Genomic DNA, 288,358 nt, shown 5'->3' on the forward strand with positions numbered 1-288,358 from the left:
ATCCTTTTGGTAAGGATATGTCCATTTATCTAAGATATTTTCCTTCCTTTAGGAGATTCTTTGTACTATATTTGATGATAGAAAAATGTTTTTGTAGAGTTTTTCTTGTGGTGTCACTTTTGGCTCCTTCATTGTGTTTGTGTACTTTTGACAATGTTTGGAGAGATGGTTCTTTTAGGACCAACTTTTATATTAGTATTTATTTCTCTTGGATGACCTACACTATGATTGTGGCAACCTAGGGTTTTGGAGATTTGGGTGGTTCATTACATTCTATCTGCCCTTGATCTCATGCCCTTTTTTCCCATTATATGTGGGGCTTGGATTTGGTCTTTAGGGTTTAATCATTTTGGTGATTATATGAATCCTTTTCTAATACCTACATCTTTAACCCTTGTTATGCTTTAGGGGGTAGTGGCTTACTTCTATTCTTCTTTTCTAATTTTATTGCAATGTTGAAATTTTAGTTTTTTCCTTGAAGGTCTAGTGTACTCCTTGTTCTTTAGTCCTATCTACCTTTACAAGTTGTATTTAGTTGTGAGACTTTCTCTTTCCCTCTATTCTACTTATTTCCCTTTTGTGATCCTCTCTAGATGGGTTTTTCACCTCAAGGATCTTATTAAGTGAAATTCATTCTCTATGGAGGAGAGATTTCCCTTGGTTTCTATGTGTTGAATGGTGTACTCTTTCTATTTTTGTCTTTTTTCTCATTGATTGTTGAGATGGGAGGTCATATAAATGTGGAGGCGTACCCTTTGGAGGTGGATTACTATTGGAAAGAGGATTTCAATGGGTAGAGGTTCTCTTTTTCTTCATATTATTTTGGGGTGGCGGGTCCAATTGTAGTTGGATTCTTTTCATGAAATTTTTGTTCCCTCTCACTCATTTTTGGATGGACATTTTGGAGTTTATTGGTTTTAAAAATTTCCTTCTTGTTGATCATTATCTTTTGTGTTAATATTTTTAATGTTTTTATGTTTTTGTTAGTGGCTACTAGAATTATTGTTCTTTTTGGTTGTTTCCTTTTTTATTCATCTTCCTTGTCATCCTTTATAGGGAGCAAGGGGTTTTCTCCAAATTTTAGTTCAGGGTTCAACCTTATTTAAAAAAATTTAATGTAATTGGTATTGGACCATGTCTCCCTCTGCTTGTGGATCCTTTCAAATTACATTTGAATTCACCTCTAGAGAATTCTTTTCTACCTCTAAGCTCAACTTAATATTAATTTAATGATCTTTTTGTTTCTTTCATTGAATGGGTTTGAGCCCTATCTCTCTTTGTCTAATAAAAAATATAGTTTGATACTAAACAAAATAAAACAATAAGAAAACCTAAGTGAGAAATATTGTTCTCATAGTTTCTACCGTATATCATGTGCTAGAGCTAATGACTATACTTCCCAAAATACTTTCCCTCCCAAACCACCTATATATTATTTGGTTTCCTAAGACTATCCTATACATAACTCAATGGAGGCAGTTATATTCAAAAATATGAAAATATGATATTTTAATTAACATCTCAAATTCGATTATAATTATGTTTTTTAGAAGATGGTTTTGATGATCATGATTCAATTTTTCTAATGCAAATGATGATGTTAATTCTAATGATTCTAATGTTATCTATAAATGAATTTGAAGTCTTAAATATATGTTTTAAGTGATTTTATAGAAAATGTATAAAAATAATATATAGGTGGAAAAATATAAATAGTTATTAATCTAGTCATAATATGATTATTTTTTTTTCATGCTCTGCAAGGTCAAATGTGAAGTAATCATAAAAGGGTGAAACTACTGCACATGTGAATTATACCTCAAATGGAAGTTAAAGAAAATGAACCTCTTTTAATTTCAAGTCTAATGTAATTGGATCAAATATAAGTAGTGCCAACCAAATGATTAAGGAGAAATAATCCAAATAAATCTCTAATAGTTATAGAGTTAGAGAAAGAATGCAAGATAAGTTTTAAAACCTATGTAGAAAAATATATGAAGTAAATTGATAGTAAGCATATAGAGAATAGATGTGATGAAATAAAGAAATAAATTAAAATAATTTGCTAGAAAATGAAGGAAATATTAGGTCTCATTTTCTAATGTTTATGTAACTCCAATTGGCAAGCATATTTGGTTCCACACCTGAAAAATGAGATCTTTGAAACTTAAAAATATTTCATTTATCTGGTATAGGTGACATAAGGTAACAAGGTCAAGTTTAGGTAGCATAGACAACTTTAGGCAACATGGATGATTCTAGACAAGGAGGATGACTTGGTAGTGATGAATTGCATCCCTTCTTCACACTATTAAAAGGAAAAATAACTTATAGATCTCTAATTTTTTGTGAAAATGGTATTTGAATCTGGAGTCTATTTTTCCTTTTGAGATCTACAGCCTATGAAAAAAATAGTTGTTATTTTTTGATGGGGGGTTTTCCTTGGTCAAACCCCAATTGGGAATGTAAAGTGAATGCAAAAGTTCATCATGCAATAGTAGGATTTCTCAAATTAAATGCAATCAGATCACTTTATAAATTTTTCATCAAGTAGAAGAAGGATGAATGTTGAAGAATAGATGAGCCCTCCAAAACAACTTCTTAAAGCTTCTTGAAATCTCATTAAGTGTAAGAGATCTCCTATCTAATGTCTGGCAAAGAAATTTTAAATGCTTAAATACTTAAATTCTTGAATTGTTGTGGACTTGAGAACTTGTGTATGTTAGATGGGTGCTTGGTCATGTATGGTTCAGATGCAAAATTAGGTAAACAGTGAGGATTATATAGAAATTAGAATTTTTTTTTTCCCTAGTGACCAATTGGACATTAATATTAACACAACTTGAGAAGATGATCCAAATTGGAACCCCCAAGTAGTGAAGGAGTTCATCCCTAATTGATAAGGGTTGTATTTTTTCCCTACTAACAAAGCCTAGAAATCCTTGGAAATCCCTCAAGGTCCCAAAATAGATCCTAACTTCTAGAAAATAGGTATTAAATTTGAGAAAACCTAGTTTCAACATGAAAAAAAGATTCTAAGTAATAAGGAAGAGGAAAGGGGTGGCCCAAATGGATAGATCATAGCTCAAGCTCTGTGTTGTGAAATAGGAATACCAAGGAGAATATATTAGGCTCTACCCCAAATTCATCTAAGAAGTATAAATAGAGATATGAAGAAAGAAGGAAACACAAGTTAAATACAAGCCTTGTAATAAATCTCACTAAATAGGTGCTAAATCATCATTAAATTGAAGGGAACTCAATTTATGTTGGTGCATTTAGCTTCCACTTTATTGAGAGTATGGACTTGATTGAAAATCTAGGTATGGTAGAGAAGATGGCATGAGATAAACTTGTGAGGATCAAGGAGACAAAGAATCCATCAAGATTGCAAGGGATTAAATCCTTGCTAACTACAAGATCTTGATAAGGGAGAAATCACTAACTTGGAGAAGAAAAGAAATAAGAGGTATGATTAATTTATCAATGAAAAATATACATCTCCTAATGAATCATCCAAGAATAAAAAGGAAAATGTATTACCCATGTATGGGACTTAACATATTGAATGGAATGTGTTACTCGTGTATGGAATTCAACATATATTAATATGTTACCCATTTATAAGATTTAGAAAATTTGTATGCATTACCTATAGATGAGATTTAATATATATTGAAAATGCAAAAGAAAGAGAGATATGTTCTCTTTCTAATTAAATGTGTGCATGGAGAATCCATTCAATAGGATTTTTCATAATCCAACATGAAGAAACAACACATATATTTGAGGATAACCGTCAAAGAATACCATCTCCCCCAAGGATAACGTACTCCAATTGACACTCATAATCTTTATTTTCTACTCCATGATCATAGGTAAAAAGGAAGTAGAGTGTATGTACCTATGGTATACATATATCCATTGAGAGAATTTCTACTATGCAATACCCCAAGAGAAAAAAAAAACATACCATATATAGAGAGAACAAAAGAGATCTACTAACTTAAGGTTTATTATGATCATGAGATATATTTAAATATTATTGCAAATAAGATTTCATCATTTTCCAAAGGAAGTAGAACTACAACACAATGGAAGAAAGACATGTAAGAGTTACAAAGATAAGAGTCAATTTGGACTACCACCATGGAGACCAAAAATAATTGGTGCTACCATGTTGCAAATCGAAGCGAACAAACACAAGGATGCATTTACATATATTGGCACGTACACAATACAATATGTAACAACATATATATAAAGTGAGAAACAAATAGAAGAATAATACAATAGTTTGATTCCTTTATTAGCGTGCACCAACATAACAATATGGATCATCTAAAGAAATCTAAACAAACATATAGCAAGCATAACATGGGGGAAGCATATCACATAGGAAAAATACACAAAAGTTACTATAATAGAGAAATCACTCAAGTGCATTGTCTACCTCGGCAATCTTGGTCTATATCATTTAGGGAAGGTGGATAGCTTGCTAGAGGAGCAACATCCAACGCAATAGGAACAATAGAAAAAATCTAAATAGGGACCGAATTGAGAATTTCTATTCTCAACTAGATGTAAGTGAAAGTTGTTTAGAAAGCGTGTTAGAAAAATTAGTATCAAGATTAATAGTATCATATTCATCATCATTACTATCAATAGGATCATCTAATGTATCTTATTCATCAAGATTAATACCAATAGAATCCAAAATACAAATATCATGCATGTTTATCTCATCATCCTTCATGATCTAGAACCTTGGAAAAAGCAACAATATAACAACCACTTAACCAACAAGCTGTACAATAAACCCTTCCAAAAATATAATTAAATAATATATGAACAATAAATTATTGACCCCTTCTACTAAATAAATATTGTTCACCTATAAAGCGCTTGCAAATTCTCATTAAGACAAATAGTTGGTTGTGATCAACTCTATCATGCGAATAAAAAGGCCAAAAAATATTGAAATGATATATTTTTAGTTTCAAACAAGTAATCATTTTATTGTTTTGATTCTTTAATTTCAAGTATTAATTTATTATTGTACTTGCCGTAGGCTAGTACTATTGCATTCACTGTGTCTAATTAGTGAATTAGTTTTGAATGTATAACCAATTATATACAAGTATTTTTACCTCGTTTCAATTTTTATAAAGTTTTCATATTTTTAATCAATATAATATATTATGAAAAAATATTTATCTCCATTCTAATTGGTTGAATTCATTTTGTCTTATAAGACCCCTTTTCTCGGAGCTCCCACCATATTGCTTTTTTAATGGCATGCATTTCTCAAATAAATATAGATATATACACAATTATTACAGTCACAAACTACTATTAAGAAACTAATAGATGAAAATATATCTTCTATTATTTTCTCTATAAACATCAAGATCATGAAGTAAGTTATTGTTCTAATGTATATAAATTTTCTTTAAAACACAATGTAAATTTTTTAAAAGTTTATTTCATAGTTTTTTTTAATTTTTAATTTTATATTCATATTTAAAAAATATAATAGTAAAATTGAAATACAAGCACCCCTAATTTAAAATTTAAAATATTACCATTAAATTTATTTATTTTATTAATTGTTGATGAAAAATAATAATTAGCAAGTTATATATTACATTTTCTTTAATATTTTACTATACATAATGCATGGTAAAAATAATGTTCAACATACAAAGTTAATTTCTATTATGTTATTTTATAATACATATTACAATACTAAAATATTATATAGTACATAATTAAAAATTAATAATTGTATTATATATTTATCTTTTTAAACTTCAATTTCCTATACATATTCATTATTATAATATTGAATATTGTTTCTATTACAATACATTCTAACGGCAAGTACATTGCACTACGTGACACTTGTTATATTAAAGTCATGTGCAGCACCACTTAAAATATTACGGTCATAACCCACAAATGGACGAATAATCTAATTGACCTATTGGCCCTTCAGATAAGATAACGCTGGTTGACTCTCATTAGAATTTCTTTTGTAGTGTCAACATAAAAAATAAAAAAGATTATAATTCTATGCATTTGCCCCGTTTTTGTCATTGCCAAGAATATAATTTATCTTTAAAATAATGTTTAGTCATACATTTCTAACTTTGTTCCCACATCTTTTTCCTGTTCACAAGCCATCATGTCTGCCAGTAGTAAGACCAAAAATCTACAAGTGAAGAAAATATGTTGATTGTCTTTACAAACAGATGTAAATGCATCCTTATCTCCTGCTCCAGCACATCTATAAATTGGCTTGGATGATCGAACCATTCTTAACCAAGGCATAAGCTAATCTATTCAAGCTATCAAAGAGTGCCAATTTGTATTGCATTCTTAATCTTTGAGAAAATGATTTTCACCTATTGTTTTTATATCTGATATATTATGATAGACTCAGAAGGTAAATCTCTGCAACGGACAGTTGCTATTTACTCCCTCAAAGGCTTCCATAATGTAAGATTAGGAGTATAAACATTTTCTATTTCTTACTATTTCGGATGCCTTTGGGGAAGGGTCAAAAGCAGCTCTCTCTATAACGTTTTCTCTTCACTAACGGTATGCTGGCTGCTGCTCATCTTTTTCTATATTTAGCTATGATTTTTGTTTCTCTACAATGGGTATTTCATACTATAAATACCCCATGACTACCGTATTAAATTAGGGCACCTGTCAAGCTGGTGCTAGTATTTGGTGGTCAATACTCTGATTAATTTAGAAATAGCTAATTTCAAACTTATATTCAAATAGCGTAAATTGGTCACAATAAAAAGTTGCAATATGTGGTCAATACAATGATTGCGTGCATAAATAATTAGTATTGAACACAATATACCAAGAGTACTATTTTATTCTATTTTGCCAATTTACAAACTAAATCTTCATATTAGATTTTTCCATTAGAAGTGATAAATGTTGTTTTTTCAAATTCATTTGTATTATTGTTGTTGAACAAAATTGTCGTTATTCCTTTGAAAAAATAAAAAAATTCCATGATCAAAAAGAAAAATTGTTTTGTTTTTTTACAGATATTTTTTATTATTCTTTAATATTAAACTATTTGACTCACATACTTATTATTAAACTCGCCATTAAAAAAAATAATGACTAAACAAAATAATTGAAAAATAATATTTATCTTTTATAGTGGAGAACTCTTTTATTTTCTATTAGAAATCATCTATATATAATTAAAACACTATAGAAAATTTATACAATGCTCCCCTCAGGATATGTGACAAGGACAAGGGCTTAACTACCTCTTGTGGGCATTGAAAGATGGGATTTTTGGTGCAATGACAACCCCACTCTAATTCTTCCAATAAATTAATATTATTAAATATTTTTAAAAGGCAATTTAACATATTATTAAATGTTTGTCTTCTAAAATTAAAAATTTACTACACAAATTTTTCAAATGTAAGAAAAATAAAATCTATGATTCATTTCTTAATTTAATTAATAATATATTTATAAAATGATATTAAAAAAGACACTTGTTATTTGAACTTAAACAAAATTAATTTTGAAATTTTTATCATACTAATAATAAAATTAATGATTCCACCAACCTTACAACATAGTTATATAGTAGATGGATAAATAGATGTACACACACACACACACACACATGTATACATATATGTGTTTATATTTACACACACATATGTATGTACATATACATACATGTATATGTATGTGCGTATACATGTATGTATGTATGTACATACATAGATGTGTGTGTGTGTGTTATCCAACATATGCTATCACAACTAACTAATTATCTTGCAATTACATTTCTTTCCAAATCACCAAAGAAATATCAACTAGTATCTTAAAATTTTAATACTAAAATTTTTATTCATGTATACTTATAGCTCACATAAAATACACTTGTGGTCTCCTCTCTATAACATTTTTCAAAGATTTATTTTTTCACAAATGCAATATATTGTAATTTAAAGAAAAAGATGAATGCTTTCATTGTTCATTTAGATAAAAAAGAACAAACATTATAGAAATTTAAAAATAAGAACATACGAAAAAATATTGAAATCAAATTTAATATAATAATTATTATATATACAAAAAACAACATAATATCTTAACCTGTTTTGAATAAATAAGAAACCATAATTAGGGTTATTCCAAATAACAAGGAACTACACGAGAGCTACAATTCAAAATAAAAAACACATGAACAATAAAAGGACAACTAAAAACCCACTAGTAGTTTCCATGAAGACACCATCATAGTCATCATGTAATTACAAAAAAAAAAATCACGAGCCACATAGGGAAAAGATTATAAATCCTCTACTCTTGTCTAGAAAATTTATAATCCATCTAATGTAATTAAAATTAATAAATACAATTATTAAACTAAAATGAATCAAAGAAGTCCACCCATTAAACTTTATCATAGTATGCAATATGATAATTAAAGCTATAGAAATAAAGATATTGGCATGTTTCTACCACCATAAAGGGCTCATCCATTTAAAAATATATGGAGTTTGAGAAATATTATTAATAAACTTGTAAGTGTATCCCTCCCTACTAAGAAGTAATTCACACCGAATATTATAATAATATAAATAAGGATCCCACCTGTGCAATTTTTCTTCTCCTTAGGTGCATAAAACAACATGGTTGTCTATTCCTGTACAAGGAACTCAAATATTTTATTTGTACCCTCACCTATCTATCCTAGGTTAGTGTCTTCTTCCTACTAAAAGGTAGAGAGTAATCAATCTTAGGTTAGTGTCTTCTTCGTACTAAAAGGTAGAGAGTAATTAGAAAACAATGCATCAAATAAGTTGTGAAATAGGTCAACCTTTTCAAAATTTACTCTCATTACCTATACTTCATGCCTTAGCGCATTTAGTTTCTTCTTAGTATACAAGAAACATTGACAACAACTAGTTTCCTTATCTTTGACCTCTATCATGTCCTTTATACTTGTAATTCAATTTCCACCTTTACCATGTATGGACGGGGAAAGGTGAGGGGCCTTACTAGGGAAGATAATTTCCTTAATCTTCGCATCTTGAATATCTAGAATTTTGATTATTTCTTCCATTTAAAATTTTTTAGAGACATGAGTAATACTATTTATTTTATTTATTCTCATCTTAGACCCCACAATTACTATTAGATTTAGTCAGTTCATTCACCTCGTCATAATTTTTCATCCAAGTTTTTGTTCATCCTAGTTTTTTTAGATACTGTAGAGGACTTGTAAGGTGGATCCTCTTGAAACTTTGAGTTAGCTAGATGAACCTTTGGTTTACAATTAGGTTTTTTACAAAATATGGACTATTCATTGTTTCCATCTTCAAATTCTTACCCATCTCTCATTGTAGACCAAAGACAGGACAATCTATATGGGGTATTTTTTAGTCTCTTTTTGCCTTTATTGACTCTAGAGGGGTTAACGATGAGGATTTTTGGAGAGGGGGGAGAAGTATGGATAGTGATAATCTAAGGAGAGAAAATTAATAAATAGAAATGATAAATCATTAAAATTAGACCCTAATTTAAGATGAACTCCTTTTTTTGTCTCTCCCATTCTCAAACATCTTTAAGCATAGCTTTTAATGAATGTAGTACATGAAATGGAATTGAAGTCAAGTTATTTTGATGAATGTGATTCTAGAAATGTAATTGACAAGAATACTATACTCCTACCCTCAAGTGTAAAATATTTGATGATGAAGGAACATACCAAGTCTCATGGTTTAGGTATCTTGTCTTTGTTAAAAGCAACCAAATGCTCCATTGGTTCCTTATATTTGTGGAGGAACCTTCTTTTAGAAAAAAATCAGTGCTCCCCTTGGGATTTGTGACAAGGGTGTAACCACTCCTATGTACTATAAGTTGAGTGGCTATATTGGGCATTGACAAATTGATATTTTCGTCCAATGGAAACCCCACTATAACAAGTGGTAATAGAGCTTGGTCACAGGTTTGAATCCTCAGACCAAGGGTGATATTTTTAGAAAAAAGAAAGGGCTTCTATCATTCTCAGTCATAACCATGCCTATGATAATATTCATGGAACCCATATAGGGCACCATTCCTCCTTTTTATTGTAAAAACCATAGACCAAGGTTGTTTTGGGTAGTGTCTTTAGTTTTATTAGGTTTAACTCTCACAATTTTTCGATCCATCTTCTCACTTCTATAATTTTTCTAGGTCTTTTCTTTCTAATATTATACAAATTTTGTAAAGAATAACTCTTCTCACACAACTCTTTTTTATTTCCCTATGAGTGCCATTTAAGTTTAAATAAATATTAGAATTAATAGAAAGTAAATCCTTTCCTAAGGAACCAAAGAGACAACCGACTCTTTAATGATTACCGTCCTTTTTCATCCAAGTATCCTCAAAATTATTCCTTCATAGGATGTAAAGGTAACAATTTTTATAATTAGTAGATCTATGTACAATATCTTGAGATCTTAGATTTCTCAAGTTTGAATATGATGGAACTGATTCATTCAAGATCATAATTATAATTGATACATGATGCTTCCCAAAAACTAAATTGTGGATGCTATGGACATGGACCTTGTATGTCTTGTAATAATCTATGTTAGCATTTCATTTAGAACTTCCTTTCTTTCTCACATCTTCCCAACCTTTTTCCATCTTTCCTAAAATCTATGATCATTTCCTTCATTATTAACCACTTATCTTTGTTCCTTAGTAATGAGGGAAAATATAATTTTAGGAAGAATTGATATATTTATCCAAAAATGAAGGCCTCACACCCAAGCCCTATTTTTTCCATAGAATCTCACACCACATTAGTTTCCTAGTAGTTTTGGTGTATGTTGTAATCATCAAGATCACCTTAGCATCATTGATAACATTGGAAAAGCTCTAACCTCCCTTTATCTTTTGCTTCATAACTTCCACTATCAACTTCAAATCCCCTTCTTTATGTACCAAGTTTCTACCCTATTGATGTTAAAAATGTAAGACAACATTATAGGGCCATAGCTTTTTCTTGATTGCTAGTGGGTATATCTATTTTTTTTGTAGAAGCAAGTAGCAAAAACTCTTTATGGTCACTAATAACTACACCTTCTATAGCATTTTCTCTCTTAGCATTTCTATCAACATTGATTTTAACCCAAGTGAAGTTGATATATTTCCATAGATTTTTTCTTCTAGCTTCACTTATGGTATTATAAAAATTGTGGAATGTGTAAAGTAGTGTCAAGCCTAAGAAATGTAATAGTCCCTCATAGATGGGAGATCCTTGTGGGTTTTCCATTTGTAGCATCTCAAATTTCATATCGTAACCTTGAAAATACAATAATAATTGAATCCATAGAAGTTTTTTAGGGACTCCCTAAAAATCTATTTTTTCTATTTCCACAAACTCTAATCGAGGGTTGGGCATGATAAAATTCCACAACTAGTTTATTATTAGGTGGTGAGGGGTGTAGTACTAGCTAATAATAAATTATTTTAGGTTATGCTTGAATGTCCAATTAGTGTTCAACTTTCCCATAACTTATACAAAACCTCTATCACAAAATAGAAGTGAATTAAGACATGGCTAATGCATTCGACCTCTTTTATACACATAATACACAAAAGTTAACCATCTGAAACACTCCTTTAGTCATGTTATCTTAAGTCAAGATTTTTTCATCTAGGGTTGTTTACAAGAAAAGTAATTGTTTTGAAAAAGTTGGGGCTTCCACACCTTTTTCTATCTGGAAGTATCCCTATTAGTCCTTATAATCTGCAAATATGTAGACTTAACCATGAAGATGCCAAATTTTTCAGCTAGTATATGTTGTCCTCTACCATGCATAGATGTATTATGTATCTATTCACAATTGATTTCAAGCCCTTATCTCAACAAGCTAAATCTTAATACTACATAATATAATCCTTCAAATTTATCTCATTCCTTCAAGAGGACCATTAATTTATCACCTTTACTCCAACCCTTCTCTTCAACACTTCTATTAATGTGTTGAATCATCTTGAACTAAGTAGCTTATCCTTGAGCCATAGATCCTCCTACAATCTTACTTTCTTCCCATTACCCAATTTTCCATTTGATACCTTCATATAATACCATTCTACAATTTAAGATACTGCCCTATATTTTAGAACCCATAGGAAGGTTGTGGGTAGTAAGAAGGCTACATAAAATACAAATTCTAGAAGCACTTCACTCTCATAATCCTGTAGCAGTCCAAGGATCCATGTAAAATTATCCAACTAATCTTCGTTAACAATGCTTTAGTGATATCAAACACTTTTCTCAATATAAGATTCTTCGTAGCCTTATATTTGCACATAATGTCCTAGTTTACAATGCTTAATCTATTTTTTTATTACATCCATTTCCATATCAAGATGAAATGGATTTTCTATAGTTTCTCTTCCATCCTCCTAAAATATTAGAATTAGATAGGACGTAAATTAGGATTCCCTAGAGGGAAACATTAAGTAGTTGGAGCTTCCCTATATTACTTAACAATTTACTTTTCAATCTAGCTTCTCTTTGATGTCTCATTGTTAGGATAAAACCACAAATAGAAATAACAATTACATTAAAATATAAACAATAACAGAAAATAATAAATCACATAAAAGAGAACAAGATTTAACGTGGTTCACCCAATCTCTAGGCTACATACACCAAACAACAAGTCCAATATTATTATGATCCAATGATTACAAGCTAATTACAATCCATAATCCCTTATTGTTCAATATGGCCACAAGAAGCAATTTTTGCATCACACCTTATGAAATACACCTAACCCTAAGCCCTTTTACACAAATATTTTTGTCGCTTTAGGGTTATAGTTAATAATTATATGTCAGCCCAAAATTGCGGTAAATAGGGTCCAAAATAATTATGAAGTATGTACAGTACTTCCCTAATCAATCACCACAAACTAACAATCTCCCACTTGGGGATTGATCAGGATCCACACTAGACAACAATCTCCCACTTGGAGACAAATTAGGCTTCACACTAGACAACAATCTTCCACTTTAGAGTTATAATTAATAATTACATGTTAGCCCAAAATCACAATAAAATAGAGCCAAAAAATATTTCCCAAAGAATTATGAAGTATGTACACTACTTCCCTAATCAATCACCACAAACTAACACTCATTTCTTTTGGAAGATATTCCAAAAAAAAATATTTCTCCCATCTCTTACTTCTCTTATATATTTTTGTCCAAATTCTTAGCAACCATAAACATTATTAAACCCCTTATATGAATATTCCATCATCTTGTTATACCATAGCTGGACTCTAGTTGACTTTTTCATATTCTATCATAATGGAAAGGAAATGGACCATTTTTAAGTTTTACAAACTAATTGAAGAGAATGGGGGTATGATACAAGATAATTTTAGGTAGAGCCTTGAGTGAGGTGTTCACTCCCATATCCCATTTCATAGAAACCAAGCATCTATCTAATTTTCCCTATATGAGTGATTTCCCCTTTCTATTTTTAGACCATGTGAAAAATTTATCACTAAGTTCCATATCCACTCCCATATCCCATTTCGTAGAAACTGGGAAACTATCTAATTTTCCTTATATGAGTGATTTTCCCTTTCTATTTTTAGACCATGTGAAAAAGTTATCACTAAGCTCCATATCCAAAATTTTATCCTTCTTGATGAACTTAGAAATGTCATTAATAATTTCTTTAAGTTAAACCATACTACCCAACCTAAATGAGGGATATAATGTGATATTGAAATGACCCATTATCATTTGGAAATAATCCCTTTTATTTTCTATAATCTTTGAGATGTCACTCCATGTCTCTTGAGAACTTCCCCGTCAATTAGGAGCATAGGTTTTTATTATATACCAAGAAATAATATTTATATTTAAGAAAACCACAAGGAAGTTGTTAGAAGACAATACAACCACCACAAAATATTTGTTTTGGTTTCATAAAGTGGAAATTCCCTCCAAATCACCATTTGTACCCCTATAGAAAAAAGCTACAACTACCCACAATTTTTCCAGCAGAATTTCAATTGTTTTAAGTTTGATTCTAACTTCATGGATTTAGCATAATGTCAACTTGCTGATTAAAAATTGTGTATCTTTATAAAAATTTATGCTTGAGGGTTGTTCAGTACTCAAATATTTCATGATAGAACTATTATTCCTTACTTGTTTGAGTATCTTCTAGTGTTAACTATCTTCCATTTGCAAATTCCCTATCCATTTAATTCATCCTAAAATATTTTGTGGAGGTTTTCCAACTCTCACTTGAGACCCAAAATTTGCCTTTTTTTAATTTTCTCTTGTTTTCATTTTGGGATGTTCCCTCCCACCCCATCTAGAACTATAAGGTCAATGGATCAAAGCTCCCCACTCGATCTATGTTCCATGGCCTATTAGCTTGTAGACCCAATTTCTCATCTATTTTATCATCCATTATCACCATGTCTCTCATGTGTATCAGAATCCTATCTCCCCATGTTATATCTATTTCATCATTCCTAGTAAGCAACCTTGGGATTTCCTTTTTCTAAGGGGTTACCACAGCGTACAAGAGTAATTTTGACATAGAAGAGGTATCAATTAAGATTCTCAAGGAATCTACCAATGGAGGAATTTCCCCTTCATCAAGAGTACTCAAAATGTTTTCTTTTGGACTTTAAACACTACCACCTATAGTAGTTATCTCTCTCTTATATTTCCCCTCCTTATTTTCCCTCCTCCTTTAATCTACTGAACCTTTTATCCTTATCTCATGGGGCCTACCTTTGGATTTTCATTTCTCTGAAATGATAAGTTACTTTGTGAGGGAATGAAGGGAGAGAGCGCAATGTGGGTAGGGTGGCGGGGGGAAATTTTAACTTTTTGCTTTGAGTTTTTCAGTTTTGTGGCCTTATAGTATAAAAGAATATGAACATGTTTAGCAAACCTTTGATAGATAAACCAAAGCATTTACATGTGTCCATTTCCCTTAGACTTCAAAGATATAATGTTAAGGAGTTCTTTGTTGATAAGTACATTAACTTAAAACCTAACATAAAGACGCCTCATATTTTTGAGAGAAATAATATTTGTTCAGACAAAGTATCGAAAAAACTCCTAACATTTCTGAACACTTTCTCACCCCAGAACTAAAGTGAGTGATCAAATACACATACAAGGTCTAGATGATTATGTTATACCAAATGATCAAAAAATGATAGGGCAAGGTTCTGCTTACCATAATACAGTGTCCCTAAAAGCACATTGATCAAGTTTGACTCCATTATAAATTGGAAGAGGAAAAACCTGCCCAACATGGTAGACACCCTTATGCTTCCATTTAGCTTTGACCTTGCATGAACTTACATATTTACCATGGTAATGGTGGTTCTAAAAGCCAATAATCTCCAAAAAAAACTCACAAGTTCAATGTCGAAGAAATATTCTCCATAATGCCATCAGGACATCAATATCATGGCCACCTGCACCTATTGAAAATAGGGATTGAAGGGATTCATTTCCGTCAATTGGTTGACCCAAATGAGTGTCCTTCTAGCTCACCTTCCTTAAGCTACCCTTGAGCTCATAGCTAGACTCCACAATATTAGCTTTCACGAGAACCATCCCAATCCCATCTTCCACATGAGAGGCCATCAAACAAACAACATCCAATCCAAGACTATTAAAATCCTCCAAGAAGCCATCTATTTGGGAGCCTTGGACCAAAAGAAAGTCTAGGAAAATCATCTCAATGATCCTAGAACCTGTCATAGCTTGCATGTACAAGTAGAAAAGACCAAGCTTCTGTAGATTTGTATAGAAATTCAAAAATATAATGGTAAGACTAGAAACAATTATTATTTTTTCGAATGTGTAATTTCTCCTCAAATGAAATATAAAGTTGCAATAAAAGATTCTAGAAATTGCTAGATAGGGTTAGGTAAAGTTCTCGAAGTAGTAGATAATTCTAGAAAAATCTATTTGTGTTTTGTTGAATAATTTAGATGTTTCCAAAAATGATCTAATACCTCTATAAATAGAGGCATCATGTAATGTGATTGATATGGACGAAATGGTGAATGAAATATAATATATTTTATTGTGAGGCAACACATTTTGTGGTTCTATGTTACATCTATCAAATTGGTATTAGAGTTGTGTGTTTCTACAAGTGGTATCAGAGCTTGGTTGGATAGAAGGTTGCATAGAATTTCAAAACATGATAAAAGAGTAAGTGGTGTGTTGTGTTGCTAAATGGTGGAGGATTGTTTGTGAGAAGGATAATTTTTTTGAAGAAGATCACATAGGAAGTGTTGAGTAGGAGAGAGCACAAGTTGGAAAAATAGGTACGGTGTGAATTTTTATAATTATTTAATGGAATTTGAGAAATTATCCTATTGTCTTTAAAAGAAATGAAGATTATATTTAGAAAAAGGGGTTAACTAAGAAGTGAGAAGTCTGGCTGTCTAAAGGGATTGTTTCAAGTTGTTTGAAGATTTAATTCTAAAAGTAAAAAGGTATTTAGAATTTTCTTAAAGACATAGCAAAGTGTGTTGAATTCTTGTGTTTCAATGGGGAAAGATGGAAAAAGAGTAAAGAAGGAAAAATATAGTTTGGAAGAAGAACTGATGAATGTTAAAGAGTCAAATTCAAATTTGATAAAAGGGTTCAAAGAAGTTGGAAAACAAAATTATGAGTATTTGTGTCAAATTCAAGATTTAGAAAATGAATTGATCAAAGCTAAACAGAAAAATGATAAATAAGAAGAAAAATGAAAGATGTTTGATGATATTAAGAAAAGAAATGAAGAGCTGGAGAAAGAAATGAAGAAATTAGAAGAAGAGAATTACTTGTTAAAGAATGAATTAGAGGAGAAAATGAAGAAAGTAAAAGAAGAAAATGACTTGTTAAAGGATGAACTAAATCAATCCATCATTGAAAGAAATGCACATGTTAAAGAGAAATCAATATGTGATGTTTCATGTAGTAGAGATGATTTGAATTCACCACTAGAAAAGTGGACTATGTTGGGGTTGTTTGTGATAAAAAAATATAAAAATGTAGCATCGAATACTATTAGTTGTGATAATAGGAATGTTGGATGGAATATAATTAAGAAAATGGGTTACAAAGGTAAAGGAAACGGAAAACATCAACAAGGAATCATAGAGCCTATTGAACCAATCATGAGACCAAAGTATGAAAGACTAGGACATATGACAAATGAAAGAAATGATTATATGGATTCAAAAAAAAAATTCAAAGTAAAAAATATATGCAATGTTCACATTGTAACAAGAAAGGACACACAAAAGACAAGTGTTGGGATCTACATCCATGTAGTATTTGTGGCTTAAAGAGTCATAGTGAAAAGATGTGTTGGAATAGGAGGTGTAAAAATATTTGTATGGAGCTACGAATCGAGTTGCCTGAAGATTATAGGTATGATCAAAAGTTTGTTTAAGTATAAATGTTCAAGTCTATATCATGATAGAGATCTTTCAAAGATTGAATGTTAAAGAGTAAGAAGAAATATAGTAGCATTGTATTCTATATAATACAAAATATAGTTCATTTAAGGATTGTTATTGCATATAGTTATGAAATGGTAGTTACACCAAATAGAAATGTAAGATGATTGTTAATCCCCCCTCTTATTACATTGATCCTAAAAACCATAAAAAGACATCTTAACTAATGGGGCCCCCTTTAGGATTACATAACAAATAATGTTGATTACATAATTTGAATAAATTTTTTGAGAAAAAATTCTTCTAAAGTCAATGACTATGAACCATGCAAGGTCATCAAGCTATATTGTGACTCTCAAAAAGATGTAGCATTTAGCTATTTTATTAAGCCACAAAATCTTGAATTATTTAACATTGATACCTAAGGGACAATGATCCCTATGAGATGCAATAGATTTCTATCATTTTCTAGTGACCATAGAAGGGTATAATTATTAAGAATATACTCTAAATATCCCTCAAAAACCATCCATATTGAGGGAAATAACAAGTCCCAATTTGTGTCTAAAATGAAGATTCAAAATTAAATATTCTCCAGATTTGTCAACATCAAAAAAATATAAAAATTGAAAAAAAAAATTAAAAAAATTAAAAATGTTTCTCACACAAAGAATGACCCTAAAGTAAAAGGTTGACTTCAAATTTTGGAAGTAAATTTATGCTCTAAAGCCACCAACCACTAGAGATGAATGTTCAAAGAAAACAATTGGTATTGATAAGATAAATATTAGTTCAATTTCGTCACTATCTAATGTAGATCCATATCTTCAATGAAAAGAATAGTTCCCTCTTCATTACATTATTCTTTTAGTTTTTCTTTAAGAACATCACTGGCTCTAGTTCCACCAATCAATTTACTATAGTTTCCTACAACTAAAAAATTATTTATCACTTTTATTTTTGTTTTAACATCTTTTAGTACTTCATGAGTATAATGCCTTGTCTATTAGATGATATTCTTCTATAACTTTTGTTTCCCTCTTTCCTCATCCCAGAAGGGTCAAAATTGTATCCTCTAAACTTTTCAAAGTGATTTATCTTAATTTAAAGATAACATTACTATATGTTGAAGAAGAACTATTTAGAACGATAGACTTAGCATCATCATTATCAACTAGAGTCTTAACGTATGTAAGTTTTTTAATGAGAAACCTCAAATTACTTATATGGTTTGAATCTAAAAAATTAAAGTTTGAGTGAAAAAATCTCATTTACATATTTCACTCCAAAGAAATTATTTAAATAATCCCCATTGTTTGGACACAATTGATCTAAATCTTCATGATAAAGCTCAAAATCTGTAAGAGCAAGACCAATATTAGTCTTTTTATTTATCAACCCTACTATTTCACTCCAATAATTTATTCGCATCTATAGGTGTTTTTTATTTTCCACTTAATATTTGCCATAAATTCTTATTCGTCTATTGAATTTGTATTTTATTTTTCATGTATGAAATATAAAACTAGAATATTTTTCTAATTGAGTTTCCATGTCTTTATAATTATTAAATTTGAATTGAATATAAAATTCATCCTATCCTCACTAATTAACACATATAACATAGATTTGTCTATTTTATCATTTTCTTATCACATGTACTTTAGGCTTGACCAAAATCTCCACTCAATGGGATCAAATAAATTCCCAAATCAGAGTTATAAAAGAGGAAAAGTTAAAGAAATACTAACCATGGTTACTTAGAGACAACTTTTTCACCAAATGGACCTATCATTATTAAAGATCAGCATTTAAATTTCAAGCATCTATGATTAAAAAGTATGATCTTGATGGCACATTTTCTATTGATTCTTGCACTCTTTATGAAACTACAGAAATGGGAATCAACTTTTGTATAGCGATTGGAGAGCTTCTATGGAAAACAAGGAGTACAAGGTTGGCAATAGAATTTTGAATTTAGAGGTGGGTGGGAATCTTTGTATGTTGGGAGGAGGAGCCTCTATTGGCTCTATGCCCAATTATTGTTGTGAATTAGAGAAAGCAGAGGAAGGGTTAAGGGGTGGGGACCCAATGTCAACCCAAAAGGACTATGGTAAAGAGAATGATTCAAATGTGTAGTTTAGGAATAAAAATCATCTTATGTAGGGATTTATTGTGGTAGAAGAATAGGTTGGGTGGTCTTTTTCATAATCCTCATCTATCACAAGGTGATGATTGTTTGACAATACTATGGACTTCTCTTTTTGAGGTCAAATCTATGGGGAAGTCTTAATTCCTTGAAGTTAAAGATATATTTGATATGAAGAAGGAAAAATTTGAAATTATTGTCCATGGTCCACTCATCAATCACAATATCAAACTCATGGTACTAACCCTTGTTGGTAAATTCATAGGTCCTAAACCTAACATTGACATTGCAAGAAGCTTTGTGAAGAAAAAATGGGATTTAAAGAGACAAGTGTAGGTCACATATTGAACAATGCAATGCTAAAAAGAATATATATGTGATAGAAGATATATTGTAAATCCAAGTTTGTACAAGAACTAGGGGTTTTCAATATAAAAAAATATCTTGTAAACTGAAAGGATAGACTAGTAGAAGAATCAATATAGATTTATCGGGATGAGGTTGATCATCTTGGTTTTACTCTAGTATAAAAATGAGAGGATCACCTTTTAATAATGCTAGGTGTCTAAAATGTTCCTTCATGCATGAACTATTGAATATTCTTGATAAGTCCCAATTATACTTTTTGTTTCCTAGCTAGTTTGTGTATTTAATTTTCATAAGAAAATTTCTTGATTTGTAAATAATGATGGAGCATATCTCGATGTTCTTGGAACATTTGTAGAATTATGTAGTTGTATATATTTCTAGGTATTTATTCGTAGTCTAGGGATAATTCCAAAAATTATCTCTCAAATGCTTGAGGCTAAGAAATTTAAATCTATAAAAAAACATGTGCATACCTCATATAGAAGATTACATGTTGCATGCCTATTGGAAACAGATTTATGGTAATCATAAGAAGGTCAATTTGGCTAATATCATACTTGGTTCTTGTTTTTTTTAATGTACTACTCTTACCAAATCGTCTAGGAACAACTCTTCGAGGTCCCTCCTATTATGACTACCCTAGGAACATTAAAAAATTATAAACTAAAGTTCCATAAAAAAATCCATAAATTTCTTATATCATGAAATAGAGAGTATTCTTTCCATAAGAAATTTAAAAACTATTTCCTAAATTTTCTAGATTCTCATACTTCAACAATCTAGATATATCACATAGTGAATTTTCGTTTACTCAAAACATCAAATCAAATTAGTTTTTTCCTAACAAACATTTGATACCCTACACTTCTCATGTCTCATTGAAACCAAGTTTACATCAATGCACAAAACATATTGACATCAATAGTTATATCCCTAGAGGGGGAAGTGTAGAAATCTCAAGGTTTTGATGATAGGTATAGTTATAAGGGTGGGTATTATGTTGTTGCATATGTTAGAAGATACGGTAGTGTTACTATTACTTTAACTTATTAGCCTCCCACTGCTACTAGTTTTAATGTTTGATACAAGCAATATAATAATGATTTGTATGGTAGTCAATTCCAAACATGGATTAATATAATGATTCCCTTTCTAGTGGGATTCCTAGTAGTGATTATGACATGGGTAGTCTATATTCAAGATAGTTTTGGTATCATTAATTCCTAGATTTGTTATAGGAGATGAGTAAACACAAAGAGATATTTTCCCTCATGTCAAGAAGGCTTACTTTGATTTGATGTTTTTGTAAGAAATGTGGTTGCTTCATCCTGAATATAGAATTTGATAAATGAAATGGGTGTTTATATTCATGGCATGTCAGTTCATGTTTTACGTTGGATAATTTTGAGAAAGTGAAGCTCAATTTTTATAGTATCATTCAATTCCTCAAATTGATTGTTTCTTTTTCAATCTCTTCATAATATAAGAGTTAAAATAAATTGTATTAGTATAGAATGGAAGTATTGTGTAACCAATTAGTTAATAAAGATATTTTTCCTATTTAAATAGTGTGTAGCCATTTTGATGAATAATTATAAATTTTATTGTTTTGTACCATGTTTTCTAATAATACAAATTTTGAATTTTATTTATCTATTTTTTATTAAAATTAGATGCTCTATAGTGAACCTAAATAATAGCATGTGAATACTAAATAATCTCCTTATTTATTAATATTATTTTCCTAAAACCTTTTTTTCACACCCCTCTAACACCCACTTAGTACCCTCACTCTATTTCCTATAGAAATTCCCATCCCCATGAGAAAAAGTCCACTCCCACTATTTAGGCAATATATTACCTCTTTTCTTGGGCTCCTTTTAAACCCATGATTAATTAAATACACATGGTTATATATTTTCACTTTAGTGAAAGCCTTGTGCATCTACCTATATGTAGAATTACGATATGATTTAGTCATCTACTCAACAAATGCAAACACAAGAATCCTATTTTAAAAAATTGAACATAAGACACATAATTTTCTTCACAAATGCATCAAACACATATGCAATTTAATGATATCAATATTTGTATATAACTAATTTGTGGAAAGGACTTAATGTAAGTCTGAATTTGGAATTAATTATCAACAAAATACAACCTAGGGATTTCAAGTTAGAGAAAAATTATTAAGAATCATAATGTAGAAAAGTACTAAATGTTTAATTATTTATAGTGGAAGTAAAAGTTGAGAGCATATTATTTAGGATTTCTTAAAATTAAAAGACTTGATTAGGTTTGTTTACATCATGTTTTCTAACTTATTGATCACTTATTGAAATAATGAGATAAAAAATACTCATTGTTTTGACTTGAACCAATAATATTAATTTTTATGAGTTACACAAAACATTGAAATAGTGATTAGTTAATCATTTATATAAAAAAAGAGGTTGATCTCATAGCATCTTAAAATGGATGTACTTCATTTTCAGACATTTTATCCCTTCTTAGTGTGGTCTTGTTCTCCTTTTTCTCTCTCCCCTTCCATTTCATGCTTTTTCATCATCTCTTCTTTGTGACATGGTCTTCTAGGTGTTTCTTTGCTACCCTTTTGACCATATCTTCTAATCAGTTTACTATCTTTTATTTTTACTTGGACATCTCTCTAGGCTTTCTTGAGATCTTATTTTCCTATCCTTTAGGACAAGGTCAACCTAATTCAGACTAAGTCAACCCACAATTGACCAAGTCCATGACTAGGTTGATCTATAAGTGTAGTTCAGGGCCTGAATGTCCTCTAATTTGCCAGTTATTTTATTTAACTCCCCAATAGGTTTGAGTTATTTTCCTTCCCAAAAACTAGTATATAATGATGCTTGTAATCAACAAGCAATCAATTAATCAAGGCATTCTTCAAGAAAGCATTTTCAAGCATTAAAGTCTAAGCATTTCCTTTTTACATCAAGCTTATGCCTTCAAGGTGGTGGTGGAGTTTGGCTCTAAGAAGAAGATCCATCATTCTATTGAAGTTCTATTATTATTCCATGGCTAGTCACATAAATTTCCATACATGAGGTTTGGCTTCTATTATTCTTTTATGTTTCTTTGTGTGAAAGCTATTGCATTTACATACTTAATCACATGTCAAAGTCAAGTACATCTTGGAAGCTAATTATATATTTTATTTGATATTATTGAGCTCTAATATATAAAATAATTTTTCTTATTAATTATATTTCAATTTATAGTTAATTCCTTAGCCAAGGGTTTGACTGAGGTAGGCTCTCATCCAACCCAACCACAAAAATCCTTATTTTTTGTGTTTATTTGTAGGGAATTAGTTGGAGCTTACAAATCAAAAACCTATTCTTGGGGATCTTTCTTGAGAAAGTTAACAATGTTATTATGTGCCCTTCCAAGTCAAATTAGTCGTGCAATGCATTCTTCCCAAGAGATTTATGGGTTTCACTCCTTTTGTCATTTCATTCCAAGATTCACAATCAAAATTTTAGAAAATAGTTTAGATTTGTGACTTTTGGAGTTAAAATGTACATGTTTCTCTATGTATTTCAAGGCGAGTCTTTTACATTCAATTTTATTTTATATCTTTACCCTAGATCAATATCTTAATTGGGATAATTGTAGATCCATATTATCTAAATTTATATTATTCAAGTAATTGGTTCAATTTTGTATACACGTCATCTTATTAAGGGCACAAGAGTACATTTCCTTGTATTGCATTTCCCTGTATAATTTGAATTTACTATTTGAGTCATTCCTCATTTTGGTTCTACCTAATCTAATTTGGATTATAAGTGGAATCATGTTAAATAATTTTCCTCTTTCTCTCTTTCCCTCTTTCTCTCACACACATATTTGAATGGCTTAGTGGCCTAGATAAGTGGAGAGCACCAACCCTATTAAAGTGTCTCCCTTTTCTTTCTAAATATTTTGGTCAACTTGATGAGTCCCTCCTTGTTTTGATGTTAAATTATTTTAGGTGTTTAGATTCTTTTTATAAACCCAACATTCTTACCTTCTTTCCTTTAGTTATTTTTTCCTATTTTGGCTATCTATATTCTTCGGCATTGACTTCACCTAAACATTTTGGTGAGCGATACCTTATCAACATTTTCTCATGTGGTGTTAGATTTATTATTTTCATTTTATCATGTGTTTACCTTCTTTTTTGAACCCATCCTTTTATGCTCTTTTATTTATTGGAGTTAGATTGTTTACATTCAGCTTCTTTTGGTAACACCAATATCTTTTCTTTGTTCTTTTGGATTTTAGAGTTGGATATTTTTGAGCTGTCTTATTACCTTATTTGCATTAGGTGTTTTATGAGTGTATCTAGATCTTCATTATATGTTACTTCTTAGATTAGTGGTATTTAGATCTCATTTTGTGTTATTTTCATATAAATTTCAATATCATATATTTTGCATTTTGAAAATATAAAAAATTGCATCTAGTTCAATCTTAGATTGCATTTCCTTTTAATAAGGTTTTTTTTCTTTATTTTCAAAGTATCATCATGGTATTCAAAACATTCCATTTTATGCATATGATGATTCTTTGATATGTTCTTTCATTGAGTCCCATCTTCCTAAAGATGATGTTGATAGATATTTGGACAATAATGCTACTATTTGGGGTAAACCATTAGCTAAGGACATGGATTATTCACATCCTTACGAAGTGAATTTTATAAAAAATTATGATAATATTATTACTCCTATTATCATAATGTATTTCTTTGCATCATCTTAACATTCTATCTATAGATGAGGATTTGATAAGTTATGTTTGTCTTTCTCCTAAGAGTACCTTAGAAAGAGAAGACCACACATTTGATCCTTCTTCTCATCACATATTTTACTTCAATTTAAGTCTTGTTGAAAAATATGATTCTTATAACCTTAGTTTCACAAATTTAAATGTAGCTCATAAGGATCCTACTCACATTGACTCTATAATTGGCTTCTCAATTGTCCAAGATTGGAAAACCTTTTATTTAGAACTAACATTCTCTATTCCTAATTTTTTTTATAATTTACATTTATTTTGTGAGTATATTCATCTTGGATTCTTCTCTTTACACTTCCTTAAATCTAAGACGCATTCATTATCTATGCTTTATCCTTATTTTCAATTCAATTCTTGTATTATGTCTCATGTGACTTGAAATATTGAATGATATCTTTTCCATGATTATTTACTTAGTATATCCACCTCCCTATAATGTTTCTCTAGCTATGAGATATTGTTAGCCTATATTTTTGGGGCACTTTTTCCTACTTTATTAGTAACATAATAGCAATTTTCCTTATCTCCTCACTTGGGAGGCAAGGCTGTATTTCCTCTTTCTCTCTATATCATAGGATATAGTTAATTTCCTCTTTATTGAATTTGTTTCCTTTAATATAATGACATTCTTTCTTCCATTCATTTATTTTAATTACTTGTGGACTTATATCCCAAGTGAAATCTTATGTTTTCTTAAAATTGTGTGTCTTTTATAAATAGAAATTTCTTAGCGAGGTATAATGTAATTATTCTTTTCTTCTCTTTTCCAATATCTTTTATTAACTTGGCTTTTTGTTATAATTTGATATTTCCTCTTGAATGTAGTTATTGCTTTACATATTTATTACCATCCCAAGTGCAATCTTACACTTGCAAGTGCATCTTTATTATAATAGAATATCTCATTTGGGGCATATCTTATAGAGTTTCCTTTTATTAATTTTCTCTCAAGGATCTATTATCCCTTTATTGTCTCTTTCAAAATAAATAATTGGTAATGATATGGTATCCTTTCATATTCCTCCTTTATTTCTCTATAGATTGCATTATTTTATGGTACATTCTTATCTTTGGCTATGAAAATATTTGTAACATGCAACATAATTTGTTTATTGAATAGAAAATATCCTTCTATAAATTGAGTTTAGTTTTTCTTATTTGATAATCATATATATAGTTTACTTAATAAGTGATAGTTTTTCTAGCCTTTTATGTTCTATAGAGTTTCATATCCTATGATATTTCTTTATTCAATCATTTGTGGTGTTTGCTATTATATAATACTTCTTGTTGGATATGGTGTGTTTCTATTTTGTACATAACTATTATGTATTTTTTATCATAACATTTTGTTATATAACCCTGACTATAGATTTTTTTTGTCTCACACAAAGGGGAAAGTTTCTTTTGTACTCTCTCTCTCTCTCTCTCTCTCTCTCTCTCTCTCTCTCTCTCTCTCTCTCTCTCTCTCTCTCTCTCTAAGGATCTACTTTCCTTAGTATATGGGGCATCTATTTGTTTTGTGACATTCTTTTCCTATAAGGAATTCTATCTTGATCATGATTTTCTCTTATACAATAGGTTCATGTCCTGGATCATCACCTATTCTTCATTATTTTTTCACTGATGTCAAACCTATTATTTCTTGGCAAGACAATTTCTTACAAGATTTAAGTACTGTCACTTATTTGATTGATGAAGAGGATTTGATCAAAAGATATAGCAATAGCACCTAGAGGAAAGTTTAAGTTATGTTATGTGCAAAGAAGTATAAGAATCAACTAACACAGTGATAACATGAAGGCTGGTTACACTAATCAAGTTTAGAAGAATAAATTAAACAAAATTTGTTTGCAAAGCTTTATTGAGTGGATAGTAGGTGCTAAGAAAAGTCAGTACAAGTTGAGTAGAAAATTAGTTGGACCTGAGTAAAAGTCTATTCTAGTGTATTTTGAGTAAAACATTGGATGCCAAGTAAAGTTAAGTTGATGTCGAGTGCTAGTAAACTTTAGTACATTCTGACTATTTCTACAAAGGATGTTAAGAATCATAGTGTGTGTCGAGCATCAAAATCAATTTAATGCCAAGTGGCTAAATTACTTGAAAAAATATAAATTTGATGGATCTGAGTAGACAAGTTAGTTTTCTTAGATTATGTGAACTAGGTGGAAGATAATATTGATGAGCTAGTGACATAGAATTCAAGATAAACCATTTTCAAGTGAATTGAAAGAGGATTCAAGTAGAAGTTTCTAGAAGAGATATGAAATGAGGGATAGATTCACTAAATCCTACCTAATCTATTCTAACCCTAACTAGATGATGGAGAATGAATGACAAAATATCTTAATTTCTTATTTATAGGGATGGTTGGTTATAAGAAAGGGTTTTCATATGTAAGAACCTAAGTAAGACAAGAATTCAAGGGCATTGCTTCATCAAGTGACCTAAGTGAAGAGTCTGGATTAGCATGTTAAGCAAGAAAGCTTAAGGGTATGAATGCATGAAGAGTGAGCAAGCTATCAGAGTTAAAATATGTGAAGGCCAAGTAGAATGGGGGATTGAAACAAAGATCTATAATGTACAAATGAAGTTGTAATTTATTATCATATCAAGCCTTACTATTACTCTGTAAAAATTGTATCAGTCTAGGGTAAATCCTTTGGATTAAGGGTGACCTAATAGTGATTTATAAATCATGTAACTAGGTGACATTTCAAGTGAATGGTCTAAAGTCCTCTAATAAGGCTCACTATTAATAGAGTGATTGAAATCATTTAACAAGGTCACATTTAACAGTGCATTTTTAAACCATTAATGGGGTCGCCCTTTCCTAGGGCATCACTTTAGAAGAGTGAAAAGGAGTAGCATGTTACTGGTGGTTTTTCCTAAATTGGATATCCACATAAATCGTTGTGTCAAATGTGTTTCTCAATATATTATGTTTCATGTTTAGATTTCTACAAATCGATTTGATAGTAACCTACAAGTTTTAAGTGATTGCATAATATTATGGATGCATGCATGATGATAAATGTTTTATGGGTTCACTAAGTTGTGAAAAGTTTTATTTATACATTTGGACCTTGGACAACTGATTCACCCCCCCTTAATTATTCTAAAAGTATTCGAACAAGTAGGTCTCTTTGAAAGCTTCTTATATGCTTAACATAATATTATTGGAAAAGTTGGCACATAATTATTCATTTGATAGAATATGCATATAAAGACTCACTTAACAACACAACAAGGAAAATGCCTTTTCAAATAAATTATGGTTTTGATAATAAGGAGTTATGGAATTGAGTGATATGCCTTTCGATTCTAGAGTAAATTCTCATGGAGAAGAGCTAACATAACTCATCAAATAGATCCAATACTAGGTCAAGATATCTCTATAAAGAATGCTAATAAATATGAATAGAGAGTACATTAGAAGAAAAGAGAGGTACACTTCAAAATTGATGAGAAAGTATGGGAATAACTTAGGAAAGGAAGGATTTGAAAGATAAAATATTCCAAACTTTAGATGAGGAAGATGAGGTCTTGCAGTATACGTTATAAATATGTGGACAATGTATATGAGATATCTTCTACAACCTCTATTGTCATTTAACCTAAATTTAATGATTCTAGTCTTGTACCCCTATAACTTTGATGGATGTATTAACTAATCATGACATGTAGGGTGATAAGCAAGATGCATAAAGGATTAATACTTTTCAAATTAGCTAGCTATTGGAATTAGATAAAATTTTAGACTAAGAGGTTGTTAGAGAACCTAAGAGAAAGATGTGCAAGGAGTAATTGATAAATTAGAAAGAAATTGTTGAAATAGAAGCAACTTTAATTCATGGAAAATCCATCAAAAGAGATGAAAAAATAATGAAATACCACAAATCAAGTGGGAATTAAGTTCTTTTTACATAGCGAGTATGGTCTAGGAGAACCTACAAAGAAATATAATGCAAAATAATTGCATATTTTATCCTAAGGTCCTAGGGTAAAAGTACAAAGTTGTGTCACCTTTTAGGTTGACTTATCAGAATGACTAAATTTGAGTATTTCTATCTAAAAATCATTTTTTTCAACATATGATCTAGATAAATTCATTATAGCTAAGTTAAATTTTGTATCTCACTTTTCCAATTGGAAATGTCTATTTAATGCATGTTTTATACTAGTTTGTATCCAATTACTAAAGAAATTAAATTATTTTAGAAAAGTGGCATTTCAATAACTCTTGCTATTTTTTATGATAATATTTTAATAAAATATGAACACCATTTTATAGAGCTCAGATTCAAGAATATTCTCATATAGATTTTATAGTGTTTTATTTAGATATAGTATATTGTAATTAAAATATTCTACAAGCACATATTTTAACACTTGAAAAGATGTCCGTTTTGAGAAAGAAATTTTTTTAAATCATATCATAAAACTATATAAATTATATGAAGTTTTGGAGGAGAGAGCCCTCTTCTAGAATGTATAAGTTTTCTCCTAGTTAGAATAGATTTGTTTCAATAAATGTGGTGTTAAATAATAACTATCGATCTCAGGTGAGTCAAAATTTCAATCATTCTAAAAGAGAAAATATAGGTCTAAAGTAAATTTTTATTTTTGATTATTCTAGATATATATGTTATCTATAATATAGTTTGAGATCAAAGGGAAATAAGTTTATTTCCATATAGTTTTGTGGTGGGAACTAGACCACTAATTTTTAGCATTTTTCAATGGCTAAAAAATCATCTATAAAAATTAGGAAAGTATATAAATTCTTATTCCAAATAATTATTAAAAATTAGAATCCTAAACTTCATCCATTTTTACACATTTTATTAGTTTACTCCATTTTCAAATTCAAATTAATAATACCAATTTTATGTCACTGAAGTTGAACAATATACTTTTGTTAGCCTTTTCCTTTACAAAAGGGAAACACAAGTTTGTGCTTTTACCCCCTATGGAAAAATTGATATAATGTAAGAATAACCATATAATCTAAAAATTTATAACCATTGACTTTAAAATAACATTAAAATCTCAAAGGGTCAACTTAGATAATGAATCCAAATTAGAGTAAGATTACATTTTTTATGGTTTTTGTTTCTTTTGAGTCATTTATAACCAAGTGGTTGTTAGTTTGAATGTTGATGGTATTCTTGTAGGGGAGTATGATAACATTTTTGATTTAATGCTTATGTTTTGTATTCATGACCCCAATTTTCATTGATGTAAACATGTACCTTATTTTATGAATATTTACGAAGTTGCATAGGTATGTACATTTGGTGTAGTAAACAGTCAATTAATTGGGATGTCTACTCCTAGACACACATTTAGAGATACTTTGAGATGCTATAGTTAAGTACACAAAAAGAGATATGAAATTATGAAAGAGTTATACAAAAAAATTGGATGTAGATTTTAGAGGGAGTTTTTGGAAAAAGGGTACTAATAAATAAGCTATATCTTTTACCAAAGATAGAAGTTGGTTAAGAATGTTTAGAGGATGGTTGGATACACATTGAAGATGCTATGTTCCAGATGAAAAAATTAGATTTTTATTTTGAGCTAACTTGTGAGGATTGTTTAGCGTGTCATTTCCTATGAGCTAAATATTGTAGAAAATCATTGTGGAAAGAGATTAATTGTAGTGTAATGAGCATTGTAATATCTTAGTGATGTCCTATATAATCATTTTAAATTGATAAATCCTCAAGGTCAACTCAATATCTCTGTTTAGGACTTTCTATAAAGGAATCTTCATTTCCTTGTTGATTAGTAAGATCTAGTGTGGATGGTTATATATATGTGAGCTTGAATGAGAAATTAAATTTCATTAGAGAAGAGCTATATCTTCATGATGTATTTTGAGCCTCAAAGGAATAATATTGGAAAATAAATTTTTATTTAGTCAATTCAAGAAACTTGATAGATTATCCTAAAGATTGTTTAGGGAAGACTATCTAAGGCTATTTGGATAGTGAGGTCAGTTGTCCTCCTTTCAATTTCTAATATGGTTGGCACAACTTTTAATAGAGATGAAATCTTCTAACAAGTATTTATAGTATCGTAAAAGGGTCTCATATGTACTAATTTTATTTCATTGGCTCATAATAGATTACATTCTTTCAAATGAAACTTTCATATTAGTACATCATATTGTGGGAATCATTCCCACTAGGTTTTTGCCTCTATTCAAGGGTTTCCCTAGTTAACATATATGGTGTTATTGTGTAGGGTTATCTAGATATAGTTTTCTCATCTATTGTTTACACATTTTAGTATCACTAAAGATGTTGAGAGTTGTTATAAGTATATAACTAATTCTAAAAATTGGTATAGGAGATTTAAATCCTTGAAGGAGAAGTTTAATAGTTTGAGGAGATCCATGCTTAATTTACAAAACAAATTTTGAACTTGGATTGAGTTAACTATGTCAACTAGAAGGAGAAGGTGAAGCCAAGCCTTCTATACATGGGTCCATAATTTTGGTTGTTTGTAATGAATAATAAAGTTGTGATTAGAGAAGACAAGATTGAATCTTGTATTCATGTAGAATATGTTTGCTAGAGACTATTTATAGCTCTTCTTGAAACTAAATATGGAGAGGTAAAATTTTTGAGTCTTACACATGAATTTTGGATTACTATACAAACAATACTTTAAATTGGTAAATATTATAATAAGGCTAGATTGAGAAGATGGATATATTTGTTTCAAGATGATTATATATTGAAGGTATAAGAACTTATCTTGGTAGAATATCATAATTTTTTATTGGAATTAAAAGTTGTGGAGGTGATAGGATAAAAGATGATATTGTGTGGAAATATTGAAGACCTTGACACCCTTTTTTTATTAGAAAATATTGATGATTGAACAAGTTATTCCCTATACACCTTAATTTATAAGAGTTATTCTTCTTCCAAGGTTATAGACATATAAAATTTGGGTGAAATTGGATAAATAATTTCCTTGAGTGGAAACTTCTTTTAGCATACAAATAGATAGACCTATATTCACAAGAAGCGTGAGTATAAGTGGAGATTATGCGAGTGGTAGCAAAGAAACAAAAGGTGAAGAAGATAAGAAGATTGATGCAAGACTTGCCATGCTTATGAAGAGAAAACCTGAAGTTCACAAAATTCTTGTTTGTTAGACATATAAATGACTCATTCATTATTCTTATAAATGCCCTAAGAAAGTGAAGATGTTTATGTCTATTTAAAGTCATACAAATCATAACTACCTAAGGATTGCTTCCATGTTGATGAGGATGATGAATTTAATTTTAGGATAGTAAATTTTATAAAAGATAGTCATAATGAGCATGATGTGATTTGATTTTTTTGATTAAAGATAAAAGAATTGAAAGAGAAATAAAATAAGAAGTAAGAAAAAAGAGAGCAATAGTATCATACATTGAGAAGAAAAGGTTTGATCAGATTATAGATAGTGGTTATTCCCATCATATGACTAGAAATGTGAATAAATTTGTTGAATTCATTAGTTGTGGAAGAGTTGAAATTAGAGTAGGAAATCATGCAACATGTAACATAAAATTAAAAGGACATATATTTCTTAATGAAATTACTGACAATAAATATTTTTAAATTTTGGATGGCTTCAAACATAATCTTTTGAGCATTAAGTAACTTATTAACAAGAGATATCAAATGCAGCTTATAGAAAAGATTTGCATTATCAAGGATAAAGATTGTAAATTCATTGGCATTGCTACAAGAATAAGAGGTACTATATTTTAGTTGAACCTTGCTGAAATGACATATTTAGTTTCTAAAGAGGATAATAGTTAGTAATTTCATAACATTGTGAAGGTTGGTACTACATTTTTACTTAGAGATTCTCCTAGGATTGTGAAACCTAATAAGATGATGTTAAAAAATGTGTGTTGGGAAAATAGAAGAAAAGTTCATTCTTAAGAATGATATTTACCACTTTAAAAAGGTTGGAAATTGTACATATAGATCTAAGTGGCCCTAAAAAAGAGGTTTTTATGGGGATAGGTATTTCATGCTTCTTATGAATGATTTCACTAAAATGTTCTTGTTTGTATTTCTTAGAGATAAATCTAATTTTTTCTAGAAATTCAATATGCTTAAGAGTAGAGTTGAGAATGAATCTAGTTTTAAGATTAAATTATTTATATCCAATAGAGAAAGATAAATTATTTCAAACTAATTTAACATTTTTTTCCATCTTAATGATATTAAGAGATAACTTACGACCCCTAAGACTTTGGAGGAAAACATAATAGTTGAAGGAAGGAATGGATCAATGACATAATTATCTAGATAAATGATGTTTTTGATTAGAAAAAAAGGTTTTATAGGGACCCTAAAACCCAAAAGTTGTTACTTATCAAAGGGTTGTACATAAAACAACAAAAGCCCAGATACAGAACTACAGCCAACAAAAAGTCTAGATCGAAAGACAGGCAAAAAGGGAAAAAAAACCTACAAAAATTAAAAAACCAAAAGAAAAAATTGATAATCCTTTACTTACTCCTCTGCCTTCCTTTCAAGGTTGTCCATAGTTTTCGTCACTTCATAGGCTTTCTGACACTCCTCAGCCATTTGCTCCTTATTCTTCAAGCAGGTCTTATCCAGCTAGCTATGGGTTATGTCCATAATGGTTTCCTCTTTCATCTTGTCTTGAGCTTTTTCATTTCCCTCATTATCCTCCAAAAAATGCTTCGCTTTCAACTTTCTACCAAGAGTAACAATGTTTTTATTTGGAAGAGTTCAGAACATAGATCATCTGGTTAGCCATGTTATGGTTGTAAGTCAAATTTTTTCATCCTTTTCTCGACCAACATGATAGCATCCCCCTAATCTATCAAATTCCCTTTCTCAAATTTATTCCCCTTGCTTTCCAACTATCCCATTATATCTTTAACTTCCTAAAATTCATGAAACATACATTTAATTGATCTAAAATTATCTATTATGCTATTTCTTGCATTATTAAGTAGATTCATTCCCACTTCCCTCAAATTGTCAGTGATAGCCACCAGCACCTGATCAATAGGTTTCACCATCATGATCTTTCCCTCTTTTTCTTCAAGGATTTGGTAATTCATGACTTCTCTCACAATCCCCATCTTTGAAGATCTAAAATTGAAATTTTTCCAAACCATATGCCTATCTTTTATAACCACCTCACCAATTCCTTCCTTTGTTTTCTCCTTTTCATGCTCCTATGTGGGACTTGCAAAGGGAGGAAGCACTGAAATCTCTAGACTAAAATCAATTTTCCCCTCTAGGGGTATGTCCTCCTCATTCATCCTCCTCTACTTCTTTCTAGGGTTATGAACTAACTCCTCTCTATCTTAATCTTCCTCACCCTTATTCTTCTTATTTGTATCCATGTCTTTACCTTCTCTGTTATACTCTTCTTCCCCTTGATCAACAGTTTTGGCCCCAAGGCCCTTGGGTCTTTTCCTACATAGAAAATTAGTTGAAGTAGGTGTTTCCTTATCTTTTCCCCTTTCATTCTTTCTAGACAATAGATAATATTTCTCCTCCTCTGAGCTTATATTCTGAACCTCTTCTATATCTGAGGAGAAGTTAGAACTCCTTGTCTCCTCAAAAGTAGCCCCTACATAAGCCAGGGAATTACTCTTAGATTGAGCCTTGAAATTCTCATATATCAAGAGAAGTAACCCCTCATGCAAGGTTAGATTAGAAGTAGGTCTTTCCTTGTTCCTAGAAATGCTCTCGTGCATGGAAGAATATAAATAAAATGGAAAGGAAACCTTAACCCCATAACAAAAATGATTAAGAAAAAAAAATGACCGGTTCTAACCCTATCAAATCTTCTATCTAGAGATATATATTCAATAATGGCTCTTAGCACATACGTCTAGAGCTTCTTAATCGATTACATGTCATAGTAGGTCTCACATTTCACCAATTCCTTTTTCTCTTTCATATTCTTGGTAAAATCCTTAATAACATTTGGAGACACCTTTTTATCTCTATAGAACTTTAACCCCTCGTTTGGAATTTCAATGACATGGGCAATGACCTCTATAGTAATTTGATATGACACCCCATCCACTTTGACCCTACCATCCTTCCATGAATTTACCATAAGATTGGTAATGATTGGGCCATATCCATGAAGCTTGGTGATATAATTTGAAATTCCACCCTTTTCAAGCTTCTCCCAAACTTTGATTTTTTGCTCTCATTTGTCTTCCTTAGCTACTAGCTCTTTCCCACTCTTTTTGCCCACCATTTTTGTATCCTAAATATTTTCAATTCTTATAAATATTTTCCTCTATTTCCCTTTCTCAATCTATTGTATACTCTATTTGAAACCACTTTTTCTTTCACCACTTTATCTTTTGATTCCATATTAAAGGTCAAGGAAATAGATGACCCATAAATTGTGTAGATTTGACACATAAAACATCAGCTACCTCTTCCTTCTATATTTACCATAATTGCATTGCCTTTCACACATACTTGCATTAATTTCCATAGTTAACTTAGGATTTCACCCATACCTCTTTGGATCCTCTCTTGATCGATTAGGCTTTTTGCATCTACTAGAATATTATTGTCAATGTTCCATATATCATCACCATTTCTTTCTTTACTACTTCATTGGCAAACTTATTAGCCACCAAATTAGCTTCCTTGTACTCATGGCTTACATAAGTGCATTCAAAATTTCCAAGTGTTTTACAAATTTCTTCAATTATATTTGCAATTGTCTAGGTAGAGAGAAGAACCCTTTTGATACATTTGATAATATTATTTGAGTCCCCCTCTAGCCATAATTTTTTGACTCCCACATCCGGGGCTAATTTATTAGTGTGGAGAGTAGCACTAGCTTCATCATAATGGTTTATCTAGATTCCCAAGGTGTAGGAGAGAGCAAAAATTCCTCAACGATGATAGTTTTTGATTATTCCTCTGCATCCCAAAAGACTAGGGTTCCCTTTAGCCACTCCTTCAAAGTTGGCTTTATGCCAACCCTCAGGTGGGAGTTTCCATTTCACCTCCTATCTTTTAGGTCTTCTATCCTTTTCCTTTTCCTTATTCTTACCTCCATCTTTAGTATCTCCCCCCTTTCTTATATGTAATTTTTTCTTCATATTACTATTGATTTTTTCTATAAGTACATAAGTAGGTTCCTCCTTGTCTCTAAAAATTTGATTCTTTATCTTCTTCCAAACTCCCCAGCAGAAGTGAGGCAAAGTCTAGGATCTTATAGCATGCAAATTAATTCCTTTATACATACTCTCCCATTGACAAAAGAAATCTAAAAAATTACCTATCTTGCACCAACTAACCCCATATTTCTTTGTGAGAAAATCCCAAACCTCCATTGAGTGTTGAAAATGGATAAAAATATGATTAAATGACTCCAATTGATGCTTGCAAAGAATACATCTATTTGGGATATACTAATTTTTTTTGCCAAATTATCCAAAGTGAGAATTTTATGTTGTAACATCAACTAGAAGAACATAGTAATCTTAGGGGTAAGGCCAGGCATCTAGGCCTTAGCCCATAGAGGGTTCTCTTTTAGGCTCCAAAGGGAATTATATGCCAACATCACCAAGTAGCAACCATTAGTACTATCCTCCCATATTAATTCATCCCTCTTATTGTTCAAGATCATTGAATTCATCATCACCATTATAATCTTGAGATCATTCAAGATGCGAGATAGGTCTCTCCATCCCTGGGTGAACCCACAATAGTGGGTTACACTATTTTGGAGGAAGAAATTCCTCCAAAATCATGAAAGACAATTTTTGAGCCCAAAAAATTTCAATAGAAAGCCCTCATATAGTTTCTATCAAAACTAATTTGTAACCTAGTTTTGATCGAAACTAGGCAAACTAAAAAAAAGGGTCCTAAATAGTTTAGATAGAAACTAAATAGTTTCGATCGAAACTATTTAGGAAAAAAAAACCAGCCTAAATAGATCAAAACTAAATATTAATAGTTTCTATTGAAACTATCTAAAAGCTTTCGATAGAAAGTGAGTTTCTATCGAAACTAGAAAACTAGATGTCTTTTGCAAATTCTATAATAGTTTCAATTGTTTTCAAGGATTCTAGGCTCAATTACCAGGTCCAGATGGAGCACTAAAATCATGTCATTTTTCATGATAGAAGTACTCTGAATGAGCTTTCTAATGGCTATGAATTTGCTACATTTTGAATTTTTTAGGTATACATTTTTGCACATGAGTTGAACAAAGGTTCATTATAAAAAATAAATCTCTATATTGAATGCTCATGAAAAAATAGTAACAAAGAGAAAAAAAAAATTGAAAAATAACTACAGTCTTTGTATTCAAGTCCTCTATCAATCAAAAAAAGGAAACTTGAATTCAAGTAAATATATAATAAGTTACATGTGTCAAAAGCCATGTATGTCCAGATTCAAGTTAGGTCAACTTTGAACACTAATAAAATATGAAATACTAAGGATAAAAACATTAAATCACCTCTATGGTTTTGGTATGGATGTTAAAAAACTAAATTTGAAAGAATCACATTGATTTCTATTGTAGAAAAAAAGTTATGTGTGTCAAAAACAATGTCACTTTTTAAAAATCAGGTTTTTGATAACATACCAATTTTCATGGGAGAAAAAACAATTCAATCAAATCAAGTCAATTTTTTTTTAAATATATATATTTAGATTCTACACAGAAAATCCTAAAAGACTCTAGTTTACTTCATCTTCAAATTCCTAACTGTTAAATGGCAATTTGCATCCAAAAGTGAAGGTTTTCTTGAAAATTCATAGTTCAGTGTCAGTTTAGGCAAAAAAGTGTAACCCACTATTGTGGGTTCACCCTGGGCTGGTTTGTTGTGTAGTCTCTAACTTTCAATCCAAATTGCCTAATACCCAATTGTCATAAACTAGATTGTCAATGAGAGGACCCTAAAACAACCAATTATCATGCCAGAAGACAATGTCTTCACCATTTCCCACTTTCCACTTGGTCTTTGAATTAGCCAAGTCTCTTTCCTTAAGCATACCATTCCGAATGACCAAACCATTTAGGATATCAAGATCATTCAGTAGAAACCTTATAGAAGGCCTTCTAATATACTTCTACACTAAACCATCTCTCCATTCCCCCAAACTACTAAAAATGTCCAAATCTGCTTAACTAGAAGAGCCTTATTAAGATGTCTTACTTTCCTAATTCCAACACCTTCAAAACTCTTGTGGAGGCAAACATTTTACCAAGCCATACTAGGGCATCTTTTGTGTTCCTCAAGACTAGACCAAACAAAATCTCTCTAGATCTTCTCCATTTTATCAGCGTATTTAATCAGTATCCCAAAGAGACTTAGGGCATACATTGAAAGATTCTAAAGAGAGGATTTCACCAAAAGACTTTTTCTAGCTTGGCTTAAAGTGGTACCTTTCCATCCTGTAAACTTCTTACTGAACCTATCAAGAATCCCATTCCAAAAATGATCTAGCGACTTAGTTCCCAACGGAAGACCAAGATAGCTAGTTGGAAGGTTGCAAACCCCACATCCGAGAATCCCAAAAATATTCCTTTCCCTTTCAATAGGAGTGTTAATGAAGAAAACTGAGTTGTTTTCCCAATTAATGAGCTGGCCTGATCCCTTGATATACACATTCAGTAATTTATTTATCTTTTTATTCTCCTAAATTGACACTTCCCCTCCCATGATGGTATCATCCACAAACTATTGATGGGTAAAAGAAACACATCTTGAAGAAGGCTTGATACCTCTTAATATCCCATCCTGTCTTTTTCTATGAATCAACCTACTGATACACTCAACCATGATAATGAATAGGATAGGAGATAGGCGATCCCCCTACCATAACCCTCTCAAAGGTTTGAAGAAATTAGAAGGAGCTCCATTGATCATTATGGCAAGCAAAGAAGTAGAAATAAGTTGAGAAATGAGTTTACACACCTCTTGATCAAAACCAAAAGCCTAGAGAACAAAACCAGGGAAAGTCTAGTCCACCTAGTCATAGGCTTTGGAGGGATCCAACTTGAGTACAAGTCCTTCTCTTTTACCCACTTCCAGTGAATAAATGACTTCATGAACCATCACGATAGAATCCAAGATCTATCTTCTAGGGACAAAACCTGTACATGCTGCTGAGATATGATCAAAGGAAGAAAATTAAGAATTTTGGACATCAACACTTTTGAAATGATCTTGTAGAATGAATTACAAGGACTAATGGGCCAAAATTGATACATTGAATCTGCCCCTAGACTTTAGGAGTGAAAACCAAAAAAGTAGAGTTGAGTTATTTAAGAAGATTCCTGGCCCCAAAAAATTCTTGCACTACCTTCAGAACATCCTCCATAACTACCTCCCAATATACTTAAAAGAAGAACATAGGAAAACCATTTGGCCCTGGGGCTTTATCTGTTGGAAGAAAGAACAAAGCTTTTTTAACTTCCCTACAACATTTTAGCGTGGTGTGGTTGAATTAACTTGGGAACTGATGAAACAATTTTAGATTGATTCACCATAGATAATATGGGATCCCAAGAAAGAAGAGAAGAGAAAAAAGAAACAACTTTAGTAGTAATATCGTTATCTCAAGTCAAAAGAGCCTAGCCCTTCTTAATTCCTGCATGATCTTGTTATTAGTTCTATGCTAAAGGGTGGAAAGGTGGAAAAATATGGTGTTTTGATTGCCCTCTTTAAGGTAATTAATACAGGATCTTTGTTTCCAAAAAAAATTCTTCTCTACTTATAATTTATGCAAATTAGTGAGAATTGACATCTCTGTATTCTTGTTCTGATCATTATATCAATCCTTCTAGATAATATACTAAATACTACTTAGCTTATCTAATATCTCCTCTTTTTCTTGAAAAATATGACCAAAATCTGTCTTGTTCCAGACTTTAATATTACGTTTTACATTACTCAATTTCCTAACAACCCTAAACATGCAAGTCCCTTCCACCTCAATATTCCACCAAGAGGATATCTTATCCAAAAGGTGTGGATAAGATATCTACATCTTTTCAAACTAAAAAGGATAATTTCTCCTGGCCTCAGAAAAAATAATCGAGAGGGAAATGGGGGAATGATCAGACCCAACTCTAAGGAGAAGGGAGAGCTTACAGGAAAAAGATTTCAACCAATCCATAGAGAGAAGTAGAATGACCCTTCATAGGAGATGAGGGAACCACCATGGTTCCCTAATGTCCTTGTGTTTCCCTCACAACCTACAATTCATCATTCAATCTTTGCTCCTCCATCCTCTCCACTAGAGAGGAAATCGCATTGATTTCCTTTAGGGGTATCATAAACTGAACCCTTTCCTCTTGAAATAATGATTTAATTATCTCCTTATTTATCCCTTTTTCTCCCCTTGTTGACTCACTTAGCACCTCATTAAATTGGGGAATAGCCAACTCTAAGACCATCAATTCCTTTGCTAGGATAGCCACCTCTGTGGTTTGAGAATCAAAAATTACAAAAATCATTGCTTCATCCTCCTTAACCAACTTGGATCCATTCGGTTTGGTTCGTTCAAATCTTTAATAGGGATTTCCATAATCACCTCCTAATTCGCAGGACAATCCTTGATTTGCTTCTTTTTCCAAATCTTTTTATCCTTTCCAGATTTAGAAGTTGTTTTTTTCCTACTCTTTTCCACTTTAGCCATAGGGCATTGATTAGCCTCATGACTCAATTTCAAACAATGAAATCATGAAAAAGGTACAATTTCATAATCCAATTTTTCGATATGCATTCCAAGTTTAGAATGAAACCACACAACCTCTGACATATCATCCCCCTCCTAAACTCTAATACAGATACAAACATACATGAGTCTTCTTCTATTTGTAGTTATTAGATCTATGGAAAGAAGCTCACCAAAGGATTTTTCAACTTCCACAAACACATCCTCATTTCAAAACTCCAAAGGAAACTCTAGAAGTCTAACCCATACTAGAGGTTACACAAAAAATGAATCATTGAAATCCAGCTTTGAAGACCACTTCTAGAGGACCAGAGTTGAGTGACCTATAACCCAAGTTCCTTCACACAAAATGTTTGACAAATCCTCACTACAAGAAAATTCAAAAGATAGGAAACCTTTGGTCATTGCAAATATAGTGACCTATCCCTTAAGGTTCCATTTCTTCTACATGAAATCTCTAACAATATCTATATTTGGCCTTGTCCTAGTAAACTTACCCACTAGGTTAGAGGCCATAGAAGCAATGTTGTGATCTATAAGTTCATCGGGAACTACAATCACACATGAACCCTTTTCTGACCCAATGACTATTTTAATTGGTGGAAAAGAAGACATACTAGTTGGTTTAACTCCAAATAAAGAAGACCATTTTACAGAGTGTGCCCTAGGTAGACTCACCATGGAAGATGGAAAAGACTTGTCTAGATCCTTACCATGGTCACATGGGTCCCTGTTTCCATTCTCTATCACATCTCTAATCTCTGAGTTCCCCTGACAATCTACAGCCCCTTCCTGTGATCCATGCCCCGGGCCATGTTTTTCATCCCGCCCAACTAGAGGAATCATGCCCAAGATAGGATTTGAATTTTGAAAACCCACACTTCCCCATCTGCTACCCCTACCACTCCCACTTGCCATTTTAGTTAACTATTCTTGTTTTCCTAGATAAATGATGTTTGATTATAGTGTAGAATGTATATTTTGAAGAGAATAAGTAGACTCAAAATTATACACTATGAAAAGACTACATATTAGAAAAGGTACGTATAAGATACCCTATGAACTATGGTTTGAAAGCAGACCTAATATGAAATACTTTAGAATATTTGGATGTAAATTTTATATTAAGAGTGATGATTATATTGGAAATTTTGATATAACAAGTGATGAAGGAATGTTTTTAGATTATGCATTGAAAAGAGAAGCATATAGAAGTTTTAATTGGAGATTGAAGACTATAATTGAAAGTTCTAATATGAGAGTTAAAGAAAGGTTTATAATACAGTAAAGCATACTTGATTATAATTTTGATGAAGTCGCTAATAAGTTTCTACATCATGCATTGAAAAGAGGAGCATATAGAAGTTTTAATTGGAGATTGAAGACTATAATTCAAAGTTCTAATGTGAGAGTTAAAGAAAGGTTTATAATACAGTAAAGCATACTTGATTATAATTTGGATGAAGTGACTAATAAGAATGCTAACAATTAGAATGTTGAGTATGAGTTATTTTATGAAAGTAACACTAATTTGCATACAAATTCACAAGGAGTAATGTAGAGAGAACTTAGATCTAAACTTAGAACAAAAATTTGAATTGAAAAAGTAACAACTAACATAATGTGACAAAAAATCTCCATGTTTAGTAGATCATTTGAAGTGTCAAAAAATGATTTATGATAAGAAAAAAGGTTAGTGAATAATTATGTTTAAGTTTTCAATTTGAGCCTAAGAATATTGATGAAACTTATAAAGATGGTATTGGATAAAAGCTATGAAGGAGGAATTAGAGAAGAATGAAATGAAGATGACTTGGCAATTGATTCCTATATCTAAAGATAAGAATATTATTGGAAGTAATTAGGTATTTAGAAACAAGATGAATAAATGAGGTGAAATTGTGAGAAAAAACGAAAGACTATTTTATAAAGGATATTCACAACAAGAAAAAATTGACTTTGAAATTATTTTTGCACTTGTTTCTAGATTAGAAGAATTAATATATTTTTTGCATAAGTAAATAACAAGAACTTTAAAGTTTATGAAATGAATGTTAAGTTAGCTTTTAAGAATCAAGAAATTGAAGAAGAGGTATACATTGAACAACCTCATGGCTCCACTTCAAAACATGGAAAATATATGGTTTCCAAATTAAAGAAGGCATTGTGTGGATTGAAAAGAAGATGCTAGAGCCTAGTATGATAGATTGGATAAAAACATGAAATATTTTGAATTTGAATGTTAATGCCTACTAGTAATTTGTACCTGAGAAAGAATGAAGTTGGTATAATGTTTCTTGTCATATTTGTTGAGAGATTGTTGGAAGCATGCATGTTGATGATATTCCTATGGGGGAGTATTCTAGATATATTATTATGATGATATGTTACATTCATGATTGAGTTTGTCATTGATGTTAGCATAGCAGTCTTCTGTGGTATCTGACAAATGAATAGCAAAAAGATCAAGTTGATATGGACAACTAGTTGAGTATTCTAACTATCTAAGGTTATGGGAGATAATTATTAGTATCTAGTACATGCAACTAACATTAGATAAAAAAATGATAAGTCTAGAAGAAGTTATGTAATTTTTGGTGATGTTTGTTCTAAGATAAATTTTATAGAGGCATGTTCTAGTAAACTTGTTATATCTCTTAGCAGAGTTCTTATCTTGAGAATTGAGGTTGAGGATGTGAAGAAGACACATTGATGATGGTGTGGCTAAGTTTTCTCATCATAATATTATGTGTACAAAAGATATTCAAGTTGCAAGGTAGAAGATTAATGTTATTGCTAAGTGTAATGTGTTCTTAATGTGGTCCTATAATGATTAATTGAGAAGGTCTAAAGGTTGACTTAGGGAATTGTTTAAAGTACTCAGTATAAAGGAAGGACATTTTCCTTTATCAACTATGTAATGATGAAGTGATTATAAGTAGCAGAGGGAGTAGAATGCAAAGTTGACAAAATTAGAGCAAAAGTGAAGGAAACTTCATTTTTGAGGTTTTATTGAGTGATCTAAAGTTCATGAATTGGTCCACGTGGTTTGACAGTGATTGGTTCAGCTGAAAGAACAAGGGAAAGAAGAAAATAATAGTAAATTACATGTTTGAGTAGTGAGTTCTTCTTGTAGTTAAAATTGCATGTTTGGAAAGTGGGATCTTCTTGCATACATTCTACTACAACTCGTAACAAGGTTGGAACAACTCCTAATAGGGTTGGAATCTCCTAACAGGGATTCAAAATGTCCTGACAAGGACTCATATGTATTGAATGTTGTAATAGACTTCTAAGAGGGTTCATCCTCTAAAAATGAACTTATATATTATTATATCATCTTGTGGGCATCATTCCCACCTGGGTTTTCCCTCTAGTCAAGGGTTTCCCTAGTTAACATATTTGGTGTAATTGTCCATGTGCATCTTATTATGATTGATATTTAGTTTGGTTAAATGGTTAAGTTTTATTCAAGAAGATAAATGTTTTAATTGTTAGATAAATAATTCATTCTCCTCCCCCCCCCCCCCCCCCCTACTTTTAGTTATCTTGGTGGACTATTGTTTCTAACAATTGGTATTAGAGCATCAGGTCCTCGAAGATAAAGTTTAACAACTTTGGAAGGTTAGGCTAAGAGAAGATAGTCCTAAGTTAGATAGAGGAAATTTTGAGACATAGGTTATCAAATTTTTGTAGAAATCAGAGCATTGAGTTTTTGGATAGAGGAATAGGTAAATATAGAATAAGACTCAAATAAATGGAGATCAAGGAAGGCATGGATCCACTTATGAAAAGAGAGCAGGAAGGTATGGAAATTTTTGCTTGTTGGACATGTAATAAGTTCAGTAATTTTTCATCTACATGCCCTAAGAGAGTAAGGAATATTAGAAAGAGTTCACTTTCTAATGAAGATGGATAATTCAAAGACAATATGGAAACATTCTTGAATGATTATGAAGATAAGCTTGAATTAGTTAAGGAAAAGTAAGTAGTTGAAGAGATAGCTTTGGTAACTATTGTTGATCCAAAGGCTAACCATGAAAATATGGAAGTTATCATTAGCAATGATTTGTAGAGTGAAGGATAGCCCAGGTAGGAACAAAGCTTGGAACCTATAGTAAAGTAAAGAGTTGAGATAGCAACTCCTAATTTGGGAAAAAATATGATAAAGAATCACCCATTCAAGTAGATTATCATAATCAAAGATAAAGGTGTGATGACAAGAAGAAAAGTCAATGAAGAGCTATGCTTGATATCTCAAGTTGAACTTAAGGTTGGAGATGAAGCATGTAAAGATGACTTTTAGAAACAGGCTATGAAAGAGTAATTGGATCAGATAGTAAAGAATGAGAAATGGGAACTGGTCCCTACACTAGTAGAAAAAAAATTTGATAGGAACTAAAAAGGTATTCAAGAACAAGATGAATGAGCAAGGCAAAGTTGTGAGGAACAATGCAGGGTTGGTATGTAAAGGTTACTCACAAAAAAAATGAATAGACTATGATGAGACCTATGCTCCAATGGCTAGAATAGAGGTAGTAAGATTATTCTTAGCCTATGCAGCACAAAAGAAATTCAAAGTGTATCAGATTGATATCAAGTCAACATTTCTAAATGGAGGACTTGCAGAAGTGTACAATGAGCAGCCTAAAGGTTGTCCTTTGATATATGATAAGGATATAGTATGTAGATTCAAGAAAGCATTGTATGGCTTGAAGAAAGAACTAAGAACCTTGTATGCAAGATTGGGTCTAGAAAAGGTATGGCAGATAGTAATATCTATTAGAAAGAAATTGATGATGGTTTGATGATTTTGGTAATATTTGTTGATGATATCATATTTGGAGGAAATGATGAGGAAAGTGAGAAATTTTTTGAAGAGATGAGAGAATTTGAAATGATTATGATAGGAGAAATGAAATATTTCTAGGATTACAGATTGTACAAAATAAAGAAGGAATCTTTATTTCTCATACTAAGTATCTGAAGGATTTACTGAAAAAGTTTGGTTTAAAAATATGTAGACCCATTGGAACACCTATTGTAACTAGATATAAGTTATCTCCAAATGATGAAACACTTGCGATTGAACATAAGAAGTATAGATCTATGATAGGAGGTTTGCAATACCTAATTCACACAAGGCCAGATATAGAAAATATGATTGGAATTATTGAAAGGTTTCAAGCTGATCCTAGAGAAGCACATTATGTAGGACTCAAAAGGATATTTAGATATATGAAAGGAACGTCAAAGTTTGGATTATGGTATGATAGATCTAATGATTTCACTTTATGTGATTATACTAATGTTGATTGGGCAAGAAATTTGGATGATAGAAAGAGCACTAGTTGTGGAGCCTTCCTTCTTGGAGTAAGATTGGTTTCTTGGCTAAGAAAGAATCAAGATTGTAGATCAAAAAGTAAAGCAGAAGTAGAATATGTTGCAGCAACAAACAATTGCAATCAAGTTATCTAGATGAAATAGATGCTAATGAATATAAAGATAGAAATTAGTGAACCTATTGTCATACATTGTGACAACTCAAGCATAGTAAATATGTCTAGGAATCTAGTGTTGCATTTATATTAAGTATCACATGTTGAGAGAGAAATTTATAGAAAAGGAAATTAGATTGGAATATGTGAGCACTAAAGAGAATATTGTAGATATATTCAGTAAGCCTCTTCCCAAGTAGATTTTTGAGTATTTGCAAGTTATGTTAGGGGTTATGCCCTTTCCTACATTAGAAAAAATGATGCAAGAGTGCATCAGTCTAGTGCAACAGGGTACCATTATTTTCCTAGACTAAATGTTGATGCTTCTTGTATAGGGGAGTATCTGAGATGGATAGAGTCATCTACGACTCTTGTTGGATGTTGTTTTTGAAAAGTTTCTTTGGACACTTGAGATAAGTAAGAACCAATTATTATAGAGTTTGATAAAGTAAAGTTGATTGCTTAAACCTTTGACATTGATATCAATGGGGGAGAAGATTTGCATAAAAAACATCATGAGAAGATCATGAGGAAGAACATCATGAGGAAAAGATGAGCAAGAATACGTACAACATGTTTGAAAGAAATAAAACATAGAGTGATAGTTTGAAAAGAAGCACATTGAGGTATATTAATGGGGAGAATGATTGATGAAGAGGATTTGAAAAGAAAAGTTGAATAGTCTTTTGTTGGTATTCTTGGAACTAGATGTTTTTCACCTATGTTGCCATTAATGCCAAAGGGCGATAACATTAGATATTGGTGGAAGCATGAATGTTGATGATATTTTGATGGGGGAGTATTGTAGATATGTTACTATCATGATATGTTACATTCATGACTAAATTTTTCATTCATGTGAACATAGAAATCTTCTATTGTATTTGATAGAGGAATAGTGGAAAGATCAAGTTGCTATGGATGGCTAGTTGAGTATTCTCATTATTTGAGGTTATGGAAGATCCTTCTAAGTATATAGTATATGTAGTGAATGTTAGATGAAGAAACGATAAGTCTAGAAGAAATTACGTAAGTTTTTGTGATGTTTTTTCTAAGATAGAGTTTACAGAGGCACGTTCTAGTAAACTTGTTATGTGTCTTAGCATATTTGTTATCTTGAGAATCAAGGTTGAGGATGTGAAAAAGACATGTCGGTGATGATGTGGCTAAGTTCTCTCATTATAATATTACATGTATAGAAAGTATTCAAGTTGCAAGGTAGAAGATTAATATTATCACTAAGTGTAACATGTTATTAATGTGGTCCTATAATGATTAACTGAGAAGGTCTAAAAACCAACTCAAGGAATTATTTCATAGACTCAATATAATGGAAGGATGTTTTCCTTTATCAAGTATGTAATGATGAATTGATTGTAAGTAGGAGAGAGAGTGGAATGCAAAGTTGAGTAGAGCAAAGTGGAAGTGAAGGAAAATTCATTGTCGAGGTTTTGTTAAGTGACCTGAGGTTTGATATTTGGATCTAACGTTCATGACCTAGTCTACAAGGTTAGATAGTAATTGGTTTGACTTATAGGACAAAGGAAACAAGAAAATAATAATAAATTACATGTTTGAGTAGTGAGCTCTTCTTGTAGTTTAAATTGCATGTTTGGGTAGTGGGCTCTTCTTGCATACATTTTACTACAGCTCTTAACAGGGTTGGCAGAAATCCTAACATGGTTGGAATCTCCTAAAGGGATTAAAAGTCTCTTAATAGGGACTCATACATACTAGATGTTGTAACAGACTCCTAACAAGGTTTGTCCTCTAACAAGAAACTTATATATCAATATATCATCTTGTGGGAATCATTCCCATTAGGGTTTTCCCTAGTTAACATATTTAGTGTAATTGTCTATGTGCATCTTGTTATTCTAGTTGTTTAATTTGGTTGAATGGTTAAGTTTTTTTACAGAAGATAAATGTTTTAGTTTTTGGATAATTGATTCAACCCTCGCTTCCCCCCTCCCCTCTTGCTCCCCAATTATATTGGTAGACTATTGTTTCTAATAGTATATGTGGATGGAATTTTTATTGAGGTAATCATGTACCTAGAAAGAGATTCTGGGAAGCAATAAAGAAGGAATTTGAGATAATTATAATTGGAGAAATAAAATACTTCTTGGGATTGTAGGTTGTACAAAATAAAGATGTATTTTTCATATCACAAGCTAAGTATCTTATAGATTTGTTTAAGAGATATGAATTGGACTATTTTAAGCATGTTAGAACATTTACTGTAACTACATGTAACTTATCTAACAAAGATGAATCTGCTAGTTTGGAACAACCAAAGTACACATTTATCATTGGTGGATTGCAGTACTTGCCATATAAAAGACCATATTTAGTAAACATAGTAAGAATTGTTGTGATATTTCAAGTAGATCCTAAAGAGGCACATATTGCATCATTAAAAAGAATTTTTAGATATTTGAAAGGAATGCCTTATTATGGTTTATGGCATGACAAAACACATGATTTCACATGATGTGCATACAATGCCAATGTTGATTAGGAAAGAAGTGTATATGATAGAATGACAACTAGTGGTGAAGCATGTTTCTTTGGAGAAAGATTGGTTTCCTAGTTGACAAAGAATTGTGATTACATTTTTCAAAGCACAAGAGAAGAAATGTATGTAGTGACAATAAAAATTATAATCATATTATTTGAATGAAGTAAATTTTGAAAGACATTGGATTTGAGTTTAATGAGACTATTACCATACATTGTGGTATCACAAGTATAGTGAGTATATCAAAGGATCATTTTTAACAATCTAAGAAAAACATATATCTTAATTAAGCATTACATTTTAAGAGAAAAGGCTACGAATGAAAGAGATTAGGTTTTAATATGTGTTAGCTCAAAGGAGGAGATGACATGTATATTTAAAAAACCTTTGGATAAGGAAACAATTGAATACTTGATAGGAGTTCTTAGGGTCATGTCATAACCTACTTTAGAGTAGTTGATGTAGAGATTACATTAGTCTTGCTTTTAGAAAAGCATTATTTCTTTAATCTGGGCTAGATTCATGATTATTCTCTAATAGTGGAGTGGTTGTGTTTTAGCAAAGTTGTTGAGGACTCTTGGTACTGGTAATTGAATAGTGTCTTTGGACACTTGAACTTGAACATATATTATTTTGTAAATGATTGAAATTAGATAATTGACATAATAATAATATTTTCATTGATGTCAATGGGGGAGAGATGAGTACATGAAAAAAAAAAATTAATACATTCTTGATAAGAGAGATATTTGTGTGCAAGGGATACTAACACCTTCATTTGGCATATTGGTTATTGTATGATTTAGTTCATGGGAAGTATGGATGGAAGAGTAAACGAAGAGGAAGAAATATATTTGGTATTTATGGTACTCAAATATTTTTCATATGTGTTTCTATCAATACCAGAGGGGGATATTGTTAGCATTAATGTTGATCATATTCCCATGGGGCATAACAATATAATTGTTGGGGGCATGATCTTGTTCTTATGTTTTGCATTCATGATAGTGCTTTTCATTAATCTCAACATGTATTTAATTCTATGAAGATTTCTATATTTGAAGAGGTAGATGCATTTGGTGTGGTCAATAGTTAATGATTTGAATATGTACTTTTAGAAATATGTTCTTAGATAATTATAGATACTCCAGCTAAGTGCACAAAAAGAAATACATAGTGATGACAAAGTTGTGTGATGTTTTCTAGAGGTAGCTTTCAAAGAAAGTTCCTAGAAAGAGGGTATTGGTAAATTAGTTGTATATTTTGGTTGAGATAGAATTTGGTTAGGTTCCTTTAGATTATTGTCAAATAAATATTCAATATTCTATGGTCTAGATGAAAAAATCAAATTTGTAGTTTAAGATGACTTACGAAGATTTTTCATTATGTAATTTCATGTGAGAGGACTATTTTAAAAACAGATCATTGTGGAAAGAGTTTAATTTTAATGTAACATGAATTTTAATATCTTAATGATGTCCTATATCATCATTGCAAATTGAGGAATCCCCAAGGTCAACTCAATACTTGTTTTAGGAATTGGTGTAAAGGGAAGTTAATTTCCTTGTGAATTAGTATCTAGAGCATATTGTTAATTTGTATGCAATCTTAAGTGGAAAATTGTATTTGGTCAGAAAAGTTATTGTTGTTGAGGATGCAGCATGTGATTCAAAGTAAATCTATCTATTGGATATAATTTACTTTTTAGTTAGTTCAAGAACTTAGATACATTATCCTGAAGATTACTTAGTGAAGAAAGTTTGAGGATATTTGCAATGAGAATTTAGTTGTCCTCCTTTTAACTCCTAATAGGGTTGGCATAGCTTCTAATAGAGTTGGAATCTTATAACAAGAATTCAAAGTCTCCCAATAGGGACTCAACTATATTTATTATATTCTATTGACTCCTAACATAGTATATCCTTAGACAAGGAACTTTTACATTAGTACATCATCTTGTGGGCATTATTCCTATTGGGGCTTTCCCTCTTATCAAGAGTTGACCTAGTTAACATATCTAGTGCTTTTGTGCATGGTTATCTTACTAGGGTTGTTACATCTATTTTTAAAAAAAAATTATAATTAATAAATATATTGAGAGTTATTTTTAGTATGGTTTCCAATAGCTTTTTTTTTTAATTTCACAAGACTGCAAATGCGATAGTTGAAAAAAAAGAAAGAAAACTTTACCAATAATTGATTCCCAATGGTTATAAAATTCAAAAAAAATTGGAAATGATTGTATCAATCAAAGCTATCAAATTTCAACAATCCATGAATATTGAATATTGATTTCTGGGAAAGATTGTGTAAGAATTTTTTCCATCAATGTTTTTTATCATACTACATGATCCATCATCTGGATGCCAAAGAGTCAATGAGAGCAAATAATTTTTTGCTCTCATTGACTCTTTGGCATCCAGATGATGGATCATGTAGTATGATCCGAAATGTTGATGGAAAAAATTCTTACACAATATTTCCCAGAAATCAATATACAATTATTGTATCAATTTATAACTATTGATTCCAATCAAGAAATAGAAAAAAAAATATTTGTGAATATTAAATGGTAATTTGAACCAATAAATTTACTATTTTTCATACAACTTTTTATCCTATGTATGTTGGTTTGAACATGAAGTGATTTATTTTGATCAAAACATGGCATGATAGGATAGTAGGATGAACTAACAATCCTTTAAACTTGGTCTCTAGATATTTGGATAATTTTGGTTTATTTTGCAATTAGCTTGGTAGAAATTGGATTAAAACAATTGTTACAATTAGGGTTTAGAAAAAATGGTCCTCTAACTTAAATCTTCAAAATGGAAATGTATTGACCCTTTGGGTAATTGGAGTAGAGATAATGTACAATGAGCTACTAAATTCATTTTTTAGGGAAAATAAATTCTAATGTATAACCTGAGAAAAATGAATGGATTAACTCTTTCAATAAACAAAATGATCTTATAATGTTCATGCATCACTGCCTAAAGTTTTCTATTAGACCTAGATATACATCTATGAGTAATTGCAATACAAAGTTACCTAATTAGACAATTGAACTAGGACTTGAAAACTTGAAGTTTGTTAGACATCCCAAAAGGGTACTTGAATAAATAAAAAATTGTATGTTTAAAAGAAGTTTTTTTAGACTATAACAAATTTGGTAATTAGGTCAACCTAATTACATTAAGTCTATATAGCAGCTTGATTAACTTGTATCACTCCTAATAATAGAAGAGTATGATAAAATGATTAATTTTGTATGTATTAAAAGTAAAAATAATGCTTTATCCAACTCCCACTCAAGAGAAAATTTGAGAGGCCATACTATAATGAAAGTATATTTCTAGACCTTAGGCTTTGGTGCTAAGATTGGATCATAGATATAGTCACGAAAATGTTTCATCATAGATGAGTTTTTTTTAATGTCTAACAACCTTGTAAGCCAATTGGAAAGTCAAGGACCTTGTGTTGAGGACATTTCCTCACCTACCTTAAAAGAAACTAGGATTAAGGCCTAGTTTCACCTACTTTACCATTACTATGCATCTCTAATCCTTTTTTGGGGCCACCTTACTATCTTATTTAGGTCAAATATATTAATTATCACAAGACAATTTTTTTTTTTGTTCAATTTATTTCATGAGCATAATTTATATGTCTTTCTATCTCTATATTGAATAAAACAACTTCAAGAAATTGTCAAGTCCTGGGGAGACAAGAGACATCCCACTCATTGTTATACAAACAATTTTCTCTTCTTAGACATTACTTTTTCCAACTTAGTATTATAATAATCTTGGAATGTGGTTTGAGGAATCTTGACATGAATATGGTGTTTTTACCAAGAAAATATTATCAGGAGTGTCATCATCTCTTGAAGAGCCTTGTTATTAGAACTATTTGTATAATGGTAAGGGGGATTATCAAAGGTCAAGCATTAATGAATATTGTACTGAGGAGGAATATAGGTGATATTGATTTAAGTTAAAGGGGTTTAAAGGACTAGTATTACATTATTTTATTGAAATTTGTATCACAAAAATTATCATATCACTCTGTGTGTGCCTAGTTCTTAAAGAGGACACACTTCGATGGTGATATTTTCTAGAGTTTCTTCTACCTTTTTTGGTACAATATTTGCTATAAAATTCTTGCACGGAAGAAATTTTAAAATAATTTATCTAAGAATCAATGTGGTTAAGTGAAGGGATTTTGGAAGAGTTTTTTAGAAAAAGATGCAGGGTTACCTTTTCATGTGGGATTATTTGTAGCTATTTTAATGCAGATAATAATATTGATGACCCTAATGATAATGGTGATATTTAAAGTAATTTTGTGGTCTTATTTACCAAATATTTAGTATCCAAATAATTTTTTTTGAGGAGGTTTATAAAGATTTTGAGGCCCCATTTAGTTTTTTTATATATATATTAGAATGATGTCTCTTAGGATGATGAAGAACCTAGTTCCTATTCTTAGAACAAAAATTATCTATATGACCAAGATAATGGCAATATGCTCTTAAAGAATATGTTATTAGACGCTTGTGAAAAATGATATAACTCATTGATGATGTCAATGTTTGAGGTTGAGGATGTTGAGTAGATTTTTGGCCAAAAATGGGGGTTTCTTTCCACTTCTCCTTGTGTGTTACCTTTCTTCTTCAATAAAAAGGTTGTTAACACAACTAGGTCCCTAACTATTGTTCCATAGGCTAATGAATTGCTTCCTAAAGAGTTTTAGAATAATAGAAATGAAAATATTATTTAGTAGACCTTTTTGGATGATAAGGGTTAGAATAATATTTTTGCCATTGTTCTGAAAGAGGATATAAAATTGATATGTATTTTATGCCGATATTTTATTTCTGAGTTTGAACTCTAAAATTTGTAGATTAGAAAAGTGAAACTAAATAGAAAAAATTATTATTTTATATCTAGTTTCACTTCCTTCACCTAAAATTGTGGTTTTGAAATGAAAATAATTGCCATTTATTTGGAAAACTATGATGCTAAAAATATATTTTTTCCATTAAGGGAAAATAGGTTTTGAAGGGACCCTAAAACCCTATACAAAAATAAATATTAAATATAAACCATGTTAATACTAAAAAAACAACAAATCCAACCATGTTAATATTAAAAAACTATAATAAATCCATGAGACATGTTGTAGTAATAAAAAAAAAGTTAGCCAAGAGATTTAAATAACATAATAGACAACAACTGAAATACAATAGACACAAACCACAAAGAAAATAGACAAGAGTCAACAATTAATCTATAACATATGTTTGAGAAGCTTTGTAGCTTCAATCTCTATTTTTTCATTGTCTTGTGCAATACTTTTAATATCCTACATTTCGCTCAGAGTAGCATGGCCTTCTTTATAGTAATAACTCTAGTCCTTTTAATAGGGCTACAAGTAAGATCCCAAAGACTTCTTTTTTACCTCCACAATTTGAATAATGGCCTTGTCACTTCCCAAGTCCTCTAGGTTCTCCACAATGACCCTAAGATGATCAACAAAGGCCTTGATGGTTTTATAACTTTGATCTATGATGCTCCTAAGACTAGCCTAAATGCTATCATTTCTTTCCTGCATGGGAAAATTTAAGTCGTCAATATCCTTGAATCTAGTAACATTATTAAGTTTTAGAAGTTTATATTATTGATGAGATTTTATGTGTATGGAGAGAGATAGAGAGAGATTGGCCTGTCCCTATCAAAATCTTCCTATCTTATAAATTTGGAAGTCAATGCAACACCTTGGGTATTATAAATCAACAACTATTTGCAATGTTCTTTAATTTATTAGGTCATGGCTAAAATAGTTTTTTTAATTTTTTTTATAAATAATAATTAATGCTCTATTTAGAAAATAAAAATACAAATAAAGATGAGTCTTACCCAACATTTTTGGAGGTTTAGAATATTGATTACAATATAGGATGTTTTCTTTTAGATTATTTGAGGATAAATAGTGCTCAATCAAATGTCTTTCATTCAACTTTATAAGTCACCTTGAACTTAGGGTTTCTTCAGTGTATTGTTGTGCTTTCATCTTGTTATTTGTGACATTGTATGAAACTTAACACTTCATCATTCCATTTGTAAGAGAGATCAAGGACCTTTAGAAACTAGTTATTACGTAATAAAAACTATAACACCATTATTGATAGATGATTCCCATCATTATAACTAAATAATACGTTAACTATTATAGTCCATACATTTTGTACAACTAATAAAAATATGAGACAAATAAAGCTTAATTACAAAAAATATTTATACTGTTAAAATAAATTGAACAATATTTAGACAAAAAATCTATATGATAACAAAATCATTAAATTATAATTTATAACTTGTATCTTACCATTTTAATTTATAGCAAACTTTGTTATCATAAAAGTGTAATCATGAAAACATATTAAGATTTCATGGAAATAAAACAAGCACACCATAATGCAGAATTTCAAATTTACATCTACCAAATAAAAATGCAAATATGGAGAAGAATTCTGTCTTGCCCATCTTGGGAATATCTTTTGTATAGATTCCCAAACAACGTGTCCCACTACTTACTTTCATCGCACTTTCTATCTATTCTGTAAATGAAATAACAGTCAATTCCAGTTATGGAAATAGACGCAGAATGCAATGAAGAATCTTGTATGATATATATAGATCAAATATACATTACTAAAACCTAGCATCACGAATCTTACTTTACAAGAACACCATCGGAATCTTAGTTTAGCACAAGTCCTTAAAATGTTATTGGGAGGAAAAAAATACCATTGATGATCTTAGTTTACACCAGAGAAAACAGCTTTCTACTCCACTCCAGGGTCTTCCCAAATCATAAGTAAAGCAAAGTTTTCACTGCTTTTCTTAAATTTAGGAAGCCTTTGAGGGGAGTGGAAACCAACTCTCTTACGACTTTAGGAAAGGCAAATCATGTTGCATGTCGAGAAAAAATCAGCAAAAACAAACAATTATATCATCCATTGAAACAGAAGAAAAGGTTTGGATTGTGTTTGTTCAGTATTGTTCAAGTCAATTTATAGAGATTTTGGAGGAACTGCTCAAAATATTCTCAAGCGATAACATGTTATCCACAATCTTCACTTACATTATTCTTCTTATCCAATAGGAAAACATTAACGACTTCTTCGGAAAGAGCGAATATATTCCAGATGAAGGATAACCATTGCGAGTGGTGGAGGAATTCTAAGGATTTTATGTTTTTAAACATTCAATAAAAGGAATAACTATACGAACGTTGTCAAAGAATATAAATTGACCTTCGATTAAGCTTACGTTGAATAGGAGATTTTAGAATACTACAGTAGCAGACGAATAATTAACTTTTTATTCCAAATCTTTGGCATTTTACTAGTCTTTTGTGAGAAGCCAAGCATATTTGTCCAAGAGATTTTAAAGTAACTATTCAATATTCTCAAGCGATAACATGTTATCCGCAATCTTCAATTACATTATTCTTGCTGTCGAATACGAAAACATTAGTGACGTCTTTGCAAAGAGAATTTATTCGAGATGAAGGATAAACGTTGCGAGTGTTGGGAGAATTCTAAGGATTTTTCAGGTTTTTACATTCAATAAAAGGAATAAACATTTTAATGTTGTCAAAGAATATAAATTGACCCTCGATTAAGGTTATGTTGAACAGAGGATCTTAGAATACTATAGTGGCAGATGAATAAGTAATTTGTTAAGCTGAGAGGCTTCCTACAGTAGGAGCAATCTTAAACATTTAGTTATTTTAATAAAATTTTATAGGTGTTGCCCGGTTATAAAATTCTTTCAATTTTATAAGCCTTGGTTAATTTTTGAAACTTGCCTAGTTTTAAGCTTCAAATTAGCCATTTTATCTCTAAATTTTGGTGAGTTTCTAAATCTTCATGTCTTCGGCTCATTCCCTGCTCCGCACAGCACTTGAAATTTTTTAAATCCGACTTCTAAGCCTCAAGTTATTATAGGTTAATGGAGAGACCCAAAATACGTGTTTTTAAGTCTATCATTAACCATTAACTTCTCAAAAGGTTAATGATAACTTTCAAATTACGCATTTTGGAGTAGGTTAATTAACCTCTCCAAAAATGCATTTTTCTTAACCTCTCCAAAGGTTAATAATAACCTTCAAAACACGCATTTTGGAGTAGGTATTTCTTAACCTCTAGAAGGCAGTTATTAACCTCTTTGTTTAGCTGATTAAGGTTAAGCACTGCAAGTAAGATCATCTAAAAAGCAAGTGCTAGGATAGAAGGCATATTCAAGGTTAAGAAGAAACATACTGATGATTTTTTGAGAAATTTGTTTACCAATAAAGAGGAAACCAAATTCTGCAGTTCAATTTGGGATTGAACAACCCCAGTATAAGTAGAGATCATAGAGGAATGTGGAGAAAGTCTCTGTGGTGGGACATGGTTGGCTACCCCTTGCCATTCCACATAGATTTCTTTGTAGTAAGGTCAATGGCAAACAATTTGCTTTAAAAAATAAAAAATAAAAATTTACATTCATGGTGGTGGAATTGGCCCTCGCTTTAGTGCTTACAAATACCCCGTCTTTAAGATGTGAGCTTAGCATCCAGAGAGGCCAATCCTGAAGGAGAAGTGCTTGCAAAGCCGACATTAATGAAGAAAAAGAAATCCTATAATGTGTTCTCGGTTTGTTCTTCTATTGCTCAAGTGCCTTCTGCTATGTTATCTACAGCAAATGAGTGCTTGGGATGGTTGACTGTTTGGTTCCTCTAAGCTTTAGGGAAGATGAGAAGTGGACAAGTAGGAAGACTTTTCTTAAAGCATCTTATGGAAAACATGCTGGAGATTAAAAGAAAAGATACATTCAAATTGAGGTTGTTAGAAACAATTATGCAGCCCCTTGATAGACAGTTTGCTTAAGCAGCCTAAGCACAAATCCATGCCTAGCATCTCTAAGGAGTTTGGATTGGGAGCTATGGTTCAGATTATGGTGGCACCAATTATGGTCCTACAAGTTGTCGAAATTTCAAAGAAAGTTGTGGAGATTATAATTGCATCCCAATTATTAGTGGTTATTATATTACACCTTGGAGAGCTTGTCAAAAGTTTATTGGCATTTAAATTGTTTGAAAGAATGCCTCAAAGAAATGTGGTACTCCGAGTTCATAGTATGGTACAGATATGACCATAGAGCTTATCATATAACTAAGTAAACAAATAAGAAAGTATTTTCCATTGGAGGAATCAGGTTTTTAATGTTGTGGATCGGTTTAATCAAATTGATTCAATCATGTGAATTGAAAGTGCTCAGTATACCAATGAAAATGTCTCTGAGGAAATTGGAGAGGAAGAAATTCTGCTTAAGAGTCCTCACAGCAGAATGCTCAAAGGTACATAGTACAATTGGTGCAAAGCTTTAGGTGGTGGAACTGGAATCATAGTACTTGCTTTGCATTTTGAACATAGCGTGGATACAATTCAGCTTCAAGAGGTGGTTCATGCTATGCAGAGGAATTTTCCTCATTTGAGGGCTAAGTTGGTGTGGATTAATGGAAACCCTATGTTTTTCGTGTGTCCAGATCCATGTGTACAAGTAAAATTTGAGTAGTCAACTGAAACAAGTGAGTTTCTCTCTCACATTTTGAGCCCAAATGGAAGCAGCCCACCAAGTGATGACACTAGTACTGATGAGATTGGTATCGATAGTGATGGTAATGAATCAGATTTGTAAGGAAGCAAAGGTGTGCAAAATCGCTTCCTACACTAATCTTTGAGAGGACGATTATGCAAATCAAAGTAACTATTGCAAAGATCTCAAGAAATGCATAATAACATAATCAAAATAACAAAGAACACACAACATAGTGATTACCATGGGGAAATCCTTCCGGGAGAAAAACCCCATCCTCCAAAACTCATACAATGTATTATCAAACCAAGATTATTACAATACACTTGCAATGCAAGTTCTTACAGGAGCACATCACCACAACTCGAACATGGAGAGACTCCTTCTAGCACCAGTCTTGCAAACTAAACTCAATTTCACAAACACCTCCCCAAGCCTTCCTTTTATAGTGATTTTACAACCTGGAAACCACTTATGGTTTTACAAAACCATGGGCAAAACTACCATGCCACATGTTACCCATTTTTGACATTTACATTTCCAATATTGAAAAGCAACCAGGTTAAAATAGTAATCCCGTCCACAATTTTGTCTCTTAGTCTAGACCCCCATAAAAGTCACACAATGAGTCATCAAGGCTCTAAAAATGACCTACCTATATTCTACTATGGACAAGACTCATTTTAACAACTCACTAACTATTTTCCAATGCATAAACAAGTGGAAAACTTCCACAAATAAATTCTGGAATTTTCCAAGAAAGGATTGCAAGGTTGAGACACATGTTTCTCAACATTCTCCCACTTGTCGAACACCTTGCAAGAGTCAGGGGATCCAAAATATCATGGACTTAATTGCTAGGGGCCGAGAGGCCCATTGACTCTAAACACCATCTAAATTTTTTTGTGCTCATAGGCTTAGTTAATGCATCAGCAACATTCACTGAAGTCTCTACCTTTTTTAGCTTCACCTTTCTGTCCTCGATTATATCTCTCACAAAATGATATTGTACATCAATATTCTTGGTCCTTGCATGAAAATTTGGGTTCTTCGCTAGGCAGATTAGACTTTGGCTATCACTATAAATTGTCACTGCACCCTGTTTGAACTCTATATCTGAACACAATCTCTTTAGCTAGATGGCTTCTTTGCAGGCATGAGTAGCTACCATATACTCTGCCTCAGTAGTGGACAAAGCGACTACAACATGTCGCTTACTCATCCAACTGATTGCACCACCAAATAATGTAAACACATATGCACTGGTGGATCTTCTTCTATCAACATCACCAGCCCAGTCTGAATCCACATAGCCTCGAATATTCAAAGAATGCTCACTTCCTATTCCATGAAAACATATTGAGTACTCTGAGGTACCTTGCAAGTATCTGAAAACTCTTTTTACTGCATCCCAATGTGCTCTTCCTAGATTAGACATATAACGAGAAAGTACTCCCACTGCTTGGGCAATGTCTGGTCTTGTACAAACCATAGCATACATCAAACTTCCAACAACACTCTGATATGGTACTTAAATAATCTCTTCCATCTCCAATGGGGATGTAGGACACTGTGAGCTAGAAAGCTTTGTTCCCATAGTAACAGGAACACTCAATGGTCTTGCATCCTGCATATTGAATCTTTTCAAAATAGTACCAGCATACTTACTTTGGAGTAGCCAAAGCTTTCTGTTTCGTCTATCTCGTATAATGTCCATTCCAAGAATGTGCCTAGCTGCACCAAGATCTTTAATTTCAAACTTTATTGAGAGTTGAAATTTTAACTCTATAATCAAACCTTTTCCTTTGCCAATAAACAACATGTCATCGACATACAAGGCAATAACCAGGAAACCATCACCATCATATTTGAAATATATACAGTGATCAGATTTAGATCGCACAAATCCCAAACTCAACACATATGTATCAAACTTTTGGTACTACATCCTAGGACTCTTTTTTAAACCATACAAGGATTTCTTCAATTTACAGACCAAATGACTTTTACCTTTCACCACATAGTGCTCTGGCTATGACATGTAAATTTATTCCTCCAAATCTCCATGAAGAAAAGCAATTTTCACATCCATTTGCTCGATCTCTAGATCATAAGTTGCTGCAATAGAAAGCAAAAATCTAATGGATGTCATTTTGGTTACTAGAGAAAAAATCTCACCATAATCTACTCCCTCAACTTGAGAGTAACCTTTTGCAAACAAGTGTTCTTTATACTTCTCAATGCTTCCATCTGAACCCATCTTCCTTTTGAACACCCATTTACAACCAATAGGCTTTTGTCCTTCAGGCAATGGTACAAGGTCCCATGTTCGATTCCTCTTAAGAGCTGCCATTTCTTCATCCATGGCTATTTTACAGGACTCTAAATCATTCATACCAAGAGCCTCTTCTACAGATCTCGGCTCATCAATGTTAGAATTCAATGCAAATATGCACCTCCAATCATCAGGAGAATACCCATACCTTTCAGGTGGTTTCCTTTGTCTAGTAGATCTTCAAACAAGATTTGGTTCAGGTTTAGGAGGTTCAGGTTCATGATTAGGTTCTCCCTCTTCCTCTAATGATTCAGAACTCCTAGAGCTCTCTTCAACATCTCGTCTTTCTAAGTGCCTTGATTCAACTTTCTCAAGTGTAGCAGGAAGTTGAATCACATCTTTCTTTTCTTTAATTTGTTCTAGCTGCACTGTAACAGAAGAAGGCTTAGTTTCTCTAAAAATAACACTTTTAGAATAAAATACCTTTTGTGCAATAGGATCCCAAAGCTTGTATCCTTTCACACCATAACTATATCTAATGAAGATGCATTTGACAGCTTTGTTGTCCAATTTTGTTTGCTTTTCCTTTGGCACATGAGCATATGCCTCACAACCAAACACTCTTAGATGTCTGAGTGAAGGCTTGTGGCCTGACCATGCTTCCATTGGTGTCTTATCAACAAGAGCTAATGTAGGAGACCTGTTTATCAGGTAGTAGGTAGTGGCTATAGCTTCAGCCCAGAACTTTTGTTCTAGCCCAACACCACTCAGCATACTCCTAGCCTTCTCCATCAAGGTCCTGTTTATTCTTTCTGCAACTCCATTCTACTGTCTTTTAATACCACAATCTTTACAAAATGTGTCAAAAATATTGGAGCAAAATTCACCACCATTATCAGTTCTCAAGCATTTTATTTTCTTTCTAGTCTGCAATTCAACCATTGCTTTAAGTTCTTTGAAACGACTGAAAACTTTAGCTTTACTCCTAAGGAAATAAACCCATGTTCTTCTACTAAAATCATCAATGAAAGAAACATAATAAATTGATCTACCAATAGAAGGAACATTAACTAGACCAAATACATGAAGACTTATGAGAATTCGAGTAAAACTTAATGTTGTTTTGTTTACCATAGATACAATGCTCACAAAAATCAAACTCAAGATTGTAGTCATTCAACCCATCAACAAGGTTCTTATTTTTCAAGTTCTGTAGGCCCTTCTCACCTATGTGGCCAAGTCTCTGGTTCCATAACATAGTCTTCTCTGCAGGCAACTTTGATTTGGTAGACAGAGCACTGTTGGGTACCCAAAAACCATGACCATCTGTTGAAAGAGAAACTCTCTCCTTCTCCAACTAAGTAGTCTTTTTCACAATCTTATCAAAAGTATTATTGCACTCGACTGTACGTGCATCAAGTTGGTACAATGTACCCAATCTACTTCCCTTGCTATTACCATAGCACCTCTCACCATTTTTACACCTGCTTCAAAAAATTGTACATGCACACCCGCATCTATTAGCTTACTAACAGATAAAAAATTCCTTGCTAGTCCAGGGATATGCAAGACACCATCAAATCTTCTAATTCTACCATCAAAAAATTTCACACGAATACTTCCACGACCAACAATATCAAGTACTGAATTATCACCCAAATACACCTTACCACCATCAAAATTTTCATACTTACTAAACTAGTTCCTATTAGGAGTCATGTGGAAAGATGCACCTCAATCTATTAACCATGCATTTTCACTTGTATGAGTGGCCAAGGCTGCAATGAAAGCATCTCCATCTTCCTTCTCGGACTCAGAATCAGAATCTTGCTTCTTCTTTTTCTTCTTTTTCTTCTCCTCTTTGCAGTCCTTTCGGAAGTGTCCAGGTTTGCGGCAATTCAAGCAAATTGCCATGGACTTACTAGGGGATTTTGATCTCCCCTTATTTTTAGACTTAGAATGGCCATGCTACTTTTCGTTCTTACCTCTTTCTTTTGGTCTTGTGTGAACACTCAAAGACACTTTGGCATTCAGAGAGACCTTCCTTCTCATCTCCTCAAAAAGTAGAGAACCAACAACATCCTCCATCTCTAAGACAACTGCTCCATCTTCAAGACAACTAGAGTGCTCCCTATAGCCATCACAAGACTATCCCATGAGTCTGGAAACGAATATAACAAGATTTGACACCTTTCTTCTTCATCCATTAGCACCCCTACTGAGGTCAACTGAGTCACCAACATATTAAACCTTTCCAGATGCTCAGAAATTTGTCCACCTTCTTCCATTCTCAAGGAATACAACTTCTTCCTCAAGAAAATCTAATTCACAAGTGATTTTGCTTGATAGATCTCACTAAGCTTTTTCCAAAGCTTATTCGTGGTAGGTTCTTCATGGACATTAATCAGAATCAAGTTTGCAAGACACAATCTTATGAGACCTTTAGCTTTTCTATCAGTCACATCATATTGTGCAGCTAATGTTGGATCTGTGGGCCTCAGTTTGTTCTCATCAATTGCATCCCATAGATCCCGATCAGACAATAGATCTTCCATCTTCAGCTTCCACATCTCAAAGTTTGTGCCAGAAAACTTTTCAACATCAATTCTCCCTGACATGCTTGCCATCTTTTCAATCCTGCAACACAGAAATGAAATGCTCTGCACAAGCTCCCACTCAAACCTTGATTAGCTCAAAAAACCTTATACCCAACAAATAGAACCAAAACTGGCCAGGCTCTGATACCACTTGTAAGGAAGCAAAGGTGTGCAGAATCACTTCCTATGCTAATCTTTGAGAGGAAAATTATGCAAATCAAAGTAACTATTACAAAAATCTCAAGAAATGCATAATAACATAATCAAAATAACAAAGAACACATAACATAGTGATTACTGTGGGGAAACCGTTCCGGGAGAAAAACACCACCCTCCAAAACTCACACAATATATTATCAAACCAAGATGATTACAATACACTTGCAATGCAAGTTCTTACAGGAGCGCATCACCACAACTCGAACATGGAGAGACTCCTTCTAGCACTAGTCTTGCAAACTAAACTCAATTTCGCAAACACCTCCCCAAGCCTTCCTTTTATAGTGATTTTACAACCTAGAAACCACTTATGCTTTTAAAAAACCATGGGAAAAACTACCATGCCACATGTTACCCATTTTTGACATTTAAATTTGCAATATGGAAAAACAACCAGGTTAAAATAGTAATCCCGTCCACAATTTTGTCTCTTAGTCTAGACCCCCATAAAAGTCACACAATGAGTCATCAATTGTCTAAAAATGACCTACCTATATTCTACTATGGACAAGACTCATTTTAACAACTCACTAACTATTTTCCAATGTATAAACAAGTGGAAAACTTCCACAAACAAATTTTAGAATTTTCCAAGAAAGGATTGCAAGGTTGAGACACATGTTTCTCAACAAGATTCAGATTGCCAGGATTGGTGGTATTTGGTGGAGCATGAATTGAATATAAATCCATGGTTAGATAGTCCGGATTTTTAGCAACCAAAGGATATGTTCATTGCTAAGCTTTATCATCTTCCCCAAGGAATTTCTTCCTTGTTTATAATCAGGATCCAAACTTCTATTTGTGACAGGGCATGGTAACTATTTGATCAATCTCCCTTCATCTTTCAGCTCGAGTGCATGAAAATTAGTGAAAGTTGTAAAAATAGACAAGACACAAGAGCTGTTTGATCCAATTTTTCCATTTTCAACTTGACCGTGGACAAGCACATAAACCATTTGATAAAATACCTTAGAAAAGACAAAGTTCAGGCGCAACATGTGAACTATTTAGAAATTTCATCCTCAAGTCCGCAACTCCTAATTAAAATCAGAGAAATTCAACCAATGAGATAATGATTACTTCTAATCTGCATAAGGAAGGTATTTCAATGCCACTATGATGAAGAAAATATCATGTAACACCACCTCAGACTTCTCTTCCATTCTTGTTGAAATTAAGTTGCAGACCCAAAAACTAATTAAAAACAGAAATAGAATAGAACAATAACAAGACCAAAGAAAAAAAGAACAAAAACAGAGACACCAAAATTATAGTGGTTCATAAAGATATTCTGGATTACATCCACATTACAAGAAGGGCCAATATCTCTATTAGAAATAAATCTTGATACAATGATACAACAACTCTCAGCTCATAGCATATATAAATGCATTCAAGCATCTTTGAGAATCAAGGAGGAGCAGTTACAATCAATGGTGATTGGGCTTCACAAAGAATCTCTGCAGAACCGTTACAATCTCCCACTTGAAGTCCAACCAGTGCTACAAGAAAAAAAGAACAAAAAACGAGACACCAAAATTATAGTGGTTCATCCAGATATTCTGGATTACATCTACATTACAAGTAGGGCCAATATCTCTATTAGAAATAAATCTTGATACAATGATAGAACAACTCTCAGCTCATAGCATATATAAATGCATTCTGAGAATCAAGGAGGAGCAGTTACAATCAACGGTGATTGGGCTTCACAAAGAATCTCTGCAAAACCATTACAATCTCCCACTTGAAGTCCAATTAGTCCTGCAAGATGAGCTGCTTAGAGATATCCCCCACTTGGTGCTTATGGCTACGTTGTCACAATGCCAAGAGAAGCTCTACAGAATTCAAACTTCTCTCGAGATACAACTTTGATGAACATATCAGTCGAATTGACCGTTGTGTCAATCTTCTCTAACTTTAATCTTCCCTCTTCAAGAGCATGACGAATGAAGTGAAATTTGGTTTCTATATGCTTGTAATGACTGTGGAAGGTTGAATTGTGGGCCAAATAGATGGCACTCCTGCTATCTGAAAATAGAGTAAAAGTTGATTGTTTAAATCCCAACTCTCCAAAAAATCATTGTAACCATATCAGCTCTTTTGCCCCCTCCGTGAGAGAAATGTATTCAGCCTCGGTAGAGGAAAGAGCAACAACTAGTTGCTTTCAAGAAGTCTAGCTAATCACTTCCCAGCAAACTTAAACACATAGCCTTTTGTTGATAATTGTTTATCTAAATCTCCAACCGTATTAGCATTCGCATATTCGTAGATGTAAGGAAATTTACTTTTAAAACATAAAACATGAGAGGAAGTGCCTCTCAAATATCGAAGAATCCATTGAACTTCGTGCCAATGAGTTTTTCCAGGATTACTCATAAAACCACTCACAAATCCCACTGCATGAGCAATATCCGGACGTGTGCTAACCATGGCATACATTAGACTCCCAACTGCTGAAGAATAGGGAATACTAGCCATTGCATGTTTTTCTTCTGGAGTAGAAGGACACAACTTAGAAGATAATTTAAAATGATCAGCCAATGGAGTGGCAACTAATTTGGCATTGGACATATTGAATTTTTCTAAAACTTTAAGAATGTATTTTTCTTGAGATAATCTGAGTTCTCTTTTATGCCTATCACGGATGATATCCATCCGAAGAATCCTCTTTGCTGCCCCTAAATCTTTCATGGCAAAATGAAGAGACAAGTGTGTCTTCAACTCATGAATGACTCTCATACTATTACTAGCAGTCAACATATCATTAACATATAATAATAAGATCACGAACTCACCAGTCGAAAGCCTTTTGTGGTATAAACATGGGTCTAATTCACATAGGGTAAAGCCTTGCTGAGTCATAAAATTATCAAACTTCAAGTACCATTGACGAGGAGCTTGTTTCAGCCCATAAAGACTTCTCTTTAATTTGCAAACTAAATGTTCCTGCCCCTGTTTGATGAAGCCTTCTAGCTATTCCATATATAATTCTTCATCAATATCCCCATGTAGAAATGCAGTTTTGACATCAAGTTGCTTAAGCTCGAGGTCCCATCCTGCAACCATGCCAAGTACCAAACGAATTGTTTGCATTTTCACCACTAGAGAAAAAATTTCATTGAAATCCACACCCTTTTTCTAAGAAAATCCCTTCACTGCTAATCTTGTCCTGTATCTTTTTTGACCATCGTCTTCCTCTTTGATGCAATAGACCCACTTATTTTTAAATGCTTTACAATTTTCTAGAAGTGGAACCAAATCCCAGGTTTGGTTTGAGTTTAAAGACTCAATTTCATCCCGAATTGTATCCATCCAAAGCACTGAATTAATATCAGAACATGCTTGTTTATAAGTTTGGGGCTCTACCTGATCAAAACAGAGAGAAAATAACAGCTCATAGTCATCAAGTTTAATGGGATGTTTCTTCTCTCTTGTAGACCACCTTAAATTAATATTGTGCGGTGTGGGAACCTCTGGATTTGTAGCCTTTATATTTGAATTTTTTTGTTTTTCAGCCTCTGATTACTCAAACCTGAGAATAGTTTCTCATTAAATACAACATCCTTGCTCTGTATTACTTTCTAAGTGATTGAATCCCATAACCAGTAACCAAATTGATCTTCACCATACCCCAAAAATATACAATATTTAGATTTAAAATCCAATTTCGTTCACTGTTCTTTAGGAACATGAACATATGCATCACACCCAAAAACTCATAAATGAGAATAGGAAATCCTCTTAGTAGTCCACTGTTCTTCTGGAATGTCAAAATCTAAATGTGACAAAGGAGCTCTGTTTATTAAATAGACCGATGTATTACAGGCCTCTACCCAGAATTCTTTCCCCAAACTAGCATTTGATAACATACATCGAGCTCTTTCTAAAATAGTCTGATTCAACCTCTCAACTGCACCATTTTCTTGAGGTGTATACGGGACTATTTTAATCCTCTGAATACAATTATCTACACAAAAATTTTCAAACTTCATAGAACAAAACTCACCACCATTGTCTGTTAATAAGCATTTTATTTTTCTTCCAATCTAATTTTCCACCATAGCCTTAAAAACTTTAAATTTTGAAAAAACTTTAGATTTTTTATTCAGCATATAAATCCAAACTTTTCGAGTGAAATCATCAAGAAATGTGACAAAATATTTAGCACCACCAAGAGATGTTACCTCCATAGGACCAAAAGAATCAGAATGCACAAGTTCTAATTGAGAAGATTTCTTCTCATGGCCCATCCTTATAAAGCTGGTGCAATTTTGTTTGCCATAAAGGCAATGCTCACATAACTGTAAATCAACCGATTTTAGACCTGGAAGTTGGTCTCTACGAAGCATAACTTCAAGACCTATTTTTCTCATATGACTGAGCCTCTTATGCCAAAGTTCAGCATTACTATCCACAACCGCCATGGCTGCTCCCACTACTATCCAAATATTCTGGATTACATCCACATTACAAGTAGGGCCAATATCTCTATTAGAAATAAATCTTGATACAATGATATAGCAGCTCTTAGCTCATAGCATATATAAATGCATACAAGCATCTCCAAGAATCAAGGAGGAGCAATTACAATCAACGGTGATTGGGCTTCACAAAGAATCTCTGCAGAACCATTACACTGCAAAACCGTTACAATCTCCCACTTCACCATGACACTCTAATGTGTACAAACTTCCAATTTTCTGCCCTTTTGGGTATGTGCAAGATCATGGTGTACCAAACTATGGCCTTAAGTGGCAGTGAAAAATCAGCAAATCAGGGTTATGTCAACTTGACACATAATTTTGAAGTGGTTATGGACTTTATATCAAAAAGTTGTAAGAAAATAATTTGTAGAAAATTGAATGTAGTTTCTAAACTACTAGGCCTTATCAGGAGAAAAAAATAATTGATTGGTCCAAAGTTTGAATTTTAATGCAGTACTAAGAAAATTTCAGGGTGAAAATAAAAAGTAGGTGTATGTCTGACCACCTTAATCAAAATTAAATCATAATATTTTTTTAATATAATTATAGATATGTAAACTAGACTCATGCTCGGATGTGACGCATATTTTTTGATATTTTTATTCCAAATAAATAATTAAATATGAATTTTCTACCAAAACTTTTTCGGATTAAAAAAAGTCCCGTGTCTGACCACCCTAACTAATAGAAAATTTGATCAAATTTTTCTTTTTTTATTTTTTTCTAATAATAGGCAAAGTATAGAATGTGACGCAACTTTTAGATTTAAAAAATTTTATACCGTTTGAAAGTTATAGCTATTTTTCCTTCAGTATGTCAATCAGCACTTTACAATAATCTTCATTGATAATTAACTAATAAATAATTATCAAACTCAGAATTTGACAGAAATTATATTGATGGAATCTAGAGAGCGATATTAAAAAACCCATTTCGTTTCATTCAATTTCGATCAAAATAACATTGTCAGACGACTACCCGAAGTTTGAGTATCACTAAAACTCTCTATAAACACGTCTTTGGGGTTGACCGGGCAGGCTTGATAAATACCAAGCCTGATCGGATATCCGATTTCAAATTGGATATCCGATTTCAAATCGGGAGTCAAATTCCAAAAATTTACAAATTTTGGAGGGAAATTCGATTTAAATGTTCTAGTTTTTTATTTTTAAATTATTTCACTTATATTAATATGTAAAGGCATATTTTAATATATTATATATATATAATAACGTAATGTAAACATAAAAGATATAATCTAGTAATATATAATAATATCTTATGTTAATCTTATTACAATCTATAAATATAATATATATTATTATTATTATTACTAAATATAATAACGTAATTTATATATATATAAAATACATATTATATATTATTATATTAATATGTATGTTATTAATATATTTATATAATAACGTAATATTTTCATTAAATATAATTATGTAATATGTATATGTATATATATATTATTATATTGATATGCATATTATTAATATATAAGAGTCAAAGGGGGTCATAGGGTGACTTATAACCCTCTTTGACCCATTAAACGACGATATATGTCTCTAGGAGTCCTAGGACCCCTAGGGACATATGTCGTCTTCTAATGGGTCAAACGGGGTCGTTTTGACCCATTAAATGATGACATATGTCCCTAAGACCCCCAAGGACATAGTCGAATCATTCATATCGGTCAAAGGGGGTCATAGGGTGACCTATGACCCCCTTTGACCCATTAAATGATGACATATGTCTCTAGGGGTCCTAGGACCCCTAGGGACATATTCGAATGGGTATTATGGATCAAAGGGGGTCATAGGGTGACCTATGACCTTCTTTGACCCATTAAACGATGACATATGTCCCTAGGGGTCCTAGGTCCCCTAGGGACATAGTCGAATTGTTCATATGGGTCAAAGGGGGTCATAGGGTGACCTATGATCCTCTTTGACCTATTAAATGACGACATATGTCCCTAGGGGTCCTAGGACCCCTAGGGACATAGTCGAATCATTCATATGGGTCAAAGGGGGTCATATGGTGACCTATGACCCCCTTTGACCTATTAAATGACGACATATGTCCCTAGGGGTCCTAGGACCTCTAGGGACATATACGAATGGGTAATATGGGTCAAAAGAGGTCATAGGGTGACCTATGACCCTCTTTGACCCATTAAACGACAACATATGTCCCTAGGGGTCCTAGGACCCCTAGGGACATATTCCAATTGTTCATATGGGTCAAAGGGTGACCTATGACCCTCTTTGACCCATTAAACGATGATATATGTCTCTAGGGGTCCTAGGACCCCTAGGGACATATTCGAATGGGTAATATGAGTCAAAGGGGGTCATAGATCACTCTGACTCATTAAACGATGACATATTTCTTTAGTGGTCCTAGGACCCCTAGGGACATATTCGAATTGTTCATATGGGTCAAAGAGGGTCATAAGGTGACCTATGACCCCCTTTGACCCATTAAACGACGACATATGTCCCTAGGGGTCCTAGGAACCCTAGGGACATATTCGAATGGGTAATATGGGTCAAATGGGGTCATAGGGTAACTTATGACCCTCTTTGACCCATTAAACAACGACATATGTCCCTAGCGGTCCTCAGACCCCTAGGGACATATTTGAATCGTTCATATGGGTCAAAGAGACTGATAGGGTGACCTATGACCCTCTTTGACCCATTAAACGACGACATATGTCCCTAGGAGTCCTCGAACTCCTAGGGACATATTCGAATCGTTCATATGGGTCAAAGAGGGTCATAGGGTGACCTATGACCCTCTTTGACCCATTAGACGACGACATATGTCCCTAGGGGTCCTCAGACCCCTAGGGTCATATTTGAATCGTTCCTATGGGTCAAAGCACCTTATGACCCTCTTTGATCCATTAAACGACGACATATGTCCCTAGGGGTCCTAGGACCCCTAGGGACATATTCGAATGGGTAATATGGGTCAAAGGGGGTCATAGGGTGACCTATGACCCTCTTTGACTCATTAATCGATGACATATGTCCCTAGGGGTCCTTGGACCCCAAGAGACATATTCGAATAGGTAATATGGGTCAAAGGGGGTCATAGGGTGACCTATGACCCTCTTTGACCCACTAAATGACGACATATGTCCCTAGGGGTCCTAGGACCCCAAGGGACATATTTGAATGTGTAATATGGGTCAAAGGGGGTCATAGGTCACCCATTAAACGATGACATATGTCCCTAGGGGTCCTTGGACCCCAAGAGACATATTTGAATGGGTAATATGGGTGAAAGGGGGTCATAGGGTGACCTATGACCCTCTTTGACCCATTAAACAATGACATATGTCCCTAGGTGTCCTAGGACCCTAAGGACATATTCAAATTGTTCATATGGGTCAAAGGGGTTCATAGGGTGACCTATGACCCTCTTTGACCCATTAAACGACGACATATGTCCCTAGGGGTCCTAGGACCCTAACGACATATTCGAATTGTTCATATGGGTCAAAGGGGGTCATAGGGTGACCTATGACACTTTTTGACCCATTAAACGATGACATATGTCCCTAGGGGTCCTAGGACCCCTAGGGACATATTCGAATGGGTAATATGGGTCAAATGCGGTCATAGGGTAACCTATGACCCTTTTTGACCCATTAAATGATGACATATGTCTCTAGGGGTCTTAGGACCCCTAGGGACATATTCAAATCGTTCATATGCGTCAAATGGGGTCATAGTGTGACCTATGACCCTCTTGACCCATTAAATGACGATATATGTCTCTAGAGGTCCTAGGACCCCTAAGGACATATTCAAATGGGTAATATGGGTCAAAGGGGGTCATAGGGTGACCTATGACCCTCTTTGACCCATTAAACGACGACATATGTCTCTAGGGGTCCTAGGACCCCTAGGGACATATTCGAATCGTTCATATGGGTCAAAGGGTGTCATAGGGTAACCTATGACCCCCTTTGACTCATTAAACGATGATATATGTCCCTAGGGGTCCTAGGACCCCTAGGGACATATTTGAATCGTTCATATGGGTCAAAGGGGGTTGTAGGGTGACCTATGACCCCCTTTGACTCATTAAACAACGACATATGTCCCTAGGGGTCCTAGGACCCCTAGGGACATATTTGAATCATTCATATGAGTCAAATGGGGTCGTAGGGTGACTTATGACCCCCTTTGACTCATTAAACGATGACATATGCCCCTAGGGGTCCGAAGACCCCTAGGGACATATTCGTATAATTCATATGAGTCAAATGGGGTAGTAGGGTGACCTATGACCCCCATTGACCCATTAAACAACGACATATGTCCCTAGGGGTCCTAGGACCCCTAGGGACATATTTGAATGGGTAATATGGGTCAAATGGGGTCATAGGGTAACCTATGACCCTCTTTGACCCATTAAATGATGACATATGTCTCTAGGGGTCCTAGGACACCTAGGGACATATTCCAATCGTTCATATGGGTCAAAGGGGGTCATAGGGTGACCTATGACCCTCTTGACCCATTAAACGATGATATATGTCTCTAGGGTCCTAAGACCCCTAAGGACATATTCGAATGGGTAATATGGGTCAAAGGGGGTCATAGAGTGACCTGTGACCCTCTTTGAAACATTAAACGATGACATATGTCTCTAGGGGTCCTAGGAACCCTAGGGACATATTCGAATCGTTCATATGGGTCAAAGGGGGTCATAAGGTAACTTATGACCCCCTTTGACTCATTAAACAACGACATATGTCCTTAGGAATCCTAAGACCCCTAGGGACATATTCGAATCGTTCATATGAGTCAAATGGGGTCGTAGGGTGACCTACGACCCCCTTTGACCCATTAAACGATGACATATGTCCCTAGGGGTCTTAGGACCTCTAGGGACATATTCGAATGGCCAATATGGGTCAAATGGGATCATAGGGTAACCTATGACCCTCTTTGACCCATTAAATGACGACATATGTCTCTAGGGGTCCTAGGACCCCTAGGGATATATTTGAATCGTTCATATGAGTCAAAGGGGGTCATAGGGTGACCTATGACCCCCTTTGATCCATTAAACGATGACATATGTCCCTAGGGGTCCTACGACCCCTAAGGACATATTCCAATAATTCATATGGGTCAAAGGGGGTCATAGGGTGACCTATGACCCTCTTGACTTATTAAACGACGATATATGTCTCTAGAGGTCCTAGGAGCCCTAGGGACATATTCAAATGGGTAATATGGGTCAAAGGGGGTCATAGGGTGACCTATGACCCTCTTTGACCCATTAAACGATGACATATGTCCCTAGGGGTCCTAGGACCCTAGGGACATATTCGAATTGTTCATACGGGTCAAAGGGGGTCATAGGGTGACCTATGACCCCTTTTGACCCATTTAAATGATGACATATGTCCCTAGGGGTCCTAGGACCCCTAGGGACATATTTGAATGGGTAATATGGGTCAAATGTGGTCATAGGGTAACCTATGACCCTCTTTGACCCATTAAATGACGACATATGTCTATAGGGGTCCTAGGACCCCTAGGGACATATTCAAATCGTTCATATGGGTCAAAGGGTGTCATAGGTGACCCATTAAATGACGATATATGTCTTTAGCGGTCCTAGGACCTCTAGGGACATATTCGAATAGGTAATATGGGTCAAAGGGGGTCATAGGGTGACCTATGACCCTCTTTGACCCATTAAACGATGACATATGTCTCTAGGGGTCCTAGGACCCTTAGGGACATATTCGAATCGTTCATATGGGTCAAAGGGGGTCATAGGGTAACCTATGACCCCCTTTGACTCATTAAATGACAACATATGTCCCTAGGGGTCCTAAGACCCCTAGGGACATATTCGAACTGTTCATATAAGTCAAATGGGGTCGTAGGGTGACCTATGACCCCCTTAGACCCATTAAACGACGACATATGTCCCTAGGGGTCCTAGGACCCCTAGGGACATATTCGAATGGGTAGTATGGGTGAAATGGGGTCATAGGGTAACCTATGACCCTCTTTGACCCATTAAATGATGACATATGTCTCTAGGGGTCCTAGGACCCCTAGGGACATATTTGAATCGTTCATATGGGTCAAAGGGGGTCATAGGGTGACCTATGACCCCCTTTGACTCATTAAACAATGACATATGTCCTTAGGGGTCCTAGGACCCCTAGGGACATATTCGAATCATTCATATGAGTCAAATGGGGTCGTAGGGTGACTTATGACCCCCTTTGACTCATTAAACGATGACATATGTCCCTAGCGGTCCTAGGACCCCTAGGGACATATTCGAATCATTCGTATGAGTCATTTGGCGTCGTAGGGTGACCTATGACCCCCTTTGACCCATTAAACGATGACATATGTCCTTAGGGGTCCTAGGACACCTAGGGACATATTCGAATGGGTAATATGGGTCAAATGGGGTCATAAGGTAACCTATGACCCTCTTTGCCCCATTAAATGATGACATATGTCTCTAGGGGTCCTAGGACCCCTAGGGACATATTCGAATCATTCATATGGGTCAAAGGGGGTAATAGGGTGACCTATGACCCTCTGGACCCATTAAACGACGATATATGTCTCTAGGGGCCCTAGGACCCCTAAGGACATATTCAAATGGGTAATATGGGTCAAAGGGGGTCATAGGGTGACCTATGACCCTCTTTGACCCATTAAACGATGACATATGTCCCTAGGGGTCTTAGGACCCCTAGGGACATATTCCAATCGTTCATATGGGTCAAAGGGGGTCATAGGGTGACCTATGACCCTCTTGACCCATTAAATGATGATATATGTCTCTAGGGGTCCTTGGACCCCTAGGGACATATTCGAATGGGTAATATGGGTCAAAGGGGGTCATAGGATGACCTATGACCCTCTCTGACCCATTAAACGACGAGATATGTCGCTAGGGGTCTTAGGACCCCTAGGGACATATTCGAATGGGTAATATGGGTCAAAGGGGGTCATAGGGTGACCTATGACCGCCTTTGACCCATTAAACAACAACATATGTCCCTAGGGGTCCTAGATCCCCTAGGGACATATTTGAATCATTCATGTGAGTCAAAGGGGGTCATAGGGTGACCTATGACCCCCTTTGATCCATTAAACGACGACGTATGTCCCTAGGGGTCCTAGGACCCCTAGGGACATAGTCGAGTCGTTCATATGGGTCAAAGGGGGTCATAGGGTGACCTATGACCCCCTTTGACGCATTAAATGACGACCCTCTTTGTATTATATATTATTATATTAATATGTATAATAATATAATATATATAACAACGTAATATTTTTATTAAATATAATATATATTATAAATAATATTATATTAATATATATTTTATTAATATATCTATATAATAACGTAATATTTTAGTATATATAACGTAATATTTTAGGATAATAATTATAATATAAATAAACACTAAATATTAATATTATTATATGTATAGTAATAATAATAATACTATTATAGCTATAATAATAATATATATTAATACTATATATTGTAGCTTAATATAAATAAACACTATATATTTACACTATTATATCTATATTAATAATATTAATACTATTATAGGTATAATAATAATATTGGTACTATAGGTATATTAATACTATTTTATATTAATATTATTGATATTTTATACTAATACTAATATACTATTAACTTAGTTATAAATTATAGTCATTTGCCTCCAAATATTTTCATAATATTAATATTATTGTGGCAAAGGAGGGAAACCTTAGCAAGTTTTCCCCCCAAAAGTCCTCCTCCTGTATCGGATATCCGATCTTGGATCGGATATCCGATCTAATATCGGATATCTGATTATACTGGCATCAATTTCAAATATTTGACTGTCCCTACAGACCCGACAACATTACTTTTTTACCTCTTTTTTGACGGGATTTGTAAAAAGTCATGTTTTGGGGCCCAACCAATCGAAAAGAATTCAAAAATATAACCTTAGGTGTTCAAATTTGTCATCTAAATGGGGAGCAGTAGTCGTCGAAAGAATAAACGTAAAAGGAAGATATCCAATGAAGACATTGCAGCATATAGGGAAAAGGACAAAATGAAACACCAAAAAAAAAGACAAGGTATGCTAAATATCAATCAAGTTGACGATGAATTAATAGAAGGTGATATCATAGAGTCAGATAATGAAAATGTACAGTTGGGAAATCAAAATGTACCTATTGAAAATGATAATGACGAAATTGAAAATGTAGAGATTGAAAATTTTGAAGAAGAAATGCCACCAAGTCATAATCCAAATTGCATAATTGACCATGTCGAAGATGACAATGCACAGGAACTTAATGGACAAGAACCTTACATATCTCCTAATTATAATCGACATGAAGGTTCTAAAACACCAAAATGGATAATTGAAATTGATGAAACGATTATGACTAGTTTGGAAGGGAAAAAATCAGAAAGAACCATTCGGTTATGGGCTTCAAGACTATATCAGATGTTTTTCGGCAACAAGACAGTGGTAGAGCAATGTTAGCTTTTCATGCACTTATTAAAGATGCAAAAGATGAGACCTATGCTTTCCAAATTGAAAATTCGTGTCAATAAAAAGTTGGAAAGAAATGCTATTATTGTGAAGAATCTTTTCAGTGCTCTCAATAGCATTGGGAAAAATAGCAGAGAGAAGGATAATAGAGCTGCTCGAAGGGTTTTTACAACCTCTTTGGTAAGTCATCATTTGAGAAAGGGTAGATATATGAGACAAACTTGTATTGATTTGAATCTAAATCATACTACTTTGAGAAGAGCACTTAGTCGACGAGAGAAAATTGATGATCCTCTTCAAAATGAAATATGGGCATTTGGTGGGAGACTTTCACGTTTTGATAAGAAGCTATCCGACGATGTGAAGGAAGAAATTATACAATTTTGGCACTCTAACTCACGAGTATCACCCAATGCTAAAGATGTCTTAAAGTTAAGAATTGGCATCAGAGACTGCACGCCACATCCTAAACACTATTTGGAGGTAAGTCAAACTATGTTGTTCAAACAATTTAGAGAGAGTCATCCAAGTGTTCATATATCACAAAGGGCTTTTGAATCTTTGACGCCATTTTATTGTGTGCCACTCAAAATTTGAAATACATGTTGTTGCAAATATCATGTAGAGTTTTCTATGCACCATGAACTATTATGCTCCATCCGTTCTACTTTGCATAGTAAAGAAATGTTGGAGGATTGTGGGGCTAGTGGGCTTCCAAAATCATCAAGAGACTTGTTAGATCAACTCTTATGTTGTAGAGTTGATGGTTGTTCCTTTTATAAAAATGCTTGCTTAAATAAGAAGTGTTCAGAATGTGGTGGCTTATCCAAGTTTGACACATGTTTCCATGAGGGGTGTGAACAAGATCTTGGAAAGATAATAGTGAAAAAAAAGGGTCTATGAAATGTTGAAATACACATTGAAGAGTGGGAGTGAGAGATCTAGATGTGAATTGGTTGGAAAAGATATCAATGTGGCTAATTTTATTTCAGATTTCAAGGCAAATCTTTTTTACAAGTATGCAAGACATAGTCACAGGTCTCAGTGGTTGGATCAACAATTTAGAACGTGTAAGGAGACTTTTCCCATTGGCACTATTATATCAGTTGTTGATTTTGCTGAGAACTACACATTGCAACCTCAAAATGAGACACAATCTCAGTATTACAACTCTATTCAGATTGCAATTTTTGTTCACATAACATATAGACATGCCCCTAATAGTGCGGAAGATAATCGAAAGATTATTAGAGAGTATCATTTTTATATGAGTGATGATAGATCTCACTCTTACGAGTTTGTGCAACATTGTTTTGAGAAATTTTTTTATTTCTTACACGAGCATGCAATTGCTATGGATAGACATATCATTTGGTCAGATAACTGTACAGGTCAATTCAAGAATGCTCGCATGTTTTATTGGTTGTGTAGGATGCACGTAGAGAGAGGGGTGCCTCATATTTGGAGTTTTTTTGAGTCCGGCCATGGAAAAGGGGAACATGATGGAGCAGGGGCATGTGTGAAGAGAGCTCTAGTTAAGGAGCAACTGAAGATTTCAACAACAGAGCTTCTTGATGCTCGTAGCATTGTTGATTGGTGTAGTTTAGCATTATCACAGGGGGGGACTCTTAATTCAATGGTACGCAGGTTCTTTTGGTTGGTTGAGGAAGGGTCCATAGGTGATAGATCAAATTGTGCCACAGTGACAAACTCATCAAAAATGCATTCATTTCGGAGCTCTAATTCTAGTACATGGACCATTTGGACATGACAACTAGCTTGTTTTTGTCGTACTTGTTTTCAGTGTGATTGGGATCACTGTGAATCAAGTGAGTAGGTGGACACATGGGATCCATATTATCTTACTCCATTGTCTATCATACCCTCTATCAAAAATGATGACATGGAAAGTTCACTTGAGCATAATCATCTATCAAATCTACTTCAGCCAAGACATGTCTTTGCATTGGTTGCACCACAGTGGAATGATGAGAAATCTGATTATTGGTTAGCATGTTGTGTAAGAGGAAAAAAAAAACTTGCACAACCGATCACAGATGATGATGGATTCACGTATCCTACTGGTTCAGTGGTTGTTGCTGGAACATGGCTGCGGACATACATGCTTAGAAGGAATGGAATTCCTACATTCGACGACTATCAGAAGCACAAAGTAATTCTCATATATTTGCATCTTATTATAGCAACAAATGTAAAGTTATTGAAGCATCAAGGAAGACCAAAAGTAAAAGAAATTTTTACTATTGCTAATGCTGATCATGAAGCCTTGTTGGAGACCCTAAAATAGAGAGAGGACCCTATTGGAATAATTGACTAGGTATATATACTTCTTATGTTATTTTCTTCATAATGATTTAATGAATTAATGATTATCTTGTTTAATACAATAAGTTACTAATTTTTGTATGATATTGGAATGTAGGTACATCATGAAGAGTTGGAGGGGGGTGGTATTGGGGAGAATTTCTAAAATTTATGATGTATTATGATGTAAAATGTGTAGTTTTTTGTATATGGTTTTTGTATTTTGGTAGGTTCTTTGTAAGGAATTATAAGAGGAAGATATTGAACAAGTTCTTCCAAATCATATTTGCATGTGATACAAGGCTATAACGACAATTTTAAGAGCATTTATAACTATATGAAAGATAATTGCATGCGGATATCTTATTAAAAATTTGGTTTTTTCCTTATTTGACATAAAGCTGACATTATTATTATTAAAACTATTTTTATCAAACTAATCAAATAAGAAAAATCCATAAAGTATAGATGAACAATTAGAATACTTGATTTCTTCCATTTTACAACCAATCATAGCATTTGAAAGCATAAAGAGTCATAATATTGTATAATGTTTTGAAAGAATTTCATATTGAAAAGTTGTATGAAGCACATTTGGGATAAGCCATAAAATCCATGAAAGAAGATAGCATGTAGGATAAGCAATTAAAGCCAATAAGAAAGATATCACATGCATACTGACATGATATGAAGTTGGATATGAAGGCTATGAGTGGATGAGTCATTAGAAGTATCAACAATCCCATCATAAATGAGATCTTGGATTTTATGTTTCAATACTATGGAATCTTTAGTTTTATGAAATTTTCTTCCATGGAGATTAATTTAAGAATGCCCTGTGTGTATGTAAAGGTCTTAAGGGAGATTAATTTAAGAATGCAATATTCTCCTCTAACCTTTTCTCAAGTTTAGAATTGATTTCTATCATGTGCTTAGAGAGATGAAGGTAAGAAAGATTATTTGTCTCTTCTAGCTCTTTGTATTGAACATATAGAAAGAGAGATGACAAGTGAACAAATTTAAGTGTAGTCAATAGATCAAGGAAACCATTTAGTGAAAGAAATTCTTAGTATGCATATCATAGACCATGAAGTTAGAAAATACCAATAGCTCTAAGACCAAAGAGCCATTTTAAGTATGTTCAAGCACTAGAGACATAGAAAATCAAAGTCAATTTATGAAACTCCCCTTAGCAAAAAATGCAAACAAATATTTGCATTTGACATTTTGACTTGGTTGAAAAAGTTTGACAATAATTGATAATATTGCAAGCTTGATGTTCAAAAGCAATTTTTTTTCCAAGAAAGATAGTGACACATGGAGTATTCTTCAAACAATCATCCATCATTTGCGGCCACCCCGTACCGAGGAGTCTCCAAGGTGCTCTAAGTGCATTTGGAGGTCGATCTTTCGAGGGTCATAACTTAGAGCTTGTGAGGGCTATGGATGAACTGTCAAATGCTACAGGATGATGATCTTGAGGCCTAAAATAACCTATCTCATTTTCGAGAGATCACATTTCGTTTGGATTCAGCACAGCGATCTCGCTCGATGCAAAGACTCGCAGTGTGCCTCAGTTCATAGGTGCACCACAGCGTAACTTTGAAACTGCTAATCTTGGCATCGAATCGTCAGTGCCATTAGCTTCGGATGGGTGGGTGAACCCTAGTCACACCCTTGCTTTGGCCACGAAGACCATCCATCATTTAAGGCCACCCCGTACCGAGGAGTCTCCAAGGTGCTCTAAGTGCATTTTGAGGTCGATCTTTCGAGGGTCATAACTCAGAGCTCATGAGGGCTATCGATGAACTGTCAAATGATATAGGATGGTGATCCTAAGGCCTAAAATAACCTATCTCATTTTTGAGAGATCACATTTCATTTTGATTCAGCACAGCGATCTCGCTCGATGCCAAAACTCGCAGTGTGCCTCAGTTCATAGGTGCACCACAGCATAACTTTGAAACCGCTGACCTTGGCATCGAATCGTCAGTGCCATTAGCTCCGGATGGGTGGGTGAACCCTAGTCACACCCTTTTTCTGGCCATGAAGACCATCCATCATTTGCGGCCACCCCGTACCGAGGAGTCTCCAAGGTGCTCTAAGTGCATTTTGAGGTTGATCTTTCGAGGGTCATAACTCAGAGCTCGTGAGGGCTATTGATGAACTGTCAAATGCTACAGGACGGTGATCCTGAGGCCTAAAATAACCTATCTCATTTTTGAGAGATCACATTCCATTTGGATTTAGCACAGCGATCTCGCTCGATGCCAAAACTTGCAGTGTGCCTCAGTTCATAGGTGCACCACAGCGTAACTTTGAAACCACTGATCTTGGCATCGAATCGTAAGTGCCATTAGCTCCGGATGGGCGGGTATACCCTAGTCACACCCTTTTTCTAGCCACAAAGACCATCCATCATTTGCGGCCACCCCGTACCGAGGAGTCTCCAAGGTGCTCTAAGTGCATTTTGAGGTCGATCTTTCGAGGGTCATAACTCAAAGCTCGTGAGGGCTATCGATGAACTGTCAAATGCTAAAGGATGATGATCCTAAGGCCTAAAATAACCTATCTCATTTTTGAGAGATCACATTCCGTTTGGATTCAGCACAACAATCTCGCTCGATGCCAAAACTCGCAGTGTGCCTCAGTTCATAGGTGCACCACAACGTAACTTTGAAACCGCTGATCTTGGCATCAAATCGTCAGTGCCATTAGCTCCGGATGGGCGGGTGAACCCAAGTCACACCCTTGTTCTGGCCACGAAGACCATCCATCATTTGCGGCCACCCCGTACTGAGGAGTCTCCAAGGTGCTCTAAGTGCATTTTGAGGTCGATCTTTCAAGGGTCATAACTCAGAGCTTGTGAGGGCTATTGATGAACTGTCAAATGCTTTAGGACGGTGATCCTGAGGCCTAAAATAAGCTATCTCATTTTTGAGAGATCACATTCCGTTTGGATTCAGCACAGCGATCTCGCTCGATGCCAAAACTTGTAGTGTGCCTTAGTTCATAGGTGCACCACAGCATAACTTTGAAATTGTTGATCTTGGCATCGAATCGTCAGTGCCATTAGCTCCAGATGGGCGGTTGAACCCTAGTCACACCCTTGTTCTGGCCACAAAGACCATCCATCATTTGCGGCCACCCTGTACCGAGGAGTCTTCAAGGTGCTCTAAGTGCATTTTGAGGTCGATCCTTCGAGGGTCATAACTCAGAGCTCGTGAGGGCTATCGACGAACTATCAAATGCTACAGGACAGTGATCCTGAGGCCTAAAATAACCTATCTCATTTTTGAGAGATCACATTCTGTTTGGATTCAGCACAACGATCTCGCTCGATGCCAAAACTCGCAGTGTGCCTTAGTTCATAGGTGCACCACAACGTAACTTTGAAACCGCTGATCTTGGCATCGAATCGTCAGTCCCATTAGCTCCAGATGAGCGGGTGAACCCTAGTCACACCTTTGTTCTGGCACGAAGACCATCCATCATTTGCGGCCACCCCGTACCGAGGAGTCTTCAAGGTGCTCTAAGTACATTTTGAGGTCGATCCTTCGAGGGTCATAACTCAAAGCTTGTGAGGGCTATCGATGAACCATTAGAGGAGGCAAGTTCATAAGGATGGAGTGGCTTAGTGTTTTTGCTAAAATAAGTTAGTGGGAAGGCTTTATTAGAGGGTCTTGGCCAAACTAGTGGGGTGTTTGCCAAAATTTCTTGTTTTATTTCTACTTGGTTTTGTTTTCTTGTTTTGTGCTTGATTATTGTTATGGGATTGGGACTTACACACCTTCACCCTATGTTTATGGTTCCATCTATGAAGCCATTGTGAAATAGTCTTGGGGGGAAATTGTTCAAGTTTGAAATGTAATGTTTATGCATTGAAAGATTGTATGTGTATCCCAGTTTGAGCCTTGTTCCCTAGCGCGGGGGTGGTCTCTTTGAGGCCTATGGTTGGGTGGAAAGCACCCATGTTCCTTGTTATTTTTTTGTGTTGCATATGAAGATTTGTGTCCAAGGGAGCAATGGAAATGGCTTGGAATGATCATCTTGCAGATTGATGTTGGATGAGAAAACTTGACATTGTGCCCTCATTTGTGAAGGAGGATTCACCAGCTTGTTCATGTTCTCAACAATCATGTTGGACAATGTTCATGCTACTCATTGTCCATATCTTTCAATGTCCATGTTCCTTATGATTTTGAAAATTCCCTTATGTTGCCCCATTGTGATGGAAGGAGATTGTATCATTGTTACCTAATGGACGTGTAGAAGAAAATATTGATAAGGTTGTATATGCATGTTTCATTTGGAGTTTATATTGTTATGAAAGCATTGGTACGAGTCACAGATTTGCTTTGACATCATTGTTATCATTTGAAAATGTGAAAGAAAGTTTTCTCCTTGTGGTATTGTAAATGACTAGTTGATAATAACAATCCATAGATGTTATGTGATACCATTGATTGTATAAATTTAAAACTTAGTAGATTGCTTACAATCTTGTTGTGCACTCAATAATTTGGTGAGGAAGCAATGTTGATAGATAATGAGGATATAGTAATATACTAATTGTCACATTAATATATATTGTAATGATTAATGAATGTGTGTACATTGGTAATGAGGATAATAAGTAATTCTAATCCCCTTCCCTTACATGCTAGAATCACGACCTAGTCCATATGATACAACTGACAGACCCTAATAGAATATTAGTATCAGAGGATTGTTAGGATATGAATTACCTCACTAATTTATGAGTGCTGTATCTTGAACTTGCTCATTTGACTCGTGACGCTAACTTGAACTAGACTGTCATCTAATCTATTTGAAAATTACCTGTGACTAAAATGTTAACATCTTCACACTATTCACATGAGTCTTGAACTCCTATTCAATGATAACCTTGTTTTACAATATGTAATTTCTTATGCGACTTCATAAGCTAAAAAAAAAAAAAAAATTGTTGTGTTTTTACTAGTAAAATTTAGGGCATGACACATGATCCATGATAAATTGAACAACACTAGATACTAAATTAATATGTATATCATTGTGCACGTAAATGATAAAAATATATATCAAAATACATGTATCCATAGAGAAAATTTTACACAAATATATATCAAAGATCATGTATCCATAGACAAAGTACTCAAATATATATATATCAAAATACATAGATCCATATACAAAATGTGGCTGATCCTGCCATCAGAATGTGTATAATATCAATGTTTCTATATACAATGTGGCATATGCCATCTCAAAATGTCTCATGATGCATCCTACGAAAACTATACTATCCTAGGGTGCTGGTGGATGATCAAAATGCAGCCTCTTCGCTGCACTAGGTGGATTGGATGCCTCCTACATAAACAAAAAAGGAAAACCCAAAGTTAGACTACTAAATTTATATGATTCTACGTATCTAACATTGAATTACTCAAATGCATAATGATCTTTTCCGTATTGGAGATTAATACTATCAAGATTTCATAATAAATACCTCTCTCGTCGACCTCCTGCGCCGCTCAGGAGTCCTCTCGTATGCCCTCGGCAACGCTGGTACCTCTGTGATTGTGGGCTGTATATGTTCAAATACCTTTTTCAGATGAATGTAAAATTTAAACTATAACATTATAATTCATAGCATGCTAAATTTATAACATATTTAATCATGAATTCAAACTACAACTTACTATTGTAGGCTCCTCCTCAGGAGTGAGTGGCCGCGTCATCAAATCTACATAACTGTCCCGTCGAACCTCATGTGCACTAGGAGTCTCCTATGAGATACAAAATAGTAGTTGTTAATATCACGGAAATTAGTTTTGAATTTATTTATGAAGATAAGTGATGCAAGAGCATCCCATGCTCATCAGGGGAACATTGAAGATCCAAGGCATTACAGAGGTCATGGAACATCTCTTGAAGTCAATTGGGCAATCCTTGCACCAATTATGGCTCATGGAAGCATACAAAGTTATAATGTTGGACTGATATGTGGAAGAAAGTTGTAATTGGGCATGAGATAGGATTTTAGGATTTCGGCATCAATTAAAAAAATAAAAATTAAATGATACTTATACATACAATGGGGCTCTCTGTGCGAATGAAAATCCCTAATGATCTAGGACGCTGAATCTGTACAGGCTCATCGCCGGTAGCCACACCCTATATACAATAAATAATGTAATTAAATGAGATTACCACAAACATTTTACAAGAATGCATCAATATTTAATCAATTAGAAAACATCTAATTACCTTTCCTTTGTCAATGCATGCTGGCTCACCCCCCGCACTTTGTCCCCTCGGGGCAGGTGGTATCTGCAAGATAAAAGAAAGATTAGCAACCATATATGCTACAATATCAAATAGAAAAAATAAATGCGAACACAACATAATGTACCGTAGATGTCTCAAGGCCAAATGAAATGGCCGAGAGTGTTGCATCATCTATCTGTCTGAGCTCCTCCTCGGTCATCAACTAAACATGAATGAAGATCACATACATGTAAAAGTCAGTATGGCTTAAAAATTAAAATTACTCTATTATAAAAATTAACTTTAAATCACATATGTCGTAACAAAAAAATGTATACACGTACCGACATCGAAGGAGTACATGCCTCTACATTCCCCTCCTCTCTCACATCAGGGTCTGTAGCCTCTGCACGTGTGTCTGGTGTATCCTCGTCTAATACAAAATGATACTCAGGAAGATCACCTATGGGACCCAGGCAAATATTCTTGCATGTAATGCAAGTGTGAGGCACACAAACGTGTGATGAGCTAGCCGATGATGAACTGGCACCAACATCATCAACATGAGGAGGCAAGACTAACCTAGCCTAAGATATCATTAGGCTACTCAGCCTATGAATGGCTCTGATGGTCTGAGAGCTAGCCTCTGCCATAATATCTGGATGTTGCACTCGAGGAGGGGGGGAGATATCGGGGGGGGACAAAAGTGCCAAGTTTCTTCCGCTGGGAAGAGGGTCTATCCTGAGGAGCTCCTAGTCCTAAGCCCATGTTGGGCTTCATGCTCCAATAGTTCACTTTAAGTTTCAACACAAATTCTGCATATAATTTTTTAAGGAAATAAAATGGTATTTCTAAATTTCCATGTGGAGGGATACCAAAGACCATCCACCAACGGTCCCAAAAATTTGCACGTATGGCGTCATTTGTGCACCATTTAATCGATAGTTTGGTTTTTTTTGGGTCAACTGGTATACCCATTTTTGGGTTAGCAAAAAGGCTTGCCAAATCGTCTTTGGTTATGTTGAGGGCCGCGACCTCATCATAATCCAAACCATCATCAAACATCTGGTGCATTTCATCACGCCAACGAAGAGTGGCATTTTGTTGGTTTGTAAGAGTTTCAATGTTATCCACTATGGTGTTTAACGTGGATAACATAGGAGCCAGTGCAGGTACATTATTTTATGTTCTATGCAAACCTCTCAACTCAGTGAGATTTTCATTTATCAAATCCTCAATTCGAGGAGGGTTTTGAGGAGGTAGAGGATCATTTGGTGGACGATTTTGTGGGGATTTTGGATCGTTTGGTGGTGGGTTGCGAGGAATATTATTCCCTGCCTCAGTGTCATCATTTTGATCAGCCATTCCTATTGAATTGCAAAACGTAATATATATTAAAAAAAATCTAAATTTTAACCATTTTTGTCAAAAAAACCCTAGATTCAACTAAAACAAACAAAATCTTGTTAAAATCTATTAAATTTAGGTTAAAAATGAGTCAACGGGGGGGGGAACATACCTGATATCTAATATCCGATTTGCTATCTGATATCCGATTTATTATCTGATATCTGATCTGACTGGCCCAAATTCGCATGAAAATAAGGGCCGCGAGTCTGTGATTTTGTATTTAATCCATGCACAGGTATCGGATATCCGATATTATAATATATATAATATAACATATATATTACATTTTATATATTTTTATATTATATTTTATATTTATTATATTAATTTACTATATATTATAATATAAAATATTATTATTATACTATATTATTATAATTTATAATATATTATACTTTTTTATTATATTTATATTATAAGATATTACTTTTTATTATTATATTATATTATATATATATATTATATTACATTACTATATATTATAATATATGAAATATTATATTATATTATTATAATATAATATGTTATTATAATATTATTATTATAGTATAATATTATATGATTATAATATAATAATAATATTATTATTATATTATAGTATAATAATTATTATAATAATAATATTAAATAATAATAATATTATTATTATTATTTTATATCAATAATAATAATATTAAATAATATATCATACTATTATATGATTTTAATTATTAGTCGGATATTGGATTTAAAATCGGATATCCGATATCAAATCGGGTATCCGATATGATATCGGCTATCCGATATGATATCGGATATCTGATAAGGCTCAGCTTAACCTTCCAGGTTTGATTCCTGGATAGGTAAAAAAAAGTCAGATATCCGATATCATATCGCCACATCAGGCACACCATGATCCTGCACATACCCTTTTGCTAAAATTAATTTACCTTTTGACACTTTCCATGAAGCTAAATCAAAACTAACATTGCAGCCTTGTGTATATAACTGACTAACAGAAATCAAATTACGCTTAAGTGTAGGTACATGCCCAACATCTTTTAAAATCCATTTGCTCCCATTTTTCAATGACAAAAAAATGTCCTCTTTTCCCACTATGTCACATTCTTTATTATCCCCAAGAAAAACTTTACCGAACATACCTTCTTGGTAATTTATGAAAACACTCTGACATGGAGTTGCATGAAATGAGGCACCGAAATCAAGGACCCACGAATTTGAATTTGTGTCACTAGTTGCAAGTACAAAAGCTTCATCAGTTGCAGAATTAACTCCATCATTTATGACTTTATTTTGAGCCTTCTTGTAATGTCAACACTACTTCTTTGAGTGCCCTGGTTTTCCACAAAACCAACAAGACCCATTTCTTCCTCTCGATTTGGAGTGATGACTCGATCTTCCTCTTGCATTACTATTATTATTATTATTTCTTCCTCTCTCTCAACTTCTACCTCTATTGCTCATGCTCACAACTATAAGAGCATCACTGGAAGAGGGTTCTTGATGCTTCCTCTACATGTCTTCACTAAGAAGTGTGGCTGCAACTTCATCGAATTTCAATTTGGTCTTGGCTGCAACTGAAGTGCTCAGGACCAATACTACACCTTCCCAGCTATTCAGAAGTGAACATAGTAAAAGAATAGCTTTGATTTCATCATCTAATGATATACCAACTGAAATGAGTTGACTGGCCAATGTATTAAAATCATTTAGATGATTCAACATTACTCCCCCTTCTTTCATTTTTAGATTATATAGCTTCTTCATTATAAAAACATTATTCGAAGCAGAAGGTATCTCATACAATGAAGATAATTTCTCAACTAACTCTTTAGTTGTCTTCTCAGCTGAAACGATAAACAACACGTTACTTGAGAGTGCCAAGAAAATTGTTTCCCTTGCTTTCAAATCCAATTTTTCCCAATCTTCGTCTGACAATGATCCTTTTCCCTTTTTCTTACCAGGCAACGCAGGTTGTAAATCTTGCTTGATGAGCAAAGACTCTATCTGCACTTTCCATAGCCCAAAGTTTTGCCCAAAAAACTTTTCAATCTTCCATTTTTCTACTTCATCCATGGTACCTACAAAAAAACCTCACCAATTTCCAAAAAAAATCGAACGAGCTTAACCAAGCTCTGATACCAATTGTTGAAAGTAAGTTGCAGACCCAAAAACTAATTAACAACAGAAATAGAATAGAACAATAACAAGACTAGAGAAAAAAAGAACAGAAATAGAGACACCAAAATTTTAGTGGTTCATCCAGATATTCTGGATTACATCCACATTACAAGCAGGGCCAATATCTCGATTAGAAATAAATCTTGATACAATGATACAACAGCTCTTAGCTCATAGCATATATAAATGCATTCAAGCATCTCTGAGAATCAAGGAGGAGCAGTTACAATCAATGATGATTGGGCTTCACAAAGAATCTCTGCAGAACCGTTACAATTCTTACCAAGAATCCATGGGTGCAAATGGATAAGGTGTATGTGTGGTAATACAAAGGAGCACCAATTGTGTTGCTAAATACCTCAGAGTAATATTTTCTTGAGTAGATGTTTGGAATGATTACAAAGCCAAATTGTGAGTGAAACATATCATGAAGAATAAGGTTTGCGATGATTTATAGAAGAAATACACCAAATGCTTCACACAACATGCATCATTCAAACATACAAAGAAAAGTTTGGGAATTCATAATGGCATGCATTGGGAAACATATACAAAAGATAGGATGTCACACTATGCTTTTTCCGATGAGCTTTGGATTTCTCTCAAGGAAGACCCAATTGGGATCATTCTCGATGCATTGGATATCCTCACCACCTATATTGCTACACAAGGAGTGATCTCTATATATACTGGAAAAACACAGGCTTCCTTGCTTTCCTCACATTTTTTTGTGTCTCCTAATGCATTTGAAAGTGGCTTCACTTTACTTTCAGAGGGACCGACTGACTACTTTGATTAGGATCAAGAAGATTCTCTAGTTTCTTCATCAAGACGAATTATCTAACTTAGATCCTAGAGGATATAAATTTCAAGTTATACATTGTAGATTATGACTTTGATCATTTTGGGTTAATTTTATAGAGGTTAATTAACCTCACCCAAATCACGTATTTGGGAGGTAGTTACTAACCACATAAGGGTAGTTATTAACCTCTGTGTCTATAAAAGGGCTCTTTTGGGCTTTGTAAAGGGGCTTTTTTGAGGTTTTAAAAATAAGGGAACACTATGCTAAAATTTTGATTGAGGGATAAATTTTGGAAAGTATGTACACCTTTTATCTTTGAATTGAAAAATCTCTATTGCTTTCTTGGTGCAAGAAAATGAAATGAGATGTGCTTTGGGTTTCTTATTTTTAAATCCAAATTGTTATATGCAGTAGTAGAAATTTTGATGGTGTTATGCAAATGTTTATGAATGATAATGAATGTACTTGGTAATACTGGTTGCCTTCAAGCGTAGTTCTTGATCACCATTGTTATCAATCTTGTTTACTGAAGAAGGTTGTGAAGGTGTGTGGTACATTCATCCTGAATGACTTTCTCTTGATCTTTGAAGTTTTTAGATTCTTTATTTGAAAATATTTTTAAAATTATATCATATGAGGGAGCTGCCCCTCTAAACGCAGAGGAAGGCCGCATATCAAGGGCCTCTCCAACTGTTGTGAATAGTTTGCCACACACTCTGTTGGGCAAATTCTACTATGACAAATCTGTTTACCAACAATAGGTAATCGACGATAAAGATGAAGATGATTGATTGAATAATAATGTTTTAAAGAAGTGATACAGTCATGCAAATGGTATTATATTTAAGCTAAGAGGCTTCCTATAGTGGAAGCAATCTTCGATGTAAACATTTAGCTATTTTAATAAAATTTGACAAGTAACCAACTATAAAGATGAAGATGATTGATTGAATAATAATGTTTTAGTAGAAGCGGTATAGTCATGCAAATGATATTATATCTTTCTTCAATTATTCAAATTGCAACTATAATACGTAATGTCTTGTAATGGACATATATAATGTAAATCTATTTCTAAATTGGGCCAAACATTACAAATCATCTCAATTAAATGCATTATTTAAATTTCTCTATGAGAACATGTAATGTAAAGATCAAAGAAAAATAAATGATTTCCCTGATCAAGAGAGATTGATATTTGCTGGAAATCAATTAGAAGACGACAGTAGAATCGACGATTATAATTTTAAAAGAAAATCCCCTGTTCATCTGATGAGAGGGATGCAAATTTTTTTCAAGGCTTTGACTAGTAAAATAATTACTCTTGAGGTTGAGAGATTAGACACAATTGACAATTTGAAGACAAAGATTCAAGAAAAGCATACCATTCTTATGGAATTTGGAAGACTAGAAGATGGGAAGATGCGGAGTGCTTTTGTAAGTTAGAGAAGATTTTCCAAAAGTTACTAAAACAATATCATTGCTTTTTCTAAATTAGAGGAGATTTTTCAAAAGTTGTTATTATATGTTTCTATATATTTTCTTTATGAATTAATATAGAAATATCTAACAATTAGAAACATTTATTAATGAGAATATTAAAAAGCTATAAAATGTTTATCCTATCACTTATTTAGAAAAATAAATTATTTTATTTTTAAATTGGTTACAAAATATTTCTTACTTTCTATTATTAATGTTATTTTATGAATTCTTTAGAAGTAAACAAATATTTTAAATTTTACATATTTTAACCATGAGAAAAGAAAAATGTTTTATTTTCAACGCTTTTCCTCAGGTTTATCAAAAACAAATTATAGATTTTTCCATTCTTTTCAATTATTAATTTTTTTAAATGTGTAAAGCATAATATAAATCTATGAAAGAAGAAATCTTTTAACAAATTTACTATCTAAACATTCTATTTTGTTTGAAATCTTTTAACTGAACATTTTTTATTGCAACCAAGTAAGATGCATGTGTAAAAACATTACCATATAGATAAGTGTTTAGATGTTTCATCATATTCTAGTTAAGCTGAAATGCTTCGTACAGTGGGAGCAATCTTCAATGTAAACATTTAGCAATTTTAATAAAAAATTTAAGCTGAAAGGCTTCCTACAGTGGGAGCAATCTTCATTGTAAACATTTAGCTATTTAAATAAAATTTGACAGGTAACCGATGATAAAGATGAAGATGATTGATTGAATAATAATGTTTTAACAGAAGTGGTAGTGTCATGCAAATGATATTATATTTAAGCCGAGAGGCTTCTAACAATGGAAGCAATCTTCAATGTAAACATTTAGCTATTTTAATAAAATTTGATAGGTAACCAACGATAAAGATGAAGATGATTGATTGAAAAATAATGTTTTAATAGAAGAAGTACAGTCATGCAAATGATATTATAGTTAAGCCGACAATGGGAGTAATCTTCAATGTAAACATTTAGCTATTTTAATAAAATTTGACAGGTAACCAAGGATAAAGATTAAGATGATTGATTGAATAATAATGTTTTAATAAAAGCAGTAAAGTCATGCAAATAATATTATATCTTTCTTCAATGATTTCAAATTGTAATGATAATATATAATGACTTGTAATGGGCATATATAACATAAATCAATTTCTAAATTGGGCCAAATAGTACAAATCATCTCAACTAAATGTGTTATTTAAATTGCTCTGAATTTCACATAAGCAAATTTTGTTTTGCCAATAATTTTTTGATCTATATTATTCACTATCCTCTTTTTCAATCTCTACCACCATGTAGACATCTATGAGAACATACTACGTAAAGTTTAAAGATAGAGAAATGATTTCCCTAATCAAGAGAGATTGATATTTTCTTGAAATCAATTAGAAGATGATGGTAGAATCAACAATTATAATTTTAAAAGAGAATCCCCTGTTCATCTGATGAGAATGATGCACATCTTTGTCAAGGCTTTCACTAGTAAAATAATTACTCTTGAGGTTGAGAGATCAGATACAATTGACAATTTCATGACAAAGATTCAAGAAAAGCAAAGCATTCTTATGGATCAACAGAATTTGGAATACTGGAAGATGGGAAGATACAGAGTGCTTTTGTAAGTTAGAGAATTTTTTTCAAAAGTTACTAAAACAATATCATTGCTTTTCTAAATTAGGGGAGATTTTTCAAAATTTGTTATTATATGTTTCTATATATTTTCTTTATGAATTATTATAGAAATATCTAACAATTAGAAACATTTATTAATGAGATTATTAAAAAGTTATAAAATATTTCTCCTATCACTTATTTAGAAAAATAAATTATTTTATTTTTTAATTGATTAAAAAATATTTCTTACTTTCTATTATTAATGATATTTTATGAATTCTTTAGAAGTAAACACATATTTTAAACTTTACATATTTTAGTCATGAAAAAAAAGTGTTTTAATTTCAACCTTTTCCCTCAGTTTTTTCAAAAAAAATTACAGATTTTTCCATTCTTTTCAATTATTAATTTTCTTAAATGTATAAAGCATAATATAAATCTATGAAAGAAGAAATCTTTTAACATATTTACTATCTAAACATTCTATTTTGGTTGAAATCTTTTAACTAGACATTTTTTATTGCAACCAAGTAAGATGCATGTGTAAAAACATTACCGCATAGATACATGTTTAGATGTTTCATCGTATTCTAGTTTTAAGATTGAGCTTTTCACCATACATCATGATAGACATTGTTTATCATCCCATCAATGATGTAGAACTTTAAATACATGCTTAAACATAGGCAATTCTTTCCCAATAAGTTCATATTAAACTACATTTGCTAATCTCTTTGCTATAAATTACATTTTCTTTATATATACAATTCTACATTTGTTAAAATTAACTAAAACAATCTAATCATTTTTAGAGTTAATAAAATCATGAAATTGTATAATTCAATTCTTCAATAAGTTTCTAGTGTTGACATATAAACCCAACTAATACATGACCATTCATGTCCTCTAGTCCCTTTGTATTCAAATATCTCTATATAAATGACTTGTGTAGTTTATGTAATGTGTATCAAATATTTCAATAATATAATTAATTTCTTCGTTGAGTGTGGGCATAGGCATTTTTTTGGAGTCATTATAAGTATTATGTTCTTGTATTTTGTCTTTTCCGTTTATGTTTTATTACTTTTATTTTCTCATTTGATATTTATAATTGGTATCAGAGCAAAGGTGAGGCTATAGTAGAGATGGAAGAAGGTTAAGTTAATTTTATCACTAATGAATTTCTTGGTAATTTAGGATCAATAGAGAATAAGGTTCTACCTAAAAAAGGAAACTAATTTTCCATGTATGCTCATGAGATGGCTAGGAAAATAAGCTTGAAGCTAAGGCAGAAGATTTAAAATCTATTAAATCTGAGCTTCATGTAATTCTTGAGCACATGAGTCATGCACAATATAAGAAAGTCATTATGGAAAATAGAAGAAGAGGACAATGGTACATAAGACTCGCAAGTATGTAAAATGTCTAGTGTTGTCCTATTAATAAATATCTTCTCTTATTTTTTATGGTTTTAGTGTTGACTCAAATAGTTTTCCTTCTAGAATTCATATGATATTGTAGCTAGAGTACTTTGCAAAGCATGAAATATTCTTGGTAAGAGAAGATGAACAAAATATTGTCAAATAAGATGAAGGGGCAAAAGATAGAAGTGACATTGAGTTTTTCTTTAAAAATTGCTCAAATGCAAGATCATTTGATTCACATAGATGTGTGTGGCTCAAGAAGTCACAAAAGTGTGTAATTAAATAATTCCCTTTCTCAAAAATTGGGTATGCCATTTCCCAGACATATAAATTTTGAATTGAAAATAGCTCCATACAACCAATATCATTTTGTAGATAGTTTGGCATTTAGACACAATTCTTTAAATGGTCACCAAATGGCATTTGAGGTGACTCTGTGGCGTGACACTATCTTTTTGAAGTTTGTTCTGATGAGTTAGAGTAGCTTGAAATTTGTTCATCAATTTGCAATAATTAATAAATATGCTTTCCCTAATTATTATTGTTAGTGTAAAGACAAATATATGTTTAATTATTTGGCTTCATTATGGACACCTTATAACCAATATCTTTATTAGTTTTTTATTTGTTTTAAATCTCAATCATTGATTGAGAATCAATTTGGGTCATTGGTTTCCTAATAAGAGTGGTATAAAAGGGAGTCAACGGGAATTTGGAGAACACAACTTCTACAATCATTTGTAGTGTTAGCAAATGTATATGCATTGATAGAAACTAATATTCCTATGTGATCTAAGGTGCAACAATAGCATTGGGAATAGGAATGAAAAAATATTAACATGACAAATTGGGAGATTGTCAAAGTTCTACAAGTAAGAGGCAAGGAAATTCACAACTCTTAATTTGCTAACTTGGAGATTAGGGTGATATTCTCATTCTTTCTCTATATGTGGATGATTTAATTGTTGTAGGTTCACTATTTATCATAGAGGATTGCAAGAGGAATATTGCAAAAGATTTCATGATAAAGTATTTGGGACTTATGTACTACTTTATAGGCATGGAGGTGCAACAAATAAATAGAGAGTTTTTTCTTGGTCTAGGGAAATATTGCATTTAAATCTTGAATAGGCTCAAGAAGGAGCATTGCAAAGCCATGTCTACACTTATAATAAAAAAATAGATGAAAGTAGACACATATAGGGAAAATGATGTAGATCCCACATTATATAGGAATTTGGATTCACTCATGCATTTGGTCAACACCAGGCCATATATTGTGTTTGTAGTAAACTCTCTTAGGTAGTTCATGGTTGATCAAAAGAGAGTACATTGAATATAAGCTAAGCATGTTCTATGTTATCTGTGTGGTACAATTGAGTATGGGATTAGACATCTTTGAGCTGAAAGATTCAAGTTGATAGGCTATACTAAAAAAGATTACGTGGGAAGTACAATGGACAAGCCAAGAACTTTAGATTGTTGTTTCAGTTTGGGATCAAGAGTTATTTCTATATTTAGTAGGAACTAGAAGTCTATGGCTCTGAGTTCAATAGAAGAAGAATACACAATAGCTATCATGGTGACAGGAGAAGTTATTTGGATTCAAAAGTTCCTAGTAGTATTGTTTGGTCAAAGGGTTAAGAATACAATGATACATGGTAACAATCAGAGTTGCATTAAGTTATCTAAAAATCTAGTGTTCCATGATAGGTATAAACATATAGCCATTAGATATCACTTCATCGGTGATTATGTATAGTGGGGGATTGTTTGGCTATAATACATACCTACAAAGGAGTGGGTAGAAGATATTCTGACTAAAGCATTGAGTAGGAAAAAATTCACCTTCTTCAGAGATATGTTGATTGTCATTAAAATAAATTATTTGCTAAGAGGGTTTATTAGTTAGAGTAGCTTGAAAGTTGTTCATCCATTTCCAATAATTAGAATTTTTAATTTTTTTAACAAGAAACTTTAATCACTATGAAAAAAACATATGGTTAATTCTTTGGATTCTTGAGGGATACCTTACAACCAATATCATTATTGGTTGTTAATTTTTTCTAGAACATAAGTTGTAGAAGCATTTCTAGTGCTAGCAAACATACTTGCAATGGTAATAAATAGTCTTACACTATGGGAAAGGGTCCAATGATAGCACTTTAAATAGAAGTGAGGAAATATCATTTGGAGGAATTGGTAGATTCTCATCAGTAAGAGGAATGAAATTTTGTAACTCTTAATTTTCTAAGAATTAATAGAACTGCTCATCCGTAGAACTGATTTTTGTTTAAGGTTTTTTCTATGTACAATTTGTACAAAAATATTTTGTCATTGTGTTATGAATTATTTTTAATTTTTATTGGTTAAGTTGTATTTTTTTTTAATATTAGTTGTAAATTAATATTTGATAGTTAAATAATCTTTTCGATACAATACGCAATAGTAATTTTTTATAGTTTCAAGCACACATCAAACTCCTATGCCAATTAGTAATGACCAGAAAGCGACATTACTAACTTTTCTTCCATTTGACCCTACCAATAAAGTAGTGCACGACATGGAAAGGGTTGAAATTCTACCGCAGAAATCATCAATGGAGGAAAAATTGGTAAAAGGAGAAATAATAACCATCGTGCCAACCGCATAAGTGGAAACCATATTGATACAGGTGTTCGGAATGTGGAAAAAGAGATGCTTAAGGGACATGGAGTAAGTATTAGTAGTGATAAGAAATGACACTCTCGGTCGACACCTCTGTCCGAAGGAGAAGCAAAAACATATAGTTTTGTGTCATTTGAGAAGGGGAAAAGCAAATTGCTTGGTGAAAACTAAATTGACACCAACTTCTTATTATATGTGATAGCTAATGAGCATGGGGTTGATCACACTGAGCAATTTGACCACATCAATTCACATGAAATTGATCTGCACAACACTAATAAAGTGCAGACAATAGAAACTGGGCATGAGCCTCACCCATAGGTAGATTTTTCTTTCAAACCTCATGCTTTTCAATATGACATACAATTTTTGTATGCGGACCCTCGTCCATGCCTCGCCATTGTAGGGCAAGTTTCTTTTAACTGTCTATAAATACAAAATGTTGTCACGGATGCCCATTCTGATCCACAATAATAGAAAACACTACGGATATGACCAGTTGAACATCTATATTGAAGCCACAGTAGCTAAACCTGTGGTACGAGAAAGGGTGAAATATTTTAAGCCAGCTAAGGTAATTGGCATCAGTGTGGATTGACACAAAGTCAAAATTCTAAAGAATGTTACAAAATTTCAGGCTCGTGAGCTAGCTAGGGTTGATATCCTATGTTTTTTTACCCTCCCCATCTCTCCATGATAGGAAATTGCAGAATGTATCTTATGAAGGTAGAGAAAAATTTCAAACTTATTACATCTTATATAATTCGTGCACTTCCAGGTATGAAGATTGAGTCAATGACTTCATTAGCAAGGAAGGTGATAAAAGGAGTGATAAAACTCTTATGAATAAAGCATCCTATTTATTGCCCAATTTGTTTTCAAGGAAGGAAGTGTGATCTCAAAGATCAGTCAGTGATATTTGTGTCATAATTGTTGATTGCGTGCAAGGTATTCAGTGGTGGCATTGGAACTATACCTGTGGGATGTGTTGAGACAAAAGTGTTGCAGCCATGCACAGTCATCAAATTTGAAACAATTAGAAGAGAACATTTTGATCGCTCTTATCTTATGTGGAGAAGACTTATTCACAGTGTGGTCAATTAGAAGAGAACATTTTGATCGCTCTTATCTTATGTGGAGAAGACTTATTCACAGTGTGGTAAAGAAAAGTGTGACAATTTTGAGATTGTCTCAAGCACTCATTCTTCTTTACGATTCAAAATAGGAAGTAGAGGATATTGCACTGCTTAGCTGTACGAGTTAAACTTCATGGGAGATATTTTTTGAGTATCAATCCCAATGGCCGCATGACCATTCATTTCCTCTTGTCCCTTTGTATTTGAAGAATTCTCTATAAATGACTTGGGTGGATTATCTAGCACATATCATATATTTTAGCGATACACTTGGTTTCCAACTTGTGTGTAGATGTAGACAAGTTTGTTGAACCGTGAGAAATATTGTGCTCTTTCCTTCTTCTTCTTCATTTATGTTCTTTCTTCTCCTTTTTTTCTTCATTATTTATTTATAACTCATCTACCCATATGTAAAATTGTTACACCTCCAAAGCATGAACAATTTAGAATCTATTAACAATTACAAGTTATTGTCGTGCTAACACTTTGATTGACCTTCTAATAATATTTTTAATGCAACATATCATCCACATTTTTGGATATAACCTTCTAAAATTTATAGATATTATTTTATGTCATAACGATCAAGATTACTTGATATAAATGATAAAAAAAAAAGAAAACATGTATTTTGTAGTACATGAACCCTTTTAAATATGTAGTTCTATTAGTACCATTAAAAAAACAATTTATCTAAGATTTTGGTTATCTATACGATCTTCTTATGTAATAAAATTTATTATATTGATTTCTAGTAAATTTAATTAGTTCCTATTGATATTATCTTTAAATTATGATGTTTCATTTTGGAGGATAGTTATATAAGGATGAAGACAGAAATAAGGATGAAGAAATAGTAGTTAGTATTTTCTTCAAATATGAATAATATATGATTATGTCTCTAAAGGTTCTAGGATGATTCTGAGTTGAATAATGAAAACAATTAACATGATGGGTTGTTGATGAAATGATTGGTCATCACAAGTAAAATATCCTTTGTGAGAGGACATGGATGGATATATAGTTTATCTATGTACGTATTAATTATTTTTGTTATATATGAATCAATTAGTTGCTAATATTCAATATTTTCAAACCTGTTGCTCTTATTTGAAAGGTACCTCACAAAGTTTAGCATTTTAGACATGATGTTTATAATAAGTTATTAATATGTAATATCCGTGGTTATGTATTAACTAGTACATATTATATTTTTGATGCAGAGATAAATTGAGAGATAAATTCAACGGAAGCAATATCAAAAGGAACCGGCACTAGAAAGAGTTATATATAATAAAATTATTCTTAATTAATTCAGCAAATGAACAATATATACACTTGCTCTCCTACATATTTCTTCTCCCCATAACTTTGTATACTAAAACTTTCCTTCAACTTAAACCTAAAACTCTATTTATACTTGTTAAGATGGTCTACAGAACATTCTAGATTATTACAAAATAAGAAGAACAACCTACGGAATACTCTAGATCAATATAGAATGGCGAAGAATGACCCGACAATGATTTGTATGAATCCCAAGAAAAGATCTTATCGTAATGTCAAAATTAGAATAAATTCTTCATGTAGAAATCATGTCCAAAATATTTTATGTCAATGCCCCTGCACCATACTCCCCGGGACAATAGAATCCAAGCCCCTTGGATTGGTCTTTCTCTTTCATGTCTTCCAATTCTTTGGTATTTGTTATTTGTACTCTTGACTAGTATCTAAATCAATTGTCATATGTGCGTTATCTTTTTCCATATTTAGATGGAAATCCTACAAACCTACAATAAATGGATTAGATGAAACCTCATTAAATCTCACTTCACCAATTTGGGTTACTGTAGGAACAACTGCATCCTTTTTTATGATGTCTTTATGTTGCAATATCTCCATGCTTGGAGATGAATTCATCACTATTGGAGCCTCCTCTATCCTCTTAGCTTCATCACAAATCTTCTTCATTGCTACTAGTATCCTTTTGATAGGCTAGACCACCTTCTTTCTTAACTTCAAATGTCATTTCTTGGTTGCATTAAGGACCATCACATCCAACTCTTTATGAACCATTTCATCACAATGCTCATCAACCATTTCAACCTCTTTTCTATCGTCAAGAACTTTTGTATCATAAGTTTCATCAAAAACATGTTGTTGCTCACCTTGTATATCTGCTTCACTATGTTCATTTGGTATGTCAGCATCAATCTATCCATCTAGTATATTAGCATCAATGTGATCAAGTTGTTCTTTCAACAGATAACTCTTCTCTTCCAATGTCTCAATACAAGCTTTTTTAATCTGAATTGGTTGATGCTCTAGATCTTTATTTTCTTTATCAATATTTTTCTACAATTCCTCTTTTAGTTGCACTAAATTTTCTTTGTGCTTTCTCAGTTCTTGTGTTAGGAATTCCATTCATTCTTTTATCTATTGATCTATTCTGGCTTCCTCTTCTCTTTTCTTCCTTTTCCCTTCTGCTCTTTTCCTTGCTTCTTCCTTCTTGTTCTAAAAAATCCCAATATGAAACCCATGCATCAAATAGTATCTTCTGATCATGAGATAAATCTCCTCTTGGGACCATTGTCTCCTATCTAGGTTCTATCCACTCAACCTAGTCTTTTGGCCACACTTATAGGTTCTTTCCTCAACTTGTCACAAAATCCAATTCGCCTTAGAAGCTGAAAGCTTTCCCCAAGATTTTCCCAAGATTTTCCCAAGCACCTTAGGAGCTTTCCCCAAACTTTGATACCAAAAATGATGCAGAGATAATTTCAGTGGAAGCAATATCAAAAGGAACCAGTACCAGCAAGAGTTATATATAATAAAATTCTTCTTAATTAATTCATTAGATGAACAGTATATATACTTTCTTTCCTACAGATTTCTTCTTCCTATAACTTCCTATGCAAAAACTTGCCCTAAACCAAAACCTAAAACTCTATTTATACTTGCTAAGACGATCTATGAAACATTCTAGAACAACCTATGGATAACTCTAGATCGATATAGAATGGGGACAAATGACCCCACAATGATCTGTATGAATCTCAAGAAAAGATCTTATCATAATGACAAAATCAAGATAAATTCTTCATGTAGAAATCACATCAAAAATATTTTATATGGGTGCTCTTGAACCACTATTATTTAACAATATTTGAAGAATCATTTTTTATTTTTAACAGATATAAAAGATATTATACTAATTATATAATTTTATATATTTTAGCACTCTTAGGGGCTTTAAATAAGATATATACTCTTCATCCTTTTATCCATTTTTATTGATGACATTAGTTGACTTTCACCACATAGGTCTTTGGTATATATATATCTTTGCATGTGTGTGTGTGTGTGTGTGTGTGTGTGTGTGTGTGTGTGTGTGTGTGTGTGTGTGTGTGTGTACAATTATATACACTTCCTTGTCATTCAATTGAGAAAAATTATAAACTAGATGTTCCTCATTTTTGTATGCTCAATTATAAGTCGATATGAATGATAGAAAATTTTTAGGAAGGACATTAGACATAATTAATAAAAAAAATTGACAAAATAAATAGACACATTGATTCTTAAAGAAAACAAAAAGGTTTTGATGAAACAAATAGGCACATTGATTCTTAACAGAAAACAAAAATTTTATTTCATAATCATAATAAAATAGTATGAATCTTTAGCCTCATCTTATACTTATATATAAATATTGTAATAAAATTAGAATTTTAAAATAAAATTACACAAATGTTCATGCATCAACTCTAGTATATTAATGTCTAGAAAAATAAATGATGACATGTGTTGGTTTTTATTATAATCATTCACTTTTATATCCAACTATTTTACTTTCAAAATTTAATATCAAATTAAATAATAATTACCCCAATTTTTTTTATTCACACTTCATCTACGTTGTCTATTATTATTAGAATTATTTTAAAGTTTGAGAAAAAATTAGTCTTATTTGTGATTAAGGTGTTAGAAAGCTAGTTATATGTTTCAATTATTATTTTTTTAAATTAATTAAATTATACACTTCTTTATCCATCACATGAATCTTATTTTTTATTTCATATTGTTGGAATTTTACTAAATATTGATTTATCATATCAGCATTTGATAATGTCCAATACCTTCTAATTAAATGTATTTAAAAGAAAGAAAGAATGGATATATTGAAACAATTCTTTAGCATTATTACTTAGTTTCAAAATTTGACTTATTTTCTAATTAGTATTTAAAAGACTATATTATTTTTCTAAATCTCATACATTTGAACTTAGTTCTTCCTAGTTATATTTATATTCATATATGTATATCTTTAATACTAATTCTAATTTGATCAAACTTTTTTATTGAATTTGTATTACTTTAAATTCACCTAAGACTACTTGTTTCAAATAGTAATTTAATTTAAATCAGAAGAAATTATTAATAATAGTAAATAAGAACTCTTCAATAATTTTTAAAAAATAAATATTTTAAAAATTATATTTTTATTAATTATCATAAAAATGTAAAAAAAAATTCATATAGTTGCATTTTACAAATGTTTCAAAAAAATTGGAAACATCTTAAAATAATTTATAGATATAAGCTAAATATTATGTTATTATATTTATATTAATAGATATGACAATATACTATTGTGATAATTTAATTGAAAAATAAAGTAAGATATTTTGATATTCTCTTTCTACTTTTTAAATATATTCTCTTTTCTAAAGAGAATAAAGATATTTCTAATTGAAAAGTCCAAAATGAATATGGAAACATCTAATTACAAAAAACTAATAGACAAATAGAAACATGTCAATTTTTTTAAAAAAATGAGATATTTCTAATTATTGTATTATTAGTATGCATCTCTATTTTCAAATTATCTTATTATTATTATATAAATTTTCAAAGAAGAAATCTTAATATTTATAAATATGAAATGATTTAATTTATGTCAAATAATTAATTAATAGAATTAAAGACATCAAATAGAAGAAAAAAAATGTTTCTTAATGATATTTAAAAATATGTACAAATAATTTTCTAAAATCTATCATATCTATAAGATTTTAATAAGACCTTTTGTTATTTTATTTCTATTCTTTTAATATTTTTCTTTTTTAACTCAAAATAAAGATACTTATAATTGTAAAGTATAAAATGACATCTAAATACAAAAGATTAAGAAAATATAGAAACATGTCTATTTTTAATAAGTAAAATAAGATGTTTCTAATTGCATTTTTAATGTATTAGTAGTATGATCTTTATTTTCAAATTATCTTGTTATTGTATAAATTTTATATGTTTTACAATGAAGAAATCTTAATATTTATAAATATGAAAAGATTAAATTTATGTCAATTAATTATATAATATAATGTAAAGATAGATAATGGAAATAAAAATGTATTTCTTAATGATAGACTTCATTTTATTCTAATGAAAAAACATATTAATAAACTAATTCTTTCTAAATTTTATGCAAGCTACTATAATCATGTCAAACTTGTTTGTATGTCCAATTTGTTTGGCACATTCAAATTTCCAATCTCTCAGAAATATGGCTACAATGGCATGCAATGATTTTAAAATTTGTATATAAAAATATATGTAGAACATGCCATCGATTTAAAAATATTTTCTTTTGGCTCATTCTTCTTAATTGAGTCTAAATGAAAGCTTTTAATAGGACATGAATTGTTTCAAAAATAACATTACAAATTGATTTTCATCAAATATAGCTACAAATGTTGTCAACATGCATGCAAAACAAAGAAGCTCAAAGCAAGTATAATGTTTTTCATGCATGCAAAACAAAAAACGATAAAACACATAGAATGCTTTTTTAACATAAACATATTTGAAAATGGCTTTCTAAGTCTCTTGAAAACTGTTTATAACTAAAATATAATAAAAATATGCCACATACCATCATATTCCAAATCTAAGTTAGATAAGAATAAGACCAAAAGAATCATCCTGCAAAGTTTTAAAATTCTCTGACATTAAAAATAGACCACCATCAATAATCATAGCAATCTAGGAATTATTAATGGCTTAGATTATTAATACTCAAAATATTTGTTCACAAGTCATGTTAGGCATTATTGGATACAATCTAATCATGCAACTTGCATTTTAGACAACCACATTTTAGATAATTGATCTAATTAGAGAACTAACTATTCAATATAGGCTGCAAAATAAATCATATCAAGAAAGTTTCTTAGAAAATCAAAGATCTTGAATCTACTATCGATAATAGCTCATCAATCTTTCAAAATTTCAGAGCATTGTAGAAAAAATAAAACATTCAAATGCAATCCTTCATGCAAAATAAATAGACCTATCTCATTAGGCTTGTTTGATAATGTTTCAAGAAAGTGTATTTCATCTTTATGTTGTCCATTTGAATTTAGCAATGACATTTGAGAATGATTGAAATGTATCATTTTATCTTCCAATCATCATTTGTATTTACATCCAAACGACATTGTTGAATCTAATTTAAGCCTATTTCTTCAAGCTTTCTTTTCAGTTTTTCTTAATTTTAGAATTGTGAGTTGGCAATAGAATAGAAAGCGTTGCAAATATAAAAAATCCTAAAATAACTGAAAAATAGTTAACCAGAAATAGATATTTAGGCATGGGGCTAACAATTTTCTGATGAAATTTTGTAAAATCTAGGAGCAAATCTCCCACATATAAGCCTATCGCCTTAATAAATTTTTAGGCATGGGGCTGACAATTTTTAGGTGAAATTTTGTAAAATCTAGGAGCAAAGCTCCCACATATAAGCCTATCATCTTAATAAGAAATTTTTAGCTACATTAAAGAAATGATACTGTATATTTTTTATTAGAAATATTAGCAACACAAATATTCATGTGAGACTTCTATTATATAATCTATATAATTCCATCAATAATTTTGATAGAATTTACTATAATATAACATGACCTTTTCTAATACATACCTTAATCATTCTTTTAATCTACATAGTTAAGATAGATCTCAACTTCGTTGTAAATATCAATTAATGATTCATAATGAAATAAATGTTCATATATTGTGAGTTAACATAGATTATGCTTTCAAAGGGGAAACAAGAAGACAAAAATTGAAAAACTAGTTGAGGTTGATGGAGAGGATTCAAAGGAGGAGACCAAGGGCAAGGCTATGAGGAGATCTAGTAGGCTTGCACAATCTCAGGATAGGTGCAAATAGAAATCCCTTAGATATCCGGTTAAGGAGGTTGAGGAAGATAGTTCAAAAAACAATAATGAAGGAAGGGAGGAGGAAGATAATTCTAATTCCAAGAAGGATGATGGAAAAGAGGAGGTGGAGAAAATTTTTAACTTGGGGGATAAATCAATGGATAATGCCCAAACCCAGGCATCTTATGGTAATATTTTGAATACGGAGATCACCCATGTGTCTGCCAGCTTTTCCCTCAAACCCATCACCTTTTCTGAAGAGAGTAGCAACATGGAAATTTTCCCCATAGCTATTTCATCCCTGGTTAAGGATAATTCTAAGGTTTCCTCCAACCCAAGGTTTTTTCAGGATGAAATCCAAGTGCTAAAAGTTAAGGAGGAAGCTTTAAAGGTGGAAGTAGAAACTAAGGAAGGGATCGAGGTGCTAGAGGAACAATATGCTGAATTGGAAAGGAGGGTTAAAACTTTGGAGAAGGGGTTTTTTTCCTTCTCCAAATTTGGCCTCAAAGTCACACATGTTGCAGCCACCACCCTTCAATTTTTAGTACAAGAAAAGGAGGAGACGGGTATGGATATGTAGGACCACAAGTTGCTCTTCAAGTTCCTTACTGATGACTGGGCCCAAATCTTGCTGGATGCGAAGGGGAAGGGGACAAAAGAAAAATAAGTTTCTTAGTTTTCTGGGATCCTTGGATCCAAGACTTCTTTTATGTTTTACTATTGGTTAAGGTTTTGTTGGTTTATAGCTGTAATTAAGACTTGGGTTAGCCTGTTATGCCAATTTTGGTTAGGTTGAATTTTGTAGTTTGCTAGTTTTCTCAGCTTGGTTTTAGCTTAGTTGCTCTTAAAATCTATTGGTTCTTGCAGACATTTGGAACTATGTTAATGTTTAGTTAGTCTTTTGTCTGTTGGTGGTTTCTGCTGGTAGTGTGCTAGTTACCAGCTTTTTGCTTGTATGGGCTGACCCCCTTATTTTGGTCGCTTTTAATTTCAAAAACATAGATTATGCTTTTCACCTCAATTTATCTTTTATGTAAAACCACTAGTATTTTTGTGTTGAATATTATGATGCATTATTTCAAAGAAAATTATTTTATGGTTTAGTATTTAATTCAAAAATACATTAATTTAAATTAAATTATATTTTGGTTCAAGGCCATCTTAGAATTCTAGTGTATTCAATAATTGGTATTAGAGAAAGGTTCTCTAGATAATATTATAACAATTAAAAGTGGATTATATTCTTGAAACATGTGATCGTGAGAAAAGGTCAAAAAATGGTCTTTTACAAAGAGCATCTAGTGGTAATAAAACTAGAAGTATAAAATATTGATTCTAATTATTGTGAATTATTCTTGAAGTTGTAGTTAGGATTTATTTTTAAGACATGGATCCTAAAATGAAAACATATAAATAATAAAATATAAAATATAATAAAGAAAGAATAAATATCATGGAAATGGATAAAGTAAAGAGATATAGGTTTATTTGAGATGTTGTTTCTTTCATTGTTGTCATTGATGTCAAAACATGTGTATCAAACATTTTCTCTTTGTGTGTTTTACAGTATTTATCTGTCTATTGAATTACATTATGATACTGAATTGTATGGATGCTATCCTTTCTCTTGCATTCATGATACATCCTCTTTGGTACACCTATGAAATTTAGTTAGTATAGAAATAAGAATATTGGATGATTATCATTTGTGTATGTCTAAAGATCTTATTTTGGATATTCTTTCGATCTAGACAATCATGTAATATAGTACTTTTTTTACATAACTTGTACTTGGTTTTTGATAGATACGTTTTGGTGTTATATTTTGTTTCATGGTAGATTTTATGAAAATCAAGACTCCCTCTTAGTTGTTGCCTACCAATTAGCTCTAGAATACATTGCATATGTTATCCTTTATTTATTGCAATATGTAATATTTTTATCTTATGTATGAATTATATATGGGTCTCATTGTAGCATGATATATAGTTCTCTTATACCCAACCTATCCTTTGGATAAAATTATAATGGATTGAACCTTATTGAGTATCTCAAGATACCTCATTCTATTCAAATTTAAATGTTTCCTTACAATGACTTATTTCTATAAAAATTATGAATTTAGATTAAATATATATTTGGATATGATGACATAAAAAAAAAATTGTAATAGTGATGGAACACAAGCATGAACATTTGAATAAATACTTGTTTATAAATTATGCAAGTAGAGTACTAATTACAAAGGATAATAGTGAAGGAATTGGAAATATAGTGATTGGAAGAAGATTGCCGGAGATTGGAAATGATCCCTATTTGACTCTTCTATAAGCATTTTGTCTTGTGACATTAACTATAACCCAACCCTCTAGAGACTTTGAGGAAGTGTATTCACTAATCTTCTTTTCTCACCCAAGAAACATTGAATTGATCTCATTACTAAATGTCTTAACCCAAAACCTTAAGTTTTCCTAATAAGTGTTCCCTATTGGAATTATGAAGATATTATTGGCCTATATCTCCCCTATAGTTTTAGAGGAAGATTGCATGAAAAACAAGTCCCCAAGCCATTACCTAGACTATGAAAGGGAAAATTCTATGATGAATGATCAAGGACCTCCATTATAGATTGGAAGCTCTTGAAAATTATATTTCTCATGTTTTTTCTAAAGAGGATTATAATGCTACTGTATCTTTCATTCACACATTAATTAACATGTTTATTGATGAATGAAATATTTACAAAAGCTATTAGGAGTAGGAGGAGGAAGATCACTAAGAGGAGGAAACAAGACAAGAATGTGGAAGGAGAAGCAAAGGATGTTGATGTTGAGGATCAAAAGATGGATCTAAACCACCTCTTTAAGGACTAGGAGCCTATTTCTGGACATATAAGTTTTTCTTTTTATTTTATGAGACTAATGATATTATGGTTGAAAATTGCAATGTTACTATTTTTTGTTATGATAGTTACAACTAGAACTATGTATTTTTTTCTTTGAGACAAAAGAAGTTTGTGTGGTATTGATAGTTGATTTTAGATAGTAGTAAGGGGAAAAAAAAGTTCTATAGATAGTGTAGAGTGAGTTACTAGAAGTTTTCATTTCATAATTGATTAATTTTGTTACGTAATGGCTTTGTTGACTTCTAACAGTAATGCTCCAAAGTTTGATTCTCTACTATTTACTGTATGGTGATTGTTGTTTTCTTACTTAATAACCCCTCCCTAGCATCATATTAATAAACTATACTCTAAAACGCGTTTGAGGTGGAGTAGTACCAGGATGGGTGACCTCCCAAAAAGTCTTGGTGCTTCACATCTTTGAGCATCACCTAGATCTAACGAGTACTAAGTGATCCATTTATTCTCATGAAAGATGGATTTGTGTGTGAATCCCTACTTGTCATACATGGATCATTGAATTTGACTAAAAACTACATAGTTAAATCCCAATAGCAATGTCACAAAAATAAAAATGTTAAAATTTCATATAAAACATGATCCGAAATAAAAAAATAATAGAATGTATACTAACAATAAGAGTTGAAATACTACATATTGATTATATAGATAAAAATGTTGAGAAACATGTGTCTCAACCTTGCAATCTTTTCTTGGAAAATTCCAGAATTAGTTTGTGGGAGTTTTCCACTTTTTTATGCATTGGAAAGTGGTTAGTGGGTTGTTAAATGAGTCTTGTCCTTAGTAGAATATAGGTAGGCTATTTTTAGAGCCTTGATGACTCATTTTGTGACTTTTATGGGGGTCTTGACTAAGAGACAAAATTGTGGACGGGATTACTATTTTTAACCTAGTTGTTGTCAAAAATGGGTAACATGTGGCATGGTAGTTTTGCTCATGGTTTTGTAAAACCATAAGTGGTTTCCAGGTTGTAAAATCACTATAAAAGGAGGGCTTGGGGAGGTGTTTGTGTAATTGAGTTTAGTTTGCAAGACTGGTGCTAGAAGGAGTCTCTCCAAGTTCGAGTTGTGGTGATGTGCTCCTGTAAGAACTTGCATTGCAAGTGTATTGTAATCATCTTGGTTTGATAATACATTGTGTGAGTTTTGGAGGGTGGGGTTTTTCTCCTAGAGGGTTTCCCCACAATAATCATTGTGTTGTATGTTTTTGTTATTTTGATTATGTTATTATGCATTTCTTGAGATCTTTGTAATAGTTACTTGAATTTGCATAATCTTCCTCTCAAAGATTAGCGTAGGAAGCGATTTCGCGCACCTTTGCTTCCTTACAAGTGGTATCAGAGCCTGGCCAATTTTGGTTCTATTTTTTGGGTACAGGGTTTTTTGAGCTAATCAAGGTTTGAGTGGGAGCTTGTGCTGAGCATTTCATTTCTGTGTTGCAGGATTGAAAAGATGGCAAGCATGTCAGGGAGAATTGATGTTGAAAAGTTTTCTGGCACAAACTTTGAGATGTGGAAGCTGAAGATGGAAGATCTGTTGATTTATCGGGATCTATGGGATGCGATTGATGAGAACAAGCCGAGGCCCACAGAGCTGACATTAGCTACACAATATGATGTGAATGATAGAAAAGCTAAGGGTCTCATCAGATTGTGTCTTACAGACTCAATTCTAATTAATGTCCATGAAGAACCTACTATGAAGAAGCTTTGGAAAAAGCTTAATGAGATCTATCAAGCTAAATCACTTGTGAATAAGATTTTCTTGAGGAAGAAGTTGTATTCCTTGAGAATAGAAGAAAGTGGACAAATTTTTGAGCATCTGGAAAGGTTTAATATGTTGGTGACTTAGTTGACCTCAGTAGGGGTGCCAATGGATGAAGAAGAAAGGTGTCAAATCTTGTTATGTTCATTGCCAGACTCATGGGATAGTCTTGTGATGGCTATAGGGAGCACTTTAGTTGTCTTGAAGATGGAGGACGTTGTTGGTTCTCTACTTTCTGAGGAGATGAGAAGGAAGGTCTCTCTGAATGCCAAAGAGGCTTTGAGTGTTCACGGAAGACCAAAAGAAAGAGGCAAGAATGAAAAGCAACATGGCCATTCTAAGTCCAAAAATAAGGGGACATTGAAATCCCCTAGTAAGTCCAAGGCAATCTGCTAGAATTGCGGCAAATCTGGACACTTTCGAAAGGACTGTAAAGAGGAGAAGAAGAAGAAGAAGCAAGATTCTGATTCTGAGTCTGAGAAGGAAGATGGAGATGCTTTCATTACAGCCTTGGCCACTCATTCAGGTGAAAATGCATAGTTAGTAGATTCAGGTGCATCTTTCCACATGAATCCTAATAGGAACTGGTTTAGTAAGTATGAAAATTTTGATGGTGGTAAGGTGTATTTGGGTGATAATTCAGTACTTCATATTGCTGGTCATGGAAGTATTCATGTGAAATTTTTTGATGGTAGAATTAGAAGATTTGATGGTGTCTTGCATATCCCTGGACTAGCAAGAAATTTGTTATCTGTTAGTAAGCTAATAGATGCGGGTGTGCATGTACAGTTTTTTGAAGCAGGTGTAAAAATGGTGAGAGGTGCTATGGTAATAGCGAGAGGAAGTAGATTGGGTACATTTTACCAACTTGATACATGCACAGTCGAGTGCAATAGTACTTCTGATAAGATTGTGAAAAAGACTATTCAGTTGGAGAAGGAGAGAGTTTCTCTTTCAACAGATGGTCATGGTTTTTGGGTACCCAAGGGTGCTCTGTCTACCAAATCAAAGTTGCCTACAGAGAAGACTATGTTATGGCACTAGAGACTTGGCCACATAGGTGAGAAGGGTGTACGGACCTTGAAAAATAAGAACCTTGTTGATGGGTTGAATAACTGCAATCTTGAGTTTGATTTTTGTGAGCATTGTATCTATGGTAAACAAAACCTAATTTAGTTTTACTCGAGTTCTCATAAGTCTTCATGTATTTTGGATCTAATTCCTTCAGATGTATTGGGTCTAGTTGATGTTCCTTCTATTGGTAGATCAGTTTATTATGTTTCTTTCATTGATGATTTTAGTAGAAGAACATGGGTTTATTTCCTTAGGAGTAAAGCTAAAGTTTTCAGTCATTTCAAAGAATTTAAAGCAATGGTTGAATTGCAGACTGGAAAGAAAATAAAATGCTTGAGAACTGATAATGGTGGTGAATTTTGCTCCAATATTTTTGACACACTTTGTAAAGATTGTGGTATTAAAAGAGAGAAGACAACTCTGTATTCTCCATAGCAGAATGGAGTTGCAGAAAGAATGAACAGGACCTTGATGGAGAAGGCTAGGAGTATGCTGAGTGGTGCTGGACTAGAACAAAAGTTCTAGGCTAAAGCTATAGCCACTGCTTGCTACCTGATAAATAGGTCTCCTACATCAGCTCTTGTTGATAAGATGCCAATGGAAGCATCGTCGGGCCACAAGCCTTCACTTAGACATCTGAGAGTGTTTGGTTGTGAGGCATATGCTCATGTGCCAAAGGAGAAGTGAACAAAATTGGACAACAAAGCTGCCAGATGTATCTTCATCGGATATAGTTATGGTGTGAAAGGATACAAGCATTGGGATCCTATTGCACAAAAGGTATTTTATTCCAAAAGTGTTATTTTTAGAGAAACTAAGCCTTCTTCTATTACAGTGCAGCCAGAACCAATTAAAGAAAAGAGAAAAGTGATTCAACTTCCTGCTACACCTAAGAAAGTTGAATCAAGGCCCTTAGAAAGACAAGATGTTGAAGAGAGCTCTATGAGTTCTGAATCATCAGAGGAAGAGGGAGAACCTAATCACGAACCTAAACCTCCTAAACCTGAACTAGATCTTGTTCGAAGATCTACTAGACAAAGGAAACCACCTGAAAGGTATGGGTATTCTCTTGATGATTGGAGGTGCATATTTGCATTGAATGCTAAAATTGATGAACCGAGATCTGTAGAAGAGGCTCTTGGTATGAATGATTTAGAGTGCTGGAAAATAGCCATGGATGAAGAAATGGCAGCTCTTAAGAGGAATCAAACGTGGGACCTTGTACCATTGCCTGAAGGATGGAAGCCTATTGGTTGTAAATGGGTGTTCAAAAAGAAGATGGGTTCAGATGGAAGCATTGAGATGTATAAAGCAGATTTGGTTGCAAAAGGTTACTCTCAAGTTGAGGGAGTAGATTATGGTGAGATTTTTTCTCCAATAGCCAAAATGACATCCATTAGATTTTTTCTTTGGGTATGTGTAGGATCATGGTGTACCAAACTATGGCCTTAAGTGGCAGTTAAAAACCAGCAAATCAGGGTTATGTCAACTTGACACATAATTTTAAAGTGGTTCTGGATTTTATATCAAAAAGTTGTAAGAAAATAATTTGTAGGAAATTGAATCTAGTTTCTAAACTTCAAGGCCTTATTTGGAGAAAAAATTATTTGATTGGTCAAAAGTTTGGATTTTAATGCAGTATGACAAAAATTTCAGGGCAAAAATAAAAAGTAGGTGTATGTCTGACCACCTTAATCATAATCAAATGATAATATTTTTAAATATAATTTTAGATATAAAAATTAGACTCATGCCTGGATGTGATGCATATTTTTGGAAATTTTAATTCCAAATAAATAATTAATTATGAATTTTCTACTATACTATTTTCAAAATTAAAAAGCTCTCGTCTCTAACCACCTTAACTAGTTCAAAAAAAATCAAAATTAAGTTTTTCTATTTTTTTTCTTATACTAGTCAAAGCATAGAATGTGATGAATCTTTTGGATTTCACAAATCTTATACGGTTTGAAAGTTATAGCTATTTTTCAACCAGTATGTCAATCGACACTTTGTAGCTAACTCCATTAGAAAATGAGTAATAATTACTTATTGAACTCGTAATTTGACAAACCTTACATTTATGAAAAGCTAAGAACATTCTTAAGAAACCCTTTTCATTACATCAATTTTTGGTTTAAAAAAAGTCGTCAGCTACATGCTTGAAGTAAAAAACACATAAGAACATGCCAAAAAAATATTTTTGGGATGTTTTAAACATGACCATATAAGGTTGGTATCGAAAGATATAGTAGGAATTATAAAGGTATTAATTATTTTCATTTAGTATCAAGATGGGTGGAAAAAAAGTTGGAATAGATTTTAAAATTCTTTGAGGCATTTTAGAACTACATATTTTTCAGATCGCCACTTTTTGGCACACCATGATCCTGCACATACCCCTTTCTATTGCAACAGCTTATGATCTACAGATCAAACAAATGGATGTGAAAACTACTTTCCTTCATGGAGATTTGGAGGAAGAAATTTACATGTCATAGCTAGAGCACTATGTGGTGAAAGGTAAAAGTCATTTTGTCTATAAATTGAAGAAATCCTTGTATGGTTTAAAACAGAGTCCTAGGATGTGATACCAGAAGTTTGATACATATGTGTTGAGTTTGGGATTTATGCAATCTAAATTTGATCACTGTATATATTTCAAATTTGATGGTGATGATTTCTTGGTTATTGCCTTGTATGTCGATGACATGTTGTTTATTGGCAAAGGAAAGGGTTTGATTGTAGAGTTAAAATCTCAACTCTCAATAAAGTTTGAAATGAAAGATCTTGGTGTAGCTAGGCACATTCTGGGAATGGAGATTATATGAGATAAATGGAATAGAAAGCTTTGGCTAGGCCAAAGTAAGTATGTTGGTACTATTTTGAAAAGATTCAATATGTAGGATTCAAGACCATTGAGTGTTCCGGTTACTATGGGAACAAAGCTTTGTAGCTCACAGTGTCCTACATCCCCATTGGAGATGGTAGAGATGAGTTGAGTACCATATCAGAGTTCTATTGGAAGTTTGATGTATGCTATGGTTTATACAAGACCAGACATAGCCCAAGCAGTGGGAGTACTTTCTTGTTATATGTCTAATCTAGGAAGAGCACATTGGGATGCAGTAAAAAGAGTTTTCAGATACTTGTGGGGTACCTCAAAGTACTCAATATGTTTTCATGGAATAGGAAGTGAACATTCCTTGGATATTCAAGGCTATGTGGATTCAGACTGGGCTAGTGATGTTGATAGAAGAAGATCCACCAGTGCATATGTGTTGACATTATTTGGTGGTGCAATCAGTTGGATGAGTAAGCGATAGGTTGTGGTCGCTTTTTCCACTACTAAGGCAGAGTATATGGCAGCTACTCATGCCTGCAAAGAAGCCATCTGGCTAAAGAGATCGTGTTCAGATATAGAGTTCAAACAAGGTGCAGTGACAATTTATAGTGACAGCTAGAGTGCAATTTGCCTAGCGAAGAACTTGACTTTTCATGCAAGGACCAAGCACATTGATGTACAATATCATTTTGTGAGAGATATGGTCAAGGATGGCAAGGTGAAGCTGGAAAAGGTAGAGACTTTGGTGAATGTTGCTGATGCATTAACTAAGCTCATGAGCACAAAGAAATTCAGATGGTGTTCAGAGTCTATGGGCCTCTCGGCCCCTAGCAATTAAGTCCATGATATTTCGGATCCCCTGACTCTTGCAAGGTGTTTGACAAGTGGGAGAATGTTGAGAAACATGTGTCTCAACCTTGCAATCTTTTCTTGGAAAATTCCAAAATTAGTTTGTGGGAGTTTTCCACTTGTTTATGCATTGGAAAGTGGTTAGTGAGTTGTTAAATGAGTCTTGTCCTTAGTAGAATATAGGTAGGCTATTTTTAGAGCCTTGATGACTCATTTCGTGACTTTTATGGGGGTCTAGGCTAAGAGACAAAATTGTGGACGGGATTACTATTTTTAACCTGGTTGTTGTCAAAAATGGGTAACATGTGGCATGGTAGTTTTGCTCATGGTTTTGTAAAACCATAAGTGGTTTCCAGGTTGTAAAATCACTATAAAAGGAGGGCTTGGGGAGGTGTTTGTGTAATTGAGTTTAGTTTGCAAGACTGGTGCTAGAAGGAGTCTCTCCAAGTTCGAGTTGTGGTGATGCACTCCTGTAAGAACTTGCATTGCAAGTGTATTGTAATCATCTTGGTTTGATAATACATTGTGCGAGTTTTGGAGGGTGGGGTTTTTCTCCTAGAAGGGTTTCCCCATGGTAATCATTGTGTTGTATGTTTTTGTTATTTTGATTATGTTATTATGCATTTCTTGAGATCTTTACAATAGTTACTTTAATTTGCATAATTGTACTCTCAAAGATTAGCGTAGGAAGCGATTCCGCACACCTTTGCTTCCTTACAAAACATACACAACAGAAACTAATTAATAACAAGTAAAACTAAAGCTTGCAATACAATAGACTATATCTACTTTTAACTGTTGATGGTTACACAACCTATAGTTTATTTAGCACATATAATTTAACATCTTTTATATGTAAAATATATGCTTTCCTTTATATATCTGTCAATTTTCCTATGTCACCAGTTTAATAAATAGCAGATATCCTAGGTGCCCAAGATTTCATTGACAATAAAATGAATCAAAGAAACCCAACAAAGTGCATTTATTTTTTATCATTTTATAAGAATGTTGAAATGTATTTCCTTGTTTTAGTTTGTATATTTTATTAAAATATTACCATCTACGAGAAGGCAATAACATTGATAAAGTTGGCACAACGATTAGAGCAAAAAGGTTTCTATTCCCCAGGGTTTTTCCAAATCATTAAAAAGCAAAGTGTGTATTCAACGCTCTTCTGAGATTTAGGAAGCCTTTGAGGGGAGTAGAAAACAACTCTCTTACAACGTGCAGAAATCTAATGATGTAGTCAGTCGAACCAAAGCCTCCAAAGAAACATGTATGCTGAGGATTGCTTGACCAAAGTTATAGAGATTGTGAAAAAACTGTTCCAGAAGATTCTCAAGCAATAACATGTTATCCAGAATGACCATTATTTCATTCATGTATTCGTATTCGGAAAAATCAGTGAGGAGCTGTAAAAGAAAGTATTTATTCTGGATAAGAACTGCGAGTGGTGGCACAATTTGAAGCACTATTTGTTTTGTTTATCTCGATACAACTAGTTTTAGCTTAATTTATTAAATTCACAAGAGTGTCAAGAATGTAATTTAGAGAGAAACGAAAAAACAGAAAGAAAGAAGGCATATCGAATATTTTGAGGGAAGCAGAGGTCAGTGGACAGGAAATGGAAAGAGATTTAATATTCCAATACATGAGAAGAAAAGGGCATTTTTAAGGAAAACCATCCACTTTGTTAATTAATCTAGGTTCAAAAATTATATTATATAAAAGTATTTTTAATTAGTTTTGTGATTTATTTATGTGAAAAACTTATATAATATAATAATAAGAAATATAATACAAAATTATAGTATAAATTTTAATAAATGAGGAAAGATGTTTTATTTTTGTTTTTAAATTGAAAATGTTATAGTTTTGAATATTGATATTCATTAATTTTATTTTTAATGAATAAGTTTTAATAAATACAGATATATTTACTTTTTGATAGAATTAAAACATGGTTGTCATTTTGAATATATTGATCTTCTTGTATTTTAACTTTTATGAATGTCTTAATGAAATAAATGTTAGGTGGAATCTTACTAGAAAAGTTTCTATATAGATTCTTAAATAGGTTAACTAAGAAAGAAAACCAGCATCATCCCTTTTAATTACATCAAAATATTATCTAAAGTTAAAAAATTTAACACCATTAAAAGCATATTATAAGTACATTAAGGAGTATCAACTACCTCCCAAGATTACACTTTTAATTTACAAAAACTAATTACCATCACATCAGATGTTCAAATCTACAAATTAAGCATAAAAAAAACAAAAAACAATAACTCCTTTCATAGTTCACTCCTCCAAATCATCATAGCCATGAAGACCCTTGTTTTCCTTATCTTTCATGTCCACTTGATCTTAGTGACAACCACACTCTGTGACACCTTGCACTCTTGAATTTTTCCATTCTGCTGAAGTTCAAACCCAACCATGAGCAACCACAGGATCTTAACGAAAACACACCACCTCTGATAACTTGGGAGACTAGTTAGACCCAACTTGTATTGTGTTATTTGATGATGATAATTCTGGTGTGGCTAGAGAGTCCCAAGCACTCCATTCATCAACTTGATAATTCATCGTCCCCATGTTTTGACCCTAAATATAAATCAAATTAGAAAATCTTTGCAAGTCTAAGAGAGCATACCCAACTTTCTTCACTCTCTCTTCTAGCTCAAAACCACCTAATGTACAGGAAGTGCCCTGCAACACATCTTTCATTTGGGAGGAGCTACACTTATCAATTAACTTTTTAAGGGCTTCAAACATAACAAAACATTCATGCTTGTGAAGCAATTGTGAATGCAAAAATAAATCCCCCACCAGAGCTAATCCACTTCAAAGATCATAGTTTTGCATAAACACAGATAATTTATTATCAATAATAAAATGAGGCCATATTACCTTGTGAACCAATGACTAAAGAAGCAGAGGAGATTGCATTAAATCCATTGCATTAGAGAGGAAGATCGATACCATGTTCGAAGGATATAAGAAATGTGGCACCGAGGAAACCATGAGTTGTTCTCTAATAACTTGTCTGATAGCTCTTTGAATTGTAGGGGAGTGGACAATAAACATCAAATTGAGCATTGCATCATCCACATTAGATGGCAACACAATTCCATCGAGTCTCAAAGGAATCCATATGAGATAATTCTTTGGCAACAAAACACGATGTTGTTTGTGACAAACTTTTTAGAAAGTAGAGACATCAATCACTTTTCACAGGTTCAAAACAAATGAATAAAGTGCAGACTAGAGCCAAATAAATAACTAGGAAATGTATGCTATGCTGAAAGCACTTATTAGTAGATATGGAAAATCACTACCCATATAAAACTAATATGATGTGACACTGCCTTTAGCTTCGCACTTGAGAAGCCATGTTAATATTGCATGAAATGTGTCCTTGGAAAAGTCTACAACCTGTACTTCAAGATGTAAATATTATTGCCCAAATATTCCACAAGAAATACTCACAACATTCCCATTGATTAAATATTTCAACATATAATGACTAAATCAAATCATGCTCATATTCATGATGTGGATGATAATAAGCTTTCTTATCAACTTCTATTAATCTTTTAAGAAAGCCATACTTTTCAATCATAGAATATGGTTGTAATGATGAGAATAACTACCCATCACAAACCAAATTTGAGAGATAATTGGCTACTTGGTTACCTTCCCAAAATGTATGAGAAATTCAAACATCTTGACATTCATCTACGAGCCTCTAGACTTGATTAAAGATATAGTTTAATTTCCATGAGTACCCTTTTCTATATATATAAAAGCATCTATAAATTACCGATGAATCTTCTTCATTATGCAACATTTGATAATTACATTGCTTAGCGAGAATGAGGCCAGGAAGTAAAGCTTGAACTTCTGCCATGTTATTTGTACTAGTAGGTAAAGGAGAAATTGTAATAGCCACTATTGCTCCATGAGAGTCCCTGATACATGCCCCCAAACCAAATCTTCCTAGGTTTCCTCTAGATGCCCCATTGAAATTTAATTTCCAATATTTGTTATATGGGGATCTCCAATAAACCTTCATTCAAGACATAGGAGATGATGTTGTGTTATTAATTTTCCAACCATTGGGAATGATTAACTACCTCCAATTCTAAATCACTTTAGAATCCCATGAAGTAATAAGAGGATTAAATTTAGAATTTCTTAGACTCACGTTAGTCAGTTCTAATATTGCCCTCTCAATTCCCTCCTAAACTTTGTCTATTGTAGATACCTCATTTCTTAAAATGTGCTTGTTTCATTCCCACCATATACCCTGCACAACTGATGCCCATAACACTTCCAAAGACTTGTAAATAAAGAATTTAGGTAAAGGACTGACCAAGCTTGAAACAAGTCCCATATATTATTTTGGAGTGGAGTACGATAATTTAACTTATTCGTAATGTAACTCCAACATTGACTAGAAAATGGACATGTAAGAAGGAGGTGATCCATTGTTTCTTCACACTCATTACAAAAAATATAGTTAAATGATAAGGCAATGTGAAATTTGCTCAATCTGTTAGTAGTTAAGATCCTATGCTTTAATGCAAGCCATGCAAAGCAACTTGCCTTTGGAAGAACAACATGATTCCAACAAAATGAAAATGCTCTACTAGAAACTTTATCCATTTCATTTTGCTGCAAGATTTTATATCCCTCTTTTATTGAATAGTGGCCATCCTTAGCTGGAGCCCAAATGATTTTATCTACAAACCTAGATATGAAGACTTGTTTAGAGATCAAAATTACTTTGAATTGAGTAATTTGTGAGATGTCAATGGTAACTCACCTAGACTTTTCCAAATCACTTAAAACCTAAATTTTCACATACATTAGCTATATATTGATTGAGTTGTGTACCCCTAAGATTTTCTAAAACCATGATAATATTCTGACATACCATACTTTTTGATAAAGGAGGTTGACCATTCCAAGTGTCCCTCCAAAAGCTTACCCTATTACCATTATTCATTTCCCAAGTAACATATTTTACTAAAAAATCCTATGAAGCCATCATAAAATCCTAAATAACAAAACCTTTTGGAGGATCCAAGATAGAGATAATTCTTGTGGAATCATTATTGTCTATATATTTTTGTTATAAGATATGGTTATCAAAAATAAATATTTGAAATCTTTTGACATGTTCTAGTTTCAAGATTAAAATTTTCACCATTAGTCAAATGTTATTATTACATACATGGAACTTGGAACACATGTAAACATGGGTAAATATTTTAAATAATCTCATTAAGAGTCACATTTCATAATATCACAACTATAGGTTATACTACTTTTTCAATATACACAACTCCTCGACTAATCTAGAATTTTTAAAGAATTAACAAAATTGTATGAATGTATAGTCTAATTACTCAACAAGGATCTAGATCACCTAGGAATGAAATTTTTATATCTTCGAAAGCTTAAATATTTAATGTTTACTAATACACAAATGTTGGGTGGTTGAAAGAACTTGAGTTCTATGTTTTGGAAAAGTGTAGAAGTGTTTGATTAGTTTTTGAAATTTTCTATGAAGTAATATCCCAATTTGAGGTACTTAGAGATTGAATATAAAAAAATCAAAAATCAAAATTGTAGTGCTCAGAGTCTAATTTACAAAGGTGTAATTTATTTCAATAGTTTACATCATATAAATTATTCTTTCGTAGGGATATTTAAAAACTATTTTTTAAAGAATGTTTGTTTCAAGAGCATACCACAATTGTGTATGGTCTTCTTTTTTGACATAAGTAAATGATCTTTTGTGAGTACATCTTAGGTAAGATATCTAAGGCATCAAATATTTATTTATTTTTTAGGAAAAGTGGCAAGCCACTGCAATATTTTATTAATATGATTCAAAAAGGTCAAGTGGGAAAGAATCAATGAGGAAAACCCAACATTGTCCCTTATATATACATAGTTTTAATATTTTTTGAAACTAGTGAAAATAGTGAAAAAAACATAATTACAAATAGGTGTATCAACTACAACCCAATAATATTCCATTAGCTATCAAAAATTGATTATCAGCACGTCCAAAATTTTCTATCAAAACTTGATAATTAGCACATTTCAAGTTCTCAATAGCATTTTAATCCAGCAAGAAATCAAAACTCAAAATCATACTCCCAAATTCATTCTTCCATATCATCATAACCAGGAAGAAACTTACTATCAATTTTAGGAAAACCCTCCTAAATAGCTCTATTGTCACATATTGAAGCACCTTGTCCACCACCTCAATTGATGATTATATCATTCTAGCCCCGGCTATAATCATTATCAAGCCCCCAGCCAGAGCACGCCACCTTAGATAGGTTAGGAGACAAACCCAAGCTAGCATGAGGAGTCATATGTGAAGTGATAATTGGTTCAAACACTGAATTCCAAATATTCTTTCATCATGCTGAAGATTCACATTTCCCGAACATAGCCCTTAAGGATGAATTAGATTTGAAGCCCTTTGCAAATCTATGAGAGCATATCCCTCCTTCTTAATTCTTTCTTCAAATTGAAAACCTAGAACACGAGAAGTAGCTTGCAAAGCATTTTTCATATGATTGGAGCTTTGATTTTCTATCAATTTCTTAATGGCTTCAAACAAAACGTAACATTCATGCTTGACTAGTAACTGAGAATGGGAAAATACTAAAGCCACTAAAGCCATAACACTCTAGAGATCATACTATTGCATAGCAATAGAAAATTTGTTATCCAAAAAAAAGATGCCTCAAATTACCTTTTGGACCAACGATTGAAGCACCACAGGTGATTGCATAAGGTCCATTGCATTTGACAAGAAGATGGAGACAAGGTGTAATGGATAGAAAAAATGGGGCACCATAGAAATCAATATTTCTTCTGCAATAACATGTTGTATAGCTCACCTAATAGTTGGAGAATGAACTATGAAGATCAGGTCAAGCACCATGTCACTAACCTCATTGAGCAAAAAACCTTCATCAAGACTTGGTGGAACCCAAATTCGAAAGTTGTTTAGCAAGATAGCTCAATGTTTTTTGTGGAAAAGCTCACAAGAAGCAACTATATCCAACCCTCTCAACATATTGAAGCACGATAGAGACTATAGAGTAGAGTTTTTGAAATAAATTGTAGGGAAATGAAGATTGGGGGAGAATTATAAATGAAAAACATCATGCCTCTATCCGAAGAATCTAGATTGTGGAGTAATTCTTCTCATAATAACCATGTGAATTCACACACAATCTCTTCAATAAGGTTGAGCTATGTACTACCCAAATGCCTCCATGATTACTCAAATTTTCCACATGAAATAGGGATGATTCACAACAAATATAATAAATATAGAATGTACAACCTGATCAAAGACACTAATGCAAGTGTGAGCCATTAGTCTTGTCAGCCTCAATTAATCTTTTGAGGACATCATATTTTTCTACCATAGATATAGGATGAAGCGATGAAGCTAACAACCCATCACAACCCATATTTGATAGAAAATCAGCAACTTGGTTCCCTTCCCTAAATATATGTGAAATGAAATTATCTTGACATTCATCTAATAGCCTCTAGATTTGAGTGAGAATGTAACTTAATTTCCATGAGAAAGTTCTCCTATGTATACAAGCTTCTATAACAACAAAGGAATCTCCTTCAATATGCAACACACAAAAATTTCCTTGTCTGGCTAGTATAAGACTAGCTACACAGTTTGAGCCTCTACAATGTTTTTTGTACCAATGGGCAAAGGGGAGGTTGTAATTGCCACAATATCTTCATTAGAGTCTTTGATGCAAACACCCAAACTAGAAGTACCAAGATTTCCTCTTGTTGTACGATCCAAAGTTAGTTTCCAATATCCCTCATCTAGAGGTCTCTAAACTATTTTCTTACAGGATAAGGAAGAAGAGGATGTATTATTGATTTTCCAACCATCTAGAATGAATAATTGTTTCCAATTATGAATCACTTGAGAGTCCCAAAAAGTAACAACAGGATTGAATTTTGAATTTCTCAAACTTGTGTTTGTCACCTCTAAGATTGTTCTTTCAATTCCCAGAGAACTTTTTCTAAAGTATGACACTCTTTTCTAATAATGTGTTTATTCCATTCCCACCAAATAGCCCAAAGAACCAATGCTGAAATAAATATCCAAAGATTTGCAAATACTGACTTAGGATAAAGAACTAGCCAAGTTTGAAAAAGATCCTAGAGGTTATTATGGAGTGGAGTACTATAGTTTAATTTGTTCAAAACAAAAGTCCAACATTGATAGGAAAATGAGCATGAAACAAAGAGACTATCCACTGATTCTTCACACTTGTTACAAAAAACATGGTTGAAATATGGGGCAATGTGAAATCTATTCAATTTATCACTAGTCAAAATCCTATGTTTTAATGCAAGCCAAGAAAAACAACCTACCTTTGGAAGCACAATATGGTTCCAGTAAAATGAGAATGCTTTGCTAGTAGCTTTATTTGAAACATTTTTCTGAAAGATCTTATAGCGTTCCTTTACAAAGTAATGACCATCCTTAGCTGGAGACCAAAGAATCTTATCTTCAGATCTAGAAAAGAAGACTTGTCTAGAGGCCAAAATATCTTTAAATTGATTGAGCTAAGTACCCCAATGAAACTCTGACACCTCAATAATATTAGGAGAGATCAAGCTATTTGATAGAGGAATCTAACCATTCCAAAAATCCCTCCAAAAATTAACTCTACTACCATTATTAGCTTCCCAAGAAATATATTTTACCACAATACCTCATGAAGCTATCATGAAATCCTAAATAACTGAGCCTTTTGGAGGATCCAAAATAGAGAAAATTCTGGAGGGATCATTATTATCGAGATATTTTTGTTGCATAATTTTGAAGCAAGTGGATTGAGTTTTGTTATACATTTTCTAAATTAATTTCCCACCAAAAGCTTCATTTCTTTTGGTCAGGTCATGCACACCTACCCCTACTACTTCTGGGATATGTGACATATCTTGTAGGGAAATAAGTGGAACTTTTTGAGAATCATCCATATTACCTATTCCAAGGAAACCCTTAATCACTTTTTGTATTTTAAGTTAAACTTTGGAGGGAGCTTTAAGAAACACAATAAAATAATTTTGAATTACTGCTAGGATTGATTTAATCAGCAAAATTCTACTAGCCAAAGACAACCATCTAACTTTCCAAGCCACAATTCTACCCTGAATACACTGAATGACTGAAGACCAATATGAAGATTTATTTGAACTCATAAGAAAAGGAATTCCCAAATATATGGAAAGTAAGAAATCCACTATGAAACTCAAAATTTGATTGATTTTGTCAGCTATCATTTTATTTGTATTGAAAAAATAAATTTTTGACTTATGTGCATTAATTGCTTGACTTGAAACTGTTGAATAAAGGCCAAGAACATGTTTAGTTTGTGGAGCCTCCTAAACATTTGACAAACCAAATAATAATGTATTATCTGCAAATAGAGAATGTGTGGTAGAAATATTTGTACCTAAAATATAAAAACCATGCCACTTGCTGATCTCATGTTGACGTGTAATGGTCCTGCTAAAACCTTCAGCCATAATGATGAATAGATATGGAGATAGTGGATCTCCCTATCTAACCCCTTGTGTAGATGAGAAAAAACCCATTGGTTTACCATTATTAACACTAAGAACCAAGAACCTGAGATACATGCCTTAATCCACTTGCATTGGTTTGTAGAAAAACCCATTTTGTTAAGCACTTGAAGTAAAAAATTCCAACAAACCCTATCATAAGCTTTCATCATATCAAGTTTTATTACAAAATTTGATGTTTGATTTAAGTTTATTGAGTGAAGAACCTCATGTGCGACTAAAGCTCCTTCCATAGTTTCTCTTGCTAGAACAAATGCACCTTTTTCCAATGAAATGATGTGAGGGATAAGATTGTTAGAGTAATTATTTGTTCTAACTTATTAATTAAATCACTTTGATTTAATTAATTAAGTTGCCTATTACTCTAGTTTTCTTAAGCTACCTTGTTGCCGGGACCCAATGCTCTTTCTGTGCTCTTTCCAATGATGCTGGTTATTGCTCCAGATTCTATTCCAGGCACATCCTATTCAGTCTTTTGCATTTTAGCATTCTGGTGGATATCCTGATTGTTTCAGGTCCGGAGATCAATTTTGTTGCTTCAGTTGCTTCATTTTGGGCTCTACCTTCTGTTGTTTCAGCCTTATGTCTTTTTTGATCATTGTTGATATTCATTGTAAGCATTTTTATGCAATGCACTGAGATAAAGTGCCACTCTTGCGTTTCGGGATCCTTTTCATCATTGTGATTCGTTGTACTTGCACTATTATATAAAGTGCCATGGGGGGGATAGTTGTTTGCCGCTTATAGGCCCTCTTTCTCTAATTCCTCATGCAGTGTCGATGACATATGCCTTTATTGGTGTTTTGTACCTCACTCTCGATGTGTTTGGCTCCTGTGTTGTAGGAGATTCTTGGCCCATCTTTTCAGCTGCCTGTCACCTCACCTACCTTAAGGGGAGGTTATATTGTTGTTCTATGCTTCTTTGGTTGATGGTTCGTGCCTTCTATTTCCATGGAGGTTCCTTTGGTTGATGGTTTGTGCCTTCTATTTCCATGGAGGTTCTATAGATCAGCATTTTGACAGAGTTTTGTGGTTCTTCATGCTTCAGTGATGCTGCTTCTTCATGATCACTCCTTGTTCCTTCTTCTGGAACATTCTTTTCTATCTCTTTTTGGAGTAGGGTTTTTCCCATGTGGTTTTCTCTATTTCTCCTCTTTATAGAGATTTTGTTGTGATTGGGTACTTGATCTGGCCTTGTTGCCGGGACCCAATTCTCTTTCATAGCTGTGCTAGGTTAGCTTCCTCCCAAGCTTCGCTTAAGGGGGGGTGTTAGAGTAATTATTTATTCTAACTTATTAATTAAATCACTTTGATTTAATTAATTAAGTTTCCTATTACTCTAGTTTTCTTAAGCTATCTTGTAGGTGCATATAATTAATATTTTATTAATTATATTGTGCAACCCTAGCTTTTTTAGGCTTTAGTTTCCCTTTTCGGGTTTCATGATTCCTTTATAAGGATTCACCTCTTTGTATTTTTATTATTCACTTATTGGATTATATGAGATATTGCTCTTTGCATGTCCATAAGATGGATATGGCTTTTTGGCCTCCTTGATTTTTCCTTGCCTTTGTTCTTTGCTTCATCCATGTGACAGGTTTATGCATGCAGGTGTTCTTGAGAGATTAGTTTTTCACCTAATCTTACAAAGATGTTATATTCATAGATATATAGCCTTAAATATAATCTTATAGGACATATTGCATAGTGAAATTGGCCTAAAATCTACAGATGTTTTGGGATCTTTGATCTTGGGAATAATTGAAATGTTTTTAGTGTTGAAATACTTAAGCATGCTCTTGCCCTTCCTAGATTCTTCAACAACTACTAACAAATCCCATCCAATGATCCCAACAACTTTGATAAAATAGGATAGAAAACCATCTGGACTAGGAGCTTTATCTAGAGGGAAGGAAAATACCACCTTATGAATTTCTTGGATGGTGATAGGTGCCATCAACATGCCATTATCTTGATATGAAATCATATTTGGTATTGAATCTAGAATCTCATTAACTTGTGAGGTAGTAGGACAAGGCAAAATTTCAGGTGCAAGGAGATTCTTAAAATACTTAACCCCTTCATGCCAAATAAGATCTTCATTTGTAATAAGGTTTCCTAAATTAGCATCTTTGATTTGAAATATTGAGTTATTGACTCTCTTTTGTTTAGCTGATACATGAAAAAAATTTGTGTTTCTGTCACCATCTTGAAGCCATAAATCTCTAGACTTTTGTCTCCAATAAGTTTCCTCTCTCACACATAATTCATCCCATTCTCTTTGGAGATTTTTATGAGATACATATGTTTCTTCATTCATACCATTTTGAATTATATGATTATATACTTCTTCTAGCTATTGTTTGACTTCTAATTTTTGAGAAAACACATTTTTGAACACCTACTGATTCCAAATTCTGATTTGAGACTTCACATATTTCAATTTAATGGAAAACTAATACATTCTAAATCCATCCACAAGAGAGGCCTCATTCCACCAATTTTGAACATTTTTCAAAAATTGTGGATGTCGAAGCCACACTATTTCAAACTTGAAAGAAGAGTGAAAATGGTTATCACTGTTTTTGTTTTATTGAATGAGAGTTAAAGATATAGGGAAATGGTCAAAACTTGGTAATGAAAGAATATCTTATGTAACATCCAAACAGCTCAATTTCTAGTCATGTGATAGAAGAAACCTATTGAGATGAGCAACAATATGTGCAAACCCAGACCTTTTGTTTGTCCATGTAAAAGATCCATTTCTTGGATAAATATCCATGAGATTATTGTTATAAAAAAAACAATTAAAATCTTGTAAATTTTTAGGAGGGATGATACCCCTAATTTTTACTTCCTAAGATAACAAAGCATTGAAGTCACCTCCAATAATAACATTTTGTGGATCTTGAACCTGGATGGAATGAGTAATATTTTCCCACAAACCGGTTTTGTCCTATGATGAAGAAGACCCATAGACATTAATAAGGATGAAAGAGATATCAAATGTGGAAATATGTAGTATTTTCCAATTGTTATCTTGATGGATGGGCTATGTAATAATGGTGAGAGGATTCCAAAGAATTGCAAGACCCCCAGAAGCTCCATTTCCAGGAACATGAATAGACTTCCCTTTCTCCCATTTTGCAATAGTTTTGTCAAAATTGTCCTTAGATAACTTGGTCTCCTAAAGCATAATAATTTCATTTTCCATAGAATCAACCATTTGTTTAATTCTACGCCTTTTGTTAGAGTCATTGATACCTTTGGCATTGCATGAGTTGATTTTCAATGTGGATAAGGAGAACACCTTGTTCTCCTTGTCAATCTTTTGGTAACAATAAAACTATTATCCAATGTGGTTTGTATTCCAACTACTATTTCAGTCCTAGTCTTAGAGCCCTTTGGCTTACCTCTAGACTTAGGAGTTTTGGGATAGAAGACTACTTTAGATAGGGTTTGCAAGATTGCTAAGGTTTTAAGCTTATAAGTGTCTTGACTTCCATTAATAGATACACAATCCTATAAACTTTGTATTTTCTCATGCTGGCGACAAGAGACTTGAGGAATCAAATCAATGGATTTCTAAACTTGTTGATAGATACTAGTTTCCAATCCCATAGAGTCTTCCAAGGTTAAGACTTTTCCCTCAAAAAAACTATTGAATTGAGACCCCTAGAGGAAATTTCTTTTATTAACACAAGTATGGCTCAGAACCAATCTATTCCAAAACTAATTTTTTTTGAGAAAATAATCAATCATAGGAAAAATATATTCCTCATCTGGTATACCTTCTTCTCTTGCAATTCCAAAAAAAATTGATGTGTCGATTTTGATATAATTTGATCTCCAATATGGCTCAATATTGCAAAAGAAGAATGAAAAGATATAAGCCGAATAGGCCATATAGATAGGGCAAGACTCATGTTTTGGAAGATAATAGGTTGGAATGAATTTGAAACCAATTTTTTTTGAGATTTAGGCAAGACAATGAATCTTGGGACCACATCTAAAAGAGAATCCAAAGTAGAATCTAGTACATCTAGCATAGATACTTTTGAACAATTAAATATCTATTGAAAAAATTCCATAATCCAATAAAGAAAATGCACAAATTTAATCGTATTCTTTCTGTTAGATGTAGAAGGGTCTTGCAAATCTAGATCTCTATGCACAAAATTAATCGTATTATTTTGACTAGATGCAGAAAGGTCTTGCTTATCTAGATCTCCTAAATTTAATTCGAGGTCCTTGACCAGTGTTTCTGAGATAAATTGAACATCATATTTATAAGCTTTCCAAGAACAATTCTTTGTGTCAGAAAAATGATTTGAACATATTTCTATATCATCCATATCACTAGTTTGGCACATGGTGTTGAAATGACCAAGATTATCTCAAAATTTATTTACTACACTTGCATCCTGAAGCTTAACTAACTGAGACCAATTACCCAAAGTGGGAAAATATTTGCACATATCAATCAGTAGAAAAACTCTAACTTCCAATTGTGGGCATTCAAAGGGAATGAGGTCATGTTTTAGGAAAATTCCTAGTTTGTTAGCTATAATTTCAATTATCTCTGGATCACGGTATTCAAGCGGTCCAATGTGGGAAAAATTGAATAGATGTATCACATGGATTAAAATTTGGAACCCACATCATAGTATGTGATACAACACCTTGACAAAACCAACATTTCTAGTTATGAACAATAACTCTTTTTTCATTAGTTGTAATAAGAAACTTAGGTTCTAGATCAGTGTAGAAAATATCCTTAAGTCCAGACCAAGAAGCAAATCCTCATTTCTTAATTTCCAAAAATGATAAGGAGGAAGAGGATAACTTACCAATGAGAGCCGATTGATGAAGAATATCAATCGAATATTGCACATTTTTTTCTTATTTTTATGGTATATTAATTTTTTAATTAGTCTTTAATGATGATAAAGTTTATTTTCAAACACTTTCATGTACAACCATTGTGGTTTGATGAAAATTTTACATTTTTTTCAAAAAAAATATTATCTTCAAAAAAATTGTATGTAGATTGATAATATACAATTCAATTTCTAAAAAATCTAGCAATAAAAAAGTCATTAAATTTTTGTCAACCTCATTAATTTATGTTAAGTACCACTATTAACTAATAAAATTATAGAAAGGTGACTATTAATGAGGTTTCTTTCAAAATTATAGAGGAACTCATTGCAAATGTCAGTGGCATTTCTCTTGAAGTCAGAAGCTGGCGTAAGAAACCTATAGTCTCAAATGAGATGAGCCTATGGATATTTTTCTTACTTAAGGAGGAACCTATGTGTATGTTTCCTAGACTTTCTAGAGAGGATCTCCTAGAGCCCTAGGATGTTGTGTCGTATGCTATCATGTGGCATATCATACTTGAGAATCATTTCTAGGTGCTTTAGTATTATTAGTTCCCCAACTTAAACCTTTTTAGAAAGCATTAGTTAATCTCCTTTTTGCATTGTGTTCTGAGTTCAATGGAAGATTGTGTTTTTTATGCTCAGAAGAAGAGGGAAGATGGGAAACTATTTTATGTCATTCACCAAGCCTTTATGTTCAAGTTGTATAATTTTCAACAAGCTATACCTCCCTTTCTTGTGAACCCATTAGCCATCTATACCACTCAGGTCTTTAGCAACTTGAGACCTTGGTCAACCTTGAAAAAATTTGTTAAAAAGCCCATGGTATTGGGAAGGATATTAGTGTGATAGGCTTAAAGATTGATATTTGTAGGAGAAATAAAGTTACTAGGATGTCAAGAAATAGGCTCAAAATGGAAAAATTTAGAACCCCATCCAAAGAGAATGTGAGTTGTGAATTTATAGAGAAAGAGACTAAACCCACCAAGAAGTAGAAAACTAAAAAGATGCAACCTAGCTCTAGAAGGAAAGACTATCCTAGCCCATCACATATCTCTAATACCCTTGAAGGTAATCCTTTCCTGGACAAGAGTGTGGGTGGTGATATCACTTCCACTATGAAGAATACTAAGAAGGGTGGGGGGAAGATGGAAAGCCCACTAGGAGAATGACAAGTGTAATAATAGGATGGATAGGCTGGAGAAATCCATGCATGATCTTGTGAATAACCAGGAGGCATTGCATCAAAAATGTGACACCCTTTCTGAGTATACCACTAAGATTATCCATCTGGTGGCCACAACTCTATATCTTCTATAGGCCAATAACAAGGAGAAGGATGCGGGAAAGGAAAGCAAAGCCACTAGCTCACTCTACAGCATCCTGGTGGATGACTGGTTCAAGACCATGTTGGACAAATCCATGAAGGAGGAGGTTGATGGGGTTGGAAAGAAGGAAACAACAAATAAAGAGGGTGACTAGCCCCTATGTTGGTGCTCTATTTTTTTTTATGTTTTAGTATTTAATAAACTTTTTGTCTAGTGGGGCTAATTTGTAAATGTCGAAACACTATCGTAACCATAGCAACACTCGTAATATGCATCACTACTATTTTTTTTAATTAGCAAGATATTATGTACATTTCTATGAGTACTGGTAGTAATAAGGATCTTGATTTTTATTGTGAAGATAGGTTGTTTTCTATGTTTAAAAAAGGTATAGGATGAACTCCTAATGATTGACTACTAATTGGCCTCCAACCTATTGTAGTTCAAGGTGAGCCCCCTTTCCTAGATCCTATTTAGTACATCAAAATCTAATAAAATGAAAAATTACTAAACATTTTTATCACTAGAAAAGAACTTTAATGGGTTTTTGTTTCATCCAAATGTTTAATCAAGAAGACATTCAAATTATTATCACAAAGTTGAAATTTGACATTTGAGTTCCTTAGCCTAGTTTTTGGAGGTCAAGGCATAGGCTTCATTCTACCATGCTTATCTTGAATTATCTTTCTCGCTTTTTTAGGAAATGAGATATCATTATTTAAAATTCAAAAAATTGGTAGTACCTTCTTAAGCGCACACAAAAAAATATCAATGTTTAAATCTACATTTCAAATCATAATTTAGAAAAACAATTGAAAATGGGCACCCAATTTTTTTAAATTAAAAATGTGCTCTTTTTATAAATTTAAATTTCTAAAAGAACTTTAATGGGTTTTTGTTTTATCCAAATATTTGATCAAAATGACATTCAAATTATTATGACAAAGTTGAAATTTGGCATTTGGGTTCCTTACCCTAGTTTTGGAGGTCAAGGCATATGCTTTGTTCTACCATGTTGATCTTGAATTATCTTACTCCCTTTTTAAGGAAATGAGAGATTATTATTTAAAATTCAAAAAATTGGTAGCTCCTTCTTAAGCACAAAAAAAAAAAAAAAAAAACAATGTTTAAATCTACATTTCAATTCATAATTTAGAAAAATAATCGAAAATAGGCACCCAATTTTTTAAAATTAAAAATTTGCTCTTTTTTGTTTTATAAATTTTAGTTGGGGTGTTTGAACTGGACACCCATTTTTTTAAATAGAATTTGATTTATAGTGTTATTTCTAATTCCACTTCTTATTATTACTATAATAGTTTGGCTGAAATTTTTGTAATGCTCTTTTGACCTCATATGGTAAAACTTTTGAAATATAATTTCCTAAATTTTATATTGATGGTTATATGCCATTAAAAACAAGACTACTTAATCTAGATAAACATAAAGAGATACTTTTCTTATACCCAAAGAAATATTGGTTCAACCAGAAACAATTTTGTACGATCTAGGTTATCTATATTACTTAATATATTGAACTTTGATATCATTTTATCAAATTAAATTTTATTAGTTCTAAGTTTATCAAGTTGGATGTTGAATACCAATAGAAGGATGTTGATTATGATAGTGAATATAGGAACAAGTTGACAAAATAAACTTACTAAATTTGATATTTCATCAAATATTAATCACCTAATATGCAATATTTAATGAGGTTTTTATTAAATAAAAAGAAGTAAAAAATGGGGGCTAACCCAAGAAACAAAAAATTTAAAAAAAGTTAAGAGTCGGATCTAGCACAACTTAGCCTACCCTCTTTCTTAATTTCAAAAAACCCCACATTAAAGTGTCTCAATGTCTAACAAAAATTATCAAACTAGGATAAGTAATAATATATAGAGAACTAGTAAATATGGAAAGTCTTGAAAAGAACCATGAAAAAATCCCATGAGCTGAGCACTATGAAAGAAATCATAACAAAAAATTAAAGGAAAGAGGAGAGCTAGCTCTAGTAGTGATTTCCTTTTTCTTGATTTTGTAAATGAGTAGAAACCAATCATTCACAAGGAACTTGTAAAGTGAACTAGTGGTGTCAACCCCTATAAAAATCATGTCCTTCTTTCTTAGAATGAAGAAGGTGAAAAGTCAATGACACTAAGTGTATAAACCTAACTGCAAACCTGGCCACTTCATCAAATCTCTATTTAGAAATAACTTGTCTCTCCTTTAGTTTCTTAAAGATTCTCTCTCAATGTGGAATAATTATTTTCCATCTAGTTTTCACCTCTAGGGGTCATGTGGAGGTTCTTATCCTAACTCTACTTATCATTCTCACGGTGATGGGGAGGGGAGGTGATGGTCTCTCCATTATTACTCAAATGTGATTAAGTGACTATGAGTAGGGCTAATTTCTTTGTTTTCCCCTTGCTAGCCATTTCATCCTCATCATCTTCAATATATTTATATTTAAATGCCTTCTTCTTTCTTCCCTTTTCGTGGGTTGTTACTTTTACCACTACAAGTGGAATCCCAACTTACAAGAGTAACATGCTTGGCATTGGGATCCAATAGTAGCCAATTTTTCTTATTGCTAAGGGACCTATGTCCTCCCCCATCCATTTCCTAGTCTATGTCCAGAGTTTGAACATCCTTGTCCATTTTTATTTATTTAAGGATATGATGTAGATAGTTCTTAGGGATTTTAGTATTCACAATTGACATAAAGTCAGTGAAAATTTGAGGAATTGAGGTGGAAATTGTCGAACATTTTGATGAAGAACAACCTAGACATCAATAGGCTAGAGTGAGCAAAGGTCTTTGTGAAAATTGAATAGTTTGAACATAAATTCTTAGTAAAGGATTTTGAAAGGTTTGCCTATTTTTATTTTCTTCCTAACATTGAGGGTATTATCTTCCATGAATTGCAAAATAAGATAAGGGGAAGAAATGAAACCATGACTAAAAATAAAAAAGGTTCAAAATAGGGAAGTGATAGTAGTAAAAGATATGGAATTCACCCTTGAGAGTCATGTAACACATGATTCTGAACCATACCTACTTCAAAGAATTTGGTAGGACCATTCTAACAAACCCATTACGATCAGGGCTAAGACTCTCACCAGGGTGGAAGAACTAGTTGAGGCTCAATTCATTAGAAACCCTTGACTTATTTTTCCATTTTTGTCCATACTATGAAAGACTACCAACTTTGTCAAAAACTTTGTCCTAAATTTTATATTGATGGTTATATGCCATTAAAAATAAGACTACTTAATCTAGATAAACATAAAGAGGTACTTGTCTTATACCCAAAGAAATATTGCTTCAACAAAAAACAATTTTGTATGATCTAGGCTATCTATATTACTTAATATATTGAACTTTGATATCATTTTATCAAATAAAATTTTATTAGTTCTAAGTTTCTCAAGTTGGATGCCGAATACCAATAGAAGGATGTTGATTATGATATTGGTTATCTATATTACTTAATATATTGAACTTTGATATCATTTTATCAAATGAAATTTAATTAGTTCTAAGTTTATCAAGTTGGCTGCTGAATACCAATAGAAGGATGTTGATTATGATAGTGAATATAGAAACAAGCTGACAAAATAAACTTACTAAATTTGATATTTCATCAAATATTAATCACCTAATATGCAATATTTAATGAGGGTTTTTTTTAAATAAAAAGAAGTAAAAAATGGGGGCTAACTCAAGAAAAAAAAAAAAATTTAAAAGGTAAAAGTTAGATCTAGCACTTGACTTAGCCTACCCTCTTTCTTAATTTCAAAAACCCCCACATTAAAGTATCTCAATGTCTAACAAAAATTATCAAACCAGGATAAGTAATAATATATAGACAACTGGTAAATATGGAAAGTCTTGAAAGGAACCATGAACAAATCCCATGAGCCAAGCACTATGAAAGAAATCATAACAAAAAATTAAAGGAAAGAGGAGAGCTAGCTCTAGTAGTGATTTCCTTTTGCTTGATTTTTTAAAGGAGTAGAAACCAATCATTCACAAGGAACTTGTAAAGTGAACCAGTGGTGTCAACCCCTATAACAATCATGTCCTTCTTTCTCAGAATGAAGAAGGTGAAGAGTCAATGACACTAAGTGCATAAACCTAACTGCAAACCTGGCCACTTCATCAAATCTCTATTCATAAATAACTTGTCTCTCCTTTAGTTTCTTAAAGCTTCTCTCTAATGTGGAATAATTCTTCTCCATCTAGTTTTCACCGCTAGGGGTCATGAGGAGGTTCTTATCCTGACTCTACTTATCATTCTCATGGTGATGGGGAGGGGAGGTGATGGTCCCTCCCTTATCACTCAAGTGTGATTATGACTACGAGTAGGGCTAATTTCTTCATTTTCCCCTTACTAGCCATTTCATCCTCATCATCTTCAATATATTTATGTTTAAATGCCTTTTTTTTTTCCCCTTTTCGTGGGTTGTTATTTTTACCACTACAAGTGGAATCCCAATTTACAAGAGTAACATGCTTGGCCTTGGGATCAAATAGGAACCAATTTTTCTTATTGCTAAGGGACCTATGTCCTCCCCCATCCATTTCCCAGTCTATGTCCAGAGTTTGAACATCCTTGTCCATTTTTATTTATTTAAGGATATGATGCAGATAGTTCTTAGGGATTTTAGTATTTACAATTGACATAAAGTCGGTGAAAATTTGAGGGATTAAGGTGGAAATTGTCAAGCATTTTGATGAAGAAAAACCTAGACATTAATAGGCTAGAGTAGGCAAAGGCCTTTGTGAAAATTGATTAGTTTGAACATAAATTCCTAGTAAAGGATTTTGAAAGGCTTGCCTACTTTTAATTTCTTCCTAACATTGAGGATATTATCTTCCATGGAGTACAAAATAAGATAACGGGAAGAAATGAAACCATGACTCAAAAAAAATAGTTCAAAATAGGCAAGTGATAGTAGTAAAAGATATGGAATTCACCCTTGAGAGTCATGTAACACATGATTATGAACCATACCTGCTTCAAAGAATTTGGTAGGACCATTCCAACAAATCCACTATGATTAGGGCTAAGACTCTCACCAGGGTGAAAGAACTAGTTGAGGCTCAATTCATTAGAAACCCTTGACTTATTTTTCCATTTTTGTCCATACTATGAAAGACTACCAACTTTGTCAAAAACCTCTTCATTAATTTAAAATGAGTTCCCGTTCACAATCACCTATCTATTATTTTAAGTTTTGACAAATTACATGGAAACTGATTCATCATTAATTTAAATATAGTACACAAAAGGAAGTAAACCACCTTCTTTCAAATAACTCCAAGCCTTCTCATCATATTTTTCAATGGTGCTTATCTCAAAATGAATATGATTCCCACCCACTAATTCGTTCTCACCCACGTTCTCAATGAAATCTTCAGAGGAAACTGACATTACGCCAATTTTTTTGCAAGATCTAGATTGAAAATGTTTGGAAAACTAGCAGACAGACAAATAGGTATGAAACATCTCAAATGGCAGTTGCTCAAATGAAATATGCCTGAGTAATAATTGAAACTAATGGGCATCAACCACCAAAAATAATAATTAGCTCTAATTCTCTCTCTTTCTCTCGGATTCAGCCACATAGCCTTTTCTGAACGATGCACGTACTTCTATTCATTAAAACTGTCATTTTCCTTTTTCTAGCATTTCTCCAAATTTGATCAATAAGTGAACCACAATGCATGGCCTTACTAGATTTTAATGAATTAATTTAAGATCTCTTAATAGACCACTGATAATAATGATAGCCCAAAAGGTTACATCATTAAAATCATCATTAATTGATCCCATCAATGTTAGTTTATTTTATTAATAACTATGGTCTCAATATGAGCTAGTAGGTCAAAATTGTCCCAACTCCACTTATTAACCTCGGATGCTACATTTCCACCAAAACATTTGCCAACTAGCTTCCTTCAAGGTAAATGTGTTGTATAGTCGCTTCGCGAAACTTCAAAATGATGGTATTTGCATCATTGATAGTCGGAGCAACTCTCTACCTAATTTTGATTTTCCTTTTAAGTACCTCAATAATAAGTTCTGAGTTATTTTACAAAAATCTAACACGGAGTTATTTTACAAAGAATGGAAATATATTTTCTATATCCTATACTCTTGATTCACTCGAAATTAGCTTTTCCTATAACAATGGGTACGTTGCACAATCCTGTATCCTAAGAGACTTTCTTATAAAAATGACGACCCAACCACCTAATTCAGCTTCCCCTTTGTTGATGAGGCAGATAAAGAAACCATACAAGTTACTTTTTTTCAAGGTCGATGTTTTAGGGTGGCCAAAGATCTAAGCAGAGATGAAGGGTAGACATCACACCATATCGTCAACACCACAGACTGATTCATAATCAATCTTTCTAAAAACTATACAATCCCTCGAAAATAGGAACTAAAGCAAAGAAAAATATATAAAAATTGTAAACTAGTTGATGCTCTTCTATATACAAAATCTAGAACTACAGGAGCATTCATCCCCTTACTTTATGCAGCCCATAATCTACAATAAAGTATTTTTCTTGTACAACCATCAATGTTCATGATATCACCACATAAGATGAAGTAGATACCATATCTGGTCAAGATTTCATTCCCATTAAGTACCACCAAATAAAGTCCAACAAAATGCATAGCATTTTCTATCTTTTCATAAGAATAATGAAATGCATTTCCTAGTGTTCTACCATAAACAATCCTCATGGAATATATCTATAGAATACAAAAGCCAATATAAGGAAGAATTATATGTTGACCACCTCGGTATAAGCTCCTTAGTTGGAAAAATCATAAATATAAAATCCTACTATATGATAAATAAGTCACACTATTTGACTTCATTACAGTGTTTATCTATCTTATAAAGAGAACTACCGGTGAATACCGGTTAAGAAAATTCCACAAAAATGAAGTATATTAGTTTAATGCATCCAGACACATCCATGAAAAGTTTGCTAATATGTATTACCAATAAAAGACAACATGAATCTTTCATTACAAGATGAAAACAAGAAAAAAAATGACATTTGAGAATCAAGTTAAATAATCTAGAGAATACTAGTGATGAAGTGGAGTTATATCAAAGAAATGAGCTTTCTATTCCTCTCTAGGGTTTTCTCAAATCACAAGAAAAGCAACGATTTCACTAATCTTTTCATATTTTGGGAAGCCTTTGAGGAGAGAAGAAAATAATCCTCTCACAACCTTTTCAAAGGAAACTCATTTAGTCCTTGAGCCAGAAAACTATAAAAGAAAACATTTATCTCATCCTTCAAAATGGAAGGATGTGTTAGAGTTGAGTTTTTTCAAGATTGTTTAAGCCAATTTATAAAAGGTTTGATGATTAAATTGCTCAAAATATTCTGAGGTGATAATGTGTTATCCACAATTTTTAGTTATACCATTCCTTTCTTTTTATAGGAAAACATGGTTGATGTCTTTGAAGAGAATATATTCTGGATGAAGGATAAACACTCTGAGTGGTGGAGAAATTCTAATGATTATTTATTAATGTATTTTAGTAAAATAATATAAATCTTTAAGCATGGCGAAGGAATACAAATTGACTTCTAATAAAGGATGATTTTAGCAAACTATTTTCACATACTAATTATGCTAGGTTCAATATCCATGTGCTTCCTTAAAAATAAAGCACTGCTAAGACTTTTTACAAATATTTAAAAAGAGAAATGGTTCTATGGATTTTAAAAATAAAAATAAAATTTGTTTATAGGTTCAGCATCATATCTTTTTCTCCCCAATCAATTTAAGAGGGTTAAAAATTTGGAGCTCCTATTTTATATTAAAAAAAAACCAATTAAACCTTTAGCTTCCCCTACACAATTATTATGGAGTCACCCACTCCAAAAATATAAAGGCCAAGCCCCTCCTATGGGAATCCTATCATAGAAAGCTACTGTACATGCAAGACAATGGACAATTGATACTTTTGAGGGAGTTACTCTCATGCCAAACTTGTCACAATCTCTTTGAAAGGGCCATATGAAGACCAATGAAGGCTAGTTTCATCTCATAACTATTAACTATAAATTGCACCATAAGATGCAATGTGTACGTTGATAGTAGCATATGTTGTACAATTTCTTCAATGTGAAGGAGGAAACATTTTGTTTGCATCAAAATCAACCATTTTTTCTATAAAAATACAAGACATTTCTGTGGGGCTTGTTGTATTGGTATTTTTTTGTACATCTTTAAGTTTAAGGTTTTTTCTTCTCAAATATCAAAATTTGTATAATTTCTATTAGGTTTCAAGTTGTAATATTAGTTTTTAAATATTGAATTCAAAATAAACTAGCTATAGTTTGACTTATTTTCTATTCCTTTTTCTTTTTTAATCAGTTTAAGACTTGTATTATTGACAAATGATGGTCATTTACTTGTTTTCTATTTCTTATTCATTTTTAATCATTTTAAGACTTGTGTTATTGACAAATCATGGTTGAATTCCACACAATGTTGCAAGCTTTTAAGTGCATATGAGCTACACAAAAATAATTTTTGCATAGTTTCTATTAGGTTTCAAGTTGTCATATTATTTTTTAAATGTTGAATTGAAAACAAATTAGCTAAACTTTTACTTGTTTTCTTTTCCTTTTTCCTTTTTAATCATTTTTAGACTTATATTTTTGACAAAAAATGGTCGAGTTCCACACAATATTGCAAGCCTATAAGTGCATATGAGCTATGCAAAAATAAAATTTCTATAGTTGTTATTAGGTTTCAAATCATAATATTATTTTTTAAATGTTGAATTCATAAAGAATTAGATATAGTTTTACTTGTTTTCTATTTTTTCTTCCTTTTTAATCATTTTAAGACTTGTATTATTAACAAATGATAACTAGATTCCACACAATGTTGCCAGCCTATAAATGCATATGAGCTATGCAAATGTAAAATTTCTATAGTTTCTATTAGGTTTCAAGTTGTAATATTATTTTTTAAATGTCAAATTCAAAACAAATTGCCTATAGTTTGACTTGTTTTCTATTCCTTTTTCCTTTTTAATCAATTTAAGACTTGTATTATTGAAAAATGATGGTTTGATTCCACACAATGTTGCAAGCCTATAAGTGCATGCAAAAATAATTTTTTTATAGTTGCTATTAGGTTTCAAGTTGTAATATTATTTTTAAATGTCAAATTCAAAACAAATTAGCTACATTTTTACTTATTCTCTATTCCTTTTTCCTTTTTAATCATTATAAGACTTTTATTATTGAAAAAGGATTCCACACAATGTTGCAAGCCTATAAGTGCATGTGAGCTATGTAAAATTATTGTGGTGATGGAAACTCATTACTGAATGTTGTCTTCCTAAGTTATAATGTCGATTAAGTGGGTTCCATTTAAAAGTTTTTAAAAAGTCTACTTCACACTATTCATCTTGGGTGGTGAATGTTTATATATTCATGTTTAGTCTCATATTTTTACATCCAAAAAAGTCAATGATCAATCTCCTCTTGGCATATGGTTCCCAGAATCTAACTTTTTAGTTTAATGGAGCAAAATTTCACACTATACATTATTACACATGTTTCAAATCAAACATATTTCAATTTAGTTAAGAATATGGGAACCAATGAGGTCTCAAGAACAAAATCAATGCAATTATAAGGTTAATAACTTCATAGAGAAAGAAATCATACATTTCCCATTATATCAATCATCATATCTAAACTATGAATAAAAGAATAGGTATTCTACCTACAGCTTGAAGTATGTTTTATATTCATTCCATACATGGGATTAAAATCCACAAACTTAGTCCTCACTCATGGCATGGTGAGTTGGTAGAAGAAGATCATTTGAATATTTACACTCCTCATTTGGTAACTCAAAGGAATTGGCAAGAAACTCTAATCTTTCTAAGATGTGATAATGTTGAAATATAAGGCATTCGTCTTGACCATATTCATAATGGAAGACAATAATTAAATGAAATGCAATCACTAAAGCAAGAAAAAATATAGTTAATTTTTTCCTCATCTATTTCGCATACAAGAGTTTATTCATATGTTAGGGCTTCAATAATTGAAGGGTGGATTTTGACTGGTATGATTATCACCCATAACATTTTTCTCTTGTTTAAACTGGAACTATATTCTCAAACATCATCATACATCTATAGGGAACAACTATTCCTAAGGTCTCATATTGATTAAAAATAAAAAATTCTATGTTCCACATAGGAAAAATACTAAAATCCAAGAACAACATAGATATGATAAAGAAATGTACACAATAGTAATAATTTTATCAATTTAGCAGTGGATAATCTAATAGTTCCTAAAATTATCCTTCTTAATTGTAATGAAAATTATTAAGTAATGAAAAGGAACCTAGTTCAACATTTTTGTTATCTCACCTCCACTCAACCTCCCTGATCCGTAACTATCATTTTCCCTCATACTTTTAACTACATCATTCCATGTGTAAATGGCCCTCCCTAAAACTTATCCATTATCATGTGTTTAGGAGTATCCTTAACTATTTTCTAAGCTCCTCCCCAATAATGAGCTCCACGTAACTAAAAAGGTAATGGTTTTCATTTCATTACATTTTTTGTTTTAAAATATTGGTGGTATCGAAACTTTTCTGGAATTTTTGGAATCCAACATCAAATACTATTCCAACCTATGATGATTTTTTCCATTGTGTGCCACAATAGATAAGTCTATCAGCTTAATTAGTTAATAGTTCCTCAATTCCTAATTAGAAATAGGTTTGGGCCTTTTGTGATTATAAATATTTTATTTTTTAGGAACTTGATAGATTGAAAATTTGCTTACCTTATTAATTACAAGAATTTGACATTTACCAAAAAAAAAAAAAACTTAACCTTTCTATTTCAATGGACCTTCTAGTTTCTTATCTATTAGAGAACTAGTTGGTTTGATTTTCATATTCATGCCTATAGATCTGATCTTTTGTAATATGAATTATTTTGTACTATGCATAAAGTTTAGATAAATTTTTATTATTAATATGATATTCTAATATAAAAATAGTGTAGTATGATTAGGATCTAATATGATTAACTAATATCTTGAATTATATCACATTTCCTTTTATATTATAGTGAATTTAATTTCACACATATTATAGTCTATTAACCCAAAAGAGGGTTGAATCAATTATGTGCTAATAAAGATTAAATTAATTTTATCAAGTCTAAAACTCTTAATGAATATATCTAACAAGCAAAAGATAAGAATCATGCACAATAGATCAAGATTTGTTAACTAGAAAAACCCTTGATCACAAAGAAAACCTCCACAAGATAATTTACTACTATTAAATTTCCTTGTGAAAGAGTGTGACTTTGTTAGGAGCCAATTACATATAACAAATACATGTATTTCCTATTAGGAGAGTTTGAATCCTTCTAAGAGATTCCAACCTTGTTAGGAACCACTTCAACCTTGTGAGGAGTTAATAGTAAGTTATCTAAACCCATTGTCCAAATTGTTTCAAATTGTCTTCGCAAAAAATTCTTTAGGATAACATATCCAAGGGTGAACATAACCTTTCTATTTAAATGGACCTTCTAGTTTCTTATCTATTAGAAAATATGTTGGTTTCATTAGTCATATTTATGAATAACGATCTAATCTAATGTTATATGAATTATTGTGAGCTATGGATAAAGTATAGACAAAACCTTCTTCTTTATATGATATTCTAATATAAATTAATGTATTATAGTTAGGATATGTACTATAGTTAGAATGTACTATGACTACCTAGTATCTTGAATTATGTCACATTCCTTTTTTATTCTAATAAATACTATATTATATTGAATTTGGTTTCGCACATATTTAAGTTGCTTCCATTTATTGCTAAATATGAATTCTCATGTTCTATTAGTAAAAGTGATAATTATTAACACCAAAAAATTTTACACACCTAACAAGGAAAGGGACTATCTTGACCCCCGTCGATGATATCCTCATTCTTACCCTCACTGTTAGTTTCTTCCTTGTCTTGCTCCCCATAATTCCTTCTATTTTCCATGCTTTTAGGTCAAGGATCATACTCCTTTCTAGAGTTGTCTAGTTTGGACATTCTGGTAATGGTTAGGGGGTTTTTATCTCTCACCCTTTTTCTTAACTGATTGATTTTCTCCCTAAAGGTGGCACTCATTTTCTCAACATGTAGTATTTCATTTTTTTCCTTCTTGATTTTCCTAGTCAAGGTAGCGAGGTCTTTGTTGATCTTAGGTTTGATGAGGAGTGAAGAACTTTGGCTAGTAAATTTTAGGGGAGAAGGGTTGAAGATTGAGATTTGAGGGTGAAGGCCTTTGTAAAATTTAAAGAGATAGAAAATTAAGGCTTGATTATAAACATTGTAACTTTTTCACTCCTCACATTTCTTCCTAATATTCCACACATAATCTTCTATCGAGTGTAATAGGAGAAAAGGGAAGGAAATACAATCCTTATTCTAATAATTGTTGAGAACAAGATAGTGATAGTAATAAAAGACCTTGACTCAATCCTCCATGGTAACATATTGCATTATGACACAGAAGATCATATCCCATGGTTTAGGAATCTTTTCCCAAAAGAAATGATGATGGAATTAGACATGATCTTTTCTAGAGTGAAAGAAATTCATGATGCTCTTCTCATCTGCCACTCTAGCCTACTTCCTTCATGATTTTCTTTCCATATATAGGCTAATAACATTAGCTATTAGTCCTTAATTGATGTCAAAAGATATGCCATCAATTGTAACCCAATGCTTCATTCATAAGTCCAAGAACTATTAGGTGACCATCTTGTCATGCCCTCGATCCTCTCCATGAAAGGGATGAGTCCACCCATCTTCAAATCTGACCACATAACTTTTTCTTCCCTAACAAATCTCTCCATTACAATGGTTCAATTATTGAAATCTCCTCCTCCATAACTTTGTCTTTATCGAGGTCCACCATGAGATATTCCTCCCCTTCCTTAACTTCAACTACCATATCCTTCATTGACTTTGGCAAACCATTTAGAAAAAGAAAAGTCAAATCGTCACACACCAAGAAATGAAGATTGAAATTATGAATGCTCCAAGTGAATAAAGGCCATTTGTGTTCCATAGCTTTTAAGTTAGGATAATAATTGTTCTTAAGTTGCCAGATAATGATATATTTGTGATTTCCTTTGGAAGCCTAGTCTTGTGATTTGGAAATCCATCTTGAATGAAGGAAATATCTCCCAAGTATTAAATTGAATATCAACTTTCCAATTCCAATCCCAAGTAATGATTACCAACTTTTTTCTAAATGTAGTACCACATTTGATAGAGGCCTCCTCCAGAGTTAGCACCATCTTGATGTGACTCAACAAACAAACAAAATAATAGTGGTCATGCTAATAGCCATCACTATTCCCATCCTGATGAGACTTTCCCTATTGTACAACATAATCTTTTACTCCATCATTAAAAAGAAATATTTTTGAACAAGTGATTTGATCACCACCAAGAGATCTTTCTCATTCTTCCCAACATGAGCCTAAATTATGACTTCATGTATGTCTCCTACTAGGTTTTCCACTACTTGATTTCCTTCCCTATAGATGTATTGTATGTTAATGTCATTAAGACCACTCAAGATATGTTGGGTATCTCTAATAATTGACTTGGTATTCAAGCTCATCAAAATATCCCAATTGACATATTTAATGATTAAAAGAGATTTTCCCTCCACAAGTATGTTTTAAATTCTCATGCTACTAGATATTTCCACTCCCAATAAGAGTCCAGGCACTTTCACCTCATTACTAAAAAAACTTCCATAATATGTAGAATATCCTTTGATAGAAGCTTTATGTACATTATGGATTATTCCTCTCACCATGGCACTCTCCCTACATTTAGACCCAAAAAAATTCAATTTCATCTAGTTCAAGGGAGGTGGCTACAACTTAGTTTGTAGCCTCTTCTAGAACTTCGTATTATCAACTATCTTAATAATGTGATTGATGCCCCCAACATATGCCCATCCCTGCTCAATTTGTATGGGAGGTGAGGAGGTGGTTTCAATTTCTAGTTTAGAGAACACTCACTTAATCTTCACATAATTTTGGGTATGACTACTCTGGGAGGGGTACTTATGTCTCTCAAGATATGGTTGTTCCATTTTTTCCATATGTTCCAGTAGATATAGGTGGGAATGGCCTTCCATATCCTTTTTATTAGGGGGTGGTGTAGAGGGCATTTCAATCAAGTGATAAATTGGAAATCAATACTATTGAAGACCCATGAAATTTATATCTAACTAATTGTAGTCTACCAAACCTGCATTGTAATGTCCCCATCTTTTTAGCCTCTCAATAGAGTTCTTAGCCTTTCATTCTTTGAAGGTTAAGTGGAGAAATAAGATGAAATAATTAAATTAATTTCTTATAAGGTCATTAAATAATTTAAAAATTAAATGGTGACTTTATATTTAATTAATTTAATTAAAAGTGACTAAAATAAATATTAAATCACAAGTCACTAAATTAATATTATGCTATATGGAAAAGAGAATCTTCTAGAAGCACAACTAATTATTGTTGGAAAGAAGGAAGCTTCTAGAAAAGTACAATAAAACAATATTTCTAGTTATTTTAGAAGGGGTCAAGGAATAGAATAAATAGAGGAGAGAGCCTCATTGTGGGGCATCAAAATTTGATATTGATATTTTCTTGTGCACTTCTGGAGCTAAGGGTTTTTGCAGGACATTTTAATCATTGAGATCGATAATTCTCTTTGATTGGAAACTTGGAAACTATCAGCTGATATTGTTGCATTTGCTGGAGGAGATATTTTAGTTATCTCATTGAAACTTATTCAGTTTCTACAGCAATTCATGAAGAAGATACACTTCAGATTTTAGGGTCATTTGATGCCCTCATTTCATCTGCACTTTAGAAGGAGTTAAGTAGCTAATTCAAAGGCATATTAGGAATTTTATACCCATCTGCTATAGTGGATGACAATTTTGATTTTCCTAGCAATCTCAGGTTCCCTTCATTTTATCTTCATGTTTATGCATTATCTAAAAATACATCTACATGGTTTTGTATGGATAGTCTAGTTTGATTATTGAAGACATTGTAATTTGATTTTATATCAAAAATTTTATATCAGTAAAATATTAATTTTGAAGTTTGGAATATAATGTTAGTTGCCATGTTAACTGTTTGACATAATGTACCTTGGTCTTAAGTGTTAATTTGCATTAAATAGATGTCTGATGTACAAGTGTTTGACAAAATTCCTAAAAGAAAATATAGTAGGTTTCAATCACATTTGGATAGGGATATTACATCCATAAAATAGGGACAATGGATGAAAAGGTGAGGGATGGATTCTTAGTCATTATAACACAATAAACACCTACTGCACAAAATAAAAAACATGTTGAAACTAAGTGTTTTAAGTGATTTTGCTTCCATAGAAATTATTTTCTTATAATTATGATATAGTTTTTTGCATTGGTGACTGATTATTTCCAACTTATGTAAACTACAAATTTTGTTGATATTATTGCATAATATTATGTATTGATGTGTGATTCTTATAATTTATGTGGATTCAGATAAATTACTAAATACTACATTGGATTTGAAGTTCGTTATATCTTTTTATTCTTCTATATCATATGTTTGTTGAGTTATCTAATTTTTAAATATATATTCCTTGAATTAACTCTTAGATGTACTTTTAAAAAATAAATTATTTATTTATTTATTGTGTAAAAAAATCATAATAAATGATCACTCTCCAATTTAAGAATGTACATGCCATTGTTGTATGGATTGTGGCTTACTAATTTTTTCTTTATTGCTTATTCAGATTAACACTTGCACCTTTCAAGTAAGGATTACAAACATGCACGCATGAGCGCGCCCACGCACATGAATAAAATGATGTTAGTAATTTTAATTTTTTTACATGAACATACTAAATTACATTTTGTTTCAATGATGAATCAATTTTTTTTCATATAATTTTTATTTATTTATTTTTAATTTTGGACCACTTCTTGTTCATGAAAAAGTATGTTAATATACAAATACCAATAATGATTTCACTCTAGACGTAGATGTGAGTGTCAACCATTCTCTCTAATTTTACCAATGTTAATTGTTGCCCTCTTTAGTGTAATTCATTCATATTTTTGTAGAGTAACAACCCTGACATAGGAGGAAGATCTCTCTCTCTCTCTCTCTCTCTCTCTCTCTCTCTCTCTCTCTCTCTCTCTCTCTCTCTCTCTCTCTCTCTCTCTCTCTCACAAACACACACACACACACACACACACACACATTTATTATATAAAATGAAAAACCAATCTTGTTGAAATCAATAATCCAAAATAGGTTTCATCTCGTAATCTCCATCTTACTCTATATATCTTTATCTCTTCATCTCATCCTCATTGTGACTTTTGGTCTCTATATCCCTATATCTTTACCTACCCTGATGCCTCTCTTTATCCCTCTACCTAAGATTTATAGGCCTATATCTATTATCATTTCTATTATAGAGTACATCGTAGTCAAACCCAAAACTCATTAACTATATTAGAAAATTATTTTTAGATTATAATAAATTCCACAAAATTGATCTATTAGGTTTCAAGAAACCAAATCACCTTAATTGAACCACTGATGAGGACTTAGAGATTGGAGGAAAAAATATATATATAGTTTTTGAGGAGTGGATGACATTTTAGTATCTATAGTTACTATGACTAATGAAGTCACTACCACAAAACAATTGTAGATTTTTATATTTATTTTCAAATGGGTCAAATTGAATGAAAGGAATTTAAAATAATTCACTTTCTATTTCATATTAATTTTCACAATATTTTTATAGGAAAGCCATTTTAGTATCTATTGTAAAATATTTGATGCTTCGATACAACATTTAGATGTCGACATCACTAGAGGCACAAGAATAATCAAGAGATACATTAAAAAATAAGACATGATTTAACTAAATGATATCAATAAGGAAATGGGGAGGAAAATTTGAAAAAGGGCATGGGAAGCCTCATCAATAATTGGGACTTTTAACAAAACTAAATGATTAGTTCTATTTTTGTACTCTTAAATTTAGCTTGTTTCTTATTTAAAACTTGAACAATTGTTGATATAATTGATACTTTATTAGTTTCATTTCCCATAGTTGTCACACATCAGATTAATACTATGGTCAATGATAGTACGATAAGTTATTTCCATAAGTTGGATTTGAAATTTCTTATTGTTAATAGAAGGACCAATATAGTCATAAGGTGGGTTTCTATCTATGAGATGTATATATAGATGTCAATTTTTGTCACTTTTTATATTTTGGATAAAAAAGATAGGCTTCAGTTTGTTTGGCCTTTTTCTTTTCTTAACCATTGATGTTTTGTGATGTTTTAATATAACTATTTATGTGGGATGGGGGACCCTCTCCCTTCGTACTTAATCAAAAGGATTTTAGCATCTACAGTAACCATGACTAACAATGTCATTCTCAAAACAATTTTGTAATTTCTATTTTTATTTTCAAATGGTTGAAGACAAATCAATGGTATTTCAACCAATTCACTCGCTCTTTCATATAATTTTTTATTGATTTTGATTAGGAGAAATAATTTCTAGATAAATTTACTTTGAAAAAATATTTCAATAAATCATATTAAAGAACTACCTTCTACTTTAAAACCTTTTTCTTAGGAGTGGAAAAATTTTAAAGCTAAATAAATTAATGTTTAAAATTCTAATGGCTATAATTAAGAATGTTAGACAAATTGAAATCATGCCTAACCTACATATTTCTTTTAGAAGTAAATTTTGAGTAGTCTCAAATGTCTTGATTATCTAATTTTATTTTTAAAAAACATTTCTATATAACTAATTAATTATAACTTTTGTTTGATTATTTAAATATACTTGTCTCAAATGTCTCTAAATAGTCTATTTTGTTTAAAACAAAATCTTTCTAAAAAAATAATTAATTAGAAATTTTCTTTAATTATTTAAATCCATTACATAATTAGATTTTTCTAAAGATCAATACATTTATTAAATTAGACAACAAAAGTACATGGATTAGAAATTAACTCTTAACTAATCCAATCAAAATAAATAAAATTCTAAATTAATTTAATCAATAAAATAAATTGAAATAATTAATCATGTGTAATTTAAAGTCTAACATATATTCAAAAACTAAGTCAAATGAATCATAACCTAATTAAGAAAATTAATTTGCAAATTATTCATTAACTAATAGAAACTAATCTAAGACAACTAAAATCTAATCGAAATTACTAAAATTTAACTATATACGAAAGCTAAATAAAATATTGACTAGAAACAAAATAAAATAAACTACTTAAATTATCATAATTTAATTAATGTAAAAATATCTATAGAAATTTGGTGTCGATCTATTTGAAGGATGATGGTCAGGTGAATCTTGTGCTCATTTATCTTGGTTGAATAATAATATAGCTAAATGTAATTGTAACAATATCTATGGTAATTTGATATCTGATTATTGTATTATTGGTTAATCTTGGGTGAAGGAAGATACTAAATCAATGTAAAAATATTTATGGAAATTTGTTGTCGAATTATTGGAAGGATTATGTTTGGGTGAATCCTTTGCTAGTTAACTCTAATTAAAGGAATGTACAACTAAATCAAAATGCTTGGATTGTCAAGGAGGTTTTATTTGAAACTATTATTTGGGGTATAAGTGCAAATGGTCTCTATTCTATTGAATCTAGTTCATTTGTCCTTAATCCTATGTATAATTCTCCTTTTTGGAAATTCTACTAGTTTAAAGATATCACTCCTAAAGTTGGTACAATTTTTTCGGTAATGATTCAAAACAAGATTATCTCCTTGGATATGCTATGTAAAAGAGGTTTTAATATGGTTATCAGAGGTTATCTTTGTAAAATGCAGTAGGAGTGGGTCTTTCACATTTTTTTAACTATCCCTATGCTTGTGAAGTTTGGAGCCATTTTCTTCTTAGATGGAACCATAAATGTATTTTTCCTAGAAACATTGAAGACTTTATTAAGCAAACAATTTTCCTAGCAGTGAATGACAATATTAAGATAGTGTCAAATATTACTCCACTTTATTTATGTTGGAATATCTAGAAGGAAATAAACCATCAAGTCTTTAGGATCAAGGAGTCTCTACCTTGGGTAACAACATGAAGAAAACTCTTGGCCATGAGTTTAAAATTAATCTTAAGGCTAAAATTAGCCCCATAGAGTCAAATTTGGATACTAGGAAGGGTACATAGAGTGCCAAGAGAACCAATAAACATGATGTCAAACATGCAAGAAAGAAGAGATTCCCTTAGAACACCAAGCTTGCCCCTAGCCCTCTTAGCCCCACCCATATCTATGACACTCTCAAGGCTACCCTAACTAGAACCAGGGGGAAAATATCACATGACCAAGGAAATAAACCCCCAAAGGTGCTAGGAAGAAAGGAAAGCATAGCCATAGTAAGGTCAGACTAGAAAGTCTTGAGCAATCTACGAGGGACCTAGTAGACAATCAAGCTAGTTTCTACCATAGAATTGAAACTTTGGTTGAGTTTTCCACCAAGGACATGCACTCCATGGCCACAGCCCTCTACTTTTTGTATATGAATAAAGAGGAGAAGGACTCGGGCAATGTTACTAAGACAACCTAATCCATCTATGGGTTTCTAGTGGAGGACTCATTAAGACTATCCTAGACAAACTGATTAAGGTGGAGGGGGAGGATGTGGATAAGAATGCACCTAAGGAAAATAAGGAGAACAACTATGGGCAAGAAGAGGGTAGCTAGCCCTAGATCTGGTGTTTATTTTGTTACTTTATGCTCATACCTATGAACTTGTTATCCCACTGGGTTTTACTTTTTATGCTCATGTTGATGAATAGGGCTAATAGCAGTGATTTTTTTAGGTGTTTTTGGTTTATTTTATAGTCTTTTCTTTATATTAGTTTAAGGACTAATAGTACTATTAATTTAGCTATGGATTTTTTTATTTTTTTGAAGTTTAAAGTTGGTATTATTTAGAAGGCTAAGAGCTAAACTTTGGTTGATTCTTCATCCTTCTTGTACTTTGGGGTTAGCCCCTCATTTTTGTGACTGTATCTAATACTTCAAAAACAATGAAGAAAACTATAGAAGGATGTAAGGAAAATTTTCTCATTATTAGGGAAAGCACCAAAATTAGCAATGATGGTTTCTCCCTAGGGGATCCTATTTTCTTTGATTTAAACATAAATAATGGAAAATAAAAAAAGTGAGGAAACATTTTGGTTTTGTCCCCCTAAAGGTTGGATCAACGAAAAATTTGATGGAATGGACAAAGGTAACCAAGGGCATGTTGGTTGCATGTTGGTTTTGATGGTATAATTAGGTTTATGAATGTAAACTATATCAAAGTAAAAGATTTTCAATTTGGTAGGAAAATGAATCAAATAGTGGCCCCATTGCTACTAAAAGAGTGAAAAATAAAAATCGTAAATATATACAGTTAGAAGGGGATTCAAAATATCATCAATTGTTTAATTGGAAAGTCTCTTCCCAAATATAAAATGGAAACTATAATAAAAGAGGTGAGAGCAATATTAAAAACCTTTGAAAAGGTTGTTATATCCCATACTTACTATGAGGAAAAATTTATTGCTAACTTCAAATTACTAACCTAGACATGAGGTCAGAGAAGACAATGTTTTGGAAAGACAATCTTGAAAAAGATTTTATTTAAAAGGAGTGAATTAATGAAGATAGGACACATTTCCTTTTTGGAAACATAAAAAATTATGATGAATACATCAAGGAAGTACTATAATCATTACAAGACATGGTGGAGGAGTGATTTTGTAAAAAGCATTATTGTGTGGCAGACTTTGTGAGTTTCTTTTTCCTTTCTCATCATTTTCTTTGGTAATTTTTGGATTGCCATCTCTATTGTTGTCAAATACTTTCTCACTAAGTGAAAAGAAATGGGAGGTAAACTAAGGAAGTAGGAGATGATATCTTGTAAAGAGTTGAGGGACATCCTGAAGGTTTGGGAGTAGCATTATAATGGAAGTGTGACCATTTACCTTTAAAGGTTCCATGGTTTGACCCTAAAGCCACTCAGAATTTTATACAGGGTAAAATGAGTACAATATCACTATGTACGGGTTTTTTTTTTGTAGAGACTCAATTTATCTCTAGAATATCTAAACTTCCATGCAAGGGTGTAAATTTCTTCAACGAAACATAAGTCATAGAGAAATCATTGACAAAATTTCTAAAGTAGGAACTAATAAAGGTGGGTAAGTTCTTCTCTTATAAGAAAATTAATCCCATTTGAAGGCATGCACTGTATTGTGTTAGAGAGTTTTTCACTCCACAAAGATGGAAGAAAAGGGTTCAATATTTTAATATTGTTTTTCTTAATCACTTTTAGTATAGAGCAAAAGTTTATTTTCCTTATTATATCTTGAAATATATGAATGTGAGTGTAGTCAAAAATGAGAAAATTCATTTCAGCCCATACTTCTTGAAGGGGTTATTCTCCTCTTTATGGAGTGTTGCAATGCCATAACTCCTAAATCTTTCTTGAAACAAAAACAAGATGGGGTTAAGGGAGTAAGAGGAAATCCTCTTGTTGTGGTAAAAATAAAAATAAATCTTTGTGAACTGTTCATACTATGATAGACACAAGGGAAAATGAGGAATCCATGTTGAATGAGTCCTAAGATGAGATGGATCTAGAGGATTCTTGAGAATGAGATACATAGAGTATGGAAAATAGGGAGGAAGATGAGGAATCCCTTACTCTGAAATCATAGATGACCTCTCCTACCATTATGAAATGGTGGAAGGATAATATATTCAAGAAAAAAAGTAAGATAAATGCTAGAAAGAAGGAGGATACTACCACAGATATTGTGTGGTACTTTGTCTCTGAATTGAAAGGTGTTCATATTGTGAAAGAGGGAAAGAACATTGAGGACTTTGAGAGTAATACTATTTTGAGGATCCTAGATTTTTGTCACAAAGATAATGATAAAGAGATAAAGATGAGCTGTCCCTAGACCTATATAGATGGATCTACAAGGAAATCATTTTCCTTAGAGAGAAGGTGGGTGCTTTGGAAAAGTGTTTATAGATTCAAGTTAGGGCAAGGAGAGGGATGTAAGGTAGACAAGCGGTAGACTTAACAAGGATACAATACTCATAAGTCCAAATATCCCTAGTAGTCAAGATTGTAAGGAGATTTGGAATGTTATAACTCTTAAGAAATTGGAATAGATTAGGAATCCTCTTTTTTTACCTTCTATGCATCAAAATTTGCATTAGTCTTGTGTTCTACTAGTTTTTGGTAGCTGGATTGCTAGGTGTTTTGTAGGTTTTCTTTTTTGTCCAACATAGTTCTTCTTATAAAATTAATGATTAATTTTGTATTTTTCTACTTTTAGTTTTTAGGCCCTTAAAAAAATCATTTTACTTTAATCCAAAATTAAAAAATTTAATTAGAAAATAAATCTATTAAATTAATAAAATTTGCAATCTAATTACTTAATTTATAAAAATAATAAATATAAACTCAATCTAGTTAAATTTGAGGAAAAGACAATGCTTACTAAGGATGAATTAGTAATGTAAATTACTTACTATTAAAACAAGGGTTTCATTGCATAATCACTTGTGAGCATTTTTCTTGATATTTTGGAATGTAATGATTTAGGTCATAGATCAACATTCTTGTGGGAGCATCTAAAGAAAGATTGGACCTCACCAAATAATCTATAAAAATCATCAAGATAATTTAGACTATAAATTTGCATGCGTTGAGCTAAAGTCAAATTTGAAGCATTTTTTTCAACAAAGTTTTAGATATCATAATCTACATATTTGCAGTAGCGATCCAGATTATTTAATTTTAAAACAAAATACTTTTCAAATTTGTTTAATTTATTCAGATTTCAATATTTGTTTTCATCATTTCATTATTCTACAATTTGGGGCAAGAAAAATATGTTTGCAGGCCAAATCACATTTGCACTAGTGCATCAATATGGAAAGCAATCAAATTGTAGTTGGTGTCAAATTTCTGTAGCTCCCACGCTATGATAGATCGCAAACAAACATCACCAATCCATCACAACATGCAGCTTACTAAAATTTAGTGTTGATGAGAATACTTATTTAAAGACTTATTTTATATTTATATAAGGAATAAGGGACTAAATGTCTCACGCCCCCTATCGTACCACTAAGTGGAACCATGGCCTGCGGCCTAGATCCTTCTCCCACCCATCATCTACGTGGACTAACCTTGGCTTCCCTCATCTGTCACCGAACCTATATAGTAGCATTAACCCGCCTAAGCAGATCATTCATTCGATCAAGCAACACTTACCCTAATCACATAAGTTAGGTTCCATGTGAGACCACTATCACCATCAAGTAATACATTCCACATACATCCAATGACTTGGTAACTTTGATCGAATCCGTATCCCTGGTTCCTACAGACAAACATTTTCCTCATGCATGAATCAAGCTAGACATTAAACTCAACATGTAACATGGATATTCCTTCTCCAGCGAGACAATCCACACAAGCCCATTGCTCCAACTTGGCACATTCATCTGCCAGTCTGACAACAGTTTTGACAATTGTTATGATCACTGAGTCATAGAGATTGTCTGAGCATGAGCTTGCTACACAACAAGGGTCTCATTGGTATCCAAAGAAGAAACTTGGCAGTCATTAACTACCCTACAACACATAATTGATCTGATCTATCTAGACCATGAGTGTAAGACACACGACACTTGCAAAGAAACCAAGCAGAGCCCCTCTACAATTTCAAACATAGAGATGAGATTGATATTGTTCTACGCATTCGTCACTTGGATCCAATCGCAAAACGCTTTGTAAGTATTCACAACATGAGCGTTGACCATTACTGAGTGGTTACCCCAAGAAAATATCACATCAATTTTAGCATGAGCTAGCAGCGACCCTTCTATAAAAATGGTCAACATCATTGCATTGGAAACACGTATCTCTTTACATTGTAGTCCAAAGCTTAGTCATTAGTGACATCGACACCATTGAGTCACTATTTCTCCACCTTTGATATTACCCTATCAATAGTCCGAGTGTCTTCTAACTGGTCCATCTTTTCCATGAGTTCCAACTCATTGTGCCAAAATTGATGGTTTTTTGACCATCAAACTGGGAAATTTTCAATTTGTTGTGATGGTCATTTGACTATCAGATTTGATATGTTAATCTAATGACATCATCAGGTGTTAAAAATCCATACCCCTCTCTATTTGCATTTTTAGTTTCATCATGCAGAGTCATAACTTGATCGTGATTTTTTTTAATGTGGCTGTCTTTTGGGAGAACAAGTTTTTTTCGCTCTGCTAGGGTTTCCTGCTTCATGCAAACTTTTAGTTTTCTTGTGTACGACTCTTCATCTGAGCTTTCCTTCTATAGGCACCACTTGTCAAACTGCATTTACTATAGGAGCTTTTAGGTTAGGATATAATGGCTCCGACTAGTGGTGAACCAGTTGTTTCTAGTATTCACGTTGCTACTTTGGACTACCATGGCGCTGCCTTAGAACAAACATCTGTGCAATTTTGTCCCGAAGGTTTTTCATGAGGTAATCCTGACATTATCCTTCATTTGCAAGAATTTGATGTTGCTTGTGACTGGTTAGAGCAACATACTTTGATAGGTTATTGTGTTGGTAGGACTCCTCCTGAAGCTATGCTCTGAGACTGGGTTAACAAATGTTGGACTCCTCATGGAGTCCATCTTGATGCTGTGCAAAACCTTACCAAAAGTTTTTTTTTAAATTTTGCTTCGCTAACTCGTCACAAGTAGACATGGTCTTTAACAATGGACCTTGGTCTGTGTGTTCCTCTCTACTTGTTTTCCAAAAATGGTCTTGAGACTTCACAGTCTTAGATGATAAAAAGCTTAGGGTTCCTCTATGGGTCGAGTTTGCAGGTCTTCCCTTGCCATGCTAGCCTTTCATTGAGTCTATTGCCAAAACCCTTGGCAAAGTTGTCACCAAGGAGCCTAAGAAATTTTTTAATGCTCACCCACAGCGACATGTTTGCATCAAAGTTGATCTTTCCAAGGATCTCAAGGATTCTATGGAAATCTAGATTGAAGCTCAAACCTTCTCTTAGAAGGTGCTTTACTTGAATCTACCTAACACCTGTTATAGGTGCCAGTCCACGAAACACAATATCAAGGATTGCTCTCTAGCTACGCCTAAGGTCAAGCCCATGCCTAAAGAAGTGCCTTCAAAATAGGCTGAAGGAAAAAAGGAAGAATGGGTTACTGTTGGGTGCAAGGGCAAGGTTCCCTTGAAGCCCTTGTCCACCAAGAAAACTTATGCGGCAGTTGTTGCAGTTCCTCCTATTCACATAGGAGCATTCGCAACAGCTAGCGTGGGGACACAAGTGGCTTCCACAATGCCTATTCCAGGGGTTTTGCAAGTTCCAAACCCTGCTAGTACACAGGGGATTAAGGTGGCCACTAGGGTTTCTACCTTGGTTGGGGTCCGTTCTCCCCTTGCAGTTTCTTCCATCGTGCCATCAGTGACGAGGCATTCTCATAGCCCTCCTAGACATACGAAGATACCAGAAGTGAAATGAAAGGCTGTTAGGTCAAAGGATTTCTTGTCTGACTTCCACCTAGTTTCTACCTTCTTGCACAATAGCTACTCCTCTCTTAAGGATGAGGATGATATGGAAGAGTTCTCATGAACTTCCTCTCCTAAAATGTTCAAGGTCTTTCAGACCTCCCTAGAAAATTCTATGTCTGGGACACCCATCATAGACTTGGTAATTTAGATGTTCTCTGCCTGCAAGAAGTTAAGATTTTCAGTTTCATGCTTTCTGCTGAGTGCCATGTCATTTGGTAGGATGGCGTTATTTTTTCCTCTTAGCATGAACCTGGTCGAGGTGGTGTAGTTACTCTCCCGTCACCTTGCCTTCATTTTGCTATTATTTCGCACGGTTCTGACCCCACACAGAATTATCTGGCTTTTTCTTTCCATTCACAATCATTCTTTTGGAGTCATTAAAGTTTATGCCTCCAATGATGTTGTGGAAAGGTCCTAGATGTGGGGACTTCAATATGGTTGAAGTAGCATCTGACAAAGATGGCATTCTACCCCTTCGGTGGATAGCTAGGGAAAGAGTAGCCTAGTACTACATGTGAAATAAATTGGGCCTTTTTGATCCCAATACAAACCGCCGCCAGGGTGGTGGGGTCTGGCACACTTGGTCCAACTTTCGAGCTAGCTCTGACTGCATTTTAAAATGTCTCGATTGTGCTATGATCTCTGCGTAATCTTTTTTCTCTTTTTCTGAAGATCAAGATTAGCCTATCATTCCCCTGACAAATGTGATGTTATTTGACCACTATCCCATTTATTTTGTCATTTCTTGGCAAACAACTATCCCCAAGGTGGCCAAGTCTCAGTTCTTCCTCAACACATCTGTGCTACTGCATGCTTCCACCATCTCACACATCCAACATGTTTGGAATATGGAGCCACGTCCACAATCCCAGTGGAGATGGATTCAATGGTGGAATGATGCCATTACCAGAACTGCTCAGTTTCTATGCATTTATGGGCGCCAGTTGACAATTTCTAGGAAACGCTCTTATGAAGCCAACACCCTCACCCTCAAAAAAGGCTTTGAGGCTCTCACCTTCAACCCCTTTGATGTGGATTTACAAATTCACCTTGCCAAGCTTTGCCATGACAAGAAAATTGCTGACAACTATGTTGCTCGTGGAGCTCAAATCAAGGCCTGTCCCCACTAGTTGGAGGTTGGTGATAAAGCCTCGAAGGAGTTCTTTCAGGCTCTCCAAGCCTGTCATACCAATGTTGGGATTAAAAAGGTCAAGTAGGGAACGATTATTTTGTCTAGTCTCCCTAACATCCTACAAGCATTCGTTCATCATTATGAGAACATCTTTGCTTCACAGGGAAATTTGGTTGCTCAGGAGGAAGCTCTTAGAAAGTATATCTTTGTTACTCCAAACTTCCTTGCAGTTGAGCAACGTGCTTTCTGTGAGCAACTTCTTTCCCTTAGAGACCTTAAAGAGGCAATTTACTCCATGGCAAATGACAAGTTTCCTGGGTGTGATGGCTTTCTTTGTGAATTTTATGAACACCTTTGGGAACAAATAGGTCCTAACCTGCACAATGTCTATCTCAAAGCATATCATACTAAAAGCTTAGGACCAATAATAAATAAAAGGAATATCAAATTCATACCTAAAGTTAGTGATCCTGAGGACATATGCAATTGGAGGCCCATTACCCTTTTGAATGTGTCTTATAAGATCATTGCCAAGGTGCTCTCTCTCAAAATCAGGCACATGTTGCCTTTAATTATGCGGCATGAGCAAACTAGCTTCATCAAGTCCAGATATATTCTTGACAACATCATTGTTTTCCGGGAATGTATGGAATGGGCTCACAAGTCCAAGCAGAAGGCTATCTTTTTAAAGATAGATTTTGCTAAAGCCTATGATTGCATTGAATGGCCCTTCATCTTGGCTATGCTTCAGGCTCTGGGTTTTGGTCCCAATTTTCTTTAGTCTATGGAAATGCTCTTTGGTGATGCTAGTGCTTGCATTACCATAAATAATTTGCAATCTAAGGCTTTTGGACTTTTTTTTTGAATTAGGGAAGGTTTCCCTCTAGCTCCAGTGCTATATGTCCTTGCTGCTAAAGGTTTTGGCTATTTGCTAGCTCATTCTGTGTCTTCAGGGCTAGTTCATGGCATTTCCTTGCCTGAATCTTCCTCCCAGTTAGTCAATGGTCATTTTGCTGATGATTCCTTTCTTACACTTCTTGAGGATGAAGAAAACATCAAAAATGCTTTAAATTGTCTGGACACCTTTTGTCAAGCTTTTGGCTCTACCATCCAATGGCATAAAACACTCTGCTACCACCAGTCTTTTTTGCCAGCTCCACCTTGGCTCAACCAGTTCCTGTGGAAATGGGTTACTCACAGCGAAATCTTCCACTTTCTTCACATTCCCTTTTCCTTCCAGGCCTCTCCTATGGAGCTTTGGAATGTTGTGCTTGCCAAGATTAGCAAAAGGCTCGACTATTGGATCACCAAGCTGCTTTCTCTTGCTGGTAAATTCTAGATTTGTTCTAAGATTCCAGCCGCCACTCATGTGTACTATTCTTCATGTTGGACACTCTTCAAAGCTTCCTATCTCAAGCTGGAACATTTGCTCAGAGATTTTCTTTGGGCTTCTGGTTCTGACCATCATGGTTTTCACAGAGTTGCTTGGGATTTTTGTTGTCTCACAATGGAGTCTAGTGGTCTTGGCCTGCTTTCCACTCAAAAACAAGGCCTTGCTCTCTATGCAAAATGGTTTATCCAAGTTATTTCTAGGGACGAAGCCTAGAAGATTTTGGTAAGGCACTACATTTTTTCTGGCTTCCCTGTTAACAAGCCTGCATGAAAGTGGATTAGTTTTCAAACCCTTCTCATCATGCATGAACCAATGGCCATTTGGGGCTCATTTGTTATTAAGAGTATTTGGAAAGCCTAGGAAGCTCTTAAGCCATGGCTTCATTGGGCTAGAGATGAGTTTCACAATGGGCTCTCCTTGAATCAATAGACCATTTGGTGGTCTCCCCTGTTTGCAATTCAGGGTACTCCTCTCACCAAGATTCAAGGTGCTAGTGCTCTGTGTTTTTTCAAATGTGGCATCCAAACTCCTAAGGATCTCTTTTCAAGAGTCACCATGAGTTTCAGGCCATGGGAAGATATGCAACTTCAGTACCCCCTTGTTAGTACGGATCAACAAACTTTTGACTTTCTATTGTCTTCCATCCCTATGCACTTGGTTCATAAGGTGGGGATATAGTCTGTTTGGCCTTGGTGGCATGATTGGAATTGATATCCTGCCACTCCATTTGCCAATTATAAGCCCAATATGGGGTACAGATGGCTCTCGCCCCACCTTCTGATGGTTGACACACTTAACCAGTGGTGGCATTTGCAATCTTTGCTTTCTCAATGGAGAAAACATTTTGACACCAATTGGAGTGCTATTACCGAACCCAAGATTAACCACTTTTCTTGGTGCCCTTCCTTCCAAGGTCTTCCCTTAGGGCCTTGGCTCAAGCACATTGGGGTTCCTGATCCTAGATGCCCCTTCTATTGTCAACCTGAGTCCTTTTTGCATATTTTTTGATTTTGTAAGCATGCTCAAAATTATTGGCACTAGATTTATGATTTTTTCAGGCCTTTTAGGCCTGAACCATTTTCATGGCTCATGATCCTATTGGGTGATTCCCTCAGAATTCCTCAAAAATTCATTTAGATTTCGCATACCTTCAGGATGGAAATTTTGTTTTCTCTATGGAAAGATAGGAATGCTATTCTGTTCACTCATAGTTTTTTGGATGTTAACATTACTATGTACACTAAGGCATGCATTTTTAACAATGTGATTATGAAGATCCAGTGCAAGCTAATAAAGTTTCCCTAGAAGTTTCTCACTTACAGGAATTGTTAAATCACTGGAGCAATGCTCCTTGCACCATTGCCAAATTTCCTCTGGATGCCTTGGCTAATGCCTCTACACCTTGTGACCATCGTTCTCACTGCTAGTCCTCAGGCCACCACTCGCACACACCATGCTCCCAAGCTTCCCACCATTGCTATCCCAGTGGTGGTAATGGAAGATGGAGGCACCACTCTGCTTCCCCACCCTGAGATTGTTCTAGCTAGTCCTTGAATCCTCCTCTTGGGCCTCGGCAGACACAATCTCAAAAATTTCCTTGCCTGGCTTTTGTGATTTCTCCTCCATGGCTAGAGGTTAAGGATGCAGAGGCTACTCCTAATCATACTACTGCTGACGATGGCTCGAATGTTCCTAGTCCTCCCCATAATCCCATTGATACATGGGGATTTCCTAATAAAGATGATCCTCCTCCCTTGGCTAGCACTGCCTTGGCAGTGTGAGGTTATTTACTCTTTTTTTCTATGAATAGTTGCTATTTCTGATTGAGGCCGTGTTTTTAAGTCCGGCTTCGGCTATGTGAACTCTTTCATAGGGTGATCTTGTATCCCTCGACCCCTTTTTTGTGAATTGTATTCTTAGTATATTTTATTAATAGAAAAGGACTATTCATCAAAAAAAAAACTTGATCGTACAAATTCTAATTTGAATGGAATATTTTTTTTTTTTTTGGCCTAAATTTCTTAAATTTTAAGTGGTGCATCTATTATTTGATTTTGATGGACACCTTTTCTTGGAAGTGTAGATTTTGAAAATCATACCTATTGAATCTTTGATTTTAAAAATTTAGAAGCTTTGGTTGGATCATATAAACACATCTTTACTTTCCATCTTTTTTTTGAAATTGCATAACTTTTAGATACCAATGAAGATTTTCTCTAATAGAATAGACTTATTTGGATAAAATTTCAGCTAGAGAGTTTCATCTATTTTAATCTATTGGGTACTTATACTTTGTCGATTCTGAAGTGATCTTTTGTCCTAATTATGTCAAGTCTATTATTCATTCATATTTATTGTTGTAATTGTCAAAATTAGAAGTTCACTTTGGGAAAATTGAGCAAGTGGCAATGGTACTCACACTCTACATAATGTGCCAGCATCATCTATTTAGGGAGAATTTATTTCATTCAATGTATTTTGTAATTAATTAATGCACTTTTGATATCATTTAAATTATCTATATTATTATTTTTTATTATAATGTCTAGTGTATTGAACTTTTGATATTATCATATTAACCAAAATTTTATGAGTTCCAAATTATGTAAATTTTTGAGTCAAGTTGTTAAGATTGGAAGAAGTTTTTAAAAATATAGTACTTCATATTTTAGCAGATATTAATCACTTAATATAAATCTAAAGAAATTGTTATGTGGGCTCTCAAGGAATAATAAGGGGAACTAAAATAATGTAATATATAAATAGGAGAATATTAGAAATTAATACATACCAATATAATCTAATTTTTTTAGTTCACCATAGACAATAGAATGAGAAGTATAAGAAACCCAATAATAGGTGAGACGACGTACATAGAGATTCTATTAATTTTAACTATTCTTCTTATGTATGAACATGAGCTATAATTGTGTATTGAATATTACATATTATATATAATTTATTAATATTTCTGCTGAATCAATTTTTATAATTTTTGATGTACAGCTGACCGCTCAAATTAGCATTTTTGTTAAAAAAAATTATTATATATCTCTACGGTTACAAATTATTATATATTATTTTCGGTCTATAAATGGCTTTAATTAATAAGGTCAAATATAGCACGAATTCTCTATAATATTTATGCACAGACACCTAGGGATTCGTATAAGTGAAGGTAAATATAGCGGTCATCTCAACACTCACCCTTAGCACGTCCTCCATACCTCTGCAATCCTATATATTTAACTTCACCTCCTTCCATTTTATCAAACTCTTTGAACTACAATTTTCCTGCATTGTTGAGTTATTTTCTAGTACGAAGTGATGGCGGAAACAAATGCAATAGAGCTGCAAGAAGATGGTGACATCATTGTTTTATATGAAGAGAAAAATGGGCAGAAAAACGAGCAGCCTGCAGTTCATGTTAATCCCTTTGAGGTGCCAAAGCATGACTCAAGTGAAACTGAATGAAAGGCTCAACATGCAGAAGTGATGACAAGTGAAGAAGTATCTGAGGAGATGATTGAAGAGGTAATAAACGAGCAGCAAGATATTGAAATCACGGTTTTATGTGGAAATAAAAATGAAGAGGAGACAAAAGAGGACAAGCAGTGTTCAGTTCCTGTGAATCCTCTATGTGAAATAACAACTGAGGAAAATGAAGCAGAAGAGAAGGATAGTGATGTTTTTAGTTTCCTTGGGAAGAAGAATGAAGATGAAATAGATAAGCAACATGTTGTCTCTATTTACGCTGTGCCATTTGTGGAACACCATCATCGGACAAGTGAAGAGAGGAAACGTTACAGGGATTTGTTGAAATAACTGCATCTCACCAGCAACTCTTCTTCTTCCTCTGTAGCTTCTCTTCACAAGATTATTGAATTGGATTATATTTTGAAATGTAAAATATGATATAAGGATAAATTAATTTGTAGTGGTTTGTAATATCGTGTGAAAGCAATGTTGATGTAAAATTGTTCATTCACAGGAATAAAGAAATCACTTCATTTGACAGTTACATGCAATATTAATGAATGGAGGTAATAGAAAGGAAATTGTGCTAAAATGGCGGTATATAATCTTCATTTGCCCCAATTTCATAAACAGAAAAGGAAGCCTCAATTCATAGTGTCTATGGATTGTTCTCAATATTGTTATTGAGATTGAGAGGGTCAGAAAATACTGCATGTTTCTGTTGTTGTTGCTGTTGCTTCTCCTATTCATCTAGTTGGGGAGGATGTGCCACTAAAGAAAGAAGTGCCCTCCTCCACTTCAAGAAATCCATTTGATTTCTGTTAGCCTGATTTGGACTTATCCGGAATCCTTTTGATTTGGAAATTCATTTATTCTTATTTATGTGGATCTCTTCTTCGTGTAATTGTTGTCTCCTTATATCGATTCTATTATGATATTCTTTTTCCCCTATATTTGAAAATCAATGCAATCATTAATATTTGGAAATCTATCAATGGTACAATTTTTGAAACATAGTTGTAGTATTATGATATTTTAGTTTGTAGTGATAATGGGATCCAGGCTTCTAGCACCATATTAAAATCTCCTCCCACCCAATTTTTATGATTTAGTTCTTTATTTGATTGCCATTTTAAATCATTGATTTTTTGTGGGGAGAAACAATGATTTATAATTAGACTTTGGGAAATCTACTTGTTATGATGTTTTTTCGTTATAAATATAGACTGCTGCTCCTGGCTGTGAATCACCTGCCACTGGGGCTTAGGCCATGTGGATTGTCGAGATCTTAGCCCCTTAGATTCTCCCTTGTTAGCAATGGTGAGGAATTCAAGCAGCCAAGTATTATCTGCTCTATCTCAATTACAGCAATTGGAGTACCTCCACCTTTGCTGGATTCACTTGTCCCATCTTTCCTTCTATTCACATCTCCCAAGCCTCACCATATTGACTTATTTGAATCCAATTATTGCCAAAAATAACATGATTGAATCCCATAGTGGCACCAGCCCAAAGTTTGAAAAAAATGATTTATTTTTTTGGCTTTCTTTTTAAGTTTGTTCTTATTCCACTGTGTGATCATGGCTTCAATTGTTCTTATGGTTAAAATTTGGAGTATCTCAACCTCAACATTTTAAAAAATTTCATTTTAAATAAACACAAGCAAAATTTAATATACATTTTGCACTGACCATTATTGAATATTGTGATTATATAATCTAAAATGCTGGACTAAATTTGGATAAAGTAATTAAATAATAAAGATAAGACAATAACAAATAATGAAATTACAATAGATTTTAAAAATTTGAACAAAATGTTAGATATTATATCAAATTTTGAAATGCTGAAATTTATTAATGTGGAAAAATATTAAATTAAAATTAAAAGAATGTTCTAAAGTGCTATAAAGTTAGCTTTAAAATAAAGTTTATCTATACAAATAAAATCAAGCTTTATAAATTAATTCAAAATATATACATAGTCAAATTTCAAAAGGGCAAGCTTTATAAGTTAATTCAAAATATATACTTATAGTCAAATTTCAAAAGGGATGTGTGGGTGTGGGTGTGGGTGTGAGAGAGAGAAAGGGAGGGACTAGGGAGGGTCTAAATTATGAGTAGTGGGGTGGAGGGGGAGAGAGAGTGTAAAGAAGGAAGGGTAGGTAAATTATAGAAGGGGACATGTGAGAGAGAGTGTGACAAGGGGATGAGGGTGAGGCATGAAGTAAACACTTTGAGAGAGAGTGAGAGATAAAGATACATGAGACAAAGAGAGCAAGTAGTAATAGACATGATAGAGGTTGTGGGGGGGGCATGAGAGACACAAGATAGACATATAAAAAGAATTTGAGAGATAAAGAGATATGAGGAGGGGACATGACAATGAGATAAGATAAAATATGGTGAGAGACATGTGCAAGAGAGATTGTGAGAGATAAAGATACATGAGTGTGAGATAGAGGATAGATATAGAGGGTAAATAGGGTGAACATATTGTGAGAGGAGGGAGAGGACAGACTTAAGGAGATTAAGGAGATAGGGAAGGAGAGACATGATGTAGAGATAAATGGTAATAAAGGACAGGATATGGTAAGTAGGGGTGGAAACAGCACAAAGGGAGAAACGTAGGAAGGTATGAGGTAGAAAGAGACAATGTTGAAGGGGAGAGAGATTAGGTAGAGGGAAAGACAATAACTAGGGCATTGAATGGATGGAAATGGTGATGGGGGAGTAATTTGGGAGGAAAGGGAGTGTGTGTGTGTGTGTGTGTGTGTGTGTGAGAGAGAGAGAGAGAGAGAGAGAACAAAATGTTAGAGATTATATCAAATTTTAATATAAGGTTGAAATTATAAATTTAGGAAAAATATTAAATTAATAAAGTTAAACATATAAAACTAAAATTGAAAGAATGTTTTAAAGTGATGTTAAATTTGTTACGACAAAGTGTTATAAAGTTAGCTTTTAAATATAGTTTAAGTTTACAAATAAAATCAAGCTTTATAAATTAATTAAAAATATATGCATATAGTCAAATTTCAAAAGGGGTGTGTGGGTGTAGGTGTGGGTGTGGGTCTAAATTATGAGGATGGGGGTGGAGGGGGGTAGAGTGTCTAGAGGACATGTCGGTAAATTATACAAGGGGACATGTACGAGAGAGCGTGACAAGGGGATGAGGGTGAGGCATGAAGTAAACACTATGAGAGAGAGTGAGAGATAAAGATACATGACAAAAAGAGAGCATGTAGTAGGGGATGTGATAGAGGCTATGGGGGGCATGAGAAACACAAGGTAGACATGTAGAAATAATTTTTGAGATAAAGAGATATGAGGAAGGGACATAAGAGTGAAATAAGAGGAAATATGGTGAGAGACATGTGCAAGAGAGATTGTGAGAGATAAAGATACATGAATGAGAGATATGGGGTAGATATTGAGGGTAATAGGGGGAAGAGATTTTAAGAGGGGGGAAAGGAGAGACTTAAAGAGATTAAGGAGGTAGGGAGGCAGAGATATGATGTAGAGATAAATGGTAATAAAGGAGCGGATATGGTAACTAGGGGTGGGCATAGGAAAAAGGGAGAAATGTAGGAAGGTATGAGGTAGAAAGAGACAAAGTCAAAGGGGGGAGAGATTAGGTAGAGAGAAAAATAATAATTAGGGCATCAAATGGATGAAAATGGTGATGGGGGAAGGAATCTGAGAGAGAGAGAGAGAGAGAGAGAGAGAGAGAGAGAGAGAGAGAGAGAGAGAGAGAGAGAGAGAGAGATGTGGTAATTAAAGGATGGATGGAAATTAGAAAAAAGTATTAGATATTATATCAAATTTTGAAATAAGGTTGAAATTTATAAATTTAGGAAAATATTAAATTAATGAAGTTAAACATATAAGGTTGAAATTAAAAGAATGTTCTAAAGTAAGGCTAAATTTTTTATGAGAAAGTGTTATAAAGTTAGCTGTAAAAGAAAGTTTAAGTTTACAAATAAAATCAAGCTTTATAAATTAATTCAAAATATATACATATAGTCAAATTTCAAAAGGGATGTTTGGGTGTGTCTATGGGTGTGGATGTGTGTATGGGTGTGGGTGTTTGTGTGTGTCGGTGTGCATGTGTGTTTGTGTGAGAGAGAGAGAGAGAGAGAGAGAGATGTGGGGGAGAGGGGGAATAGGGGGTGTGGGGAGGGTCTAAGTTATGAGGAGAAGGTGGAGTGTGTAGAGAAGGAAGGGTGGGTAAATTATAGAAGGGGACATCTAAGAGAGAGTGTGAAAAGGGGATGAGGGTGAGGCATGAAGTAAACACTATGAGAGAGAGTGAGAGATAAAGATACATAACACAAAGAGAGAAGGCAGTAGGGGACACGATAGAGGCTATTGGGGGGCATGAGAGGCACAAGGTATATATATATAGAGAGATATAATTTGAGAGATAAAGAGATATGAGGAGGGGAGATGAGAGTGAGATAAGAGGAAATATGGTAAGAGATATGGGCAAGAGATATTGTGAGAGATAAAGATACATTAGCGAGAGATATGGGGTAGATATAAAGTGTAAATGGGGGAAGAGATTGTGAGAGGATGGATAGGGGACTTTAAGAAGGTAGGGAGGTAGAGCGATGATGTAGAAATAAATGGTAATAAAGGAGAGCATGTGATAAATAGGGGTAGAAATAGGAAAAAGGGAGAAATATAGGAAGATATGAGGTAGAAAGAGACAATGTCGAAGAGGAGAGACATTAGGTAGAGAGAAAGAGAATAATTAGGGCATTGAATGGATGGAAATGGTGATGGGGGGAGGAATTTGGGAGGGAGGGAGGGAGGGAGAGAGGGAGGTAGGGAGGGGGGGGGGGGGGGGGGGAGAGAGAGAGAGAGAGAGAGAGATATGGTAATTAAGGAATGGATGACAATTAGGGTCCAAAAGAGATGGAGACATGATGAGAAGAGGGAGAGGGAGAGGGGGAGGGGGAGAGAGAGTGTGAGAGGGAGAGGGAGGGAAGGATGGAGGGAGGGAGAGAGAGAGAGAGAGAGAGAGAGAGAGAGAGAGAGAGAGAGAGAGAAAGAGAGGTAGGCTAGGGATATATGGTAATCAAGAGGAATATATGGTGAGAGGGGGAGGGATATAAGAGAAAGAGGGAATGGGAGAGGGAATAGGGGAGAGATGGGGTAAATATAATAATTAATAAATATGATAGATTGACATGGCAATGAAGGAATGAAGAGAGGATAATAGTGATAAGTGGGTGGAGGAGGGTGGGGAGAGACGAAAAGAGAATAATTATGGGGGGAGATATATGTATTATATGTTTGGGAAAGATAGATGTGTGAGAGAGAGTAAGAGACATGATGTAAAGATATATAAAGTATTTAGGGGGAAGCAATCACTAGAGGGGCAAGGAGATGGAAGAAAAATAGAAGGGTGAGTGGGGAGAGATAGAGGTTAATATAGAAAGAGGATAATTTAGGCCTGAGAGAGAGAGAGAGAGAGAGAGAGAGAGAGAGAGAGAGAGAGATGTGAGGTAGACATAGTGTGAAGGATGAGACATAAAGAAACATGAGAGAGTTTTTGAGACTTTAATTTAATGAATAATACAAAAACCATGTACTATAAAAGTTGAAGCCTTAATAACTCTCTAACTCTTGATTTCCTTAAAGAAGTCCCACTATGACCTATTTCTCTATTACAAATAATAATCTAGCTTTAAGGATAAAACTTAAGCTAACACTAATGCAAATGAAAACTCTAATGTGTGCTAGAAACCAAGAAAAGGAGATATAGGGCATGAGAGAGAGAGAGAGAGAGAGAGAGAGAGAATAATTAGGGAATCAAATAGATAGGGATGGTGATGGGCATGAAGAGAAACATAGAGTAATTAGCATGCAAGACATATGAGAGAGATAGAGAGACAAGAGGGAGAGGGTGATAGATATGGGCTAGCGCTATATTGTAATTAGGGGGAAAAGATGGTGAGAGGATTATAATTTTGGGGGGGAGAGAGAGATGAAGTAGAGAGATGTAATAATTAGGGCATGAAATAGATGGAGATAGAGAGAGGGAGAGAGAGAGAGTCCCCAATATGACTTCCCTATGTATTATAAAATAAATGAGCCCCAATACAACATTTTCTCTATTTCAAATTATAATCTACTTTATTCAGCATGAAACTTATGCTAATGCTAATGAAAACCAAAACTCTAATTTCAATACTAAATTTATTTATAATTACTTCCTTAAAAATTATACTTTTTAAGATCTGCTTATTATCAGATCACACAAGTTTTTTATTTTCAAAGGGAAACTTTTGTATTATACATATTTTCTAGGTGAACATATAAAATATATATAGTTTTAATAATTATAATTTACTTTTATGTATTAAGTATAATAATGTCTTCATTTTGTGTGGAGCTACTAGCTTGTATATATATATATATATATATACATATATAGATATACATATATACATATATATATAGATATATAGATATATACATATATATATATATATAGATAGATACATATATATATATATATATATACATATATACATATATATATATATATATATATATATATACATATATACATATATATATATATATATATATATATATACATATATGTATATATATATATATATACATACACATATATTCACACACATATATATATGTGTGTGTGTTTGTGTGTGTGTGTGTGTGTGCGCGCGCGCTAGTTATTACTACATTTAGGGTCTTGCAATAGAATAATAACTCTTTTTATTACAACGTATCTTCATCAATTTAGTAGGGTTGATTTATTATCTCGTTTGAAAGAGGTGCAGTTTACTACGAACTTGTTTTTAATTTTTTTTTAAAAGTAATAGCTTGGGTTTGATTTTTGTCTATATTTATTGTAATATATACATATCTATATATAGATACATATATATATATATACATACACATATATACATATATATGTGTTTGTGTGTGTGTATATGTGTGTGTGTGTGTGTGTCTATATATATATATATATATATATATATATGCGCTAGTTATTACTACATTTAGAGCCTTGCAATAGAATAATAACTCTTTCTTTTAGAATGGAATTATCTTTAATAAGTGTTATTTTCTGTTTACAAGAGGAATTCTGATATTCTCTTTAGTTGTATTAATTTATACATTGTGTAAAACCTTCTTTTTTTGCGATAAAACAGTATGATGATCTATGTTAGCCAGTTGTATTAATTATTTTTCCTACATTCAACAGTTGGCAATTCTTGTCGTGAAGTGCATTTATCTTGCAATCACAGCACTTGAGGAGAACACATTTATTTTAGCCGTCTGATTGAACAGTTAAAAGACCTTGTATGAGCTTCCACATTTTGCATATGTTTACAAGAGCAAATCAAATTGTTATAGATATCGCATTTCGAAACAGGAAGGGAGAATGCTGGAAAATTTAAAAAGGGAAGGTGAGTACTGGGAAATGAAAAACCCCTCCTCTACAAGGAGTAAAATTAAAATGCCAGGAAAAGGAATATCGGGGAATTATAAGAATGAAAAATGAAGAATTAAATTAAACTAAAAAGTAATCTGAGACTATTGGACAATGTTTGTACTTTATTTTGAATCATGGCTTAATAATGAGCAATTAGGAAAGGGTTTTTTAAAGAAATGATTGCATAACATCAATTCACAAACTAAACCCATAAGAATAAGATTTTAAATATAGAAAATTAATTAGAGAAGATACTTCAAATAGAATAACATAGAAAACATATGGCACTTGATAACATTATGAAGCAGCCTACCCGCCAATCAAGTGAAAAAATTTACAGAAGGAAGAGTTAGACGACGAGAAAGAAGAATAATAGCAAGAATATCAAATCCGGAACTCTCTTTATCAGTAAATTCTTTACTAAAATCTAACACGTTGTTCCTTTACAAAGCCTTGTTTGCTTTATTTAACCATATTTCGTATATTCTATAATCTGTCTCACACACAATTAGCCTTTCCTACAGCAATGCAAGACTTTCTGAAGGAGGTGGATAGAGTGGATCAAAGACAAACACCAACTGAAAGATAAGCATTCAACTCAATATGTAAAATACAATGACTTAGCACAATGTGCTACAGCACTTCATTCATAATCAAAATCTATTACAAGTCCTTAGAATGCTACAACATTCCATCCACTCATGATCCATAATGAGAAACCCAAAATGAGCTCTGCTGATCACAAGCCCAATTTATTATATTTATAAGCAAATGCATATTTAATGTTGTAGGAAAGAGTTGACAATATAATTAATGCTGAACGGTGAGGCTGGTGTGTTGGCCAGTGCTTGGATGACTGAAGATGACTTCGGACAGCTACTTGTCTGCTGCTGACCACTGTTTGTCTGTGGTTGTGGACGCTAAACAGCTGTGGACGGTGGGAGAAATTAATACTACCAACACTTTCTTCCTCGACGAAAACCCAACCATCTCATCCATCTTTCCAGACTTGGTTTCTTCAAGCTTGATGTTTAATGGGGCCGAAGATCTGAGCAGAGATGAAAGGTATAAAGCACACCATATTTTCAACACCATTGACTGAATAAGAATCAACCTATCTAAAACTTCACAAACCCCGGAAAAATAGGAACTAAAACAAAACAAAGCAAACCAAAATTGTAAACCAGTAGATGCTCCTCTTTATTACGAAACCTACACCAAATACAAGAGCATCATTCCCTTATTTTTAGGAGCCCTTTAGTGTACAATAAAGCCTTTTTACTATACATCCATCAATGTTCATGACATCAACACATAACAAAAAGTAGATACCCTATCTCGTCGAGATTTCATTCACATTAAGTACAACAAAATAAAGCCCAACAAAGTGCAGAGCATTTTCTATCCTTTTATAAGAATAACGAAATGCATTTCCTAGTGTTCTACCATAAATAACCCCTAATGGAATGTATCTACTGAATAAAGAAGACAATATAAGGAAGAATTCTATGTTGATCAACTTGGTATAAGTTCCTTACGTGGGAATATCACATATGAAAGCAATCGATATGATAAATATATCCCATTATTTGCTTTCATTGCATTGTCCATCTATCCTGTAAAGAAAAAGTATAGTGAATCCCAGTTGTTGAAATTCCAACAGAATTCTAGAAGAATGCGGTATATCAGTTTAATGCATCCAGATGCCTGCATGAGAAGTTTATTAATAGGTATTGGTAAAAAATGGCAGCATGAATCTTTCATTGCAAGATGACAATGAGAAAACAAATGACATGACATTTTGTTAAATCATGTATCATTTATATAGTGATGAAGCGAAGTTGTATCAGAGAAATCAGCTTTCTATTCCCCTCCAGGGTTTTCCCAAATCATAAAAAAAGCAACCTTTTCACTGCTCTTCTCATATTTTGGGAAGCCTTTGAGGGGAGCAGAAAACAATCCTCTTACAACGTTTGGTAAGGCAAATCAAGTGTCCTCGACCCAGAGAACTGCAAAAACAAACGTTTGTCTCATCCTTCGAAATGGGAGAATATGTTAGAGTTGTGTATGTTCAAGATTGTTTAGGCAAATTTATAGAGATTTTGATGAAACTATTCAAAATATTCTCAAGCGATAACTTGTTATCCAGAATTTTCAGTTATACCATTCTTGTCTTCCCATAGGAAAACATGTCTTTTGTGGGAGGGAATTTATTTTTGTATGAGGGATAAACATTGTGAGTGGTGGGAAAATTCTATTTGAACTTCTAATTAGAGAACATAAATATTTAAGCGTCACCAAAGATATAAATTGACCTTGATAAAGAGCACATTGAACGGATAATTTTAGTAAACTATTCTCAAATATTAATTAGAAGACTAGTTTATGCGCTAGACAATTGAAAATATTGGGCAAGTTACCCTCAGGCCAAACCTCTCAAAATCTCTTTGAAAGAGCCATATGGAAACAGATGAAAACTGTTTCATCTCATGATAACTATTAATTAGTTAATAATTTCTTGATTCCTAATTAAAAATAGGTCTGGGACTTTTTTAATTACTAAATATTTTTAAGTAACTTGACATATTTCAAAATTTGGTTAAGCAAGGATTGAATATTTAAAAACATAAATTTGAATTTTCTATTTGAATGGAACTTCTACTTTCTTATTATTTATTATTTATCAGAAAACTGATTGGTTTCATTTTTCATATTGATGTCTAGATATCTGATCTTTTGTTATATGAAATATTTTGTACTACATATAAGGTTTAGATAAAAACCTTTATATGACAGCCTAATACAAATAAGTGTACTATAGTTAGAATCTAATATGATTAATTAGTATCTTGGAGTATATGTCATTCTCTTTTTGTTCTAATAAGTACTATGTTATAGTGAATTTAGTTCCACCTATATTTATGTTCATTTCATTTACTACTAAATGTGAATTCAACTTTTATTTATAATAGTGAAAATTATTATCATCCAAAAACTAACATACTTAGTAGTTTTCATATTTCAAATAAAAGAAAAAACTTGTTTTGATCAAGTAAAATGGGAGGGGCACTAATCCATTACATTAATAAAGAAAAGAAGAAATTTATTGAAGCTAAGTATTTTATGTAATTTCACTTCTATAGAAATGATTTTCTTATTATTATTATGATATAGTATTTTGCATTGGTGATTGATTCATAAACTACAACTTTTCTTGTTATTATTGTATAGTATTTGTCTATTGATGTGTGTTTCCTCTAAGCTTATGTGAATCTGCATAAATTATTAAAATACTACATTAGATTTGATTTTAGTGTTATGTATGTGTCCTTCTCAATCATACATTTGTTAACATATCTAATCCTTGAATATATATATATATATATATATTCCTTGAATTGACTCTTACAAATATTTTTCCTTATTTCTATAAATGTTTATTTTTTGTCAAAGCAATACATTTTTACTGATGAATCTTCAGTTTAAGAACTTACATGCCATTGTTATAATGATTGTGCAATACTAATTTTCTCTTTATTACTTAGGTAAATTAGGAATAGCACCTTTGAAGAGTGCAAGTGTTACACTGATTGTGTGTGTGTGTATGTGTGTGTAATGATGTCATTATGTTTCTTTGTTCTATATGTGCATAAAAATTACATTTTGTTTTGAGCATCAATTGATTTAGGAAAGATTCCTTTATTATATATATATATATATATATAATTTTTTTTTTTTTGTATTTTGGAGTACCTCTTATTTAGCAAAAAGAAAAATTAAATACAGAGGCTATCTACTTATTTCATTCTAGACATAGGTGTAAATGTAAATCCTCCCTCTCATTTTACAAAATATCTATTGTTGCCTTCTAGAGTGTTATCCCTACATATTTGGGTGTAGTAATCGCCAATGACATAGGTAAAAGATCTCTCTCTCTCTCTCTCTCTCTAACAAAGATTACTTTAGTGGTGAATCCTCACCATTTGGTGAATTGCGCATGTAATGCAAGTCAACCATGTCACTAGATATTTATATGATTTGGGTCCAATGCCTGTGGTAGTTGCCCATTAGTTATTACATGATTGGTCAAAAATCTCAATCAAATCACCAATGTAATATACATTTTGGATACATTTATTTAAAAAAAATTGTCATCCTTTGCATGTTGTTTCTTATTGGACAACGTTCTTTCATCATTACTACAACCAATTAATTTTCCCTTGGGTAGGGCATCATCTACCATTTTGTCAATGTGTAATTGACCACCAGCCATGTTTAGCCAACTATTTCCTATTGTGGGCTTGCATAGGAAGGTGTGTATCACCTACATTTGACATTCCCGCTAGTTAATCCAATGTAATTTGTCAATCTACATTGAACTATAAGGTATTATTATTCTACACAATTCACTCTTTTCTGGTCTAGAGACTGGCATTTTTTTTGTTGCCGAAGTTTTAGAGTGGTGAGTGAATTTCCCATAAAGATTAATGACCTTTAATTTATTTTTTATGTGGATAGTGTTACTAGTATTTGTTTTTTTTACTATCTACTGTTCACTGGTGGCTAGACATCTCACATGCTAAGATATGTTTGCGAATTTTATTAGGTAGTAATGTAGATTATAGTACTATAGTGGTAGTACCCTTTTTATAAGAATGAATCATATTATTATTATTATATGTAGTTTAAGTAGCCTACCATCATAGCATTTTACTCATAGCTCTTTGAGTCTTTTGTTCAACAACTAAGTTAAATTTTTTTTGTAGCCTTTATCAATTTGTAATGTCAAACAAGAGTGGTAACAGGGGTTTTGATAGGATCCCTCAAAGTTAAGAGAGGAAACCATTGCCAAAATGTAGAACCATATCTACATATTTTGGTGGTGAAAAATTTGACAACCTACAAGATTCACAATTTAGATCTTCAGTGCTTAATGAAAGAGGAGATTCATTACAAGTTGGAGACCATATTGAAGAAGTCCAAGTTGGTGAGCTTGATATCTTAGTCAAGGATGAAATTAAATATGGTTTGGAGGCAGTTACCTTGAGTAGAGAGTCACAAACTAATAATAGACATGGAGTTGGTTCTAGACCAGTCAAGTGAGAAAACTAAAAGTGATTCCATAAATCATGTTCATGCATAGAAGGGGAAACAAGATTTGGAATAAAAAAATGATCAATCTTGTTGGGATCTGTCGAAAAGAAATTTTAATTAGAATGGGTGGAAAACTATTGGTTCATTGAACTAGAGGCCAATCCATTTGGTACTGAACCTCCTATAGAATGTAGATGTAAGATTTGCACAAAGATAACAAAGAAGGAGAAGAGGTTGCAGTTTAAACTTGATACCATAGAAAAGCATGTCAGTAATGTTTACAAAAAAGAAACTATAGATGGAGTTGAATAATCCATTCTAACTTAGAAAAAAAGGACAACTATTTGCATATCAGGAATGCCAAAATATTAAAGTTACACAAGCAATTATGAGATAAGTGTTCTACAATAAATGGTTCCATTGAAGACTGCATTGGGAAAGCAATGAGTGAGAATGAGCTAGTTGTCTTGCACAAGTTTCAAAAGAAGATATGAAGGAAAACATAAAACACTCAAATTTTATTGCATTGTCTCTAGATGAAGTTACATCAATTGATAATACTTCCTAGGCGTGCATCCATGTTTACACTATAAACAATCTTTGCTGTGAACCCTTTCTACTATCTATTGCTAAATTGAATTGTAGTGTGATAGCCCAAAATTTATATGATTTATTAAAAAGTACTCTAATTGATTATGGAGGTATGGATAACATGAAAATTGTCACAAAGTTGGTTTGTGTTAGAGTCGATAGAGCTTTGGTTATGCAAGGTTATAAAGGTGGTCTTTATAATAAGTTAAAGAATGATTTTGTACCCTATGCTATTCCCATTCACTGCATGGCCCATCAAATAAATCTAAATTTTGGAATTGTCAGTGATTTTGGTTGTGTAAGTAACATGGAATATTTAATCAAAGAGATTTACCAATACTTTTGTAGAAGTCCAAAACAAGTTCAAGAATTTCAACACTTCTCTCAAGGACTTACTAACGAGAGGAGGCTTCTTAAAGGCAATGATACTAGATGGATCTCTTTGGATGGACCAACACATTGTGTATTCTATGAATATCTATCATCACTTGTCCTAATCCACTCTATGCAAGACAAATTCCCTCAGCTATATTCAAGTCTAACTAATGTTAAGATACTCTTACTTTTAGCAACTATTCTCCCCATGGTATAGGACAAGAGAAATATTATGAAAAATATTCAAAAAAGAGTTGTGTACATTATAAAATATAATAAGCTCTATAAAATGACATGTAGTAGGCTATATACTTTGTATCGATTACTACCATTAGATGAATCAAAGTTTACAAGGTGGATAGAAATCATAGATTTAAACAATCCTAGGAACTTTTAACATATTGGTAAAAATGATGAGGTATGTGCCAGGGTACATGGATTTGACATACCAATTTAGTACTATGCCCATGTCGACCTCGACTCCATCCCTAATGAAGTAGAAAATGAAGTAGAATTAGAACTAGAGAAGGTAGTTTTATGCGTTACAAGTGAAGACTAAACAAGAAGATCAAAGACTCTATGCTTGACTCTATCAAGTGTGCTTTCTACAATCTTTCATCACAAATCAAATTTTGATTCCTTCCAAAGGAACTACTTGAAGCAATATCTATTGTTTTTCCTCAATATTGGTCTCTAAACTATCCAAGTGATCTTTAAACAAGGATGACCACATTGATTTAGCATTTTCATAAACCTCAAGTAATTAATGGACTAACTATAAATGGAATTTTAGATGAATCTCAACTAAGAGATCAATCATATTCTTTGTAAACATAATGAGGGAACAATACGATCTTATGAAAAATCCAAATGAAGAGGGAGTAGTAACAAAGGTTTGCAAAAACCTTGGTCAAAGCAATCTGTTGAGAGAGTCAATACAAGATTATTTTAAGCTTACCAATTTATGTTAGATAATGATATTGGGTTCAGTGGAGGATGAGAGAGTTTTTAGTACTTTGGGTTTCTTAAATTCAAAGGTTACAAACAAATTAGAAAAAAATTGGATAATTGTTTGAGGCTTTATAATTCTAAGTATGAGGTGGATATTTTCCCTTATGAAATTGCTCTCAGCATATGGAGAAAAAAAATTGTTAAAGAAGAGGCATGACCACATTTCAAACCAAAGTGGAAGTGGTAGTGGTGGTGATAGTAGTGATGGTAATCTCAATGATAGTGGTGGTGGTAGTGGTTCATGTCCTGTTATTGGAAGAAATGAAGATGGTGTTGAATTTGACATGCATACTGACACTAATAGTGAATCTAAAGAAAACACAACAAACAATGAAATATTATATGCAATAAATGAGGAGGATTCTGATTATAGTGATGTTGAGTCAGTCTAGGTGGAGTGGCAACTATAGTAACTTGTCAACTTTAAGTTCTAACTTTTGCATGAGTCAAGTAGTAGGCTAGTAGCTCTAGTCTTACCCATTTCAATTCAAATTATGTTATGAGCTATGGTCTTACCAATGTCTAAGACTCTATCTACTAATTAATTATTTTTGTAGAAGTTAATTTATAGCCTTTATTTACTATTCTTTTATAGATTCTTAATTAATATTTTTAAATATGTTGATATTACAAAAGTTTACATGTTGAGATTTTCATTGAAACTAGTTTTTACTTTTAGAGTCTACACATGTTGAGATTTTCATTGATCCTAGTTTTAATAAAATAGTGCATGTTGAACATAAGGTTTTCATTCATTCTAGTTCTTTGACATTTTTATATTTTCATTGATTCTAGTTTCCTTAAGAAATTGTAACATAATTAATTTAATAGAATAAGCTTTCTTTAAAAAAAAAATGTATTATAATTTATAATTATAAATCAGCCTATAAAATAATACATTTAATAGTTACATTAATTACAACCCTTTGCAAATTACTCAATGTCAAATGACCCTGAATTCCATTTTACAGATACAAAGGAGCAACAATAGTTGTAGGTCAGCTTGTAATTGTATATATAATCAAATTATTACAACATAATAAATTATGTGTATACAATAACATTGCCACATTGCCAATTATAAAAAAAATTCAAGTAGGAGTAGGGAAGATTTTTCCATCTTCTCTATGCAGTAATAGTATGTCAGTCCCTTGCCATCGAGCTATTCTGATATGCTAGCTCCAGATTCCTATAACAATTAACATTAAACAAAGTTGAAATTAAATCCAAAATTTGAAATTAAAGAGCAACAAGCAACAAAATGATTATAGTACTATCACTTACTAAGTTGTTACTTCTTCATGCTATTAGCTATGACTATCACTGACACTAACAATAATAGTTTGAGCATATGACCTAGCTCTAATGATGTTCATTAGGGCAATACATTCTAAATCATTTGGAAGCTCTATTTTTTTGAGGTTGTAGCTAAATAGTTGTAACCTTTTCAACATTGAACACTTCAAAAAGATAATTTTATATGAATTGAGGAATTTTTCCATAATTGCATTCACTGTTGATAATGGTTTGATGCAACTTGCAATTCTTTCTGGAGTGGTTTCCTTACACAAGTTTCCTAAATTAGAATTCATGGTTTTGTGCAACTTTTTCATGTAATCTTGTTTTCCAATGAATTTTCCATCTGACTAAGTTAGATTTGGCAATCCAACATTTAGCAAGTTCAACATGTTGTGATTCATCTTAGTCAAGTCTCTGGAAAAACATTTCAAAGCTTCATCTATTTCCATTAATTTTTCACAATTGTGATAGATGACACAAGTTATTATAGAGGCATCCAAGCAATTTTTTATTCCTTGGTTTGCCAAATCCTCTTCACTGGATCTCTATACTTTATTCAAAATTTGTATAGCAATATTTTTAAGGAATTGGTGAAGATACTTCTTTTACCCTCAACATCTTTTTTTTAACATTTTTAAAAACAACTTTGAGATTGCTCTTTAAATCAAGCCATTCAAACAAACTATCATTGTTCTTCATTAGTTTCTCCCAGTTTTCTCATTTGATAAGATTAACTATGTTTATTATAGTACCCTTAACATGATGGTCTTCAAAAGATGACATTATGTTTTGTACAATTACATTCTCCATTGTTTTCTTCATTTTAGACATCTCTATTTCACTATTTTTCTATATTTCCTCTAGTTTCCCTTGAATTAGTTTCTTTCTTCCTCTCATCATCTAGTTTCTTCTTAAAAATCTTGGATTTTCTTTGTAGTAGTTACCTCTTTTTTCTTCTCATCCTCAAGTTCCCTTTTCAAATCATGGATTGTCTTCACAGTGGACTCCTTTTTCTTCACATTGTCTAATTCCTTCTTCAAATCATGGAGTGTTTGAGTAGACTCCTCTTTCTTAATACTATCCAAATCCTTCTTCAAATTAAGGATTTTCTTTGTAGTTAACTCCTTTTCTTCTTCCCATTCTCCAATTCCTTCTTGACATAGTAGATTATTTTTTGTTTATAGTTGCACTAGAATTCATTTTCTTCACACTCCAATTCCTTTTTCAAATCAAGGATTGTCTTTGTAGTTGACTTCTCTTTTTTCTTCATATTCTCCAATTTCTTCTCCAAATTGTGGATTGTGTTTGTACTAAACTCCTTTTTTTCTTCTCTCCCTAATTCCTGTTGCAAATAATCAATTATCCTTGCCTTAGACTCCTATTTTTTTCTTCTCCTTCTCTAATGCTGTCTTCAAATTATGGTTTGTATTTTTGGTATAGGAGTTATTTTTCCTTTCATTCTCCAATTCAATCTTCAAATTATTATTTTTCTTGACAGTAGAGTCTAGGTTAGTTTTCAATTTATTGTTGACCTATGCACTACTCTCTACACACTTGAAAAACTATGTAGTAGAGGCAGTTTCATGTTGAATTATTTTTGTGCACTCAACCAATTCTTTAGTCAAATTTTTTAGTTGTTCATTTATCTTTTCTTGTTGGACATTTTCCTTTGTAGAAGAAGAATTTTTTCTTATCCTGTTTTGCAATTCTTTGAACCTATTGTTTGTTTCTTTCTCCTTGGCCTGCACATTATCAAGGTCTACTTGTAATTTTTCTATTTTCTTTGTAAGCCTTTTTTTCCCCTCTTCGCTTTCAAAAGTGTAGACTAGACCATTTTGTTGTTCTCTTTTGATACATTGATTTGTCAATATTTTTCAATTTTGAGAAATCCATTTGAAGAATGGTAACTTGTACATCATTATGATTTATTACATTTTTTAGTCAATTATTATCTCTAGCCAAGGGCATAAAAGCCATGAAGTTTATCATTTTGGTGTTTGGATCATATGTTGCAAATATATTGTTAGTAGATCCTTGATGTTTTACAACTACATCACTTTTTAAAGTCTTCATAATTTGCCTATTTCTTTTGCTTGTTTTTATCAAACTTTGATCCAAACTCCTTTAAACTAAAATATGGGTTTGTTGACACAATTGAGTGTTTGAAAGGTGAATTATCAATTGTATTGTTCTATGCTCCTCCAACTCCCATTAAACTTACTCCACCTACAATTTTTTCAAAGGATTGCCAACATACTCATGATAATCCATTCCAAATCTTGGCATTTTAGGACTATTTTTAGGGTTTTGCATAGAATCTATCAGTGCATACACCGGTGAAGTAAGTGCTAACATTGCTTACATTGTAATTGTCATTTTTTTTTTCTTTTTTGTGAAAGGTTCATCCATGCTATTGCTAGTTCCAGTGCCAATGGGATCAACTACAACTAGATTTGAAGATTTAATAGATATTGTGTTGGGGTGACTTTCAGAAGTAGAATTATAATTATCTTCCCTTTCTAGATGAATCATATTCAATCTTATAGAAGAGTCTAATAATTAGTTTACTTCCTCTTTTTGGTGGGTTTGGTACTAGAATTGGTTTCTAAATACCTCCACCAATTGCACTAATGGGCCCTATACCTATATAACCCATTTTTTGTATCATAATTGCCCCTTTATTATATGTGTATTTAATAGAATCACTAATTTGAAGATTAGCAATATGCCTACCCCTAGCTAACCCAAAATCCTAAATATCTTGAATGTCTCCATCAAATTCAAGTTCCTTTTGTCTTTGACTATCATTGTAACTGCAACTACCAAATTTATATAGTATAGTTGGATGCTCTTTATTCCAATAATTGTTGAAAAGTTCACCCTCCTCAATTTTCTCAAAACCATCTGAGGTCTTTGGTTCACCCAAATTTTGCTTCATTTTAAAAAAATCAGTCATCTTGAATTGACACCATAATTTAGATTTTCATGCCTCAATTTCTTTTGTTACAAAAATCTTAGAAGGTTGATATGATTTCCTATAGAAATTTAAGTATGTTAGAGGCTTTAATTTGTATGACTCTGATATGTGCAATGTCGTAATTTGGGCTGACAATTCTAGCATTGAAATATTATTTTGTCTTACATATTTCTCCATCTCTTTCTTAAACTCATTCTACAAATCTATATTTTAAAATTTTTCTATCAATGACATCTCCTGATGTTAATATTTTCTTGTAGAGTTCCCATTGCCAATAAGTGTTTTTTTTTTATGTTTAGTGGATTATAATTCCAGTGCTAACAAAATCAAAGCCAAAACCATTTACCAATTCATTTTCCGCTTTGAAAGCCTTTCTTTCAAATGTGAGGCCTCTAATTATGAAAGGCAAGGAAGGAAACATCATTTTCTTTCGCTATCCAGTGAAAAGTTCATCTGTGCTCTCCATCTTCTATACATATTCCAATTCAAAAACCCTTTCTGTAACATGCAATGGAAGTTTGCATGGTTCAAATATTGAACTATAAAACCTTAAGACAATGTATTCTTCCATAGGAAGTAGTCAACCAATTAATTTGACTTCCAAGTTGAATGCAATCTTTACAAGATAGAAGCAATCTAGACATCGAAGTGCTTATAATTTTTTGGTAAATAGATGCCAAAAAGAAGTCTAACAAATTATTGTAGTTATTATCATTAGTAGTCATCCTCATCTTATGTGTCCACTCATATACTAGACTCAAGGTCTCTAATTTCCTCTGGGTTTTCTCATCAAACTTATAGATCTCAATATTAAGCTTGTTGTTCTTTGTCTCAAATATTGGGTGATTCTTTTCTAAAAGAAGGTAGTACAAGTAACTTATAAACCTAAATGTCTTCATATTTTCTATAGTTGTACATTTTTTAATAATTAGTAATTGTTCTTTCATAGATTCAACAATGTGTGGAACAAAATTATATCTTACTTTTACCTTCTCAACTGGCTCACCTCGATAATGAATATTATAAATCATTTCAAGAACATTGGCCCCCACTTTCTTAATATTGTCCAATCCTAGACAAAATGATAACAAAGAAATAGTATTCTGAACCCATTGCACAAAAATATCATATTGATAAGGAGGCTTATGGTCTATGTCTAGTGTAACAATAACACTAGTATTATTAGTAGATGACTCTAAGTTTATTGAACCCTTAATATATGAATCTTGAAAATCTCTATCTAGTTTATCATAAACCTATGCTATTTTATCCATGTCAATGCACCCATTAAAGCTTTTCGATTTAAACCCTAGCCCTAGTTCTAATAGAGTGAAAAAATCACTCTTAGTTATGTATAAAATCTCCTTTCAAGTGATTTGGTTTATAATTTCCTTTCTATTTTCATCATAATTCTAAGCATGTAGCATTACAATTTTAGGGCAAGGGAATACTTCAGGTACAACAAGGTTTGCTAATCCAATAAGTAAGGTAGCTAGTTTATTTGTATGTGCATGAATACTTTTGTTAATTTCTCCCCTTTTGTGGATCTTTCCACTTATTAAACAATGAATGCCTAGTTCCCATGATTACCAAATCTCCATGTATGACAAGATAAAAAAATATCATGACATTCATCAGTGAAACCTAGGGTTTGTAGCACTTACCTAAGTTCTATAATGTCTTTCTCTTCCTTTATGCTTGCTTTGTTTTGCCCATGTCTGCTACTAGTTATTACACAAAATTCTTCTTCAAGCTCGCTATTTAAAAAAATTGTAAATTGTAAAGCTAAGACAATAAGAATCAAGATTTATATTGCTGCAAATTGCATTGCAGAATTTAAAACAAATTTTTAAAAAATCCAGAATCGAGATTCAAGATTCGATAATAATGGTACTAATAGATACTTGAATAATTGGCATTTTCTTGTGATACTCAAGTTTCACACTTTTAGTCTTTAGAACACAAAATGGAATTCAGTCAGTCTTTGAAAAGATGAAATTTGAAAATCATATAGTATCAAACTCTTGACTTCAAGAACTCTAAACTTCATAATCTAAAAACATAAAAGGTTAAAAGTTAAAACATAAGCATTATGCAATTAATAGTTTTAAGTACTTTACTAATACTATGTACAATGTACATGTAAATGACATCAAGAATAAATAATGTACATAATTATAATAATAAAAAAGTAAAAATTAATTACATTTATATACATTTGAATTTTCAAATTTTTTCATTTAAATAAATGAATTAATAAAAATTGAACCTAATAATCAATATGATTTTCAAGTCAATTTATAGAATTCTATTGTTGTTATCAAGAGTTATCTAGAATCATGACACTCATCAAGGACACATGTCCTTGACATGTGGCATGATCCCAAATGTTTCTTGACAGCAACAATAGCATTCCAAAAAATTATCTCATCTCATTGATCTATCTTTTAATTAATGGTCGCCAGGTCAGGATTAACTAATAATCTTTTTAAAAGACTAAACATAATTATTATTAATATTAACTAAATCTTAACACTTAATCAATTTTTTCAATGACCAAACATGTGTCATTGTCCATTGTCCAAATCCGTCCAAAATTCATCTCAGGTCATCGATCTTTCTTTTGATCAATTACTGCGACTCGAATAGAAGTTATAGCTATAAGAGAATATCTTGGACTACACGTGTCCCATTATGGGTAGTGCAATGTTCTCACGGATATGTGTCACAATTCTGGAAGTTTCTTGACAACAGTGATAACCTTCCCAAACTTTACCCAAAATTCATCTCAAGCCATCAATCTTTCTTTTAATCAATGATCAGGAGTCAGGACTTGTACATAACTATAACTTATAAGAAAGAATCTTTGACTACACATGTCTCTATTTTGGGTAGAAATAGAATTTAACTTAAGTCTTTCAAAATTTGGGTTGAAATAGAGCCATGGTAATTGAACTATTATTCATTGAATGGTCCAGATCAAATCATGAATCACTAAAAATTTCTTATAACTAATATTAATTGTTAAAATTATAATTTAGGGGAGAGGACCCAATAGTTGAGTGGGGTCCAATAGTTAATCACCTTATCATGGAAATAGAATCCAATCTTCTAACACATTTTTACTATATATATTGTAATTAATTGATCTATTTGTACATATATAAAAAATTGAAATGTTGATAAAAAAATATACCAATAGTTGAACACATGAAAACTTATAAATGTTATAGAAAAAATAAATATATGAATTCAGTAATGAGTGAAATAAATAGCTTTTAGTTTCAAAAAAATATCATAGCTATTTCATATATGTGTGTCACTCAAAACATAATATGCTCAATTAAATAAACATTGATATTTTAGCATACAAATACTAGTCTTATATGTAAAACTATTGGGGAGCATTAGCAATGTATATGTGTTGAGAAAATCATATCAATAATATGTCTCATTACAAATATAAAAGGTGAATACTAATAAATTCTTTGTATTTTCTTATGAAATGTGTGAGATTATGAAAAACTTTTAGTGTTCAACTAATGGTCTCTTTGTGTTGGTTATAGGTTGTATTTTAATATATAATGTTTTATTTTAATAGCAATAATTTTCATTCTTTTTGTTGAAGTATTTGTCCTTTTGTGTTATATATAAAAGTTATATATAGCAAATATTTATGATTTTAACACTAACTATTTCATCCATTTAAGTTACATAAATGTTACATTTCATATAGTTATACAATATTCTATTAACAAAAAATGATATTTTTAAATTCAATTATTAAATATTTTTAGATTAAGCTTTGGTCAAATGTTTAAAACGTCATTTTTTGGACACATCTCACTAAATGTACTATTTTAACAAGTTGTGTATTGAATCACAGCTTCAAATCTTAGTTGTAGGTAGTTTGATGCCCATTTTACATTTCTAAAAAAAATGGAAGTCTTACAATATCCCATGTAGTGGCTACATGTTGATGAAGTTAGCCCTCACGACTATTGGTTCCTCTCCCCTATCTTATTGTTGCACATTGCAAATTAAAACTTAAATCACAAAGTGCAATAACTAGTTGTATATATACAAATTATTTAAAGTTCTTGCAAATTTCCAAAATCCATGATTTGGATGAATAAAATTAAACATATAAAGTTAATGAAACATCAAATTTTTGAAAATATAAAATTATAATTTGTAAATTGCAATCAATTATCATTCATTGATCATTCAATTCTTGATAATGATAATTTGATTTAATAATTGTAGCATTTTTACTTAATTAAAATTATTTTAGATTATAATCAATATTTGCTAAATTGCTTTAGGTTGATAATGATAAGTGATAACTTAATTTAAATTTAAATAACCATGGCATTTTTTATTTAATTCAAAATATGATATAAAATTTAAAATATTATGACAATCGTGATATTTAAATAAATTTACTTTTCAAAATAGGAAGAAAGGAATAAATAAATTAATATTCAATATTTTATATGAACATCATATATAATTTATAATTTGAACTTTTTATTTTCAAATCAAATTTCAATATTATCTATACAATTTAAATTACATGATCATGATTAAGATTCATAATTCATGAATCATGATATTACATGTATAATAAGTTTAAATTTAACATACTATTTTTTAAATATTTTAAATATTTTAAAAGAAATTAATAATAGCTAAAACTATTATAACTAACAACTATTAACTTGCATGGCCTTGGCCCCTGTATTCATATATTATCAAATTTTACAAGTTTTGGAATTTAAAGGACATAAATATACATATTACAAATTTACAAGTTTTCATTGGATAATATTCAATTAAATAATTTTTTTATTATAAATTGTTAATCAAATATGAAACCATAAAGGGATTATTGAAACCCTTTTTTGTTTCTAATTTTATAACTATTAACAGCTAATTTTTTGTAACAGAGTTGCAAACTAACATTTGAACAATGCATTGAGAAGCAAAAAATAGAGTCCTAACAAGAACACTGATTTGAGAAGCCAAAAACTATTAGTTTCATTCATAATATTTGAGAGTATACAATGTACATACTACTGATTCATAGCATAGATATTCAAAATAGCTGATTAAATCAACCTATTTTTAATATTTTATAGTTTACATTAAAGGAAAAGACCCAATTCGAAGAAAAATGGATATTTACAAAAAAAACTATTGCCCAAAGGCAAGGGTCAAGGAAATAGGATGCAAGAAATAGAGGCTAGGGAACTAGGGAACACAACGGATCCGTAGGCTCAGGGTCGGAGGGCTTGAAGCCTTCAATCAAAAAGTTCTTCAGGCCCATCCATGAGGAACCTCTTGGAGAAGATGATGTCATTGAACTCATGCAGCCATGTGAATTTAGTCTTGGTGACATCATCCAACAACAACCACTTCCATAGAAAATCTCTCCCAAGTCTTACCTACTTCTGATAGTGAGTTAATTATCATTCATTCATGCCGAGTAAGAAGGGGTGCTTCTATACGATGCTCCCTATGCCTTGCTCCCATCATTGGTTTGCTAAATCTGCAAAAGGGATGCTAATGTCTAACCCCAGTACCTTCTTCACCAATAAATGAATTTTGACATCGTCTGCTAAAAATGTTTCCTTAAAAATATTATGCAGAAGTATCAAAATGTCTACTTGATTGCCTCCAAGGTCGAGAAGAGATGCAAGGATGCAAGATATAATATTTGTAGACATGTGGTACCTCTTATCATTTCTTAAGAATTCATTGTCGAGGACCATGAACAAAGCATGGCAGGTAAAATGACCTTGGGCATCTTCCTTGTAAACCATGGCTAGGACATTTTCAGGTATTATGAAGGATTTTTCAAACCCATTGTGGTGTATTTTATGAAAATTGGTTTATCCATGACAATTACAACCCTAATCCCTAAGATTCTAAGAAACTCTCCAAACTAAATTAAGGTTTGAGAATTTGAGAAATGATAATGATAGAGAAATTAGAGAGGCTATTTAATGGTAGTTTCACTAAATTTTTTGGCATTTGTGATCTTTCATAACTTATTTTTTTATATTCCTATTAATTTTCAAGTGTCTCAAATGTACTCGCATTAATGTTGGATGGTCAAAGTACCTGCCAAGGTGGCTATAAATGGAATGTAAAAATAGTAATTGTCAATACCACATTTATAATTTTAATCTTGATGTGATGTCCACTACATTCCAGTTAATGGTTTCCATGCAAAATTTTCCATGTGTCTTCATTCTAGAAAATTTCATGTGACTCAAGGTCTTTTCAAGAAACTGGTCCTGAAATGCATCTTCTATCATTGATCTATAATTAATCAACAATTGATAAAACTATTGGATTAACAATATGAAAGTGATTGTATCCAACTTGGTAATGGTGACATCAAAGTAATAAACTTATTAAGAATAGACCTAAGACAGTACACAAGATGAAGTGACACCTTAGTACTTAGTACAATTAGTAGCCAATACACGTGCAAATTCTCTTCCAGATTAAACAATTTTTTAGTTTACCACTAAAATTTAGCCAAGACCATTATTATTCATTTTCCTATAAAACAAGTAATCTACTTGACATTACAATATCATTTTTGGAAAGGAAAATATTATTCATCATTTATTTATCTGTCAACAAGAAAAAAATCAATTTGCCACATTTAAAATGATTTTTTCTATGGCAAGAAAAAAATGTCAACATATAATATTTTATTTCCCTACATGGAACAAAAAAATCACCCTTGACATAAAAAATTTCTTGCTCACAAAATGTTGGATTCACCAACATTTTAGACTTTTTTTTTGAGGGGTTTCTTAAAGTTATCCGTACTATCCAATTACAAAATTCATTAAAAAAATATATACATTATAAAATTACTCAAAAAATATGGGATAAACTACACGATGTTAGGTTATTTTTGACCAAAGCAATTAAAGAATTTAATAAAAAAGTTAATTTTTTTTTTTGAGGGGGGGTGTCACACTTTGCACTATGTTATTTTTTTTCAAAAACCATAGTACCACTTTCTATGACCCCCTTTTTTGAGGAACTAAAACTAATCCATTTTGAAAAAAATTATAGGTTAGAAACTAGATTCAAAGGACTGATACTTTTTTTTTGTCATATCTTAAAATTTTGAGTAGAAGTATCTTCGAATTCTTGTCAAAGTTTAGAAATTGTTGATTTCATGGAGGGCGGGAAACAAGAAAAGGTGGCCACTTATATCCCCCTTTTGCCACCAACTTTGTGCACTTACTCTAAAATATTTTGGATTGTATGGAAACTAAAATATAATTAGTATTAAGATGCTTGAGATGTTTCCATCAATGCCAAAGAGGGATATTGTTGGAAACTTATAATTTGAATAATTGTTGTTTTCTTGCTGATGTCAAATCTATTAATAAGACATATTGTTACCTAATCTAAATGTCATATCTATTTGATTGATGAAGGGGATTTCATAAGTTTCTCATAAAAAATAACACCTAGATGAAAGGTCGAGTTATGAAAAGAAAGTTATAATGGATATTTTATTAGATAGACTTTGATAAAGAAAGGTGATTTTTTATGTCAAGAAAGATAAGCCAAGCTCAACAAAAGTACAAAATACAGTTAGTGTTGAGTAATGCTAGTGTCAGTCAAGCTATAGCTAGTGCTAATAAAATCTAGTGTGTAGTGAGCATGATCATCGACTAAGCAAGATAATAGATGCTAAGTCAGAAATATTTATAGTGACTGAGTATTTTAGTGATCATTGAGTGCTAAAATTTAAAAATTTGTGAGTGATAGTGTAAGAATGAATTCAATGAGATCCTGAGATCAAGATGAATCAGTTGACTTCTTGGGAGATGTAAACCACATTGAAGATAGGATTGATGAGCTAGATCATTGAATTCAAGGTAAGGATTAGGGAAAGACCTAATAGAAACATTCTACATAAGTTTCTAAAAGAAGATCAAGAAGATGGAAAGATACAATAGATCAAGTTGAACCTGATCATAACCCCTAAGATCTACAGTGCATATAGAAAATGGTAAAGCACAAATTGACTATTTAAAGAGATACAAATTCAAACAATTGATGTGTGTGCATGCGTGCATGTGCATGTGCATGTGCATGTGTGTGTGTGTGTGTGTGTGTGTGTGTGTGTGTGTGTGTGTGTGTGTGTGTGTGTGTGTGTGTGTGTGTGTGTTCGTGTGCGTGTGTGCGTGCATGCGTGCGTGTGTGCATGTGTACATGTGTGTGCACATGTGAATGGGTGTGTGCATGTATGTTCACAATGTGTATAAGTGTGTATGTGTGAAGCTTGTATGTGAAGAAAGACATACAAAGAAAGATTGATAAAAAACACACAAGAGTGTGAGTGAATATGAAGCTAAGGGAGAAAGCTTCCATATATGATGTTGTTATTGATAAGTAAATTTGAGCAGAAGGATTAAGTGTTGATGAGAAGAATGGACTAATTACTTGAAGGCTATCTAAGAAAATCAAGATCAGAAATGTCAATGGAAGGCTTATTAATTAACCAACATAAGGACCAAATAGAGATCTAAACCTACAAAAGTGAGTTTTAATCACATAGATCATAACCTATTATTTTCTTTCTAGTCATTATAAATAGTTTATATTGAAATCTTTTTAACAGAGGTTGTCCTAATTGTCATATGAAGACTTAACAGACTATGTAAATCCTTTAACTAGGTGACATTCTAAATAGAATGATCAAATTCCTTTTACAAGGCCATTCCTAATAGGGTGATTAAATCCTCTAACCAATTCACATTTAACAATGTGTTTTGTAACATTTAACATGGTTGGCTCTTGTAATACCCCAAAATTGGCTCATTTCCATGAGATCAATTCTGGTCTATTCTGATCAATCCTAAGCCCTATTCCATTAGGAAAATTCTTATTTGGCTATTCGCTACTTGACTTAATTGTCAGATGTGAAAAACCCTAATCTACATTCATCATGCTTATTATTTAATTCCTATAGTATTTACTCATATTAGTCACATTAAACCTATTGATTAATATTTAATTTAATTACTAAGTATTTATACTTTAATTAAATTAAATTATATCTTAAGGCTAATGTACTATGGAATTAAATTTATTTAATTTAATAAATGTGCCTATTTTAATTAATTAAAGAAAATTATTTAATTAAATGGAGTACTTACTTCTAATTAATTAAACAAAGTTATTTAATTAAATGGGAAGCCATTCCTAATTAATTAAATGAAGTTATTTAATTAAATAAGAAAAGTATCTCTAATTAATTAAAGGATTATTTAATTAAATAGAAAAGGTAATTATGAGAGCATATCTTGTTTTATTAAATTAAATATCTCAGCAAAATCTCTCTTCAGTTCAAAAAAGGAAATTTACAGTTCACTATTGATCAAAAATGAGTTAAATGAGTTAACTCCTTTTTCTACTCAAATTAAATCAGTTAACACCTTTTTTTTACTCAAATTAAATTAGTTAACTCGCTTTAATTTGGGAATCTTCCTTTATGACTGAACTTCACCTTTAATCCTGACTGTTGATTAAAATTGATCTCAACCGTTGATGGATTCCAGGAAAGTCTATTTAAGAGACCCTCATCTCCTCATTTTGAGAGGAGGTTGAATGAGAATTTGCATCGAATTGCTACTAGATTGTGTATTCATTTGAGCTCCCTACTTTCATATTCATTTTCTAGTTTAATTCTCATATAGATTTAATATGCATACATTTAGTATAATTTCTTTTACATGTTCTTAGATTAAACGTGCATACTCCATTCTAGATTAATCTACATTCTCATATAGATTAGTTGCATTTTCTTTCAAATCCTTCATTCTTATAGGGTTTGGTTGCTTAAACACCTTGAATCTGAGGATATCTGACAAGCAATTCCCTTTAGATAGAAGGCAACAAGTCACTTTGCAAGCTGATTTTTGGATGAACAATCCAATGTTCATTCTGGGATGAATCCGCATACAATGATCGTGTTGAAGTGTGTGTGTTAGCAAAGGCCACATATTCACACATACATTTGTAGCGCCCACCATGGGGCCAAGAAAATCAACTTTTCTGGCTTCTTTCTATATTTTTTAATCATTTTTTTTTTTTCTATCCATATAGTTCCATATAGATTCGAGAATCTTCGTGCGAAACTGTTCATTTTTACGCAACGATCCAGAATCTTCATGCGAAGATTCTTTTAGTATCGTGCAAGAAAGTGCCTGAGCGTGCGAAACTTTGCACCGTGACTATTTTCTTTGCATGAGCTATAAAATAATTTTGCACAGACCTGAAATAATTTCGCACGAAACCCATTTCTTTGCGTGACACTACAAAATTTTTCGTGCAAGCAGTAGCAAAATTTCACGTGAGCCTAAAACAATTTCACATGGCTCTGTCAGAGATTTTGCACGAGATCCTATAATAGTAGCTTGGTTTTTGAGCATTTTCGATCTTTAGCTTATCTGATCTATTTTTGTTTCTATTTCTCTAGATTTCTTGCAGCTTAACCATTGTTTTCAGATAAATAAATTATTTAAAAATTAAAAAAAAGTATAAAACAAATTTTGACTTTTGAAGTTTTCATAGGTTTTAGCATTTTCTAAGCTTTCTTATGGGTATAAAAATGAAGAAAAAAAGTTAAATTTTATTTTCCCAAAGTTAAGCTTCAGTTTTCACTAACATGTTTTCTCTTAAGCATCTTTATTTCCATTTTTCTGATTTATTTGCAGCATAACAATGGTTTGTGAGACAATTGGAAAAGCATGATAAAGTTGCTAAAAATAGTTAAAACATCTACTAAGCGCGTTGTGAGGATTACCAGGTAATTATCTTTGACTAATAACACTTCATTTGGACCTAAAACGAACATCTCTCATGTCAAGCTTGTGTGTGTTTCCTTCCATGTTCTCATTTTACAACGCATGCATAATTTGATACTAGGTTGTGAGCTCCATTAGTTTTCATCCAACAGTCTTAGTTACTAGTGATAGATCTAATTAGCTATTTTGGGTTATTGGACTCGCTAATCCGTCGACCCCTCGTTCCACCTTGTGGTTGCAAGATCAACACCACATTAAAGGGGAGGGGTCTACAAGAAATAAGCATTAAATGCTCCACAAGGCAACCCTTTTGTGCTTTCTAGAAATCACTAGTTTCTGAGTTGTGGACTTGTTTTGGCTTGTTTGAGGGGTTAAATGTTCCACATCTTTGGACTCACCTCACAATAGTTAAAGCATTAAGTGTACCACCTTGTGCTTTTTGATTGCTTTTGGATAGATTTGCTTTCAGGAATTAACATTTGTACACACATAGTAATTAGGCCCCCATGAAAACTATTCATGGATCTTGAGGGAGTGGGTTCCTAGTGAAACTTCTCTCTAAGATGAATTCCTTGTAGGTGGGGAGGATACTTTGAGCATCGTGTACATAGATGAATCTTCAACTTGTTGATTGAGGCATCCTTTCTTCGGAGAGATTGATAGATCAGTGGGAGTTGATATCATAGATCTTTAAGAGATACTCTTTGTTTAGCGTGTCAGATTAATCTATCTACTTTGATTGGGCTAAAAGTGAAAAGATGTCAAAACCTTGAATTTGGAAGCTAAGTCCCCTTGTGGTACACTATTCTGAGTCAGTCACCTTTAGAGAGGTTTAACTGTAGCAGACAATCCCTCTATAGGGAAAATTGTGTTGACAGAACCTCGAGCGGTAATAGCCATTTTTGACATGGTAGTGACAACTGCTATATAAATGTCCTTGCGAAAGAAATCTCCATAGGTGTGGTTCATTGTGGGTTGTCAAATCTCCCTAGCAGCTCTTGAAGAATAAGTTATAAGACTGTGTCAAAACCTTGATGCCTTGGGATTGGAGGTCACCCCTATGAGTCATAAAAGTTGCAGAGTCAAACCATTACTAAAAACCTTAGAGAGGCAAACTTTTATTTTCTAGGGATGTATGTGTGATTGCAAAACTTTTTGAAAACATACACAAATAGCTCTCCTAGGGATTAGCACAAACTAAGTCACTTGATTATTCATGCGCAAGGTTGCTTTTACCCTTGCTCATTGTTTTTAGACGTGCTTGAAATCATTTGCTTGCTATTCTACGTGCATGCTTATCTGCCTGGTTACTAAAACGATCAAAACCTTGTCAAAATTAGTTGCTATTGTAAAACTGGTCTGCCTTCTCATGTGAAATCATATGGGTCTCGCTCAAAATTATCTAGTTCTTGTGCAAAATTATCTGGTTCTCGCACAAAATCATTTTGTTCTTTCACAAAATTAAACCTCTATCATCAGTCTTTGTGTGACCCTATGAACTTCTTCGTGCAAAATTAAAACACTGTTACTAACTTTCACATGAGCCTTAAAATTTCTTCACGTGGCTCGAAAAACTCCTTTGCACGGCTTGTAAAGGTTTCTCACGCGAGATCTTTTGTCAACATTTCCACTTTTGATCCAATCTAGCTATCTGCGATTTGCACGCTGCCCTTTTATGCATCCTTTTATCGGTCTCTATCTGCAAATAGTCTTAAAACAATGACACTTCGCTTAGCTAATGACTTGCAATCCATACTTTAACTAGTCTTGTCTCTCAATTATCTTGCTCTTGTCCTTTAGTACTTGTTGTACTCTATGTCATGATAGTCATAATCTTTTGCTGTTCTAGCCTTCAAATCAGACTACTTGTACCTTACTATACTATACTCTTATCTTGCTTTTCTGAGATTACATTCTAGTGTGGTCCTTGTCTAAACTTTTTCTTTTCGTCATTTTCTATGACTGTGGCAACTTGACTTATGATCTAAAACTTGGTTGTCACTACTTGAAACATAGTACATCAAAATGGCTAACAACTATGCTAAATCCAATATTCCTAGTGAGGAAGAAAAGATACTTATTGCAAACATGAAGCAAAAAATCCAATCAATGAGCACTCAACTTCAAATATTGAAGGAGGAAGATGACACATCATCGAACAAATTCTCCTTGCGAGATTATTTACCTTCCTATAATGTTGAGTCCAAGTCGTCTCAAAACATTCTGCAAATACCCAAGAAATCTAGAAATATTTTTGAAGAAAAACCTTGGGAACCTAAACCAAAGTGTGATTTCACCGTTTTGGGAAGATCTTATGAATCAACTTTGGAAGAACTTCTTCAAAAGAAACTCATTGTGTTACCTAAGGTCACTTTGGTAGGAGTTTCCTTTATGAGTAACTATTGTGCCTATCACAGACATAATTTACATAAAACTTCACATTGTAAGGAGCTGAAAAACAAGATCCAAGATCTCTTTGACAAATGCATAATTCAAAAATCTAAGCTCTCAACTACTAAAGATTCTACTCTCAAGAAGGATCAACCTCATGAAACCATGTCTAGTAATGGTTCAAATGCAACTTCTACTTCTTCCAACATACATCCACCTTCTAAATTGTCCTATCTTTCCAACACATATTCACCAAAAGAACTCACTACTCCCCCAATTGACTATGTGTACCCTCAAGGACTACCTTTAAAGGAAACTCAAGCTAATCTTGACTTGGCTGCAAACCTCTCCCATACTGCACAAAGAAAAGATCCAAAACCTCCATGTGTTGCTCCTCCTATTATCCCCAATCCAACTATTCCTCCATTGTCCCTTCAAGAGCCTATTATGCAGCCTCCAGAAATATATTTGAATACAGATTCAGATACTCCCTTATCCTTGGATTTGGTTTCATGTCAAGAGGACTACTTAAATGATGAAGAAACAAGTGTTGATCAAGACCAAGATTACTTCATCCCCTTTCAAGTCTTCCAAGATCTCGTGCCTCCATCTCAAGAGCCACATAGTCCTCCATCTCCCATGTCATACACCTCTACTAAGAAAGATCAAGATATTCATTCCACCATCCTTAAGGAGATTATAAAAGACCAAGAGAAGGATACTTTTCCAATGTTACCTAAAATTCCTTTTGAAGATAAAAGTGTTCCCTCGCTCTCTTATTCTACCTCGCTACATTTACTTCCAAAATATGCTCAAGCTTTAAATACTCATGTCAAAGGTATTGCTCCTATAACAGTTACTCATAAATCTATTGATGACTTTGGTCATATTGCTCACTCTAAAGATGCTAATATCCATACTCATGGTTCATTCACATCTTCTAAATCTATCCTTGGTCCTTACCCATCTAAGCTAAAACCTTCAAGTCTTCCATCCATATTGGGACCTTATGTTCCTCTATCTCCTGTTGCCACTACTAGCTCATTACACATTCCTCCTACCCTTCCTCAAGACCAAAAAAGATGCACATACTTGAACTCTTCACATTCACCTTTCCATCTAAACTAGTCATATTGGCCTCATTCATCCACAAGTCCCAAGTCCTTTGGAAGCAATTTGGATGATCAACTCAAATACAAGTGCATGAATCCATCCTCAAAAGTTTACTATGTCTCCTCTAATTGAAATGTGAATGTCAAGAAGAAAAAACAAAAAAGAGACCGCAAAGGTCCACTATTCAAAGAGCTCAACCAAAGAAAGTATGGGTTCTTAAATCTATTATTGAAGAAATGCATTCCAAAGCATCTAATGAAAAATCAAAAGCTATATGGATTCCCAAGTCTCTTTTGAAGGACTTGAATATTGAAAACAAATCAAAGTTGACATTCAAGCTTCCAAAGGGTTCCACTGCATCTTCTTCCCAACATCTTCTTGAAAAGTTTTCAAAACCTTCTACTCCACCATCCTCCAAAATGGCTTTGCTACCTCATATATCTAAGCCTCAATCTATTTCATCCATATTTCCTCCATCATTCCACTACCCTTCAAGGTGTGTGTCAATGTTGATCTTTCCTAATATCTCATCCACCCTCATTAGATCCTCTAAATCTTATGCCTACTTGCCATCCTTGCTTGTTTTAGTCTTCCAAAACCAACAACCTTATCCTCCATCTACCTCTCATTTTCCTATCTCCCTTCCATTACCCTATTAGCATCTTTGAGCATACCTTTCTATGGTCTTGGGTTATCATAATTTATCCTTCCAATAGGAGCAATATTCAAATTGAAGAAGGCTTGAATTCTTTCCAAAAACTCTAAAAATCCCAAAAAAACAAACGAAAAAAAAAACAAAAAGAAAAAAATGTGCCTCAGTGAAAACTTGGAAACAGGTGCCTTGGTAGCAAAAGTAAAGATAAATAATCTGTCCTATGGTGAAAACCACTTCTTGTGGCACCTTGGACAAGTACCATGATGAAAACCTAGTAAACAGGCATCATGCGTAATTCTTCCATCCATGACATCCTATCATGATCTTGCTTATCCTTCAGATGTCCTCATTCCGAAAGTCATTCACTCATAACCTCCATAAAAAAACTTTTCTGTCCTATTCAATTAACCCTTTGGTCTTGATCAATGAAAGAAAGAATAAAACTCAGTTCTTAGCAATCTCTTGACATGGTCATTTTCTTGGATTACTTACATGATACCCTTCATTACACCATGAGCTTATATTGTTATATCCTTTTCCCCTAGCTTGGGTAATCTTGTGAAGACTTTCCTTGAGGGTAACATTCATTGCTTCATACTCCTTGCCTTTCCATCTCTGCTTATCCACTAGCTTGCTACTACATATTTTCCTACACCTTGCTAGACACTAGAACAAAATCAAGGTGATCCTTCTTGAGAGCTAGTAATCTCTGACAAAGTTCTAAAATTTTGCAAAAATCCTAAAAATCAGAAAAATTCCGGAAAAAATTGTTACCCTAGTGAAAACCTAGCAATAGGCACCTTGGTAACACCAAAAAATAAATAAAAAATGAGAAAAATACAAAAAAAGATTGAAAAAAAATAAATAGTGCCATTGATGAAAACTTTGAAATAGGCATCATGGTAGCAAAAAAAGAGAATCCTGCCAAGAAGGTGAAAACCTAGTAAATAGGCGCCTCTTGTTCCCAATGCCCCATCTTGCAACACACCTATAGGCTTTCTGTACAGTCACTTTCATGCTTTTGCTTTCCTGCTTTCCTTCTTTCTGCTCATGTATCCATGGATTGAGTCTTCTCATAGCTCGGGGGCATCCCTCCTTAGTATCACTCTTTTCGAGATTCTCCTTATAGAATCTCCTTCATGACAGTCACCAGTGGTCCTCACTGCATCTAGCTACTGTTGCCAGTGTTACTTTTTTGAGATTCTCCTCATAGAATCTCTTTCGCAACGGTCACTAGTTGTTTCAGCTGTGTCTGCCTATTGTTGCTCGAGTTATGTCTTTAGATTCCTTTATGGAAGATCTCTCTCATGACAGTCACCAATGGTTCTCACTGTGTCTGCCTACTATCACTAGTGTCACTCCTTTTGAGATTATCCTCATAGAATCTCCTTTGCGAAAGTCACCAGTGGTTCTCACTGCGTCTACCTACTGTCACTAGTGTCACTCTTTTTTAGATTCTCCTCATAGAATCTCCTTCATGATAGTCACCAGTGGTCCTCACTGCGTCTGCCTACTATCACCAATGTCACTCTTTTCAAGATTCTCCTTATAGAATCTCCTTCACAACAGTCACCAGTGGTCCTCACTACATCTGCCTACTATCGCTAGTGTCACTTTTCCAAGATTCTCCTCATAGAATCTCTTTCGCAACGGTCACCAGTTGTTCCAGCTGTGTTTGGCTACTGTTGCTCGAGTTATGTCTTCAGATTCCTTTATGGAAGATCTCTCTCATGATAGTCACTAGTGGTTCTCACTATGTCTACCTACTATCGCTAGTGTCACTCTTTTTGAGATTATCCTCATAGAATCTCCTTCATGACAGTCACCAGTGGTTCTCAATGCATCTACCTACTATCGCTAGTGTCACTCTTTTTGAGATTCTCCTCATAGAATCTCCTTCATGACAGTCGCTAGTGGTCCTCACTATGTCTGCCTACTATCACCAGTGTCACTCTTTTCGAGATTCTCCTTATAGAATCTCCATCATGATAGTCACTAGTGGTCCTCACTGCATCTGCCTACTATCGCCACTGTCACTTTTTTGAGATTCTCTTCATAGAATCTCTTTCGTAATGATCACCAGTTGTTTTAGCTATGTCTGCCTACTATTGCTCAAGTTATGTCTTCAGATTCCTTTATGGAAGATCTCTCTCACGACAATCACCAGTGGTTCTCACTGTGTCTACCTACTGTCGCTAGTGTCACTCTTTTTGAGATTATCCTCATAGAATCTCCTTCGCAACAGTCACCAGTGGTTCTCACTGCATCTGCCTACTGTCGCTAGTGTCACTCTTTTTGAGATTCTCCTCATAGAATCTCCTTCGTGACAGTCACTAGTGGTCCTCACTGCGTCTACCTACTATCACCAGTGTCACTCTCTTTTCGAGATTCTTCTCATACAATCTCCTTCGCGATAGTCACTAGTGGTCCTCACTACGTCTGCCTACTGTCGCAAGTGTCACTTTTTCAAGATTCTCCTCATAGAATATCTTTCGCAATGGTCACCAATTGTTTCAGTTGTGTCTGCCTACTGTTGCTCGGGTTATGTCTCCAAATTCCTTTATGGAAGATCTCTCTTGCATTAGTCACCAATCGTTCTGGCTATCTATCTACTATCACTCAGTCCGTCTTAGGTTCTTCACCGTGAAGATTCCTCTTTGGCCTCAGTCACTAGTTGTTTTGACTGTTTCTACCTACTATCATCACCCTCTTGATGAGATTTCTTTCAAATGTATTTTGGACATTGACACTTGACATCAATCCAAAACATTGAATTCAAAAAAATGATATATTTGTTTGGATATGCTGAGCTTTTTCTTTGTTTTATTTGTTTTTGCTTTATCATATCTCCTTGAGCAACTTGATGATGTCATCTTTGACTAGAGAAGTAATGACTGGGGGCATGATTTTTTCTTGGCTCTCTATCTATGGTTTAGTTCCAACAAGTTGATACGTTCCTATAAAAAAAATGTCCACTATAAGAGCCTCCATCTTGTATTGGATGGCTGTGTGTACCTCGACTCCTTTTATATAGATACATCAATGACATTGGTTCTTCTCCTTGTTTTTTGGAGTGAACTCTTCATGCTATAGCACATACTAATACTCATCTTATTAAGTGAATGTACAGGTCACTGTGAGTATATCTAGCACACTTCTGTCTCAGGTTTAAAATGCAAGGGTCATTGCAGACAGTATAAATACTGAGTGCTTAGCATAAGATGGATCTCCCATGTGTTTGGTGTGTCTATTATGCAAGCAACATTCAGGTCATCCTAGTGTCTATGCTTTGATGCTTATGTTAACTTGCTACATTAAAAGGGACAAATGTTCTAGTCATTCTGGCTTCTTGTGCCTCGAATGCTTACATTTAATTCCGACAAACCAATAATGTATGTTATATTCATATTTCCATGATTTCAATGTCAATGAGAATTATATAACATACGAGCTTTATTTTATATCTAGTGATGATTAAATATCGAGGCTTGGTAACCAAACCTAGGGTTACATTTAACATAGTCTTGCATTACATACTTCACTTGCATAAGCATGCAATTCAATTGCAAATCTACTTTCACCTTCTCTGATGAGGGATTGCTGATCTCTTCAAAGTATCATGTTCTTTGATGAACTGCACAAATGATTGATTAATCACCCTCTTGGCTACTTTGGTTGCTCTGAACCCATTTTTTGGGATCGAATTCGAAATCTGACACACTTAAGTGGCTCAAAATGCATTTTAAATTTTTTTGTGCAACCCAAATCTTTTTTTTACTTTGTGATTCTTGGAATCCTTTCAAATTTACCTTCTCCATATTTTCAAAATTCATTTTGAAAATAGTCAACTCAAGTCAACTATGGCTAAATCTGGTCAACTTTTGGTCAACCTTGGTCTTTGCGACTTCACAATCATTTCAAATTAACCCTCAATCTTCTTTGGATCATTCTGATCTCTTCTAGATTCTGTTGAATCTCAGACGTCTTCTATATCTCATGATATACAGCTTCAAATCATATTTCTGGTGTGTCATCTTTCAATTTCGCTCTTGAGGGGGTAGGATGATTACATCATTAAATACTTATTGCTCGGGGCATCTAGTTCCCATCTTATGTCCTTAACACTTGGGGCATCTCATCACTCGGGGCATCTTGTTCCCTTCTATCTGGCATCTTTTCTACCTATCTTATCTTTTCATCAATTGATCAACCTTATAACAACTCTTCTCAAAGTTCGTTGGACAGATATTGGGACAAACTAAACCCCAACTCCTGAGGATCAAGCCTCATTCGGGAGATGATTCTACGACTCATGACTGGACCTTGTTATCTTTTCTTTCAATCTTAGGTATCTAGGTGTTCTATATGAATCCTTGAAGGTTAAGCTATGTTCTGGAGATAATCTTCTAAATACTTTCGATCTTAGGTATCTAGGTCTTCTATCTAGATCCTTGAAGGTTAAGCTCCATTCTGGAGATAATCTTCTAAATGCTTTCAATCTTAGGTATCTAGGTGTTCTATCTGGATCCTTGAAGGTTAAGCTTCGTTATGGAGATAGTCTTCTAAATGCTATCAATCTTAGGTATCTAGGTGCTCTACTTGGATTCCTTGGGATTAAGCTCTATTCTAGAGATAGTCCTTAAAAGCTTATCAATTGGTCTCCATGTCATCACCTTCAAAACCAATCTCATCTTCGCATCATGCTTTCTAATTTTCTTTGAATTCAACGTGCTGCTCTCACATTCATTCAAAGAGGGGCAAAATGTAATACCCCAAAATTGGCTCATTGCCATGATACCAATTTTGGTCTATTCTGATCAATCCTAAGTCCTATTCCATTAGGCAAATTCTTATTCGGCTACTTGCTACTTGACTTAATTGTCAGATGTAGAAAACCCTAATTTGCATTCATCATGCTTATTATTTAATTCCTATAGTATTTACTCATATTAGTCACATTAAACCTATCGATTAATATTTAATTTAATTAATAAGTATTTATACTTTAATTAAATTAAATTAAATTATATCTTAAGGCTAATGTACTATGGAATTAAATTTATTTAATTTAATAAATGTGCCTATTTTAATTAATTAATGAAAATTATTTAATTAAATGGAGTACTTACTTCTAATTAATTAAACAAATTTATTTAATTAAATGGGAAGCCATTCCTAATTAATTAAATGAAGTTATTTAATTAAATAAGAAAAGTGCCTCTAATTAATTAAAGGATTATTTAATTAAATAGAAAAGGTAATTATGAAAGCATATCTCATTTTATTAAATTAAATATCTCACCAAAATCTCTCTTCAATTCAAAAAAGGAAATTTCCAGTTCACTATTGATCAAAAATGAGTTAAATCAGTTAACTCCTTTTTCTACTCAAATTAAATTAGTTAACTCCTTTTTTTTACTCAAATTGAATCAGTTACCTCCCTTTAATTTGGGAATCTTCCTTTATGACTGAACTTCACCTTTAATCCTGACCGTTGATTGAAATTGATCTCAACCGTTGATGGATTCTAGGAAAGTCTATTTAAGAGACCCTGATCTCTTCATTTTGAGAGGAGGTTGAATGAGAATTTGCATTGAATTGCTGCTGGATTGTGTATTCATTTGAGCTCCCTACTTTCATATTCATTTTTTAGTTTAATTCTCATATAGATTTAATATGCATACATTTAGTCTAATTTCTTTTACATGTTCTTAGATTAAACGTGCATACTCCATTCTAGATTAATCTACATTCTCATATAGATTAGTCTCATTTTCTTTCAAATCCTTCCTTCTTATAATGTCTAGTTGCTTAAACACCTCGAATCTAAGGATATCTCACAAGTAATTCCCTTTAGATAGAAGGCAACAGGTTGCTTTGTCAGCTAATTTTCGGATGAACAATCCAATTTTCATTCTGGGATGAATCTGCATACAATGACCATGTTGAAGTGTGTGTGTTAGCAGAGGCCACATATTCACGCATACAACTCCTAACAAAGATCATTTAAAAAGAGTGAAAAAGAGTGACATGTTGCCAATGTTTTCTCAAAATTGGGTTTCCAAATAAAATCCTAGTGCCAAAATAGTGATGAATTCTTTATGTGTGTTTACATAAAATAATATTTTCATTATGAAATGCAAGCTATGTTTATGAAAATTTTATAGTATAGACCGAGGAACAATGGGATAACTAGAACAATGAAATGTTTATTGTTTAATTATTGAAGTGGTACAGTTTGACCTTGAGTAACTAATTCACCCCCTCCCTCTGCCTCTCAGCTATTCTAAATATTTCTAACAAGGAATATCATTAGCATTCATGCTAATAGTATTTCAACAAGAAGAGGAAAAGGTGGTAAATCAAATCTATAGTACAACCATGTAGCCATACTTATATGTTGCATTTATATATTAAATGTATCGCAATCACACTTGGTGTAACTCACAAAGAATAAGAGAAAGATCAAGATATGATTTTTATAATGAAATTAATATTATAGTGATTCAATATATCATAATAGAAGTTATTAGTAACATAGATAAGAGCATTCAAGATAAATGTGTTAACAAGAAGGAACATGAAGAAAAGGATGAAATATCACTTAGTAGATGTTAATTCTATGAAAATTTATGGAAAGGATTCATTTATCATAGTATATTATGCTACACAAGGTAATAGGTAGATATTTATAGCTCCTTAATTGATCATAGTAACACAAGATAACATCAAAAGTACATCATAGAAGGTAAAGAAGACTACACTTGTTACATCCACTTCATCACTAAAATAATTATTGGCAACTCATTTTAGTCAAGATAATTTTAGAACGGTTAAGGAAGACATAGATGAATATTCTTTGATGCGTATATACTTAATAGCTTTAGTGATTGAAAATGAAAGATCAAAGAAAGAGTCTGAAAAACATGGCAGAATATTGGAATAAGAATTGTGTAGATTAAATAATTCATTGTCGTCATAAAATAAATTTTGAGGTAATGATGTTATTGATAATTTTACTAGTAATATGGAAGATCTTTATACTCATTAGACTTAGAGTATGCAATCTACAAAGGCCAAGAGAGAACATGAGTTTGTAGAGGAACAATTCCATAAGTTATATAGAAACATTTCTATTGATTTTCAAGTAATTAATGAATGTATTAAGAAAATTATAAAATGTGTAAAAGAAGAAAAAGAAGGTACATTGCATATACAAAATCTATGAAATATGTAGAGGATTTAACTAAATACATCAAATATGATGAGGATAACCCTAAAAATTCAGTTAACAATTTTGCTAATTCAAAGTAGAGTGTTGTGGACATGGACCAAGAAATAAGAAAATATTTTAATGCTCTTAAGTTTTTGCAAAGATAAATAAATAAAGGGGTAAAAATATACTCATTATTGCACAATCTTATAACACCTAAATTGGAGACAATATAGAAGAAATTAGATTTACTAGGTCTACTAAGAAGACCTATGTGGTATTTAGACATAGTGAATTAAATAGAATTGTTATTGAGCCATATGCAACATGTGGTGTCATTCAAATTGAAGAGAACAAAAATAAAATATGGGATACAAAATTTTCTACTCTATGGATGATTTTTGGAGACATTTAGAAATTGGTATGAAGAATGTTTTGAAGTCTTACAATTTTAACTAGTACATAGATTACTCACCACTATCATTGATGCCAAATGGGAGGATATATCATGAAAAATATATAAAATGTGTATAGTGAAAATGGATAATATATATGCGATTAGAAGTGCAACATAAGCAGCTATAACTAATTTTTTTAGGCTTAAATATTGACAAGGAATTATTTTTTGAGACATATCAAGTTTTTATAGTTTTGACACTTTTTCCATTTGTCACTAATTGTTTCCATGAATGGAAAAGGGGGTGATTGCAAGAAAGTTGGGAGATATGAATGTATCCATATTTTCATTTATGGTAACACTATTAGGAGGTAAGATTGCATGGACTTAAGTATATTTTTGTTTTTTGTTAGATGTCAAAAATGACTATGTATAACCAAGGAATACTATTAGTAGAGGTATTACTTTAGTCAAGGAGACTCACTAGCTTTGTATTTATGGCTGAATTTTTTTATTATGACAAAATAGAGTTTGTACATGTTATGTAATTATGTTAAATAATTTTATTGTATCAATTGGACACATGTTTTGGTATAAAAATATGAAGATAGGTCATTATCGCAGAGTACAAAGTATAAGACAAAGAGTAAGAATTTGGGCATAAGGAATTTAATGGTCTTGTCAAATTAATTACTTAAAAATATAGGGATAACATTCTAGATGTTAACCCTTATCTAGAAAGTTTTAGTAATTTTTTTTGTATAAGTGGTGACATGTTTGACCATTAAGGTCAATTGGATAGGACAATTAGAAGTGTACACAAGGAGACCATTATGATAATGCAAAGTATTTTTATTCTATGTAAATAATATGCAACCTTTATATGCATGATGGTATACTAATATTTTGATGGCTAGATGGAATCAGTTATTGCATGAGGATAATCAGATTTGACATACACAAAAAACTAATTAGCTATTAAAGATATTAGTATAGATAGTTTTGGTATATTATCTACACCTGATTTATAGATTTTATATCATTACATATGGGAAGTGATCTCTATTGTAATAAAATTGCTAATAAAATTGAGATCTCTAACATGGTATAGTTCTCTACAATAGACTTATGTAGTAATGTATGTCATAGAATACTAACAAGGTGAACTTTCCTTACAAATATTTTTCACAAACTAGAGCAATTTGTAATGGGTATCATCCCCACTAGGTTTTTCTATAGTTAAAATATCATGGTGTTATTAGTTCTTGGTGTTATGTACTTTACGTTTTATAATTTGTGCATGTGAATAGTTAAGTGTTGAAATGTTTAGCTGGGAAAAAGGTGTTGGAATATTATTGATTCAACCCCTTTTTCATATTATCTATTTCTAAAAAGATTGACCTTTCAGTATAGGTTTAGGAATTATGTCCATTAGGAGAAATAAAATGAGACGCTGAAAATCTTAGATGATTCACCTTCTATTTTCTCTTGGTTTATAGAATCTTCCTAGACCCCTGATAACTCCACCCTAAATTTTTTTCTTTACAAGCCTTATATGTCCTTTTTCCTACCCTCGCCTAACACCCAGATTGGTTACCCTAAGAATCCCCATATCGCTTTGTCTTCTTACCCAAGTGTTCTTTCTAATGTTAGATAATTGAGGAGGGGTGGAGGGAGGAAGGAGTGGTGAATTAGTCATATCCAACTATCCTACAGACCTTTTAAAAAATATCACCAACATAAACACTTTAAACTATTTGATCATGAGCTTAGCAACTAGGTCTAACATAATAATATAAACTTATATAAACTTACCACCAAACTAGTAACTTAATATACTGACTATCAAAGTAAACTTCTAACTTATAGAGAGTGCAACAATTAATAGTAAACATGTTAATAAAGATGTAACATAAAAAGAATCTACACAATTTTGAAACAAATATTTAACATGGAAACCATGTAAAAGGAAAAAAAACACATGGGAACTAGAAGCCCAAAAATTTTACCTATCTAATGTGAGCTCTATTAGAAGCCTACCTTGGTAAACATTACATACACTGTTAATGGTTCCTTCTTAGAGGATTTTTCACCAAAGATCATCTACACTATATTGCTCCATAAAAAATCTACAAAGAGGCCTTCTCTAAAGGTCTTACAAAATATTTTAGTAGAATGTCACCATACAAGATTTTAATAAGACTATTAGGTCCACTTGGTTAAGATATTTTCTACTAAAATTACTAAAATAGAACAATGAAATGATTTTTTAGGTTTGGTACTAATTTTTCTTGTTTAGATATTTATTTTTCTCAATCTCTTTCTTGTTTATCCCTTCTAAACACTTTTTCTTGATCCTCTCACTGAAAAATCAACTTATCTTTTCTTCTAACTTGATCTTCAAAATATAGGTCATCTCGATTATCATTTTACTATCAATACTATTATTTAACTTATTCACTAATAATTAACAATATTCTCATCCCTTAAATAGATTATTTTTCTTTGTTTCTCTATTAGATTCATTTATTTTTCTGCTTAATCTTAATAGTTGATCTTCATTTAGACCAGATTCCAAAAATCCAGACACTCGATTAACATACTTTCACCTTGACATTAGTGATTTGATTCAAATCATAAATCCACCTTCCTATGATCACATTTGAATTTCTCTAATCATTTATCTCATAACTAATCTCTTCAATAATATTTATTTCCATCAAATGTCAACCATAGATTTAATCTCTTATTTTTTTCATGAGCTTAGTGAACATTACATCTCATTCAATCGACACTAGAGTCAGGTGGTACTACACTTCCTTTACTTCTTTTCTAGGTTCTTGGAAACACTTTAAGTAGCTTAGTTAATACTTGGCATCTTCTTTCAATGACCAAACTAGCTTTCTTATTATATCTAATCTCAAAACATTACCAAATCATTTTAAAAAATCAAACCAATATTATACTGTCATAGTCTAACTCATTCAAGTGCCTTAGCTAAATTTTGGATGACTATCTCATAGTCTACCTTAAGACTTCACAAAATACCCCTCCTTATACCCAACTAAGTGATAGGTTGGCTTAGCCCAATACAAATTAAAACAAACCCTTACATTAAATGTCCATGCAAGTCACAAGTCCATTGCAACACAAAATAAATACATATAACAAAATTAAATGCCAAGGTTTACTCACACTATAGACAACTCAAGCACCATAGGGACCAAGAGTCAAAACCACTACCGAGCATCAGAAACTCAAAAAGCATAATAAACTGCCCATTAATTGAGCCAGCTTGGGTAACACTACTACCGAATGCCCCAACCATCATTGAACACCTTCATTAATCGAGTCACTCGGTTAACATAGAAACCATGAACAACTCAATATCGATTGAGTAAAACCTCTTCACTAATCGAGTTCTCCAATTCTAATTCCAAAATATGCCAACATGTAAGATTTTCAACCAACCAATGATGTTCCTATATCAGACACCTTGAGCTTGAAAAGTTCTTCTTAATAGCTATAAGAGAATCTTCTAGGAATCAACACATAAATCCCAAATCGGTTCTTCACATACATATCCTCTAAGTCCTTAACTTGTACACTTTTTCCCTTGATCTTCTTCTACTTCTTCACTTCCATCCTTAGTGTTCCATAGGTCTTTCTTCCACATTGATCTCTATACCTCTATAAACCCTTTAGATCAACATAACTACCAATACTTAGGTTCCTCCTATTGAGATCATCATTTTGCAAAGGAATCAAAGAATGCTTCATTCTATCTTTCACATTTGTAAACACATTCTGGACACTATCATGCACATCCCTCCAATAATACTACCATTGTCTACCAAGCTACAAATGAAAAATATTCATGTCCACAATATCACAAACCATTTGATCCTTATACTACCCAATCTCGAAATCAACAAGGCACTGCTCCCTCACCTCCAAAGCATGCTCACCTTGCAACAAACCAATCCTATAAGAATAAGGATGTCTCATTCTCTTCAAAAAAAGTTTCTAAACCATCTCCTTACCAACAAGGTTCTTAGTACTTCTACCATGCATTATTTATTACTAGACTTACAAAAATTACTAGACAAACTTGTCCTCTAACCAATAAATTTTCTCTAACCTAGCAAACTATCTCCTTTCTAAGGTTGACTATCATGGTCTTCAACCTCATTCACAATAACAAGTCTTCTGTCACTAGCTTGAGGAAACTTATAAGGTCTATGTTCTTCTTGATGACATCTAAAACAAGCAGCCTTAAAATCACATTTGTTTGTTCTTATCTTCTGATGAATAGGTTTTGGTCCATCTTCTACACTTGATTTAGCTTTTGCTAAGCTATATTAGTTCCCCTTCCCTCTAGAATTATCTTGACTTTTCCTCTTCAATTTATCTTCTGCCTTTAGGGCATATTGATAAGCATCCTCAACCAAATCAATCTTCAACATATCTAACCTCATCTTCGATATTGAATATCAAACCATTAATGTACCGATATACCTTCTCCTTTGATAATTATTTATGTCCAAACTGAATAGTCAACTTGAAGAACTCATTGGTATAATCTTTCATAGTCATAACTTTTTGTTTCAAATTTTATAATCTTGTAAACAACTCAAGTTCACAATTAGTGAGAATGAGCGTAGCCTTCAACTTAGTTCACATCAACCTTCATATAGTAATCTTCAACTCACCTTCCTCCTCCTTATCTCTTTATAGTTCCTTCCACCAAAGAGAAACGTGTCCTTTTAGCTTAAATTGTGCCTACCTTACTCTAAGCAGATCTCGATTATCCTCTAACTCAAAGTAGTCTTCTAATTCATCAATCCAATCAATCATGTCTTTAGGATTCAAGGTACATGAAAAATTAGGAACCTCCATCTTATGCTTAAACTTCAACTAAGATCTAGGTCTAGCAAACTAACTAGTCCTATTTACCATAGGTCTCTCCACATGATCAGTTATGTCCTCACCACTTGATTTAACAACCTCAAAGTCTTCAGCAACCTCCTCATAGCCATATTCACTACCCACATGCAAAGTTACATCACCTATAACACTTATAATCTTAGCTATCACACCACTCTTTATTAGTACCATCTCAGATCTAGATTCTTCTTAAATTTTCTCTAAGATCCTTTCCTCCATAGTATCACTAAGATCATCAATATCCCTAGGGTCCAATATTCTTGGAGGCATCTTTCAAGATTCTTGTGAACCCAAAGCAATAAGTCCACAAACCTAAAAGATTTATCGGCTCCACAAGATCAACCTTAACTTCCAACCTTCACCCAAGTCCTAGTGCAAACTTCCTCAAATTTGGTGCTTAGTCTACACACTTAGGAATAATTGAGCTCTCATACCACCTAATGCAGTGATGATCCAAGGGTACCCCTACTAGAGATAATTTGGATCCCTTTAAATAACCACACAATAGAAATACAACCACAATGCAATATCTGATACCAATTCTCAAGCCTTTATTCATAAAATAATTATTTAGATGGAATATGCTCATTTGTAAGGCATTTGGGATTAAGGCCAAATACAATAGCAATTAGAAAAAAATTTTACAAGATCCCTCAAGATCTAACTCAACACTAGTTAGTCCAGATCCACACTCTAGTAAAAATTACCAAGGAAATCTCAACTTGTGCTAGCAAACCCACCAAGAAATCTCTTGGTTTACCAAGCCTCAACCACTGGCCCTTCTCAAAAGTTTCTCCTACACTTTATCCTCTTCTTCAAGCTAGATGACTATCTCATAATCTTCCTTAAGACTCTAAGAGATACCACTATTATACCCAACTAAGCCAGAGGTTGGCCTAGCCCAATACAAATTAAAATAAACCCTTACATTAAATGCCCATGAAAGCCACAAGTTAGCTACAAAAACAATCAAATACATGTAATGAAAATATATTCCAAAGTTGGCTCACATTACAAACAACTTAGGCACCACAAAGACGAAGACATGATGGAGCTCCCCATTGACAAATCCAATTTAGGAAACACTACTACTAAGTGCCTCAAGCATCACTGAATGCCTTCATTAACTGAGTCAATCATTTAACATAGCAATTGTGAGCAACTTAGTATCAACCAAGTACCAACACTGCACTAACTAAGTACTGACTGAATCCTCCAACTCAAAAGACATAATACCCTAACATTCAAGATTTCTAACCATCCAAGGATGCTATTGTATCATCATTATACTCTCTTCAAATCCTCTTCATCAATTAAATCCTCTCCATCAATCAAATGATGTGGAAGTCTATTGAATTAGCATAATATCTCGCTAATTAAGGCTTCAACATCAATGACAATATAAAAAATGATATGTAACTCTTTTCAATACATTAGTAGAATTATTACATTGGGCTAACACCTAAGGCTATAAGTGGTAGCAATTTTTCTCAGGCTTTGGTCCTCAAGTTTGATGAATTGTGCATCTTTAATAATAGGCTTAAATTTTTTTCCAAGTGACTTCTCATTCATTTTGAAATTTTAAAAATAAAGATTAATAAATTTCAAGCCCTTTCTAAAGCTAATCACAAGGTTATGGGTGAACCAAAGGAGAGATTGATAAGGCTCTATGGGAAGTAGAATGATATTTTGTTGAGAAACTATACAACTAGGAGATGCTATAGAAGTGGACTATGGAGCTTGGTGCTCTTGTTCCTTTAGAGGAAGAGAAGAATGAGATACTAATTTCTCTAGCATCATTAGATGCACCCTAGGTTTAGCTAGGTGATCAAATTAAGGATTTGGATGGTCAATATAGAACTATGTTGGACAAGTTAGATGTGGCCAATAATGGGATACAAAGTGAGTTGGAGAAAAGGAAACACGAAAGAAAAAGGTGCAAGAAAAAAATTAGTAAAGAGAAATGTCTCGATCTTCTACGCCTTCTAAGAAGGCATCCTTCCTAGAGAATCCCAAGGAGTTGAGAAACTAGTGGTCCTATGATGTGGAGTGGTTGTTGCACTAAGGGTTGGTGCTAGTTTGTCCTAATAGTTTATTTTCATGTTATTGAATCCTTTTTATTCTTGGTTCATGTATATCCATTAAAAAGTTTTTTTTTTTTATCATGTTCTTTTTGTAGGATTTCACCTCATATGAGCCTATTTCTTTACATCTATTTGACTTGGTTTATTAGTTGATTTAATGTTTTGGGCTCTCTCCTTCTTTATCCAATCGTAACTTATTATGATTATTTGAAAGTTAGCGAATACTATTAGAATACATACATACATACATACATATATACATATGTACATATATACATATGTACATATATACATATGTACATATATACATATGTACATATATACATATATACATATGTACATATATACATATATATATATATATATATATATATATATATATATATATATATATATATATATATATATACATACATGTACATATATATACATATATACTTGTGTGTGTGTGTGTGTGTGTGTGTGTGTGTTTGTGTGTGTACGAATGTATGTATGTATATGTATATATATATATATATGTGTGTGTGTGTGTATATATGTATATATATAGTTTGATACAAGTGATTAATTGTGTATTGTATTTGATATTACACAAATGTCATATCATTATCAGTTAGTATATGCTGAGCTCATTCGGGTATTGAAGTGTAATGACCCGTACCAATAGGCCACTAAACAAAACCCTAAATTTAATACACTGCTAAAATATATTGCTAAAATAAAAGAAATAATAGTGCCAATGTATTCATTATTGAAAACCAAATGTTTTTACAAATGATATGGCAAATTTCAGCACCAAAACATTATGACATAGCACATTACAGAGAAACCCTAACTGGCTGTATATAATTGGGAACTGGTTGCAACTACAGATTGAAATGAAGAACCTAGATTGATCAAATGGTGGAGACTGAATGTTGAAGATGATATGGTGAAAGTGAAACTCCACTGGAAACTTCAAACCAGCAACTAAGCACAAGTGAAAGGACTGAAATATCCTTCCCACAGTTTCAATAATTTAGGTGATCTTTTACACCCTCAAAATTGTGTACCAATTGAGAGTTTTCGTTCTCAATGGCCAATTGTGACTACTTGCAAAAACCCTGGGCTCCACAACGCACATCAGCAAAAAGAAATAATAAATCTCAATGATAGGCAATGAGCCCTCAATGCCTATTTATTGTTTTTTCCTTGATAGGTCGGCCTCCCTTTTTAATTTTTTGCCACTTCTTCCAGCAACCTCTAGAAGAATTTTTTTATTTAATTTATAAAGTTACCTTGTAATATATATATTTTTAATTGATAACTTTATAATTATTTCCTCCAAAAAAAAATGGGACATTACAAGTCCGCCCCTCCTAAAATTGCTTGGCCTCAAGAAATCTTAATGTTGGATGCTGCAAAATAACTTCTCCCTCCTAAGTAGCATCTTCAATAGGTAAACCTTTCCACTTAACTAGATACTCTCTAATTACTCTTTTGCAAAGCTGCTTCTCTCTACTATCTAGAATGGATTCTGGCACTAAGATCAATTTCCCCTCATCATCCAAGGGAGGTAATACCGCAAAAGGCATCACATTCTGACCCAACACCTTTTTGAGGCATGATACATGAAACACATTGTGCACTCAACTATCTGTGGGAAGCTCCAACTCATAAGCCACCTCACCAATTCATTTGATGATCTTGAATGGTCCATAATAGTGTGGCTTGAGTTTCTCTGTACCACTCTTCTTGAGAGTGGACTACTTATATGGCTGCAACATGAGGTAAACCATATCATTTACCTCAAAAATATGCTCCGTCCTCTTCTTGTCTACATACTATTTTTGCTAGTTCTGAGCTCTAGCAATTTTGTCTCGTAGAGTAGCAACTATACCCTTACTTTCTTGTAATAGTTCACATACACGGGTTACTCGATTGTCTCCCAACAACAAATCTACGAAACTAGGTGCTTCATAACCATAAAGTGCCATGAAGGGTGTCATTTGTATAGTCATATGATATGTAGTATTGTAATAATACTCATAGAGATATATCCATCTGACCTAAGCTCACTGTTGATCTGCCACATAATTCCTCAAATACCCTTTCACCCATTTGTTTACAATCTCTGTTTGACCATTAGTCTATGGGTGATAAATGGTACTAGGTGTAAGCTCAGTGCCACACAACTGAAATATCTCCTACCAAAAGTGACTCATGAAGCAACTGTCCCTATCACTTACAATGCTCCGAGGAAAATCGTGTAATCTAAAAATCTCCCTGAAGAAGACCTTTGCCACCTAAGTTGCTGAGTACGTAGTAGCGATAGGGAAGAAGTGAGCATATTTTGTCAGCCTATCCACCACCACATAGATACAATTGTGCCCCTGGGCCCTAGGCAAGCCCATAATAAAATCCATAGAGATGCACTCCCACTTCCTGTCAGGAATAGGAAGTGGCTATAGGAGCCCTGTTGGATAAGTGTGCTCTTGTTTGTGCTACTAGAAAACATGACACTCACACACATACTGCAAAACATCAGCCTTAAGTCCTTTCCAAGTGAACTATTCTCGTACTAACTTATAAGTCTTGAAATACCTAGGATGGCCTGCTGAAGGTGAATTATGGAATGCTCTCAAATTCAACTGCTTCACTTTAGATCCTGGAACTAAGGAAATCATGTTCTTGTAAATGATCAAATCATCTATGAGAGTGTATCTAGTGTCAATTGTTGTCCCCTCCATTATAGCAGATGCTCACATGTCTTTGGCATATTCTGCTACAATCAAGTGTTGCCAATCCTCTGATATCTGAATCATAGAAGTGAGGTGTGGCCTACCGGATAAAGCATCTGCAACAATATTCTGTGTCCCCTTAACATATGTGATATCAAAATCATAGGCCTATAACTTACTCACCCACTTTTGTTGACAATCATTCAGGTCTCGCTGTCCCAAAAAGTGCTTCAAACTATTATGATCAATTTTAATACAAAATTTTCTACCCACAAGATACTGTCTAAATTTTGCCAAGGCATGCATGATGGCCAACATCTCCTTATCATATATGCTGAATGATCTCTTAGCCCCTCTGAGTTTCCTACTTTCATAAGCTATAGGATGCTTGTCCTGCATGAGTACAACACCAACTCCCTCTCCAGAAGCATCACATTGAACCTCAAATGGCTTTGTGAAATCAGGTAATGCTAATACTGGGCATGTGGTCATTATTTCCTTCAACTGCATAAAACACTCCTGTGCCTCCCGAGTCCATACAAATGCCCCTTTCTTCAAAAAAAATTTCATGGGTGTTGCATGTCGTGAGTAGCCACTAACAAACCTACGATAGAGTCCACATAGACCAAGGAACCCTCTTAACTGTGTAAGGTTCTCTGGTGGTGGCCAATAAGCAATAGCACGTATCTTTTTAGGATCCATTCACACTCCTTCTGCACTACTGATGTGTCCAAGATACAACATTTCTGTCATCCCCAAATCACATTTGGCCTCCTTGGCATACAAGGACTCACTTTGTAAGATGCTTAATACTATCTCCAAGTGCTCTAAATGTCCCTGCCATGTCCTGCTATAGATCAAAATATCATCAAAGAACACTAGCACAAATTTCCTCAATTGATGGTCGAAGACCTTGTTCATAGTGGACTAAAAAGTGGCAGGTGCATTAGTCAAACCAAAAGGTATGACTACAAACTCAAAATGCCCATAATGACATCTAAAAGCAGTTTTTTCAATATCCTACTCTCGAACTCTGAACTGGTGATAGCCTAATCTCAAATCATTTTTTGTGAAATAACAAGCCCCATGCAATTCATCTATCAGGTCATCGATGCATGGGATGGGATACTTGTTCTTTATAGTTCTCTTATTCAACACCCTAAAATCAATACACATTCGTAGAGTACCATCTTTCTTTTTTACCAAAACAAGAAAAGATGCAAAGGGTGACTTACTTGATTTGATGTGTCCCATTGCTAGCAACTCGGTGATGGTCCTCTTGATCTCATCTTTGAGTCATTTTGGGTGAGGGTATGGTGTGATCATGATAGGCTTAGCACCTTCCTCCAACTCGCTAATGTGCTCAATACCTCTGTCTGGTGGCCTGCCTAGTGGAATCTCACTGAATACCTTCCCATACTTGATTCTCAATTTTTGAATATCTGGATGATATTCAATCTTATGTTGCCCCTCCTAGGTAGGCATCAAAGTGCATATTGCCACCCACTCTATATTATTATGTTTGGCTAATCTCTCCAACCGCCTAAATGAGATAGTCCTGACATCACCATTATGGATAGCCTTCAGCACATGAGTCCTTCCATCCACCATGAATTATATCTCCATATCCTCCAATCTTAGGGTAACCTCCTTCAAAGAATGTAGCCATTGCATTCCAAGTACTATGTCCATGTCAGCCATGTTGACCACATGATAGTCCACCTTAAAACTCATAGTTGTTTAGGCACAAAGGTAGATCTCGTACCATCCTATCACAACGAAGAGTATATCCATCAGCTACCTTAACTCTCAGTCCCTTGAACTCCTTTGTAATGAGTCCACACCTCTCCACAAATTGTGCATCAATGAAATTATGTGTGGCACCTATAGCCAACACAGTAATAATATTTTGTCCAACTAAGACTCCTTGAAATCTGAAAGATCTCCCTCTTTGCATACTAGACAGACGTGCCTCCTATAAATGTATCTCTGGAGCCTCTTTTTTCTCAACACTATCTACTTCTTATTCACCCTCTGCCTCATCAGGATCCTCATCATGGTGCTCTAAGATGTCTAAATCTGAACCTTCGTAATAAGCCCACATCACTGGTTAGCCTTCCCCTTAGGCTTCATAGGACAATCATGACCAAACTCATAGGGACCTTTGCAAAAGAAGCATAGCTTCTTCTTACGTAGGTCATTAAGTGTTTCCTTATCCCAAGGTGCATCTAGCTTGTCTTTTGAGTCACTAACCTTCTCTTTACCCTTGTTGAATTCCCCTTTGTTATCTCTAAATGATGAAGAACTTTTTGAACTAAACCGATTTGCTGGTGTTGCAAGTTCCATACTGCGAGCTTTCTTCATGGATTCTTATAATGTAGGAGGATCAAAGGCCTTTACCAACCCCTTGAGTGGTTCAGTTAATCACTCTGTGAATAAAATGACTAGCCTCCTTTCTGAAATGTTAGGCACCATCACTACAAGCTTCTAGAAGTCATTGATAAATTGTTCTAAGCCTCCTGACTATCTCAACTAGGCTAACTCCCAGAAATAAACTTCAAGATTTTTTTTATCAAACCTTTCTATCAATCTATCCACAAACTCTTGATAAGTGGTTACCTGATTGTGTTGAAATGTGATCATGCCATGTGTCCACCAATCATGTGCTGCCCCATCTAAGTGTAAAGTGGCATACTTGAGTGCTTCAATTTCTGTCATAGTCTTCAGAGATAGGAAAGCATCCACCTTATGAATCCAAGCACGAGCAGTCATTTTTCCACTACCATCAAATGTGGGTAATACCAACTTGTTGGTGACCTATTGCAACTCATTGTGTTTATCTACTTGCTTCTACCTGGTAGCTCTATAGTTTAGATACCTGTCAAATGTCCATCCATCCTTTACATATTTTGGTAATGAATCCCACTCATTACTTGCTTGTCAGAGTTCATCTATAATATCTGTTACCATAGCATCAGGTATGCATGTTGGAGTTTCTTCTCTAAATGTAGGACGTGTGGGTCTATCAGTTGTTCTAGACCGTGTCCTATGTTGTGATCCTACTATGCTTTTTTCATCCTGATCATTATTATGATTATTTCTCCTATTTTCCCCAATCAAATGTTACATCATAACCATCATTGCCTGTATACTTGCCTCTATTGACTGTAGAAGCCTCTCTTGTTGCTATAAAGTCTCATCATCTCGGACACTTCTAGATGGGCTTTGAGAATATCTGTTAGCCATATTCTTAGTTATGCTAGTTCCTTTGTAAACTAAATTAAATGGTGGCTAGGTAACCCTATCAGGCTGGCAGGAAATCTCTCCGATACCACTATAATGACCCGTACCAATAGGCCACTAAACAAAACCCTAAATTTAATACATTGCTAAAATATATTGCTGAAATAAAAGAAATAATAGTGCCAATGTATTCATTCAATGAAAACCAAATGTTTTTACAAATGATATGGAAAATTTCAGCACCAAAACATTATGACATAGCACATTACAGAGAAACCCTAACTAGCTGTATACAATTGGGAACTTGTTGCAACTACAGATTGAAATGAAGAACCTAGACTGATCAAATGGTGGAGACTAAATGTTGAAGATGATATGGTGAAAGTGCAACTCCACTGAAACTCCAAACCAGCAATTAAGCACAAGAGAAAGGACTAAAATATCCTTCCCACAGTTGCAATAATTTAGGTGATCTTTCACACCCTCAAAATTGCATACCAATTGAGATTTTTCATTCTCAATGGCCAATTGTGACTACTTGCAGAAACCCTAGGCTCCACAATGCATATCAGCAAAATGAAATAATAAATCTCAATGATAGGCAATGAGACCTCAATGCCTGTTTATTGTTTTTTCCTTGATAGGTTAGCCTCCCTTTTTAATTTTTCTCCGCTTCTTCCAGCAACCTCTAGAAGATTTTTTTATTTCATTTATAAAGTTACCTTGTAATATATATATTTTTAATTGATAACTTTATAATTAATTCTTCCAGAAAAAAAAAAATGGGACATTACATGAAGATAGTTTTCTATTGCTACCAAGCAATCTAGAGTTTGCCTAGTTCAAAAGGTAGTGTCTACTAAACTCACTTAGGTGCCAAAGGAAGTCAATGGATGATGAGTGTTAACCGAACTCACTTGATTAATGAAGAAAATGTTGGATGATACCAATGCTAATTGAGCTCACTCAGTTACAAAAGAAATTTTCTAGTATCTAATGTTGATTGAGTTTCACTTGGTTAACATAGGAAAATTGCTTATGAGTTAATGTCTACTGAACTAGGTCATCTATCAAAGGATTTTCTTATTTTGGCATATTAAGTTTAATTGATTTATCTATTGGTTCTAGCTGACTAAGGTTATGAATGTTACTTACTCTAAATTGTATTCTATCCAACTTGACAATGTGAATGATATAAGTAGAGGGTCACTTGTGGACTATAGTGTGTGAAGTGAAATAATTAGTGTGTGAAGTGAAATAATTAAAGATTTGATAAATGCTAAGATGAGGTGAATTAGAAGATAAGAAGAATGTGCTTGTTGAGTTGACAAGATACATTTGATCGGGAAGGATCAAGACAAGCCAAAATATAGATTTGTAATCAATAATTTAGTTGGATCAAAATTAGGTCAATTCATTGTTACTCTCTAACTATTGTAGTAGTGATCCAAATCTCTTAACAAAGTTGGTTTAACAGCCATTTGTAAATCCTTGAATAAGTTGGTAGTTCGATTGAATTGTCTAAAGATCTCTGACAAGGCCACTCCTAATAGGGTGATTAAATCCTCTAACAGGGTCACACTTAATAGTGTTCTTTGTAACCTTTAACAAGGTTGGCTCCTAATAGGGCTCAATTTAGAGAGTGAAAATAGTAGCTAGTTGTAATTGGTGGTTTTTGCCAAATTGAGTTTCCACATTAAATCTTGGTCTCAAATTTGAACTTGTGATATTTATTTTCTATTATTACAATTAAGTTAAAGTAACAATAAGCACAAATAACATCTTAACATCTTCATGTTAATACACTACCAAGTATATTCAGTATTTACAAAGTTATAGCATTTTTATGTGTGTTTGCCAAGCATCAGTAGTATTCAATTCTTAGAGTTTTATTTGTACTGACATCTAAGGGATCTAGGATTTTTTTTTTGTGGTAACTAATTCACCCCTCCCCTCTCAGTTACTCCTCTTATATTTACAAGAATTGGTATCAAATATTTTGGTGCTTATAGAGAAGGTTTCAAGGATCCAAGCTATAAATTAGGATGTCTTATAAAAGAGAGATTCCGAAGTTGAACAGAGGCAATTTTTCAGCATGGAAAGGACTTATGAGGTTACATCTATCTACTATCAATGATTCAATTGAAGATATCACTGAAAAAAAAATCATAACATCATGATGATTGATATTGCACTTGCTCTTAGTTATGCTGAATTTGATGAGGTAAAAGACTATAAAACTTCTCATGAAATGTGGACCAAATTGGAAGATACCTATGGAGGAGATGAAAATGAAAGAAGAGCCAAAGAAAAAAGTCTCAGAGGATAATTTGATCAAATGAAAGTAAGAGAAGATGAAAATATTGCAAAATATGTGGAAAGAAACAAAGCTAGTGTAAGTGTAATCAAAGCATCTGGAGGAGACATTGATGACACAATTGTTGTAAGAAAGGTACTCATAAGTCTTCTTCCTATTTATGCAATTAGAGTGTTAGTTATTAAAGAAATGAGATGTGGTCCAACTAATAAAATAACCTTGGATGCTCTAGTTGGAAGATTGATAGATTTTGAATCAGACAACTATGATAAGTATGTTCCTAATTTCAAAAACATTGACTCTAATTTGAAGCCAAACTCTCACTCAAATAAAAGATCAAGAAATCAAAGCCCAATACATCAGGAAGTGAAGAAGAAATTGAATAAATATTTTATAGTTATCTTGAAATAATTGAATCCCTACTTGCAAAGAAATACTCCAAAGGAAGAGGAAAGTACAAAGGTAAAATTTCTCTAATCTACTTTTCTTGTGAAGAATTTGGTCATATTACTGTTAGGTGTCCAAATATAGAAAGTAAGGATGAAAAGAAAATTCATAAGTACAAAGACAAGAAGGAATTCAAAAATTACATGAACTACAAGGAGAAAGGTAAGATATCTTTTTTTATGGCAAAAGATTTTGATAATAGTGAAGATGAAATGGTGTATATTGTCATAAAGGATAAATCTAACAATGAAGGAGATAAGATGGCACTTATCTCAAATATTATCAAAAATGATATATGGATTATTGATAGTGGATGTTCACATCATATGACTGGAGATAAAACAAAATTTGAACATTATGATGGAGGTAGTATAAGATTCGGAAACAATGAACCTTGTTGCATAAAAGGAAAAAAGTTCATATCTCATTTACCAATGAACTTATATGTGATAATGCCTATTGGGTTGAAGGACTAAAAAATAGTCTACTGAGTGTGGCATAGTTGAACAAAATTGGATTCAAGGTAGAATTCATGAATGGAAAGGGAAAACTAATGGATGAAAATGTAACTCTAGTTGGATCTAAAAAACAAACAAAAGGTAACCTATTTTATCTTGATCTCAATGAAATTTTAGGTTTGATTGCTCATATAGAAGAAATCTAGCTATGGCACAAAAAATTATGTCATGTAAACTTTGATAATCTAGCTAAGATAAGAAAACACAAAAAGGTAAGAGGTATTCCTAGTTTGAAGAGAATTAAAATGGATCCATGCAAAAATTGCCAAATTGATAAGATGGAAAAGACTAGTTCCAAAAGAAAAAATTATCTTTTTGAAGAAGTGTTAGAGCTTATTCATACAGACTTATGTGGACCTATTGGAATACAATGTTATGATGGAGAAATTTTTTTCATTCTTTTTGTTGATGATTATTCTAGAATGATGACAGTAATGTATCTAATGGAAAAAAATCTAAAGCTTTTCTAAAATTTAGGTGGTACTTGGCAAGAGTAGAGAAAGAAAATGGAAATAAGTAAGAATGCTTAAGATCAAACAGAGATGGTGAATTCATCTCAAATGAATTCAATGAATTTTGCATTGAAAGAGGAATTAAAAGACAAGTATTAGCCCCTGGTACACCAAAGTAGAATGGTATAGCTGAAAGAAGAAACAAATCCATCATGGATTATGCAAGAACATTGATGATAGAAAATAATGTTGCAATCAAATACTAGAAGGAAGCTATTAGCACTATAGTTCATACCTTGAATAGAGTACAACTGAAGAAAGACTTCAACAAAACTCCTTATGAGTTATGGTATAGCTACAAGCCTTGTGTAAGTTACTTAAAGGCATTTAGTAGAAAATGTTATAGCTTGAAAAAAATATCATTTGATGTCAAAGGTGATGAAGGAATATTTCTAAGGTATTCCTACAAAAGTAAAGCATGTGAATGTTTGAATTTGTCTATCCATAAAATCATAGAAAGTGTAGATGTGAGAATTGGCGAGTTTGCAGAAAAGAGTGAAGAAGAAAGAAACAAAGAGCCAAAGGATCACATAAGATTTGTTTACTATGAACCTAATTTACCCTAATAAATATATCTGAAAGAAAGGAGGATTCAGCTCTAGAGTACCTAAAATATCCAATAGTTACTAGGTTGTAGATAGTGCAACCTGAGTCACAGTTTGAAGGACCCGAGTCGTAGTCAAAGGCTACCAAACCACCTCAAGAGAAAACTAAGTCTGATGGACCTGAGTCATAGATAGTGGGACCCCAGCCTAATGAAATTAGTGAAACTCATTCCAAGTCCATATAACAAATGATAGCAAGATATTTTAGAAGGCATCGTGCAATGATCAAATCATTGGAGAAAAATTTGATGGAACAATGACAAGAAGAAAATTGAAAGGTACATGTTTACTTGCTGAATTTGAACCACAAAATATTAAAGATGAATTGGATAATGAATGTTGGGTTGAAGCAATGAATGAAGAAAAGGAACAAATAGAAAAGAACAAAACTTGGACTCCAGTTCCTAGACCCAAGGATAAAAATGTAATTCTCACAAAATGGGTATTTAGAAACAAGCTAAATGAAGATGGAAAAGTATCTAGAAACAAAGCAAGGTTGGTATGTAAAGTTATTCTCAAGAATAAGGTATTGATTATGGTGAAACTTTTTCCCCTGTTGCAAGATTAGAAGGTGTTAGAACTTTACTTGCATATGTAGCTCATGGAGGATTTAAAGTTTATCAAATGGATGTTAAATCTACATTCTTAAATGGAATTCTTGATGAGGTAGTCTACATTGAATATCTAGGAGGTTTTGTAGATCCTACAAAAGAGACATGGTCTCCAAATTGCACAAGGCATTATATAGTCTCAAGCAAGCTCCTAGAGCTTGGTATGAAAGATTTCAAAATTAATTGATATGAATTGGTTTTCAAAGAACAAATGATAACAGTGGTATATATATCTAAGAAGGACTAGACAAGAAGATTGTGTTGGCTGAAATATTTGTTGATGACACATTATTCATAGGAAATGATGACTTGTGCAAGGCATTTTTAGAAGAAATGAGCAAGCAATTTGAGATGTCTATGTTTGGAAACATAAAATTCTCTATTGGATTATAGATTCAATAGAAGAAAGATAGTATCTGCATTACTCAATCAAAATACATCAAAGAGATACTAAAGAAATTTAGAATGTAAGACCCAAGACTAGTTGGAACCCCTATGTCTACTAGACATGGGCTTTCCAAAAATGATGATTCTAAAGAGTTAGACCAAACCACATACAAATCAATGATTAGAAAATTGTAGTTTGTATTACATACAAGGCTTGATATTGCATTAGAAGCTGGTATGGTGGCACGATTCTCAGAAAATACCAAAAAAATTACATGGTAGAAATCAAAAGAATCATGAGATATATGAAAGGTACTAAAGAATATGGCTTATGGTGTAAAAAAGGAGACAATTTGGACTTCAAAGTATTTACTAATGTTGATTGGGTAGGAAGTACTGACAAGAAGAGCACTAGTGGTGGAGCATTCTTTCTTGGTAAAAGACTAGTGTCCTTGATAAGCAAGAAATGAAATTGCATCTCTTAATCCACAACAGAGGCAAAATATGTCATAGCAGTAGTCAATGGTTTGAACATCATTTGGTTCAAACAACTATTGGAAGGAATGAAGATAGAGATCAAAGAATCTAGCAATGCATACCAAAACAAAGCACATTGCTATAAAATATCACTTCTTAAGAGAACTAGTGCAAGATAAAGAAGTCAGATTGGAATATTTGAATAAAATAAAAAAATTGTAGACATTTTCAAAGAGCCATTACCTAAGGATGCATTTCTATATCTAAGAGGTAAGATATGGTTAATTCCCCTATCTAAAGATCACAAAATGAAGATCAATGATCCATCAACTAGAGCATTTTAAAGATCAACCAGTTGGTGCAATATTGACAAAGACACGTTGCAAATGAATCTATACTTAATGTACGTTAATATTTGTTGAGCATTGTCTTTAGCATGAGATGTCAAAGAGGGAGAAGTATATTGTCATATCTCATAAAATTTTGTTGAAAAGAAGAAGTTTTTTGTTTTAGAAAGCCTGACAAAGAGATGAAGAAAAGAATTATCAAAGAGGGAGAATGAATTTGATAGAAGTTCTAGCAGATAGAGGGAGAAAACTGAAGGCATGGTTCACACTGATAGAGGGAGTTCTCATGATTAAGAATTTAAATAAGGATATGTTCCTTGTTTTATTCTTGCTCCAAAATTTCATTCTGTTATGACATGTTGTGTTGCCATCAATGCTGAAGAGGGAGATTGTTGGATACAATTGATTAATTGTGTATTGTCTTTGATGTTACAAAAATGTCATATCATAATCAATCAGTATATGCCAAGTTCATTTGTGCATTGAAGATAGTTTTATGTGGCTACCAAGAAATCCAGAGTTTTCCTAGTTCAAAAGGCAGTGTCTACCGAATTCACTCGAGCACTAAAGGAATTCAGTAGATGATGAGTGTTAACCAAGCGTACTCAGTTAATGAAGAAAATGTTGGATGGAACCAGTGCTAACCGAGCTCACTCAGTTACCAAAGAAATTTTCTAGTATGTAGTATTGATTGAGCTTTACTAGGTTAACATATGAAAATTGCTTTTGAGTTACTATCTACCAAGATGGGTTGGCTACCAAAGAAAATTCTTATTTTGGCATATTGAGTTTAATTGATTTATCTATTAGTTCTAGCTGACTAAGGTAATGAATGTTAGTTACTCTAAATTGTATTCTAGCTGAATTGGCAATGCAAATGATATAAGTAAAAGGTCAAGTTGTGGGATAGAGTGTGTGAAGTGCAAGAATTTAAGATTTGATAAATGCTAAGAGGAAGTGAATTAGAAGACAAGAAGAATGTGTTTGTTGAGCTAAAAAGATAGATTTGATCGGGAACCATCAAGTACAAGCCAAAATAGAGATTTGTAATCAGCAATTTAGTTGCATCAAAATTAGGTCAATTCTTTGTTATTCTCTAACCATTGTAGATATGATCTAAATCTCTTAAATGAGTTGGTTTAATAGAAATTTTTTAATTCTCTAACAAAGTGGTAGTTCAATTGAATTGTCTAAAGACCTCTGACAAGGCCACACCTAACAAGGTGATTAAATCCTTTAACAAGGCTAGCTCCTAATAGGGTTCACTTTAAAAGAGTAAAAATAGTAACTAGTTGCAATTGGTAGTTTTTACCAAATTGAGCTTCTACATTAAATCTTGGTGTCAAATGTGTTCGTGCTATTTCTTTTCTATGCTTGAAATTAAGTTAAAGTAATGATAACCACAAATAACATATTAAGTTCTACATCTTAATTCATTACCGAGTATATTCACTATTTACTAAGTTACAACATTTTATATGTGTTTTTCGAGCATCAACAGTATTTAGTTTTCAGAGTTTGTTTTACACTGACATTGAAGGGATCTGAGATTTATTTTTGTGGTAATTGATTCACCCCTCCCCTTTTAGTTACTCCTCTTATATTTCCAACAATATAAATGTATACTTATTTGTATATATATGTATGTATATATGTATGTATATATATATGTATATGTATGTAAATACATACATACATACATACACTATATGTATGTATGTATATGTATATATATATATGCATGTGTATATGTATATGTGTATATATATGTGTGTGTGTGTGTGTGTATATATGTATATGTGTGTATATATATATGTATATACATATGTATGTATATATGTATGTATGTATGTATATGTATGTATGTATGTATGTATGTATGTATATATATGTATATGTGTATATATGTATGTATATGTATGCATGTATATATGTATATATATACATATATATTACATACAAATATAATGCATACATATAGACATTTATGTATATATGAGTGAATAATTAATTTTAATGTTTAATAGTTCTATACTAAGGCTTTACATGTAGAAAAGGATAATTCTTTGTGTAGACACCTAAATTTGATTACACCGCTTTAGTAATCCTATTTAGTTATCTCTAAAGGCATCATTAATTAAATTTGTATTTAATTAATTTTTTGCCATCCCTAGCTGATTAATTTAATTAATCATCTATAGTCCTAATTGATAAATCAAATAAACCTATTATTTATCAATTAAATCCTATTCTTCTATCTAATTCCAAAAATCCTCATTTATTAAATAAATCTATTTGATAAATAAAATCCTCAAATTCAAAAAACCCTAACCTATCTCTAATCCTCCATTTAGCCTAATCCACCCCATCCACCCATACTAACCAAGCTTAGCCACTAACTCACCCACCCTCATTAATGCCATCCACTTGCACATCTCTAACATCCCTAATCTAATCCTAAACCCAAGCCTAATCCACCCCTTAATGTTGTCACATTCCCTAAACAAGTTTAAGACTTTCCTAAACCAAATCAAAGTCCCCCCTCAAAAATTCCAACCACCAAGTCATGAGTGTTCTTACAAACCATAAAAGACTCTTACAAACCCACTCATGACTCTTACATCCATCTTCCACACTCTTCCCTCTTCCACACTCATTCCTCTTACATCTCTCTTACATACTCAACCCCACTCATCATGCCTTTAACCAACCCTTTACCCTACCCTCTCACACTCATCCTCCTTGTCACAAGTGTCACCTTCCCATTGGTGCTAAACAAGTACAATCCATGTGCTCCCCTTTGAGTGCATCTTAGCCCTGCTTAACCATCTCCCCATCCTTGCATCTAAGCCCTCCATCCCTCAAGCCCTTAGCCCATAAATTGAATCCCATCCCAAGCCATTTCAAACAACATTCTTTGAGCTAAAGTTACCATGCCCTTTTGAGAGCCAAAAGCCATACTCATACCCTTATAATGCCAAATTGAGAGCTCACAAAGCTACCAATTGGCTATTATCCATCTCCACCATTGAAGCAACTTTGAGCATTTGAGCATACATCCACATCAAAGGACACATCTACAAAATCAAAGAAGCATGGAGTGTTTCCATTTTTGGGTTTGCATTCCTTAATTGTTTCCTTTGTCTAATCTTATATGTGAATATAGTTTTAGTTTGTGAATGCTTTCTTTAATGTTAATGTTCTTTGTACACTAAATCGTGTTCTACACTTTGAACATACGTTTAATTCATAATCTTCTCAGTGAATTTTTTTTAAATTAATTTAATTTTGTGATAATTTTTTATATTAATGTTTCATATTACACAAAAATCTAAAACAAGACGAACCCAACTAAATTGCTAATTAGTTATATAATACAAAACAAAAATGATACTTAAATGAAAAATAAATTTAAATGTATACCTAACCATAATCCTAATTACATATTAAACTAAATTAATTATTAACGTTTTCCAAAAACCAAAAATAATCATAATCTTATTATGAAACATAAATATAAATCATAACTATGAATTTTTATAAATGATAAATAAAATTTAATGGTGACTTTAAACACAATCAAATAGAATTGAATCCCATAAAATTGGAACCCAAAATTTTATTCTTAAACTCAAAAAATATTAATATAATTTAAACCCTAACCCTAAACCTAATTGAAGATAAAATTAAATCATAACCCTAAATCTTTAAGCCATCATCATTAATCTTATTTGGTTTAAGATTAAGAGCATTAAGTTCTCTCAAACTACTCACACATTAGATGAATTTTTCGTCATCATCATCACATCATCATAGTATAAAATCCATTGATAATTTAAAACTGAGCACTAATACTAAATTGCATTGAGCCATAAGTTGAAAATATATCATAATTATAGCAATAATTGATCTATTATAGGCTCCCAAACTCTACTCCACTCTAAGATAATAAAAACTAGGGTCACCTAATAATTAAATCCTAAACCTAATCCTAACCCTTACACTAAACTAAATTTAACTATAAACATAATTTTAGCCTAATTCAACAGTGACATACATAAAATTCAAACAAGATTATCATGATAGTATATCATATTATTAAGTTTAAGATACACATATATTATTAGATTTAAGATACATACATATGAAACATATACTATATCCTAAATGGTATTATTAAATTTAATATTTATGAATTCAAACCCTAACTAAATTAATTGAAATTGAAACTGAACCATCTACTTAAACCTAACCAAAATAGAATAAAACCATAACATTAATTTTTAAATCTAATCATAAGCCATGATGTAGACTTGTAACCCTAATCATAATACTAATCGTTATCCATTAGCCCTAAGTCCAACCTTAATAAAAAGCCCAACCCTAATCATAATAGTAACGTTTATTAAGCCCCAATTATAACCATAATGTTAAACCTACCTTTACTCATATACCTTAATTATATTAGAACCTAACTGAAAGATAATATTATCCATGATGTAAACCATTATGACAATACATATACTAACCTTAAAACCAAATTCCTAATTCTATTAGTAAATCATGATCTTAACCTTCAACCATAATACCAATCTTAAACCATGATGCTAACCCTAATACTAAAAATAGTCCTAACCATAATCCTAATTTTATACTTGACCATTATCCAAACCCTAACCTAAACATAATACTATTTATCCATACTATATACCCGTACCCTAACCATAATCCTAGTTTTAAACCTTAATATAAACCACAATTCTAACTCTTAGCCCAAACTCTAATATGATCCTAAACCCTATCCATAAGCATAATTTAAAACACGTCCATAATCCTTAGTCTAACCATAATTCTAACCCTACTTGTAATCATAATTCTAGTCTAAAAATCCAATTCATAAACATAACATGAAGTTCTAATGTTAAGCCTATCCCTACCATTTACTTTCTCCCTTAATATGACATGAACTTAAACATTTATCCTATCCTTAACCCTAACCCTAATCAAAATGATAAATCAAACCAAAGGCCATGATGCAAATCTAACCTTAATAATAATACTAATTGTAATCCCTAATCTTTATTTTAACCCTAATTAAAACCCCAAACCTAGCCATGGTGTGAATAATGATGTCATCATAAGTTATATCCACAATTCTAAACCTAATCCTAATCTTAGCCCTATCCATAAGCCCATACTCTACTCATAATTTATCCCTAACATGTCATGATATCCATGATCTAAATGATTACCCTAACCAAATTCTTGACTTTAAACCCTAAAATCTATTCCCAACCCTAACTCTAAACCATAATGCTAATTCTAATCCTAATCCTAATCCTAGATGTAATCCTAATCACCAAGGAAAACCTTGACCTGACCTTAACCTAATCTTAAGCAAAATAAAAATCATAAGCATGATGAACATTCTAATCCTAAACACTTACCCTAACTATAATCCTAATTCGATTAATTCATTCAATGTTTTATCCACAAGATGACTAATATATAACCTATATATAATAGGAAAAGCTCAATGCCTCGATTATATATAAGTTATATATTTTATAGTTTTAATCCTTCCAAAACAGTCAAGATGTTAGCCTAGTACAAACTAGCAATTCTCAAAAAAAACATGTAGAGCTATCTTTAAAACATTAAAAAATTAATTCAAGAAAAATTATATTAGTTTTTACATCGAAAACACTTGTAAATTCCTATATGGCCCTGATGTTTCGCTACAATATTTTATTTCATGCAAATATACGGTTTTGGCATTCATAATAATATGTTCAAAATTGCAAGCAGTTCGTGTCATGTATTCTTTAGTTTGGTAAAGTAGGTGTTTTCTTTAGGTAACTTTATCACATATAGAATTTGGTATTTGTCACTCATGAAATAATTAATGATAATGATAATTACATTAACCTGTATTCAGACGTTATCCTTCTCCACAACGAATAAGAAATTGGCAACGTTTCCATGAATAAGAATCCATTAAAGTTGTGTTACATTTCATTTCACGTTTTCTTCTTTAATAATATTTGGGCCAGGAAGATTTGAAACGCTTCCTAAGATTTGACAAAAAGGCTAAGAATAAGACAACGTCTATTCAGCATATTTGATTGTAAATCAATGGACGAATAATCTAATTAACCTGTCGACCCTTCAAGTAATTAAACGTTGGGTGAGTCACACTAGAATTTATTTTGCTGACAACATACAATGAAAAGCCTTAGAATTCTATGAATTTGGTCAGTATTAATCTTTCCCCAGAATATAAAATCTGTTTCAAAGATGTTTGGTCATAAATGTTTTTTCTGCTCCCAGGCTACACTTGTCTGTCCATGGTAAGACATGAAATCTAAATTTGAAAAAAAACTCTTGCTTGACGTATCCAACTCATAAAAATGTCTCCTTATCTTCTACTCAAATGCATCTATAAATTGGCTTCCTCTCCCAAAGATTGTTAACCAGACATAAATTAGGTCAAGCTATCTAAAAGAGTGAATTTGTAATTCATTATCCATCAATGAGATTTTGAAATCTTATGATTTGTAATTCATTATCCATCAATTGTGCATTTATCCAAGGATCGGAAGGAAAGCCACTGCCAGGGAAAGTTGCTTTTTACTCCCTCAAAGGCTCCCAAAATGTAAGAATAGTAGCATAAATAGTTTCTCTTTTCTTGCTGTTTTGGATGCCTTTGGGGAGGAGTCAAAAGCACCCATCTCTATTATATTTATTGGGCATCAAAGGAATATTTGCTGCTTCTTGTAATCTTTTTATTTGTAGATAGAATTATTTCCTTCAAAAGTACTTTCAAATTGAATTGTCTCATGAATTCAGTAGTGAATTTTTCTATAGCTTAGACATATACAATATGCTGGTACAGATTAATCTGAAAGCTATATTAGATGCTCCCAACATTAATGAAATGTCCCCTTTTCTGATTTGATATGGTATTTCACACCTCTAATCAGATTTTCAAAATCAAACAACTGCTATCACAAAGATCCACCAAATTTCTCAAGAAACCCCAAATCGGGTATGCCGAAAATAGTGCCAAAAAGCTTCACAGCTTCACCTGTTATTAATAAATCTGAAAGTGGAAATTTTTATAGAAAGTTCAGTAGCATAAAAGCCTACAAAATGACGTTTCCAGATCTATATAGCCTTTACATAACAGCTCACAAATGTAGGACAAAAACTATGCTCGTCGAGCTCCCGAAATTAACACAAAATGCCCGAAAACACCACAAAAACACTAATAAACTATCTCAGAAGTTTAATCACGTCCCAATACATATATTCATCTCTATTTTAACAGCTTAAAGTCTGAAATACAATAGCAACCAAAACTGATATGAAATGCTCAACTGAAAACACCAAACTCATGCAAAAAACACACCCAAAAACCCACAAATCTACACTGTTCAGCACAAAGGCAAACTCTGTATGAGCATGCACATGGAATGGCTTCAAACTCCCGTCCTTAGCCTTCCTGGAAACCTGCAAACTCCCATTCTTGGGTCTCCCTAGAAACCTGCAAACTCCCATTCCTGGGTCTCCTTCTCCACAGGTTTTGCAGCCTCTGAAGAATAACAAAGAATGAGCGAAAATCAAGTCTGGAATCCCCTAAAATGCCTCCAAACCTCTTTAAAAAGGGCATAATTGTAACTCACATCGAAGAGAGGTTAATGAAACATATTTTAATAATAATTATCATTTATTAGTCCAACGGTTTCCAAAGATTAACTCCCTTTTTCCGAAACTTCACTTTCTTGGGCTTGCCTGTCTTAGCAAAGATTATTATTTTTTAATTATTTGAAAAGGGGAAATGACAAGTCCTCCCCTCCCAAACATTGCTTGTCCTCAAGCAATGGCTGAATAATAAACCAATCAATCCACCTGGATCCCAAATGTAGTCATGAACTGTACTACTACCAATTAACACAGGCTCCTGCAATATCCTCTGCAATATGACCAAGAGGAATCCATAATCAAACTGGCAATTATAGCTCAACCAAACTCCAAAATCACCATTACCACAGTCAAAAACCCATGAGACAAAAACTCTTAGAATATCAAAATCTAAGTAAAGTGGACTACCAACATAGTAAATACCATCAATGCATTCCACTGGCCTATATGGAATGTACAATCCAACTCTACAACAATGGTGAATGCTCTCAAATGAAACTATACCAAGTATGGAGAATCCACACACTATACAACTCCTGCAGTCAACATAACTCTGTAGATCATTGGCCACTGTCTCATAACCATAACTCCCATGCACCCCTGATGGTGAAAAGCCATCACAAGATAAACAACAAGAAATGGAACCCAAACCAAATTTTCCTGCCATCAAATCCTCAGCATAAGGATCAATTGTTAACTGATGTACATACCTTGCAATATAATGTTGATTAAAAAAACCAACCTCAGTCAACATCTCACCATGAACAAGTGATACAACCCACTGTGACTGATCACGAGCTAAGTCAGGAGATGTCATAGCCAAAGGAGTAGAATCAATAACAACACTTGCTGAAGCATCACTCCAAAACTCCTACTCTAAGTCATGTATTATCAAGCTATCAACTACAGAACCTGTCGCCATGTCATGCCCATCACAACTCTCATCTCGAGGCATCAAACTATTCCATAACTGATGATAAGCACTAGGAACCAAAGTACATCTCTGTATCATAATCTCATCAACATGGTAATCAAAGGTAAATTGATGAGCGTACCTCACAGTGTAATATCGATAGAATGCGCCAATCTCAGTCAATGGCTCAGACTGTAATCCAGATGAAACTAACTGCAATTGATCATCAACCATGTTGGAACTGACTACTACCTCCAAAGATATCAGCAAGGGAGTAGTATTACTAGCAGGAACCATGCCAACTGTCGACTCACCAACATCACACATGACCTTTGATACATCTCTAGTCTCTGTGCCTTCAGTACTAGAGGCCACCACCCTATTAGGCATACAATAATCTGCTACAATACCCAACTCAACTAAACCTGACTTTAGTGGGAATGAACCTGATATGCCAATGTTAGTATCAAGGATGGATGCATCCCCATCTCCACTGTCTCTGACAATCTTAGCCATGGACATCCTCGAATCACCAAACACCATAGCTTGTGACTGTATAGAATCAGATAAAGACTGTAGTCGCTCTAACTCCATCGTCACCTTAGCCAAATGAAACTGTGACTCCTTGAAAGCCAACTATGTACTCTCAAGAATCTCAGAAGTCACCTCAAGCTGCTTAGTAAGCTCACTCACCTCATCTTCCTTGGCCAACAATGCATCATATGTTGTACTACCCCACTCCATAAGATAATCTCTGTCAGCTACCAACTACATATAATTCTATCTCAAAATCCGAATAGCCTCCCATAAAGAGTGGATCTCTGTCAAGGAAAGATAACTTCCTTCCTGCTCATCACTAGTAGGAGAACCCCATCCATAAACTGCTAATAACTGACGAGCAGCATCAAAATGTTGGCAAGTGATAGCAATGTCTCGGTCACTAACTCTCAACTGATTAGACACATATTGGCATTGGCTTGACTGTCTCCTACAAACCTCCTTTGATGCACTGTCTAAACGAGTATCCTCAAAGTTACTAGTCTCTAGAGTATTACCATCCATGTCCTGTGAATCAACTCTAAAGCTCATATCAACATACAGAGTATCAAAAATTGTAGCACTGCTGTCCAACTCCTCTGTACCCAAAGAAACTAAGTCTTCAAAATTTCCCACTACATCTTCCTAGATGTCATCAATGCCAATATGATCCTGGGACTCATCTGTACACACTGCCAAATATGAAAGATCATCAACACATTCCAGCAAGTATGGTCGACTGGATATATGAACAAAGCCCAACACCGGTGTATAAAAACTAATACCAACATCAGACAAGATACTGGCACAAGAAAAGACAACACCGTGTAATCTGCTAATCAAATCCATGATAGCACCCAAACAAACACTGCTACCAAAAAGTGTTAAAGATCTCCAGTCAACTAAATCCCAAACACCAATATAACAATCTTGAGTCCATATCCGTAAACTAGAATCAACTGATAACTCAAGCAAACTCCTCACCTGAGTAATATGACCAATACCAACTAACTCCACATACCTGTCATGATGAGGTAATAAAGTCACAATACTATCTTCACTCACCTTCAGCTGGCGGGATAAATCATGTGAAGTACTACCTGCCTCAACCTCATGTGATGAAGCATCTAACTGCGCCTGGTACTCTTTCTCAACAAAGTCATGAATGCTCAATGTCTACTCATCTCTACCAGGTATCTCACCATCCTGCACAACAACATCCTCATAATCATCATCTGAACCCACTACACTGTAGTCACTGCCTGATATAACTATACCATCCTGAATACCTGTGGCATCACCCTTTGACAACCTATAAACAATTGTCTCAATTTGAGTATCAAGTTGACTGTTACTATCAATCTGTGTAATATCCTTTCCCACCACCTCCTGTGGCAAAGTAGAATCTAAGACCTCTACCTGGCTATCAGCTAGTTTCTCAAACTCCTCATGCAAGTTCTTGGGAATTGTATCATCTGTCTTATGAGAAAATCTGCCAAATAGAAATCCAGTCAACTTATCCACCTTAGCTGGGTCAGATAACATGTCATTCATTATATGGTGGTGCTCAACCAACTGTTTAGACATGTCATGGCTTATTTTCATAAGTTTATCTCGAATGTCTAAATAACCATCCTTTCTACTATTTTGACTCTGGCTATCAATTGTCCAAGATCATTCCGTCTGAGACTCTGTACTATACCTGTCCATTCTGGATAAAGTAGAGTGTAACCCCAATAGGATATAACTTCTTCAAACATCAAGAACTAACATGCAAATGATTAGAAGTAGCATGCAACCATAGATTTGAACATGCAACTTATTAGAAGCAACATGCAACCACCAAATTATGACATGCAAGATCTGGGTAGTTGTCAAAACTGACATGCAAAATCTGGGTAGTTGTCAAAACTGACATGCAAACTTCTACAACCACCAAATTCACCAAGAACTAACATGAAAATGATTAGAAGTAGCATGAAACCATAGATTTGGACATGCAACTGATTAGAAGCAACATGCAACCACCAAATTATGACATGCAAGATCTGGGTAGTTGTCAAAACTGACATGCAAGATCTGGGTACTTGTCAAAATTGAAATGCAAACTTCTACAACCACCAAATTCACCAAGAACTAACATGAAAATGATTAGAAGTAGCATGCAACCATAAATTTTGACATGTAGCTGATTAGAAGCAACATGCAATCATAAATTATGACATGCAAGATTTGGGTAGTTCTCAAAACTGAAATGCAAGATCTGGGTAGTTGTTAAAACTGACCTGCAAACTTCTACAAACTCTCAGGCTGGCAAGATCATGGCTCTGATACCAATGGAATGTCCCCTTTTCTAATTTGATATGGTATTTCAAACCTCTAATCAAATTTTCAAAATCAAACAACTGCTATCACAAAGATCCACCAAATTTCTCAAGAAACCCCAAATCGGGTATGCCGAAAATAGTGCCAAAAAGCTTCACAGCTTCACCTGTTATTAATAAATCTGAAAGTGGAAATTTTTACAGAAATTTCAGCAGCATAATAGCTTACAAAATGACATTTCCAGATCTATATAGCCTTTACACAACAGCTCACAAATGTAGGACAAAAACTATGCTCATCGGGCTCCCGAAATTAACACAAAATGCCTGGAAACACCACAAAAACACTAATAAACTATCTCAGAAGTTTAATCACATCCCAATACATATATTCATCTCTATTTTAACAGCTTAAAGTCTGAAATACAGTAGCAACCAAAACTGATATGAAATGGTCAACTGAAAACACCAAACTCATGCAAAAAACACACCCAAAAATCCACAAATCTACACTGTTCAGCACAAAGGAAAACTCTGTATGAGCATGCACATGGAATGGCTTCAAACTCCCATCCTTAGCCTTCTTGGAAACCTGCAAACTCCCATTCTTGGGTCTCCCTGGAAACTTACAAAATCCCATTCTTGGGTCTCCTTCTCCACAGGTTTTGCAGCCTCTGAAGAATAAAAAAGAATGAGCGAAAATCAAGTCTGGAATCCCACAAAATGCCTCCAAACCTCTTTAAAAAGGGAATAACTGTAACTCATGTCCAAGAGAGGTTAATGAAACATATTTTAATAATAATTATCATTTATTAGTCCAACGGTTTCCAAAGATTAACTCCCTTTTTCCGAAACTTCACTTTCTTAGGCCTGCCTATCTTAGCAAAGATTATTATTTTTTAATTATTTGAAAAGGGGACATGACAATTAAGTACCAAATATAAGGGTGTTCCTGATTAAGGAAACAATTAAATTCAGATTAGATATATTAATTTTAACCATTTTATACTCTTAACATAAAAATCAAGTCTTAATTTGTGGCGTTTAAACTTTATATCAATGCATTCACTTCTTATCTGATTACTACATAGTGCTTTTCAACCTCATATTTCTTATTGATCATCTTCCAAAATACAGAATAGTTGGTGTTCTTAGGATACTAACTGTATCCACCTATTGTTTCAAATCTTAAACTATGATAAAACTATTTTGTTTTGATTAGATGATTTATTACTTGAGTGTTTTGACTCTATGTTTCTCTATATTCTTTCTGAAACTTCTAAGTTATTTCTATTATTTTTCATAGTAGCTTTTTTCCTCAAGCCTTCCAATTATAACTAATGCTAGAATGTTAAGTCATTACATATGGTGTCATATCAGCAGACTTTGTTGTATGTTAGATTCAAAAAAACATTTTATTCAATTAAATTTATCATTATCAAAATATCGAGCTTTAAAGTGGCAAATAGTTCGATGCAATATTATTAAAAATATATTATCGCAATTATTAAAATAGAGTCAACTACAGAGTGGTCTATAATGAACCATTTTTCCTTTACCGATCTGATTTCATTCAATGGTTGCCTATATTTGGGGAGAAATCTCGTTGATGGATAATTGATTCTTTCTTGCTACACTCACAAGAATCAGTAATGCCAAGTCATTGGTCTTTGAAAAATAATTAGAAAAAGTCTTTCGAAGGGAAATAGTTGGTTTTGGAAACGGTGGGAATAATAAAAAGAAATAGTTTTAGAATTGAAGGAAGGATGGTCTCTTGGGGATTTTGGCTAGAGAAACCAACGCCATCTCAGGAAAGAGAAGAATCGTGAAAATGGTGCTGTTTTTGGTGAGACAAAAGAGGAATCGATAATTACTAGTAATTCTTTTGAGAGACATATTGGAAGGAAAAAGCACTAACTTAGAAAGATATTTTGTAGCCTGCAATTGGTATCATAACTATATAATGACATTGCTTGACTTCCTGATTGACAAATATGTTCTTACACATTCCCTCTCTTGAATCTCAAAGTTTTCGTAGTAATAATTAATGTTTTGTTCTTTTACCTTATGGTCATTTCTATTGGCGTAGATAAGAATATATATAAGTTTTTTCTTTTTAGTTGAATTTCTATTATATTTGGTATCAAAGATAATGTTAGCAATATAAGTTCTTATCAATTTTTACATTAGAATTAGATTATGTTTACTGTTGATTTAGAAATCGTTTGACATCATTTTGTATTAGACATATAAGAAGACTAGGAACATAACAGATTGGTAAAAATGCCATCCATAGCTGATAAGTGCTAAAGAAAGACTACCTAGATAAGACATGGTTGTCAGTCCCAAACTAAAGATTGAGGTTTCCATATGTTCTATAATCTTAATGGAGAAAAACTCATTAATTCAATCAATGATCTTCAAAAAGGATTAAAGATTATGCTACCAAATGAAGGAATTATGTCTAGTTTAAAAGATAGAAGAAAAAATGATAAAATATTATTTCTTGGAACAAAAAGGTTTCTATATTAAAGAATGAATTTGTATTTGTTGATGGACAAGTGACTCTACTGAAAAGATTGTAATTTATCACACACACACAAAGATATATATATATATATCAAACCTAAGTTGCTTATTGCTTCATAATGTTATTCGTGCCTCTCATATTCCAAGAAAAGACTCATTTAAAAAAAAAAAAATTGGGACTTTCTTTTGATATAGTAAATTAGTGAGATTTTTTTTTAACCTTTCGTTCCACCTTTAACTTTGTGGGGCCCTTTTCTATGGTCCTTTTCTTTCCTTTTGGATAGAGTAAAAGATGATTGGACCTTCAAAAACTTATAAATTCCTTTGTAGGTTCAAATTATTCTTTTTATATTGTTTATTCTATCCACAATATTCCAGTTACATTCTTCAAAAAGTTCTTCATTGTCTTCTAGCTCTTTTACTAAAGAAGGGACATAAATAATATTTAGGGTATTCAACTACTCTCTAGATTTGAAAGCTTGAGTGTCTTCTAGGTCAAAAGGGGGGGACAAGGGACATGGGACCATTGAAAGATTCAAAAGTGGGGCTAGAGTAGGGTTTTCACCTCAGGAGGCACAACCTAGGATAGAGCAAAGTGGATTAAGTGGGGCATTTCGAACTGCCTCATCCAAGATCTTTTATTGTAGAGGATTCAGAATGGGCAGATAAAGAAGTGTTATCCCTAGTACCTCTAAAGTGCCTACCACCGATCCAAATGGATTCATAGAAAGAAAGCCCACAAGGGGGGACAGGCTAGGTGGGTGGCCTTTGGTGAACAATATGTAGGAGGAAGGGTGCAAAATTCATAACTACACAAACCTTTTGCATTGGATATAATACATTTGAGAATTCACATACTCTATGGTTTACAAAAAGGTTCCCAACATGGAGTGAAGGATGATTGAGGAAGGTAGAACTTTATTAAATTTGACACTCACATAAATCGTGGCATATAAAAGCCTCAATTTATGTTGAGTGATTCTATCAATAGAGAGGAGGGTTCCAAAGGATTCTATAATTCTTTGGAAGAGATCATCATTTCAAAACTCTAGGGGGAATCATGGAAGATGAACACAAGTGGAAGCTTTAGCACTAGGTCACTAGTTGAATCTAGTTTAGGTTTTAATTCGCAAATGGAATTTTTTTTTCATTTTCATCCCAAGGGTCTAAGGGCCATTTGTGAGAACCTAACTAATATATTTAGAGTTTTAGAAGGAGAACAAAAAGATACCATTAAATAGGGTGCTAATATTGACACTACCTTTCAAAGATTAGGTCAAAGAAGCTCACATCATAAACATTTCAATGGATGATCTATATAGGATGAAATGCCCAACCAAATTAAGCTCTAGTTCTTTAGTCATTTCATGAAGTATCACATCTTTAATCTACAGAAGACTCTACCACTTTGTGGGAGAAAACAAAGGGATCTATAATAGAAAGTACTATGTTTTTATTAGTAATAGTTGAGGGAGAAGGGGAACCTACTCTACTTAAGAGCACAAGGAGGGAGAGGGGAGTAGGGGATAGAGTAGAGGGGATAGGTGGGTGGGGAAAGGAGGGCAAAGAATAGGAAGGGAGTTGACCCCAACTAAAGGATCCACTCTAGGCATAAAGCCTAGAATAACAAGAGGAGTAACAAAGCCAAAGGCTAAGGACCAACAAAGCTGAAGACCATGGAGTGGGAAGATGTAGAGCAGGAATTTTGGATGTTATTCGATAAGTAATCGAGGATTAATTTGTTGATATCAATTTTCTTTTTTGTTGATGTACCTATCCTTTTTGAGAGGATATGCCCTTTTCTCTAAGATATTTTCTTTTGTTTGGCAGATTCTTCGTAGTCTATTTGTTGACAAAAAAAGAATTATTGTGGATTTTTTCTTATGGTGTCAGTTTTGGATCCTTTCTTGTGTTGGTTTACTTTTGAGAATATTTGGAGAGATGGTACTTTTAGGTCAAACTCTTATGTTGGTAGTCATTCTCTTGGATGACTTGCTCTATCATTGTGGTGGGGTTTTTGAGACATGGGTGGGTCATTACATTCTAGGTGCCCTCCATCTTATGTCTTTTTTACCATTATATGTGGGGCTTGGAGTTGGGTTGTAGGGTTTCATCCTTTTGGTGATTATATGAATCCTTCTCTACTACTTACATCTTTAACCCTTGTTATGTTCTAGGGGGTAGTGCTTTACTTCTAGGATTCTTTTATGTTTCTATCCCAAGGTTGGACTTTTATTTATTTCCTTGAAGGTCTAATAGAATCCTTGTTCTTTAGTCCCTTCTACCTTTAAAATATTTATTTATTTACATGGGACTCTCTCTTTCCCTATATTCTACTTGTTTCTTTTTGATGGTCCTATCAAGTTTGATTTCCCCCCTCAGTGATCTTATTAATTGAGAGTCATTCTCCATGGAGGAGAGATTTCACTTGCTTTCTCTTTGGTGGATTTTGTACTCTTTTTAATTTTATCTTTTTCTAATTGATTATTCAGGTAGGAGTTCCTATAAAGGTGGAGGCATACCCTTTGGAGATGAGTTACTATTAGAAATAGGAGTTCAATGGGTAGAGGTTCAATTTTTCATCATATTATTTCATGTTGGTGGGTCCAATTGTAGTTGGTTTTATTTCATGGGTTTTTTGTTCCCTCTCACTCATGTTTGGATTGACTCTATTCATTTTGGAGTTTTACTGGTTTTAAAAATTACCTTGTTGTTGATCCCTATATTTTGTTCTCATTTTTTTTAGGTTTTAGTGTTTCCTTTTGTGGCTGCTAGAGTTAATGATCATTTTTCTTGTTTCCTTTCATATTAATCTTCCTTGTTCCTCCTTTATAGGGAGCAAGGTATGTTCTTCAAATTTTAGTTTAGGGTTCACACATAAACCCCTTCTTTCATAAAACATAATGCACCTAGTATTGGACCATTTCTCCCTTTAGTTGTGGAACTTTTCAAATTATATTTGAATTCAACTCTAGGAATTCTTTTCTACCTAGAAGTTCAACTTCATGTTAATTTTATAATTGTTTTACATTTCATTCATTGAGTGGATTCAAGCCCTATCTTTCTTTATCTAATCAAAAAATATCATTTTATCCTAAACAAAATATAATTACAGCAAAAACCAAGTGAGAACTATTGTTCTCATAGTTTCAAACATAAATTGTCTGCTAGAGCCAATGGCCATACTTCTCAAAATAATTTCCCTCCCAATCCACCTATATATTCTTTAATTTCCTAAGGCTGTCCTATACATAGCCCAAGGGAGGAAGGTTTTTTGAAAAATATGAATTTTGAAATTTTAATTAATATCTTAAATACTATTATAATTATTTTTTTAAGAAGAAGAAGGTTTTTCTTATCATGATTCAATGTTTCTAATGCAAATGATGATATTAATACTAGTAATTCTAATGATATGTGGAAATGTATTTGAAGATTTAAATATATGATTTAAGAGATTTTATGGAAAATATATAAAAAATAATATATGTGCAAAATATAAACATTTATTAATCTATTCATAATTTGAATATTAGATTTTCAAAATATGCAAGATGAATATTAACCTTAGACCTAAAATGGAAGTTAAGAAATATGGTACTCTTAATTTCAACTTTAATGTAATTGAATCAAATCTAATTAGTTCCAAACAAATGATTAAGGAGAAATAATGCAAATAAAGCTTTAATAGTTATAGAGTTAGAGAAAGAATGCTAGATATGTTTTAAAACATATGGAGAAAGAGATATAAGGTACAATCAAGAAAAAGGATATAGAAAATAGATGTGCTGAAATAAAGAAAGAAATTAAGTGAATTACGTAGAAAATGAAGAGAGAGATCTCATTTTCTAATGTTTCTGCAACTCCTTTGGCAATCATATCTAGTTCCAAACCTGAAACAATAAGATCTTTGAAACCCAAAAATCTTTCTATTATCTGGTAGAGTTGACCTAAGGTAACAAGGTCAACTTTAGGTAGTAGGGACAACTTTAGGAAACATGGATGATTCTAGGTAGCAAGGATGACTTCATAGGGATGAACTGCATCCCCTCTTGGCACTATTAAAAGGCAAAACAACTTATAGATCTCTAAAGTTCTGTGAAAAGGGTGCCTAAATCTAGACTTTATTTTTCCTTTTGAGATCTACAACCAATGAGAAAAATAGTATTTTTTTTTTTTAATGTTTATGAATAAACCCTAAAATTCAAATAATTGAAATGTTAGAAATGTAAAGTAAATGCACAAATTCATCTTGCAATAGTAGGATTTATCAAATAAGATGCAATGAGACCACTTTGTCCATTTATTGCATCAAATAGAAGAAGGATGAATGTAGTAGAATTGATGAGGCCTCCAAAATAACTCCTTAAATATTCTTGAGAGCTCTTTAAGTGTAAGAGATCTCTTATCCGAGGGCTTGCAAAGGAGTCTCTTTTAATGCACTTGGAAATATCTTAAATGCTTAAAGACTTCAATGCTTGAATTCTTGTGAAATTGAACACTTATGTATATTAGATGGGTTCTTGGTCATGTATGGTTCAGATGCAAAATGAGGCTAATAGAGGGGATTATATAGAAATTAGAATAAAGTTTCTCCTATCAACTGATTGGGTATTAAAATTAGCACAACCTAAGAAGGGGACTCAAAAGGGAACCAATGTAGGGAAGAACTTCATCCCTAATTGAGGAGGGTTGTACTTATTCTCTACAAACCAAGTCTATAAATCCTTGTGAATCCCTCGAGCTCCCAAATTTATATAAATCATGTATTATAAATTGGGAAAACCTAGTTTTAGCATGAAAAAGAGATTCAAAGCTTTAAGGAAGAGGAAAGGGATGACCCAAATGGATAGGTCCTAGATCAAACCCTATGTTGTAAAATATGAATACCAAGGAGGGTCTATTAGATTTACCCCGAATTCATGTGGAAGAATATATAGAGATATCAAGAAAGATAGAAATGAAAATTAAATATCAGTCTAGCATTAAATCTCACAGTAAATAGGTGCTAGATCAACATTAAATTGAAGTGATTCCAATTTAAGATGGTACATTTAGCCCCCACTTTATTGAGAGTGTGGACTTGATCCAAAATCTTGGTATAGTAGAGAAGAAGGAATGAGAAAAACTTGTTAGGATCAAGGAGACAAAGAATCCATCAAGCCTTCAAGGTATTAAAACATTGCTAACTGCAATATCATAATAAGGAAAAAATATTAACTAGAAGAAGAAAAGAAAGAAGGTGTCTAATTAATTTGTTAGTGAAAAATATACATCTCATCATGAATCATGGAAGAATAAAAAGGAAAAATGTATTACCCATTTATTGGACTTAGCATATTGAATGGAACATGTTACTCATCTATGGGACTCAAAATATGCTAATATGTTACCCATATATGAGATTTAGAAAATTTGTATGTGTTACCATAAATGAGATTTAGAATATACTAAAAGTGCAAAAGAAAGAGAGATCTCAATCTTAAGGATGTTCGCTTTCTAAACTAAATGTGTGCATGGAGAATCCAATCTTTGGGATTTTTCATAATCCATAAAGGGATTGAAAAGATGTATGGAAAAAAGTGATGGAGAAAGAATGCATATAGTTGAGGATAACTGTGAAAGAATACCACCCCCTGAATGCTAAAGTACTCCAATTGGCAATCCAAATCTTTATTTTCTACTCCATGATTATAATAAAAATGGAAGTATAATGTATGAACCTACATTAAATTCATTACTAAAACTTTAATGGGGTATACGTGCATCCATTAAGATAATTTTGACAATGAAATATGTTATGATGTGGTTAGTCTAATCATAATCAGAGGTTTTTTCAACATAGTTTCCACCTAGATTATATAGGTTGGTGTTGAGGGACAATTCCCCTATGGAGGATTTTAGGGGGATAGCACCTTCGAAGCCAAAAATGACTTACTATTGTTAAATAGGCATTGAGTGCTATTTTTCTATTGACAACTTATTCTAGCCCAAAGTTTATAAGCAACAAAAGCATTTATAAAATTCCTTATGGTTAAGGACTTCATAATGTATGATGATATTGTAGTTTCTTGTGTTGTAAATTGTAATAATTGGATAATAATAATATTGGACTTGTTGTTGGTGGATGTAGCCTAGGATTGAGTGAACCACGTTAAATCTTTATGTCTTGTGTTCTCTTATGTGCAATTTATTGTTTTCTAATATTGGTTATATTTGCATGTAATTGTTATTTATGTCTATGGTTAATCCTAACAAAATAACCCCAAGATGAATAATAATAAAGGGAAATAAGAAAATAACATATATAAAGATAACAAAAGAGATCTACTATCTTTATGTTCATTATAATCATGAGATAGTATATAAATAGTATTGCAAATAAAATTCTATCATTTTCCAAAGGAAGTAGAATTACAACACAATGGAAGAAAGATAGGGAGGAGTTTCTATGATAAGAGTCAATTTCGACTACCACCATGGAGAAAAAAAGAATTGATGCTACCATGTTGCAAATCCAAATGAAAACACAAGGATATATGTAAATACATTGGCACATGCACAACACAATATGTAACAACATATAGAAAAAGTAAGATACGAATAGAAGAATGATATGATAGTTTGATTCCTTTATCAGCTTGCACCAACAGCACAACAAGGACCATCTAAAGAAATCTAAACAAATATATAGCAAGCATGATATTGGGGAAGCATATCACATCAAGGAAACACACAAAAGTTACTATAATAGAGAAAATAGATAATCTTAAGTAGGGACCAAATCAAGAATTTCTATTCTCAACTATATGTAAGTGAAAGTTTTTTAGAAAGCATGTAAGAAAAATCAGTATCAAGAGCAATAGTATCATATTCATCATTATTAGTGTCAATAGGATCATCTAATGTATCTTATTCATCAAGATTAATACCAATAGAATCCAAAATATGAATATAATGTCTATTTATCTCATCATCCTTCATGATCTAGAGCCTTGGAGAAAGTAACAATACAACAATCACTTAACCAACAAACTGTACAATAAACCCTTCTAAAAATATATTTAAATAATATATAAACAATAAATTATTGACCCCTGCTACTAAATAAATATAAATATGGTTCACCTATAAAGCGCTTGCAAATTCTCATTAAGCTAAATAGTTGGTTGTAATCAATTCTATCATTCGAATAAAAAGGCAAAAAAATAATGAAATCACACCTTTTTAGTTGCAAACAAGTAATCATTTTATTGTTTTGATTCTTTAATTTCAACTATTAATTTATTATTATATAAAAGTCATGTGCAGCCCCACTTAAAATACTACGTCATAGCCCACAAATGGACGAATAATCTAATTGACCTATTGGCCCTTCAGATAAGATAACGTTGGTTGACTTTCATTAGAATTTCTTTTGCTGACAACATAACAATGAAAAAGATTATAATTCTATGCATTTACCCCGTTTTTGTCATTGCCAAGAATATAATTTATCTTTAAAAAGATGTTTAGTCATCCATTTCTAACTTTGTTCCCACATCTTTTTCCTGTTCACAAGCCATCATGTCTGCCAGTAGTAAGACCAAAAATCTAAAAGTGAAGAAAATCTGTAGATTGACTTTACAAACTGATAGAAATGCATCCTTATCTCTTACTCCAGAAAATTTATAAATTGGCTTGGCTGATCGAACCATTCTTAACCAAGGCATAAGCTAATCGATTCAAGCTATCAAAGAGTGCCAATTTGTATTGCATTCTTAATCTTTGGGAAAAGGATTTTCACCTATTGTTTTTATATCTGATATATTATGATAGACTCAGAAGGCAAATCTCTGCGAGGGATAGTTGCTATTTACTCCCTCAAAGGCTTCCATAATGTAAGATTAGAAGTATAAACATTTTCTATTTCTTACTATTTCGGATGCCTTTGGGGAAGGGTCAAAAGCAGCTCTCTCTATAACGTTTTCTCTTCACTAAGGGTATGCTGGCTGCTGCTCATCTTCTTCTATATTTAGCTCTGAATTTTGTTTCTGTACGATGGGTATTTCATACTTCAAATGCCCCATGACTGCTGTATTAAATTAGGGCACATGTCAATCTGGTGCTAGTATTTGGTGGTCAATACTCTGATTAATTTAGAAATAGCTAATTTCAAACTTATATTCAAACATCATAAATTGATCACAATAAAAAGTTACAATATGTGGTCAATACAATGATTGCGTGCATAAATAATTAGTATTGAACACAATATACCAAGAGTACTATTTTATTTTATTTTGCCATTTTACAAACTAAATCCACATAATAGATTTTTCCATTATAAGTGATAAATATTGTTTTTAAATCTGTTTGTATTATTGCTGTTGAACAAAATTGTCATTATTCTTTAAAAAATATATATATATTTCAATAATCAAAAAGAAAAATATTTTTTTTTCTTCAAAAATAATTTTTATTATTCTTTAATATTAAACAATTTTACTTGACATACTTATTATTAAACTCACCATAAAAAAATATTAATGATTAATCAAAATAATTGAGAAATAATATTTATCTTTTATAGTAAAAAAATCTTTTATCTTCTATTAGAAATCATCTATATATAATTAAAATACTATTGGAAATTTATACAACCTCCCCTCCAAATTTGTGACAAAGCTTAACCACTTATTGTGTACTATAAGTTGAGTGGTTGTATCATGTATTGAAAGATAGGTCTTTTGGTGCAATGACAACCTCACTCTAACAAGTGGTATTAGAGCTTGGTCATAGGTTTGAATCCTCAAATCCTTAGCATTTAGGTAGATTGTTGGAAATTGAGGGATTCGTGACAAGGACTAGGGCTTAACTGCCTCTTGTGGGCATTGAAAGATCAGTCTTTTGGTGCAATGAAAACCCCACTCTAATTCTTCCAATAAATGCAATATTATTAAATGTTTGAAAAGACAATTTAACATGTTATTAAATGTTTGTGTTCTAAAATTAAAAATTTACTATACATATTTCTAAAATGTAAGAAAAAAAAATCTATGATTCATTTCTTAATTTAATCAATCATATATTTATAAAATGATATTAAACAAGACACTTGTTATTTGAACTTAAACAAAATTTATTTTGATATTTTTATCATACTAATCATAAATCTAATGATTCCATCAACCTTACAACACAATTATATAGATAGATAGATAGATGTTTCTCTCTCTCTCTCTCTCTCTCTCTCTCTCTCTCTCTCTCTACACATACACACACACATGTATACATGTATGTATGTATATATATATAGATACATGTATGTATACACACACACACACACACACACACACACACACACATATACATACATACATGTATATGTATATATGTACATACACATACATATCTACATACACACACATACATACACATGTATGTACAAACAAACACATAAATGCATATAACATTATGTATGTATGTACATACATAGATGTGTGTGCGTGTATTATCCAACATATGTTCTCACAATTAACTAATTATCTTCCAATTACATTTCTTTCCAAATCACCAAGGAAATATCTAGTAGTATCTTAAAAATTTAATACTAACAATTTTATTCATGAATACTTATAGCTCACATAAAATACACTTGTGGACTCCTCTCTATAGCATTTTTCAAAGATTTTATTTTTCCACAAATGCAATATATTTTAATTTAAAGAAAAAGATAAATGTTTTCATTGTTCATTTGGATAAAAAGAACAAACATTATAGACATTTAAAAATAAGAACATACAAAAAAAATATTGAAATAAAATTCAATATAATAATAATAAATATATATACAACAAACAACATAATATCTTAACTTTTTTTCAATAAATAAGCAACCATAATTGGGGTTATTCCAAATAACAAGGAACTACATCAAAACTACAAGTCAAAATTAGAAACACATGAACAACTAAAGGACAACTTAAAACCCACTAGTAGTTTCCATGAAGACACCATCATAGTCATCATGCAATTACCAAAAATAAATTCATGAACCACATAGGGAAAAGATTCTAAATCCTCTACTCCTATCTATGAAATTTATAATCCATCTAATGTAATTACAATTAACAAATAGACTTATTAAGCTAAAATGAATCTAAGAAGTCCACCCATTAAACTTTATCATAGTATGCAATATGATAATTTAAGCTATAGAAACCAAAATATTAGTATGTTTCTACCACCACAAAGGGCTCATTTTTATAAAAGTATAAGGAGTTTGAGAAATATTATTAATAAACTTGTAAGTGTATCCCTCCCTACTAAGAAATAATTCATGTTAGATATTACAATAATATAAATAAAGATCCTTCTTGTGCATTTTTTCTTCTCCTTAGGTGCATAAAAAAACATGCTTCTCTATTCCTCTTCAAGGAACTCAAATATTTTATTTTTACCCTCGCCTATCTATTCCAAGTTAGTGTCTTCTTCCTACTAATAGGTAGAGAGTAATTATAAAATAATGCATCAAATAAGTTGTGAAATTGGTCAGCCTATTCAAACTTTTCTCTCATTCCCTATAGTTCATGCCTTAACACATTTAGTTTCTTCTTAGTGTACAAGAAACATTGACAACAATTGGTTTCCTTGTCTATGACCTCAATCATGTCCTTTATACTTGCAATTCAATTTCCACTTTTAGAAAATATAGATGGGGAAAGGGAAGGGGCCTTACTAGGGAAGATAATTTCCTTAATTTTCGCATCTTGAATATCTAGAATTTTGATTATTTCTTCTATTTTAAAAATTTTAGAGACATAAACGCTACTATTGATTTCATTTATTCTCATCTTAGACCCCACAATTACTCTTAGATTTAGTTGTTTCATTCACCTCGTCATAATTTTTCATCCAAGTTTTTGTTCATCCTAGGTTTTTCAAATATTCTAGAGGGCTCACAAGGTGGATCCTCTTGAAACTTTGAGTTAGCCAGATGAACCTTTGGTTTAGAATTAGGTTTTTTGGAAAATTTGGACTATTCATTGTTTCTATCTTCAAATTCTTATGAGAATGTGCACGACCATGGTGTGCCAAAAAGTGGCGATCTGAAAAATTTGTAGTTCTAAAATATCTCAAACCATTTCAAAATCTATTCCAACTATTTTCCCACCCACCTTGATACTAAATGAAAATAATTAATATCTTTATAAGGTCTACTATATCTTTTGATACCAAACCTATATGGTCAACTTTAAAAAATCCTAAAAATATGCTTTTGGCCTATTCTTATGTTATTTTTACTTCAAACATGTAGCTGACGACTTTTCTTTTACCAAAATTTGATGAAATCAAAAGGGTTTCCTAAGAATGTTCTTATCTTTCCATTAAAGTAAGGTTTGTCAAATTATGATTTTAGTAAATAATTATTACTTAGTTTCTAATGGAGTTACTTATAAAGTGTTGACTAACACACTACATGAAAAAAAACTATAACTTTCAAATGGTATAATATTTTGTAAGCCCAAAAGATGCATCACATTATATGTTTCTTCTACTGTAAGGAAAAAAATGAAAAATTAAATTTTGTAGAGTTTTAAATTAGTTAAGGTGGTCAGACATGAAAGTTTTTTATTCCAAAAATAATAAAGTCAAAAATTAATTATTTAGAATAAGAATGCCTAAAAATATGTGTCACATCTAAGCATGAGTCTACTACTTATATCTAGAATATTATTAAAAAATACTATCATTTGATTTTGATTAAGGTGGTTAGACATACATGTTTTTCTTAATTTTGTTCTAAAAATTTTGTAATATTGCATTAAAATTCAAAATTTTGACCTATCAATTTTTATTTTTTTGAGATAAGTTCTAGTAGTTTAGAAACTAGATTCAATTTTCTAGAGATTTTTTTCTCTCAACTTTTTGATATAAAGTTAATAATGAGTAGAAAATTTCACATCAAGTTGACATAACCCTGATTTTATGATTTATTATTGCCACTTAAGAGCATAGTTTGGTTGACCATGATCCTACACATACCCTTACCCACTTTCCATTATAAACCAAAGACAAGAAACTCCATATGGGGTATTTTTTACTCTCTTTTTTCCTTTATTCACTCTTGGGAGGTTAATGATGGGAAGGTTTGGAGAGGGGGGAGAAGAATGGATAGTGATAATCTAAGTAGAGAAAAATGATAAATAGAAATAATAAATCATTAACATTAGACCCTAGTTTAAGATGGACTCCTTTTTTCATCTGCCCCATTCTCTAACATCTTTAAGCATAGTTTTCAATGAATTTAGTACAAGAAATGGAATTGAAGTCCAGTCATTTTGATAAATGTGATTCTAGAAATGTAGTTGACAAGAATAGTAAACTCCTAATCTCAAGTGTAAAATATTTTATGATGAAGGAATAGACCTAGTCTCATGGTTTAGGTATGTCATCTTTGTTAAAAGCAACAAAATGTTCCATTGGTTCCTTATATTTGTGGAGCAACCTTCTATTAGATTTCTTTTTCCAGTGCTCCCCTTGGGATTTTTGACAAGGGCATAGCCACTCATGTGTACTATAAGATGAGTGGTTATATTGGGCATTGAAAATTGGAATTTTGGTGCAATGGAAACCCCACTCTAACAAGTGGTAACAAAGCTTGGTCATAGGCTTGAGTCCTTAGACCAAGGGGGATATTTTTAGAAAAAATTAGGGATCCTATCATCCTCATTCATAGCCATGCCTACGATAATATTCATGGCATCCATATAGGGCACCATTCCTCCCTTTTCTTGTATAAACCATAAACTAAGGTTGTTGTGGGTAGTGTCTTCATTTTTATTAGGTTTAACTCTCACAATTTTTCTATCCATCTTCTCACTTCTATAATTTTTCTAGGTCTTTTCTTTCTAATATTATACAAATTTTGTAAAGAACACCTCTTCTCACAAGACTCTTTTTAAATTTCCCTTTGAATACCATTTAAGTTTAAAGAAATATTGGAATTAATAGAAAGTAAATCCTTTCCTAAGGAACCAATGAGATAGCCAACTCTTTAATTATTATCTTCCTCTTTCATCCAAGTATCCTTAAAATAATTCCTTCACAGGATGTAAAGGTAACAGTTTTTATAATGAGTAGATCTATGGTACAATATCTTGAGATCTTAGATTTCTCAAGTTTAAATATGATGGAACTGATTCATTCAAGATCATAATTATAATTGATGCATGATGCTTCCTAAAATCTAAATTGTGGATGCTATGGACATCGACCTTGTATGTCTTTTAATAATCCATGTTAGCATTTCATTTAGAACTTTCTTTCTTTCTCACATCTTCCCAATCTTTTTCCATCTTTGCTAAATTTTTTGATCATTTCCTTCATTATTAACCACTTATCTTTATTTCTTAGTAATGAGGGCTAATATAATTTTAGGAATAATTGATATATTTATCCAAAAGTGAAGGCCCTCAAACCCAAGCCTTGTTTTTGCCATAGAATCTAACACCACATTAGTTTCCTAGTAGTTTTGGTGTATTTTGTAATCCTCAAGATCACTTTAGCATCATTCATAACATTGGACAAGCTCTAACCTCCCTTTATCTTTCCCTTCATAACTTCCACTACAACTTCAAATCCCCTTCCTTATGTACCAAGTTGCTACCCATTTGATGTTAAAAATGTAAGGCAACATTATAGGGCCATAGCTTTTACTTGATTTCTAGTGGGTATCTCTAATTGTTTTTGTAGAGGCAAGTAGAAAAAACTTGTTATGGTCACTAATAACCACACCGTTTATAGCATTTTCTCTCCTAGCCTTTCCATCAACATTGATTTTAACCCAAGCGAAGTCGATATCTATCCATAGATTTTTTCTTCTAGCTTCACTTTTGGTATTATAAAAACTGTGGAATGTGTAAAGTAGTGCCAAGCCTAAGAAATCTAATAGTCCCTCATAGATCAGAGATCCTTGAGGGTTTTCCATTTGTATCATCTCAAATTTCATATAGTAAGATTGAATATACAATAGTAATTTAATCCATAGAAGTTTTCTAGGGGCTCCCTAAAAATCTATTTTTTCTCTTTCCACAAACTCTAATTGAGGGTTGGGCATGATAAAATTCCACAACTAGTTTACTATCGGTGGTGAGGGGTGCAGTCCTTGCTAATGATAAATTATTGCAGGTTATGCTTGAATGCCCAAGTATTATTCAACTTTCTCATAACTTATACAAAACCTCCATCACAAAATAGAAGTGAATTAAGATGTGCTTAATATTTTTGACCTCTTTTATACACATAATACATAAATCTTAAACATGTGAAACACTCCTTTAGTCATGTTATCTTGAGTCAAGATTTTTCCATCTAGGGTTAGTTACTAGAAAAAGTAATTATTTTGGAAATGTTGGGGCTTCCACACCTTTTTCAATCTGGAATTATCCCCATTAGTCCTTATAATATGCAGATATGCAGACTTGACCATGAAGATGCCAAAGTTTTCAGCTAGGCTATGTCATCCTCTATGATGCATTGATGTATTCTGTATTTATTCATAATTGATTTCAAGCCCTCATCTCAATGAGCTAAATCTTAATACTACATAATATAATCCTTCAAATTTATTTCATTCCTTCGAGACCTTTACTCCAACCCTTCTCTTCAACACTTCTATCAATGTGTTGAATCATCTTGAACTAAGCAGCTTATCCTTGAGCCATAGATTCTCCTACAATCTTACTTTCTTCTCATTACCCAATTTTCCATTTAAGACCTTCTTATAATACCACTCTACACTTTAACATACTAGCCTATATTTTAGAGCCCATAGGAAGTTTATGGGTAGTAAGAAGGCTACATAAAATACAAATTTTAGAAGTGCTTCACTCATAATCCTAAAGTAGTCCAAGGGTCCATGTGAAATCCTCCAGCTAATCTTGGTTAACAATACTTTAATGAGATCAAACACTTTTCTTAATATAAGAGTCTCAATAACCTTATATTTGCACATAATCTCCCAGTTGACAATGCTTAATTTCTTTTTTTATTACATCCATTTCCATATAGAGATGCATTGGATTTTCTATAGTTTCTCTTCCATCCTCCTAAAATCTTAGAATTAGATAGGAAGTAAATTAGGATTCCCTAGACGGCAACACTAAGTAGTTGGAGTTTCCCTATATTACTTAACATTTTACTTTTCAATCCAGCTTCTCTTTAATGTCTCGTTGTTAGGATAAAACCACAGACATAAATAAAAATTACATGCAAATATTAAAAATAACAAAAAATAATAGATTGCATAGAAGATAACAAGATTTAACATGGTTCACCCAATCTCTGGGCTGCATCCACCAAACAACAAGTCCAATATTATTACAATCTAGTGGTTACAACTTGATTACAATTCATAATCACTTACAACTCAATATCACCACAAGAAGCATTTTTTACATCACACCTTATGAAAAACCCCTAACCCTAAGCCCTTTTATACAATTATTTTTACCACTTTAGGGTTATAATTAATAATTACATGTTGACCCAAAATCCTAATAAAATAGGGCCCAAATTTTTTTTTGCCCAAAATAATTATGAAGTATGTATAGTACTTCCCTGATTAGTCAGCACAAACAAACAATCTCCCACTTGGGGACTGATCATGATCCACATTAGACAATAGTCTCCCACTTGGAGACGGATCGGGATCCACACTAGACAATAATCTCCTGCTTTAGGGTTATTATTAATAATTACATGTTAGCCTCAAATCACGATAAACTAGGGCCAAATTTTTTTTTTTGGGGCAATGCCCTAAGTCCCAAAGAATTATGAACTATGTATGGTACTTCTCTAATTAGTCACACAAATTAACACTCATTTCTTTTGGAAGATATCCAAAAAATATTTTTTTCTCTCATTTATCACTTGACTTGTGATTTTGTTTCCAAATTCTTAGCAACCATGAACATTATTAAAACCCTTATAGGGATATTCCATCATCTTGTTATACCATAGCTAGACTCTAGTTGACCTTTTCATATTATATCATAATGGAAAGGAAATGGACCATTTTTAAGTTTTACAAACTAATTGAAGAGAATGGGGGCATAATACAAGATAGTTTTAGGTAGAGCCTTGAGTGAGGTGTTCACTCCCATATCCCATTTCGTAGAAACTTGGCATCTATCTAATTTTCCCTATATGAGTGATTTCCCCTTTCTATTTTTAGACCATGTGAAAAAGTTATCACTAAGTTCCATATCCAAAAATTTTTCCTTCTTGATGAACTTAGAAATGTCATTAATAATTTCTTTATAGTAAACCATACTACCCAACCTAAATGAGGGATATAATGTGACATTGAAATGACCCATTATCATATGAAAATAATCCCTTTTATTTTCTATAATCTTTGAGATGTCACTCCATGTCTCTCAACAACTCCCCTGTCAATTGGGAGTATATATTTTTATTATATACCAAGAAACACTATTCATATTTAAGAAAACCACAAGGAAGTTGTCAGAAGACGATACAACCACCACAAAACATTTGTTTTGGTTTCATAAAGTGGAAATTTCCTCCAAATCACCATTTTTACACCTATAGAAAAAATCCACACCTAGCCATAATTTTTCTAGCAGAATTTCAATTTTTTTTAGTTTGATTCTAACTTCATGGATTTAGCATAATGTCAACTTGTTCATTAAATATTACTTATCTTATAAAAAACTATGCTTGAGGCTTGTTCATTCCTCAAATATTCCATGATAAAACTTTTATTCATTAATTGTTTGAGTATCTTATAGTGTTAACTATCTTCCATTAGCAAATTCCTTATCCATTTAATTCATCCTAAAAATATTTTGTAGAGGTCTCCCGACTCTCACTTGAGACCCAACATTTTCATTTTCTTTTCTTTTTTCTCTTGTTTTCATTTTGGGATGTTCCCTCCACCCCATCTAGAACTATAAGATCAATAGATCAAAGTTCCCCACTTCATCTATGTTCCATGACCTATTACCTTGTAGATCCAATTTCTTATCTATTTTATCATCCATTATCACCATGTCTCTCATGTGTATCAATATCCTATCTCCCCATGTTATATCTATTTCCTCATTCCTAGTAAGAGACCTTGGGATTTCCTTTTTCTAAGGGGTAACCACAAGCTACAAGAGTGGGTTTGACATGGAAGAAGTATCAATTAATATTTTTGAGGAATCTACCAATGGATGAATTTCCCCTTCATCAAGAGTACTCAAAATGATTTCTTTTAGACATTAAACACTAGTACCTGTAGTAGTTACCTCTCTCTTATATATTTCCCCTCATTATTTTCCCTCCTCTTTTAATCTTTTAAACCTTTTATCCTTATCGCATGGGACCTACCTTTGGATTTTCCATTCTTCGAAAAGGATAAGTCACTTTGCAAGGGAATGGAGGGAGAGTGGGCAATGGGGGTAGGGTGGTGGGGGAAAATTTTATCTTTTATCTTTTATTCTTTTAGCTTTGTGGCCTTATAGTATTAAAGAATATGAATATGTTTTTCAAACCTTTGATGGATAAAGTAAAGCATTTCCATAAAAGAGTGCATGTGTCCATTTCCCTTAGACTTCAAAGAGATGACATTAAGGAGTTCTTTGTTGATAACCACATTCACTTAAAACCTCAAATAAAGAAGCCTCATATTTTTGAGAGAAATATTATTTGTTGAGACAAAGTATCCAAAAGAACTCCTAAAACTTCTGAACACTTTCTCACCCTAGAACTAAAGTGTTGGTAAAAAAAAAATTTCTTTCAAATTATTACTCTTTCATGCCCAATTCAAAAAAATATCTAATCACAAACAGTTGAAAAGCTACTTATGGATATTTTGGCTTTCCTCTGAATTGGTAGGTACAACTCCCTAAAATAGATTTGCAATGAATCCTATTTTCTTCCTAAATTACTTTGGGGTATGATCTTAACCTGAGAATAGTAGAGGTATAACCAAGCTAGTCCTAAATGGAATCTAACTTAGGAAAATAGAAGTTTTTGAACACCAAAATAGTTTTATGCACTCACACATCTTATGAATTCATAAAACTTATCTAAACAATAATGAATAATGAACTAAGCGAATTTGAATCTGAACTTTGATTAATAAATTGAAAACACTAAAAAGATTTCTCTTTGAATGAACAATAACAACACCTATTATGCTCATTCATTGCCTCGAAACAAGGGAGGTAAAAATTTGATTCTCCCTCATCTTAGTTTTAACAAAAGAGAAAATGTAAACTAACTATAACATTCACTGGAAGAGAAAATGATCAATATAAAATACCATTCAATTGTCTCTACAACAAAAGTACTTCACACCAAATTTTTTTTGAACTTTCATTAATCTTTTAATTTCATACATATAGATTTTTTGAGATGACCATTACAATGGAAGCTTAATCGGTTCATCTTCTGAGGATGACAAATGGTAAGGTGGTAATTTGCTGTATTACAAAATTACAAAAGAGAACAAAAAGGGGGCATTATATGAATCATTTAGACTTCTTCCCCTTTTTATTTTTTCCCTATCCCTTAGCAGATACCATTATTGGGATTACCTCTTCGTGGTTGGGCACGTGTATATTAGTGAATCTCAAAAGCCTTTTTGAATGTTCCCTCGTTAGCTCCTTTACAACATTAAACTGATCTAAAAACTCCTTCGTGACTATGTGTATATAGCCTCTGAGCTCCTAGAGTTCTGAGATTCTATTTTGACTACTAGAAGCTACTCCAGATAGATTATCCAAAAATGTAGAGAAGTAGCTTTTCATTACATCCACTCTAATGAGAGCCTTTCTTGGACCACTAGTTTGTGAATCAATGTGTAATCCTCTCATAAGTTTGAATCCTCTGTCTTGAGTCTTCTTTACTTAAATATTTGTTTCCTTGAGTCCCTTCTCAGCTACTTGAATCATTTCCAGCTTGAACTACATACTTTGAAGCCATTCAAATAGCGGTTCATTTCCTTTCTTTGGAATATTTGCTTCAACTGCTTCATTTTCTTTCATCTAGATGATCATTTTTAAAAGGGAGATGCATTCATCACATTTGTCCCTTTCTCCAACCAAAGTATTACTATTAGACAATATGTTATCCTTTTCTATCTCCAGTCTAAGGATAGTATTTCCAATTTGATCTATAAGAGAAGCTCCTTTTGATTTGAGTCTCTCAATCCATTCTTTACCAATCTAGCCATAATGCCTATCTTCTTGGAGTTGGGAAATGAGGGCTTGCACTTTAGTTGCACTAGGAGTCTATGTCATAGACATACCAAAAATAGTTTCTAGTGGAGTGACTAGTTGCCTGTTAAATTTATTCAATTCTTCTATCTAAACTTTCATCTTGATCTTTGACAATTTGAGACTTTCCAATTGTCCTTCTATCACTTCATTACTTGATCTCCATAAGCCATCATTTGTACCATGTATGGCTTCTCCAAGATCGATTGAGTGCAAAGTAAAATCATTACATAGCATATCCTCAATTTTCCCTCCTTTGTTTGGCTTGGCTATTTCCATTGTCAAATGCCCTATTTCTAAATCTTGCCCAAGTATTGACAAAGTCTTTTTCCTCTTGACCTTTGTCAACGTAGTCTCGAAATGAACTGCGAGAGATACAATGTCTTTTGCAGAAATACTTTCATCTTTTCTCTTTCTTTTCCTTTCCAAAGTATCTTGTAACCAAGAATCTATTCGTATCACTTTGGAAGTTGTTCTCAGTGATTCAATACTAAACATTTTCTTCTTCACTAGAGTCATTGTTATAGAAGTTGAAGAGAAAGTATTCTTTGAATCCTTAAAGATGAGTCTGGAAGAAGTTTGGCCCTTCTCCATTTCTAAAGTCTTCTTTGTCTCCTCATCTAACTCAGTAGAATCACTGTTGCTACTCTTTCCATCCCCTAGGTCTACTATATGTATAGAGGAACCACCTAGCTTCAAAAGTGAATTGCTTGCTGATGGCACAGGGCTATGGCAAGGAGATGGGATTGGAGTGGTATGTAGAGAAGGAATAGGGGTAGTATGTGGAGATGGAGCTAGAGTAGTATGAGGGGATGGGACTGGAGTAGAGACACTATCCTTTGGTTCCTTCATTTTCTTCTCCTCTATACCAGCCTAGGTTCCTATGACTAGCAAAGAACCATCATGATAGGTTTGGGCTATAGGACCATTCTTGTCTGGAGGTTGATCACCTCCACCTGCAGGTTGAGCTGGCCCTTGGGTGGAAGCTATGGTCACACCCACTGTAGCACTCTTAGATGAGGTAGGCATTACAGTTGCTAGAGAACCTTGAGTGGCTACACCCATGCTTTGACTCTTCCTAGTTGTCCACTCAACCCATTTCCCAGTTCTTTTGATGATCTTAGCCACCATGATATCAAGATTATCTTCCATATCTACATATGGCTCAAAATTGATAGGAATCCCCCTTAATTTGGTCAAATATGTATTGCTATACATATTTTGACCATCATCTTCTAATCCTTTGACATTGAGATCATTGCCATATGTCTTTATTTGTTCCACCGTTAGCCTAGTGAATGCATGATCTCGACTCTCCAACTCATCCTTGTAATCTGCCCAATAATCCTCTATAGTCGTGCCATACTTGATCATGCTCCAAATTTGTAGCACCTCTTGCACATATCCATTTGGATCAAACATGGGTCTCACAACCTCATATTCTTCCAATTTGTACTTATTCTTGAATGCTTTGTGCATGTTTTTGGCATCAGACCAAGACTTACAACTGTAAGCTTTGACCTTCATGGGAAATCCATACCCCTTCTTCCTTAAACTGGCTCAACACGTTCACCTAGATAGCTTGTCTCACAATCTCTATTAGCACGATCATGTCGCTTGGGTACCTGGGTAGCTTCAAAGGAAATCTGTCGAAAGCTGCAAGACACAAATATGAGAAGGATGAGAATTGAATAAATTAGCTACCAAAATGACTGATAGTTGCCATCGTTTCTGGGTTGAACCTCCTCTCAAAGCATCCTTGGAGTTCCCTGCAAATCCTCATTGTAAATGAATCATAACTCTGACATACTCTGCATAGCTATTCTATAACTGCAAGCATGGATAAAATTCATAACTTTTCACATCATCAGGGAAATTCTCTATTCTAGGAAGGCCTAGCCACAATTGTAGAGAAGCTAACATATAAATCAAGAAAGAAGGCATGTAGAAGGTATTGTAGAACTTTGCAACACTGAGGGTTCTCGATAGATGCTCACTTACCTCATATGCCCAATCAACATAATGTGTCTCTGAGCAGATGATTTGTACCAAAAAGAAATATTGTTCTATGAAATTGATCACTTCTACCTCACCTTTCAATCGATGCAAAAGAACTAGAATGTCCACAATCTCGTGCTTGAGATCAGTGTTGAACAGAGTCTTAGGAACCTTACTTTTAGCTCCCCATGGCTTTTGGAACTAGGACCTCATAATTTCTTTCCACCACACCATCTTCTTCATGGAGAACTCAAACATGGCTCCTCCTATTATTAATTCAAAAAATTCTTCTTGCTCTAGGATCCATAGGCAATTTACCACAATTTTCCTATCCATTAAGATCAAAATTGTACGATCAGGCAACAAGATTTTTTTAGTGTCTAGATTATAGTGGTTTATACATTCAACAATCAGCTCGGGAGCTTGAACTTCCACTAGAAAACTAGCTTCTTCCACTAGCCCACTTCCTCAGAGTTTCTCTATTATAGGGTGAATTGGCTCTATCCTCAGCCTCCTTTAGAAATCTTGCATGTCGAAGAAATAGAGCAAGGTGTCTGTAACATTTTACAGTGTTGACTTAATTTCATTCAGCCTATCAAAACCAACAAATCTAGTTGCCATCTAGTATGAGGTAGAGATGAATTGAAATCTTAAAATTGAAAGTAGTGTAGAGAGTAGAACATGGCAACTATGAGAGTTTTGAAATCATTATTCAATTCAACATCATAATAGTTCAACAAAGAGAGCGGTAATTTGAAAATATGTTATGTTCATCTCTATATAGAAATCCTTATTCACTTGTTGATCTTCAAGATCTACACTGCACGAGTGAATTAAAGAATAAATCTGTTAGGTTAGTAAATGCGAGGGTTTTTAATGGATTTTTCCATGTCTTTTCACTATTTCCATTGGCCCAATAGTAACTTTCCTTCATTATAGACTTACTTTCATATTTTTCACTAAGTTCCAAAAAATTAAGAATGGAGTACTTCGTAAGGAAAAATCCACTCCACCAGATTTTGCTTAAGATACCTTCCCAAATGTGATTAGCTTGCTTCCAATACCATTTTTAAACATCTTGTGATTGATCTATGAGCCCAACATGCTTGCAGTAGTGATTTTTCAATGGATGCAAAAATTGCCTTCCAAGGTTGAAAACCCGCTGAGGAGAAGGCAACTTCTATTTTTCTGCTTTGCCTTTAATTTTGTTTTACCCTCTAAGTCAATGTGTCTCTAAGCTTTGGAAAATCTAAAAAGGTTTGTGAAAGTGAAAAAGGAACCCACTTACTTGTTTTTCTCTCTTACAAATGCTTTTGTTAGAAAACTAACTTCTTGGGTTGAAAAGCCGCTGTGGAGAAGTTACTTCAGAGCTTTCCACCAAATGTTATCTTGATCATTGTGATGAATTTTGAGTGACTCCAAAGGTAGAATACTGCAATGTGGGGATGATCTATCCATAAAACAACTCATTTCTTCCTTGCTTTAGCTTGTAGACCTCATTTATTGACCTATGTGAAAAATTGCCTTTGCAAGTCAAAAACCCGTTGAGGAGAAGGCAATGCTGGATTTTTCGCAAACTCCATTTTCTTTATGTGCAAACTATAATGAGCCACAAGCAAGTTCATCCTCAAAGATAACTTTGTGAAAATCATTATGTGACCCAAGAATCCCCATCTGGTTAGGTTCTAGACTACCCACAAACTCACAACAAGAAGGAAACCCACTTGGTTATGTAATGTGGGGGAAGAGGAAAGATGAAAACTTGATGAAGAAACTTTTCACTTTGAAGGGAAAGAGCTATACTTGGACATACCTAGACCAAATTAAGACACAAGACCATTTTCCACTTTGCAGAATGGGTATAGGATGAAAAATGGGCCGACATAAAGTGAGTGACCTAACCCATGTACGAGGTCTAGATGATTATGTTATGCCAAATGATCGACAGATGAGAGGGCAAGCTTCTATTTACCATAATATGATGTCCCTAAAAGCACATTGATCAAGTTTGACTCCATTGTAAATTGGAAGAGGAAAAATCTGCCCAACATGATAGACACCCCTACGCTTCCATTTATCTTTGACCTTGCATGCACCTACATACTTACCATGATAATGGTTGTTCTAAAAGCCAAAAATATCCCAAAAACTCACAAGTTCAATCCCACAACAATATTGTCCATAATGCCATCAGGAGGTCAATATCATGGCACCTACACCTAGTGAAATTAGGGATTGAAGGAACTCTTTTCCCTTAACCAGTTGACCCACATGAATGCCCTTCTAGCTCACCTTCCTTAAGCTACCCTTGACCTCATAGCTAGGCTCCACAATATTATCTTTCATGAGAACCATCCCAATCCCATCTTCCACACATGAGGCCATCAAACAAACAACATCCAATCCAACACTATTAAAATCCTCCAAGAAACCATTTATTTGGGAGCCTTGGACCAATAGCAGGTCTAGGAAAATCATCTCAATGATCCTGGAACCTACCATGGCTTGCATGGACAAGCACAAAAGACCAAGCTATTTTAGATTTGCATAGCAATTCCAAAATATAATGGTAAGACTAGAAACAATTGTTTTATACACTAACATTTTATTTGATATATTCAATAACATTTATTTATTATTTACTAAAATAAAATATATTTTTGAAAAGCTTTCTTATAAAAGCACTAATAATCATATGATGTGTAAATAATATGCTTACGAAGGTATTTTTAAAATATTACTATATACATACTATATATATATATATATATATATATATATATATATATATATATATATATATATATATATATATCTAACGTCTCATATTGAACTCACCCCTTGCCAGCAGATGAGACGGGGACAAAGTATTTGTGGGATTCATGTAAACTTCAAATGCTATTCTTTTAATTGCGTATCGAATAAAGTTGCGTTGCACTTCCATCTTATCTCACGTTTTCTACTGTTAAATCATAATAAATATTTGGCCCGGGAAGATTTGACAATTCATCATAAAGATTTTCCACAAAAGGCTAAGAACAAGAAAGCATATTTGATCGTAATCCTATTTGATAGAATTTCAAACCCTAAAATATTTTTATATTAATAAATTTATTAGTCAATGTCAACTCTAGCTCCACCAAGCATATGACATCATAGCCATAAATGGGGCAGTAATCGATTTGATCTATGGGCCCTTCAGATAAGTAAACGTTCGGTGAGTTGAAGCAATGAAAAGAATGAGAATTGCCCAGTATTTATCTTTCACAAGAATACAAACTCTTTTCCAACGATGTTTAGTCATACATTTTTATGATTTTGTCTGCCAGTGGTAAGACATCATATCTAATTTGAAGAAAATGGTTTAATCTAACAGATAGAAAAGAATTATTCTCTCCTACTCCAACACATGTATAAATTTCTTAGCTGACCAAAACCTAGTTAACCAGGTCACAAGGTAGTCTAGGCAAGCTATATAAGAGTGCAAATTTGTATTGCATGCTCAACCATTGAGTTAGAGATTTTGGCAGCTTATGTTTAGGCTCTTTGTCCATAGAGATTGAGATTTTCACGTATTTTCATTATTTGTGATAATATAATCAAAAGGAAAGTTGCTTCCAGGGAGAATTGCTATTTACTCCCTCAAAGGCTTCCAAAATAATAGTAGAAATATTTCTTCTTTTCCTTATTATTTTGGATGCCTTTGGGGAAGGGTCAAAAGCAGCCATCTCTATAACATTTCTTCTTCGTATGAAAGCCGTTCTGGGACATTATATTCTTAATATATCATGGAGCAGAAGTGTATTTCATGGAACATTATGTGACGAGTCCCTAGACAAGAAATGGCAGGTTAAAAGGATCTTAAAAGTGAATAAGAACGTGGGTGTTCTATTTCTATAGTTTATTAAAGAAGTTCAATTTACTTTGCATATAACTTGAAATGTATGTTGGAGGGATGGTAAATATTTCATTGCAAGTCATTCTAAAGGAAAAGGTGGATCAGTCATCATGATCAGCTATAGTTTGAGGATGCATGTTTCAAGTTAGGGATTCTTTCATTGCAATAGGCTAGTTTAGGTAATCTTTACATTTTTTCAATATATGTATTAAATAATTATAAAGAATTGACAAATCTATGTAGATGAATGTTTCAAACAGAACATATGCAATGGTGTATAGAGGATGACTTTAATACAATTGAATGTTTCTCAAATAAGACACGAGATAAAAATTTAGATTTGAAAGGTATGGAAATATTGTTTTCGAATAGAATGATCAACAAATTGAATTTTTTTTAACTTGTTGGTAGGATCTAAAAATGAAAAACAATGGAGTTTGTTATAACTACCAAAAATGTGCCATAAGGTCAAGAAGGAGATATTTAAGTTTCAAAAGGACTTTAATGGATGTAGTGTAAAGCTTTTCCGATTCATCCTTTTTAACCATCACCTCATCATGTCTACGATTTCATCACCCCATCATGTCTATTATCTCACTCTACTCCCCTCTCAGGTTCTAAATTGGAGATAGTAGTATTTTTCCTAAAAAAACTTATTAGTACAAGGTGAGGATGTGTCACATGTGTATGTTATTAGACATTTCAATACAAAAATGATTGCTAGAGAGAGCTTTCGTAAAGAGTGCTTTGTTTCCTTTTCAATTTATGGGAAGTAAAAAATCTAAAGACTAAAGATCATTAGAGAGAGTTGTGCATAATAGGTTGGTTAATGCACATCTAATAGAGATGTAGCTTTTTCCCATAACCAAGAAAATAATGCCTTGAGGAGGATACAAATAATTAGAACTCAAGGACTCATAAGAAGGACTAAAATAACATGTCTAGCATGGGGACAAGGATTCCAAATTATTTTTTAAGATTTGAAAGGTAGGGAAGGTAAGGAAAGCATTGACTATATTTGGCATGGGGATAGAAATTTATATGATCATTAAAATATTGAACCTTTTGTTCAGTTCTATATTAATATTTTTAACTCAAAATGTGATAAATAGGGTAAGAAGAGAAGAAGGGATAATAATAGAAGCATTAATCCAAATAATGTCTCTAGTGAAGAATCTAACAAACTGATTTAAAATTTAGTTTAGTATATATTGAATCTACCATCATTTCTCCAAAGAGTGACAAGGCCCTTAGTCCTTATAGTAAACTTATGGAGTTTTATTAAAACATATAAGCTTGATTGGCTAGGATCTCTTACAAATTTATAGAGAAGTTATTTAGGAGGGAACTCTAGGAGTAGAAATTAGTTGTGGTAGATCAAAATCCTTCCTAAATATGGTGACATGACTCTCTGAAATAAATGGGAGATAAGTAACATTATTAATATTTAAATTAGAAAGTGATGACAAATATTTTGGCTAAGAGGTTGGAAGGTGTCCTTGAGATAATATAAACATATGATTCTTTATTCAATTATATAGGGGAGTTTCTATATAATACAAAATATAGTTCATTTAAGGATTGTTAGTGAATATAGTTACTAAATGGTAGTTACACCAAATAGAAATGTAAGATGATTGTTAATTTTTTCCAATATTCCCCCTCTTACTACATTGATCCTAAAAAAATCAAAAGACATCTTACCTAAGGAGGGGGCCTTCAAGCTTACATAACAAATAATGTTGATTACATAATTTGAATAAATGTTTTGAGAAAAAATTCTTTGAAAGTCAAAGACTGTGAACAATACAAGGTCATCACGCTATCTTGTGACTCTCAAAAAGATGTAGCTTTGAGCTATTTTATTAAGCCACAAAGTCTTGAATTATTTAACAATGATCCCTAAGAGACAATGATCCCTAAGAGATGCAATAGATTTCTATCATTGTCTAGTGACTATAGAAAGGTATAATTATTAAACACATACTCTAAAGATCCCTCAACAACAATCCATATTGAGGGAAATAACAAGTCCCAATTTGTCTCTAAAATGAAGATTTAAAATTAAATAATCTCCACATTCGTCAACATCAAAAAAATATAAAAATTGAAAACCAATTTTTTTTAAAGAATGTTTCTCATGCAAAGAATGACCCTAAGGTGAAAGGTTGACTTGAAATTATGGAAGTGCATTTATGCTCTAATGCCACCAACCACTAGAGATGAATTTTCAAAGAAAAGATTTGGTATTGATAAGATAAATATTAATTCAATTTCTTCACTATCTAATATAGATCCATATCTTCAATGAAAAGAATAGTTCCCTCTTCATTAGATTATTCTTTTAGTTTTCCTTTAAGAACATCACTAGCTCTAGTTCCACAAATCAATTTTCTATGGTTTTCCTACAATTAAAAAATTATATATCACTTTTATTTCTTTTTTAACATCTATTAGTACTTTGTGAGCATAATGCCTTGTCTATTAGATGATCTTCTTCTATAACTTTTGTTTTCCTCTTTTCTCATGCCAAAAGGGTCAAAATTCTATCTTCTAAACTTTGTGAAGTGATTTAGCTCAGGGTAAAGATAGCATTACTATATGTTGAAGAAGAGCTATTTATAAGGATAGGCTTAGCATCATCATCATCAACAAGAGTTTTAACTATGTAAGTTGTCTAATGAGAGACCTCAAATTACTAATATGGTTTTCATTGTAATTCCATTTTCTATTTTGAATCTAAAAAATTAAAGTTTGAATGAAAAAAGTTCATTAACATCTTTCACTCCAAATAAATTATTTAAATAATCCCCATTGCTTGCACAAAATTGATCTAAATCTTCATGATAAAGCTCAAAATATATAAGAGCAAGACCAATGTTAGTCTTTTTATTTATCAACCCTACTATTACACTCTAGTAATTTATTCGCATCTATAGGTGGTTTTTCTTTTCCACTTACTATTCACCATAAATTATTATTCATGTAATAAATTTTTATTTTTATTTTGCATGTATGAAATTTAAAACTAGAATATTTTTCTAATTGAGTGTCCATGCCTTGAAAATTATTAAATTTGAATTGAATATAAAATTCATCTTATCCCTACTAATTAACACATATAACATTTTTTGATTAAGTAAAATAGGTTTTATAGGGATCATGAAACTCGAAAGTTTTTATGGCATATCAAATATAGAAAAATTGAGAAAAGTCTAGTATCAGTGAAATAACTTAACAAGAGCCAACACAAAACAACAGGCCCACAGCTAGGAAACAAAAAACCAACTAAACTAGAACAAGAAAAAACCAGCAACACAAGGAGAGTACAAGAAAACAAAAAAGCACTAACTATCAATTCTCTTTGTCAAGAACCTATAGGGTCTCTACAGCTTCATTGGTCTTCCTATTGTCTGCATCCTCCTAATCCTGGTTTGGAGCTTCCACCTAGTCCCTGGTTTCTTTCCTATCATCCTCTTCCTACCCAATTTCCAGACTAGCCTTCTCCATCATATCCCTGTTGAATCCAGTGCTAATTAGTGATTCACCCAGACTCTTAATGTTCTCATTCAGAGTATTCAAAGAGGAGATCACCTGATTTGCTAAGTTTTGATCAAAGAACTCCATCCTTTGGACTCTTTGTTCAACCTTGGTGATTCTTTCCTCCTAGCCTACCCTATGTTCTTGGATGTTGTAGAGTCATTGGCTTTCATCCTGGCTTTTGTCCTCTTCATTGTGCCCCTAGTCGTGACTGATGTTTTGGTTTCCTTCTTAGCTTCTTCTCCCCTTAAGTTCTTCAATTTCATGAAATAACCATTTGATAGACCAAAAGTTGTCTATCATGTTGTTCTTTGCATTTTTCAATAGGTTAAGCCTAGTTTCCCTCACATTATCAGATATCATGACCAGACCAAGATCAATGAGATCAACATAGTGGGTTTTGCCATCATTTTCCTCCATCACTTGAATATTCAATGGCTCCCTGACAATCCCCAATTTGGATTTTTTCAAATTAAAATTCCTCCAAGACCTCCTCCTATTTTTCGATATCAACTCCCCACTCTCTTTTCCCAAAACAGATAGGGAGGGAGTGGGGCCAAGGCCCGCAATCACAAGAATCTGGTCTTTGGTTTCAAGGGCCTCATCTGCTTGCCTTTTCTTAGGATTCCCTAACATGTCCGTTGAATCCTCCTCCTCCTTCTCACATTCCCTCCCCTTCTTCTCCTCCTGTTCATCCTCCTCCCTCTTTTCCTCTTCCTCCAAGTCAATTTCCTCATTATCATCATTATCCTCTTCCTCCTTCTCCTCCTGAGGCTTAGGCTTAGGGAGGATGGGAGGAAGACCTTTGGGGCTCTTTCTATAGGAAATGCAGGCAGAAGGTTTCCTTTCTTCCTTAGGTTTAGAGGAAACAATGTCCTCTACTTTTCAATTTTATGCTCTGCACATCCTCAGAGTCCGAGCTCATCATTTCCTTAGAAGCACATCCAGTATCACTAAGAGATTTTCCCCTAGTTTGTGACTTCATATACTCATAAACCAAGAGGAGTAATCCCACATGGAGAGTTGGGTTAGCAGTTGGTTTCCTCTTGAAACTATCAATGACCTGGCTCATGGAGGTGAAGAGATATAAAGGAAAAGAAATTTTGATACCATGCCTAAAGTGATTAAGAAAGACAAAATGATGTGTTCTTATCCTATCAAATTTGGGGTCTAGGGAGATATATTCAATGATAATCTTGAGAACATACTTCCATATCTTTTTGATTGATTCCATGTTGTAATACGTCTCCACCTTGATGAGCTTATTCAGCTCCTTTTCATCCTTTGCAAAGGCCTTAACAATGTTTGTTGACATTTTCTTATCTCTGAAAAAATTACTCTCTTCCAGAGGGATTTTCGCTACCCAAGCTATCAATTCCATATTGACATGGTGAGTGAACCTGTCAATTTTGACTCTCCCATTTTTCCAGGAATCCACCATCATTTTAGTTATGCCCGCATCAAAACCATTGAGCTTCTCCAAGAATCTAGTGATTTTTCCCTTTTCAAATTTATGCAAAACCTTCGATTTCTCCTTCCAATTCTCTACCTCTCCTGATAGCTCCCTCTGACTTCTCTCCCCCACCATGGTTTTCTCTTAAACAATATGTCCCCTCTTGCTTGTAGAATGCATACCCCACCTGCTCACAAAATTCTTATAGACCTCAGCCTCCTTGAAACTATGAAACTCAAAAATATTTTTAAAAATACTAGTATTAATGGTAGTTTTCAAACCTTAAAGTGTGTCGTACATACATGCTATTATGTTTTGAAAAGATTTTTGCATGATTTTTATTAACTCCCACTCTGACATACAATCTAGCAAATCTTCCCATTATTAAATTTGGATTTTACTTGTACTTCCCTGGATGCGATCTTGTAGGATTAAATTATTCATTGCCACTAGAAAAGCATCACTGACATGCCACATCATCTCTGCAATGTTGCTGACCACTTTGTAAGCAAACCAATTGCCTATTGTGTTGGCTTCCCTATACACATGGCTGATATAGGTCTTTTTGAATTTGCCTAGGTCAAACTTTAATTCCTCTATCATATTTGCAATCGTCCAAGAAGGCATAGAAGAACCATTGAGACAATTTATAATGTTTAATGTGTCCCCCTCGAGCCACATGTTCACTATTCTAGAAGCCAGGGCCAGCTTAATAATGTGACTGGCAGCACTGGCTTCAGTGAAATGGTTCATCTAATGTCCGAGCAGGTAGGAAAAAGCTACCACTCCTCCACCATGGTTTTTTCTAATGATGTCGCCATTGCTAGCAGGGCCTAGGTTCCCTTTAGCAGCTCCATCAAAATTAGCCTTGTACTAATTTTTAGGGGGGAAAAACCACCTGGCCTCCTATCTTTTTCTATCCCTATCCAATTTCCTTTGTCTACTATTCCCACCTTCTTCAATATTTCCTTCCTTTGTGGTGGCAAAGTTCTCCCTCATTAATCCTTCAATTTTCTCAGCAATGACGAGCTCAGGGGATTCCCTACCTCTAAAAATTTGGTTATTTTTCTCTTTCCAAATGCCCTAACAGAAGTGCGAAAGGGACTAGGAGCACGGAAGTTGGGTGATTAACCCTTTCTGTAAACTCCTCCATTGGTTGAAGAAATCTTGAATGTTGACTGGGAGGCACTAGCTGACCCAAAAGTCCCTAGTTAGGAGATTCCAAACATTGGAGGAGAAGGAACAATGAATAAAATGGTGATTAACTGACTTCAAAGCCTACTATCATAAACAACACTTATTGGGGATAATTTGGCCTCTCTTGGCTAAATTGTCCAGAGTAAGGATTTTGTCTTGGAGCAAAAGCCAAAAGAATATTTTGATTTTTGGGGTAAGGCAAGTGATCCATGCCTTAGCCTAGATGGGTTTCTCCATTCTATCCCATAATGAAAAGTACCCAGAGGCGACAGAGTAATGGCCATTTGAGTTACCTCCCCAGATGACTTCATCCCTCTTGTTATTTATAAAAATAGTATTTAGGCTAATCATCAAAGAATTAAATTCTAGGGAAATCATTGACAAGTCCTACCATCCATTTCTTGTTATATAATCACTAACTTTCATACCATATCTTCTTATGCATGACTGTGCCCATCTACCATAAATGCGGTGGTCAATAAGTGGTCCCTAAATCATCCAGTCATCTTGCCAAAATAATATGTCCTCACCTTTACCAATTTTCCATTTAGCTTTGGACTTAGCCAAGGCCTTAGCCTTTAGGATCCCATTCCATATGTAAGATCCTTGAAGAATCTTATCCTCATGAAGTAAAAGGTTGAGCAATTGCCTTCTTAGGTACTTTTCAATCATAATTTCCCTCCATTCTCCCGAACTTTGAAAAATGTACCAAATCTATTTGGTTAAAAATGCATTATTGAGATGTCTAATTTTTCTAATACCAAGGCCCCCATAACATTTGGGAAGGCTAATATGGTCCCAGGCCACAAGATGATATCTTTTGTGCTCTTCAAACCCTGTCTAGAGAAAGTCCCTTTGAATATTCTCCATTCTGTCAGCTTTCTTAGATGGGATTCCAAAGAGGCTTAAGGCATAAGTGGGGAGGTTTTGGAAAATAGATTTCACCAAAGTACATTTTCTAGCTTGACTAAGAGTCGCACCCTTCCAACCAGCTAACTTCTTGTTGAATCTATCAATGATGTTGTTCCAAAAAGATTCCAGAGATTTGGACCTGAAAGGCATACCAAGATAACTTACAAGAAGGGAACCAATGCCACTTCCCAAAATACGAGCAATTTTCCTCTATCTCTCAAGTGGAGTATTAATGAAGTAGACCAAACTCTTATCCTAGTTAATAGCCTAGCCAAAACCCCTAGTATAAGTATTTAGCAAGCCCTTAAAAATTTTGGCCTCCTAGACTGTGGCCTTGCCCCCAAGAATAGTATCATCCACAAATTGATGGTGGGTGAAAGAAAGATGACCAAATGAAGGCTTGAGACCTTGCAAACTCTGATCTTGTCTTTTTCTTAAAATAATCCTACCCAGACAGTCAGCCAAAATAATGAAGAGAATAGGGGATAGGGGATCACCCTTTCTCAACCCTCTTGAAGGGAAAAAGAAATTTGAAGGGGAGCCATTAACCAGAACAGATAATCTAAAAGATGAGTTTACACACCTAGGAATCAAATCCAAAAGCATTAAGGACCACCATCAAGAAATTCCAATCCACCCTATCATAACCTTTAGATAGATCAAGCTTGAGCAGGAAACCTTCCCTCTTGCCAGCTTCACGAGAGTGAATCACCTCATGCTCTGTGATGATAGAGTCTAAAATCTGTCTCCCTAGGACAAAGGTAGTTTGCAAAGGGGAGATAATTAGATGAAGAATACTGAGAATCCTAGAAATAAGGACTTTGGAGATGAATTTATACAAAGAATTGCAAGGACTGATGGGCCTAAACTTATGCATCGAATCTGCCCTCGAGATTTTTGGAATAAGAACCAGAAAAGTGGCATTGAGTTGTTTCAAAAGGTTTCTAGCCCCAAAGAATTCCTGTACAACCTTCACAACATCCCCTTTGACCACTTCGTAGTAGACTTGGAAAAAGAAAGTCAAAAAACCATCCAGACCAGGGGCCTTATCACCTAGAAGGGAACTAAGAGAATGAAAAATTTCATCAGGGGTTGGGATAACTTTCAACATAGAGTTGTGGTGGGCTTGCAGAATAGGAGGGATAACTAACAGAATATCCTCTTGATCAGGCATTGAGATAGTGTGATCCTTAGAGAGGAGAGAAGAGAAAAACTACACAACTTCATCTGCTATCTTATTATCTTTAGTTAACAAAAACTGACCTTTCTTGATGCTGGAAATCCTATTAGTGGCCCTATGCTTTAAAGTAGATAAGTGGAAAAACCTGGTGTTCTGGCCCCCTTCTTTAAGCCAATTAACCCTTCACCTCTATTTCCAAAAGTGTTCTTCCATAGGGATGATGTTATGAAGGTCAGAGAGGATAGACCTTTCCTCCAACCAATTCTGATCATTACAACCATCTTGCTAAGTCTTTGCTTGGATTGCATGAAGTTGATTAGCACTCTCATCCTTATCCTAGAAAATGTGGCCAAATTATATTTTGTTCTAGATTTTGATGTTTCTTTTCACATTCTTCAGTTTTTGGGCTACCTTGAACATTGCAGTGCCCTCCACCTCAATGTTGCACCATAGGGAAATCTTGGTTTCCAAAGCCAAGTGGGAGATACACATTTTCTCAAAATGGAAAGGGAAGGACCTTTTGAACTATATAGGACAAATAGAAAGAGATATGGGGGAGTGGTCTGATCCCAATCTAGGAAGAAGGGAAACCCTGGAGGAGTGGGTTTGCAACTAAATAGGGTAAATGAGGGCTTTGTCAAGACAGACTTGGATACAATCCCCCCCCCCCCCAACTCTCCTATTAGACCATGTGAATCTACCCCCCATGAGATCAACATCTATTAAGGCCAAGTTGTTGATGAAGTTTGAGAGGTCTAACTTACTCTCCTAGTCTAGAGCAAGCCCTCCACTTTTATCCTCATCAGATAGGGGGGAATTGAAGTCCCACATTACAATTCCTTTTTTTACATTATTGGAGTTAATAACCTTTATTACCTTAGCCTAGAAAGTCTTTCTCTCCCTTTTTGAATTGGGAGCATAAAGGTTTAAAATAAACTAGGATTCATCACTATGAATATGGGACACCCTGCAAAGGAGGGCATTACCTACATTATAGATAGTAAATATATAATAAGCCTTGTTATTCTAGAGAATCAACACCCCTCCTAAAGATCCCTCTGAGTCTATGGCCTTGTTGCTCATGTTTTTATTGAAGGAGATCTTTCCTACCACATCTTTTCTCATTTTGGTTTCTTCAATCAACAAAAAATCAGGTCTTTGGTCTCTGATCATGTTCCTATCTAACTCCTATTTATGATCCCCATTGAGGACCTTTATATTCCAAGAAATGATCTTCATTTCTTACTTCCAGAGTATTCCTTAATGGTTCTCTAGCTCCCATTTCCCAAGTTCTTTTTGGCCTCTTCCTGCAATAGCCAATTCATGTTTTTCCTTCCTAGAGACTTGAGTTTATCCCTGACATCGACCTTAACCCTACTTCTGGTTATCACTAGTGATAGAGGAGAGTGGACACAGTTCTTCTTCTTTTTTTAACCAAACTCTAGCCATTGATATTGTCTTGAGTATAGCTATCAATCCAATCTTCCCATTGTGAAATCATTTCTAGAGAAGAGTTGTTAATGAGCTCTGTGATCTTAGTCCCCAAACCATTAGATTCTACCAAGTTTGTTGGAGGACTAGGGATTCCCACCTGACCAGACCCATCACCAGTAGATTTGTCACATTGATTGTGATCCACCACCCTCAAAGAATCATCAGCCCCATTATATGGGGGATCTGATTTAGAGACCCTTAAGATCTCCACCTATGGGTTCTCCTACCTTCCTATATTCTACTCCTTCTTAGATATCACATTATCTTTTGCCATAGTTATGGCCACAACAATTAGTCCATCCACCAGGTGCTCCTTTGGGACACTACCTTGGAGACTATCCTATGAAACAAAGTTAGGGTGGTGTGGCATGTTGCCACTTTTATCACCTTGATCTTCATCCTTCCTAGCAGTGTTACCCTTAGACTCCTTTCCATCCTGGTTCTCAGTCTGCTTTGCATGTTTACGTCTCTAGATCAATTTTTTCTTTCCCTTGATAGAGGTTCTAGAGGATTTGAATTTCTTCTTTGCTATGGCCGTGTTAACAGGATCCTGACTTTTCTAACTTTTTTGCTTCACAGCCTTTGGGTACTAATTTTCCTTATGGCTAGCCTTCAAACAAAGGAAACAGGCAAAATGTACTATTTCATAAATTATTTTTTGGACATACACCCCAAGTTTTTAGTCAAAATCCACAGTTTCTAGCATGTCCATTCCTTCTCTAACTCCTATGTAGATGCGAGCATAGTTGAGACATCTTTTGGAAGCAGTGATTGGATCAATAGATAGAAGTTCTCCAAAAGACCTAGCTAGCCCCAGAAAAATGTCTTTGTTCCAAAATTCTATAGGCAATTCAGGAAGTATAACCCACATAGGGGCTTAAACAAAAAAAGAGTCATTCAGATTCAACTTAGAAGACCACTTCTGGAGGACTAGTGTCGAATGAACAATATCCCATTGACCTTCACTGAGAATGGAAGAAAGGTCTTCCATGTAGGTGAATTCAAAAGATAGAAAGCCCTTTGTCATGGTTGTGACCGAGACATGACCTTTAAGAGCTTGTTTCTTCTTTATGAAAGTCCTCACAACATGAATATTCGGTCTAGGCCCCAGGAATTTGCCAATCAAGGTAGAAGCCATGGATCAAATGCTATGATACACAATTTCATTTGGGATGGTAATGGCACAAAATCCTTTCTTTGTCTTGGGAAGAATCTTAATAGGCAAGAAAGAAGACTTACCTGAGGGCTTGATCCCGAAAAGGGATGACCATTTAGCTGGCTAACCACCTTTGGGGTTCGAAGGAATCTTGACCACTTCCTTGGGGGAAGCATCTAGGTCCCCATTAGCATTCTTGAACTGTACACGACCCCTGACCATCCCCCTTCTGTGGTCGATGCTCTAGTCTAGGGATCTGATTCTAACAGACTAGAGGGATACTGCCCTCTTCCAAATTCTAATTTTGAAAACCTCCCCAACCACTACTCATGCTTTCCATTTTAGGAAAACTCATATCATTAACACATATAACATATATTTGTCTATTTTATCATTTTCTTATCACATGTACTTTAGGTTTGACCAAACTCTCCACTCAATGGGATCAAATAAATTCCCAAATAAGAGTTATAAAAGATGAAAAATTAAAGAAATACTAACTATGGTTACTTAAAGGCAACTTTTTCACCAAATGGACCTACCATTTTTTAAGACCAACATTTAAATTTCAAGCATCAATGATTGAAAAGTATGATCTTGATGGCACACTTTCTATTTATTCATCCATTCTTTACGAAACTATAGAAATGGGAATCAACTTTTCTATAGTGATTGGAGAGCTTCTATGGAAAACAAGGACTACAAGGCTGGCAGTAGAATTTTGAATTTAGAGGTGGGTGGGAATCTTTGTATGTTGGGAGGGGGAGCCTCTATTGGCTCTATGTCCCATAATTGTTGTCAATTAGAGAAATAAGAGCAAGGGTTAAGGGGTGGGAACCCAATGCCAATCCAAAAGGACTATGTTAAAGAGAATGATTCAAAGGTGTAGTTTAGGAAGGAGAATCATCTTATATAGGGGTTTCTTGGGTTAGAAGTATAGGTCGGGTGATCTTTTTCATAATCCTCATCTGTCACATGGTGATGATTGTTTGACAATGCAGTGGATTTCTCTTTTTGGGGTCAAATCTATGGGGAGGTCTTACTTCCTTGAAGTTAAAGATATATTTGATATGAAGAAGGAAAAATTTATAATTATGGCCAATGGTACACTCATCAATCAGAATATCAATCTCATGGTACTAACCCTAGTTGGTAAATTCATAGGTCCTAAACCTAAAATTGACATTGAAAGAAGCTTTGTGAAGAAAAAATGGGATTTAAAGAAACAAGTTTAAGTCACATATTGAACAATCCAATGCTAAGAAGAAGATATATTTGATAGAAGAGATATTGGAAATCCAAGTTTGTATAAGAACTAGGGGTTCTCAATATAAAAGATATCCTATAAACTCGAAGGATAGACTAGTAGAAGAATCAATAGGGATTTATCGAGATAAGGTTGATCATCTTGGTTTCACTCTAGCATAAAAATGAGAGGATCACTTTTTAATAATGCTAGGTTTCTAATATGTTCCTTCATGCATGAATTATTGAATATTCTTGATAAGTCCCCATTGTACTTTTTGTTTCCTAGCTAGTTTTTTAATTTAATTTTCATAAGAAAATTCCTTGATTAGTAAATAATGATGGAGCATATCTTGATGTTCTTGCAATATTTGTGGAATTATGTAGTTGTATATATTTTTAGGTAGGTATTCCTAGTCTGGGGATAATTCCAAAAATTATCTCTCAAATGCTTGAGGCTAAGAAATTTCAATTTATGAAAAAACATGTACGTACCTCATATACAAGATTATGTGTTGCACGTCTATTGGAAATAGATTTATGATAATCATAAGAAGCTCAATTTAGCTTATATCATACTTGGTCCTTGTTGTTTCTAATGTATTACTCTTAGCAAATGGTTTAGGAACAACTCTTGGAGTTCCCTCCTACTATGACTACCCTGGGAATATTAACAAATTATACACTAAATTTCCATTAAAAGAATCCACAAATGCTGATTGTCTAGCTAATCTTGGTTGTGAAGGCTCCCTATTTGAATCTTGCCATTCAGAGATTATTTTTTCAAAATTCCCATGCTTAGCAGAGTGCCATATTTGGGACACAAAGAAGATGAATGAAGCTTAATAGAAACTAGTACTATATTTGATCAACACTTGGCTATTAGCTTGCACATTCTTTGTGCATGTTCACAAATGCTCCAATTTGATAGGAGGTTCACAGCTCTCTTGATTTTAGTTAAATCTTTTAGAAGGAGAGGTTTATTGGCATAATTAGACCCTGATCATTGTTGAGTATTGATATATATCATATTTTGGGTACTCTTTCTTAGTGCAAAGAAATTGTATTTTGTTGTAGCTATGCCTAGTATGACATATCAGCTTTTAACACTTTTGTATTTCAGCAATGATTCAGAGTTTTCTTGCTAGTTCTTTCTCTAATGGGCCCTTGAACTAGTTCATTAATAAATATATTATATAAGTGCTATGTCACTTTTTGATTAAAAAAAGAAAAGAAATGGAGAGTATTCTTTCCATAAGGAATTTAAAAACTATTTGCTAAATTTTCTATATTCTCATACTTCTACAATCTAGATATATCACATAGTGAATTTTCCTTTTCTCCAAACATCAAATTAAATTTAGTTTCTTTCATAACAAACCTTTGATACCGTACACTTCTCATGTCTCATTGAAAAAAGTTTACATCAATGCACAAAGCATATTGACATCAATAGTTATATCCCTAGAAAGGGATGTGTAGCAAGCTCAAGGTTTTGATGATAGATATAGTTATAAAGGTGTGTATTATGTTCTTGCATGTGTTAGAAGATATGGTAGTGTTACTATTACTTGAACTTATTAGCCTTGTTAGTGTAGTTTTTTATTTTTTCCTATTTTGCTAGGTTTTTCCTACACTTTTAATAATCTCGCTTAGGTTAATAAAGCATGTCTTATTAGGTGAATGGTTGTGAGGTGTCACCTTCCTACATGTGAGCATCCATTAGCTATTTTGGGAAGATACTTTGCTATCTTTAGTCTGATAGATGGTTGCTCCTCATTGGTTGGTGTTGCCACCTCCTCTCTCTTCCTTGCCTATATAAGCATGCTACCTGGCTTGTATTTGTATCTCTTGTTTTTGCATCCTCTTAATGCTATTTTGCTTCCAGCATTTGCATTACTCTCTTGGAGACTAACTCTATGATGCTATTTTGATTTTGTATCATTTGCATTCATAGTTTAGATATTTACTCTTTGCACTAGTTTTCTGGGTTATTAATCTTTTCAGATTCTAACATGGTATCAGAGCTTTTCTATGTGCAAGAGTAGATTTTAGTTTCCTTATTTGAGAGATTCGGGGGGGGGGGGGGGGGCAAATAAACTTTATTGTAATTTTTTGAAAAACGAAGTATGCTCTTCTCTTGCATCTATGGATGATCCTAAGAATCAGAAAAGTTTTGAAAAAAAACATTTTCTGGGTTTTGTTCGCAGCCCCGAAAAACCATCTAGGTATCTTTTAGATTTTGCATGCAAGCTATATATTTTTCAGAATCAAGCATGCAAAGCTACAGGCATACCCCTCTCCATTGGCAGTCACAGATTTGAATGCAATTTTTCTTCAAATCAGTGGATCAGCAAATTCTCGGAGCACTTTGGGCCCAAACGGACATCACCATTGGATCCGAAAGGCCATTTGCAGTCAGGATTCATATAAAACTTGTCATTTTTGGACACAGGGCAATTTTGGAGATTTTTTGAAGCCTCCAGAGTCGCTGCCGTACGGATCGTACGGACGCAGAGCTAAAAAAATAAGGCCCCGCCACCGCCGCCCGTCGACGACAATCACGCCATCGAGTTTTCCTCCCGAGCGCCGCCGTTGCCGGCGGATATTCCTCCGACGCCGCTCTGCGGCTTTTTTCGGCAACGACGTCACTTTCCCGACGCTGACGTCTTTTTTCGGCATTGACATCACTTTTCTGGCGCTGACGTCTTTTTTCGGCAGTGATGTCACTTTATGACTTGCTGACGTCTTTTTCCGGTGATCGAATTTTTTTTTGCCAGCGACAGTATTGTGACGGGCATACGGCCGTCAAATTTAGGCCAGTGTTTGAAATTTTCCAGCAAGTGCATTTTTGGAGCAGCAGTCAGTTTTTTGGCTATAACTTTTGCATACGGAGGTATTTTTCCAATCCGAAAGAAGCGCCGGAAAGCTGGTTCTGAGATGGAGATGTTGGTATAGGTATTTTTGAGTTTTGGTGCAGTTTGGTTGCCTATTATGGCAGTCAAAGCTGGATGTTCTATTTTGCACTCTGGGAGGCGTATCTTGAGCTTCCGATCTCTGATTTTGGACTTCTTTATATCGCTGGAAAGCTCTTTCTGTGCTCTTTCTAGTGATGCTAGTTGTTGTTCCAGATTCTATTCCAGACACATCCTATTTAGTCTTTTGTGTTTTAGCATTCTGGTGGATATTCTATTTGTTTCAGGTCTGGAGATCGATTTTGTTGCTTCAGTTGCTTCGTTTTGGGCTTTACCTTCTATTGTTTCAGCCTTATATTTTTTCTGATCATTGTTGATATTCATTGTAAGCATCTTTATGCAACACACTGAGATAAAGTGCCACTCTTGCGTTTCGGGATCCTTTTCATCATTGTGATTCGTTGTACTCACACTATTATATAAAGTGTCATGGGGGGGATAGTTGTTTGCCGCTTATAGGCCCTCTTTCTCTAATTCCTCATGCAGTGTCAACGACACATGCCTTTATTTGTGTTTGTACCTCACTCTCGATGAGTTTGGCTCTTGTGTTGTAGGAGATTTTTGGCCCATCTTTTCAGCTGCCTGTCAACTCACCTACCTTAAGGGGAGGTTATATTGTTGTTCTATGCTTCTTTGGTTGATGGTTCGTGCCTTCTATTTCCATGGAGGTTCCTTTGGTTGATGGTTCGTGCCTTCTATTTCCATGGAGGTTCCTTTGGTTGATGGTTCGTGCCTTCTATTTCCATGGGGGTTCTACAGATCAACATTTTGACAGAGTTTTGTGGTTCTTCATGCTTCAGTGATGCTGCTTCTTCATGATCACTCCTTGTTCCTATTTTAGGGGACAATTTCCCTAGCGGGAGACTTCTTCAGTTCTTCACTAGGTTCTTACCTCTTTTTGGGGGAGGGTTTTTCCCTTGTGGTTTTCTCTCGTTCCCCTCTTTCAGAGGTTGCATCTTCTTGCATTGTACTTGGGTACCTAACATGGCCTCGTTGTCGGGACCCATTTCTACATCCACCTAAGCTTCGCTTATAGGGGGTGTTAGTGTAGTTTTTTATTTTTTCCTATTTTGCTAGGTTTTTCCTACACTTTTAATAATCTCGCTTAGGTTAATAAAGCATGTCTTATTAGGTGAATGGTTGTGAGGTGTCACCTTCCTACATGTGAGCAACCATCTAGAATCTGAATGGCTCTGATACCATGTTAGAATCTGAAAAGATTAATAACCCAGAAAACTAGTGCAAAGAGTAAATATCTAAACTATGAATGCAAATGATACAAAATCAAAATAGCATCATAGAGTTAGTCTCCAAGAGAGTAATGCAAATGCTGGAAGAAAAATAGCATTAAGAGGATGCAAAAATAAGAGATTCGGGGGGGGGGGGCAAATAAACTTTATTGTAATTTTTTGAAAAACGAAGTATGCTCTTCTCTTGCATCTTTGGCTGATCCTGAGAATCAGAAAAGGTTTGAAAAAAAACACTTTCTGGGTTTTGTTCGCAGCCCCGAAAAACCATCTGGGTATCTTTTAGATTTTGCATGCAAGCTGTATATTTTTCAGAATCAAGCATGCAAAGCTACAGCCATACCCCTCTCTGTTGGCAGTCACAGATTTGAATGCAATTTTTCTTCAAATCAGGGGATCAGCAAATTTTTGGAGCACTTTGGGCCCAAACGGACATCACCATTGGATCCGGAAGGCCATTTGCAGTCAGGATTCATATAAAACTTGTCATTTTTGGACACAGGGCAATTTTGGAGATTTTTTGAAGCCTCCAGAGTCGTTGCCCTACGGATCGTACGGACGCAGAGCTAAAAAAAAAAAAAATTTTAAAAAAAAAGGCCCCGCCGCCGCCGCCCGTCGATGACAATCACACCGCCGGGTTTTCCTCCCGATCGCCGCCGCCGCTGTCAGATATTCCTCCGACGTCGCTCTGCGGCTTTTTTCGGCAACGACGTCTCTTTCCCGACGCTGACGTCTTTTTCCGGCGCTGACGTCACTTTTCTGGCGCTGACGTCTTTTTCCGGCAGTGATGTCACTTTACGACTTGCTGACATCTTTTTTCGGTGATCAAATTTTTTTTGCCGGCGACAGTCTTGTGACGGGCATACGACCGTCAAATTTAGGCCAGTGTCTGAAGTTTTCCAGCAAGTGCATTTTTGGAGCAGCAGTCAGTTTTTTGGCTATAACTTTTGCATACGAAGGTATTTTTCTGATCCAAAAGAAGCGCCAAAAATCTGGTTCTGAGATTGAGATGTTGGTGTAGGTATTTTTGAGTTTTGGTGTAGTTTGGTTGCCTATTATGGCAGTCAAAGCTAGATGTTCTATTTTGCACTCCGGGAGGCGTATCTTGAGCTTTCAATCTCCGCTTTTTGACTTCTTTATATCGCTGGAAAGCTCTTTCTGTGCTCTTTCTAGTGATGCTGGTTTTTGTTCCAGATTCTATTCTAGACACATCCTATTTAGGCTTTTGTGTTTTAGCATTCTAGTGGATATTTTGTTTGTTTCAGGTCCGGAGATCGATTTTGTTGCTTCAGTTGCTTCGTTTTGGGCTTTACCTTCTATTTTTTCAGCCTAATATTTTTTCTAATCATTGTTGATATTCATTGTAAGCATCTTTATGCAACACATTGAGATAAAGTGTCACTCTTGCATTTCGGGATCCTTTTCATCATTGTGATTCGTTGTACTCGCACTATTATATAAAGTGCCATGGGGGGGATAGTTGTTTGCCGCTTATAGGCCCTCTTTCTCTAATTCCTCATGCAGTGTCAACGACACATGCCTTTATTTGTGTTTGTACCTCACTCTCGATGAGTTTGGCTCCTGTGTTGTAGGAGACTTTTGGCGCATCTTTTCAGCTGCCTGTCAACTCACCTACCTTAAGGGGAGGTTATATTGTTGTTCTATGCTTCTTTGGTTGATGGTTTGTACCTTCTATTTCCATGGAGGTTCCTTTGGTTGATGGTTTGTGCCTTCTATTTCCATGGAGGTTCCTTTGGTTGATGGTTCGTGCCTTCTATTTCCATGGGGGTTCTAGATATCAGCATTTTGACAGAGTTTTGCTATTCTTCATGCTTCAGTGATGCTGCTTCTTCATGATCACTCCTTGTTCCTATTTTAGGGGACAATTTCCCTAGCAGGAGACTTCTTCAGTTCTTCACTAGGTTCTTACCTGTTTTTGGGGGAGGGTTTTTCCCTTGTGGTTTTCTCTCTTTCCCCTCTTTCAGAGGTTGCATCTTCTTGCATTGTACTTGGGTACCTAACATGGCCTCGTTGTCGGGACCCATTTCTACATCCACCTAAGCTTCGCTTATGGGGGGGTGTTAGTGTAGTTTTTTATTTTTTCCTATTTTGCTAGGTTTTTCCTACACTTTTAATAATCTCGCTTAGGTTAATAAAGCATGTCTTATTAGGTGAATGGTTGTGAGGTGTCACCTTCCTACATGTGAGCATCCATTAGCTATCTTGGGAAGATACTTTGCTATCTTTAGTCTGATAGATGGTTGCTCCTCATTGGTTGGTGTTGCCACCTTCTCTCTCTTCCTTGCCTATATAAGCATGCTACCTGGCTTGTATTTGTATCTCTTGTTTTTGCATCCTCTTAATGCTATTTTGCTTCCAGCATTTGCATTACTCTCTTGGAGACTAACTCTATGATGCTATTTTGATTTTGTATCATTTGCATTCATAGTTTAGATATTTACTCTTTGCACTAGTTTTCTGGGTTATTAATCTTTTCAGATTCTAACAAGCCTCCCATTGCTAGTAGTTTTTATGTTTGATACAAGGGATACAATAATGATGTTTATGTTAGTGAAGTCCATACATTGATCAATATAATGATTCCCCTTCTAGTGGGATTCCTAGTAGTGATTACAACATGGGTAGTCCATAATCAAGATAGTTTTGGTGTCATTAATTCTTGGATTTGTTACAGGAGATGAGTAAACTCAAAGAGATATTTTCCCTCATGTCAAGAAGGCTTACTTGAATTGGATGTTTTTGCAAGAAATGTGGTTGCTTCCTCCTAAATATAGACTTTGATAAATGAAATGGGTGTCTATATTCATGGTATGTCAATTCATATGTTATGTTGGATAATTTTGAGAAAGCGAAGATCAATTTTTATAGTATTATTCAATTCCTCAAATTGTTTTTTTTTCTTTTTTCAATCTCTTCATAATATAAGACCTAAAATAAATTGTATTACTATAGAATGGATGTATTGTGTAACCAATTAGTTAATAAAGTTATTTTTCTCTTTAAATAGTGTATGTGGCCATTTTGATGAATAATTATATTTTTTATCGTTTTGTATCCTATTTTTTAATAATTTCTTTTTTGATTTATATTTATTTCTTTTTTATTAAAATTAGATGCTCTATAGTGAAACTAAATAATAGCATGTGCATACTAAAGAATCTCCCTATTTATTAAAATTATTTTCCTAAAAATCTTTTTTTTCATACCCCTCTAATACCCAATTAGTACCCTTCCTCTATTTCCTATAGAAATTCCCACCCACATGTGAAAAATGTTAGGATAAACCACATACAAAAATAAAAAACTACATGCAAATATAACCAATAACATAAAATAATAGATCACACAGAAATGAACACAAGGCACCAAGATTTAACGTGGTTCACCCAATCCCTGGTCTACATCCACCAAATAGCAAGTCCGATCTTATTACAATCCAATGATTACAACCTGATTACAATCAGTAATCCCTTACATCTCAATACCACCGCACGAAGCAATTTTGCATCACAACATAATGAAAATACCTAACCCTAAACCCTTTTATACAAGTATTTTATTTATTTTAGGGTTGCAACATGTCGGCCTTATGTCAGCCATAATATGTCGGCTACCATGTCGACCACGGCCCCAAACCCCATTATTTATGAAGTATGTGCAGTACTTTCCTAATCAGTCACCATAATCTAACAATCTCCCACTTGGGGATTGATTAGGCTCCACACTAAACAACAATCTCCCACTTGGGGACTGATCCTGTACCAATACCACTACCACATGGGGCTCCCACTAGATCAAACCACCCTGGACTCTACTATTCTTTTATTCATGTTTAGTCTAAAAGACCAACCGAAGCTGAAGAGGAGTTCAACTTCTCCCTTGTTACAACCTTTGTCAACATATCTGATGGATTGTCATTAGTATGTATCTTCTCCAGCTTTAACTATCCATCCTGCAAAACTAACCAAATGAAATGGTATTGCAACTGTATGTGTTTGGTCTTCAAATGCAATGCTGAATTCTTAGCAAGATGAATGGCACTCTGACTATCTGTGAACAAATAATTATCCTTCTGAGGATGTCCCAATTCTTCCAAGAAGAACTGAAGCCATATCATCTCCTTGGCTGGCTCTGTAGCAGTAACATACTCTGCCTCTATAGTGGATAGAGCATTAATCTTTTGTAACCTAGAAACCCAGCTCACAGCTGCCCCACTAACAGTAAAGACATAACCTTGGTATCAATATCCCCTGCCAAATCTAAGTCAACATAGCCTTGTAAATCAGTAGTAGAGCTCCCAAAGTGTAAACACTTATTGGATGTTCCTCTCAAATATCAAAGAATCCACTTAACAACATTCCAATGCTCAAATCCTGGATGACTCATATACCTGCTAACGACTCCCACTACATGTGCAATATATGGCCTAGTGCATACCATAGCATACATCAAGCTTCCTACAGCTGAAGCATAAAGTACCTTGGACATCTTATCCTCCTCTTCCTGTGTCTTGGGACACATCTCCTTAGTCAATTTCAAATGACCAGGTAAAGGTGTGCTGATAGCTTTAGCATTCTCCATAGAGAAATGTTGCAACACCTTCTCAACATAATCAGCCTGAGATAGCCTCAAGGTTTTGTTCTTCCTATCTCTACAAATCTTCATACCAAGGATTTGTTTTGCTGCCCCCAAATCCTTCATAAAAAATGCATGTGCTAACTGGCATTTTAGCCCCTTAATATGATCCATGTTAGACCCAGCTACAAGCATATCATCAACATATCATCAACATATCATTGCATGTCCCCTCCTACAATTTAGGCAATAGATTGCCTCTTTTTTTGGGCTCCTTTTAAAACCATGATTAATTAAATACACATGCTTATATATTTTCCCTTTAGTGAAAGCCTCACACATCTACCCTATATGTAGAATTACCATATGATTTAGTCACTTGCTCAACAAATGCATCAAACACAAGAATCCTATAAAAAAAAATTGAACATAAGACACATAATTTTCTTCACAAATGCATCAAACACATGAAATTCAATGATATCAATATTTGTATATAATATGATTTCTGGAAAGGGCTTAATGTAAATCTCAGGTTAGAATTAATTATCAACAAAACATACCCTAGGGATTTCAAGTTAGAGAAAAATTGTTAAGAATCAATATGTAGAAAATTACTAAACGTTAATTATTTATATTGGAAGTAAAAGTTGAGAACATATTATTTAGGATTTCTTAAAATTATAAGACTTGATTAGGTTCATTTACATCATGTTTTCTAACTTACTAATCACTTATTGAAATGATGAGATAAAAAATACTCATTGTTTTGACTTAAACCAATATTATTAATTTTTATGAGAATTGAAATAGTCATTAGTTAAACGTTTATATAAAAAAGGAGGTTGATCTCGCAGCATCCTAAAATGGATACACTTCATTTTGAGACCTTTTATCCCTCCTTATTGTGGTCTTGGTCTCCTTTTCCTGTTTCCCCTTCCATTTCATCTTTTTTCATCATCTCTTCTTTGTGACATGGTTTTCTAGGTGTTTCTTTGCCACCCTTTTGACCATATCTTCTAATCAATTTGTTATCTTTCAGTTTCACTTGCACATGTCTCTATATCTTTTATTTGATATTATTTAGCTCTACTATATACAAGCATTTGTCTTATTAATTATATTTCAATTCATAGTTAATTCCTTAGCCAAGGGTTTGACCAAGGCAAGCCCTCATCCAGCCAAACCACAAAAATCCTTATTTTTCATGTTTATTTGTTTGGAATTAGTTGGAACTTATAGACCTAAAACCTATTCTTGGGGATCTTTCTTGAAAATTTTGGTATATAATCATTTCATTATGTCAACAATGTTATTATGTGTCTTTCCAAGTCAAACTAGTCCTGCGGTGCCTTCTTTCCAAGAGATTTATGGGTTTCATTCCTTTCGTCATTTCATTCCAAGATTCACAATTAGAATTTTAGAAAATAGTTCAGATCTATGACTTTTGGAGTTAAAATAGATGTTTCTCTATGTATTTCAAGGTAAGTCTTTTACATTTTATTTTCTTTTATATCTTTACCCTAGATCTATATCTTAATTGGGATAATTGTAGACACATAGTATCTAAATTTATATTATTCAAGCAATTGGTTCAATTTTATATACACATCACCTTATTAAGGGCCCAAGAGTACATTTCTTTTTATTGCATTCCCCTTTATAATTTGAATTTTCTATTTGTGTTGTTCTTCCTTTTGGTTCTACCTAATCTAATTTGGATTATAATTGGAATCGTATTCAATAATTTCCCTCTTTCTCTCTTTCCCTCTTTCTCTCACAAACATATTTGAATGGATTCATGGCCTAGATAAGTGGAGAGCTACAAACCTATTAAAGTGTCTCCCTTTTCTTTCTAAATATTTTGGTCAACTTGATGAGTCCCCCTTTGTTTTGATGTTAGTTTATTTTAGGTGTTTCCATTCTTTTTATGAACCCAACATTCTTACCCTCTTTCCTTGAGTTATTTTTTCTTATTTTGGCTATCTATATTCTTTGGCACTGACTTCACCTAAATATTTTGGTGAGTTGTACTCCATCAACATTTTCTCATGTGGTGTCAAAATTTCTTATTTTCATTTTACTATGTGTTTACCTTCTTTTTTGAACCCGCCCTCTTACTCTCTCTTTTTTTTTGGAGCTAGATTGTTTACATTAGGTGTACACCTTCTTTTGTTAAACCCAATATCTCTTCCCTATTCTTGTGGATTTTAGAGGTGGATATTTTTGAGCTCCCTTATTACCTTATTTACATTAGGTGTTTTATGAGTGTATCTAGATCTTCATTATATGTTGCTTCTTACATTAGTGGCATTTAGATCTCCTTTTGTGTTATTTTCATATAAATTTCAATATCATATATTTGCATTTTGAAAATACAAAAAATTACATCTAGTTCAATCTTAGATTGCATTTTCTTTATAGTCATTGCATTTCCTTCTAATTGGGTTATTTTTCTTTATTTTAAAATTATCATCGTTGTCCACAAAACATTCCATTTTATGCATATGATGATACTTTAATATGTTCTTTCATTGAGTCCCATCTTCATAAAAATGATATTGATCAATATTTGGATGATAATGCTACTATTTGGGGTAAACCCTTAGCTAAGGACATGGATTATTCACTTCCTTATGAATTAAATTTTATAAAATTTTATGATAATATTATTACTCCTGTTATTATAATGTATTTATTTTCATCCTCTTAACATTCCATCTATAGATGAGGATTTGATGAGTTATTTTTGTCTTTCTCCTAAGAGTACCTTAGAAAGAGAAGACCACACATTTGATCCTCCTTCTCATCAAATGTTTTACTTCAATTTAAGTCTTGTTGAAAAATGTGATTCTTATAACTTTATTTTCACAAATTGAAATGTAGCTCGTAAGGATCCTACTCACATTGACTCTATAATTGGCTTCTCAACTATCCAAGATTGGAAAACCTTAGATATAGAACTAACATTCTCTATTGCTAAAAATTTGTATAATTTACATTTATTTTATGAGTATATGAATCTTGGATTCTTCTCTTTACATTTCCTTAAATCTAAGAGGCATTCCTTATCTATGCTTCATCCTTCTTTTCAATTCAATTCTTTTGTTATGTCTCATATGACTTACAATGTTGAATGGTATTTTTCATGATTATTTGACCTAAGACATCCACATCTCTATAATGTTTCTCTAGCTATGAGATATTGCTAGCCTATATTATTGGGGTTGTTTTTCCTACTTTGTCAGTAACATAATCGCAATTCCCTTATCTCCTCACTTGGGGGGCAAGGCCCTATTTCCTCTTTCTATCTATGTCATAGGATATAATTATTTTCCCCTTTATTGAATTTTTTTCCTTTTATAAATGACATTCTTTCTTGCATTCATTTATTTTAATTACTTGTGGACTAATACCCCAAGTGAAATCTTATGTTTTCTTCAAATCATGTGTATTGTGTAAACATAAACCACTGAGGGAGGTATAATGTAATTCTTCTTGTCTTCTATTTTCCAATATCCTTTATTAACTTGCATTGTTTTATAACTTGATGTTTTCTATTGCATGCATTTATTGTATTACATCTATATTACCATCCCAAGTGCAATCTTATGCTTGTAAGTGCATCTTTATTATAATAGAATCTCTCATTTGGAGCATATCTTATAAATTTTCCTTTTATTAATTTTCTCTCAATGATCCATTATCCTTTTATTGTCTCTTTCACAATAACTAAGTGGGAATGATGTGGTATCCTTTCATATTCCTCCTTAATTTCTCTATAGATTGCATTATTTTATGGCACATTCTTATCTTTGGCTATGAAAAGTTTTGTGTCATGCAGCATCATTTTTCTATTTCCTAGAAAATATCAATTTATAATGTGAATGTAATTTTTCTTATTTGATAATCATATATATAGTTTACTTAATAAGTGATATCTTTTCTAGCCTTTTATATTGTATAGAGTTTCGTATCTTATGATATTTCTTTATTTAATCATATGTGGTGTTTCTTATTATATAATACTTCTTGTTGGATATGGTGTGCTTGTATTTTGTGAATAACTATTGTGTATTTTTTATCATGACATTCTGTTAAATATAGTCATAACTATAGATTTTATTTTTTTGTCTTGCACCTAGGGCGAAAGGTTCCTTTGTACATTCTTTCTCTCTCTTTGTCTAAGGATCGACTTTCTTGAGCATATGGGGCATCTATTTATTATGTGGCGTTCTTTTCCTATAAAGAATTGTGTCTTGATCATGACTCTCTCTTATAAAATATTTTCATGTCCTTGATCATCACTTCTTCTTCATTTGCAAATTGTTTTCATTATAATCATTTTCCCTTACTATGCACTCTAAGGTTTGTCCTCCTTCATTCTACAATCCCTATTCCACCTACACATAGGGGGACTAAATAGGTGCAAACTTGTTCTTCTTTGAAGTTGTATTATTTTCATGAAATTCCTCTTGAAGGTATATGACTTGTACAATAGATCTCTTCCTTTTAAGGGTCTCTTTTCATTTGTGACATATCATTTCATAATTTATCAATTTTCGTAGCTTATAAGAGTTCATGATCTTTTCTATGTTTATTGTTGATAAAGGATATATTGTTGTTGATAGAAATAGTTATCCCTAATTCTCTTCCTTATGTTCTCTATAGACACATAATCATCCCAAGGAGGGGGGCATATATACATAGTTTCCATGAAGTGCAAAAATAGATTATGGACAGCTTGGAGTACTTTATCCTTGTTTTATTGGGTATGATTTCTAAGTCATTCTCAAATATATGCATTGCAGCTTCCTGTTTCATTTGAACACCCAAGAATATATTTTAACTCATACATATGGGTAATACATGTATATTTTCTAAATCATCTATGGATATTAGTGATACTTCTCCATCTTGAGGAAATACATCTTTTCTAGTTTTTACCTACATCCCTCCAAGAGTATTGCACACACATATTCACTTTGTCATGATATCATGAAATTAATTTGTATGTGTACACACACACACATACACATGCATAAGTCAGTGACAAGTGCACAAAATTGACTACCAGGCACCATTTGATCATGGGTTTTTTTTTATATTTTCAGGATTGACTATCAGGAATACGAATCTATTATACCATTCATTGCTTCCTCATTATCATTCATGCTAAGGGACAAAAACCTTATTGGGAAAGATAATCACCCTGTTTCCCTCTCCCTCTTTATGCTTCAATTTTGGCAAGATAGAATCATAAGGGACATGGTCCTTTGTGGTGCTCTTGCCTATCCTATATGTTCTCTTATGTTTTCTAATAGCCTTCCAAAACCAATATTAGTGAGTGAGAAGTTTCCTTAGCTAAAAGTCTCT

This window comes from Cupressus sempervirens, chromosome 5 (genome assembly GCF_028749045.1).
Source record: "Cupressus sempervirens isolate cs-2001-9-10 chromosome 5, ASM2874904v1, whole genome shotgun sequence".
Classification (NCBI taxonomy): Eukaryota; Viridiplantae; Streptophyta; class Pinopsida; order Cupressales; family Cupressaceae; genus Cupressus; species Cupressus sempervirens.